General features: G+C 50.9%; 8 protein-coding genes across 19 annotated transcripts in view; 5 read left to right on the forward strand and 3 right to left on the reverse strand.

Moving 5' to 3' along the window:
* The window catches only part of UBOX5 (U-box domain containing 5), a 17544-nt gene extending 10493 nt beyond the window's left edge, over positions 1–7051 (forward strand). Inside the window, exons 3-5 of the mRNA XM_038136212.1 lie at positions 134–1310; positions 4425–4586; positions 6350–7051. Of these exons, the coding sequence (XP_037992140.1) occupies positions 134–1310; positions 4425–4586; positions 6350–6564 (1554 nt within the window). The 3' untranslated portion in view covers positions 6565–7051. The remainder of the gene's footprint in view (positions 1–133; positions 1311–4424; positions 4587–6349) is intronic.
* A 7168-nt stretch (positions 7052–14219) lies between these two features.
* On the forward strand, positions 14220–16319 carry LOC119700701 (vasotocin-neurophysin VT-like). Its single transcript, XM_038136213.1, has 3 exons — positions 14220–14367; positions 15208–15409; positions 16047–16319. The coding sequence occupies exons 1-3, from the start codon at positions 14248–14250 to the stop codon at positions 16226–16228; spliced, it is 504 nt and encodes a 167-aa protein (XP_037992141.1). The 5' UTR covers positions 14220–14247; the 3' UTR covers positions 16229–16319.
* Positions 16320–19503: 3184 nt separating this feature from the next.
* Positions 19504–20996, forward strand: LOC119700385 (neurophysin 1). Its single transcript, XM_038135469.1, has 3 exons — positions 19504–19657; positions 19736–19937; positions 20823–20996. Exons 1-3 carry the CDS (start codon positions 19538–19540, stop codon positions 20870–20872), a joined length of 372 nt encoding a protein of 123 aa, XP_037991397.1. The 5' UTR covers positions 19504–19537; the 3' UTR covers positions 20873–20996.
* Positions 20997–21327: 331 nt separating this feature from the next.
* MRPS26 (mitochondrial ribosomal protein S26) lies at positions 21328–25655 on the reverse strand. Its single transcript, XM_038135468.1, has 4 exons — positions 25372–25655; positions 23353–23487; positions 22210–22333; positions 21328–21959 (listed from the first exon to the last, which is right to left on the reverse strand). The coding sequence occupies exons 1-4, from the start codon at positions 25623–25625 to the stop codon at positions 21828–21830; spliced, it is 645 nt and encodes a 214-aa protein (XP_037991396.1). The 5' UTR covers positions 25626–25655; the 3' UTR covers positions 21328–21827.
* Positions 25656–32058: 6403 nt separating this feature from the next.
* On the reverse strand, positions 32059–154193 carry PTPRA (protein tyrosine phosphatase receptor type A). Of its 3 annotated transcripts, XM_038134665.1 has the most exons (24): positions 153949–154193; positions 126982–127116; positions 97113–97184; positions 60503–60581; positions 59720–60085; positions 57721–57738; positions 53866–53950; positions 51691–51764; positions 48445–48581; positions 45443–45533; positions 44895–44971; positions 43980–44016; positions 42756–42853; positions 42489–42608; positions 41400–41566; positions 40268–40403; positions 39074–39223; positions 38877–38970; positions 37835–37911; positions 35826–35960; positions 35100–35225; positions 34145–34296; positions 33365–33500; positions 32059–32671 (listed from the first exon to the last, which is right to left on the reverse strand). In XM_038134665.1, the coding sequence occupies exons 3-24, from the start codon at positions 97122–97124 to the stop codon at positions 32597–32599; spliced, it is 2442 nt and encodes an 813-aa protein (XP_037990593.1). In that variant the 5' UTR covers positions 97125–97184; positions 126982–127116; positions 153949–154193; the 3' UTR covers positions 32059–32596. The 3 variants fall into 3 exon arrangements, with proteins under 3 accessions (XP_037990593.1, XP_037990594.1, XP_037990595.1); XM_038134666.1 differs by lacking the exons at positions 126982–127116; positions 153949–154193 and adding an exon at positions 105382–105460; XM_038134667.1 differs by lacking the exons at positions 97113–97184; positions 126982–127116; positions 153949–154193 and adding an exon at positions 68930–69119.
* A 2303-nt stretch (positions 154194–156496) lies between these two features.
* MAVS (mitochondrial antiviral signaling protein) lies at positions 156497–163755 on the forward strand. 4 transcript variants are annotated; one of them, XM_038135085.1, is made up of 7 exons: positions 156497–156611; positions 157246–157375; positions 157486–157666; positions 158009–158226; positions 158607–159168; positions 160184–160338; positions 160733–163755. In XM_038135085.1, the coding sequence occupies exons 2-7, from the start codon at positions 157259–157261 to the stop codon at positions 161384–161386; spliced, it is 1887 nt and encodes a 628-aa protein (XP_037991013.1). In that variant the 5' UTR covers positions 156497–156611; positions 157246–157258; the 3' UTR covers positions 161387–163755. The 4 variants fall into 4 exon arrangements, with proteins under 4 accessions (XP_037991013.1, XP_037991016.1, XP_037991015.1 ...); XM_038135088.1 differs by lacking the exon at positions 156497–156611 and adding an exon at positions 156622–157104; XM_038135087.1 differs by lacking the exon at positions 156497–156611 and adding an exon at positions 156622–157075.
* Positions 163756–166043: 2288 nt separating this feature from the next.
* Positions 166044–183724, forward strand: PANK2 (pantothenate kinase 2). Of its 2 annotated transcripts, none has more exons than XM_038135089.1 (7): positions 166044–166529; positions 175677–176029; positions 177153–177406; positions 178345–178521; positions 178761–178884; positions 180402–180527; positions 181205–183724. In XM_038135089.1, the coding sequence occupies exons 1-7, from the start codon at positions 166319–166321 to the stop codon at positions 181253–181255; spliced, it is 1296 nt and encodes a 431-aa protein (XP_037991017.1). In that variant the 5' UTR covers positions 166044–166318; the 3' UTR covers positions 181256–183724. The 2 variants fall into 2 exon arrangements, with proteins under 2 accessions (XP_037991017.1, XP_037991018.1); XM_038135090.1 differs by having other exon boundaries at positions 166252–166529; positions 175677–175886.
* A 1365-nt stretch (positions 183725–185089) lies between these two features.
* On the reverse strand, positions 185090–214441 carry RNF24 (ring finger protein 24). Of its 6 annotated transcripts, none has more exons than XM_038135097.1 (7): positions 214343–214441; positions 205824–205906; positions 196418–196567; positions 190915–190957; positions 190004–190045; positions 187932–188011; positions 185090–186415 (listed from the first exon to the last, which is right to left on the reverse strand). In XM_038135097.1, exons 3-7 carry the CDS (start codon positions 196558–196560, stop codon positions 186277–186279), a joined length of 447 nt encoding a protein of 148 aa, XP_037991025.1. In that variant the 5' UTR covers positions 196561–196567; positions 205824–205906; positions 214343–214441; the 3' UTR covers positions 185090–186276. The 6 variants fall into 6 exon arrangements, with proteins under 6 accessions (XP_037991025.1, XP_037991019.1, XP_037991022.1 ...); XM_038135091.1 differs by lacking the exon at positions 214343–214441 and adding an exon at positions 208709–213047; XM_038135094.1 differs by lacking the exon at positions 214343–214441 and adding an exon at positions 208116–213047.
* Positions 214442–281259: the final 66818 nt, after the last annotated feature.

A 281259-nucleotide genomic window follows, 5' to 3' on the forward strand; every position in this document is an offset into this window, starting at 1 on the left:
TCTGAGCTGCACATAAACCTCAGCCTTGGCTCCTGGTTGATGCCATCCTGAGAATCTCTGGAAGTGCTTGTGAAATTGGCCTTCCTTGTGTTTCCTTGCTCCATCCTGACCCCAGTTTTGGTCTGGCACACAGATCTCAGCCGATGGCTACGAGGTGGAGAACCTGATCTCCGAGGACCTGGCCAGGAGGAACCGTGGCTTCCGCAGCGAGTACTTCATCAAACCGCCGGTGCACGTCACCATCTCCTTCCCCTTCAACATCGAGATCTGCAGGATCAACGTGGACATCTCCTCCGGGGGCTACCAGACCTTCTCTGGCTTGGAAGTTTACACCTCTACCTCATGCAACAAAACCTCTTGGCAGAGCCCCGAGGGGCAGTGCTCGGGTCTGGCCGGGCAGCCCGTGTCAGACAAGGACACCTTCACCCTGGTGGGCAAAGCTGTCTTAAAAAATCAGAGCAAAGTGACTTTTGGCCACAGAGGCTTCAAGCCGAGGCCTCCCTTCCATCAGATGGAAAATGTCTTCTCCTACCCCGGCTCCGTGTCCCAAGACCTCTGGAACAAAGGGCCGGCCTCGCTCAGCAACGTGTCCCACCTAAAAATCTGCATCACCCACGTGGCCGGGGGGGGCCTGCCCAGCATCAAGAGGCTGGAGGTGTGGGGACAACCGGCCAAGTCCTGCCCACAGGAGGTGATCGAGGGCGTCTTCCAGGTGGCCTCCCAGTTCCTGGCCCAGGACGTCGGCGGCCTCAAGCCGGAGCTCTGGACGCCCATGGAGAGCGACTGCGTGCCCTTCGGTGCCAACGAGCAGCAGACCCTGCACAAGCTGGTGGACGTTGTCCACGACATCCCTGAAGAATTCCTGGACCCCATCACTCTGGAGATCATGACTTTACCCATGCTCCTGCCCTCTGGGAAGGTGATTGACCAGAGCACCCTGGAGAAGTGCAACCGGAGCGAGGCGTCCTGGGGCCGCGTCCCCAGCGATCCCTTCACGGGCGTGGCCTTCAGCCAGCACTCCCAGCCCCTACCTCACCCCACCCTCAAGGCCAGGATAGACCACTTCCTGCTGCAGCACAGCATCCCTGGCACCAACCTGCTGGGGAGGGCTCATGCCTCGGAGAGCCTGGTGCCCTCCTCCATCACCATGTCCTCTCTGAAAAGGAAAATGGACTCCATGGATCAGGGCTCCCTGCAGCCGCCCTATTTTTCTGCTACAAACTTACTTGTCACTTCTACCTCAGAGAACAGTGCTAAAAAAATGAAAACTGACAGTGACTCCCACTTGATCCAGATGGACTGTTCCACAGGTATCGTGGCTCCCCAGGTCACCTCTGTCCCTTGAGTGTTGGGACAGCCCCAGGCTGGGCTTTCAAACCGGGAGAAATCCAGTGCAAGTTCCCATCACGCCTCTAGAAAGTTTCTAGGCTGTGCTTGGCTGGTGGAGCTGGGTCATTTCATCCACTTCCCATGTTCCTTGTTGTGTTTCACAGCCCTTGCTTGCTCAGGTCACCCTGTTCCCCTTTTAGTTTGGATTCCCTTTCTCTTCCTTCCATGTGGAGACAATATTTTCCTCACCGTCCTGATTTGTAGTTCCTTTATCCAGGGAGATTTATTGTGTCCTGCAAAAACAGGAAAAGAAATGTCTGGTGCTGCAGTGGTGATGGCACAGGGAGTCCTGGCTCGTCATGAGGAGGGAGGTTGGAAGGAGAGCAGGGATGGGACACAGAGCAACCCACAGCAAGGGAATTGCAGGGAGGAGGGACAGCTCAGCCTGGGAGAGACTTGCACAGAATTTGCAGGTGGTTAGAGCAGAAAACCTGGTAGAGGCTAAATGAGACAAGAAATGTGACTTGTGTCCCTTCATCCATCCCTTTCTCAGTGATGCTGGGAGTGCAAAATGTCCTGCAGATCTGGGGACAAGCTCAGGTGGGACCTTGTTGTTGCCAACAACTCCCTGACAGGAGGGAGGAGCCGGGTGGGGGTCAGGCTCTGCTCCCAGGGAGCAGGGACAGGAGGGAACTGCAGTTCCCATCCCTGGAGGAATTGAAAAGCCATGAGAGTGTGGCACCTGGGGACAAAGGGTGTAAATCCAGGTGTGGGGGTATTTCGTGGTTGGCTCTCTGGGCAGCTCAGTCTCCTGGTGTGCTCTAACCCAGTGTGGTCTGTGACATGTCAAAAGGTGACCCAGAGCTGCTGGGACCTGTCACTGCCTTCACCCTTCTCTCAATCTGCCCAAAAAGATTTTGAGGACAAAGCTCAGGTGGCTGTTTGGTTTTTAATAAATTCTTCAGTTGGAAAGAATTGATGTCGGGTGGTAGCAGGAAGAGTAGGGAGAAGCCAGACTGCACGTTTCTGCTCTGGTCCCTCATCCTGGAGCTGATTCCCTCTTTTAGGAGGAATCTTTGGTTATTTTGGCTGTGGAGGTGTGTGACAGCTCCCACAGGATGTGCCCCAGCCCCACAGGAGCAGGAGCTGCCCTGTGGGTCCTGGAGCTCCCGGGGCAGCCGTGTCCATACATAAATAAAAGCAGAGTGCTCAGCCCGTGGAGCTCATGCTTCACTGGATCATCAGCCTTGATTGGTGGAGGAAATGTGCAGCACCAGTTGCGAGCTCTTCCTCTGGGAGCTGGGTTTAACAGAATTAGTGATGCAGACAACATTCTCTTAATGCTTGGTCTTAATTAGCGCCGTCGGTGCTGCGCAGGGCAGCCCTGCGGGGAGGGTCCAGCCCTGGCCCTGTGGCTCAGAACTGGGACAGAGAGGGAAAAACAAGTCCCACAGATTTTATTAATGCTTTAAATGTTCTCTGTGAGCTGCACGGAGCAAGGCTGGGAGCACTGGGCTGGGAGCCAGCTGAGGGAGTGCCTGGGATTTCAGGGAAAAGCAGCTTCCTGGGTTATTTGGAGTTTGGCCCTTTTTCAGTCCTGCAGACTTCTACAGCTCCACGGAAGGAGGGTGCAGCCAGGTAGGGGTCAGGCTCTGTTCCCAGGGAATAAGAGGAAATGGCCTCAGGAGAGGTTTAGGGTGGTATTAGGGAAAATTCCTTCATGCAAAGGGTTCTCCAGCCCTGGCACAGGCTGCCCATCCTGAAGGGATTTAAAAGCCATGTGGGTATGGCACTTGGGGGCATGATTTAGTGATGGCCTTGGCAGTGCTGGACTCCATGATCTTGGAAGACTTCTTCAACCTAAATGATTCTGTCCTGTGTAAGTTGGCACTGGGACACCACATGAGTGGTGGTGATCCCTGGGGCAGCCCACCTCTAGGACCTAGAGGACACGAGGCACTCAACCCCAAATCCCAGCCCCTTGGTGGGAAAAAGGCACCTCTCAACAAAACAAGTGCAGGGCTCCTAAAATCCTCCAAAGTTCAGAGCCAAGGCAGTGTTTGCATCACAGATTCTTTTTCCCAGCATCTGCTTCTCCATCTTTTTCTCGTCTTTGCAGACCTGGTGTTTCCCTTTGCCAATCTGATCTCTGGGTTCCCTTTGCAGATTTGGTCTCCCAATTCCCTTTGCACACCTGGTCTCTGTTTCAGTTTGCAGATTTTGTCCTTGTTTCCCTTTGCAGACCTGGTCCTTGATGTTTCCCTTTGCACACCTGGTGTTTCCCTTTGCACACCTGGTGTTTCCCTCTGCACACCTGGTCTGTATTTCCTTTTGCAGACCTGATCCTTGATGTTTCCCTTTGCACACGTGGTCTCTGTTTCCCTTCGCAGACCTGCTGTTTGTGTTTCCCTTTGCAGATTTGCTCTGTTTCCCTTTGCAGACCTGGTCCTTGTTTCTTTTTGCAGATTTGCTCTCTGTATCCCTTTGCAGACCTGTTCTCTGTTTCCCTTTGCAGACCTGTTCTCTGTTTCCCTTTGCAGACCTGCTCTCTGTTTCCCTTTGCAGATTTGCTCTCTGTTTCCCTTTGCGCACCTGGTCTGTATTTCCCTTTGCAGACCTGATCCTTGATGTTTCCCTTTGCACACGTGGTCTCTGTTTCCCTTCGCAGATTTGCTCTCTGTTTCCCTTTGCAGAGCTGGTGTTTGTGTTTCCCTTTGCAGAGCTGCTCTCTGTTTCCCTTTGCAGACCTGTTCTGTGTTTCCCTTTGCAGACCTGTTCTCTGTTTCCCTTTGCAGATTTGCTCTCTGTTTCCCTTTGCAGAGCTGGTGTTTGTGTTTCCCTTTGCAGAGCTGGTCTCTTTTTCCCTTTGCACACCTGGTCTCTGTTTCAGTTTGCAGATTTTGTCCTTGTTTCCCTTTGCACACCTGGTCTGTATTTCCCTTTGCAGACCTGCTCTCTGTTTCCTTTTGCAGACCTGTTCTCTGTTTCCCTTTGCAGATTTGCTCTCTGTTTCCCTTTGCAGATTTGCTCTGTTTCCCTTTGCAGATTTGCTCTCTGTTTCCCTTTGCAGACCTGCTCTCTGTTTCCCTTTGCAGAGCTGGTGTCCCACGAGCAGAAGCTGTCGGAGAGCTTGGACACTGCCCTGACCTCTGCTCTCAGCTCCATGCCCTCCTTCACGGCCAAGCTGATGAAGAGCCAGCAGCAGGCTCCGGGAGAGGGGGGCTGCAGCACTTCCTGGAGCCCGGGCACAGCCCTTGGTGAGCAACAGGCACCTCTGGAGCACCTTTGGGACCTGGGGCTGCCTTAACAGGGAGCGTTGTTCAGAGCCCAGGCTATTACATGTTCCACATAAAAATATTCCATGGTCTCCCAGCAAGCTTTAGTTCACAATCCTTGCCTCTGTCTCAGCAGTTTTGCTGCTTTATTCTCCACTGAGGCAGGTCAGACCTTGCTGACCCCCAAGGTGTGGGATGTTGTCCATGCCCAGGGTCAGAGCAGGCTGTGGCAGCAGTGCTGTGATTCTCCCGTGTTCTTGGCTGGCTGTGCTGCCCCAGGGTGAGCTGGGATGGACACGGTGCTCAGCCTGCTCCAGCTCGGTTCAGACAGCTCTCAGAGCTCTGCACTTTGGGCTCAGAGGTTCAGTGTTGCCCGTGAGCTGTGTGCAGCAAGCTGGGGAGCTGCCACGTGGGTGGAGAACGAGTCTGGTGTGGGGATGCTGCAGGAGAGGTGTAAATCCAGCAAACACTGCAGCCCTCCAGTGCTTGAAAGGGCCTTGGAAAAAAGAGGGAGAGTCACATAGAGACTGTGCAAGGGGGAATGTTTGTAAACTAAAAGAGTAGGGTGAGATTGGATATTGGGAAGGAATTGTTCCCTGTGAGGGTGGTGAGCCCTGGCACAGGGTGCCCAGAGAAGCTGTGGCTGCCCCTGGGTCCCTGGAAGTGTCAAAGGCCAGGTTGGACAGGGCTGAGAGCAGCCTGGGCTAGTGGAAGTGTCCCTGCCTATGGCAGGAAGGTGGAATGGGATGGGGGCTTTATGATCCCTTCCAACCCAAACCATTCCCTGATTTGAAACACCGTGTGACATCCAGCCTTTGGCAGGAGCAGGTCACAGCAGCAGAGTCCCAGGCCAGCCAGCTGTGTGTGCCCAGAATCCCATCAGGATTGAGTGTCCATAATCCAGGCTGCCACACCCACCCAGCCGCTGCCCAGCCGCTCATCCAGCTGTGCATGCATTCCCAAAAGGATTCCTTTGGGCTGCAGGGAAGCGCTGAACCTTCAGATGTCCCTCCACATGTCCTGGCCTCTCTTCCCCTGGGTGAGGCTCTGCTTGCCCGTGGCTGAGAAGGGGCTTCAGAGGGACCCTGGGAAGGGCTGTGTCTGTCTGTCCGTCCACCTGCCTGTGCCTGTTTTTCCCTCTCTGCCCCTCCCCAAACAGCTTCTGCTGTTTCACAGTGCCATTCAGCTCTTCAGCTTTTCCCTGTCCCCTCTAAAACTGCAGCTGTTGGAGAGCTGAGCAGCCCTGGATGGGTGTGTGACAGGAATGCAAAGCGACCCCTCAGCTGTTCCACCTGGGAACGGCTGTGGAAGAGCGGGAGGGAGGGTGATTTAATCTCAGTAAAAGTGAAAAGCCCTTTTTTACAGTCATCTGCCCTCAATTAAAAGCCTGATGGCGCGAGTGCTTGATGTGATCCATCCCTTTCTGAGCACAGCCTGCCCTGGAAGCTGGACCATTCCCTTTCCTCGTGGTGATGACGGCAAAGTGGCACAGTCCTGAGTCACAGCTGTGCCCTGCAGGACCTGTGGCACCGGGGGGGGTGGCCCAGCCTGACTTCTCACACTCCCTGCCCGACCCACTTCTGTCCCTTTGTTTCACACTCTGAAGCTGAGGAGGGATCAGACATTGGAAGGGGCTGCCCGGGGAGGTGCTGGAATCACCAGCAAAGCCCGGACCACCAGTTGGTTCACTCAGTAACCTCTGACGTTTCTTCCAGCCTGCTGATTGTGTGATTCTGCATTCGCAGAGCACGGCAGGAGCGGCCAGACCCAAGGATGTGCTTCCTGTGGCAAATCCTTCTCCTGCTACTTCAAGGCAGAGCCCGTGTACCAGCTCCCCTGCGGGCACCTGCTGTGCCGGCCCTGCCTGGCCGAGCGCCAGAAGGCTCCGGCTTCCCCCGTCCCCTGCGGGAGCTGCAAGAGGGCGGCGGCCACGCAGGACATCAGGAGGGTTCACTTCTGAGCCCCGAGGGAGCTGCTGCTGTCCCCGCGTCCACACGGAGCCGCCCGGGAGCCGCAGACAGGAGAGGACTCGGTCTTTGTGCTTACAGAGTAGCGGGGGGTGGGGGGGTTAGAGCCCGAGGATGACAAAAGCCATAGCTTCTTTATCAAGGAATATGTATTTCTATCCAGGACTGGTCTCCAGCACTGCCCCGGGGCTCAGAGGTTTAGCACAGGTGCCTTTGGGACCAGCTCAGCTTCTCCCCCTCTGCCAGTTCACGCCACGTTTGACCAGCAGCCAGCCGGCTGTGGAGCAGGTAACGTCCTTGTGAGTGACAGCACACACGCAAAGCCCACCCTGTGACTTCCTCCCCTTCCCCACCTCGCCCTCCCCTCCCTGCCGGGAGCTCTCTCATCGTGGCTGAGGTGGGAGGAGCTGGCAGTGATCTCGCCCTGCTCATCCAGACTCTTGTAGAAAAGCCATCCCATCCCACCCTCCCGGTTGATGTCGTGTGAGCAGCCCAGCTCCTGGCTGGCTGATAGACATTTAAGCCTTAATAAAATGTTTAAAGTCAGGTTCTTTCTCTCTCTCTGGCTCCTAATTAGTCTCATCCTGAGGCTTAATGGTGTCATGGAGTGAATCTCTTGGCAGAGGAGGAAATAAACTGGAAAAAGCCAAACCAACATGGAGGAGCTGCAGGCCAGAGGGGTTCAGAGGGGTTCTGGCAGCAGCCTCGTGCATCACAGGGATGAGATACCCATGGGCGCCTCAGAGAGATGCTCAGAAAAAAGCCAGAAAAAAAAAATTACTTTGATACCTTCTGTCCTGGATATGCCAGGGTAAGGTGACATCAAAGGGTTTGTCACCTCCACAACCCCCTGCTGGTGCCACTTCATGGATGTTCTGGGCCATCACGAGCCTCCAGCTGACTCAGCTCACCTTGGGCACGGCTTTATTTGCTCTCCAAAGACACCTGAGCAAAGTTGTGGTGTTCTGGCAGGGGAAGGAGCTGCTTGTGCCCTGGAGCACAGCTTTGTGCTGGCCCCACACCGATCCTGACCCTGCCTGCGTCAGCAGGAGTTTACAGCCCATCTCCATTCCCAGCAAAAAAAGAAAATCACACTTCTTAAAATAATAAACACTTAGAAAATAGGCACAGAACTCCTAAAAAGCCCACGGTTCAGAGGCAGTAAGTGTGCTCCATTGCAGCGGTGGTGTCGTGCTTGCAGTGAGCCATCCCGGGGTGATTCAGCTCTCACACCTCCCCCAGGGAAGGGGGGAGCATGGGCGGCTGCCTCTGGATCCCAGAGCCACCAACCAAAGCCAGCAAAGCTTGGATGCTTCCAGAGTCACCGGTTCTGACGAGCTCCTCCAGTGCCCAAAAGTTCCTTGTGGTGTCCTGAGGTGGGCGGTGATCCAGGTGGGAGCCGCCCAAATTTCCTCCAGGTTCCCTTTGTTCTGCAGGGATTGGAAGGGAAGGGGTGGTGCTGGGACATCAGGTCCTCCTCCCTGCTCAGAGCGGGGCTCATCTCCACCTCACTGCAGGTTCTCAGAGCCTTCATCCCCCAATTTCTCCTCCTTAACCCTCTGGGACCCTTGGCAGCACACTTCACCTGCTGTGTCCCCCCTTGCAGGGGATCCAGGGGGGATCTCTTGCAGGGGATCCAGGCATGAGTGTCTCTCTGCACCCACATTCTGGAGCTCAGGGAAGGATCACCTGCCCCAGCTGGGTGTGAATCCCCCTGATCCCAGGGCACTGGAACCCCTGTGGGCAGCAGGGACCCTCTCCGCACCCCAAGGTGGGTGGCACAGAGCCAGCAATTTCCTCTGCCTGGACCCACAGCAATCCCTCTTCTCCAGCAATCCCTGTTTGTGACAGCCCATGGGTGACGTGAGTGTGCTGGTGCCACCCCCAGAGGTGCCTTTGCTTTTGGTCTCCCCTCTCCCAATGCTTTCCCTGCCTTCTGGTTTCTTGGGGAAGAGGGGGAAGAGGCAGGAGAGCCGTGGCTGGCACTGATGGATCACTTTGGGGACAGGGTCCTGCCCTGCACCCCGATGCTGCAGCCCAGCCCCTGGGTTTGGGGTGGTGTTGTGCAGCCAGGGCTCTCTCCCGGCCCTGACCCAGAGCAGTATCCCCTCCCAGAGCAGCATCAGTCAAAGCAGCATCCCCAAAGCAGCATCCCTCCTAAAGCAGCATCCCCAAAGCAGCATCCCTCCCTAAAACAGCATCCCTAAATCAGCATCCCTCCCTAAACTAGCATCCCACAAAGCAGCATCCCTCCCCAAAGCAGCACCCCACAAAGCTGCATCCCTCCCCAAAGCAGCATCCCTAAATCAGCATCCCTCCCTAAACTAGCATCCCACAAAGCAGCATCCCTCCCCAAAGCAGCATCCCACAAAGCAGCATCCTTCCCCAAAGCAGCATCCCTAAATCAGCATCCCTCCCCAAAGCAGCATCCCACAAAGCAGCATCCCACAAAGCAGCATCCCACAAAGCAGCCTCCCTCCCTAAAGCTCGCACACAGCTGCCACCAGCAGGTTTATTGCCAGCCCCAAGCCTGTGCTCTCCCTGGGAGCTGGGGAGTGGAACTGATTGCAGCCTGGGCAATTTCCTCTAATGCTGTCCTTCAAGCATTTTTTGGACAAATCCATCTCTTGTCGGTCAGTGACCTCCCAGCGTGACGTCCCCAGCCCAGCAGGATGGATTTGGCCCTGGGAATGATCAAAGCAGTGCCCCAGCCAATCTTGACGTTGCCTGTGCTGCCTTTAAGGAGCCATCAAAGCTGTTTTCCAGCTGTCAGGGAAGCAGAGGAGCATCTTTGTCTGTGATGTGAGGGGAGGAGGTGCAGGATCCCCCTCCCCACCACCCGTCAGCCTCGGGGCCACGGTGACAGTGACAGATCCATTTGAGGAGCATTAGAGCCCCCAGGCAGGAGCAGGGAGCTCTCCCTTGCCAGCCTGACCCTCTCCATGTGGCGTCTTCAAGAAGTTTCTCCTTCCCTGCTGCATCCCCCTCCAGCCACAGCAAAGGCAGGAAATGCACAAATCAGTGAAATCCATCCCATTTTCCAACATCCTCTGGTTTATCCTGATGGAGTGTTGTCACTTAAAGTCAGTGAAATTCACCCCATTTTCCAACAACCCTCTGGTTTATCCTGATGGAATGCTGACACTAAAAAATAGTGAAATTCACCCAGTTTTCCAAATCCTCTGGTTTATCCTGATGGAATTTTGTCACTAAAAATCAATGAAATTCATCCCCTTTTCCAGCATCCCCTCTGGTTTATCCTGATGGAATCTTGCCACTAAAAATGAGTGAAATTCATCCCATTTTCCAGCATCTTCTGGTTTATCCTGTTGGAATGTTATCACTAAAAGTCAGTGAAATTCACCCCGTTTTCCAGCATTTTCTGGTTTATCCTGATGGAATCTTGTCACTAAAAATCAGTGAAATTCACCTCATTTTCCAACATCCCTGTGGTTTATCCTGATGGAATGTTGTCACTAAAAATCAATGAAATTCATCCCATTTTCCAGCATCCCTGTGGTTTATCCTGATGGAATCTTGCCACTAAAAATCAGTGAAATTCACCCAGTTTTCCAAATCCCTCTGGTTTATCCTGATGGAATCTTGACACTAAAAATCAGTGAAATTCATCCCATTTTCCAACATCCCCTGGTTTATCCTGATGGAACCTTGTCACTAAAAATCAATTAAATTCACCCCACTTTCCAGCATCCTCTGGTTTATCCTGATGGAATCTTGTCACTAAAAATCAGTGAAATTCATCCCATTTTCCAGCATCCTCTCATTTATCCTGATGGAATCCTGCCACTAAAAATCAGTGAAATTCATCCCATTTTCCAACATCCCCTGGTTTATCCTGATGGAACCTTGTCACTAAAAATCAGTGAAATTCACCCCATTTTCCAACATCCCTGTGGTTTATCCTGATGGAATCTTGTCACTAAAAATCAGTGAAATTCACCCCATTTTCCAACATCCCTGTGGTTTATCCTGATGGAATCTTGTCACTTAAAGTCAGTGAATTTCATCTCATTTTCCAGCATCCCTGTGGTTTGTCCTGATGGAATGCTGACACTAAAAATCAGTGAAATTTACCCAGTTTTCCAAATCCTCTGGTTTATCCTGATGGAATCTTGTCACTTAAAGTCAGTGAAATTCACCTCATTTTCCAACATCCTCTGGTTTATCCTGATGGAATCTTGACACTAAAGATCAGTGAAATTCACCCCATTTTCCAACATCCCTGTGGTTTATCCTGATGGAATCTTGCCACTAAAAATCAATTAAATTCACCCCACTTTCCAGCATCCTCTGGTTTATCCTGGTTTAATGCTGTCCCTCTCATTTATCCTGGTGGAACTTTGGCCCTGGGAGCTCTGTGTGCTGCAGCCAAGCTCCATCCCCTCCATCCCTCCTCCTGCCTCCAAAGGGGCTCTCCCAAACCTCATGGGGGGCTCCGGAGCTAACGAAGCTCCTGCTGTTAATGAAGGAAGGGGAAGGTTCGGGTTGGATATTTGGGAAGATTTCTCCATGGAAAGGATGGTCAGCCCTGGCACAGCTGCCCGGGGCAGTTTGGAGTCCCCATCCCTGGAGGGATTTAAAACCCATGTGGATGTGGCACTTGGGGACACGGTCAGTGGTGGCCTTGGCAGTGCTGGGGGAATGGTTGGACCGGATGATCTTGGAGATCTTTTCCAGCCTCAAAGATTCCATGATCTCCATGGCTGAGCCCCTCCGGCAGCCCCAGCCCCTTTGCTGCTGTGGACGAGAGCTGGGGCTGTATTTTGGCTGAGCACGGGGGCACATTTGAGGGTGCTGCCCCATTCCCAATCCCTTTGGGATTTCCCTCATTCCCGGGGGGAGCTGGGATGGGGATGGCAGCCACTGGCACCCTGCTGAGTGCCCTGGCACCGGCCACAGCCTGTGGGGGGAGTCAGGGGAGCAGGGGCATCCTCTGGGGCAGAGCAGGGACGTGGCAGAGCAGATCCAGTGCTGGACACACAGAGAAGGGAGCCTGGGGCTGGTGTTGGAGGATTTGGGGTTGGATCTGAGCAGCCCCAGGGCCTCAGCTGGGGGCAGGATGTGGGATGGGGGCCCAGCAATACCCTGGGTTCCAGGGAGCCATCACAGCCCAGCAGGGCTGGCTCTGCCCCGCTCTGGGAAACCCATCCCTCTGGGATCCCTTGTCCCATGACTCACCCCAGGCGACCCCAATATTTTCCTCCCCCAACCCTCTTTTTTGTGTTTCCTACCCCTTTCCCCCTCCCCGTTTCCACCTCGCCCTCCCCTTGATTCCCCTAAGTGATTCTGCCTGGCGGCTGCCAAGCCTCTGCAACTCGGGAAAAAAACATTTTATTAACCTTCCTTGACTTTAAAGAGCATAATTACATTTTAATCTCATATTCCCGCGTTATCATTCCAGACACAGAGTCATTTGAATGCAGCTCGTTCCCGGCTAATGTAATTTTACGATACAGTAATGAAGAGACGGAGCGCGAGCGCCTGACGCCCAATTTAGAGCTGACATTTGGGGTTCTTCTGAAGGAAAGTTTTCCCAGCCGAGGGCTTTTGCGTCCTCCTCGGCCCCTGCAACGTAAGTGGCTCCGGGCTCCCGCTGCGCAGGGATGGGTTTGGATGGGGAAATGAGGCTGGTGATGATCCTGGCGGTTCCGTCCCCCGCTGCTGGGCTGCCCCTCGTGGGTGATTCAGCGGCGCGGGGGCAAATCTGGGAACTCGCCGCTCCCTGGGCCCCGGGGAGAGCTGAGGCAGGGGCTGTGGCCACCCTCGCCCCCCTGGGCCCTCGTGGTACCCAGCAAAGCCCCAAAGCCCAGGAGTGTCACCCCCCCAGGCTGATCCATGCCCCAAAATCAGCTGGGAGCGGGCTGGGACCCCCCAGCACTGATACAGAAAATGCTTCCCTGCGTGCCTCAGTTTCCCTTTGGGGGGCTCTGGGGTTCAGCCCCCTCCCGCATTGATCCCTGTGGAGCTTTTCAAAGCACTTTGAAACAAACACCGAGGTTTTGCAGGGAGGGCTGCAGTGGGATCTCCAATTCCTTTGGGATGCTCAGGCAGAGCAGCCCCTTCCCCACCCTGGGTACCACCCTTCCCCTCCCTCTAACTGGGGCTGGGGTGTTTGTCCGGCAGAAAAGGGATGTTAATGAGGGGGAGAAAATGAGGGAAACTAATGAGAGGCAGGGCAAAAACACGTTCAGCCACCCCGAGTGATGTCCAGGCAGATTTTTACGGTTCTCTGCCTCAGTTCCCCACCTTACGTGAGGATGAGTAAAGGATGAAACCACTCCAGAAGCGGGACCACAGCTGGCAGCACCCCCACATTGTCCAGCCTCCCCAGACAAACCCTCCTGATCACTGTGAGCCAGTCCCAGCATTTTTTGGGGGGGAGAAGCAGAGGGTGGCTACTCACAAGCACCAGATTCCTCTCTGCCTACTAATTTCACATTGCTGAGGTTGCTTTGGGTGTAGCTGGAAAAGGGATCCAGGAACAGCAGGAATATTCATGGCTGGATGGGGTAGGGGGTTGCTGAGGGCGTTTTTCCTGTACAGATGTTTTTGACACCCATGGGTGATGTGAGTGTGCTGGTGCCACCCCCAGAGGTGCCTTTGCTTTTGGTCTCCCCTCTCCCAGTGCTTTCCCTGCCTTCTGGTTTCTTGGGGAAGAGGGGGAAGAGGCAGGAGAGCCGTGGCTGGCACTGATGGATCACTTTGGGGACAGGGTCCTGCCCTGCACCCCGATGCTGCAGCCCAGCCCCTGGGTTTGGGGTGGTGTTGTGCACCCAGGGCTCTCTCCCGGCCCCAACCCAGAGCAGTATCCCCTCCCAGAGCAGCATCAGTCAAAGCAGCATCCCCAAAGCAGCATCCTTCCCCAAAGCAGCATCCCACAAAGCAGCATCCCTCCCCAAAGCAGCATCCCTCCCCAAAGCAGCATCCCCAAAGCAGCATCCCTCCTGGGCCAGCAGGCTCCAAACAAACACCACTTCCCAAACCATCTCCCCTTCAGAGCAGCATCCCTTCCCAAACCAGCGCCTCTCCCAAAATCTGCATCCTGCCAAGCCAGCATCAATCCCAAATCAGGATCCTCCAAATAAACAACCCTCTCTAAAGCAGCACCTTCCAAACCCTTATCCCTCCCCAAATTAGCATTGCTCCCAGAGCAGCATCCCTCTGAAACCAGCACCTCTCCCAAAATCCACATCCATCCCAAACCAGCATCACCCCCAAACCAGCACCCTTCCCAAAATCTGCGTCTTTCCCAAAACCACATCTCCTGCATGAACATCTGTCCCCAAATCCACATCCCTCCCCAGACCGCATCTTCCAAACCTCCATCCCTCCCCAAGCCAGCACCTTCTGAAGGAGCTCCTCTCCCTGAATCCTCCCCCAGCCCATCCCAATCCTTCCCAAGCCCGTCGCAGGGCCGGCCCGTGCCCCCTGGAGCAGCCAAGGGTGGGATTCACCAGCCCCGAGCGCTGCTGCACTGAATCATCTCAATTACAGATTTTGCTTGGATGCGATTTGGGAAAACAACAAAAAAACCCAACCCATCCCTCTTCTTCCTCCTCCTCCTCCCCTGGGAAGGGGTGATGGCAGCATAAATAGCAGCTCTCTCAGCACGGGGCCAGACGCAGCTGGAGCAGCTTCCCCGGGCACCCTGCACCATGGCAGAGCCTTCGCTGCCCCTCTCCTTCCTCTGCCTCCTCGCCCTGTCCTCCGCCTGCTACATCCAGAACTGCCCGCGGGGCGGGAAGCGGGCGCTGGCCGACACAGCTCTGCGACAGGTACGGCTTGGGGACACGGTGGCTCCGGGGGTGCTCCCCGTCACCTCCGGGCACCGCTGGCTCCGTGGCATTGTGCCACCCACCCGGGAGCCGTGGGGTTTTGGGGTGGCGGGGGGACACGCGATGGGGCAGTGGCACAGGAGTGACAGCTCCAAGGCGCTGTTGGCACCTGGAGAAGAGGCTCCGGCTTGGCCACGGCAGAGCGTCCTGCTGGGCTGGGGGGCAGCGGGACAGGACAGAGCACGGAGAGGGGACAGGGAGGTCGTGGGGACACCCCAAAGCGGGGACGCCCCAAAGCGGCGACACCCCAAAGCAGGGACATAAGGTCACCATTGCTGGTGGCAGCGTGGCACCTCCAGGAGCTGGAAGGGGAGCTGCTGGTGGCAGCGTGGCACCTCCAGGAGCTGGAAGGGGAGCTGCTGGTGGCAGCGTGGCACCGCCAGGAGCTGGAAGGGGAGCTGCTGGTGGCAGTGTGGCACCTCCAGGAGCTGGAAGGGGAGCTGCTGGTGGCAGCGTGGCACCTCCAGGAGCTGGAAGGGGAGCTGCTGGTGGCAGCGTGGCACCTCCAGGAGCTGGAAGGGGAGCTGCTGGTGGCAGCGTGGCACCTCCAGGAGCTGGTGGGGAGCTGCTGGTGGCAGCGTGGCACCTCCAGGAGCTGGTGGGGAGCTGCTGGTGGCAGCGGGGCACCTCCAGGAGCTGGTGGGGAGCTGCTGGTGGCAGTGTGACACCTCCAGGAGCTGGAAGGGGAGCTGGTGGGGAGCTCCAGGGGGGGTTTCTAACACAAGGGGGTGCAGAAGGGTGGTTTTGGGGTGCGGGCACTGAGGCAGCTCCTTCCCGCAGTGCATGCCCTGCGGTCCCGGCAACAGAGGGAACTGCTTCGGGCCCGGCATCTGCTGCGGCTCGGAGCTCGGCTGCTACCTGGGCACGGCGGAGACGCGGCGCTGCGCCCAGGAGGATTTGCTGCCCTCGCCCTGCCAGCCCGCCGGGCAGCCCTGCGGAGCCGGGGGCCGCTGCGCCGCGCCCGGCATCTGCTGCAGCGCCGGTAAGCAGCGGGGCACGGGCACCGAGGGTGGGTGGGCAGCACGGAGGGATGGCGAGGGGGGAGAGAGGTCCGCAGGTAAAGCTTAGCCGGTGGTGGGGTTTAGTTTCAGGGAGGGGGAAGTGAGGTGGGGAGTGGAAGCGGTGTCGGCGGAGTTCGGAGATCGTTTGGGGGTGGTTGGGTTAAGCTGGCTGTAAGGAAGGAATTGTCCCCTGGGAGGGTGGGGAGGGCCTGGCACAGGGTGCCCAGAGAAGCTGTGGCTGCCCCTGGCTCCCTGGAAGTGTCCAAGGCCAGGTTGGACAGCGCTGGGAGCCACCTGGGCTAGTGGAAGATGTCCCTACCCATGACAGAGGGTGGGACAAGGTGTTCTTTGAAGGTCCCTTCCAACCCAAACCATTCTGACTCTAAAGGATTGGGCTCGCAGCTCCTTCCTGACCCACCACGAGCTTTTCCTGGCCAGCACGGCCTCTTTGATGTACCAGAAATTCCAGCCCCGCTCCCCGCTTAGCGGGAGAGACAAAACAGGAGCACGAACTGTGCTGATCCCCCAGGCTGCCACCAACCCCTTCCCCAGCCGAAAACAACCCCCTGATGATCCCAAATAACCCGTGCCACGGCCGCGTTTTGCTCCCTGCGGCAGAGACGTGCGCCATGGACACCGGCTGCCTGGACGAGGGCAGCGAGGGCGCTCAGGAGGCGGCGGAGGAGAAGAACCTGACGGTGCTGGATGGCTCGGCCGGAGATCTGCTCCTCAAGCTCATGCACTTGGCAAACCGGCAGCAGCAGCAGCAGCAGCAGCAGGGCAAGCACCCCCTGCTCTGAGCCAGGGCGTGGGGAGTCCCCCCATCCCTGACAGACCCCCCCAGCTCGGCTCTGTACATACCAGACCCAATAAAAGCCCTCGTGCACTGTGCTGGCCTCGTCCCGGGCACTTGGGGGTGGCTCGTGGGGGCTCCAGGGGACCTGGCTGGGGCTCAGGATGGGGGTGCTGGAGGGTCTTCTGTCCCCAAGTCCCCACAGAGTGCAGGCGGTTCGGCTGGGCTGGGGGCAGGATTTGGATCTGTCCTTTTAGCTCCCGGGGGAAGGAGCTCAGGCAGAGCTGGAATTTGGGATCTGGCCATGGAGTCCCACCCAGCAGCACCCCAGCTCCAGGACTCTGGGAACAGCCGGGATGTGCCACTGTCACATTACCTCGTGGCCAAGCCCCTCTCCGGGGCAGGTTTGGGGCCTCGCTGCCTTCAGCAATCAGCGCAGCATCTACTAAAAATGATAAAAAGTAAGGAAAAGCTTTTTCCTTGGGAAAAGCACCCCAAATCCCTCAAGAGCAGAGAGGTTTGGGCTCCCAGCTCCAAAGACTCCTTCCAGGGCTGGTCTCATTTTTCCCCATCCCCTCTGGACACTGACAGGGAGGATCAGTCCCCATTATCCCACAGTCACCCCCAGAATTTGGGGAATCCCAACCCTCTCCCGGCTCTCTTACCCTGCGGGGTCCTTGCTCCGAGGTCTCTCCGGGCTGGGACTGGCCACGGCACAGGGGACAGCTCGTCCTTTTATACTGTCCCTGAGGGAGGTGGCACCTCCGGGGAGGTGGAGCTCCCTGACACCGGCGGGATCCATCCTGCCCGCGGCAGCTCCCTGCAGCCCCCAGGGGATGCAGGATTGATGCAGGATTGATGCAGGACTGGTCCAGGACTGATGCAGGATTGATGCAGCACTGGTCCAGGATTGATGCAGGACTGGTCCAGGATTGATGCAGGATTGATACAGGACCTGCTTCCCACAGCCAGCATCTGATCCCAGCCCTGGGGAAAGGGGGGCGACACCAAATCACCCCAAAATCATTGGGAAAGGGGTGACACCAGCATGGATGAGGGACTCCAAGCTGGGATGAGGGAATTGGGCTTTCAGCCCAGCTCTAGCACTCGGGTTTTCCAAGATGCAGGGTGTGAACCCCCAACATTCCTGCAGCACCGGGAATGTGTGGCTGAGCAGGGAATGCTCCGTCTGATGAACACCTCAAAATCAGGCAAAAATCGAGTCCCCAAAAAGCACCAGGGGCTGATAACTGGGTTTTCCCCCACTTGTCTACCCGAGACACGTCCTGCAGGGGTCTGGGCACCCCTGGAGGAGCCACAGGGGCTCTGGGATGACAATTCCCTCCCTCCACCCTGTGCTGCAGCCCGAGCTGAGCTGCTGGGACAGCACACAGCGGGTGCTGAGCCCCATTTCCAAGCCATTACCATGGATCCCAGCGCCCGCCTTGTCCCCAGGGACTGGGACTGACCCGGGGTGGGTGACAGGGACCCGGCTGCCCTCGTGCCAGCCTCGCTAAGTGGTGGATTTTGAAGCAAGCCAGAGGACAGGAAAAGGTCACGGCCGTCCGGCTCTGGGCTGCCTAATTCCCAATTAAGCCAGAGCAGGGTAATGATCTCAGCGGACGTCAAGGTTTGTCCTCGGCAAGGAAATTTATTCAAGCTGGGAAGCTCCTAATTGGGATAAGGAAGGCAAGGGGCCGGGGTGAGCAGGACCTTGGGTGGTTGCGTCAGCCTCCGGCCTCATCCTCAGTGCTGCTTCTCAGGGAGGAAGAGGAGGGGCGGCTCTGTCTGCTGCTGATGTGGCTCAGGACATCACACTGAATCCCTATGAGCAGCTCCAAGGAGCAGCAGTGGGGAAATTTGGAGTTTCAGGCCTTTGCCCGGGAGGTTTGGTATTGTCAGGCAGCTTTGGAGCTGTTGGATGAAGGTGGGTGGGGATGGGCTGGGTGTCACTGTTGTCCCAGAGAGGGATGAGCCCAGTGCTGAGCATCCCCCAAAGGCCAGGCACGGGTGGGTGGACAGGGCCAACAAGGACACTCCCATGGCTGATCCCAGACGATTTGGGGCTGCTTCCTCCCACCCAAAGGGATTGGAAGCCGGGGGAAGCACACACTCTTCTCACCTCCAGCTCCTGGGTGGACACATCCCACCTCCAGCCTTCCTTCATCCCTACCCTCTCCATGCCAGAGGGGGTCCCAACAGGACACACCAAAGCTCAGCAGCCCAAAGCGGCTGCCAGAGAAGGGCCCCAAGCCCCAGGCTCCATCCACAACCTCCACACATCCCTCCAGCTCCATCCACACCTCCACACATCCATCCAGCTCCATCCACACCTCCACGTGTCCCTCCAGCTCCATCCACAACCTCCACACATCCCTCCAGCTCCATCCACAACCTCCACACCTTCATACAGCTCCATCCACAACCTCCACACGTTCCTCCAGCTCCATCCACAACCTCCACGCGTCCCTCCAGCTCCATCCACAACCTCCACGTATTCCTCCAGCTCCATCCACAACCTCCACGCGTTCATCCAGCTCCATCCACAACCTCCACATGTCCATCCAGCTCCATCCACAACCTCCACGCGTTCCTCCAGCTCCATCCACAACCTCCACGCGTTCCTCCAGCTCCATCCACAACCTCCACGCGTTCATCCAGCTCCATCCACAACCTCCACATGTCCATCCAGCTCCATCCACAACCTCCACGCGTTCCTCCAGCTCCATCCACAACCTCCACATGTCCATCCAGCTCCATCCACAACCTCCACGCGTTCCTCCAGCTCCATCCACAACCTCCACATGTTGCTCCAGCTCCATCCACAACCTCCACGCGTTCCTCCAGCTCCATCCACAACCTCCACATGTCCATCCAGCTCCATCCACAACCTCCACGCGTTCCTCCAGCTCCATCCACAACCTCCACATGTTGCTCCAGCTCCATCCACAACCTCCACGCATTCCTCCAGCTCCATCCGCAACCTCCACGCGTTCCTCCAGCTCCATCCGCAATCTCTACACCTTCATCCAGCTCCATCCACAACCTCCACACGTTCCTCCAGCTCCATCCACAACCTCCACACGTCCCTGCTGCTGCCAGACTCATCACAGAGGAGAAAACCAGCACCTTGTCCTTGACCTCACGTCCTCGACCTCCTGCTATTAGCCGAGCCCTTGCTGTGGGCAGCAATGCCTTGTGGTTTTTAAGAAGCACGGGTGACGCCGGTGCCAGAATCCCTAAGCAGGAGCCAGGACTATAAATACAGGGCCAGCTGTTGGGATGAGCAGCCAAAAATCCCCCCTGTCCTGCCACGATGTCCTGCAAGGCTCTGGCCCTCTGCCTCCTGGGGCTCCTGACTCTCTCCTCCGCTTGCTACATCCAGAACTGCCCCATCGGGGGCAAACGCGCTGTGCTGGACATGGATATCAGGAAGGTAGGTCCTGGAAGCTCAGGGCACTCCCAGCTCCATCCTTCCCTTCTCCCAACCTTCTTACCCCCCGTTCCCGAGCAGTGCCTGCCCTGCGGTCCCCGGAACAAGGGCCACTGCTTCGGGCCCAACATCTGCTGCGGGGAGGAGCTGGGCTGCTACATCGGCACCTCGGAGACGCTGCGCTGCCAGGAGGAAAACTTCCTGCCCACGCCCTGCGAGTCGGGCCGCAAACCGTGCGGCTCCGGAGGGAGCTGCGCCGCTCCCGGCATCTGCTGCAGCAGCGGTGAGGCGGCACGGCATCCCGGGATTCCCGTGCTGAGCCCTCGCACGGCCGGCAGGGGATCCAGGGTTCTTGGAACAGTGGGAGAGGGGAGGATGCCCAAGGGATTGTCTTTGTCCCGTCCGTGTGTCCATCCATCGCCCCGACAGCCAGAGCGGGCTCCATGATCTATCCAGAGCCCAGGGAAGGGATGAGACCGGGAGGGTTTGGGCTGGAGGGACGCAGACAGCAAATTCTGGGGGCTGAGCAAGTGCAGGAGTCACGTCCCCTGCTGCTCTCATCAGTTTTTCCTCAAAATCCCACCCTCCTCCCTAAATTGAACTGCCAGGGATCCTGCTGTGAACCTGCGGGCTGTTTTGGGGATGTCTGGGAGCTGTTTTGGAAGTCCCTGCAGGCTGTTTTCGGGGTCCCTGGGGGCTGTTTTGGGGAGTCCTTGAGGGCTGTTTTTAGAGGTCCCTGGGGGCTGTTTTGGGGATCTCTGGGGGCTGGTTCAGAGGGTTCCTGGGGGCTGTTTTGGGGAGTCCTTGAGGGCTGTTTGTGGGGGTTCCTGGGGGCTGTTTCAGAGACCGCTAGGAGCTGTTTTGGAAGTCCCTGGGGGCTGTTTTGGGGATCTCTGCAAGCTGTTTTTGGGGGTTCCCAGGGGCTGTTTTGGGGATCTCTGCGAGCTGTTTTTGGGGGGTTCCCAGGGGCTGTTTCAAGGATCTCTGGGAGCTGTTTTGGGGAGTCCTTGAGGGCTGTTTTGGGGGGTTTCTGGGAACTGTTTCAGGAGCTCGTTCATCAGGTCCCTGGGGGCTGTTTCAGGGATCTCTGGGGCCCGTTTTGGGGGTTCCCTGGGGTCTGGTGAGTGCTGCCTGGTTTCACACCACACTCCCCCCTCTCTCCCCTCAGAGGGCTGTGGCACTGACTCATCCTGTGACCAGGAGCTGCTGTTTGTGTAGCCACCCAGGAGAGAACGCGCAGGATCCCGCATCCATCGCTGTGCCAGCCCCAGCCCGGGCTGTGACTCAGACTGAAGCGATGAGCTTAATTAGAAATAAAACTTGGACAGAAAAACAGCCCAGACACAAGTCTGCGGGTTTTGTGTGCTTGCCTGGTTGAGGTGCAGGCTCGGGAGAAGAAGACGCTTTTAGGGAAAAGTGGAGGTAAAAAGTGAGGGTTTCAGGTCAATGAACTGAGGGAGGGAGGGAGGGAGAGGGAGCTGCAGACCACGGCTGAACCACAGCAAACTCCAGGCTCAACACTGGGCAGCCCAAAACCAGAAGTTTTAGGACAAAGCTGAGAGCCTGCAAGACCCCAACAACCCAGAACACCCAAAGTCATTACAATTTGATCTATACCTTCAGTGGTGATGAATAAATTAAGCCTGAAGGGGGGAATAAGGAGACACCAGAAATCCTGGATCATTCAGACACATTTTCTTATTCAGCCACACCAAGGGATGTGCAAAGGGGGGTTTGAAGTGTGAAATCAGGATTACAATTAATTCCTTCCCCCAACAAGATAAAAAGGGAAGGTCAGTGTTTCGTACAAATTCATTCAGCCCTCCTTTGCCTTTGGAAGCATCCAGAGGAGTTGACAGCGAGGAGCCGAGCCAGGCTCTTCCTCAGGACTGCTCCTGCTCCTCCCCACATGCTGTGTGTGAAGGCAGCAGGGATCCAAACACGTGGGAGGTGGGATCACAGGCACAGCAACAGGGCTGAGCCAGGCTGCCGGAGCCTCCAAGTTTCCCCTCACCCCCTTTCCCACAGGCGTTAACCCTTCGGAGGCAGCACAGCCAGACCCGGGGCCCTTCTCCACCACTTCTGTGGCCAATTTCTACATTCCAAGGAAGGATCTGTGTTTTCCAGGGGGGCTCTGGACGCAGGACAGGCCGGGAGCCCCGTGGCAGGGCTGCTATGACAGCACCGTGCGCTTGACGATCCGCCCGTCCTTGTCGATGGCGAAGTTGTAGTTCCGGGGGTTGTCCAGGCACTCCTGGATCCGAGCCTCCAGGTTCTCGGGGGTGATGAAGTTTTTGGCTTCCTCCTGAAGCAAAGGACAAGGATTGTCCCCCTCAGGATTGTCCCACCCTGTTCCCAGAGCTCCGGCTCAAGCTCTCTCCCATCCACACGCTGTCAACACCCCTGGGAGGTGCTGACGCTTGTGTTCCCAGCTGCCAGCTGAAAAATCCGTGGAAAACAAGCTCACAGCTTCCACATGGCTCCCTGGGAAATTCTGGGAATTCTGGCAGGGAATTCTGGCAGCCTGCTTGCCAGGAGGCACCAGCTGCTCTTACCTGCAGCTGGAGAACCTCCTTCTCCTTCTCCTCCAGGAAAGCCTCCATTTTCCTGGCCTGTTTCTCTGCAATCTCTAACTTCCTCCTCTTCTGCTCCTCCTCTTCTTTCCTGAGTCTCTCCTCTCTGCCAGACAGAAAGGAAAATGTGATGGATGAGGTGACACATCCACCCCCAGGACAGCAGGAGGCTGCCCAGAGCACCTGGACTTGGCCCTCAGCAGCAAAAGGCACAGGAACCACGAGAGCTGCAGAGGCAGATTCATTAAAAAAGGTCAGGATTTCCCAGAATCACAGAATCCATTAGGGTGGAAAAGGCTGTGTCCTCTTGTCCTCTGCTCCCAGGCTGCCAGGAAGCAGATCCTGACCCATCCTGGCTGCACCCTCCTGTCAGGGAGCTGTGGAGAGTGACAAGGTCTCCCTTGAGCCTCCTTCTGCCCCCCAGCTGCTCCTACAGGGGTCTGGAGCTGTGTTCCAGCCCCTTCCCCAGCTTTGCTGCCTTTCCCTGGACACACTCCAGCATCTCCACGTCCTTCCTAAACTGGGGGGCCCAGAGCTGGACACAGCACTCGAGGTGCTGCCCAAGCAGTGCTGAGCACAGGGGAAGAATCCCTTCCCTGCTCCTGCTGGCCACACCATTCCTGATCCAGGCCAGGAGCCAGCCTGGCCCCCTGGGCACGCTGCTGGCTCGTGCCCAGCCTGCTGTCCATCAGTCCCCACAGGTCCTCTCTGCCTGGCTGCTCTCCAGCCCCTCTGTCCCCAGCCTGCAGCGCTGCAGGGGTTGTTGTGGCCATTGCTGATCCTCATCTCCTTGGACTCGGCCCCTGGATCCACCTGTGCAGGTCCCTGTGCAGAGCCCTCCTGCCCTGCAGCACACCCACGCTCACGCCCAGCTCGGTGTCACTGCAAATCTGCTGCTGCCACGCACATCACCAGCAAAGACATCAAACGGAGCTGAGCCCTGACCCCTGGGGACACCTCTGGTGGCTGGGAGTGACCACTCCCCGCCGGGCCCGGCCCTGAACCAGTTCCTAACTCAGGAGTGACCCTGCCCAAGGTTCTCTGTGAACGCCAGCCCAGTCCTGCCCGAGCAGAAGGCAGCGCAGGCGGGGCAGTGTCCCCTGGCCCTGCAGGGGCCGTGCTGACCTGCGTGCCCTCTGCCGGGCGTTCTCCTCCTCGTTCCAGGCCATCAGGCGCCGGTGCTCCTCCAGCTCCTCCAGCGAGTCCTCGGCCAGGCGCTCCTCCCGCTTCCTCTGCAGCACCTCGGCCCTGAACTCCGCCCTGCAGCGGGAGGGGAGGGCCCTGAGCTCCTCCTGCCCGGGGCTGGGAGCACAGCGGCTCCTGCCCAGACTGCCCGGCAGCAGAGCCAGCCCAAGCACCCTGCCCCACAGCGCTCCCAGACCCACTACCCTGCCCCACAGCGCTCCCAGTCCCACCACCCTGCCCCACAGCGCTCCCAGTCCCACCACCCTGCCCCACAGCGCTCCCAGTCCCACCACCCTGCCCCTCTCCTGCCCCACAGCATTCCCAGTCCCATGATCCCCACTCTTCCCTGCCCCACAGCATTCCCAGTCCCACCACCCTGCCCCTCCCCTGCCCCACAGCGCTCCCAGATCCATGATCCCCACTCTTCCCTGCCCCACAGCGTTCCCAGTCCCATGATCCCCACTCTTCCCTGCCCCACAGCGTTCCCAGTCCCATGATCCCCACTCTTCCCTGCCCCCAGCATTCCCAGTCCCACCATCCCCACTCTTCCCTGCCCCCAGTGCTCCCAGTCCCACCATCCCCACTCTTCCCTGCCCCTATCAGTCCAAACCCCACCACTCTTTCCCACCCCCAGTGTCCCAGATCTCCCCGCTCCTGTCACAAAGTGCCCCACACCCGCCCCTCCTCTGCCCCACAGCCCCTCACAGCGGCCCCAAATGGCCACAGGCCTGACCCTCCCCAGCCTCACAGCCCCATTTCCAGCCTCCCACCCCACAGCCAGCCCCACAACCCTCTCTCGTTCCGCATCAGCCCTCCCAGCACTTCATTCATCCTCCAGCTCCATCCCCAGAGCCGCAGCCACCCCCAACCTTCCCCTGCCCCACGGCAGCCTCACAGCCCCTGTCCCCAGCCAGCCCTGTACCCAGGCCAGCCAGCCCCCAGAAACCCCACAGCCACCCCTGCCCCACACCCAGCCCTTCAACCTTCCCCTGCCCCATAACCAGTCCCTTTCCCAAACCCATAAGCACCCCCAGTCCCACAACCACCCCCAGCCCTCCTCGGCCCCATAACCAGTCCCGATCTTCCCCTGCCCCACAGCCTGTCCCTTACCCAAACCCACAAGCACCCTCAGCCCCATGACCAGCCCCACAACCACCCCCAGCCCTCTGCTGCCCCATAACCAGTCCCTTTCCCAACCCCACAACCACCCCCAGCCCCATAACCAGTCCCGACCTTCCCCTGCCCCACAGCCTGTCCCTTACCCAAACCCACAACCACCCCAGCCCTCCCCTGCCCCACAGCCTGTCCCTTTCCCAAACCCACAACCACCCCCAGCCCTCCTCAGCCCCACAACCACCCCCAGCCCTCTCCTGCCCCATAACCACTCCCAGCCTTCTCCTGCCCCATAACCAGCCCCTTTCCCAACCCCACAACCACCCCCAGCCCCATAACCGGTCCCGATCTTCCCCTGCCCCATAGCCTGTCCCTTACCCAAACCTACAACCACCCCCACCCCTGCCCAGCCCCATAACCACCCACAGCCAGTCTCTAACCCAAACCCACAACCCACAACCACCCTCAGCCCCATAACCAGCCCCGACCTTCCCCTGCCCCACAGCCAGTCCCTCAAACAGCCCCACAACCACCCCCAGCCCTCTCCTGCCCCATAACCAGTCCCTTTCCCAACCCCACAACCACCCTCAGCCTTGCCCTGCCCCACAGCCAGTCTCTAACCCAAACCTACAACCCACAACCACCCTCAGCCCCATAACCAGCCCCGACCTTCCCCTGCCCCACAGCCAGTCCCTCAAACAGCCCCACAGCCAGCCCCAGAGCAGCCCATGTCCGCCCTTCCCCTGCCCCACAGCCGCCCCTGCCTCCAGCCCCCCAGAGGCGCCCATCTCCACGGGCACAGCCCAACCCTGACGTGCCCCAGAGCCCCATGCCCAGCCCCGGTACCGGAGGGCGCTGAGCACCAGCCGGTGCTGCCGGTACCGCTCCAGCACCACCAGCAGCTCCTCGGGGTCCACGGGCGGCGGCAGCTTCACGCGGCCCGCCTTGGACTTGGCGGGGGGGTCGTGCCGGGTCTTGCGGCCCCGCGCCGGCACGGCCCGCGGGCCCCAGGCGGGGCAGAGCCCCGGGAAGGGGCCGGGGCCCAGCGCGGCCGGGAGCGGGACGGGCCCCGGGCGGCAGCGCCTCAGCGCCCGCAGCATGGCGGCGCCGGGAGTGACGGCACGGCGCGGGGAGTGACGTCACAGCCCGCGCGCGCGGCGCCGCGGGAAGGGAGGGGAGCGGGGTGTGATGGGAAATGGAGTTCGGGAGTCGTGAGGGACACGGACACCCGTGGGACAGGGACAGCCGGGGGACACGGACACCGGACACCGGCTGGAACAGGGACATGCTACTCGGGACGGGGACAGCCCAGGGACACGGACACCCGTGGGACAGGGACAGCCAGGGGACACGGACACCGGACACCGGCTGGAACAGGGACATGCTACTCGGGACGGGGACAGCCCAGGGACACGGACACCCGTGGGACAGGGACAGCCAGGGGACAGGGACACCGGACACCGGCTGGAACAGGGACATGCTACTCGGGACGGGGACAGCCCAGGGACACGGACACCCGTGGGACAGGGACAGCCAGGGGACACGGACATCCGTGGGACATATGGACACCGGCAGGGATAGGGACACTCTGCGCAGGATAGGGACAGCCAGGGGACACGCACAATCGTGGGGAAGCGACACCCGTGGGACACACGGACATCCGTGGGACAGGGACATCGGCGGGGATAGGGACAACCTACACGGGACAGGGACAGCCAGGGGACACGGACACCGGCGGGGACAGGGACACCCGTGGGACACGGGCACCCGTGGGACAGGGACACCCTACACGGGACAGGGACTTCCGTGGGACACGGGCACCCGTGGGATACACGGACACCCTACACGGGACAGGGACTTCCGTGGGACACGGGCACCCGTGGGATACACGGACACCGGCGGGAATAGGGACACCCTACACGGGACAGGGACACCGGCGGGGACAGGGACACCCGTGGGACACACGGACACCTGTGGGACAGGGACACCCTACACGGGACAGGGACACCCGTGTGACACGGCACCTGCGGGACAGGGACACCGCCACGGGACACGGCACCCCAAAATGGGACAGCCGCCCCCACGGGACACGAATTCCCCACCCAAGGATCCCAAGGGAGGCGACACCTCCCACCCACGGGACACGGCATCCCTCTGGGGACACAGCCCCCGCCCCAAGCCACCCGGGACCCCGAGGGACACCAGTGTCCCCATGGCACACATGCCACCCCCCCCAGCATCCCGCCCCCACGCGAGCCCCTCCATCACCATCGCTGCGCACAAATCCCCCCAGCCCCTTTATTCCCACGGGAGGGTCCCGGCTCGCTCCTGGGGGGTCGCGGGCTCCGGTCAGGGGCGCAGCAGGGGCAGCTGTGGGAGAGGGGAGGGGGCATCGGTCAGTCCCGGTTCCGGGGACCCCCAGGATGGATCAATCCCGGTCCCGGGGACCCCCAGGATGGGTCAGACTCGGTCCTGGGGACCCCCAGGATGGGTCAGACCCGGTCCCGGGGACCCCCAGGATGCGTCAGACTCGGTCCCGGGGACCACCAGGATGGATCAGTCCTGGTCCTGGGGATCCCCAGGATGGATCAGACTCGGTCCCGGGGACCCCAAGGATGGATCAGTCCCGGTCCCGGGGACCCCCAGGATGGGTCAGTCCCGGTCCCGGGGACCCCCAGGATGGGTCAGACTCGGTCCCGGGGACCCCAGGATGGATCAGTCCCGGTCCCGGGGTCCCCCAGGATGGATCAGTCCTGGTCCTGGGGATCCCCAGGATGGATCAGACTCGGTCCCGGGGACCACCAGGATGGATCAGTCCTGGTCCTGGGGATCCCCAGGATGGATCAGACTCGGTCCCGGGGACCCCAAGGATGGATCAGTCCCGGTCCTGGAGACCCCCAGGATGGGTCAGTCCCGGTCCCGGGGACCCCCAGGATGGATCAGACTCGGTCCCGGGGACCCCCAGGATGGGTCAGTCCCGGTCCCGGGGACCCCCAGGATGGATCAGACTCGGTCCCGGGGACCCCCAGGATGGGTCAGACTCGGTCCTGGGGACCCCCAGGATGGATGAGTCCCGGTCCCGGGAACCCCCAGGATGGGTCAGTCCCGGTCCCGGGGACCCCCAGGATGGGTCAGACCCGGTCCCGGGGATCCCAAGGATGGATCAGTCCCGGGGACCCCCAGGATGGATCAGTCCTGGTCCCGGGGACCCCCAGGATGGATCAGTCCTGGTCCCGGGGACCCCAGGATGGGTCAGTCCCGGTCCTGGGGACCCCAAGGATGGGTCAGTCCCAGTCCCGGGAACCCCCAGCATCAGTCAGTCCCGGTCCTGGAGACCCCCAGGATGGTCAGTCCTGGTCCCGGGGACCCCAAGGATGGATCAGTCCCGGGGACCCCCAGCATCGGTCAGTCCTGGTCCCGAGGACCCCCCCCCCCCCGCCCCCGGACCCCTAGGATCGGTTAATCCCGGTCCCAGGGACGCCAAGGATGGGTCAGTCCCGGTCCCGGGGACCCCCCCAGGACCCCCCAGCCCCGTTCCCGCTCACCGGCAGCGGCTCCTCCCGCCGGGGGGGACACGGGAGGGGACGGCAGCGCCAGAGAGGGGACGGGACCTGCGGGAGGGGGGAAAAAAAAGGGGGAAAAGCAGCCGGGATGGGGGGATCACCCCGCGGGTGGGGGGAATTCCAGGGTGGATAAAGTGTGGGGGATTCGGGGAGGAAGGAGAATGGGTGGGGAAGATAAACACGGGGAAAGGGGATGATCTGGGGGGGGGATCACTCAGGAAAGGGGATAAACTGGGGGGGTTATAGCCCTTGGGGGGGATAAACCAGGATAATTTAGGGAGGGGGATAATCTGCAGGGCTTTATAGCCCGTGGGGGTGAAAAATCCGGATAACTCAGGGAGGGGGGATAACCTGGGGAGAATTGTAGCCCGTGGGGGTGATAAACCCCCATAATTTAAGGAGAGCGATAACCTGGGGGGGTTATAGCCCGTGGGGGTGATAAATCTGAATAATTCAGGGAGGGGTTTATAACCCGTGGGGGTGATAAACCCGGAGTGGGGTTTAACCTGGGTCGGGGATAAATCCAAGGACTGAGCGGGGAGATAATCGCGGGACGGGGACATGATTGCGAGGGGATAGAACCCAGGGAGGATGATTCGGGGCAGGGTAACTCGGGCGGGGATAATCCAGAGGGATTACAACCCAGGGAGGATGATTTGGAGCAGGGACACTCGGGCGGGGATAATCCAGAGGGATTATAACCCAGGGAGGATGATTCGGGGCAGGGTAACTCGGGCAGGGATAATCCAGAGGGATTGTAACCCAGGGAGGATGATTTGGGGCAGGGTAACTCGGGCGGGGATAATACAGAGGGAATATAACCCCAGCAGCAGGGTCGGGGGACACAGCCGGGGTGGGCATCACCCGGGGAGGGAAGGGGATGGCCCGGAGGGGGGTGACCCGCGGGGGACACCCTACCTGGAGGGTGGTGGGGGTCCGGAGGTCCCGCTTGCCCCCCGGGTACCAGCCGTGGGACCAGTGCTGGCCGCGGGCGCGGGGCAGGGAGCAGCTCAGCAGCAGCAGCGCCAGCAGCAGCAGCGACCCGCGGGGTGCCATGGCCGGGGGGCTGCGGGGACACAGGTGGCCCTGTCCCACCGGCATCCGCTCCGGGGACACCCCCCCGGGGGGCTGCGGGAGGACTGAGCACCCGTGGGTGCTGCCTGCGGTGGGTTGGGTTCAGTGGAAGGCCAGGGGTTGAGTGGGGGGATGGAGATGCAGAGGGGGTGAGCACCCATGGGTGGGTTTGGGATGCAGATCCAGAGGGGATGAGCACCCCTGGGTGGGTTTGGGACGCAGATCCAGAGGGGATGAGCACCCATGGGTGGGTTTGGGACGCAGATCCAGAGGGGATGAGCACCCGTGGGTGGGTTTGGGATGCAGATCCAGAGGGGATGAGCACCCGTGGGTGGTCTGGGATGGGTTTGGGATGCAGATCCAGAGGGGATGAGCACCCGTGGGTGGGTTTAGGATGCAGATCCAGAGGGGATGAGCACCCGTGGGTGGGTTTAGGATGCAGATCCAGAGAGGATGACCACCCGTGGGTGGGTTTGGGATGCAGACCCAGAGGGGATGAGCACCCCTGGGTGGGTTTGGGATGCAGATCCAGAGAGGATGAGCACCCGTGGGTGGGTTTGGGATGCAGATCCAGAGGGGATGAGCACCCGTGGGTGGGTTTGGGACGCAGATCCAGAGGGGATGAGCACCCCTGGGTGGTGCTGGGATGGGTTTGGGATGCAGACCCAGAGTGGGTGAGCACCTCTGGGTGCCCTTTGGGGCTGCAGAAGCTGGAGGGGCTCAGCACCCCGGGGTGCTGCTAGGGTTTGGGTCCAGCATGGGCACTCCCCCCACCCCCCAGACCCCATTTGGGGTCTGATTTTGGGCAAGCAGGACCCCCCACCCCGGGCCCAGCCCGAGCCGTGGCCGGGGCAGCCTCACCTGGGCGGGCGGTGCCGGTGGTGGCGGTGGCCGGTGGCAGTGGTGGCGGTGGCAGTGGTGGCAGTGGCCAGCAGGGCAGGCACCGCTATTTGAAGGGCTCGGTGACAATGACGTCGGCCCGGCCACCGTTCCCACGGGGGGCCGTGACCTCGCTGATGGCATCAGCCTCCCCGTGCCAGTGCCCGGCGCCTCCTTCCCCCCAAATCTGAACAGCACCCTGAGACCCTTTTTTGGGGTTCTGCCCTGGGGACCCCCCAGAAAGGCCTCATTTCCCATTTCCTGGCAGCTGGGAATGGGATGGATCCAGATTGTCCCTCTGCAGCCCCAGGGATGCTCTTGTTGAAAGGAAGGGAGCGAATTCCCCGTGCCTCAGTTTCCCTACCCAACCCCAGCCCTGATTTCCTCGGTTCTCCCCCCATTTCAAATCTGTCACCCCCAAAGTGGGGCCGGATGCTGGCAGTGGAGCCCAGAGCTCCCAGCCGAGGGGATGTGGCAGAGCTTGGGAAGGGGATTTAGGCAGGATCTGGCCCTGGATGATCTCCAGCAGCTGCTCATCTCTCTGATATTTGCAGTTGGATGCAGGATGGGGCCAGGGCAGATGCTGTGGCAAAAGCTCAAGGCAGCTCCTGGGTCCCCAAAATTTTCCCCCACACCCCCTGAGATCCTGGGAATGAAGGGAAAAAGGGGAAATGGAGGGACTTGGGATGGTCCATGTTCCTAGAGTGGAGCATCTGTGGGGGCAAGTGAAGCTCTCCTGTTCAAGGAGGGTCCCCATTTCTTTGGGGTCACCACATTTATTTCTGACTGGGACTGACAGCTTCGGTCCAAAGCCCCCAGAATTTAGGAGCTGGAATTAATTAGCAATGGGGTGGTGTTGGGGCTCATGAGGGGTACCGGGTGATGGCGTGGGGCTGATGGCAGCAGCCAAGCAACTTTTAGGGGTGTTGTGGGTGGCTGAGGGTGCCCCCTTGCCTGTGTGCCTCCACTGAACCCCCCTGTGGATCCTGCCTGGATGGAAAAAGCTGAAAAAACTTGGTTATTGACTCATGGGTTGTTTTTACCCAGAATTTCTGAGATTTCAACCCCATATCCTGGGCCTAGGACATCCCTGTCAATATTCCTGGCCCCTGCCACCCAGCCTGTGCTCCCCAGCACTGTTTGGGGTGTCCAGAGAAATCCTTGGGGTGAAGCCTCTGCTCCAAACCAGTTCTGCCAGTGCCTGCAGAGGGGATGGAGCTCCCCTGTGAACCTGGCCATGGTGCCCCTGACTGCAGGAGGAACAAGGAAGGCGTTTCCTCAGGCACTGCTTCATAAGAAAGAAAATAATAATAAAATCACCCATATTTTATGGTTTTTTTTAGTCATGTACAAGTGCTGCACCTCTGGTCCTCAGGATATTTCTTGAGCCTTTGGATTCTTCTTGAAAGAGAGCAGGCCTGGAGTGGGGATTTGGGAAAAATCCTTCCCTGGGAGGGTGAGGAGCCCTGGCACAGGGTGCCCAGAGAAGCTGTGGCTGCCCCTGGATCCCTGGGAGCGTCCAAGGCCAGGCTGGATGAGGTTTGGAGAAATCTGGGATAGTGGGAGGTGTCCCTGCCGGTGGGACTGGGTATTTTGTGAGATCCCTTCCACCCCAAACCATTCCCTCATTCTGTGATCTCTCAGGCTGCCAGGAAAAATAATCTGACATCATCTCCAGCAGCAGCTGGGGATGGAGCTCCCCTGCAGCACAGAGCCCCAGCAGGGATGGCAGGGCCACTGTGATCACCCTCAGCTCAGGGCCACGGGGCCAGCCCCAATCCCTGCTCGAAAATCCAGCTCCAAACACACAGACCTTTCCTGCAGGGAGCAAAAATCCTTTTGTTTTCCTGGGGTTTGCTTTTTTTGGGGTGGAAATCCCAACATTTGGGTGCTGCTGTGTGGCAATTACACTTTCCAAACCAGCAGTACATGGTGGCCTGACCCTGAGGGAGGAAAGTTTTTAGCTTCTGGTACAAAAATGAGGGTATTTGTATATAAACACACACAGAGAATGAGCTTTTTTTTTTTTCTCCTTATTTTTTTTTTGAAGAGCTGACCAGCAGAAAAATGTGAAACCATTTCCCTGCAGGTTTGGAAAAGCTTTTGCTGGTGGGGGGGGTGTTTGGGTTTCGTTTCAGATGAGATCCAGGATACCTTTCTTTCCTTTTTTTTTTTTTGTTTTTTTAAAAAGGCTTTACTCCCTCAAGAAAGAAAGAAAAAAAAAAAAGATTTACAAACAAAATAACAGCCTGTATCAACTCTCCAGAAGAGAGATGGTATGACAATATTAATCCAAACATTTAATTCCCCAATAAAACATTGGAAAAAAAGGAGCCAACAGTATCTGCACTAACACTTTGCTACATATAAAATCTCCAGCTAATATGAAGCTTATGGTACCAACCTCTAAAACAGTTAAGATATATACACATAGGTTTTTTTTTTTGTTTGGGGGGGTATATTAACAAACAGAATATTACAAAATATTAAAGAAGGCAACTCTTCTGTCATTTGTTTTGGGGAGGGTGGGTGTGGATTTTTGTTCCTGTTTTTCTTCACTTGAAGTTGGCGTAGTCTGAGAAGGCGTCGATGTATTCCTGCACCACCTTGTAGCAGAATTCGTACTGTTCCTGTGGGATTTGGGAGAGAACAGGGTCAGAGCAGGAAAATCCACACCTGACACAGCACCTGAGGCTTGGGCAGGTGTCCAGAGCAGGTCCCACCTCCTTGTGACCCCCAAAGCCCTCCTGGGGTACTCACGGCAAAACAAACTCTGCTTTCCCCTTCCTGCTCTGAGGTTCTGTTTGGATCCCAAAGGATTTTTCTTCTAAAACCATGAGCAAACGCCTCTTGCAAGACCTCACCCAGCCCCACCTGCCCCAGCCCTGCCAATGTGCAGGGTTCCACAGCCACTCCAGGACGCTCTTCCAGGTGTTTCAGCTCATTAACGTACGGACTGTGGCTGAGGATGTCTCCAAGGGGGTTCCTACAACTCCTGTCAGTGCTTGAAAGGCACTTGATGCCTTGACAAGAGGAAGGGGAGGCAGCTCCTGGCTCACCTTCCCAGAATCATGGATCCTAGAATGGTTTGGGTTCAAAGGAACCTTGAGGATGACCTTGCTCCAACCCCTGCCACAGGCAGGGACACCTTCCACTGTCCCAGGTTGCTCCAAGCCCTGGACACTTCCAGGGATGATGAACCCACACCTTCCCTCACTCCCTCTTTCATGGAGAGCAAAAACCTTGAACCAGCGAGGTTTTTGCTCAGCACTGAGCCCCCGGCCCATCCTTGCTGAGGTTCTGGCAGGGCAGGAGGCACCTACCAGTGTCTGCACCATGTGTGGCCTCTGTAGTCTTAAACTCTTGACTGTCTGAAAGACATCGAGGATGGCCTCTGCCTTCACCCTCTCCAGGACAGTGCTCAGCGCACAGAAGGTGCCCGTTCTTCCTGCTCCAGCACTGGGGAAGAGAAACCAGAGCTGAGGGAAAACCCCTGCTGGCTTTGCCCAGGGGACAATCCATGTGGGAAGCTCTGGAGAACTGGAGCAGCCAGCCCTGCCCCAGTGTCACTGCCATATTTTCCGGAAAAATCCCTTGCCCAGGATTTCTTCTCCTGGGGAGCTGAGAAGCCTCAGAGAAAAAGGAAAACAATATTATCTCATTGCTTCTCCTGTGTTTTGCTGCTTTGGAATGTGTTTGGACATTGTTTACCCACAGGTGATTGTTTCATTGGTTTCATGTGAATTGTTTTTACTTAGTAACACCAATCACCATCCAGCTGTGTCAGACTCTGGAGAGAATCACGAGCTTTCATTATTATCTTTTAGCCTTCTGTCTGTATCCTTTCTCTATTCTTTAGTATAGTTTAGTTTAGTATTCTTTAACATAATATAGATCATAAAATAATAAAATAATAAATGAGCCTTCTGAGAACATGGAGTCAGATTCATCATTCCTCCCAGCAACGGGGAACCCCACAAATACCACACCCCAGCCTCTCCCATTTTATCCAGGACACAATTTGGGATTCTGACCACCTGCCAAACTCCTGGTGGAGCAGATCCCTTCGGAGGGGTGGCCCAGCTGCTCCAGCCAGGCTTTACCTGCAGTGCACAGTGATGGGGTGGTTGCCAGACTGCTGCTGCTGCTTCTGCACCGCTGCAATGATGTTGATCATCCCCTTCCCATCCCCGGGGATCCCAACCTCTGGCCAGCCGTGGAAGTGAAACTGCCGGATCTGTCGGCTCTTGTTCTCCTGTGGGGAGGGCACAGCTCGAGGTCAGGCTCAGGGATCTGTCCCAAGGAACCTGTCACTGCCATATTTTCTGGGAAAATCCCTTCGCCAGGATTTCTCTCCTGGGAAGCTGAGAAGCCTCAGGGAAAAATGAAATCAATATTATCTCATCTGCTTCTCCTGTGTTTTGCTGCTTTGGAATGTGGTTTGGAGATTGTTAATCCAACATGTGAATTGTTTTCATTTATTGGCCAACCACAGCCAAACTGTGTCAAGACTCTGGAAGAGAGTCACAGGTTTTCTTTATTATCTTTTAGCTTTCTGTAAGTATCCTTTCTGTATTCTTTAGTTTTAGTATAGCATTCTTTTATATTATATAGTAACATAAAATAACAAATTAGCCTTCTAAGAACATGGAGTCATCATTTCCTTTGCCTTTGTCGGGGGACCCCACAAATGCCACAGGAACCCAGGGACTCAGGGCTTGGGGTAACAATCCCTGTAGGAAAGTTGCTTGTGGAGGAGTGGCATTCCCAGGGCAAGGAGCAGGGGAAGTGCAGGGAATGGGGAGCAGGAGGGAGATAACAATCCCTGTAGGAAAGCTGCTTGTGGAGGAGTGGCATTCCCAGGGGAAGTTTGGGGAAAGGGGAGCAGGAGGGAGGCTTGGTGGTGAGGGCAGCAGGAAGGAGCAGCAGGACAGGGACTCTCAGGGATAAAATCCCTTTGGGACGATGGAGAGCTGACGGAGCTGAGGGAACACCAGGTCACGGCAGTGAAAGCCAGGAGCAAGCAGAGGTGCCCAGGGGGAGCAGGCAGGCTCTTACCCTGGTGTTGGTCACCAGCAGGTCCCGCACTGTGTAGCTCTCACACTCCTCCTCCTTCTTCAGCTCCACCGTGATGTCCCCGTAGGACACGGAGCCGTCGGACGGCCAGTACTGGGCACACTTCTCCTGAGGAAGCAGCACAGGAGGCCACAGGGTGAGGAACCCCTGCTCTTCCCATGGATTTGGATAGAAGAATCTCCAGGTGGTGTTGAGCTTTACTGGAGCATGTGAAACTGCACTTGTATAATCATTTAATGACTGTGGATTGTTAAATGCAATGATCGTTTGGTAATTGGATAGAATTATTGTTTAATTGTAACAAGAATCATGAGAAACGATGTTTGGGGGGTTTGATGGAGATTACAAGAATCCATGCTTGAATGAGATCAGTGCATACAACAGAACAATATACGTTTAATAATTAATCTGTAGTTATATAATGATAAGGGTGTATGATGGTGTTCATCCCAAACCCATGCTGGAGTCAGATTTGGATTTGTACCCCTGACACCCAGAGCTCCTCAATAAAAGCACCTGCACATAATGATCCTGTGATTATGTGTTTCTAAATGCTAACAGTGGGATCCCACAGGCTTCACAAACTCCGGGAATCACAGACTGCTTTGGGCTGGAAGGGACCTTAAGGGTCATCCCATTCCAAACTCCTGCTGTTCATTCCCTTATTTATTTCCCTGGTGTTTAGTGCAGCTGATCCTGGGAGCTTACCTGGCCTCTCTCCTCCAGCTCTGTCAGCATCACTATGGAGCAGGATTTCCACTCCCAGATCATCCTCCAGAAGTCCTCTATCGTGTGCTGCAGCGGCCCTTGGCTGGCGATGTAGGAATCCTTCTGGCGATAACCCTGGAATTTGGGAACAGGGTCAGAGCACCAGCAGGAGGAACCTCTTGGACACAGCTGGCCTACCAAGCCCAGCTCAATTTTGGGAGAATCACATCCCCTCAGTTCCATTTTGGGAGGATCACATCCCCTCAGTTCAATTTTGGGAGGATCACATCCCCCTCAGTTCAATTTTGGGAGGACCACATTCCTGCTGTTCAATTTTGGGAGGATCACATCCCCTCAGTTCAATTTTGGGAGGACCACATCCCTGCTGTTCAATTTTGGGAGGATCACATCCCCTCAGTTCAATTTTGGGAGGATCACATCCCCTCAGTTCAATTTTGGGAGTATCACATCCCCCTCAGTTCAATTTTGGGAGGATCACATCCCCTCAGTTCCATTTTGGGAGGATCACATCCCCTCAGTTCCATTTTGGGAGGATCACATCCCTGCTGTTCAATTTTGGGAGGATCACAACCCTGCTGTTCAATTTTGGGAGGATCACATCCCCTCAGTTCAATTTTGGGAGGATCACATCCCCCTCAGTTCAATTTTGGGAGGATCACATCCCCTCAGTTCCATTTTGGGAGGATCACATCCCCTCAGTTCCATTTTGGGAGGATCACATCCCCTCAGTTCCATTTTGGGAGGATCACATCCCTGCTGTTCAATTTTGGGAGGATCACATCCCCTACACACGCCCAGCTTTATCCATTTGGGTTTCCAGCACACCAAAGCAATACTGCAAGCTCTGAGTGCTGGAGCAGAGCTTTGCCTTAGCTCCAAGTGCTCCAGGTCTGATTTGTATTGGGGATTTTTGGAAGAAGCAAGCAAAACTAAACAGCACTAGATGATCTTTAAGGTGTCTTCCAACCCAGACCATTCCATGCTCTGTGAAAACCAGCAGGAAGGCTGGATGACTCTGGCTGTTCCACAGCCACAAAGAGTTTTTGTTTCCAAACCCCTCTGACTCCCCTGTGCCCTCCCTGCAGACTGTGACTGCAGATGCTTCGTCATTTGGAGTTTGTCATTTAAGCAAAGTTCAGCAGAGGCAGGAAATTGAATCCTCAGCCCAAATTGCTTACGTGCCATGGAAGCTTTCTGATCTGGATGCACAACAAGGCAGCTGCTCCTGGCTGCTCCCACAGCCACAGCGGGCACCCAGCAAAGGAAATTTCAGGGAGCAATTAATTAGGGATGTTAGAACTGGGAATAAACTGGTTTTAGTGGGCAAACCCAGTGATTGCCTTTTTGGGGTAATAAAAAAGAGCCCTGTGTGATTAGGAGAGGAAAAGAGAAATTGGGCTGGGAAAGAGCAGGGTCTGTGACTCGGCCAGCACTGGCATCACTGCATGGAGATCAATACTCATCCGAGATGTCTCCCTGGAGTCCACGGGGCTGCTCAGGAGAGAAGGATGTGCAATCACTTATCTTCTCCTCAGAGTGAGGACAGCACTTAACCTCCCTGCCTCTCCTCCTGCCACCACCCAGACAGGTGTAATGGGATTGACCTGGCTCCTCTCCAGGGTTTTGGGATCGTGTATTGCTCCCCGAGCTCATCTGGTGGATGTTTTCTGACCAAATGGCCAGTGCTGTGGTATTTCCATGGATACATGGATCCTTTCTCCATCAGCAGAGCCCAGAGGGGCAGAAGTGAGCCCAGGATCTGGAGGTTCTGCTCAAGCTCCATCTCTCCTCTCCCAAAAGGAGCTGGATATACCTGGGGGTTTCTTGGAGAAAGAAACCAGCACCACCCAGTGACACAAAGCAAAGTCACGTGGAGGGAGCTGTACAAAACCCATAAAAGAAGTGTTTGGGATAAATTCTTCCCACAGGAAGCAGCATGAGGTGGTTTCCATTGGGAGAAGACGGGAAGAAGATTGGAGAAGACTCACATCAATGAAGGAAGCATTTACATAGTCTGTGTTCTCTTCCCCTCTCTTCACTGGAATGATTACTCGGTTGAACTCATCTGGAACAGAACAAAACCATCTGAGATTTGGGATAACCTGCATGGCCTTCAGCTGGGGAGCCACCAAGCCCCAGGTGGGAGACAGAGATAAGGGAAGGGGAGCACAGTGCACCTGGCTGGGACAAGGACAGTCAGCTCCACCCTCTGCCATGCCCTGGTTTGGGGCAGAGGAAGGGGATGCTGAGCTCTCCAGGGAAAGGACCTGCTCAGCACTGGGACTCTTTTCCCCCTGAGGCAGAGCAGAAACCAGCAGAGAGGGTCACACAGGGCTGGTTGCCCATCTGTGTCCAGAGAAAGTCTGAGTATCTTCAGGCATGGAGACTCCACAGCCTCCTTGGGCAACCTGTGCCAGTGCCTGGTGACCCTCACAACCAAAACTTTCCCTGATGTTCAGAGGGACCCTCCTGTGATCACTGTGTGCCCGTGGCCACCACTGACAGAGCCTGGCTCTGTCCTCTCTGCACCCTCCCTGTGGGTGTTGATGGACAGGGATGAGCCCCTGGAGCCTTCTCTTCTCCTTCTGGGCAGCCCCAGCTCTCCCAGCCCTTCCTCAGAGCAGAGATGCTCCAGCCCCCTCCCTGGGCTGTCCCCAGTCTGTCCATGTCCCTCTTGTCCTGGGAGCCAGTGCTCCAGGTGTGGCCTCAGCAGTGCTGAGCAGAGGGGCAGGATCCTCTCCCTGGACCTGCTGGAAGTGTTCTGTCTCACACAGCCCAGGCCACCACTGTTCCTTTTGTCACAAGGGCACTTTGCTGGCTCAGGTTCAGGCTACAATCTGTCAGGACCCCCAGGTCCTTTCCTGCAAGCTGCTTTTCCACCCAGCTGGGTGACCCCAGTCCAGACTGGTCCCTCCTCAGGGGCAGGACTTCGCCCTTTTCCTTGAACATCACAAGGTCCCTGTTTGTCCCATGTCTCCAGCCCAGTTCCCGTCCCCACACCCACCAGACACTCAGCCAAACAAGCCTTACATGGAATTATCTGAAGCACCCTGTTCTTCTTCATGTTGGCCGGCAAGTTGCCCGTTCTCATCTTGTCATTCTGGATTTTGATTGAAGTGAGCTTCTGCAGGGCAAGGAGCAGGGAGGAGTTTCAGAGCCACCCAGTGCCAGGTGACCCCTGCACCATCCCAGCAGATCCACCAGGACAGGCCAACAGCCACACTCACCTTGAACTCCTCCTCCAGCCCGTTGCTGCTGGTCCCTGGCACTTTGTTGTAGATCTTTTGGAGGTGGATCTCCAAGGAGGTCACCTCCAGCTCCGTGTCACCGTACAGATAGTGCTCCAGAAGTGCTTGGTATATGAACACATACTGCATCTGCAGGGTTGCAGGGAGAAGGAGTAAAAGCAAGTCTGAGTCTCTCTGAAATCTTCCTCTTTAAACTGGTCTCACTGCTCATAACTGCACCTCTATCCATACAAGTTCTTTGCTTTTTTCCCCTGCTCTCTTTCTTCTGCCATGTTCCAAGCCCAGTGAGGGCATGCTGGGTGCAAACCCACCAACCCCTGCCCCACCCTGAGACCCCAGAAAAGTGAGTGACAACCTTCCTGCCACCAAATGGGGACTGGGACTTCATTTACCACACCAAGCAAAGCAGAAGTGACACAAAATGTTCTCCAAGCCTGCAGAAAAGGAGACTCGGGGGGACCTTCTGGCTCCACAAGATTCCCTGACAGGAGGGGACAGCTGGCGGGAAACAAGGGACAGGAGGAGAGGGAATGGCCTCAGGCTGGGCCAGGGGAGGTGTAGATTGGATATCTGGGTAAATTTCTTCATGGAAAGGGTGTCCAGCCCTGGCACAGCTGCCCAGGGCAGTGTTGGAGTCCCCATTCCTAGAAGGATTTAAAAGCCATGTGGATGTGGCACTTGGGGACATGGTCAGTGGTGGCCTTGACAGTGCTGCTGGATTGGATGATCTTAAAGGACTTTTCCAATCCCAAAAAATCAGTGATCCTATGATGATTAACACTCTGGGATCTACACTCTGCCAGAGGCAGGTCAGGGCACTGAGGACAAGTCAATGCAGGGGTTGGAGACCACCTGGCTTTGAACTCCAACTTCTCCCTCTCTCCCATGGGAAGCCTGGCACCACCACTGTGAAAGCCATGGGGACGTGGCACTTGGGGACATGGATCCGTGGTGACCTTGGCAGTGCTGAGGGAATGGTTGGACTCTATCTTAAGGATCTTTCCCAACCTAAACGATTCAATGATTCTACAAAAGGGATTAAAAAGAGCAGGAGCCCGTGAAGAGCCCGCCTGACGCAGCATCCCCCGAAACGAGGGCTGACACAACCCTCACACGTCCTTTGGGTGGGTGAAGGAGATGCCAGCCCAGAGGGCAGGGCAGCAGCACACTCACATCTGTCTGTACCATCTGGCAGCGCTGAGCCCGGATGCGGCTCACGAAGCCGTAGACATCCACCTTCCTCTCCGTGTGCATCATGTCCAGCATGGCGTCGATGACGATGAACGTGCCCGTGCGTCCCACCCCGGCGCTGCAGGACAGGGGTGGGGGGAGATTGTCAAGGAATTCTTCCTTGGGAGGGTGGGAAGTCCTGGGACAGGGTGCCCAGAGAAGCTGTGGCTGCCCCTGGATCCCTGGAAGTGCCCAAGGCCGGGTTGGATGGAGCTTGGAGCAGCCTGGGATGGTGGAAGGTGTCTCTGCCTATGGCAGGGGTTGGACTGGAGTGTCTTCAATGAGACCAGCAGACATGGAGGGAAGACAAAGCTCTTGGAATCAGCTGGGGAGTCACCAAGCCCCAGGTGGGAGACAGAGATAAGGGAAGGGGAGCACAGTGCACCTGGCTGGGACAAGGACAGTCAGCTCCACCCTCTGCCATGCCCTGGTCTGGGGCAGAGGAAGGGGATGCTGAGCTCTCCAGGGAAAGGATCTGCTCAGCACTGGGACTCTTTTCCCCCTGAGGCAGAGCAGAAACCAGCAGAGAGGGTCACACAGGGCTGGTTGCCCATCTGTGTCCTTTCTTCTTGCTTTCCAAGAAGAAAAAAAAAAATTAACTTGGGATGCTGCAAATGTGACCATCTCTGCCTTTAACAATGGGGCTTCTTATTGCAATGTGGAAGCCCCTGTGGCTCCCCCAGGGTTGCTGCCGTGCCTGAAACCACTCCAGGTGAGGCCACTCTCCATGGCCATTGCTCCAGGCAACCTGTCAGCTCAGTACTGCCTTCTCCCAAAGAGGGATGTTATCTCCTCATGCCAGGGTAGCGCCACCAGGGCTCACCTCTGCTCACTCAGCATCCAACCAACCCAAATGACCCCTCCAGATGAGTTGTAACACCCTAAAATCCCTGATTCCAAGAACTTCCTTCAATTCATGCATTTTTTTTTTGCATGTCCCCATGAGGAACATCCCTGTTTAACAGAGGAAAGTTCAACAAAGATAATGAAAAAGTCCTGACTGAAAATAAAAAATTCCTTTCAAACAGGAGATGCTTTCCAGGTGAGCCAGAGGTTGGCTGTGAGCAGAACTCACCTGCAGTGCACCACTATGGCTCCTGCATATTGGGGATTGCAGGTCTTCACCTTCTTCAGGAATTTCAGCATCCCAATGGGGGTGAAGGGCACCCCGAAGTCGGGCCAGCTGGTGAAGTGGAACTGGGTCACCAGGCGCTGGGGCTTCTTGTTCGTGACATCTCCCACCTGCAGGGGAAACGAGGACTCAGGCTAAGGGGAAATACACAGGTTTCCCTTCTTCCCCCAAAATGAAGAGAGAGAGGGAGCTGCAGACCCGAGATGGAGCTTAAGAAGCAGCATCTACAGCTGAAAGGGCACGGCTCAGGCTCTAGGACAGATCAGCCTCTAAAAACATGACATTTTAACCACCCAGCACCACATCCCACATCCAAGGAGTGTGAGATGCCAGCCTGTGGATCCAGCCTGGCAGCAGCTGCCATATTTTATCCTCAACAAGCTCAAACAGAAGCTGCTGCTCCATCCTTTCCCAGTCCTCTGGCCAGATCATCCTCGGATTAAAGGCAGGGGAGGAAAACACACACGTCCAGGCCATTGGAGTGAAGGATGAGGCTCAGCAGGATCACCCTCAAAGTCCAGACAGGTTTGCAGGCACCAACTCCTCCCTGCCTGCCTCTGAGAATGGCAGGAAAAAAACCAGAGTGACTAAAACACCAAGAGTCTCCTTGGAGGACAAAGAAATGTGGTGACAGATGGGAAAGCAATCAAACCCAACACATACAGCGCTGGATTTTGTCTCAGCTGAGGGGATAAATCTGATTATTTTCAGGCATTAAGTGTCTGAGTGGGTGAGAGCAGGAACCAACACTGCTAACAGCAAGTGCTGGAATACTTCAGGATGGAATTTCAGCTCTGGCATCCCTCAGTTTCCCTGCTCTCAGCACAGCCATGCTGGTACCACTGTGAACAGGCTCTTGGGAGGAATAAATTCCTAACAACTCTGGTTAAAAAGGGGTGCTGGGGGTCATTTCATCCCAACTCTGCCCTCACAGAGCCTTGGAGGAGTTGAGCCAAGACCTTTGGGATGCCCAGTGTGGAGAGGAGAGGGATGGGATGGGGCAGGAAGGGATGGGGAGGTGAGCCCTGGCACCTGCTGGATGCAGAACTTGCGCACGGTGTAATCCACCAGCACGGTCACGTCCTCCACGGACACTCGGATGTTCCCGTAGGTCCAGCAGCCCTGATCCGGCCAGTACTGAGCACATTTACACTGTGAGGGCAGAAAACAGGTGCAGGTGAGCTCTGGACACTCTCACAAGGCTGGGCATGGCTCCAGGACACGCCCATAGGCACAGGATGGGCTGGATTTGGCTCAATTTGGGTCAAATCCCAGCCTGTGAAACCTCCTGGAACGTACCTCTTTCCTCTCCTTCAGGTTGGTCACCATGACAATTGTCGCTGTGTTTTGCTCCCAAATCATCCTCCAAAAATCATTCACTGTTTCTTCCTTTGGTCCTGAGGGGAAGGGAAAACACAAAGTCCTCTTTGGGATCAACCTCTGTCACAATGTGGGCCCAAAACCCAGCGTGTGAGGTCACACGTCACGGATGATCCAACACGTTTTTTGCCAACAGGTCACAGGAGGTGCTGTGGTGTCTGGGCATGCCTGATCCAAGGAATAATCCTATCACACAATACCTGGAATATTTGGATTTGTTTTATGGTCAGGAATTCCATCTTTAGCTCAAGAAAGGGAACCCAGACAAACAGAGCATGGACTTGCCCAAGGTCACCCAGGGAAATTGTGGCTGTCCCAGAGGCTGCAGAAGTCCTGCCCTGGGGTTTTGGGTTTTAGCCACGGGATCCCATTTCAGTGTGGCACAGGAATAGTTCCCTGCTGCCTGCCAGACACGAAGCTAACTCAGCCTACACTCCCTCGCCAAGCCTGAGGCTCAGGGTGAGCCAAGAGAACAGCAGAGCCAAGGCTTAACCTGAGCCTGGAAGTGCTGAGGGACCTGATCCAGCCTCCTTCTCCAGCCAGAGCCAGGGAAACTGGCCAGGAATGCCCTGACCCACTGGCAAGGCCAGAGAGGAAATACAAAGCACTCCCATGGGCAGGTAACATCCTGTTGCTGACGTGATTCCCACCCTGTGAGTGGGAATTTTGCTTTTAGGGATGTGTTTGGACTTCTGAAGATCATAAGGATCATAAGTTTCTCTCTATCCCATCCCTGGGAGTGTTCAAGAGAGCTTGGAGCAACCTGGGGTAGTGGGAGGTGTCCCTGTCCATGGCAGTGGGGTGGAATGACAGGAGCTTTGAGGTCCTTTCCAGCCCAAACCATTCCATGACTCTGTGATTTGGGGGATTTAATTAAGCAGCTCCCTGGCAATATTTGCAGAGGTCACAACATCCTCCAGCAATGGGACTGCACAGATGGGACTTCTCTCTGTCCACCAAGACATCCAGCACTGCTCTTTGACAGGGAAAATAATTTTGGGAACAATCTGTGGAGCAGCCAGGCCTCCTTTTGACCAGGGGAGCTCTGCAAGATGCTGTGCTGTGGGTAGAGGGGCACAGCTCCACTGAGCAGAGCCAGCCCAGCTGCCCCCAACAGAGCAATGGGAATAGCCAAGAATTTACCTTGTGCAGCAATGAACTTGTTTTTCTCTTGGTACCCCTGCAAGAAAAGAAGAAAAAAAAGAAGAGAAATTAATATTTCTCTAACACAAGAGTCATGAAATGCATTTACTACAGGAACAGAGCTGGCATCTGCTCTGCTGCTCATTCTCCCTTGTGCAGAGAAGGGGCTGCAGCCTCTGAGGGGAGAATCAGCTCCAAAGATGGGCTGAAATCATTGAAAATCCTTGTGCAAAGGGCTGTTTTCCCACAGGAACTCTCCCCACGCTCACATAATGCAGGAATGACCCCATCTGTTGGCACAAAGCACTAATGAGGTGGTACCTGACAGCCCTTCCACTGCAGTGGGACCCTGCATCCCGAGCATCGTGAAAATCAGCACAGATCCTTGGAAAAGAGGGGCTGGGGAACTCATAGGGAATGGTTTTGTGTACTTTATTTACTGGGGAGGGAAGGAAAACGCTCTTTAGAGTCTTGCTTTGCTTCACGTGCCTGCATCTCCCACATGACCCTTCCAGCTGATTGAGGCCACATGGTGACAACCACAAAGGACCCATCTCCTCCAGGGGCAGAGGAGGGCAATGGTGCTTCCATTCCAGCTGGATTCCTTGATTTCTTCTCCATCCCCTTCCCACATCCAGCCCTGCAAGCTGGGAAGCACTGATGACCAACTGGCCACACTCTTCAAGGATTTCAAACCGTGGGGACGTGGCACTTGGGGACATGGGTTAGTGGTGGCCTGGCAGTGCTGGGGGAATGCTTGGACTTGTGGGTCTTAGAGGGCTTTTACAACCTCAAAGATTCTATGATTCCTCAGCTGTTTGTTGATCAGAAATGCCCAGCTCCAGCGGGAGTGGTTCCCCAGGCTGCTTGGCTTTGCTCCTGGCAGGGATCTCCCCTTCCCATCCCCAAACTCACATTAATGAAGGAGGCGTTGATGTAGTCGGAGTCAGGGACCCCTTCCACAGGAGTCAGGTGAACCCTGGAATGATCATCTGGAGGGAAATGAAAACTCTGCATTAAAGACAACCCCCTCAACTCTGCTTGTACCTGGCCTAGTGAGAACCCAGGTGTTGGAGTGGAGCCCACATTCCTGGCTCCACTGCAAAAACACATTTATGCCCCTAAATTCCCCTTGCTTAAACCCAGAGAGATCCTAGATCTTGTCCAAGGTAGTTTTGTTTCCACAGAGTGCATATTTGAGGACACCCCAAGGCAGCTCGCTGCCCAGTGCCACCAGGCAAGAGTTGTCCCTTCTGGCATTTCCCATTCCTTTCCCTCTCCACGGCCTCCTGGCTCCGTGGAGCTTCTCCTCACAGCTATCCAAGGCTAAAGCAGACTCAGCCACCCACCTGGGAGGTGAAATGCCCTCATCTGTGCCCCTGCCCATCCCAAAACCAGGAATGGGGAGCCCTGGCAGGAGCCCCTGAGTGTTTCCCCCCCATCCAACCAGCTCTGACACGTACAGGGCAAAATGTTCACATATCTGTTCTTCTCCTTGTTCTCCTCCTTGGAAGCAGCTTCACACGTGGCCTGTATGGGACACGCTGGGAGAGCCTGAAAGGGCAGAAGTAAAAGGGTTTTCCATGAGGTTTTCATGGCACAGAAAGAACAACGTGCTGGTAAATGCCACATCTGAGCATCCTGCCCCTTCAGACATGTCCCCACCACCCACACACCTCACCTCCACCCCAGCAGCAGTTCTCAAAGTGACCATTTAAACAGCTGGGCTGGACCAGAGAGAGCCAATCCCTTTGGAAAGATGTGGAAAGAGATCTGGAACCTCCTGATCCGTGGACACGAGGTGGCAGCAAAGCCTCCAGCTCTGAATCCACCCGGCAGCACCAACGAGCTCATTCCTGATTCCTGTCCACGGGGGGCTCCTGTGAGATTCCCTCATTAACAGTGCTGCTAATTGTGGCCTGATTAAGTCCCCACCACCCCAGCCCACCCAGTGATGGCAGGAGCAGCCCCAGGGGGCCTTTGGTGGGGGGATGGCTGGGGTGACAGGGGACACTGTCCCTGGGTTTCCCAATAGAGCACAGGAGGTGCTTCCCCAGCACTGTTATTCCACATCCTCTTTGAACAGCAAAGAATGTTCTGGAGGTATCCACCATCCCTTCCTCCAGCTGACAGGATGGCAGGAAGTGTCCAGGGCAATCAGGTATTTATAACCCTAAAAATCCCCCTCCCTGGACATTCATTGCACCTATTTGGTTTCATCACAGCATGGCCAGGAAAGGGATCAAGTTTTGTAGCAGCTGGACAAAGTGCAGTGGCTTTTTTTTTATCTTCTCCTCGTTCTCATGGTGCCATATCATGGCTTGGACCTGGGCTGGGAGCACAGGTCTGATGAGGAGCAGCTGAGGGAGCTGGGAAAGGGGCTCAGCCTGGAGAAAAGGAGGCTCAGGGGGGACCTTGTGGCTCTGCACAACTCCCTGACAGGAGGGGACAGCCGGGGGGGTTTGGGCTCTGCTCCCAGGGAACAGGGACAGGAGGAGAGGAAACAATGTTAAGTTGTGCCAAGGGAGGTTTAGATTGGATATTTAGTAAAATATTTTCACAGAAAGAGTCATCAAGCCTCAGCACAGGCTGCCCAGGGCAGAGGTGGAATCACCATCCTTGAAAGTGTTTAAAAAATAAAAGTGTAGATGTGGCACTTGGGGGCATGACTTAATGGTGGTCTTGGCAGTGCTGGGTTAATGGCTGGACTTGATAATCTCAGAGGGCTTTTCCAACCTTAATGAACCTACCCCATTCTATTCTATTCTATTCTATTCTATTCTATTCTATTCTATTCTATTCTATTCTATTCTATATTCTATTCCATTCCATTCCATTATTTTTGTACTGACAAGGCCAAACAGATCCACTGTCCCAAGCTGCAAAGCCCAGCAATGTCCAGAAGAGGCTGTAGCCATCCCTGAAGAAATGCTCTGAGCTTGTGGGACAAGCACAGTACGTGAACTCCTCACAGTTGAAGGCCAGCCTTTGTCCCACACACTGTCACCATAGTGTTTCAGGGTTAACAGCTCACTGAAATAAGAGGAATCATTCCTGTTTCTCTGTCAAAGCTTTTTTTTTTTTTTTTGTTGTTGATTGTGGATTTAAGGCCATGAGGACTGGGAGGTGGGAGGCAGAGCTTGGGAGGCAACCAGCGAGCAGGGGAGCGCTGGAAGACCCCAAGACACCCAGGATCATTCCTGAACTCAGGAAAATGTAACTCTGAAGAGCTGTTTGATAGAACCCTCTGCTTTCTGCAGTGAGCATGAGGGTGAACAGTTTGTCACAGATTCAAGGACAGAATCAGCCTTGTCACCACTCAGCCTTTAAGAAACCCCCTGTCCCAGACTGCAAGGCAATGTGTATTCCATTGCCTCTGTCAGAGGTGGGGCAGTTATCTGCTGTGCATTGGGCAGTTTTCTTTAGCTCTTCCACAACCAATCCTCCCTCCAGGAGATCTCTGCTGTTCATGGGCCATTAATTATTAATGATCTTCTGTTCATGGCCAGTGAGTGTCCCTGCATGGCTGATCAAATTCCATCATCCCACTGGGAGTTGCTCTGCCCAGGGGAGGAGCCAAGCATTCCTGCCTGGATACAATCTGAGATTCTGGGACACCAGAACAGCCTTTCCCACTGCATTCCCAGAGGAGCAGCTTTCTTCTTCCCTGCATTCCCAGAGGGAGAGCAGGCCCATCTCCAGCAGCCCTGGAGCTTCAGAGGAAAACTCCAGCCTTGTGCAGGATCCCTGCTCCAGCAGAACCACAGCTGGCCCTGCAGGAGGGCTGAGCCACCATGGAATGGCACTGCTGCCACCACCCTGACACACAGGGGGTCAGCTCCTCTTCTGACTCTGGCAGTGTTGTTTCAATTTACTTCATGGTTTATTTTATTTTTATTTTCTTCCCTAGTAAAGAACTGTTATTCCTGCTTGCATATCTTTGCCTGAGAGCCCCTTAATTTCAAAATTACAACAATTCAGAGGGAGGGGGTTTACATTTCCTATTTCAGAGGGGGCTCCTGCTCTCCTTAGCACACACCTGTCTTTTCAAACCAAGACAGAGTCCCAGAGCAGTCTGGAAGAGACCTCAAAGCTCACCTCATTCTCACCCCCTTCCATGGGCAGGGACACTGCAGGGAGGTTTCTCCCAGGCTGGAGCCTGGAGAGGAGCAACAGGGCAGCCCAAGCACCCCCACAGTGTAGAGCTCACTGAAGGCAGCCAGAACAACGTGTGCTGTCTCACCCAGCCCTGCTCCAGGACTGCCCTGAGCCCGCCCTCTGTGCTTCCTGCTCCCACCTCTTTGCCTGAGAGCCCCTTAACTTCAAAACTACAACAACTCAGAGGGAGCGGGTTTACATTCCCCACTTCAGGGGAGGCTCCTGCCTTCCTCCGCAGCCACCTGAGTTTCCAAAGCAAGGAGCAGACCCTGCACCCGACCCTGCGGGCAGCAGCAGAGGCACTCACGTTGAACTCCTCCCTGAAGAGCTTGTTGTCGTCGGCCATGCGGCGGTTGATCTCCTCCTCCAGCTTGTCCACGGGCAGCGGGGGGTACTTGCGGTTGGTGCTGGGCGAGCGCGCCAGCAGGGGCATGCTCTGCGGCTCTGCAAGGACACCAGGCGTTACAGAAGGACCAGGAGATGACTGGCTATGGTAACAAGACCCCCGTGGCAGGGAGAAGTGATGAGGAGGACTCCATCTTACCGGAAGGGTAATTAATTATGTTATTATACTATATTATATTACAGCTAAACTGTATCTGCCAAGCACTTGACTGCACTCCACTTGTGACTGTCAGCCAACAGTCCTGACACACACACAGCCCTGGATCCAACTGGCCAAAATCAAAACATTCACATCAGAATCCAATTATTCCCTTCAATTATTAATTATCAATCATTAATATCAATTAATTATTATTAATTAAATTATAGAAATATATAATTATATAAACATAATATATAATTATATATAACAATATATAATATAATATATAATGTAATATAATATAATGTAGTATAATATAATGTAATACAATATATAAAATAATATATAATATGTAATAATATATAATATAGATAATATAATTATATAATATATCTACTAAAATATATAATCATATTAATATATAACTATATATTACATATAATAAACAATATATAATAAATAATAAAAAAATTAATGCGATTTAATTAAATTATTAACATTTATTTAATTAATTACTAATTACTAATTATTCATCCAATTATTCCCTTCGGGTAAACAATCTTCCACGATGTGTTCCACTTGTGATCAAAACAGGAGCAGTACATGAGATAAGAATTGCTTTTCCTTTCTCTGAGGTTCAGAGAATGTGAAACCCAGAAATATTCTTGGGAAGAATTGTGCCTTGCTTTTCTCTGTGAAGAGAAATGTGGTGATGATTGCCTCTCGCAATTAAAAGATAACTATTGTGTGAATATTAAGAAAAGCTTTAGTGATGTACAGTTATGTTATTGTAGTTTAGATGTCTCTGTTCTCCCCATAGTTCCCTTTTCCCCCTGTACTGTGACCATCAAGCAGCCTGGCTTGTCCAGGACAGGTAAAAGAAGGCGTGCACACGTGTCCCTTGCATGGGCAGCTGGGAATGGAACAGCTTGGTGCTCAGGGGGTGAGGCACGGCAACACCTGACCTCCAATCCAGTTACAAGAAAGCAGCCTCCACTGATAAATGGCAAAGAAGAGCTGACTGACAGACTTTGGGAAGGGCCAGGGCTGGCTGATGCAACCCCCAGGGGTGTTAAAGACTGAGCATCCATCTTGGAGATGAACTGGCCACGTGGGGTCCACAAGGGGCAGCTCCTGGCGCTGCCAATTTTTCCTCATGTAGTCCTTTTGTTGTATTTTTGTTAAGGCTTAATAAACCTTTTAAAATTTTCAAGCGAGCAGTTGTCTCTCACACGGGGCTCACAGGGGCCACCAGCTGTCCCCTGTGGCCAGCACTGCCCAGGGGAGCACAGGGACCCCGCGTGCTGCCGCTTTCAGGGCTGTCCTCGTGTCTGCACAGAATGGTTTGGGTTGGAGGGGGTGTTAAAGAGCATCTTGGTCCAAATGGCTTCCACCAGACCAGGCTGCTGTGAGCACAGTGACACCTGGCTTGTGGCAGCACTGGGGTGGCAGCAGGGGCAGGGCAGTGGCTGTTCCCTGTTCCCTCCTATCCTGGGGAAACTTCTGGGCCTCTCACAACAAGATCTGGAGGGGCTGGAGCTGTCCAGAGAAGGGAATGGACATGGGGAAGGGTCTGGAGCACCAGGAGTGGCTGAGGGGGCTGGGAAGGGGCTCAGCCTGGAGAAAAGGAGATTCAGGGGGGACCTTGTGGCTCTGCACAACTCCTGACAGGAGGGGACAGCCAGAGGGGTCGGGCTCTGCTCCCAGGGACAGGGACAGGAGGAGAGGGAATGGCCTCAGGCTGGGCCAGGGGAGGTGTAGATTGGATATCTGGGTAAATTTCTTCATGGAAAGGGTGTCCAGCCCTGGCACAGCTGCCCAGGGCAGTGGTGGAGTCCCCATTCCTTGAAGGATTTAAAATCCACGTGGATGTGGCACTTGGGGACATGGTCAGTGGTGGCCTTGGCAGTGCTGCTGGATTGGATGATCTTAAAGGACTTTTCCAATCCCAAAAAATCAGTGATCCTATGATGATTAACACTCTGGGATCTACACTCTGCCAGAGGCAGGTCAGGGCACTGAGGACAAGTCAATGCAGGGGTTGGAGACCACCTGGCTTTGAACTCCAACCTCTCCCTCTCTCCCATGGGAAGCCTGGCACCACCACTGTGAAACAATTCCCAGGAGGGCGCAGCAAAGGCAGCTGCTGCTCAGCAGAGCCCAGAAAGGCCAATGTGAGGATTACCAACACAGCTGAGTGCTTATAAAGTTCACACCTCCATTTACAGTGAGGTAAGATGGCAGGGAAGGTCTTAGCAGCCAACAGAAAATAAAGGTGCTGAATTCTAGTTAGTGCTTCTCAGAAAGTGTTTGTTTTATGTGGAAGGAGTGCTGAAAAAGCATCAGAACTGAGTTTAAGAGGTCTCCTCAGATCTTAATCAGTGCCTACACATGGATGGAGATGCCCAGCTTGAGACTGTCAAAGTCAGCTCTGGCTCACAGCTCAGGGGCAGAAGAATTTAGACATCACACGAGGCTTTAAAATGCATCTGTGCATGTTTAAGAGGTACACAAATGTTTTTATAATGAAAATAAATGCATTCCCTTTTATCTCCTGGAAATGTGAGTTTGGTGTCCACAGTTAGTGAAGATCTGAGTTTTAATCTGAGACCATCCTAATCTAAAAGAGCAGGAAAATGTTTAATTACTCCCCAAAGATGTCGTGGTTTTTTTTTTTTTTTTTTGGTTTTTTTTTTTTGTTGTTTTTTTTTCCCAAAAAGGTTCTCATTTGAGTCAAAGAAACACTGTGAAAACTCAAGAGGAACGTGAGTAGTGATTTTGGAAGTGATCACCCATTTTAACATCAACCACTTGAGGGCAAACATTGAATCAGTGGAACGAAAGCTGGGAAATGAACCTTCACTCTAGGAAAGTCTGCCAAAACCATGGAAAACATGGAACAAAGGAGGTCAGGAAACAACAACAACAACAAAATAGAAATTAAAAAATATGTGCCTACAAAAACAGGAGGTGGGGGAGAGCCTGTGTGGCACCAGGTGGACTCACCTGTGTCGTCCGTCCGGCCGTTGGACAGACGGAAGGAGTTGGAGTGGCTCCCTGCCTGCTTGTATTTCTTGAACCTGCCAAGGAGAATTGGGGTGGAAAAGTCAGTAAATATCCACCAGGAAGCCCAGGTCCCCTCCCAGATGAGACCTAAGTATAGAGGAATACTGACAAAAGGAGTAGGTCACTAAAAGGTAGCAAAATTCTGAAATTCTCAAAAAAGGAAGTTATTGGTTCAGATTTTACTTATTTTCTACTTTGATCTAACAGCAGAAAAAATAAAAAGAGCAGAAAAAACTTTTGGAAGTAGCAATATCTCACTTCTTCTTTATGATGGAGGAAAACTGTTTGTACAGTTTGCTCAAAGGATATTTGCAAGACAGGTTTAATCCAGCTGCCTATCACTGTGTGAAAAAGAACAACAATTGATGTGGAGAAGGCCACATGGGAATAAAGGATGATTTTGATAACAGCACACTGACTCAACTTACTACAGGTGAGAACTTATGAACACAATCACAACCATCTAGAAGCTCCCAAAGAGCTTTCCCTTTTTTTTTGCCACTTTCTCAAGGCTTCGTGGATTAGCTGGTGGGTCCAGGAGGCTGCAGGACCTCTGAGATCCTGCCTGTGAGCAGAGCTTTTCACTGAGCACATCTGGAACAGCTGCAGGAGCCCAGAGAGAGCTGGAAACCAGGAGAAGCTTTAAGGGTGCTCTTTCCAGAGGACACCCCAAGGAGTCCCTGCTCCCTGGGCTGATCCAGCAGGGCACATAAAGCCCAGGTTGATCTGTCCTGCAGCAAATCCCCGCTCCATGTGCTGTTAACTCGGAGCAGCTGCTTCTGCTCCCTTTGCCTGAAATTTGGAGTTTTGCTGAATCATTGGGCAGAGAACACAAACCATTTCTTTCAGGGCTGAAAGCCAGGTGGGAAGGACTCAAACTCTGCTGCTGCTGAACTCCTGAGGCAAAACTCTCCCCAGGTTCACTGCTGTGAGGGCAGGCCTGCAGCCAGGAGACAGAGGGAAGTTTTCCACTGCTAAGGAAATTGTTTGTTCTTTTTTTTTTTAAGACTTACTTAATCACCAAACTGGTGAGTAAATTAAAATGTTTACTGCAGGTGAATAAAGACATTCTTAGTTCTGCTTTCAGGAGTTGGGTGAATGCTTCATTTTGAGCAGGGCAGATGCCTGGATTCTAAAAAATGGACCTCAGAAGGCTTTATGGTGCTGTAATTTCAATTACAGCATCACCTAACACCCCTCACAAGCTCCTGCCATTCACAGTGAAAGGTGCACAGGGACCATGTGGTTGTGATATTTTGTGACAATCCCTTTGCTAGGATTTTCTTCTCCTGAGAAGCTGAGAAGGCCTCAGCTTCAAGTATAAACAATTTGTTATCTGCTGCTGTGGGATGCAGCAGGTGCTTCCTCGATTGGTCAGTGTGGGATGTTTCTGCTTGGTGGCCAATCCAGGAGGCAGCAGCTCTCGGACTCTCTGGGAGTCACAGAACTTTGTTATTCATTCCTTTCTATTCCTGTCTCGCCTTCTGATGAATCTTTCTCTCTGTTCTTTGTAGTATAGTTATAGTGTGGTCTTTTTTAATGTAATATAAATCATAATATAATAAACCAGCCTTCTGAAATGGAGTCAAGATCTCTCCTTCCCTTCACCAAGTCCAGACTGCCCAGAAGACCCACGGTAACAAATGGTGACCCCAGACGTGGCAATAGAACCATGTGAGGTTTAGTACCCAAAACAGAGTTTGGATGTTGGATCCTGCTTGCTATCAAGATGGGAATCAAAGAATAACACATCGAAACACATTTGTGTTCAGCCTCCCTGGATTACTCAATCCATCATTTGCAGCCTCACAAGGAAACTTCACCTGCTTCTCCCCACACTGACAAGGCTTTAGTTCGATATACCCTGCTAAAAGTGACATTTTGAAAGGCAGAGCAGGAATTCCCCACAGGAGGAGCAGCTTTGCAGGGAAAGGAATGAGCATCATTCACCAGATCACCCCAAACATCATTTTCATTCATTGTCCTTACAGGTTTCTTTTCAAAGCACCAGCTGTGTCAGCCTTTAGCTTGGGAGACAGCACAAAAGGCTCGTTCCTGTTCATTCAGGAATTGTTTCTGTCAAACAAGGGAACCCAGCATTAAAGCAGCTCTTACCTCAACATGTACAGAACAATAATAATAAATACTATGACTAGGAGGGAGGACAGGGCCACCATCACAGCTATAATGGGAGTTTCATCTGCAAGAGGAAGAGAAAGGTGTGGTTATGGACAGTGGAAAACATCCAGAGCCATCATTTAACAGGGCAGAGCTCTACAATTTCTGCTTGAAGAACAATTCTGATGATGATATTAGCAATAAAAACATAATAAATAATAAATAGCATTAAGTGATGTTGCAGTTTTCCAGCCTGAGAGTGAAAACAAAAAAGGATGAGGCACCATGTGCCTCAGACACTCCCAGGTCAGATTAAAACCTAAACCCCCACTCAGAGCACCTCAATCTTCTCCAAGAGTTGGTCACTGTGAAATTGTGACCTTGCAATGAAAACAGTGATGGAGAAAGGTGGGACTGGGCTATTTTGGGGTTCCTTCTTCACAACTGAATGTGCACGTGGTGGCCACCAGCAGAAATTTCCTCTGTCAGCTGGAAATCTACCACAAAAAAAATCTACAAAACATTCTGCCTGAGACTTAAGGGTGCAGAGAAGTTCCTACCAGGCCCACGAGTTTGGTGTAAGGAATGTTTGGTATATGATGAGGAACTTTATATTAAATGGGTAAAAACTCTGGCCTCTCTAAGATCCCACAGACACATTTTGCTTCCAGTTCTTTGTCAAACAGGACGAGAGGACAAAGCTTCCTGCTGCACCTGGGATCTGAACCCCTCCAAGGGTGAGATGTGGTGTGGACCAGGCTGCCCAGAGAAGCTGTGGCTGCTCCTGGAATTGTCCAAGTCCAGGCTTGGAGCAACCTGGGACAGTGGAAGGTGTCCAGGGTGGAACTGGATGAGTTTTAAGATCCTTTCCAACTCAACCATTCCACAATTCTGTAATTACAGAATAATTTGGGTCGGAAGTGACCTCCAAAGACCACCTAGTTCAACCCCCTACTCTTTCCTCCCTGGAAAAACAGAGTTTGGAGAGAGGAGAGGTCAGACACCACCAGGCACCAAGTGTGACCCAATCTGGCTCCCTTGCAGAAGCTCCTCAAGGGCAGTACCTCACAATTCCCTTGCAAAAACACTTAAATTACTCTGAAACGCTCCCATCCTGCAAGACCCACAACAGATTTTATTTTTCCTTTCAACAAGCCATTTCCATCTCGTGCTGGAGGTCAGTGAATCAGTGGTTGGTGCTGGCAAATCACCCAGATGGGTTGGAAGCCAAGCAGCTCCAACCAGGGAGGAGAAGTGCCCTGAAGGGCATTTTTTTTTCAGATAAATGTGGATGCCAGCCATGCCAGCTGGGGATATTTCCATTTTCCATCAGCTCCCTCCATCTGAGGGGGCCACCACACTGTGTCTGCACAGCCCCAAGAGGCTGTAGGGCTCGACCCTTCCCCACCTTCTGTGCATCCATTTCCCTGCAGATCCCTGCTCCATGTGTCCCAGCAATTTCAGCCAGCAGATTTCCTGAGCTGGGGTTTATTTTGTCCATCTCTGAGCTACCCAAGGGCACTCTGATTGTATTTCTGTGTTTGTCCCTCTGTGGTGTGAGGTCTGGGAATGTTATTTCTATTAAAACGTGATTTTTGTGTCATGATTTCAAGGCAACGACCCAGTGTGGCAAAAAAAAAAAAAAATTAAATTATCCTGGTTTTGCATGTTTTTGTCCTTCTCATCTACTGCCCTAACGTGACAGCAACTCCCACAGCCCAAAAGGAATTTATTGGGAATTCTGCCTCCTGCACACCTCAGAAGGTGATGAGCCTTGGCATTCTCCATCCTGACACTTCCCAAAAACAAGAACAGGTTGGTCGTGGCCTGACCACAGCCAGCCCTGGCCCCTCACTGAAACTTCTGAGCACAGCCACCATCTCCATCCTGTCTGCAGGAGAGGAAGAAGAGCTGCCATGCCAAAACCTGAGGTGTTAAGTCACCCTTGGACCATTTTCTCCTGCCTTGGCTGGAGTTAAGCTCAGCCTAAGCAGCGCTGAGCTGGGCTGGAGCTGCGGGGCAGCAGTGGCTGGGGATTTGTGAGCAAGGTGTGGTTTGTGGGCAGGGGCAGCAGGATGCAGATTGGAGGGCAGGGTGCAGGGAGTTTGGGGGTTTTGGGGTTTTTTTTTGCAGCTGTTCTTTCCACACATCTGGCGGGATGAGGAGTTGGAGCTTGCCCATTGCTAATGGCCCACCCAGCCCAGCCCAGGCCAGGCAGGAAACGAGCTGGAGGGTCCCCAGCTGCTCCCTGCCAGCCCTGCTGAGCTGTGCCAACCCTCCCACAGCTCCTGTCCTGCTCCAGCCCCAGCCTGAGGGCTTCAGGCTGGCAACCCACTTGGAAAAGGGACAAGGACTCAACCTTCTGCTCCCCCAGCGCTGCAGCACCCCACAGTCCTGAGCTTGGAAGGCACCAGGAGGCTTAAATCTTCTCCTGGCCCCTCTGAGGAGCCACCAAACCCTCCTCTGGAACTTGGGAGCATGTCCCAGCTTCTGGCAGAGGTGCTTTACAGGCTGTCCCTCAGAGCTGGGTGCAGCCATGGCAGAGGGACGGGGCTGAGCAGCCCATCCCTGCTCACAGCTGGCAACATCTGCCCACAAAAGCAGTCACAGAATGGTTTGGGTTGGAAGGGACCTTAGAGATGATCCCACTCCACTCCCTGCCACAGGCAGGGACACTTTCCACTATCCCAGGTTGCTCCAAGCCCCATCCAAGCTGGCTTTGGACACTTCCAGGGATGGGGCTGCCACAAATCTCTGGGCATCCCGTGCCAGGGCCTCACCACCCTCACAGTCAAGACTTTATTGCCAATATCTAATCTAAACCTACTCCCAGTTTGAAGCCCTTTCCCCTTGTCCCATCACTCTATGTTCTTGTTAAAAATCCCTTATTTAATCTGATTTTCTAACTATATTTATAATAATATCAGCAATATTAATATAAATCTTGTCAGGAAGTCAGATGTATTCCCTTTTTTTCTTTTTTTTAATTTGCCCTCAGGAGCAGGGATGAACAATGGCAGAGAGAGCACAAAATCAGGCCTAAGGCAGGCCAGATCTGAGGGAATTACACTGAGCATTTCTGCAGAGGCTCAGCCACAATTTCAAACGAGTTCCCTCGGACCTGCATCCCTTTTATTCCCTCTGCTAAATGTGTGCTCAGAGCATCAGTCTGTTCCCTGGCTGGGTGAGCCAGGCACAGGGAGCAGCAGCAGGCACAGTTTGCAAAGCTGCAGCACCCATCAGAGCCAGATGAAAACACACAGAGGCAGCTGATTCCTCCAGGTGGGAGCCAGCCCGGCTCTGCCCGCTCCTGGAGTGCTAAAGCCATCAGTAATTGCAAATATTCTGCTAGAGATGCCAGTTCTCAGAGCTGAGAGATGGAAAAATGTCCCTAAAGTGCTGTTCTCTTACAAGAAATGGACTTGTGTTACTGCTTGCCAACAGAATGAGGAGAATAATAATTATTCCCATCATCTGCAGGATGGGTTTGGATCAAATCGTGTAAGCCACAGTCAATAAATACAATTCAGCAGCAAAAAAAAAAAACCCAAAAAGGAAATATCCTGAATGGCTTCTCAGACTTTGGTCATGCAGCTCTAGGGACATGCTGACATTCTCAGAGCAGGAACAATTGGTACCTAAGAGGACATGTACAAATAGAAATGGGATGGTTTCATTCTAGAAAGAAAAGCTCAACAGAAATTAAGACATCAGTGTATCACCAGCTCTTTTAAAGAGCTTGAGAGGCTTCATAAAAACACATTTGGAAGTCCTAAGGAGGGCTCTCTAATAGCAGAATGCTTCTGGAATTGTTTTTACTGAGTAAAGAGCAATGAGATGTAACATTCTTACCTCTTCTGTCAGAGTTACCTGCAGAAAAAGAAAACAAAAGTCTCTTAGCAACAAAGGAACAAGACATTTCAGTAAGTCAAGAAGGATCAAAGACCAAGACAGGAACAAATTTAGTAACTCTCATCATCTGCCTGTAAATCCTTCCTTTAGAACACTAGCTATAAAACCAAGATGTTAAAATGAATTTCTGAGTAAGGAAAAAGGAACAAATCCTGAGTTTTTATCAGCAGAACAAGGAGCTGAAGCCAAGCCTTAACATCAACAAACACAACTTACTGTTTAAACCCATAACCAGGGAGTCACTGGTGTAATTCATTAGCACTTAAATATCAAGAGATAACACTGGTGCATGATTTTAAGAGTGTGGCTGAGCCAAGAGTCCAATTAGGAGCAGCTGGGCTCAGGGATGGGGGCGAGGAGCAGCCAAGGGAAGTCTCTACCTGCTGGGCTGGATGTCTCATCCCGAGGGCACTGGAACAAACCTGTGCCAGGGAGAGCAGAGCCTGGCTCTCCCAGGGCAGTGCTGCTGGTAAGAGCTGCAGCACAGGGCTGGGGACAGTCCTGGTGGGTTTGGACAAGAGGAACTGCCCCTACAACGTGTGACCTTCCAGCCCAGTCCCCTTCTCGAGCACCACTTAATTCTTCCATGATAACACCAACGTTTCCTGTTAAATCTGATTTAGGGCTGCCCTAATGGCAAGGGTAGCCCTAAAACTGATTTTGTTCCTTGATAAATTACTTGGGATAAAGAAATAATTAGGTTTGATCATTTGTCCTCTGGGCTGACATCAAGTGAGAAGCCACTTCTGGTGTTGATGGTGCAATGGCCAAGGTGTCATGGCATTCACCAGGGGAGTTCACCAAAACTGGTACCCAAATCACAAAAAGGCAGTGGAGACACAAAAATGATTAATTCAGCCCCACCATGAGCAGACATCATACTACAAAATCCAGATATTAGCAGCTTAAGGCTTCTGTCGCCATCTCTCCTACATATAGGCTACATTTGTACCAAACTTGCCCCATGTATGTGTCTAAGGCTGTGCCAGACTCCTTCACTCTGCAAAGAAAGGATTTGTGTTGGGAAGGAAGCTCAGGGGTGACAGAACACTACAAAAGCTGGATTCTGAACTTCCTTCAACCCTTCCCATGGTGGTAGCAAAGACAACTTCACTGCAGCTTCAGGGGCTGTGGTTTCCAAAGATTCCTAGAGGAAGAGGGCACACACATCTCACTGAGGGGCAGAGACACCCAACAGCCAACATCCCTTGGGAAATTGGTTCTTAAGGAATATACACCTGACACCTCCCTGCATGAACTCCACCATCATCTTGTTTCAGGGTTTTCTAATCCACAACCAAGTTACCAATCCTGTTTTTCTACTAAATCCCAAGGTCTAGCAGGCACTGCCATCTTCCTATTGCAAGTTGGAGACAGGCAGTACCCAAACTGGGTCTCAAACAATACAATGAGCCAACCATGGCTGAAGAGCAACAGCTCAGCAAAGAATTCTGGTCACCTCAGCCTCATTTTGCCTGATTTTTCGCTCTTAACCTGGACTGACCAGCCAAACAATGTTTTATGGGGTCATTTTCATGATGTGCCAAGAGGGGAATGGGATCAGGATGGCAACAGAGAGACAACTCTCTCTCATCTGGACCTTTCAAAGATTGAAGTTGCCCAAGTAATGGGGCAAATTGATAATGTAAGGAGAGAATCACAGAACAGTTTAGGTTGGAAGCAAAGATCATCTAGTGCTTGTGGAGATCTTTCACTAGATGATCTTGGCCCAAAACTTTGGTCAGATAAACCTCTTCTGATCCGGGAGATCAGAAGAGATTGGAGAGTCCTCTTGTTTTGCATCACCATGGAATTGGCCCCAAAGTGGTTTTTTTTTTGCTCCATTTTGCTCAGCCAGACAAAAGAAGAGCAAAGAACCAAACCCAGAGGCAGGGTGGCCTGGAGAAGAAGAAGAAGAAGAGGTGGAGGAGGTGCCTACCATTGTGGGAAGCAGAAGAGGTCTCCTGTGTTGTCACCACCATGCTGAAATTCCTCTCCGTCGTCTCCGTCTCCGCGCTGGGGAACGTGGTGCGTGGGGCCGACGGCGTCACGCTGGGGAGCAGGGATGGGGCTGGAGGCACAGGCACAGTTGTCCCCAGGGTGGAGGAGATGTTGAGGCTGCCAGTGGTGGCATTGGGGGAGATCCTGGCGGCTGTGGTTGAAGGAGGCTTTGCTGCTGTGGTAGGAACAGTCTCTGGAGTGCTCATGTTGAGTCTGTTTGTGTTGGGTGCGGTCCCATCATCAGGACCTGCTGTAGGAGCTTTGGTGGGGCTCCTGGGGGAGGTGGGCACTGTTGTGGGTGGCTCTGAGAAGGGAAAAGCACAGGAGAACCTCTGTGAGATTCTGTTCTGTGATACTGAGGGGTTTAGATGCTGAAGATTCGTGTGACTGTAACAATAAGGATAAAACACCCAACAAATCCTGAGCGCGGGACAGGAAATGCTCTGCACAACAGGAGATACAAATGTCAAAAAAACCCCAACCTGAACAGGTGCTATTTATGGGGATGTCCAAACATGAGAGCCCCTGGAGGTGAGGATTAACATTGCTCAGAGCTAAACCTGTGGGCCCCATTCATGAGCACCTGAAGCTCATCACCCTCTTTCCAACATTTTATGTTACAGCTACGTGGAGGGCAGAAGGAATGAGACATTGAGCACATTCCCACTCACTCCTTTGATCCTAAAGATGGGATAAAAGAGAGATGAGGAGCAAAGTTTACCTGTTGTAATGTTGTTAGCACCTACACTTATCAGGCCACTTCCAAGCAAAAGGAGAAAGAACCACAAATCCATGTTGACCTGAGGAGGAAAGCACAGAACACTTATTAAACCCTCATGCAATTTCATCCCAAAATAATCCAAGATGGGGACGTTGCTGTGCATCTTGTAAAGCTCAGAGGGAGGAGTGGAAGTGTGGCTGGAGTCCCTGCAGGCTGGGAAGGATGTATGGGTGAGTTCATACAACCCCAAGGGGAAAGAACATGGAGAAATCCCAGTCCAGTGGAGCAGCAACGTGTCCGTGGATGAAACAGGGAATGGGTGAACTGCGGGAGAGCATGAGAAGAACAAGCTGAGCACTAAAACCAAGCATCTGGTCTTAAAGGAGAATAATAAATAGCTCACATAGCAGTCTGCAAGTGGCTGTGCTCTGAGCAAACTCAAAGGCAATTCAGCTGAAGACCACGGCAAAGAGCCTTGATCCCAAATGCCCCAGGAGTGGAAGCAGGAATGAAGGAGAGATCAGCTCCCCCTGGCTCACTGACACCTGAAATGTTACTGGGCAGGGGCAGAACACTCAGCTCCATTCAAACCCTGCTGGATTGCCAGTGTCAGAACAAACACTCACACATAATCCAAGAAGATCAGCAAGTTCAGGCTGCACGCCCATACTGTACGTGCTTCCCAGGAAACGTCCAGCAGAATTACAGGACGATGACATCAGTAAAATCATTTCCCCCAGCCCTTTCTAATACAAGATTTTTATGGTGATTTTTTTCCTCTGGAGACCTCAGAAAGTTCCTGAGAAATGGGTTATCATTATCTCCTCCCAAACACCTAGGATCCAGAGGCCCAGAGATGTGAGACGTCATCGTGCTGGCCAGGGCAGAGCCTAAAGCTGCCAAGGCCAGACCAGCACGTGGCCGTGGGGCCTTCCAAGGATGGGCCAACATCTCTCCTCTGCTCTGAGCCCAGAGTGGGCTTGGACACAGCCCTGCTCCTTGCCATGGGCCGGCAGCTGCCACATGACTCCCGTCCTTCAGGCTTTTGTCCTGTGTCCAGTTGCATCTCCAGGATCTCCCAGGAGAGAGCTGTGAGATCTTGCCAAGTCAACCTGAGGCGCTGCCAAGAACGGGTTTTATTTCCCTGCCCCTCTAATAGATCTTGTGTTGTTTGTGCTTCTTCTGTTTATTTAAATCTGCTTCATCTAGACCCATCCCAAACTCCGGGCAGAAGGACAACACTGAAGTCATCCACGCGCTGGAAACGGTATCAGCAATACAAGATCCTCCCACCTCACCCAAGAGTATCCTCCCACCAGCACCACCTACTTACATGTTTTTCCTCCCCCCTCCAAAAGAAAACCTGGCAAAAATCGACCTTACTCAGTGACCAAAAGGTCAGACAAACCCTGAACCAGAAGGAAACCAAGCTCTGGAGATAAGAGCTTTCCATAGGCTCCGTCCATGGCCAGCCCTGCTGCTGCAAGCAGGGCAGGGCTTTCTCCAAGGGTCCCACTGGTGTGAACAGCCAGCATTCCAGAGGGTTTCATCACCAGTTAAAATATCTGTCTGCATGAATTTGAACTGATTCAGTCCTCCTGTCACTGGTGAGAGCAACACTGGTCCTGCAATGCCTCCCGCAGGGCTGTGCTCCAGGGTGGGATGTCAGGACAAACCCACAACCAGTAGTTTGATGGTTTGATGACACGTTCCACTCATGGTGATTAATACACCCCACTCAGCTTGGTCAGACACTTGCCAGAGTCTGAGATGAGCCTGGTCTACAAAGGTTTGGCTTTGGGGAGAAAATCCAACATTTAGAAGGAATAAATTCTTCCCTGTGAGGATGGGGAGGCACAGGGTGCCCAGAGAAGCTGCGGCTGCCCCTGGATCCCTGGAAGTGTCCAAGGCCATGTTGGACAGGGCTTGGAGCACCCTGGGATAGTGGAGGGTGTCCCTGTCCAGAGCAGTAGGGTGGAACTGAATGATCTTTAAGGTCCCTTCCCAACCCAAGCAATTCCATAATTCTATGATCTTTGTACCTTTCTGCAGGGGACAGACTGTCCAAGCACCCCGCTGTGGAATCCCACAGAAAGAAGGTGCTCATCCTGACCGGACCCACGAGCAAAAGCAGGAGGAAGTTAAACACACACTGAAACTCCAGAGAATGGAAATGATGGCACAGAGATGCTCTGAAAACCTCACAAGGGCTGATGAAAGCACCAAGATCTCGTCACCACAACCACTTCCCTCACTGGGAAACCATTACTGCCACACCAAGGACACCACGGCAAGGAAAGGGGAAGACTCAGCTCTTCTGGAAGAACTGCTAGGAAAAAAGTGACCACTCGCTGTGTTTTGATGAATATTTGCACAGGAACACCATTCATGGAGGTGGATATGGCTCCTTTCTCTTCCCCCAGTTTGTTTCTCAAGAGTTCCCCTTCTTTTGGGATCCTGTTCATTTGGGATCCCCATTCATTTTGAGCTCTGTTTATTTGGGATCCTGTTCACTTGGGATCCACAATCATTTGGGATTTCCATTCATTTGCGGTTCTGCTAATTCATGATCCCACTCATTTGGAATCCCATTCGTTTGGCATTCCCATTGATTTAGTATCCCATTAATTTAGGGTCTCTATTCACATCGGGTCCTCGTTCATTTGGGATCCCCATTCATCTGGAATCCCACTCATCCCATTTCTGCTCCTGTTCTGGGCAAGCTGTGCCAGAGCCTCCCCACATGCTCCCCACACTTTCCCTTGGTATTAAAGCAGGACACAGAGGGTGGGAGCAAAGAAGGAAAAGCCATGAATCCCCTCTCTGCTCTCCATTATCGGGAAATAACCCACAAAGGACAAAAGAGTTTGGGTTTATTTCCATAAACCGTGATTGCTACATGGATGAGAGCTACAGGAGATTCCTGGACTGGCTGCAAAGCCCCTTTGGGATGGTGGGATGATCAGAGAATCATTTAGGTTGGAAAACACCCTTCAGCTCATCCAGTCCAGCCATCAATGAGGGTCCCTCCTTCGCTGAGCTGGCAGCGCAGCTCTGGGATTACATCAGCGGGCAGGGAGCTCTGAACCCCCCTTGATTCTACATTTAATCAGTTCATTGATCCATGAGTGGATTGCAGGAGGAGGAAGGGCTTGGCAAGGGGAGATAATGCTGGATTTCCCCAAGCCTTGCCCCGCTTTCGTGAAGAAAGCTGGATGCAGGTGGTCCGTGCAGAACCTGAGTTTTTATGGCTTTATTACTGTGACTGTCAGAAGGAATGGGATGCTGGGAGCATCCCAGCTTGCCGTGCACATCATTACCCAAAAATCCAAATCCCTGGAGCTGCTCCTGTGACCGGCAATCAGCTGCCAGAGCTGCTTTATCACCTTAAAACCAGATCCGGAGCAGAGAGCAAAGAGCCCTGTGCTGGGGAAGGGCTGTGCCAGCCCAGCTCCTACTTCCCAGCCCCTGCTCTAAAACACTCCCTATTCCCAAAAGCAGCATAAATAAACGCCAGCAGTTCATCGCTCCCCGCTCCTTAACATAAAAGGCCTCGAGAGTCCTACCCCAAAGCTGGAGAAACCCGAGTCTCCCTTCCCCCTCGGCTCCCCCTCCCTGCCGGTTTCGGAAACGGAGAGGAAATACTTGTAATGTTATCAACATAAACACAGCTCTTGGCCGGCTGCAACATCCTGCGAGCTCTGCAGAAAAACACCCTGACGTCAGGGCGCCGGCTCTGCCCAGGAGAAGGGAGCTGGAGGCTCTGGCACCGCTGCTCCAGAGGGTCGGGATGCTGGGCATCGTGGCTCCTTCTTTTTTCAAAGATCAGGCTTGGAAACCTTGATAATTGCCATTGGCGTGCCCATAAATATAAGATATATATGGGGTTTTTTTGTGTGTATAGATATAGATATGGATATATATGTGCACTGCGTTCTTCCATAAACTGCTTGGGATCTTCCTTATAGGAAAGGCTGGATTTTAAGCTGCAGGATGTATGTTTTAAAAGAAGCAGATCTTGTCAGGATGATTGATGCCGGAGAGGGGAGAAAAAATAAAGGAAATAATCTCTTTATATAAAGTAATAAGTGGCTTCAAAATGCCTGTGCTGGTGCTACAGGGGGGTCAGGCTGCAGGATCACCCCGCCGCGCTTCCAGAATGCAAAGAATTAGAGTTTATTGCTGCAGAAACTGCCCAGATCCAACCCGGATACAGCCGTCCACAATCAAAGGCAGGATTTACCCCCACCTCTGACATATTCCTAATTCCTGGAAAATGAGGCAATCTTTTTCTGTGTGCACTGAGGAGACACAACCTGAATTCTAACCAGCTTTCCCGGGACCCCAGAAATCCCTGCTGTCATCAGGAGGATGCTGAAAGGCAGTGGCTCGACTGAGACTGCCTCGTGCTGGCTCCAAGTGCAGTGAAAAATAAAAATAATATTCAGTTTTCCTCTTTATTTGTTGGCAGGGGGAGAGGGTGCAGAACTGGGAGCAAGGTTGGCTCTTTGAAGCAGCTCACAGTAGGGCGAGAACAAGCACGAGCATAAAGAAAGGGGAAAAAGGTCATTTTTTAATTCTTTTTGGTGGCAGCAAGCCATCAGCATGGCTCAGCCACCCTGGAAAACAAACCTGCCATTCCCTCTCCCCCTCCCTGCTCCTTTTAAATCCTGTTTGTGGATTTCCAGCCTCTCATAGAGCTGAGATCCACGGCAGAGGAGCTGGTCCGATAGCAGGGCAACTTCATCATAACCCAAACCTCTCAATGAGATGCAAAGGATAAAAGCACACATGGAATAGCCGAGGGCTGCAGCAAGTTGGCCATCACAGGGAGAGAAGAATTGAATTTAGGGAGGAAAAAGGGTTTTGTTGCACTAAAACGCAGTGACTAATTCCTTGCATGTGTCTCCGAAGCTGAAGCGAGGCCTTTGATGTGTCACTGAACATTATCCCCCACCCTCTGCTGTTCCACTCTTCACCAGAAAAGATGAATCACAGCAGCCATTCACCCTTTCTGAAAATCCATTTAGTTTTCTTTTCTCTCTTTTTTTTTTTTCTTCCTTTTTTTAAAATAAACAGGCAGCTCCACATGAGCGACAGTCCCTGTACGGAGCGGGGCAGGAGGAGGAGGAGGATGAGCCTGTGGGCAGGGCCTGGAGCTTGGCTTTCTCCACCTGCTCAACCTTCCACAAATCACTGCTCTCCTGCTCATCAAGATTTGCTCATGGCACGGTTTGGAAGGCACCTTAAAAATCATCCAGTTCCTGCTGTGGGCAGGGACACCTCCCACTAGCCCAGGTTGCTCCAAGCCTTGTCTAACCTGGCCTAGGACACTTGCAGGGATCCAGGGGCAGCCACAGCTTCTCTGGGCACCCTGTGCCAGGGCTTTAACAATCTCACATTAATGAATTTCTCCACTTAATTCTGCTTTGTGGCAGTGTGAAGCCATTTCATCCTGTCCCATCGCTCCAGGCCCTTGTCCGAAGTCCCCCTCCAGCTCTCCTGGAGCCCCTTTAGGCACTGGAAGGTTCTGAAGGTCTCCCTGGAACCTTCTCCTCTCCAGGTGAACACTCCCAACTCTCCCATTTGCCTCCAGAGCAGAGGGGCTCCAGTTCTTGGAGCATTTTCATGTCCTTCAGTTCAACAGGTGAACACACACTCATCTTTCAAAGAGTAACATCATGATATGTGCAAGGAAGGAACCCAACCCTATTCCCACCTGGATTTCTGGGCACCTAGAAATATCTGTCACAGCTAGGATAATGTTAAAATCTGCTGCTCTGAACCAGGATCAGCCTTTCCTGTGGATGTGAACCTGAGTGAGATGTTAACCCATCCCATGGTGATCCTCCCTCAAAGCCCACCCAGCAGCAGCAACGTGAGTGAAGCCATCCTGGGGGGATGGAGAGGATCACGTGTTCACCAGCCAGAACCTGGATGGAGGTTCCCCAAGCAGGTCCAGGGAGGGGATCCTGCCCCCAGAACCTGGATGGAGGTTCCCCAAGCAGGTCCAGGGAAAGGATCCTGCCCCTCTGCTCAGCACTGCTGAGGCCACACCTGGAGCACTGGCTCCCAGGACATGAGGGACATGGACAGACTGGGGACAGCCCAGGGAGGGGGCTGGAGCATCTCTGCTCTGAGGAAGGGCTGGGAGAGCTGGGGCTGCCCAGAAGGAGAAGAGAAGGCTCCAGGGGCTCATCCCTGTCCATCAACACCTGCAGGGAGGGTGCAGAGAGGACAGAGCCAGGCTCTGTCAGTGGTGGCCAGGGACAGGACAAGGGGCCACGGGCACACAGTGACCACAGGAGGGTCCCTCTGAACAGCAGGGAGCACGTGAGGTGCTGACACAGGTTGCCCAAGGATGTTGTGGATTCTCCCTCCTTGGAAATATTCCAAATTTGTCTGGACACTTCCTGTGCAACCGGATCTGGCAGCTCTGCTGGTGCAGGAGGCTGGATCAGATGACTTCCAGTGGTTCCTTCCAAAATCAATCACTGTGATTGATTTAAGTGCCTGTCCTGCAAACTTTTCCAAAAGCCAATCTGCTGGGATTGAAGCTCGTAGTGGAGTAAGAAAGCAGCCAGCACTGAGGAGGAGATCCCTACACCGTGCAGGATGCTGGAAGGGATTCATCAGGATCACCAAGTCCAGCTCCTGATCCTGAACAGGACAACCCCAAAAATCACATTGTGTGCCTGTGAGCTTCTGAACACTTCTGTGCCTGAACACTTCTGGAACTGAAAAATAAACTGATGAGGTTTTCAGCAAAAAAACCCCCCAAAACCTAAAAATCTGAGAAAAACAATAAATGTGGATGGTTTTGGGACATGAAATAGTTCCACTTCCTACAAAGATGCAGAAATGGTGACACTGGGTACCAGTCACTGCACCAGAGAATGGTTTGGGCTGGAAGGGACCCTAAGGATCATCCATTTCCAACCCCCACAATTAGTCCCCTGTAACTGGCACATCAGACCTTACTCTTCTGTAGTATATTGCTTTTAGGAAAGAATTTTGTCCCTGCATGTTTAAAAACAAGCAACTGCTAACAAAGAGCCTCCAGACTCGATGGTCTCATGCTAAAAATATGGAAGTAAAAGCTGGGGGATGAGGCTACATCCCCGGACAAAGCCAGGAGCAGATCTATGGCACATCTAAGACCAAGGCCCTCAAATCCTTGTCCATGGAAGGGCACCCCTTCCACAGCCACCACCTGGAAACCACCCGAGGTGCCTCGGAGGGAAAGAACTACAAATACAAATTATTTTCTTAATAATAATTTTCCTAATAACTCTCATAATTAGGACAGGTTTAATTCACCCTCAGCCACTCTTTTCTCCTGGCACCACAGATGTGTGATTGTGGGAATATGTGCCAGTTGCTACTGCAGAATAAACTGAGGTGGCTTGGGGAACAAATTATGGACGAGACACAGGGGATGAAAAGCTTCCTGGGCCTGTAGCAATGGACAATGACCTGCTGGAGAGGGCTTCCTAAAGGACAGAGCATCAAGGAGGGACAGGTGAGTACCAAGAGAAGGGTAAGTTTTGAGGAGAAGAGCAGAGGGAGCTGTCAGGGCAGGGAGGAGAAGGATGAAGGACCAAGTGCAAGCCTGGTCCAGGAGGAAGGTGCTGGGATGGAGGTGAGGGATGGGGGGCAGCAGGAGCTGTGCTGCCAAGGGGAGAGGGAGGTGAGACCTTCTGTGGGATGATTAACACAGATCTGCCAAAGAAACGCCCTCAGAGCTTGTAAAAACCCCTGGCTAGTACAAGAGCACTTGGTGTGCTTTCCCCACGGGATCAGCACTGCAGCCACAGCACGACACCGGGAAGTGGAGAACAACTGCCAGGGAGGCACGGGAGGAGCTGCCTCCACTCATTATTCAAAACCATTAATTAATAATCAAAACAAAAAAAAAGCCAAGGCACACAGGAGCATATTTCCTTAAATATCCCGTTCTAGGGTGTCCCCTCCTAAGTCCCAGGTGTGTACAAAGGAAACACAGTTCCCATTCCAGCTATGAAAAGGACAGGTGGATTTTGATGGAGGAGTCAGGATGAAGGATGGCTATTATTCAGCATGACAACATCCCTACCTAGCAAAATGCCTTTCAGAGAGAGCGAGCGGTGCGTGGGGAGGACAAACGAGGCTTAAAATGAAAGAAACCCCCACAAAGAAAAAAAAATAAAAATAAAAGCCCATCGTTTGGGCTCAGCCCTTTCTGCAGGACCGGGATGAAGTCCCAGCTCCACGCCAAGATTGAGCCGGGAGCGTTCAGGCAGCGAGGGCTCGGAGCATCCTACTTAAAACAAAGGTGTCGGAGGGGGATCACTCGCATGACAGCCTTAAAATCTCCTCACAGAGGCTCAGCCCCGATTCAAACGCATGCGTTCGGTCATGCAGCTTAATCTCCGTGGTTGTGCTTACCCTGAAATCCACCCGGGACACCTGTAGGTGCGGGGAGCAGCCAGCCCGTCCCACGGAGCAGCCCCCAGGGCTAAGAAAGTGCGGCGGGAGCCGTGGAATCACCGCTTTACCTGCGGTAATTCTGCACCGCTGCTCAGTTCAGCCCTGTTGCCACAGTAACACTTGTGGTGTAGCCGAGATCACTGATTATGAAACTAGGAAAAAAATCAGAGGCTGCTAATTAGGATCTACTCCAGTTCTCCAAAAGCTCCATATTAATGACATTACGATTGCGAGCGCAGGGAAAACAGATGCCAGGAAGAATCACCTCGGTCAGCACCCGTGGCCAACAGCTGGTTTGGTTTTTTTTGGGGGGGTTTTTGTATCGACAGGTCTTAAAAATTCAGCCTGCAAATTCCCTGTAAGATCGACTTGTTGTTTTCCTCCTCTTTGAGCAAACGTGCAAGACTCGGTGGAACAGGCTTTACTCTTTACATATATTTGCATGTATTAGACTGGGGGAAAAAAAAACAAGGGTTGAGGATGAGGTACAAATGGTGACAGCCAGAGATGCATCCCCTGCATCCCTCATTGACCGTGTTCCTCTGGTTTCCAGATAAACCAAAATCATGATTTTACCAGCGGCTGCGAGGGTTTATAAAGGTTTGCAAAGGAGGGGAGCTGGATTTGAAGCGTGTTCCTCCCTGACTTATGCGAGTGCCAAAAGCATTGTGAGGCACGTCTTCTGCTGAAGGTTTCGAGCTGAAAAGTCTGACTGGAGCAGTTGTGCTGCCAGACACAACTGTTTTTTCAGCACAATCCACAAATAAGACATCGGAGCGTGTTTCCAGGTGAAAGGAAAATTGCCTGACAGGTATTTCTGGAGCTGCAAGCCCAGAGAGATGCTGCCTTAAGAAGTCAGCTCATCAAAATGCCATGATTTTTCCCTTTTCTCAGATGATCAATGCAGTGAGTGGATGAAATGGTGCTGAACATGCAGGGCCAGGGAAAAGTGAGTTCATGGATTTTAGAGAGTTTATAAGAGCTTCCTATCTTGAAAGTGTCCAAGACCAGGTTGGACAGGGCTTGGAGCAACCTAGGATAGTGGAAAGTGTCCCTGCCCATGGCAGGGGGTGGAACAAGATGGTCCTGAAGGTTCTGTCCAACCTGACCCTGAGCACTTCCAGGGATGGGGCAGCCACAGCTTGTCTGGGCAACCTGTGCCAGTGTTTTACCACTCTCATTGTAATAAACACGTTCCTTACATCCAGAACCCGGAGAACAACTGGGGACCCACCTCTTTATCCCCTGCTTTGAGGTGGAAAATAAGTGAGAATAATTTTTTTTCTCCAGCAACATCACCTAAAGCCTTGAAAGCACAGTCCCCCACTCACAACTGCACAAAGCAATTTCTTCTCCCACTCATCAGCAATACTGAGGAAGTGTTAGATGGAGTGTTAATTACCTATAAATGTGATTTATTAGCTGGAAACACAAGACGCCCACCAACCATCACACAGAAGCAACGGGCCAAGCACGAGAGCACCCAGTCCTGGGCAGATAACAAATTAATACAACCAGTGGGATTCAGCTGCATTTGATGGTTTAGTTGGAGGCATTATTTCCAACCTTTTAATAGGCTTATTTACAGGAATTAGCCCTTTAATGCTGTGTGCTCGTGTATCCAGGGCAGTATAAGCTGGCTGGATGCGACCACAGAGAGAACATCTGCTTTTGTGAGCATTTAGGGAAATTATTGCCAATTATATGGATGGCAGGTGAGGGCAGCTGGGGAGGGAGGATCTGCCAGGAGGGATGAGGAGCCTTGCTAGAAGCTGATGTGAGCAGGAAGTGCCCTTGGAACATAAATATCTGAGCAAAAAGGAGCTGCTGTCCAGAGAGCCACCAAAATACCCTCAGCAAGGAAAGGATTTCCAAGGCCTGCAGAGTTTAGGGGTGATCCCTGTATCAAGGGAAATACAGGTTGGATATCAGGAAAAAAGTTTTTCACAGAAAGAGTGATAAAGTTCTGGAATCTGCCTGGGGAGGTGGTGGAGTCACCATCCCTGGGTGTGTTTAACAAAGCCTGGATGTGGCACTGGGTGCCAGGGTTGAGTTGAGCTGTGGGGGCTGGGTTGGACTCGATGATCTTGAAGGTCTCTTCCAATCCCTGTTATCATTCACACTGTCAGCATTTTGAGCACCTCAGTCTCCCAAATATTTCTTCTCATCAGACCATGCTCCTGAAAGATGACCACACCCTGTGCTTGCCTCCAGTGGCTCTATTTCCACCTTTATCTTTCTTTCTTTTTTCTATCTGTTTTCCATCAATTTTTCTAATCTGCCTTTTCTTCACCTTTCCATCTCCCATGCCCAAGAGGGGTGTCCTTATTTAAAGCAAAGTGATGCTGCAGGAAAGGTCACAGAGCCGAACCAAGCTGGGCACCTTCTGTCATTGCTACTGCTATAAACACATCACGTAAAAATGTATTTATGGGTGCGACCAGAAGGTCAAGGGAGGGGATTCTGCCTCCAGTGCTGTGTCCAGCTCTGGGATCCCCAGCATCAGGAGGACTTGGAGCTGCTGGAGCAAATCCAGAGGAGGCCACGGAGATGCTCCAAGGGCTGGAGCCAGGCTGGGAGAGCTGGGGGTGTTCACATGGAAAAGGCTGCAGGGAGAGCTCAGAGCCCCTTCCAGGACCTAAAGGGGCTCCAGAAGAGCTGGAGAGGGATTGGGAACAAGGGATGGAGGGACAGGACACAGGGAATGGCTTCTGACTGCCAGAGGTCAGGGATGGATGGGATATTGGGAAGGAATTGTTCCCTGGGAGGGTGAGGATGCCCTGGCACAGGGTGCCCAGAGAAGCTGTGGCTGCCCCTGCATCTCTGGAAGTGCCCAAGGCCAGGCTGGATGGGGCTTGGAGCACCCTGGGATAGTGGAAGGCGTCCCTGCCCATAGCAGGGGGGTGGAACTGGATGATCTTTAAGCTTCCCTCCAACCCAAACCATCCTGTGATTCTGTGTTTCTGAGATTTATATACCTATAAACCCATTATAAACCTGATATAATACAGCTACTACAAATTATGTATAGATTTTGCTATAAACCTACCGTAAACCCAATATCACTGCAATAAACATATTTCCTGCTGACTCAAGATTGTAAGAACTAGTCCTCAACACCATGGTGGGTACAAGCCCCTGCTGGTACCAACACAAAACCTCACGTTCAGCAGTTCTGAAAAATATATAACTAAATGCAGCTTCTTATCTTTGAAGTGATTAACCAACATCCTGGGACGACTGACTTTTAGCCCTCCCATGTTATTCACAATTCATCCTCTATTTTCATCTCCCCAACAAAAGGCTGAACTCAACTGTATTATTGTCAGCCAGGGCTTTTATCTCCAGCCTTTGGAGCGGTCAAGGCATGGCACAGAACAATGGCTCTCGCAGGAGAACAAATACAATCTGAACAGAAATACCCTGTTGCTAAGGTCTAAACCAGCCTTTTTTTTGGGTAGCTGGGAATCCCAGAGCACCCTATACAAAAAAAACAAAAAAAACCCCAAACAAAACAAAAAACCCAAACAACAACAACAACAAATGGAGAATTAGGACTCGGATAGGGAAAGTAACCTGACATTCAGCACTGCTCTGCTCTTCCCTTCAGGATGGCATTTAAAATTAGAGTGTCACATAAAACCAAGCAAAACGAAAGCTGAAGTTGGAGAAGCAAGCCCAGAGGTCCATGGAGATGTTGGGGTCGTCCAGATGGGACCTCCTCTCCAGGAAAGCCCCGGCCCAAACCACAATGATTTCTCTTGTGAAATCCACCCCAAAAGCAACCGCAGAGCAGCCATGTGTGGTTTCCACATCCTCAGCCAAGGGAGCAGCACCTGCTTCTGCTTTTGGGGTTCAGCAGAGAAATGCTCCTACCCAGCAGTGGCTGGGCAAGGAACTGGGTCTGGCTGTGGTGTCCTCCCCACTAAACACAAGGGTTTCCAGCAGCAACGTGGCTCTGGGGTCAGGAGGAGCACAACTGAGAGCCCTGGCAAGGTGGGATACTGGGTGAGGGGACAGCAGAGCCATGGTGGTCCACAGAGGCCACCAGCCTCCATGACCAGCCCGTCTTCCTCCCCTCTAGATGGAGCTGCAGGAGAAGCCTGAAGTCCCTCCCTAAAGTGAAGGTGGATGCACCCCATCATCTCCAAGAACAGAACCACAGAATCATGGAATGGTTTGGGTTGGAAGGGACCTTAGAGACCATCCAGTTCCACCCTCCTGCCATGGGCAGGGACACCTTCCACTAGCCCAGGATGCTCCAAGCCCTGACCAACCTGGCCTCGTCCAGGGATCCAGGGGCAGCCACAGCTTCTCTGGGCACCCTGTGCCAAGGCCTCACCATCCTCATCTTCTCAATATCCAACCCTGCCCTTTGTAGCTTTGCAGCCATTCCCCTTTGTCCTGTCACCTGCAGCTCAGTGCTGGAAAAGACAACAAGTTCCTGAGGCAATTTCATTATTATCAGTTTAATTATTCCATCCTGCCACCTACCAGTAAAACTCCCATCAGGGCAAACCAAAAATACACAGAGCCCCCCAAAATAAATCATGCTCCCATCCTTTGGTGAGGCAATCCTGTGCTGAAAACCTGCTCAAAAGCCTGGAAGAGCTGCTGGGCTCGGGGGCACCACAGAGGCAGCAGCTGCCGGCAGGAACAGCTCCTCTGGAGTGTTTGGAGACTGTGTTTGCACTGCGATCACAAATATTTTTGGACACACGTAGGCAGCAGGGAAGAGAATGAACCGTGGCCATTTCATGTGCAAAACAAATACAGAGAGGGAATTTCAAGTCTCCTTGATGACAGCAGAGCCTGGACGCGTATGAAAGAGACAGCAGAGTCAAGGTAAGGCTGGATTCAGTTTTTTATGACCCATTTTGCTTTTTTCCCCAATAAACAAGGTCTCCCCGAGCAGCCATTAAACATCACCATTTGTCACTTAGATTTTAGTGATATGAAAATAAACATTAAGAGGCTACGACAGAGCTCAAATCCCCCTGCGTTCGGCACCTAAGCCAAACAAAATTATGCCGAATTAAATTCATTTCCATCCCATGCAGAAGGACAGAGCCCTCCACTCAGGTTAAATCATTCCAACAGCAATGAAGACGACAGCACCCGAGACATCCCCATCCTTGAAAGTCCTTGCTGTTCCTTTCAAAAGGCTTTGAAAAGCAGCCTTCCTACAAAAACACCCATTTCCATCACGCCCTGGATAGGAACATAATACACAGAAGGCTCCTCAGTGTTGCTGTTAAATAAGAGACCCCCCAAACCAGGCATTAAATGGTACAGGAGCTGCCACACAACAGAGAGGGCTTTCTGTGCCTGCAGGGACACAACACAAAGTCTGTTGCTCCAGACCAGGACGGTGTTTGGCAGCGCAAGGGCCCAGCCTGACAAACTCATCTCGTTTTTACAGGGTCATGGCATGGGTTGGGTTGGAAGGGACCTTAAAGACCATTCAGTTTCACCTCCTTGACATGGACAGGGGCACCTTCCACTAGACCAAGTTGCTCCAACTTGGTCTTTAACATTTCCAGAGATCCGGGGGCAGCCACAGCTTCTCTGGGCACCCTGTGCCAGGGCTCACCACCCTCAGAAGGAACAATTCCTTCCCAATATCCCATCCAACCCTGACCTCTGGTACTAGGGAACCATTCCCTGTGTCCTGTCCCTCCATCCCTTGTTCCCAGTCTCTCTCCTTGTTCCCAGTCTCTCTCCAGCTCTCCTGGAGCCCCTTTAGGTCCTGGAAGGGGCTCTGAGGTCTCCCCAGGAACCTTCTCCTCTCCAGGTGAGCACCCCCAGCTCTTCCACTCTGGCTCCAGCCCTTGGAGCATCTCCTGGACTCCTCTGGATTTGCTCCAGCAGCTTCATGTCCTTCCTGTTCTGAGGATGCCAGAGCTGGACACAGCACTGGAGGTGCAGCATCTTGAGAGCAGAGTCCCCTCCCTTGACCTGCTAGCCACCCTTCTTTGGACACAGCCTGATTCTATTTCTGGGCTGTGAGCTGGCTCATTTTCCACCCACCAGCAGCCCGAAATCCTTCTGGGCAGGGCTGCTCTCAATCCTTTCATCCCCCAGTCTGTTCTGATCCTGGGAATGCCGCAACCCAGGCACAGGACCTTACACTTGGCCTCGTTTAAGCTCGTGAGGATCACAAGGCCCCTGTTCCCCAGCCTGCCAAGGTCCCTCAGCATGGCATCCTGTCCCTCACCCTAATCACCTGCACCTCTCAGCTTGGTGCCATCATTTCTGACTCCCTGCCATGCACCCTGAGGCCATCCTGGCTCAAATCCTCCCTGCTGGCCTTAGTCCAAACCAAATCCAGTCCCATCCTTCAGTGACACACATCTCCAAGCCATGCCCTGTCCCAAATCAGACATTCCTGGATGATTATCTATGGGAGTGGTTCATCCTACATGGGTGCTGTTGTACCCCAAGCCATCCTGTGCTTGCACAGCAGTGGGGGAAGACCTCCTTCAATCCTTCCATAACCAAATGAAGGGATGTTCCAAAGAGGAGGGAGAAAAGGAGAAGATGTCATTTTGGGAGGTGCAAAAGGCTTAAAACCAAAACCCTACAGATGGAAAAGGGGCAACATGTAATACATAGACAAAGCAATAGGGATGTTATGAGCAGTCAGTTCATTACAGGGTTATTTTTGGACACAGCAGTGCTGGGTTCATGGTTGGATTCAATGATCTGAGAGGACTTTCCCAACCTAAATAAATCTATGATTCTACTTCTACCTTAATAGCACCCTCATGTTAGGGCACTGTTCTCAAAGGAACCATCTCCACATAATTTCAGAGATCCAGATGTGATTTCCAGAAGTGCTTGAACTTAAATATGAACCAACCAGCCTTTACTCCTCTGTGGAGTACTTTCCTCTACTCCTCTCCCCTACAGGAATCCCACGGGTTCTGGGTGTGATCTGTCTGCTTTTAAAACCCAAGTTTGCCAGATGTTATGGGATCTCTTTATATCCTCCGTACATCCCTGATGCTCCAGTGTACAAATGTGTGTGCAATTACACATTTGGATGCTGTCTGCTCGCCACCTCCCACCCTGGGAGCTGTAGGAAAGGCACACCTGGAGTCTTTGGAAAACACGGTGCCATCTCCATTCTCTGTTAATGAATTATCTCATGAGCAGCGCAAGGGATTAACTTTGCTGAGGGAAAGCCTGGTATCTCCACCACCACTTTGCAGAGGAGGAAGACAAAGGATTCCTGAGTGGAATTCTGACTGCCTCCTGCTCCAAAGCAGTGAAGATGACAGGCACAGCTCAGCCTCTAAAGCAGATTTTGCACCATTGGAAAAGACTGAAGGGGAGAGAGCACAGGAAAAGCAGGGCAACCCCTGCTCTCTCCAGGTGGCCTTTCCTGGCAGCAGCAGGACATTTCAGGTGTGGGATACTCCTAAAGCACCTGGAGGAACCAGTTATTCATGGCAGAAGCTGAGACATCATTGAGAGTCAAGGAGGGAACACCAGCAGTGGGGTGACTTTTAATGCTTGCTGGCGTGGACTGGAATTACCATTAATGAGTTTGAAATGAAAGGCCACCCATCCCAACTGACACCCCAACACATCTCTGGCTGTGACATCGATGCAGGGCCAGAATCAACCCAACACCATCTTCCCCATGACCTATCTGGACACAGAGATAAGATCCCCAAAAACACCTCACAAGATCCAGCCTGGTGGCACTGCCATGGGCTGTTTTTTATCCCCACCACGGATTCTCCCCCTGCTCCCCAAAGAGGACCCTTTGAGGGACAGGACAAGCTGTAACACATCTCTGAAAGCTGCTTCAGTACCAAGGGAAAGACCTGGAAGGGAAGAAAAGTTTCAGGTGATTTGGTTGAAGGATGCAGCTGTTGCTGAGCAGCTTTAACTCCTCTCATCCCAGATTAGCTCCTCAGATTTTACCAGGACCTTTCCAGATGTTCCACTCGCTGGAACGATGCCACGTTTGTGTGTCAGACTAAACATCTGTGCTTTTAAGCCTGGGATTTTCAGATCAGACCAATGTGTTTGGAGGGGGAAAACAACAACACAAACTGTCTGTAAGGGGAGTTCCATTGAACAGAGCCACCATTATTTCTTCCTCCCCATCCCCCACGTGACCCCTCCTCCCTCCACAGGCAAAGCTTTTCAACAGATTTCAGGAAAATGTGGAGAAAAACAATATTGTACATTTTCTGTGGTCAGTCTTTTCCTGTTAAGTCAGAGAGGAGCTAGCAGAAACACATCCTGCAGTTGGCATCCTCCCCTCCTGTCTCACTGCTTCAGGGGAGCACCAGACTTGGGATCTGGGGTTTGAGGACCAGCTGGGCAGCCCAGTATGAACTGGGGAAGGTGCTGGTTTACCCCATGGGTGTGTGCACCACTCCTGCTCTTACAGGGCAGGAAGTGATGGAAGGATCACTGGAAGTGATGACAGGATCCCACCAGTTTGGCTTCAGGGGCTCCATAAATCTCCATCAGCTCCACCCTCCTAGCTCTCACTGCTGGAGCAGCCTTTGGTCCCTGCTGACACCCATCCCCACCCTGACTTGAAGACGAGAGTTAAATATTTCCGTGTCGACAGCTGGCTCTAATTTGTGCTCAGCTGTAGGGAGGGAACATGATCTGTGTTTCTGCTCTGATGCCCCATCAGAGGGGCACCCAGTGTCTCCCCATCAGCATCATCTCGTGCCTCAGCATTTTTGTTCTCTCCCTGCACCTTCCTCACAGGGAAGAATTTCTTCCCAATATGCATCCAAACCTGTCCCTGCTGCCCAGCACCACTCCAGGCTTTTCCCTGTGTCCCACATGATCCTCATGGCCCAGCAGCATTTTCATGTGGGGCTTTTGCTTCTTTCCCATTTCAAAAGACCGAAGATACTACAAGAGCTGGGAAGTGGAACACCAAAATTGGGGGTTTAACAGCCTGGCAGGTAAAAACCATGAGTCACAAAGCACAGGAGCACTTGGGGACATCAAACCCTGCAGTAACCTGAGGACTGGGGGGGTGGGAGGAGGGAAATCTGGCACCTCTTGCTCACTCTGAGCAGGTCCCTGGAGCAAAGCATTCCCAGAACCACACCTACAAGGTTCTGGGAATTCTCACCTGCCATGAGCCAGCCTGGAAGCAGGTGACAAGGGCAGTCAAGGATAGCGAGGTGTCCCAAATCTTTGCCATCACCTCCATCCTTCCTGGCTGTGCAGAAGCTTTGGCATCAAGGAGCCAGATATTGTTTCAGCATGACAGAATAACAGCATCAGCTTTTTGTGTGTCTCACTGTGCACCCAGCTCCCCTCTCCCAGCCCAAGGGAGCTGCCACTTGGGCTCTTTCCACCCTTTCTATAGAGGAATCAGCACTAGGATCAAAGGAGGCTCCGGGGTGAGAGGCTGATGGGAAAGGGCAGGAGCTGGAGAGGTGACAGCGAGGAGATGGGGCTGAGCAAAGTGAGGGGTTGCTCCTTTGTGCTGCAGCCTCTGGCCATGTAACCTGAGTGGCAGCACAGATTATGCTGAGTAGCAGAGGAAGGAGAGAGAAAAACACCTGTGCTTGGGTTGATGGAAATACTGGGTGACTGCATGAAAGGGAGAGCTCCTGCTTCTGCTTCTCCTGAGTGTCACTGCTCTGGGTCATCCTAAAAAAGGTTCAGTCTTGCTTTGCTTATTTTTCTCTCATGCCTTCACTCAATTCTGTCAGGTTCTGTGTGCAAAGAGGGCTGTTAGATGATATTTAATGACTCAAATACTGGCACCTCAAATACAGATCCTCAAATGACCCCAGGTTTTACTGGGAGAGGAAAATTTGATTTCAAGTCTTACCCTGGAAGTCCACTGGTTGCACTAGATGGAGGAAGCTCTATTGGGAAGTGAAGCAAACACAATGAGGTCTTAATTCCCTGCTGAACCAAGCTCTGGCACTCCCACAGAATGGACTAACAGAAGTGGTCTTTTCCCTTTCTTTTCCCCAGCAAAATGACAAACATCTCCAACATTTGGCCTACCAGGACATCTGTGGTCTGGGTGGAAGAACAGCTAAAGGTTTCCAAGCAACTCCTCAATCTCCCCACACATCCATCTATCTCTGGTGTGGTGTGAGAGCAAAATCCATGTTAAGGCAGAGAAAAGTGGATTTTAATTTTTTTTTTAATGGATCCTTTGCAGTGCTCTGTTCCTAAGTGCTCTCAGCAGCTCTGGGAGCACAGATCCCAGCCTGCTGCTTGTTCCCACACTGAGGGAGAGAGAGGAAACCTCTCAGGGATCTGCATCACCTGCTCATGGATGTTCAAAGCTTTTTATTCACCTTGGTCTGTGTTATCCCAGCTCTATTCAAGGAGGACTCCTTGTGAAAGTCAGTTAAAGGAGGGCCGGGCTGTATTTACCTTGGCACCTGATTGCCTTCCAGAGTCCTCCTATTTCCTCCCTGAGTAATTAATTAATAGCTTGTCAGTGAAGAGAGGAGGAGTAAAGAACTTCACCCCATTATTCCCAAGTCTTTTGCCACAGTGGCCAAACCCTTGACCATGCCCAACACCTGCAGTTTGTCACAGTATTGCAAAATACAGAAGCTACCAATAAAAACCATGAAATCCCTCTTTTGGGATGTTACAGGGATTAAGCTGCTTCCAAAGATGAGATGCAAGGTCACCCAGAAGTGCTGGAACTGATAAACAACCCCAGAACCATTTTATAATCCCTGCCAAACAAGTCCAGTATATCAGAAAAAGGTTCAGAAAGGTGAAACACCTGTTATATATAATTTCCAAAGCTCCTGCTGAGGAGAAAAAAAAATAAAATATCACTCCTTGCCGCTGCTGCAGAAAGCTTCAATCCCAGGCTCCAGGAGCTTTCCATCCCAAATGCAGCACACCAAAACTCGCCGCTGTTGCCCAACTGACCCATATTTTTTCTTTTCCTTTCTTTATGACCTGGGTGAATAAGTTCATAAAATAACAAAACCATCTTATTTCCACTGAGAGAACACAATTCCCTCCGAGCAAGGTGCGACCCCGGCCTCGCTCTCCCGACGCCGAGTCCCCTCCTGACCTATTTACGGAAGTGCTGCCGCGAGGATTTCGGCGTGATCCACCCTGGAAAAGCCTGAAATTACACTGCCCTACAAAGAGCTGGGATAAATTGACCCCTCTAAGCAAAGGGGTTGCCAGGCTTTTATCTTTTATCTTACAAATTTTATCTTCCCCCCATTGTCGGCTGACGCTGGAGCGGAATAATGAGACGATGCGGGGCTCTACGGGGCACGATTGGAAAACTCTGCCTTAGCAACTCAATTGTGTCCCTGCTGCCTGTGCTGGCTTTTATACACAGCTACTGGTTTGGAAAGCTGCTCCTGATTTCACACACTCACTCCATAAAGCTGCATTTATGATTTTCTTCCACTTATTTTTGCCCGGTGTTATGGCGAAGGGAATTAGTTGTGGGGGTTTGGGGCTGGGATGGAGAAGTGTTTTTATAAAAAAGTCTGGGGGGGTGGATTGCTCTGGTTGTATTTTCGTGCCCTTCATCCAGTCTAGACATGAAAGTCTCAGGATGCAGATGATTTCCACCTCTCTGCAGAAATTGTGCCACGGTATTAAAAAAAGGGATGAAAGGAACAATAAGCAGCGAGATGTGTCTAAAATTAGAGGTTTACAAAACAATCAGAGTTTATAATATCCCCAGTACAATAAAAGCCAAGAGCAAGCAGGCCAATTATTTAAAAACTGCAGGATAAAAGGAAACCTTGATCAAAACTGTTATCAGGGGAACAAATCTATCTTTATTGTGTTGCAGTTTTGCTGCTGACTGAAATAACTTTTCTAAAATTGCCACTATGCTGCTAAGAATTAGCTAAATAGAAACAACACACCAAAAATCAAAACTGCCTTGCCCAAACCATCATACGTGACAGCAGCCCACAGTTCTTCCCTATTTTCTGCCAAGGTTTAAATTCCAGTGTGGTTTTCCCTCTATGCACCTTCACTCATCACACAGAAAATGGATGAGTTGATTTCCATGTGATCTTCAGTTAAATTTGAATTCTGGGTCTCAAGTGGTAGCAAAGCTGCAGTTCCAGGACTTTAAGTGAATGGGTAAATTAAGAGGAAAACACCGAAATTGTGTTTGCTTTGGTGCTGTTATTATTTTTAATATTAATCTTAAACAAGGAGTGAAATTGATACAACAGCAGTGCCAGAAATATCCTCCTCCTTCTGCCAGGGGAGATGAAAATGTCCTTTAAAATACTGGGGGGAAAATAATATTTACAAATCACTGCTGAGAGAAGGGATGCAGAACCGGCAGGGGATCGGAGATTATGCAGCATCCAACTTCTGCTGTCCCTGACCACTGGGAGAATTCAGAAGGAATTTAGAGTTGTCAAGGGGATAAAGTCACTGTCAAGGAGGACAGACTTTTTGTTTGAAAAGCCATCTTTTCTTCTGAGGGCAAACCAGATCCTTCAGAAACCTGACCTTGCTCTCGTGTAAGGGATTGAACGCGCTCTGAGCACAGATCCAGGGGAGATCTCCACAGGCTTTTCCTGAGGAGAGGACAGCAGAGCTGAGGTTCAATTCCTGCACATGAAATAAGAAAATATGAGCCCTGAAGTAGAGAACCAAATTGAGGTTCAATTCCTGCACATGAAATAAGAAAATATGAGCCCTGAAGTAGAAACCAAATAAAGATGGGCACTGCAGTCCCCACAGCCTCAAAACCAGGCACATGTGGACTGTGTTCACATGCACCCCCATGTCTCCAGAACAAACACAACCATGGAGTTGGGTTTGCTCAACTGCACCACACAAGTTGTTCCTTTATCCAGTGCTCTGTAATCCTCATCTTCCCTGCTCCAGCTTGCTCTATCCCAGGAATTCACATTCAGCACTAAACCAAACTCAATCCATCTCCTTCCTAAACACAACACACAATCCACTTTCTCACCTTTTCCCTCCTCCCACATCCTCCAGCTGTTTCCTCCATCACAACCATCCTTCTTAGGTAAGGAATGATTCCCAGATCTTCTCATTCCTCCTTGGAAATCCATACCCAGTCATAGATCCTTGCTTTTCTCCCCATCAACAGGCACAGCACTCACCTTGGTAGATAAACAAGGCTGGTGGCAAAGCGCTCATGACCATCAAGCTGTGACTCAGCCACGACACACCAAGGGCCAGCAGCCACATAATTTAATGTTACAACTGGGTCAAATCCTAACCTGGATCACCAAGGGGAAAAGAGAGGGGAAATAAAAAGTTTATGGCCAGCTACAGGGTGCCCAGAGAAGCTGTGGCTGCCCCTGTGATGCCTCAGGTTTTGGCTTTTCTGTTTTTCAGGTTCTGTGCTGCTTTAGTGTGTGGGTCTGAGCTTCATATCAGGGGATGGTGAGCTCTCTGCACAGAGCAGGGAGACAAAACAATTCCTGCTCTAGCTGGGGACCAAGGACAAAGGATCCAAATCTCAGCCCAAGAGCACAAACAACGTGGGCTGAAGAGAGAAAAACAAGAAGGATGGGACTGCATGGGCTAAAGCTGGAACTGGACAATGAACTGCAAGATGCAAATGGAGCAGAACTGATCAAAGTGAGAGACCCCGTGAGCGGTCATGCATTTTGTGACCATTTTGGTTCATCTTGGGTGTAGCCCTGGCTGGGCTCTTGTGCTGCCCAAGGTGCATCCATTGAGGCCTCCTAATAAATCCCTACTTTATTCTTTAGCTCTGTCCAGCCTCTGTTCTAGGTCAGCCTTCACAAGGCATCACCTGGATCCCTGGAAGTGTCCAAGGCCAGGTTGGACGAGGCTTGGAGGAGCTTGGGATGGTGGAAGGTGTCCCTGCCCATGGCAGGGGGTGGGATGAGCTGAGCTTTAAGACCCCTTTTTGTGATACTGTGATGAAACATTCTGCCCTAACTTCTTCCCCATTCTAAAGCTGTTCAGATCTCAGTGAAGCCATTTTCAGTTCACAAGCTCCAGAGCTGACACCCATGGACACCAGGCAGTTCTGGGAGACGCCTCAGCTGCAGGAAGGTGAAGAGCACTCCCTGCAAAGATGGTTACAACCTCCTAAGGCTAGAAAGAGTCACAGCAGGGGAGAAAAATAATATTTTTTAATTAAAAATATTTCAGAGTAGCAGAATCACAGCCCAGGACAACAGCAACCCTGTAAGCAGTGACAGATCCCTGAGGCCACCACACTCCTCAGTCCAGTGCCCTTCCCAGGAGGAAAGGGTATTTTTTTCCCAGGAGGAAATGAAAACCACATGGACTGCCCAGGGAAGGGATCAATTAGACCATCTGGTCCTACTCACCACGCAGCAAAAACTGCTCCCTACAAGAAATTTCCCAAATTGCTCTATCCAGTCTCACTTAGAAAAGTCCAAAGCAATGGAATTTCCAGCTTTTCTCCTGGGATATGATTTCTCCCTGCAGGAAGCCTTTCCTAGCAAGATTTTTCTTTTGAAAATGTCTTCATTTCAATTTGCTGCTCCCCTCTCTCCCCTGCCTGCGTGCATTTGTGAACTACACTAATGAAACAGATTAATACCAAAAAGGAATTACAATTTAGGAATAAATTAGTTTATTTTCCTTTTATCCTCTACCAAAACCCCTCAACATGTCAAAGGAAGTCGGAGTCTCCCTGAAATCTTCCGTTTTAAATTGGTCCCACTGCTCATAATTACACCTCCCCTCCATCCATACAAGTTACTTTGCTTTTCTTTCTCCTTTTTTAGGGAGGAGGGAAAGAAGGCAGAGAAAAGAGTAAGAAAGGGTGGGATAAGGGGACAGGGGAGAGGGACCCATCCCATCTGATCAGCCTCAATTGCTTCCAACACTCCCCAAGTGTCTGAAAATGAAGGTTATGATACTGCTATTGCCTGATGAATATTCCCTACTTCATTCCAGATGAAGGATCTGAGTTTATCCAATAATTGGCTTTTCTGCACCAGGAAACAGCTTCCACTTCCCAGAAATACCAAGGAGAAAGGCTGAGATGTGGCCAAGAATAAAAGGACTAAGAACTCCAACGCTGCTCCAAAGAAATAATTGTTCACAAATGCTGGGAGGGCTGCAAGAGACAAACAGAGCCCCAAATATCCACCAGGCTGGAGGTTAAGCACATACTGATAAAGGGTGTCAAAAATGCAATGGCTTCTACTGAAAATGCCCTTAAGAAAGCACTAGATGGGAAAACTCTGCTCCAACCACCATCCTATTTCCCCAAAGGATTTTATACTCGTGTTTGGTGGTAAAAGCTATTCTAATTTATTACAAAAAATGATTATTTTGGGCTTGATCATCACTTCAGCAAATAATGACCCACTGGATCCAAGAGCCTGCTGCCACTTCAAGGTCCTCCCTGTGGGACAGGGACACATTTCACCAGCCCAGGTTACTCCAAGCCTCATCCAACCCGGCCCTGAACACTTCCAGGGGTGGGGAAACACAGGGATGGGGAATCAGAACTCATTAAAGGCTGTTCCCATCCCACAGGTGCCCAGCTCAGAGTTACTTTTTAAAGGTTTCCACTCCTGCCAGGAATTTTGCTGGAGATCTTCATTCCCTCTTGTCCAAAAACATTCAACCATGTGTGTAAATCCTTGCCACAAAAGGATCTGAGGGCCAATGGGAATTTTTTAGGTGGGAGGGTTGCTCCAGGTAGGAAAACCCATCGAGGAAGAAGTGAGGGAAGCTCACACTGCAGAGGAACTCCCTGCTTGCTTCAGCTGCAAAATTTAACTCCCACCCTTGTACAGCATGTTCTGATATTTAAAAATATTCAGTTGACTTCCACATCTCCTGTGCCCTTTATTTTTCTGACAGCTTCTCCTGGATGGGAAGTACAGGAAAATCCAAACTGCAGCAACGGAGCAAAGAGCCAGGAACCACTGCAGCCACTGACCCGGGGCCAACTTTGGGGTGGTTTTGTTTAAAACACGACTTTTAGAGAGCTGTAAGAATAAATATATATTCTAAACCCTCCAACACTTATTAGAGGTCTAAAAAAAAAAAAAAAAAGCAGTCTTGGAAATAGATAGGAAGTGCATATCCAAAGGGAAAGCCAGAGCACAGGGAGGCAGCCTGCCCTTCCCCGGCTGCACGTCTCCCTTTCTTGGCTGCAAGGAGCAGCAAGGAAGTGATTATAAAGCATTTATTTGCAAAATCACAGCCAATAAATCCAAGAGCAACAACACCCTCCCTCACACTGCTCGGTCCTTGGGTGGGGGGGAAACGAAGGAGAGCTGTAGGTCTCACCAGAAGGCAGGTGCATGGCAGGAGAGCTTCACTCCAAAGATTTTTGGGAAGAGTTCAAGCCTATAAAGTGGAATATTCACCCAGGCTGGCCCTCACCTCTGCTGTTTTGAAGCCCTAGAAAATAAAAAGCCTTAGAAAGGCAATGACAGTTGTGGAATGAAAATGCCTGAAAAGGTTAAAAAGGGAAAAAAAAAAAGGACTGGGCTGTTGAATGAGGAAATGAGTAAGGGAGAGCAAGAGAAAATAAAACAGTACAGAAAAAGCCATCTAAATTCTCCTCCCCTTTCCTGGATACAAATACCAGCACAAGAAAACCGTAGGAAGCGAATCTGACTGCTTTGAAAATCACTGAGGTCAAAAGCCCGACAGAAGAAAGGAAAAAGGATTAAACAAAGGGATGATATAATCTATCCAGCTATAATTCAAACCTTGGAGGTATAAATAGCTCCACTACAGGGCTCAAGTCAACCACTAATTTACACTGCAATCAGGAGGGGGAGGCAGATACCCATCCCCACAAGCAGATTAATCCTTAATTGCTCATTTTTGCATTTCTGACACCTTTCTTTGAAGTACCAAAGCTGGTACCATCTCACAAAAGGCGCTGGTGAGCCTGAAAATTGGAGAGATGAGCCTGGCTGCTGCTTGTTTGGGGCCCCGTGCACAGTCCCAGATGCTGCTGTGGGTCCTGAGTGCAGAGAAGAAAGGAGGTGGCCCCAATCCATGGGGATAAGAGAGGATCAAAGCCAGAATTTGCCAGCTTGACACAAAGGGAAGCAGGACTTGCATGATGGCTCGTGTTTCTCAATGTTTTCCCAAGGCCTTAATTGCAGGTAAATACTTACTGGGATATTCAAATACTTGTCAGCACTTCAATCACTTCAGAGCTCTGTAAATCCCTCTAGGAATACTGGTGAGGATGGGCTGTGTGGCGGGAGGTAAGAGCAGCAGGATCATCAGGACCATCAGCTGGTGTGGAAACCCAGGGCACTGGGAATATTCCTCTGTCTGCCCTGGGGTACCCTGACCCCCAGGGGAGCACTGACTCTGACCCTCATTCATGGAGAACGTTTCCTAGACTTCAAGATAGACCAGAATCCACCAAAGTGTGAAATTAAAGAGAGTAGTGTAGGTTTATCACTTGGTGAAAAATTTAGGTTTTGGGATTTTTAGTATGTTGTGGATGGAAGCAAGATGGAGGGCACAGGGTGTTGTCCTGGGTTTCTTCTTCATGCTTCTTCTTCATAGGTTTGGGTGGCATTTTGTAATTGGACAGAAAAGTCTGCATTGAGGACTCTTTAGAATGAATTATTGGGTTAAAAGGGGAAATAATCTAGGTGCCAGTTCTTAATTGGATAGTTTAGTCTGAAAAGCCCTTGTAACAGGAGATTGTTGGCCATTTTGTGCCTTCTACTGAAAAGCTGCCAAACTCACAGCAGCGAGGCTGTTTTACTGATAAGAAATAATAAACACTTGAGTCCAAACATGAATTACTGTCTCAAGTGCCTTCAATCCCAACCCAGAGAAACCAACGACTGGGACCCCCACAAGCTGGTGGTGGTGGTGGCTCTCAGAGAGGGACACCCAACCCCTTCTCCAGTGTTGTGTCCTTGATTCATCTTGACCCACGTGAGGAAAGCAGTGACAGTGATGGGAAGGCAACTGTAGGGGAGTTTCTTCAGTTGCTGACACATCCTCTATGCAACTGAATCAATTTTTTGGGGAGAAATTCCTTCATTCCTTCATTCTTCACCACACTGCCAACCTCTGAAGTTTGGTTCAAGAGCAGAACCCTTCCTGTTGCTGTGTGCATCCCGTGCTCCCAGGAGGAATGGCTGTGTCCAGACACCCCGTGCATGTGTCCTGTGGGTTAATTAACCACCCTGGCCCTGTTAATGACCCTCACTGCATCCCAGCCTATCTGAATTGAATGAAAATACCATCCTAGAACCAGAATCATGGAATGGTTTGGGCTGGAACAGATCCTAAATCCCATCCAGTTCCACCCCTGCCATGGGCAGGGACACCCTCCACTGTCCCAGGTGGCTCCCAGCGCTGTCCAGCCTGGCCTTGGGCACTTCCAGGGATCCAGGGGCAGCCGCAGCTTCTCTGGGCACCCTGTGCCAGGGCTCACCACCCTCACAGGGAACAATTCCTTCCCAATATCCCACCTAACCCTGCCCTCTGGCAGTGGGAAGCCATTCCTCCTCCTCCTGTCACTCCATCCTTTGCCCAAAGTCCCTCTCCAGCTCTCCTGAAGCCTCTTCAGGCACTGAATCCCCCCTTCCCTGCTGCCCACAATGTGGGGTCACCCAGGACACATCCAGCCTTTCATCCACCAACATCCCCAAGGCTTTCAGGTCTCCCATTTCCCATATCCCTGCTATTTTTTTTTTTGCTGATGAGATACAGCATCCCATATAAAAATTCCTATCCTCTAACACATCAGACTTTGTTTAGCCAACAGCTTTCTCCTAACACCATCTCATCAGTCACCAGCCTCGATGGTGCCCAACCTCTGCTACACAAGACTTTGAATTATTCCTTTTGGGAAGCATCCAGCTCGGTCCCACTATCAGGGGTTGGGTTTTGGTTTTTTTTTTTGTGTCCCAGTGGGTAATTTCATTAGGATGTGCCCCTGGAGACCTTATTCCAGGCTGAGTGTGCAGCTAGTGGGAAGAAAGACTTCTCGATGATGTATTTTCCTACCAAAATAGAAGCAGCATCTTTAAACACAAACAGATTTCAGCTTCCAGCACGGCAGTCCCAGGGCAGGAGATCGAACCAGCTTTAACTACTGAAGTCACACAGGGAAGAATTTGTGAAAAAAAAAAAGAAAAAAAGAAAAAAAAAAGTGTGGTTTCTGTATTACAGCAGCCACGTGCTCCAGATGGATTCAATGCCATGTGGGCTGGTGAGAAAAAAAAAAATAACTTTGCTCCTCCCCCGAAACAGAAGTTGGAACAATTCACATCAAAACTGGATCAAGCACAAAGCAAAAGTCACCAAATGCTTCAAAAGCAGTGAATTGTACCAAATTCAGATGTTAAAGCATCACTGGGAAATAAAACCCCCACAACGCCCTGTGGTATGAAACTTGGAAAATGTATGTTAAAAATTGTGTAACACAGAATTTTTCCATATTTTTGCTCCCAAGAATAAAGACTGGGATAAATCAACAGCTGAAAGGGCTGCATGTCATCTTGCTGTGAGCCTTTGTTAATAAAAATCAGAGTATGGATGAAATCATTCAAGCTTGAAAGGAAGTGCAAATGTTTTAAAAGGTATTTTCCTTTGAAAAGCAAAAATCTGCCTCACGGTGAAGAGAAGGAGAAAATCAGTTCACGACATTTCTCTCCTTTTGTGACAGGGAAAATTTATTAAAATTATGATTGCTGCATAAGGAAATAAAGTCATTTCATTCCAAGCAAGACATGGAGCACTGAGGAAGAATTCCTTCCCCTGCTAAGGCTCAAACCCCATGAGATTACAAAGCAGGGATGCCCAGAGCACAGTTTGGGGACCAAAGGTGAGCCTGAGCATCCTGTGTCCCATCACTTAACCAGCTTTTCCAATTAAGCACCTCTTACAGATTCATCATGGGCTTCAGCAAGCTGACAGCCCTTCCAAAAGCCCAGAAACAGCCACTTTAAAAACAATGAAAACCCCTGAACACCTGCCTGAGGGATGAACAAACTGGTGTCTAGCAGATATTATCTATATATTTTTTTTTAAGAGCAAATAAAATTGAAGCAGGGAGTAGATGTTTTAAAGCACTTAATGCAGAGCTGGGTTGCCAGCCATCATCTCACATCTAAAACATCTTCCCAAACGATACATTTCAGGATTCAAAGCCCATAAAAATAAAGAAATAGATATGAAATAGGTTTTGATGAAGCCTCTGGCTGCTTGGAAAAAGGACTTTTAACAGATTGAGCTCTGAAGCAAAACAGCAGCTAGGAAGCACCTCCAGCAAAGCTGACCTTCCACAGATCAACTGGCTCAAAACCAGTGCCAGACTGGGCTTCCCAATTTGTTTTCATGTTTTGGACACCCGTGAGAATCCTTGGTGAAACATTTTGGGGTGGTTTCTATGCTGCTCATGGCACAAAATTCATTTCCTGTGACCTGCCATTTAAGCAAACAAATCTCCATCCTGCCCAAGGTGTGTCTGAGCTCCAGGACAGCCAAACTGAGCCTGTGGGAGGAGCTGGAGCAGCACCTCAAGGTGGGTTGAGGTCTCCTTGCCCCCCAGCACCTGCAGGGGGTTCTTCTTTCTTTTGAAGGTGTGGTGACCTGGCAGCAGCGTGGCCTGAGGCAGCTGGAGTTTCAGGTTGGTTTTTTGACAGTAAATGGTGTCTGTAAGGGACACCTGCTCTGGCAGTGTGCAAGCAGAATCCTCATCCTGAGTGTTCATCCCAAAACAGACTGGGAAGGAGAAAATCCACCCTTCATGGGGATCCCCAGGTGTTTCAGATGCTCCTGGGGCTCCCTGCACCTTCCAGTTTGGGAGAGCATTGAAGGCAGAGCTCCAGCCCTTCCAAATGATTTCATTTTTGCTCAGATTTAACTCTCACCCTCCAGACCCTTCACACTGCTCTTGGTCACCACCTGTAATTCTGAGCTCATCTCTGGGATGAAGGCAGGGAGATGCTGAACATCCCAAACATTTCCACACACCTGAGTGGATGGATTAAAACACCAACACAACGTGAATCCTGACCAACTCCTCTCCTGGAAAACCCAACTCAGCTTCCACGTTACTGCACCACCTTTCTGCTGCTCAGTCCCTTCAGCCATTTCCCCCTCCTGCTGAGCTCTCACCTCTCCACAAGCTTCCTCTGCAAGGAGGAACCTTAAATAACTGAACCCAGATGGGATGCAGCTGCAGAGACCTCTCTGTTCAGTCCCACGTGTACCTCAGAAGCTCAGACGTCAGTTTAGGTGCCATAACATCCACTCATTTTGGGGGAGAAACAGCCACATTTCATCCTCTAAACCAGTTTGTCTCAAATACAAAGTTTTTTACAAAATCATGGCCTTGTTCACATGATCTTGCTGATTTAGCAGGCTGGTCTAGTGGATTTAGCTAGTACACTGGCAGGGGGTTGGAATTAAATGGTTTTTAAGATCTCTTTCAACCCAGATTTTACGGTTCTGTGATTCTATGACTTCTCCACTCCCCTTGTACAAGACTGGAAGCAGCCCATACTAATATTTTGTGTTTGTTTGCTTTTTAGTTTGGTTTTTTTTTAAATTAAGGACCAGGTCTAGTTGAATTTTGAACCTACAAACTTCCTCTAGAGCGACAGCAGCTTGACCTTGTGCTTCCTCAAAGCTCAGCCCAAGGTTAAGACCTGAGGCTGCCAAGAATCTGCTGAGTGAGGTGCAGCCAAGCTGGGCACCTTCCATGGGGGAAAAAGAGCCATGAAGAGGTAAAACACAGCTTTATTGTAGGATAAACTCCAACTGTATTTGAAATGTTTCACTTTAAAGAGCTTCTCCCCTCCCTCCATCTCTGCAAAGAGAGAATTGCTCACCAAGGCACACAAACCACATCAGGTGGAAGCAGAACCTGGCCAAGCAGCTCAGACACAGCCCCCATGCCACAAATGCTCTCTGCAGCCCCAAAACGATGGATTACAGTATTTCCTTCCCCAAATATTGTACATTTCGCCTGGTACACCACCACTTCATCACTACAGCTTACACCTGGGTAAGAGAGGACAGGAGAGGAAGGGAAAATGTCTTTTATATGGATGGGCCACCTAAAAAATGCATTAAAAATCAAGTTTGGGCATTAAATTCCATCAGCAATGGTCAACCAAATAAAGCTGTCCTCCTTGTCCAGACCTGTAGCGTTTTGCCCAGGGGTTTCGAGCTGATCTGATAAGCTCTCACACCCCAACGTTACACCCCAGAATAGCTCAGCATTCCTTGGGAGGCATAAAAGGAGCAGGAGGCTGATGTGACAGCGTCAGGAACAAAAAAGGTTTAATAAAGGCAAAATAACAAACTCGAACCGATCCAGGTGCCACAGGCTTGTGCTCCTGGTAAAGACACCTCACAAAAGCGATCTGGCTTCTTTGTTCTGTGCTTTGCTACTCAATGGCCCAGGCGGGACCTTTTGGCTCATGGCCAATGAGCTGTCCCCAAACTTGAGGTGAAGCCCCCAAGGTCCTATCAGTGATTTTCCTACCTTATCACTGGGAGAAAGTTCTGGGCTCTTTCCTTTTTGGGGGACAGAGGAAGGTTCTGCCACTCTGTCCATAGGGGGCACATTCCTACACAGACCACCCTTCCAGATCCCCCAAGCCATAATTTACCTCCTTCCCCAGCGAGCTCATCCCTTGGCTCCACAGGTACCAGCTGTGCCCTCTCTCACCCAAGGGTTGTTATATTTTGACAAAGCTCAGAGAAACTGGTGGAGTTTGTAAGAAAAATATCACATTTTGTGTCAGAACTGGAGGATTCACGCATCAAAAGCTTGTCTGGCTTCTCCCCAGCTGCAGCCAGGTATCACTTCCCATGAAATGCACCCACCTTAGGCCACCACAGCTGAAGGATCACTGCTGGAACCCTGGATGCTGAGAATTTTAGATTTTCTCTGTTGAAAGGCAAAGACCCTCAAAAAACACTATATTTGGCCTGAAGCCATAGAGAAAGCTTCCAAAATTGATTAATAACACTAAGATTATATGTGTGTAGTTTGAATAGAAGTGTGTAATATCACATAGTTAAAAACTTGAAAAGTTTTAAAATATAATAATATATATAAAGCTAAAATAGAAGTTTTAAAGCAGTAACTAGTCCTTCCTCACGTTCTTCTTCAAAACTTTAAGTAGTATTTTATAGTTAAACAAAAAGTCCACATTACAGGACATAAGTAATTATTAAGTTAAAAGAAAAAAGAATTTAAGTGTAATTTCTTCATTAAATAGTTTTTCCTTTAAAAACATTATAAAGATAAATACAAAACCATTTCATAACTTGTTAGTAAAATACTATAGAACTCACAACCTGTAAGATTGTCATATAAATAAAAATTAATAAAAATCTCAATCCAAACACAAAATACCATCTCAACACATTTAATCCCAACCCTAAAAAACATTAAAAAAAATTTCAAAAAAAAATCAACGGAACACAGCTCTGGGAAATACACAAAATAATTAATTTTTCCAGCCTGCCTTATCTCCCTGTGCACATCCACGTACAAAAATCCCCAACCCAGATATGTCTGCCCTCAGAATGACTCTGTGTGAAAAGGGAACAGGTTCCTGACCAAGCACAGGCAGTTCTGCACCACATCCATGTGTTTAATGCACCACAAATCCATCCCACCACCAACCGGAGCTGCGAGGGGTCCACGTCTCCCTTGCCAAATTCCTGTGCAATTTTTCATTCTTTCTTTTTCATCATTGCATAATCCAGGGAAGGTTTGCACAGCAATGTCAGAGGAGAAGTCGCTGGTGCAGAGAGAGGAAAACACGGGTGACGGTGCCAGCCTGACAGGGGATTTCCATGCTCTGCTCTTGGAAAGGCCTGATAAGATGGATGTATTTGTTTGAGCTTTCAGCAAGGAACCTCAAGGATTTGGATTACAAAATCCTTCAATAACGTCACGAGAACTGAGTTCTGGAAAAGGAGGCAGGAGAAGTTAATGGTGTTAGCAACTGACCTGGCTAATCCCACTGCTGACCTGCGTCTGGCTGGGCAAACGCATTCTGAAACCTCCTTGTGGTCTTGGGGAAAGACAATGCAATTCCAGTTGAGTGCAATTCCAGAATTTCATGGATTTTGGTTCGTATCAGCTGGGACCAGATGTTCTCCTCTGGCCCCTCCACCTGCAGTGCTTGGTAATGTGAAAAAATGTCACCAAAGCAGCTGCACTTGTGTTTTACCAACAAACCCAAAGCACATCTGATTGAATTCCCTCTTCTTTTCTGTCGGAAGGGATCTGAAAGACAATTTAGTTCCATGCTGCTGCCATGGGCAGAGACACTTTCCACTAAACCAGGTTGCTCCAAACCCCATCCAGCCTTGAGCGCTCCCAGGGATGGAGCAGCCAATCTGCCCAAATGAAGGCTGTGTTTTATTGAAAATGTGAATCAATTCAACCCTCCTGCTGGACCAAATACAATCAAAGCAGGGATGTATTTGGAGACATCAACATGGAGAAGTTTTGCTCCTATAGGTGCAGGCCCATCAATGTCAGCAGCAGCTGTGCTTAGCTGCAATAAACTAAAATTAAAAAATTAAATTAGCATGGCTTGATCTCAGTGGAGGCAAGTTGTTGAGGAAGCCCTCAAACTTAGCAACAAGCAAACACAACTAAAAACCTAAACTGACTGCAGCTGCAACCCTCCTGAAAGCTGAACCTGTGGTTGCTACACCCTGGCAACGTATTTATGAGGCAACCACCCCTTTGGTGCAGTTTCCCATCTGTTCAGGCAACAGGTACATCAGTTGCTGGTATCAGTTCTTCAGGACTGAATTTCAATAAAAATCGCACGTCTCAGAAGGATGTGAGAGCAATTGATGTCTGTGCACTGATAGTTATGCCTAATTAACATAAAAATGAGGTTTTCCTAATCACCTGCAAGAGGAAACCTGCTTGCAGAACAAGCTACTGGGAAAAAAAAAAATAAATTACTCCTCAGGGAGGCAGTTGTCAGAAATAAGGAGGGTGGATGTGTTTATTTATACCCAGCAGCTCCAGGTAGGGGCTGCAGGTCCTGACATGCTGCCTGGAGTGGTTTCTGCAAGGAGTTTTCTCCTTCCTGTCCCCGTTCCATGCTCAGCTCCAACCACCCAGTGCTGGAGGTGTGCGCTGGGAATGAGGGTTTGCACTCTGTGCAGCAGCCCCTGCAAATCCCAGGGTGTTTTTTAGGATGCAGCAGGCCAGGTCAGCTCACCTCAGCAGTATCAAATTTCACGTAGAAGGTTGAAGCTTCACAGCAAAGAGGTGGGGAGAAGTGCCAGTGGGATTTAGGAGCATCATTCACTTGTGATTTATGATCTCTGGGCAAACTCTGTGTTTCCAAAACATACTCCAAGCATCAGCCTGCACATCAGCAGGTCCCAAAATGTGACAGCAATCTTTGAAGGGTTCAGAAGCATTGCAGCTGGTGGTGGCTTTGACCAAAACTGCAAATCCAAGTGGAGAAAAAACCACTTTGGCTAATCAAAGCAAAATCCACCAGGATGAAGCAGTGCAGGGCTGAAACGAGTCCTGACCCACCACCTCCTGTCTCAGCTCAGGAAGTTTGGTCACAACTGCACGTGCCTGAGGAGAAGATGAAGCTGTGGCACTTTTTTGAGGAGCAATCCTCGAGGGAGAGGCTGTGGGACCGTGGCCAGCCGGCGCTGGAGGGCACCCCTGGAGGGGAGCACCAGCAGCACCCCGGTGATAAACGAACTTTCAAGTTATTGAGAGAACAAACACCAGAGGAAGGAGCCAACCACAATTACTGACTTATCTCTCAGGAAAGACATTTCAGTTATTGTGGGTAGCACCGAAAACAACAGCTCGGTGACGGGCGCTGCTGGAACCGGTGGAGGAAACCACACGTGTTGAGCTCTTCTGCAAACCCACAGGGCATGCCAGCGTGGCTCCCACCTCCCCAAAAACTGCTGGCAACGCAGCTGGAGGAGGATATGGATGGTGCAGAGGTTGTGGATGGCTTTGGATGGGCTTTGTTGAAAAAAGACCTGTGGTTTTAGCGCTCCCCCTCTCAAAAACAGGGCACTCGGCACTGCACTGGTGTCAAGGGAGTGTCCCCTCCACACCTTGAGGGTTTCTGCCCTTTTCAGCAGCTCTGGCAGTGTTTTGCACACTCAAATACAGCTCCACACGATGCCACGTCTCCATCACGCTGAGCACCTTGCTCTGATTGCTTTCAACACACACTGGTGCTCTCCCCAACCCAGGACCTCACAAACTGATGCTCCACCCGTCCCATCGCTCACACATGCCCCTGATGCTCTGGGGGCAGAAGTTCCCCCAGTTTTCCCCATCAAAGTCAATTTTTCAGAAAATAAATACATTACACAAAGGATTGCAAGATGAACAACCCAGTGTATTTGCCTTAACCTTTTCTACTCTCTACAAAAAGGAAGTAAGAGAATTGCAAGCAAATTTTTTAATGCCATCAGATTTAGTCAAATTTAGTGAGGACACCAGATTTAGCATCAGTGCAGAATTCAGAATGACACAAAAAACTTGATTTTTTATGTGAAACCTGAAGGCACCCAAAATTCCAGTAATTCTTTCCTTCCTATTTCTATTCCTGCAAGACACCATAATTTTAAATATTGGATAATTTGAGTCTGCAGCTTGAAGGTTCCTCCAAAACACCAGCTCCTTTTGGAGACAGACTGATGTCACTGTAGCTCATTTGCTTAATTAGTGATTTACAGAAAGATCTCTTTAGGAGAAGGGGAAACTTTTCAAATGAAGAGCTCCAAGTGCAGAATCAAGAGACCATCCCCAATGACTGTTTACTCCCATCGTATACATAATTTTGGGCCACACTACATCAATCAGCAGCTGTGACTGATGCCATTACACCTCCTAAATAAAAAGTGAACTCTGCAAGAGGCCAAGCACAACTGAGTTTTCCCTAAGAGGAGGATGTTGCTTTTACAAAATCGTGCTGGGATGAGAAGTCAGCGCACAGAATAAACACACAAATCCCAACACTGCTGCACAGAGCCCTGGAGGAGTTTTCCCCTTATTTCAGCATTTTGTTTTTATCACTGCAGCCTTCCTTCCCCCAAGCACTTGGCTTTTGCTGACCGCTGCACCCCGGCACACAAATCCTCCTCCAAAGGGTGCTGGGGTACCGTGGAGCACGGGGAGAGGGCTTGCAAAGATGTGCACGTTGCGAGGAACAATAATTCATGCAAATCCCTGCTCCAAGCAAATTCCACAGCAGTGCATCTTATCACAAGCCAAACAAAAAGCAGGAATAGGCTGGAGAACGGTAAAGCCGCCTTCAAAGAATTTGCTCTTGTTGCAGCTTGAACTTCCCCCTCTCCTTCCAACAACTCTCTGCCGACACCAAAAACCAAGCAGCCATTAACTGAACCCATTAGTCAGAAGTGAAAACCCAAATTGTGAGAGGAAGCAAAGCCTCTGTTCCAGTGGATATTTGGGAGTCTCTGTGGTGACCCTCTTTGCTTCAGGAAGAGGAGGCAGAGACCAGCAGTGACCATCTCACCCTCCTGACGATGCCTCCGAGCACAACCACCAAGCAAGGCAAGAATTCAGGTATAAAAGCAGCACAAAAACTACTTATAAATCCATTTAACTCTGCTCGCATTTGTATTTTCTTCTCCAAGTTTGTACAGCAATTTACTGCTTTTAAATCAGGGATTTTCCTCTGTTTCATCCATCAAGAACTGAGCACTCTCTTGCCACATTTGGAGACAGACCAGCTTTCCACAGACGCTCAAGATGATGAAAATAAACGAATAAAATATATCTTTAGTTCAAGTTTTCTTCTTTTTTTTCCTGAGATTGCAAGTTAGAACCTGAATTCCAACCCAACCACTGGGTTTCAGCAGAACAAAAAAATCCCTGTGCTGAGCGCTCTCAAATAAGAGTCATGTCCCTTCCAACTCTGCACCAACAGAGACCTTATTATCCTTTGGGGGAGGAAGTCAGATTTTTTCCACTTAGTTACGTTCCCAGGTAGTTCTTAAATAAGATTTCCCTTCCATCTGTGTTTAAAGGGACACTTTAGCACAAGTTATTGCTTGGCCATAGAGCCATGGCTGTGTACTGAACCCCAAAATAGAGTGATGGCCACTGGCCAGCATAATTTTATTTCAAGGATAGGACAAATGAGAAGATGCCAAAATTAACAGCTCCTCTTCCTACCTTAATTATCATCAGTCAATCGTCCACCTGCACGTCATTAGGAGCCCATAAAGGTTCTTCCAGTGCTGCCCCCTGGAAACAAACAAACAAAAAAAGCTTTTAGAACCAAAGAAGACAAACACAGCAACAACTTAGGGAAACAGCATTTTTACTGCTGCCAGCAAGGCAATTCCACTCCATTTCACCAGATGCAAAATGCAATTTTTTTATTATTGCTCAAGCTATGGACACATTCGAAAAAATGAAAATAACTTTTAAGTACAGAAAGAAAAATTGGGAGTTTCAGGGTTAAAAGCGCTTTTGGGAAGAGGTGGCAGGAGGGAATTACAGAGCAGCAGCAGTTACAGAGAAAGGGACTCTGATATTCCCAGATGCACTGCTGTTTGGGAAAAGCAAATAAAGCGTAGGAGGGTCCAGAGCTAGAGGAAATAGATAATTGCTATTGTAGTGAGGGCTCTTCTGAGGGTGTATTTCCCCAGACAAAAGTAGTTTGGGCATTGGGAAAAGCAGTTCTGTGTGCTCATTTACTCCCGCCCCAAGGGAAAGGGACAGAAAGCCACATGGAGGTCACCGGGATTTCTGGTGGCCACATACCTGTGGAACAGCCACCAGCAACTTCCCCAAGCCCAAACCTCTCTGGATACAGACTCTGGCTGCAGGATCAAGTGTGATCCTATAAGGAACAGGCTGGAGACCTGCAGGGATGGTTGTGATGTCCTCACACTTGCACAAACCACCTCCCTCCCCACCAGCTCCTGGGTTTGGGTTCCTGGCTCCATCAGCACAGCCACACCACAGGGGCTCACAGTTTACCTGCCATGTCCACATTGCTCCTGGCTGTTCCCCACTTTCACAGGACCAGCCAAATTGTCTTCACTCCCTGCCTCTCAGTTCCCCTTCCTGAAATATTTTTTACCCACATCAGCTTTGAGGCAGCAGCAGGCTCCTTGCAGGATTCTGCAGAGCCAACCCCCAACTAATCCCATCATCTGGGCTGCTGCTATAAAGCACAGAATTAGAGACCCGAGGCACTTGTAGATTTCGAGTTGAATACATTTAAACCAAATTAATTTATTTTTTTTTTTCCTATCGACATCTTTCCTGCCCAGCCTTGGGCAGGATGCGACCCAGCCATCTGCTCGGTCAGTGCCAGGAGCTGTGGAGCTCAGACATAATCCCTGGGTGATCTCCTCATTGTTTTCCATCCTGCTCAAGTGTTGACTCGAGCACTTGTTCAATTAGACAAGCCTCAGCACTGCAATCAGATGGGCGCACGGGGCTGATTTTCTGCCTCCGCAGAGAAGAAAAAAATCTGATTTAGTCGAGTGTCATAGAACTGGGAGCTTCAAAGCAATGAGACCTGGAGATCACGTCTGCTCTGAAGTCTGCCAGAATTGCTGCTTAACCCGAGCAGACCACCAGCAACTTCCATTGTAAGAGAAGCAGTGAGACAGAGCAGATTAAAAGACATTGGATCTGTCAGGGAGGTGGAGAGCTGGGTTATTTTCCTGATACTTCTTTTTTAAGGGAATTGGAGAACAGCTGAGGCATCTGCTTTCTCTTGGCTCTGGCTCTAAATGAGTGACCCCAGATGTGCCAGACTCGTTGGTATTCCCACACACCACTTGCATTTTCTTCCTTTTGAGCCAGCGTTTCCCAACACCTCCCACGAGAGCTGCTGTCCTGGGGCAGAGGGGTCTGAGGGCTACAAGAATTCAGTCCAGCTTTCAGCCTGTCCTCTAATCCTTTGGTTAGCTCCACGCATTTAAACAAAGCAGTAAATTTTATGGGATCGAGTCAGGAAGTTGGCATAAGCAAATGCGCTGTCAATATTTTCATGGCCAATTTATTCCTTCATTCACAAGGCTGACAGATTCCAAACACAGCTTTGGATGGTGCTAAGTGAAAGGGAATCGCAGAATTATGGAATGGTTTGGGTTGGAAGTGACCTGTGGAGATGGCCAAGTGTCGCTGCCATGTGCAGGGACACCTTCCACTACTCCAGGTTGCTCCAAACCTGTCCAGCCTGCCTCTGGACATTTCCCAGGGATGGGAAGTCCATAATCTCTCTGTGCCAGGGTCTGATCACCCTCACAGCCAAGGATTTCCTCCTAACATCCCATCTAAATCTACTCTCCTACAGCTCAAGCTCATTCCCCCTCATCCCATCACTCCATGCTCTTGTCCAAAGTCCCTCTCCAGCTCTGTTTTGGCCTCTCTAGGTGCTGGAAGGTCTCCCCAAACCCTCCTCTTCTCCAGCTCCCCTGCTGCTACTCCCATGATCTGAGAGTTCAAAGGGAATCGGCAATGAAGCCGAGTTTTCCCCAAGCTCCTTGCAAGACAAGGACACCACCTCCTGAAAGAGGAGTGCACGCTGGGAGAGAACAAAAACCAGCAAATGCAAAGGCACAACGAACACAAGAGAGCTCATAAACGCCGACGGCACGTGTGTGAAGGGGGTGTAGAGCTGGCTGTGCCTTCAGATGGCTGTACAAAGGGATCAGTGGCAGGAGCAGAGGGCAATTTGCGATTTGTGTGAGTTGCAGTGAGTCACAGCCCTCACTCCCTGTGACAGGTACGGAGCACGGCGAGGCACTCGAGTATGAGTGAAAACATCTCATGCTGTACGCACTCACAGGAGCCTCTTACATCCACATCTGTTCTTAGAAATTACTCACTGGCCTCAGAAACCGGTTTCTGTGCAGAGAGGAAGTGTGACTGCCAAGGAGCAAGTGTGGCACAGGGCTGGGAGTGTCCCACATTTGGCTCCTGCAGCCCCACACAATCCTTTCCACTCCTCTGCCTTTTCCTGACCCCACCGAGCCATGATGTGCCAGCAGTGTAATCCTCTTGCCAGATAATCCTCCCAAAAAGCTGCATCAGGAGGACATGGTGCCATCAGAGTGTGGAAAGCCATCCCTGCAACCCACTGACCTCAGGAATACCATAATAATTCATAATTATTATTTGTATCCCATTTGTATGTATTTGGATGAAAGCAATTTAACCTGCTGTTACACCACACCAACGGCAAGGAACACATGCCAGATACAGGAAGGAATATTCATTTTCTACCACTAAAACTCAGTTTTCTAATCCTGGCAACACTGGGAAATCTAACCCTGACCTGATCCAGGTATTTCTGACAATGCTGTTACACCAAGTTGATCCAGAAAGAGATTCCAGTTATGAAAAAGACCATTGGACTCAGGGTCAAGTGTCTTCCAGGATGGTTAGAATCATGGAATATCCTGAGTTGGAAGGAACCCATCAGAATCACCAAGTCCAACTCCTAGCCCTGTGCAGAACACCCCAAGGATCCCACCCCGTGCCTGAGAGCATTGTCCACAAACTTCTCCAACTCAGACAGGCTTGGTGCTGTGACCAGCTTGTCCTGGTTTTGGCTGGGAGAGAGCTAATTTTTGGGATAGAGTTCATTGTCTTCCCAGGAGCTGGTACAGTGTTTGGGATTTGGGATAGGAGTATTGGTTAGCTCTGTACATTGGAACAAAGTGGTAAATTCCATGGGATCGAGTCAGGAAGTTGGCATAAGCAAATGTGCTGTCAATATTTTCATGGTCAGTTTATTCCTCCATTCACAAAGCTGACAGATTCCAAGCACAGCTTTGGATGGTGCTAAGTGCAGGAAAATCCCAGAATTTCACAGGTGATGGAGACCATGACAGATTAACAGGAACAAGATGATCTTTAAGATCCCTTCCAACCCAAACCAGTTTGTGATTCTATGGAAGAAAATCACCTGTTTCTTTTATTAAAATGGGGACTACAAGTTTACAGTCTGAGAGGGGTTTTTTGGAAGAACCCTGCTGAGAAAATGCTCTGGGAATTCAGATGACGACAGCAGTTTTGTTATTTGGGAATATTAATAGCATAAAATGTTACACACAAAAATGCTCAAGATCGGGGTTGGCAAAGGTAGCCCACAGTTCCTGAGTCCTCCATCCCTTATTAAAAGAATTAAAATAACAGGAAGGCAGGTATTATTTGTTGGCTAGACAGCCCCAAATCCCATTGCCTGTTAATCCACCTGAAACCCAAGTGTATCAAGGCAAATTAAAGCTGCCTTTAATCCATGCAAATCTCAGCCCAGGAATCCTTTATTCTCTTGCCTCCTGCCATGAGTTTAGCCCTGCCCTGCACCCCATTCATGCTGCCAGGGCAAAACAACACAAAGCTCCATATTTTAGTAATAGAAAGAGGGAATTTTTGGGCCTTTCACGCATTTTGGGATTGGGAAGCTTTGTGCTTCATTGGCTGGGTGAGACCAAACCCTGTTCCACCTGTGCTTGGTTTAATCATATGTATCGACACACATAAATTAGGGCAATTTGTGCATAAATTAGGCAGCATCATTATGCTAATTGGGCTGCTATGATTGTGCTGAGAGTGTTTGCAATCTGCCACAGTCCTCTGGGACAGCGCTGCGAGGGAGCTGCTGCCTCTGAAAAGGCTGGAGCTCCTCTGGGATCCTGCTGGGGCAGGCACAGCCCCACAGGAAGCCAAAACAAGAAGAGAGGGGGTGAGGAGAGCTGGTGGGATCTGCTTCCTCTGGAATGCTGGTTTCTGTTCTCTGGTTCCTAAATATCACATCCTAAACTCCCCCTGATGCACGAAACAGGTGGAGTTATAGGTGGCTGCAGAGAGAGGCTGCTGGAAAAACAACCCTCTGAGGTGTGTGTAAACCAAATAAAGAGCAGGAGACCCAAATTCCTGGCACTCTGCTGTATCAAATTTATGTGAAGAAACAAGTCATCCTCATAAAAACCAGAGCCACTCCACTGCACCTCTTCTAATTCCACCTGAATTGCAACAGAGGTAGTAATGGGATCAGGGAGGTATCATAAGAGTAACCTGATGATCCCTGTCTTAAAAGAAAAAAAAAAAATCCTAAATCTTTCCAATTGAATGAGCAAGGATAAGGGGAGGAACAAATGAACTGCAAGGTGACTGCTTTTCCTTCTGGAATTGTAGAACATCCAGAACTCAGGGGAACCCAAAAGGATCCTCCTTGCCCTGCACAGAACACCCCAAAAATCACAGCAGAGACCTGGTTAAATCATTAAATCACCATACACAGGTAAGTCTACCTTCATAGGTAACTATGAAGGGATTTTTATTAAGACCTTCAGGGGCTTTTACCAAAACATGGATTTCTTTAGCTATTCCACAGGTATCCTGCACCCTGCAGGGCTGTGGTTGGTGTCCCTGTCCAGAGAGGGGCTCTGCTGCTGCTGGTGATGCTCAGCTCCAGCTCCAGGGGCTGGTGTTGCACCACATCTCCCTCCTCCTTATGGACACTAGGGGATGCTCCCAAAGTCATCCAGTTCTCCTTCTAAAACTGGTCACTAGTTTACCAAATGGGACCATTATGCTGAAAAATCCTCCCTGTGGGAATTGAGGTCTCTCCCTTCAGAGGGAATTTGAGGTTGGTTTGTTCTCCAGGATCCAGCCAGGAGTTTTTCCACTGACAGACGTGCTGGCACTTTGCCTGGCTCAAAAACATACAGCAGAAGAGCAGCAAGCATTAAGCTACTACTACTAGAAGTGTTAAAAATCAACTTCGAGCAAACCATCTGGTAACTCTCACTGTGCCACAGGTGAGAGCAAACACAATACGCTCTGTACAGCACCAAAAATTCATCACTGCTCAGAGAAGAAGGGTGTGAAACACCAAACCAGCCCAGGGGAAACCTGGAACAAGTTGCCCAGAGAAGCTGAGGCTGCCCCATCCTTGGAAGTGTCCAAGGACAGGGTGGACAGGGCTTGGAGCAGCCTGGGGTAGTGGAAGGTGTCCCTGCCCATGGCAGCGGGTGGAACTGAACAGTTTTCAATAAAGGTGGAAGGATGAAACACTAAAAGAGCAGAGGCACATGGGAACTGGGAGATGCTCCATAGCCAGCTGGAGCAGGGAGCAGAACTGAGTTGTTTCAGCTGCAGGGACAAAGGAATTAGAGAGATACAAAGGGGAAAAAAATCTGTAGCCAGCTTCCTTCTGCTCTTCTGCTGCTCCCCTTGAGCATGAGCAGCTGGATGGTGGCTTTTCACCCCCATCTTTAAGCAGAACCTTCTCTAAGTAGTTTAGCAGTGAAAGCAAACTCATCTCTCCCTCCTTGTGATGGAATATGGATACTGGCATGGGCCAACATCAGCATCCTAACACCCAGTAATTCCCAAGCCCCTCTGAACACCCAGCATCTTATCAAAACAACAGCTTTAAAACCTCTTCTCTGCACTCTTTGGTGATAATTAGTTTTAGTCTGTGACCAGCAGATCAGTTTAGGATTGCAACTAAGCCAAAGGGATATGCAAAGGTTTTGTGCAAAGCCTCTCCACACCAAATCAAGCTCAAAAAAGGGAAAGACAAAACACGAGCTGGCTGCACCAGCAGCTCCAACAGTTTCTGCTGCTCAGAAGGGAACACAGCAAGATTTAATAAACAAGCTCAATAAAGTTATTCTTCCCTGTTTTATTTCCCCTTAAAGCATCAGCCCAATTTGGTTTTGTTGCCATCACAAACAGCTCCTTTAATCGTTCCTGACGGGAGCACAACGCGGGGCCCCGGCGCGCAAAGCTCCCCCTGCCCCTGCCAGCTCCCAGTTAATGGAGCTGCTCTGCCTCACCACAGCAATTCCTGTAATTCAAGTCTGGCAAACAATTCCTAGGCTGAAAATGGGACAGCATCCAGTCGTTATCTCCTTTCTTGTAGAAAAAGAACTAAAGGAAAAAAAAAAAATCCAGCGTTATTTACTCTACCTGCCTGTTTGCCGTGCTGGCAGTGCCACCACGCAGGTGTGACAGCAACAAATGCAGGCAGCTCTCACAGTTTTGCCTGTTGATGTCTCTGCTTTCATCCCAGCAAACAGCCTGTCAGAGCTAAGGGAGCAGCTGAGAGCAAGGAAAGCATCCAGCTCTCTCCTGACAGCTGAACAAGCCAGCAGTTTTCAGGAGGAAAAGCTTTCCTACGCTTCTGAGCCATGACAAATCCTTCCAGAGGTGATCTTAAAAGTCTTTTCCAACCTTAATGGTTCTATAATTCTAATATTCTGTAATCCTCATAGAATTAATGTTGGTCCTGGTCCTTCTGTGTAGCCTCACTGGTGTTTCTAACCTCATTCATCTGTACCAATCCACCCTAGGATTTCCATCTCCAAAAAAAAATATTAACAACCAAAAACCCATCAGTTTTCTTGCAGACACATTAATTGTAGACCAATCCCACCCTGGTGCAGAACACCAGCCCCTGGGCAAGCTCAGGAACTGTGCACAAATGGAGGTGAAAGGCTTTTGTTTGAATGGCTTTGCTCACCAGGACACACCTGATAAGAGCCTGCAGCAAGGCCACACCCCGAGATAAAGCCGGGCTGAGTCTCCCAAAGGCAGCTCTGCATCCCGGGCAAGGGCTGGGAAACAAACACCCAAAGAAAACACTCTGTGTGTAACAGCACCATTTCCCTTGGCAAAGCTCTCTGCTTTCCTTTCCTCGCCCTCTCTGGGTGCACAGAGGAACCATTCCCTGGCATTTTCTGAGCTACAGTCCAGGTCTTCCCCTGTGGATGGGATGAAGGCTGATGGCTGATCCCAGAGCAGGAGCACCCCAAGATCTCCTGGTGCCTGTAAAATTTACCCCTTGCTGGTTCTTAGATTGGAATGTGCAAAGAGACGGGGCAAAGCTGTTTGAAAAGAGGCATCCTTTACAAAATAAAGTGATGAGGCTAGGAAAAGAAATCCTGGGATGCAGAGGTTGACACTGGCTTTATGAGCCAGGCTCTGGGGAGCCAGTGGATGCACAACTGTACGAGAGGCTTTGATGAGTGAAGATCTGACAGTCAAACACTGGCATGCAGAATTATGGAATGGTTTGAGTTGGAAGGAACCTTAAAGATATCCAGTTCCACCCCTTGCCATGGGCAGGGACACTTCCCACTGTCCCAGGTTGCTCCACAGCTTCTCTGGGCAACTTGTGCCAGGGCTTCAGCACCCTCAGAGTAAAGTACTTCTCCCCAATATCCAGTCTAAGCCCACTCTCTGTCAGTGCAAAGATCATTCCCCCTGTGCTGTCACTCCAGGCCCTTGCCCAAAGTCCCTCTCCAGCTCTCCTGGAGCCTCTTCAGGCACTGGAAGGTGCTGGAAGATCTCCCCTGAGCCTTCACTTCTCTGGGCTGACCAACCCCAGCTCTCCCAGCCTGTTTCCACAGGAACCCTGAGCCATATGGATGTAAGCAGATGCACAAACAAGCTGTGACCTTACCTGGGCACACCTTGGGAGGGCACCTGGGTCTTCCTGAGCTCTCACTGGGGCCACTGGAGCTGCCCAACGTATCCCACGCAGGGCAACGTGCAGCCTAGTCACTGAGGTCTCATTTCTAAGCAAAACATTTGCAACCTTTCTATTCCTCTTCCTCTTTTGACTTCCTTAATGAATAAACAAAAGTCTGAAGGGGGGAAAAAAAACCCACTGGCACGACCAGTTGTCCTCTGCACAGCCCGGGTTTGCTGGGAGCAGCTGGGAAGGGGGAATGGACACGAGGTTTTGAGCAGTGCACTGGGGGCAGAACCTCACAAAATGCTTCAAGGGCAACTTCTGCTGATGGCTCAGAGCTGGTTTCATTTTTGGGAAGGTGTCTTAATCTGACACACACCGTGAACAGAGCAGGTGGGACACACACCAAGAGCTTGCAAGAGGCTGTGCTGTGTCCTGTGCATTCTGGGAGTGAATGAATGCAGTGCAACAGGGTGCCCAGAGAAGCTGTGGCTGCCCATGGATCCCTGGAAATGTCCAAGGCCATTCCAAACCTTGATGGACAGGGCTTGGAGCAACCTGGGAAAGTGGGAGGTATCTTCAAGGTCCTTCCAACACAAACCATTCCAGTATTCTATGATTCGTGCTTCCCCGAAAGTTTGGGGAAATAAATCCCATATCCCATCATGTGTTTTGCTTGCCAAATTGTCAAATTCCAGAATTTCCCTGTCTCACCAAGGGACACATGGGCCGTCCCTAACCCACATCCCACCTGTGTTGCCACTCCCTGCTCTGCTCACCAGGGCAAATCACTGTGATGGAAACATCCTTGTTCCTGCTGGGAGAGGTTTCAGTTGGGTTTTCCTGCCCATCATTCCACCAGATCCCAGCCCACAGCCTGCCAAGCCCCAGGCAGAGATTTATCCACTTGAAAGCAAGCAGGATCTGATTTTAAGACACATCCACATAATGCAGGAGTCAAGTGGTGGTTTTGGCTGGGATTTTTTGCGTGTGAAGGAGTTGGGACAGGGATAGGGACATTCAGGGAATGACCATTCAGGAAGCAACCCAAGGATCAAGCTCCAGCAAGTTACAGCACTGGACAGCAACAGGATATTCTTCATTCCTCCCACAGATGGGTTTCTGAGCTGTGCATTTGAATACAAGATTGTTGTAGCCAGGATAGTGTGCCTCTCTCCTTCGGGACACAAGATCAGAGTTACAGCAGCTCAAAAAGCAACGGCTCCTTTCTGCCTGTCGCTGACACCTGGGCTCCTCAGAACCCTTTCTGGTGGCTCCTTTCTGAGGACGAGGTGTGTGCATCTCCAGATCTGTTATCAGCACCGATCAGGACACCCCGTTACACACCCACACACCCCTGTGCACCTCAGCCCCATCCTGCTCCAGCTGAACCTCAAACAAACCCTCAGCAGATGATGATAGTGCAGAGTAAGGCTTTTAACAAAGCCAAACATGAGCAAAAAAAAAAACCCAAAAAAACCAAACCAGAGCAGCAGAGACCAAATGAAAATGGGTTTCACTTCTGCCACTGTCACTGCACTGCTTCAGTGTGCTCATGAAAGAGCTTCATAGCCAGACCTCTAAATTCATTGTCAAAGTGAATTTGTGAATAAAGCCACTCAATTTTATAGAATCATAGAATTATTTAGGCTGGATATAAGAATATCAAGTTCAACCATTCCCCCAGCACTGCCAAGGCCAGCAGTGGTTGAACTAACCCCTGTCCCCAGGTGCCACACCCACACGGCTTTTAAATCTCTCCAGGTATGGGGACTCCACCACTGCCCTGGGCAGCTGTGCCAGGGCTGGACATCCTTTTCCATGAAGAAATTTTCCCAATATCCAACCTGAACCTGGACACAACTTCCCCCACACGTGACAGGGGTGTCCCTGTGGTAACTCCAGAGGGAAGGGATGGACACTCTGCAGGACCAGGCTCTTCTCTGCTGCGGATTGCTCAGCACTTTGCACCAAACAATCATGTTGGCTCTGTGGTAGCCTTTAGGCTGGATGAAATCCAGGGTTTTGACAATCCCCCTGCCCCACAAACACCACTGAAGTCTGTGGGGACTCTGCAGACATAAGGATCAGGAGAAGTGGGGCACAAACCCTCATGTGCATCAGGTCTGGAAGCATTAAGGGTGTTGTTACAATACAAAGGGGCTACAGGGCAAACTTCTCCAGCTGCAGCCCTGGAGGAGCCACCTTCTGGTCTACTCCATCCAGATTCTCAAAACCAGCAGAAGATCCAGGACTTGATTTTCTTCCTGCCAGAGGTTTTGATGGGTTTTTTTGGGGGATGCAGTGGACAGCAGGACTAAACCCACAGGACTCATCACACTGGCAGCAGGATCCTTCCAACTCTGCACAGGGAGTCCTACCACGGGAATTGTGTAACCTTTGGACATTCTGGAGATGGAAAGTGGAGCCAAAAGTCATGGATGAGACCTCCTCATGGATGGAAAAGCTCTGCCAGAGCTGTGGTGGCAGGTGTTGTGTGCAGCTGTGGAGCTTCCCTTTAATCCATCACAGTGATCTCCTGCAGGCTTCAGGCCACCACAGGTCTTGGTTCCCTTTGGGGGTTTCAGTTTTGTTTCACCAGTAAAGACCCTACTCCAGCAATAAATTTTTTGCTTTTCTGGAAGTCTGCCCATAACTCTGTATTCTTTGTTTAAAGTACAAAATATTGCTTTAAAAAGTTTAGTTGTTTTGTTTGTTTGTTTTTGTTTTGTTTTTTTTTTTTTTTTTTTTTTTTTTTTTTTTTTTTTTTTTTTTTTTTTTTTTTTTTTTGTTTTTTGTTGTTTTTTTTTTTTTAATTAAATTTAAACCCACACATTTTTAGTTCAAATTTGCCCAGGTCCTTCCCTCAAGTGAAAGCCAAACGTCCAGCCAGGACTCTGCCTTCCCACACAGATATTCTGTCCTACCTTAGCTACTAGGCCTTCTTGGAGATTATTAATTACCTAAACATTAAAAAAATAATTAACAGTGAAGGCGCCAAGTACTCAGGCCCCCAACAACCCAGAATCACAGAATGGTTTGGGTTGGAAGGGACCTTAAAGACCATCCTAGCTGCCACCATTCCCATCCCAGAGTCCAGGACGGCATCAGAAGATCCTGTGCGTGACAGGTCCACCCCACTAGGAGCAGCAGCTGGAATATGCCAGGCTACAAAGAGACATCTAAATCTAACTCTTGACGTACACAGCTGCTCCTCCAAAAATCCTGGATGCTTCACAAGCCTGAAGAAAAACAAAGAAATCCATCTGCCACCTCTTTGGGAAGGTACACACTCCAGGTAAGGCAGTATCCTGGGAAAAAGGAGGTTAATTTTCTTTTTCTTTTCCCACTATTGCCCTGCAGCAAGACAAACCCAAATGGTTTTGCCCTAATTTATGCCTGTTTTCCTTGCTATCATAAACCTCCTCTATTCAAAGGAAGGTTTTGCTGCAGAAACTTTTACAGATGGTAAAATAATAACAATCTGTGAGCAGGCAGGGGTGCACTCTGCATCCATGTAAATCAACTGCAAAGCTTGCAGCATTTCCAGGGGACAGGTTTTGCCACAGCTCCAGCTGGGGCTAAGTGCACCTGTGTTCCCACAATACCACAACAAACCAAACTGGAGATGATCCCTTCTCTATCTCTGACACCTGAAGCTCTTTTTTGCCTTCTAATAAACAAGATAATGATTTTTGAGTGAGCCTGCCCCTGATCTGAGCAGCTGTTTCTCCAGTGCTGTTGATATTCACAAAGAACTGGAATTTCTCTCTCTGGATGCTGTTTATTCTGGTTGAATTTAGTTTGGGAAGTGCCATAAACTGAGAACAAGTAAACAGAATTGAAGCGCCAAGACATTACGGGTACCAATCAGTCAGCCTCAACGAGGAGAATTTCTGGGATGAATAAAAATAAAAACTGTGCTCTGAGGGAGATCCCCAATTCCACACAGTGGGGAAGCAGATGGGGAGGAAAGGACCTTCCTGAGCTGTGCAGAAATGTTCTGGATTATCCCAAATGACACACTGCAGCCATAAAAGCTTTCCAGGGGAATAAGTGGGTGATGGACACACACATCCAAAGCTGCTGGTTTCCATTTAAACAGGAGAGTGAGGGAGGCTTGGAAACCCTACATGCTCCTAAGGAGTTAAAAGGTAATTCTGGAGCCTGGCACAATTAACATTCTGGCAGAGTCTATTTAAATTGCAGGGAAAGTTGAGCTTGTCCAACTGGATAGTCAGACTGCAGGTTCCCCCAAACAGGGCTTTGATTCTCCAACACAACACCCAAAATCCTCTCTGGCTTACATAAAACACATGTGGAATCACGCTCCCTGTTGCACAACACAGCTCCAGGGAGAATTCCAGGTATATAAGTATAAACTGGAGGTCATTGCTCTGCAAGGGCTGAGGATTTCTCTGGCAGCAGAGAGGAGGACTGGCTGGTCCTGGTGGCAAAGCTGCCCTGAGAGCTACTGACAGCAGCAGCACCTCCCAAGGTAAGGGCAGGGGGGGTTTCACTCAAGCACAGCAGTCAATGACAAAAAAAATATGAGCAAATGTCTGGAAAAAACCCTAAAAGCAAGTAGTTTTTGTGATCCAAACAGCCCAACCCAATAACATTCTTATTATTTCTGCGTCCTTGCATTTCCTGTGCTGCTCTTGCATTCCCAATAATCATCACAGCTTCGACATCTTTTCTGTTCTCAGCTCCACTGCTCTGTCAGCCTGGTTTTAAAATATGCTGCCAGGGTGAAATAAAACCCGACTGTGCTTTTCTCAGCCTGCAAAGGGCAGGCCAGCACAGGGAGGGGAGATCTCCCTGCAGAAAAGGTGTTAGAGAATCATGGAATGGTTTGGGATGGAAGGCACCTGAAAGATCATCCCATTCCAATCCCCTGCCACGGGCAGGGACACCTTCCACCATCCCAGGCTGCTCCAAGCCCTGTCCAACCTGGCTTTGGACACTGCCAGGGATCCAGGAGCAGCCGCAGCTTCTCAGGGCTCATAATAGAGAATTTCCATTTAAAATTGAATCTAAATATCTTCTATTCTATTTTAAAACCATCCTCCCTTTGTCCTATCACTATCTGCCTGTATAAAAAATCACTCTCCCTCTTTAAACCCCTTTAAGTATGAAAATGTCACATCCCCTGTGCAGAGACCATACATGGAGCTCCCAGTGATTCTGGAGGGGATGCCACACCTCCCTGTCCCTTCTGCAGCTCAAAGCTGGCTTTATTAGACTGAGTCTAGAAAGAATGAATGGGATCTAGGATAAAAAAAATTACTGAGCTCTGCTACAGATCAGAGATCCCAGATTAGAACCACAGAATGTCCTGAGTTGGAAGGGACCCAGGAGGATTATGGAGCCCAATTCCTCTGATAGGCAAAAATGACTGTGCAAAACTGACTGCACGTGGGCAGCTCTGCACAGCCCCAAAGCCAGCAGAGCAGGCAGCACCCCTGAGCTGACACAGACACTTTCTGGAGCTTTATCCCACACACTCATTCTGAAAGCGCTGCTGATTGACAGGGGTCAGCTCAGCGGGCTCGCAGGAAGGCCAGGGGAGGAAAGGGCTGAGCTCAGGGCTCAGCTTCCCTTCTGACAGCAGAAAGCAGCACACACCAGCCCTGCTGCACAAAAGGTTTTGTTTTACATCTCAAAACCAAGCCACTGCTGCTGCTCTGGGACTGACCACTGCCCCTGCAAGTGGCTGGGATGAATCCCAAACCGTGCAAAACCTGACTTTGTGGGGTTTGAACCCTGAAAAATTATTTTCTTCTTCTTTTTTTAAAGAAATGAAGGTAAGAACATTGCAGCTCACAGCAAATCCCAGAAGGAAAAGCCTCCCCTGGATTCTGTTGGAGGTCAAAACCCAGCAAGTGACATTTAGTGATGCTGGATGGGGCACGTCCTCACACCCCAGTGAGCTCCCCAACCTTGGTGCTGCTTCCAGAACATCACAGCACGGTTTGGGTTGGAATGGACCTCAAAAATCTTCAAATTCCAACCCCCTGCCATGGGCAGGGACTCTGTTTTGGAGAGGAACAGCCTCCCTGAGCCGGGCTGTGCAGTTTCCAGTAGCAACTGTGCCTAATCCAGCCCCGAGACAAAACTGTCAGTGCTCATTCATACCCACGGCACGTGCTGGGCAGACTCTGAGCATGGCCACAACTACTGTATGGGGGATTTTTTTTCCCCCAGTTTAAGCTCATTTTAAGAACAGTTTTTAAAACAAAATAAGCATATTTAAAGGGTTTTTTTTAATTAAAAAATTTTTAATAGATGAGCTTATAATCAGGTTGTGTCTAAAGGCTGCACAAAAGCTTTTCCTTCTGCACGTTCATCACACAAAATACATTTATTTATTCAGTGCTTTATTTTATTTTATTTCACTTTATAGTATTGGAGGAATCAACAAAAAAGAAGCTGGTTTGGTGGTGAAATTCTTGATTTTTAAAACAAAGAACTGTAAGAAAGAAGATAAAAATTGTATTGAAGAGGATTAAATCAGCAGTTGCTCTGCCCTGTATTCAGGTCACAGCACCAAAAAGATGCCTAAGTGACAAAACAATGCTGGGATCACGTCACCTCTTAGGTACTGACAGCAGGGAATGTAAAGACTGAAGCAAAATAAAAAAATAGTTTTCTAGGAAAGTTTCAGAAGAGGCAAGTCACCAGATACATGGGCTAATGAACCAGGAAGAAATGCCACTGAATTGCTGATGCATCTTTTTGGCAATTTCTTCAAAAAATTTATTTTTCTATTTTTAATTTGAGGTATGTGGTAGGTGCACAAACACAAATATTTGTCTCTTTTTCTCTTTGGGCATATTTAGCTACCAGCACCAGGTGAGGAAGGGGACTTTGAGCAGCCTTCCAGCACCTCCAAGGACACTGGGGAGAAGGGAGAGCCCGGCTCTTACAGGGTGGGAGGACAGGAGGTGATGGGCAGAAGATGAATGGAGATGTTCAAGGTGCAGGGAGAAGCTTCTCCACCATGAGGTCAGTCAAGCTGGGTGCCCAGAGCTTGGGCAATTTCCATCCCTGGAGGTTTTCAAGATGGATCAAGCCTTGGGAACAATCACAGAATGAAAAAGTTGGAAAAGCCCTCCAAGACCACTGAATCCAACCATTCTCCCAGCACTGCCAAGGCCACCACTAAATCATGTCCCCAAGTGCCACATCCACATGGCTTTTAAATCCCTCCAGGGATGGGGACTCCACCAGTGCCCTGGGAAGCTGTGCCACGGCTGGACACCCTTTCCATGCAAAAATAACCAATTTAAGCCTCCCCTGGCACAACCTGAGGCTGTTCCCTCTCGTCCTGTCCCTGGGAGCAGAGCCCTACCCCCCCGGCTGTCCCCTCCTGTCAGGGAGTTGTGCAGAGCCACAAGGTCCCTGCAAACACACAGAAACTTGGTTCATGGAATTATTTTATTCTGTATAAAAACGTGTGTAAAAAGGAACAGAGTTTGTTCCTTTTTACAGAGGTGCTCCAACACCTTGTTTGAGAGATAGCCCAACACCATGCTGCTACAAACCTTCTAGAAAACAACCTCAAGTCCCCCTTTTCCAAGTCACCCCTTCCTGAGTTTCCCCTCCACATTCCAACAGAGCCTGCCCTTCGCCTCCTCAGCCTGGAGAGATGTTATTCTTCTCACAAAAAAAAACCCAACAAAAAACCAAAAAACCCCCCCCTCGATTATTTATGCTGCTCTTTGAACAACACAAGCTATTGTCAGGGAGTGTTTTACAGCTCTGAATGTCACATTGAGAGTCTGGTCATGCCAGGAGAAAAGCCTGCCACTGCCATGTCCAGGCATAAATCCCTTTATTCAAGGCACTCAGAGCCCAGAGCTGGGTAAAACCTAAAAGGAAGCTGGTGGGTGTGACAGCTGCATTTTGTACAATGACATAAAAAGGAACAGGCAAAGCTGCTTGGGTGTTTTTTTGGGTTTTTTTTTTTTTGAGGTAAAAGGTAGAAAATCTGCAAGAAGCATTGTGCAGAGCCAGGTGAGGCCAAGCTTGGGCTGGATGCTGCTCTGGAGGAATTGCACAGAGAAGCACGGGGCTGAGCAGAGCTGGAGAGCTTCCCAGCAGGACCCAGGCAGCTTTTGCTGTCGAGAAAACCAGGCTGGCTGGACAAGAAACCCGTTTCCTGCCCGATTGTGACTGTGTGAAGGGAAACAGGGCTCTGGAGGCAAACAAAGCCCAGCCACCTTCGGCTGGGGAGCGCCCCAAAACCATCGAGCCATTACAAGCCTAAAAGACAAAGTGTTAAAAAAACCCAGTCAGGCCCTTTTCCACGGTGTGTAACATTACAAGGCAAAACTGGACAGGTTGCAATCTTCCTCTGCCACACCCCAAATGCCAGGTTTCAGGTTACTTCACCTGCAGGAATTCGCTCGGAAGCGTGGCAGTTCTACCGAGCTCTTCGAGCCAAACCTTTACTCTGCAGCTCTTCCCAAAGTCCTGCAAAGAAAGCATCATTTCCTTCCCCCTCCCACACCCCCGTGCACCAATGAGGAATTATAACCCGTGCGAAATAATAAATATGGCCCAGTAAAAAAGGGAATGAGGGGGGCAATAGGAAAGGCAGCATTTCTGTATTACTCCAACCTACGGGATCCATCCTTCCAGCCTCCCACTCAGGAAACGGCTTTTCAACGCTGCCTCTCAAAGCTCCTCCCAGTTTTGGCATCTCCACCTCTTCTCCCTGCAGAATTCATTTTAAAAACTTAGGGTTCGGGGATTTTTTTAACCAATCTGTGGAGATTTGCACCGTACCCAGCATCGGCACTCATGGTTTTTCTGTTGCACATCTCATGGGTATATTTACTGTCAGCCAACATCCCAGCAGTAATCCTGGATTTATCTCTTTGTCTTTCTGGTAACTCCCTCATGGCTGCATCCTCAAAGCCCAGAAATCCAGTTTGCCACCCTTCACAAGGAACCTCCAGGCATTTTGGAGAGGTCTACCATTTATCTCCTCCACAATCTCAATTCACCATGAAAATATTTGGTGAAACCCATCAGCAGCTTCCCTGATACAAGTGCAGAGACTCTACCACTACTTCTGCCCACACAATTTTCTCTAACATCCAAAAAAAGCGATGAACCGTGGGGTTTTTAAAATACAGTGGTGCTCAGCACTCCTGTTCCCCTTATCTTTGAGATCCCTATGAATTTTCCCAGCAATTGCACCGCGCTGCTGCAAAGATCTCTTGATTTATGCAAAAAACTTGATCCCTTTTCTGCCCTTTTTATGAGCAAAGAGTTTCCCTTTCTTCTTCGGATGTAGCCTGGTGATTAACTGCACACTGCCACAAGCCCCGTGCACTGCAGTCCTTTGCTGAATGTCACAGAGCCTTTAGATTTCCAAGGATGAGAAGGACGTCGGGAGTACAGACACCGACAACAAAGAGAGCTACGTGCAAGCATCACCTTCAGACCTTCCTTTTTATGAGACACTGCCTTTTATCCTGGATTTTAAGCAGCAGGAGCAGGGAGAGGGGCTTTGCTGAGGTCACTGGTGAGGCTGGTGGCACAGTGCCATGATCTGCTGTGCTGTATCCATCAGGAACTGCTGCCTCCTGAGCCATGGGATGGAGAGAGAGGCTCTCAACACCAGAAGGGAGTGACTTACGGCAGGCAGGGAGCGTGGGGAGTGTGCTCAGGGAAGGACAGGGAGGTACAAAGGACCCTGCAGCTCTCACAGACCACCTTCTGCAGCTGCAGAACTCCTGGGAGGCAGTTGGGTTATTCCTCATTTCCCAGCAGCGTGAGGAAAGGGAGCCTGGGCTCAGCTCAGTAATTCCAGCCAGATCCCAAAGCCAAGAATTGCAGGGTTGTGCCAAGGCATTGATCAATGGCATTTTCTGGGCTCCCCGCAGAAAAAGGCACAGATCTGTTAAAGCAGGTCCAGAGGAGGCCATGGAGATGCTCCAGGGGCTGGAGCCCCTCTGTTCTGGAGCCAGGCTGGGAAAGCTGGGGGTGTTCACCTGGAAAAGGCTGCAGGGAGAGCTCAGAGCCCCTTGCAGGGCCTAAAGGTGCTCCAGGAGAGCTGGAGAGGGACTGGAGTCGAGGCCTGGAGGGACAGGACACAGGGAATGGCTTCCCAGTGCCAGAGGGTGGGCTAGATGGGATATTGGGAAGGAATTCTTCCCTGTGAAAGTGGGGAGGCCCTGGCACAGGGTGCCCAGAGAAGCTGTGGCTGCTCCATCCCTGGAAGTGTCCAAGGCCAGGTTGGATGGGGTTGGAGTAACCTGGGCTGGTGGAAGGTGTCCCTTCCATGACAGGGAGTTGGAACTGGATGATCTTTGAGGTTTTTTTCCCATCCAAGCCACTCTGTGATTCTGTAACTGGAGCCACCTCATGCCCATGGCCAGGACAAATGGAAAGAGGAGCAGCCCTGAGACCACCCTGCCCTCGGGTGCTGATAATCCCTGAACTCAAGGCCCTTTGATGTGCCCCTGCTCACAAGTTCTCCTCTCCTACATGAAAGGGGTCCAGAGCAGGCCAGAGGCAGCAAAACCACTTAGGGAAGAGCTCCAGTTTCCTTCCAGGCACTCAGGCTGGAGAAACGGAAAGGATTTAAAGCAGATGACAGAGTTGTTAAAAGATGATCCTTTGGTCTTAGTGGTTTGGTGTTTTTAAGCCGTGTGGGATTCAACCCTCCTCAAACAACTCTGGTGCCACAGAAATCACAAGAAGCCTGTGCCTCTCTGAGGGACAGTGCACTACTTCTCCTAATCAAAATATTATTATTGAGCTGATTAAATACTGATCAAGAGATAACCTCGTTTTCTCCCACTCAATCCTTCCCCATTGCCACTGGGGTTCATGCTAGCATATGTTATTTTCATGCAGGCAGAAGGTAATGATAGGAAAGCAATTACTGGGCAACGTTTTTAAAAATATAGTGAAAATATTTATGAGCAATCTAATTTTTTTCACGCCTGGCTGCTCCATGCACTGGGTCTACAACTCCACCACATTGTGGATGAGATGTCTTTTTTTCACAACAGACTGGAAACCAGACAGCAGAGCCTCCCCAAACCAGCACAGCTGAACAGCGTGGTTGGTAACTGTGTCCTTTGGAACAGAATCTTATGAGAATCCCAGAATTTTTTGGGTGGGAAGGATCTTAAAGCTCATCCAGTTCTACCCCTGCCATGGGCAGGGACACCTTCCACCATCCCAGGTTGCTCCAAGCCCTGTCCAACCTGGCCTTGGACACTTCCAGGGATCCAGGAGCAGCCCCAGCTTCTCTGAGCATCTTCTCTTTCTGCTTTTTTTAAGGGATTGATGAATTTGAAACCAATATGAAAACTAATTTTTTTCCCCCTCAAAATATTTTATCACTAATCCCTGGATCTGGACCACAAGTTTCTCCCTGCTCTAAAAATGCAAAATTTTCAGATTCAGCCAAGCCAAACAGAGAAACTGTTACACACAGAGGACATTTCAGCAGGAACATTTTAAAGCTGTGTTAAGTGACAAGGAGGAGGCAGCTGACTCAAGGTGTGTGAATATGGTGACCATGAACATCAGACCACGAGGTGCGTGTCATGGGGACAATTTTTTGAAAGAGAAACTGAAGTTCAGCTCCCGTGGGTGCTTAAATTTCAGGTAGGTGGGTTTCAACAGTAAAAAAAAGAACAATCCAAATATTCCATGTGTAAAACTGACTTGGGTGAATGCCACACTACTCTGGCCCCACGAAGGAATACAATTTCATTTTTATGCTCAGAACCAGAGAACCATTAAGGCTGGAAAAGCCCTCTGAGGTCACTGAGTCCACTGTTCCCCCAGCAGTGCCACATTCACAGGGCTTTTAGATCCCCAGGGCTGGACCACCCTTTCCATGAAGGAATTTTCCCAATATCCAACCTATCCCTTCCTCGAGCCACTTGCCTGTCACGTGTCCCTTTGAGAAACTATTTCAACCCGGCTCTCCCCACAAGCCTCATAAAAGGATTTCACTGCAACAAATGCCACTGCAAAGAACGACTTAAAAATCCAAATAAAGCTCTTTTTTTTTTTTTTTACCATGTAATTGCAAATAACAAACATATCTGTGGTTCACAGAGGAGGCAATAAATTAAAGCTACAGTCACAAATCAGACCAGAAAAAGATACTTAAGTCATTCAATCCACCACCCTGGGATGGCTGTGGCCCCATGGGATTCTGCTCAGTTTTGTGAAAGACTTGGAATCCTGAACAGAGGAAGTACAACACGAAGAGCTCTCTCTGAAGTGTTTTTTTATTTTATTTTTATAAAATGAAGCCATCCCTCTGGTGCTTCCTGAGCGCAGCCTTGTCGGTCTGGCTGAAGAAAAGCAAATGGTCTTTAGCAAATAAGCTTTTTATGTGTGAGAGAAGCACATCATAAATAAAAAGGAAGTTTGATCCCTGGCAGAACGGTTGTGTTTGCTTCTTCTGTAACCAACCCATGATGGCTGTGACATTTCAGCTTCTAGTAAAAGAGACAGGTATTTAATATCTTCTGTGAATCACAGAGTGGTTTGGGTTGGATGGGACCTTAAAGATCATCTGGTCCCACCCCCTGCCATGGGCAGGGATGCTTTCCACTATCCCAGGTTGCTCCAAGCCCTGTCCAACCTGGTCTGGAACACTGGTTAACTTTAAATTCATGCAAAAATATGCATTTTGAGCCATTAGGAATCTGAAGACTCCAAAATTTTAACTTCCTCGCTGATTCTTCTACTCTCACCAGACACTGAAGAATTAAAAAAAAAAGCCAGTATTTTTTCATTTTTCATTGAGCTGCACCCCTCAACCACTGCATTAGGTGCCTATTTCCATAGCTTTGGTGAACAGAACTATTTTAGGAACGGTCACTAAACAAAACAAGTTGAGGGTTTGGGTGTTGCAGTGGTTTGGGGTTTTAATTTCTGGGGCTTTTTTTATTTTGAGGACAAGAGGAAATGGCCTCAAATTGCACCAGGGGAGGTTTAAATTGGATATGAGGGGAAATTCCTCCATGGAAAGGGTTGTCCAGCCCTGGTACAGCTGCCCAGGGCAGTGATGGATTCACCACTCTTGGAGGGATTTAAAAGCCAAGTGGATGTGACACTTGGGGACATGGGCTTGTGGTGGGTTAAGGGCTTCAATGATCTTAGAGGCATTTTCCAACCCAAACAGTTTTATAATTCTGTAATTCTATGAAGGAAAAAAGCCCTGTAACCACAAAGCCATGAACTCTGCACTAGTTTCCACTGCATTTCCAGAACACATGTCCAAAGAAACACGTTTTGGGAGAATTAAAGACGTTTTGCCAGAGATGGGTTTGAATAAATCCACAGCGAGTAGTTCCTCTCCCTCAGCTGAAGCCCAGCTAAGGGTAGGTCTGTCCAGACAGGTCTGGTTTCAGACCAAGTCCATCCTTTAGGATTCTCAGGACCTTCCAACATGGTATAAGCAGGAGAAAACCCCAAAACTCGACTGAATGAGCTTTTTCAGTGATCTGGGCTGTAGCTGGAGCCATCTCCCCACACCACAGATGTGACAGCACCACAATAGAATAAATAATTCCTGTCACTCCCTCCAAACCCAAGGACAGCACCGAGAGCCTAAATTAAGAACATGAAAACCATTAACATGACCAATTAACCTCTGCCCCACCCTCCCCGCGCCACATAAAAGCCGACGTAACAATCCCCAAGATAACATTGTGTGTCAGAAATATCACACACAGGAATACAGCAGTGCCTGGGCTTGTTTCCTGACCCAGGAAAGCTGCTCTAAATTGTAGTGCATTGTGCTCCTGGAGGATTTCAAGTTGGAAGTTGGTTGCAAACAGTCCTGGTTTGCTGTTGGAATTTCCAACCAGGCTCCTAAAACTCTTTGGGTTCCCCAAGCAACGCCGTGTCAAGGCGCTGCTCTGAGTTCTGTGCGGTTCAGAAGGAATTTAATTTTTCTTGGTGGATATAAATCAAGACCATCCCAGAGATATAAAAGCTGGATGTGGAGAAGATAAGCAAACCAAGCAGGATTTGTGTGTTTGTGATTTTTGATGCACATTTCATTGCTGAGGGAACCTAAACCAAAATCATCTCGGCTTTTGGAGGCTCTCCAGCTGAGTCAAGAGGACAGATATTCAGGAGACCATCTCATTTTAAGGAATTTCTTCATGGAAGTGGTTGTTAAGCATTGCAGGTGGCTGCCCAGCGAGGTGGTGGAGTCCCCATCCCTGGAGGTGTTCAAGGAATGACTGGACATGGCATTTGGTGCTCAAGTCCTGGTGACAAGGTGGGAATGGGTCACAGGTTGGACTCAATAATCTCGGAGATCTTTTCCAACCCAAATGATTCTGTGATTTTTCATTAACTCAGCTATTACATTACGCATAATTCAGAGGTTTGGGTCTCCAACCTGGCCAGCCTCCAGGGAAAAGTCAAAAATTCCCAGAAACTGCCACACCCTCGTGCACAAGCCCTCAGTCCGTGGCATTCTCCCCTCCTGGTGGAAGCCATCCTTGCAAGCAGAATTCTCCCAAGCAATCCCTCACCCCTTTCTAGAGAATTTGAAGTGCCCAGATGAGAAATCTGAGGAGTGTAGAGGATTCCTCTCTCCCAGCAAAGCCCAAAGCATGTAGCACTTGACAAACACACAGAACTTTGAAGTCCTGTCTTCATAAAAAGGTTTTATCTCAATGAAGCCTTTTCCAGTCAGCATTTCCAGGTACTACCACCACCAGCTTTCAGTTCTAAGTGCTTTTCCACCAAGCCCAGACAAGGTTAAAAGCAACACTTTCGCTCATTTTGGTTCCCTTCCAGTTAATATGAACAGATGTCAGTGACCCAAACAGGCAGTGCTGGAGAAGGGCTTCTCCAAAAAAATGAAAACAACATTTCTGATGTCCCCAGTGAAGCTGAAAGCTGTTGGCATCTTAATTTTATCCTTGTGGTGACCTGTGGGCTTAGGCCTCTCCTTAGTTTCGCCCTCACTTTCTCTCCATGAAAAGCCACAATTTCCACTTCAATCCCTCCTACTACCTTCCTTAATTATAAATGAATAATTTTTAATAATTTTAATAATATATTTTATAATAAAATAGTTTAAATAAAATATATAATATTTAAAATTTTAAAATTTAAATATTAATACATACAATTCTATACATATAGTATAATACATATAATATAATTCTAATATAATAAATATAATATAATTCTAATACTACAATAATTTTGGAGCTATTTCCTTGAAATTTGAGCTTTTTCCCCTGCCACTGCCATGCCAGTTGTTTGCCAAGGACTCCACGAGGCCCATCCCGAGAGGAAGACCATCCTCCCAGGAATCTTTCAAGGGTGAAGCTCAGCACCAGCCAGGCCCTGAACAATAAATACCTCCCTCATTAGTATGCTGAGCCACATTAGTTCTGCTGCTCACAGAGCCAAAGCATCAAAGTGGGGCTGAGTCTTCAATTTCACACTTTGCAACGTGACGCATCAGATACTCCCAGGGCTCTGGGCGCCGACGGGATTCACAAAGAGTTGGAGATGTGTGAGGTGCTGCTGGAAAATCTGCCAATGTGAAAGAGGCAGCACGTGCCTCCGAGAGAAGGGGGATGAAGTCATCCTGGATAAAATTGGGGTTAAGGCAGCGGAAGGGCGAAGTGACCGCCCAGCATCACGCTCGAGGCTTTGGTAATACCATGACCTCAACTGAGGAGCTGGCAACATCCTAAAAATCAGACATGGATTACCTAAGAAGTAAATTTAGACTGAAGAATTTCCAGAATTTGCATCAAGTCTGGGAAGTCTCAAGGTCTCTCCACCCAGCCCCCCCCATTGCTACTCAGTTTTCACAGAATTCGCAAGATTTGAGGATTTTGAAGTTTCTCAGATGCGGCTGGAAATGCTCGGAGGTTCTGAAGGTCATTTGGGATGGAGGGGCCTATGAACACAGACTGTGTCCTGTTACTGCTCTCCTGTATTTAGGAAATGAGTTTTAAGGACCCACATCACTGCAAGAAAACTCTGAATGATGCTGTCATGGCTGCTGTTGAACCTGTACTTATCAAATGCATTTCAGCTGATTTTTGCACTGAGAACTCTTTGTCCCTGTTGAAAACAGGATTCCTCCAAGAAGACTGCATCAACCCCGATGATTAGAACAGAGAAAGACCAACCAAGGTCAGGGAGTGCTTCCCTGTACTCAAAGTTGAAGCAAAAAGGTGTCAGGGATGGCAAGAAACTCCCAAATACTCCAACTGGCAGCAACATTCCTCAATACATGTGCAGCATTATGGTTTTAGAGGCTTTGGAGGCATTGCACGGATTAATCACACAAAGTAATGATCTCACAGTGAAGTGCTGAGCTGGAATTAGAGAGATTAATGCTCAGGTCCCTGCTCTCAAAGTTCTCACCCTTGGGGAAGTCATATCAACTCCTGCATCTCGCCTCCCCACAAAACCTCCTTTGAATTACTGATTGCAGAACCTGAGTGAAGATGCCAGAGGGAAAGACCATTCCAAAGGCTTTTTAAAAATTATTATTTTTTCCTTAATACCCACTGCGAGGCACTGTCTTGTTTAATTCATGATTCTTTGAAGAAAGATCTGCCATCTTAAGGGAATAAAACCAAGTCTGTGTTATCTTTTGAAAAACATCATGTGTTTCTGGTGAAGTCCAGGCCTGAACAAATAACTCACATGAACCTCCCAAAAACTGCAAATTCAGGTAATAATAATAATAATAATAATAATAATAATAATAATAATAATAATAATAATAATAATAACAACAACAATAACAATAATTCAGGAGTTTGATGGGACATGGTTACAATGTGTTTGGAGACCCAAAAGTTGGGTCAAGCAAAATTCTGAAGTTAGCAGAGCATTTTTTGACCCAAATTCCCTCAGGAAGAGAAGGACACAGCAGGAAATAGTGCCCCATACAGCTTTATGTATTTTGTGACTCCCATTGCTGAATCCCTCAAAACTTTGGTTCTTCTGGAGTTAAAAGGCTTGTCCTTTAATTTTCCAAGCTCACACAATAGAAAATAAGACATTACCTGTCTTATTTTGTGGCTTTTTTTCCTATTGCCCAAAACAAAATTCAGGCCAGGTTTTGGTGAGGATGGGAAGAAATGGGAAAGAATGTAGGTGGAAAAAGAACAACAAAGTTCAGTCATGCACAAAATGCTTTTAAAATTTTTTTTTAAATTTATACTGAAAATTTCTGTGAAGAATTTGCCATGAGACATTAGCTGTGTCTCGGGGGTGACATCTGTGCCATGCACAACCCAACAGCCAGAGCTGACAGTCACAACTGAGACATCTCCAACCACAGACACCAAACCTTCCTGCCCACACTGCACCTGAAATTGCACTGGGAGGCCTCAGAAATCCCACAGGATTCCAACCAATCGCCAGTTGCCTTGGAAGTGTAATTAACTGCAATTGCCTTTTTGATTTTATCTCCATTTTCTCAGGTTCTGGGCAATTTGGGAAAGCTCTCTGTGTACCTACAGGTGAGAATGCACACCACTGCATGCACCTACTTGTCTGGAGCTACCAACTTCCCAGTGGATCTGCTTTTCTCAGGGCCTCCTTGGAGAATCAAACTTAGGGAAGAAGAACATCCTTTGTGAAATTCTCCTTCTTATCCTGTAAAGTCACTGATAAAAAGATTTCTGGTCCTGCTGGTGATACGAGCTCCAGTCAAGGGAGTGTTCAAGCTCTCCACTAGGCTCAAGCTCTGTGCCTCCCACAAGGTTTTCTGAAAAATTGCTCTCACAGGGATTTAAAAAAAAAAGATGCTGACCTGGCCCTTCTAGTAAGAAAGAGATTTTCCTTCCTTCTCCACATAAATTTTACAGTTTCCTAAAAAAAATAGAAAGAAGGGATTCAGAGAGAGCAATGGGGAACCCATACAGGAAAAAAAAACGGGAAAGCTTGACCTGGGTCAAGGAGTAATTGATACTCCAAGCTACAGCTTCATCCATTTTGAAAGAATCACAAAATCAGGAGATGGTTTCAGGGAATCCCCAGGCTGGATAGGGTTTGGAGCAACCTGGTCTTGTGGAAGATGTCCCTGTGTTGGAAGCAGATAGTCTCTAATGTCCCTTCCAAATCAAGCCATTTCATGATTTTATGAAAATTCTTGCCCCTGCAGGGAAGGTTCAGCACTAGTTTCATTGAAAAATACAGACTGGGTGTAGTAAATGAGTTGGAGAAATCCATAAAAAAAAAATTAGAGAGCTGTGACAATCTGCAAAACTTTCCTAGTCAGTGGAAAAATTCAGCTTTGCTACAAAGTCAGATGGAAGCTTCTGAGCCAGCCCAGGCAGGAGTTTGCCCGTACACCCCAAGGAGAAAGGCCAAGAACGAAGCATCTGAACACAGCCCTGCCAAAACCTCCCTGGTTTTATCATCCTGAGTTCAAACCCAGACCTCCTGTCCTGCTGTTCACACTGCACACAGAAGGGTTTCCAAGAAATGTTTCTTGGCAGCAATCCCAAAAAACCCAGCTTCCGACCCGCTGCCGGGAGCAGAGGTGGCTTCTCTGCGGATTTTGAAGGTTGAATTTCCAAAGAAATTCCAGCATTTCTGAACAAGCCTCTTGATTTTCCTAAACAAAACTATTTCTGTGAGCCTAATTCAGGGCTGGTGGTCTAAGGACTGGAGAAGATGATCCTGCCCACATTCCCATTCCAGGTTTTGCATGCCATCAGGAATGCTTCCCCCCTACCCTCCCTGTAAACTTGCTGGGATCATGAAAATAATTATGATGGAAAATGGGTGAACCCAGATTTTAGAAGGAATTTCTTGACTATGAGGATGGTGAGGCCCTGGCACAGGGTGCCCAGAGAAGCTGTGGCTGCCCCTGGATCCCTGGAAGTGTCCAAGGCCAGGTTGGACAGGGCTTGGAGCAACCTGGGATGGTGGAAGGTGTCCCTGCCCATGGCAGGGGGTGGAATGAAATGACCTTTAAAGAACCTTTCCAACCAAATATTCTACAGTTCCCACTCATACCCTCTGGGACAGATAGCACCTGTTTGGTAGTGGGTCTGTTCCTACCTCCCACCCTCCTTCCCCTCCTCCAGTAATGCATTTTAAGCCAATTTTGATTTGAGACCACCACGATCTCTACTCAGAGGTGACACCAGAGCTGGGAGCACAACGATGTCCAGGATCCCAGGGTTTCCAATTGCACAAGAAGAACCATTTAGGATATAATCAACATTTCAGATCTAAATTCAGAAGTCTTCTCACCCGTGCTCTGCAAACACAGGCTCCCTGCTCGGCCAGCACTACTGCTACTCTGCCTGAGCTGGAATAAATGTGTGACATTGCTGAAAGAGCTGACAAAAAGAAGACAGTAACTTGTGACAAGTGAATGTGACCCGTGCAAACAAAGCCCAGAAATCTGAGTGGGCAGCTTTGTATAGGCTTCATGCATCACTTTTCGCCCACATAATCCAAATCTGAATGCTCTGGCCCTGTGACACCAATCAGGAAGTGATGGATAATGAAACACAAGCAGAAATGGGTGCACAAGCCCTTCCAGCTCCCATCAGCTGCTTCATAACCCCCACGGTAGAGAGAGAGAAAACACTCGGCCCAAAATGTCTTTCCAGTAGCCCACAGGAGTCAGGAGGCTCTGGGTATGATGGACACCTCTGACACTCCATCTCTGAATTCCACCTAGAATCCCACACTACCTGAGGGGGTGAACAAGTCCCATGGCCTCAGGGTGGACTTTGCTGTCTCATTCCAAAAGGACTCTGTTGAAGAAGCTGCTGTTCTAATCCAAATTTTAAAAGGAAGGTGCTGAGGACTATTTCACTTCAGCCAACAGTCACATCCACATGGGGCTTCATCATGCAAGAAAAACCACTCACACACAGGCAATTCTTTTGGGACCATCTCACCTGGCCACTCACAGCAGCAGCCACGGTGATCAGCCCAAGGCCACTGCTCTTCACGCGGCTCCAGGCACATCCTGCCCATCCCAGCAGCTCCAGGATTCCAGCTGGCCACTGAATTCCAACCCCAAACAGCTCAGAAGCCCTGACAGGCACATCCAAGCTCTTGCTTCTCTAAAAAATCCTTTTCTTATACTATCAGAAACTTAAAAATAAGTGGAGTTTAGTCTATTAATGTTTATGCTGAGCATCATACATGAATTACTTCTGAGACTTCAGTCTCATTGAATTGAATCCTTTTCTGGGATCAGCTATGGAGAAAGCAGGCACCAAAGTCTTTCTCCTAGGACATTTGGCCACTTCTCAGTAAATTATAATCATAGAATACCCTGAGCTGGAAGGGACCCACAAGGATCATCCAAGTCCAACTCCTGGCCCTGCTCAGGACCACCCTAACTACTGGGATTCATTCAGCTGTCGACCTCAAGAGGAGTTTTCCCCAAATCAAGAAGTGAGCAAGCAAGAAAAAAAAAATTTAAAAAAACAACTTAAAAATACAGGTAATAAAACACAACATGAAATTCAGTGAAGTACACAGAGGAACACACACAAACAGATCTGAAACTCACTGCTAAATATCACACAGATTCCAAGGGAAGGATTTAGTCAACCCTATAAGTTAGGATTGGCTTCAGTTTGGCACTGAGGTATCAAGTCAGATTTGCAATGAGTTCAAAGAATTTTTATAGGAAACCATAAATTGGTTATGTTTGTGAAGCAGGCAGTGTCAGCTGGACCTTGTGTGGAGGCTTTAAGGAAATATCAAACCACAAATACAAACTACTTCTCCAGACTGGGTGAACCTGTGAAAGCCACAGCAACAAGAAATGCTTGAGGAAAAGACCTTGTTGATACAAATCCCCAGGTTTCACAGGCACATCTCCCTTTGCTACTCCTGCAGCACCACCCCAGCACTGAACCCACCTGGGTTGGAACCATTCCTTGGAAACACCCAACAAGAAATCTTACAGTAGGGTTTTTATTTTTAATTTTTAAAAGCATTCTTCGATCTTTTCCACAGATCAGACCACGGGAAGAACTTTGACCAGAAAAACTTCCCACAAACTCCCTGATGGATGTTGGGTTTTAATTCACCAATGTCCTGAGTAATGCTTCTCACTCTGGAACCTTCTTTCTTACTCCATGGCCCTCCTTTCCTCAAAAAGACTCTGGGCTTTTTCTCTCCCTCTCCTTTATAAATCATTCATGCAAGAATTTGTGCCCATCTGCACCAAAGTAAGAATATATTTCAGTCTAATACTAATTCAGTATACTTTAGTCTAATACTGGTTTGTATAGACAACAAAAAGAAATTTATTAAAAATTCTCTTCAAATTAGTGCAAATATTGATGCCCAAACTCTACTCATGACACGACCCAAAAGTTTGAAGGTAAATGGAGACAAACCACTGGATTTATCCAAGTCTGCACCGAAACAAAGCCAACACTAAGAAGACTGTGCTCACTAGGATAGAACAAGGGAACGATGGAGCGCAGATTTCTCCATGCGGGATTGAGGGATGTGAATCCATGAGGAAGCTGTACCCCCTGGAACCTCCAAAGGCTACACCAGCACCAGCTCCACACCCCAAATATCTCATCCATGCCTCTACTGTACCTTGAAAGGGACGTTCATTCACCTCCTCGTCTCCCCGACGTGACGGCCAAAGCTTTTTCCAATTAAAACCAAACCAGGAGGATGAGGAGCACACAGTCAATCCTTGTTAAGGCTGATGATTATTCTCAGTGCGCCCTGGAAGACAAGAACACCCAGTGAGTGGCTTGTGCCAAGGTGAAACAGCCTTTTTCTGCCCCAAATGCTTGGGTACTGTTGTGGGTGACTGGGATTGTCCCATTGTCCCAGCCATTATTGTAGTCCCCATATAAAATAAGTTTATCCAAGTATTCCAAGCTCAGATGGAGGAAAATCAGCTTGCAAAAGATAGGGAGATGGTCAAGGAGAAGACTGAAGGCCACAGCTCATATTTCAGGGAACAACCCAAGTTTACACGGCCTGTTAATACAGCAGCAGTTAATTAACAACAAAAAAAATTAGTCTTAAATTGTTCTGTTTTGCAGAGAGAACACCAAAGAACACACACCACTTAGCCTGAAGCTGGAATGATCTCATTTTCTGCAAGATTTTACATCAAAATCTAGACGGCTGCCTTAAAAATGCCCTTATTTTTGGAGAGGAAAGTGAAAGTTTGTGGGCAGCAGCCAGGTACTCATCAGGCCAGCCAGCACGAGTGGGAAGAGAGGACAAACCTTTGGACAGCACAAACCCTTCTGGAGGCCTGGAACAGGGGAAGGTGCCTTCAAAAGCTCCTTTGGCCATGAAAACAGCCCCAAGGTGGAATTAGAAATGTATCAGTTAAAGCATCTACAGGAGTGAGAGTGGCTCCCCTGGAGTTGTGGGTATGCTGGCAAGGAGGAGAGGAAAACAATATTCCACCAGGCTGGGGGAGAGACAAGTGAATTATTCCCTTGGCAACCAGCTTCATGGGATTTGGTTCTCTCCTCAGTTATTCATATTTGGCTCTTCAGTTACTTTCTGTAGGACTCCCTCCAGTTTTAGATCTCATTTTCAAGTTAGTTACATCTTCCAAAAGCACAAACTGGCAAGGTGCATTTTTTAAGGTGAGTCTAAAACAGCTGAAACCACCTGCACCATGGGAACATCTGGTAAAATTCAATGCCCTCCTCGATGGAGCAAGAGAAAAGCTGATGCTCTTTGTTCTAATGTTTATTATGGCATTAAAGGCTCACACAGAATGAGCACCCAAACCACCCACCCACAGCAAAGCGAGCAGCAGAGCCAACGCCTGAGAGCTCCAGGTATCCCTCAAACATTTTGGTGAAGGTGATGGAGACTGCCAAGCTAGAGAGCACCACTGAAAACACCAATATCCTCACATCAGAAATCCCTGGAAGTGTCCAAGGCCAGGCTGGATGGGGATTGGAGCAACCTGGTTTAGTTGAAGGTGTCCCTGCCACTCGTCTTGGAACTAAACCGCCTCGCAGATCCCTTCCAACCCAAAGCATTCGGTGTTTGTATGGATTTATTTTAAGTTGGAGAAAGGAGATACGTTCTGCAGGCACAGGGAAGGAGCAGCAGAGTATCTTCTCCCTGGTGGTGCAGCAGTGCTCCCTGGACACCCACTCCAGCACTCTGCATTCCCCAAGAAAATAACCCAGCCTGCTCACGGCCATGTGGATTCCCAATCCGGCTCTGCAGCAAAACAGGCTCCCTCTAATTATCCCTCAGCCTGATGACATCTGAATGGTGGAACAGAAGCATGTCAGAGACACAAAATGAGGGAGTGTGAAAACAAGCCTGTCTCCTTTCTCTGCTCACACCGCAGGTCCCAAGCGCACGAGGACTCGCTCCCGCCTGAGTCATTCCCAGCAACGCTTCCCAACCACACAGAATTCCCACGCAGGCTTTTTTGGCAAAATTATTTAAAAATGAGAGGGCAGCAAGAGCCACTCTGGGACTGGAAGGAGCAACAGAGTGATGAGAAGGATCAGTCGTGTCTGTGGAGCCTTATTAGAAGTAATTTATATGCAAGTAAAACAAATATCCCCCCACCACCCACTTTTCCAGGAAAAAGCTGAATTCCATACTGATTTACACGCTTTCCAATCTCATTGACTTCAGAGGGATTGCCTGTGGTAGGAATCACCAGGCTGTGGCCTCCCAGCAACAGAGTAATCCCTTCATATTCCCCCTTTGAAAAGCCCCATCATCCACCCAGGTGCTGCAGCTCAGGCCCCGTGAGCGGACTTCCAGCCCTGCAGCAACGCTTCTCCTCTCCCTGCAAAATCCTGGGAAGGGGGGGAAAGGGAAATCAAAGTCTGATGATGGAAATGCCTTGTGGAACACAGCTGAGCTGGGGAGAGAGAGGCCTGAACCCTCCTTCCACCTAATTAAATCCAGATCCAAAAGCTGTTCTGATCCGAGTGCATTAAGTATTTTTGTTAGGAAGGGCAGGGATAAATGAACTCCTAACTCTGGCCCTAATCTTTTTTTTCATTGTTGTTAGAATTCTCCCACTTCCTACGATTTCAGCGTTTCCTTGTGATAAAGAGGAGCTCTGGCCTGCTGGCTCATCTGCCCCTTTTCTCCATGGCATCTGGGGAGATGCTCCCCCCAACCAAGCTCTTAAAAATGACAGGACCTGCTTCTGCATTTACAAACACTGGTGCAAAAGGCAAGTGCTGACCCCTCTCTTTTGTCACAGCTGTTATTTACAGCACCACCAGCACGCTGGAGAGATGATAATAAATGTTTAATGGTCCAGTAAACACCAAGGGCTTTATCTCCAGCACATTTCCAAGCCTGATCAAATATAATAATCCTTTGTATGTCTGTCTTCTCTGGCTTCCTGTGGGATGGGAAGAGATGGACAGGGCTGCTCTATAGTCACACATGATAAATATGGAGAAAAAGGGGGTTAATTATTGGGACATAAATGTCTTCCCTGCTTCCATATCAATTCTTTGCTCCCAGAAGGTCAGGACTATCCACCAACCTGTTGGACCTCAACTTCTATATAATACAGAAATGCAGGCAGCTTCTGCCTCTAGGATTCAATGCAGCAGTTATAAATAACAGGAATATTACACAGAGGAAGTGGGGAATATGTGGAGGAAGTTGAGAGAAGAATCATCCACTTACAGACTGGGCAGATAAACCACTTCCTCAGATTTGCAATGGAAGATCTATTCCTCCTCCAATTATAGCTGTGGGTCCATTACTCAGTATTCCCTCCCCATGCAAGTCTTATCTCATAGAGGCTCATCTCTCCCAGATGACAGTGTAAATGAGTCATTTGACAGATTAAAGTGAAGCAGTTAGGGTTTTATTATGCTATTACACATCACTGTGACAAGCTTTCCTAAAGATTTGATCCTAAATCACAGTCCAGTTCTGGTCTGGGAAACTGATCCTAAATCACAGTCCAATTCTGGTCTGGGAAACTGATCCTAAATCACAGTCCAGTTCTGGTTTGGGAGAAACTGATCCCAAATCACAGTCCAGTTCTGGTCTGGGAAACTGATCCTAAATCACAGTCCAGTTCTGGTTTGGGAGAAACTGATCCTAAATCACAGTCCAGTTCTGGTCTGGGAAACTGATCCTAAATCACAGTCCAATTCTGGTCTGGGAAACTGGTCCTAAATCACAGTCCAGTTCTGGTTTGGGAGAAACTGATTCTAAATCACAGTCCAGTTCTGGTCTGGGAAACTGATCCTAAATCACAGTCCAGTTCTGGTTTGGGAGAAACTGATCCCAAATCACAGTCCAGTTCTGGTCTGGGAAACTGATCCTAAATCACAGTCCAATTCTGGTCTGGGAAACTGATTCTAAATCACAGTCCAGTTCTGGTTTGGGAGAAACTGATCCTAAATCACAGTCCAGTTCTGGTTTTGGAGACTTACACAACCCAGAGATAAACACATGAGAAAAAGCCCCCTGGACTCTGCAGGTGAGACCTCCCCCATGCAGGGTTGCACCTATTCAATACACAGGCTCCAGGAGCCACACCTGTTTCACAGCTCTCCAGACCATGTTCAAGGTTTGGTTTCCCCAAAATCAAGTCCTGGCACTGGTGAGGTCTTCTGATCCAGCCAAAGCCACCTGATTCCACCAACACCAGCACTTCTTGGCTCAGATGATGGGAGAGACCTGCTTCCCAGTTTGATCTGGTCAAACTGGAGGGTCTTCTAAGGCTGATCCATGCAGAAGATGAGGGATGAGGGCAGGATTATGTAAACTAAGGCTCGAGGCCAAAATAAAGCAGCCCGGAGGCAGGGCTGTCATCAGGGCGTAGCTCAGCTGTGCCTCCACCACGCACCAGCCCTTCCCTCCCTCCCTCCTTCCCTGGGACATTTTCACTCAGCATGGCCAGGAGACTCTGGCAGAGGGTGTTTGAAACTCCCAGAGCTGCCAAAAAGGTCCAATTAAAGCCCAGTGAGAGCTCACCAGAAATCCACCCCGGTGAACCGCAGCTCTGCTCGGCTGCCTTTCTGGGTGAACCCAAAAATCCTGCAAGCAAAGACCTCCCAGCAATTACACCCAAAAGGTTTCCTGTCTCTGCATGAATCTTTGTTTGCTTTGGGTTCTAGTGGTAGATGGGAGCACAGACTACGACTTGTGGGAGACAGGTTATTGCTCTAAAGCAAAGAGCCTTTTTCCTTCCCCCCCCTAGAACAGACAGAGCACTAAAAATGCTGCTCTGAAAAACAGCTCGGTCCTGCATTCACAGATGGCAGCAAAAATTAGCATTATTTATCAGTGGCTTTAGTCACTTTTTAAAAGAAAAGCAGATAAAGGAAGATATGCACCTGAATTAAGGCTCCTTGCCCTTTCTTTTGCAAGTAATACTTTAAAATGCAGCAGGAAAAAAGCATTTTGCAGAGCTTTAGGAAACCACACTTAAAAAAAACCCCACCAAACATTTACCCAAGAAGGAGAATGAAAACAAGCAGAACAATAAGAGTCACGGAAGTTTGCTCTGAGGAGACAGCTAGGAAGGTGAAAGGAGGAAACAAGCAAAGAAAACACATAGAATAAAGATAGAAATTAATCCAAAACAGCAGGAGAAGAATTATTGAGCCATTTTACATTCTTACAGCAAAGGAGATGTGATCACACAGTGCTGTTCGATGCCAAATGTAGCTGCATTTGTGCACAAGTCACACCCCTGCAGAGGGCTCAGCCCAGCCCTGCATCTCCTGAGGACCTTGAGCTCTGTGTCTCAGAATCACAGTGGTGGAGGTGAGAAGAAACTTCTGGAGATTGTCTGTTCCAACTCCCTGCTCAGCAGGGTCACACGGAGCCAGCTGCCCATGATTGCAGACAGATAAATGCTGAATATTCCCAAAGATGGAGACACCACAGCATCCCTGGGCAATTTGTGTCAGAACCTGGTGACCCTCACAGCCAAAATGTGCTCGCTGCTGTTCAAAGGGACCCTACTGTAGTCACTGTGTGCCCGTGGGCCCTTGTCCTGTCCCTGGCCACCACTGACAGAGCCTGGCTCTGTCCTCTCTGCACCCTCCCTACGGGTGTTGATGGACAGGGATGAGCCCCTGGAGCCTTCTCTTCTCCTTCTGGGCAGTCCCAGCTCTCCCAGCCCTTCCTCAGAGCAGAGATGCTCCAGCCCCCTTCCCTGGGCTGTCCCCAGTCTGTCCATGTCCCTCCTGTCCTGGGAGCCAGTGCTCCAGGTGTGGCCTCAGCAGTGCTGAGCAGAGGGGCAGGATCCCCTCCCTGGACCTGCTGGAAGTGTTTTGTCTCACACAGCCAAGGCCACCACTGTCCTTTTTGGGCACTTTGCTGCCTCAGGGTGAATTTGATATCCAGCAGCACTCCCAGGTCCCTTCCTGTCCAGCTCCTTCCAGCTGGGTGAGCCCAGCACAAACTGGTGAGGAATTGCAGGGAAACAGCAAATGCAGGAAAGAAAAACACTTGTAAGCCTCTACGAAATCTGCTGTCAGACAGGGAAGCTCATCACCAAAGAGCTTAGTTCAGATGAAGGACAAATAAAAAAAGGCACAGAGAGCATCATATGATAAATAGGCATCATTTTCTCCAGCAGTGAAGCCTGTCCTCACTGCAAGAACTTGCCATTTCCTCCCAGCACAAATGGATTACTCATGGACAGAGAAGTCGGGAACAAAATTAACTCTTGGAGCTCAGCGTGTCCCAGGAGATGAGCTCAATCCCAGTCTGCTCCTTCCTCCACAGCACACAGACCAGGAGCCTGGTGGCCTCTTTGATTGCTTCCATCACCACAATAATTACTTTAATTTTTAGCTTCTTGATTTTGGCAGAGATTCTCTTAAAAGTCAAAGGAAGAGCAATTAAGTGCGAGAATTAAGTGAAATAAGGTGCCAACAGGGTTTGGTGTCTGCCCCTCTTCCTTTAAGTGGGGTGGAAGATTAAGTGCTCAGCACGTGGGCTCCTGAGAAAGCCTCCAAAGGGAGGCAACCCTCAGAAGAGATCCAAAAAGCCTTTTTCTTAATAGAAATAATCTAGAACTTGCCAAAAAACCCTGAATCCTGCAGGACTGGAGGGATGGAGCCTTGGCTTCAGCTCCCACGTGGGCTAAGCAGTACAAATCCACTTCCCACACCCCAGGGAAAGCAACCCAAAGTCTATTCTGTCCTTCCCGTGGTGCTGAGCAGCCAAAATGAGAGCCATTCCTCCAGAAAGCACAGAGTGAGCTGATTTATGGACTTACCAAGGAGGGAAGCTCTGATCAGGGTCCTTTTTTCTCAGGGCTCTCATGTGTTTTACATTAGGTACTCACAGAGGAATCCACAAGCACTCCAGCTGCCCACGATGCTGAGAAGAGGGGCAGGGCACAATTCCTCCCCTTTTATGTTATCACCTGCTCAGGTTGGAGTGGCAAGGAGGGATTCAGCACCTCTGTTCCACACAGCCAGACGGTGCTGCAGGTTTCTCACCAGGGATCAAAGCAATGGGAACCCAACACCTCCACCAGCAGCAGCTCAAGAAGCTCCCAGTGTTGGCTGCCCAATGAGCTCAGAATCCTGGGATCACAGTCCTCATCCTAATTTTTTTTTTTTTAAGACTATAGTCATCAAAAATTGTCTCTTGCTCGAAGGCTAACAGCTGCATGACAACCACATTCCAAGTTTTCTACTCATTCATGAATTCAAAAGTCAGGCTGAGCAGATGCACCATTAAGTCCAGTTTCCTTATTTTTGACAACACATGTAATTATCCCCAACTTCAGAGACACAAACTACTCCTGGAGAAGTGACTTGTCAAACAAGGAGATGACAGAGGCAGCAACAAGAGCCCACTCACTGTGCCACTGGTCTCATGTCTCACAAAATAATTGCCTTCCCACCCAGAACTAAAGGTTACAACTACAGAGAGAATGAGTCAAGCCGGAAAGACATTTTTTAAAAATGGGAAAAAAAAAAATGGAACAAAAAAAGTTTTATGAAAACACACCAGCATGTGTAAGACAGGAGGGAGACCATTTCTGCATTGCACCTTGTTTGCTCATGCTTTGTCTCAGCTGCCAACCACAAATTAAATACCTCAGTTAAAACTTTGCTCATCTGGTACCTTTAATACTTCCTCAGTCACTAGAAACTGAACATCTGTTTTGCTTTGAGGCTTTCAGCAGTGACTCAATGTTATCTGCAGTGCTGGACTGCTGAAGATGAATATTCCTGAGGTTTTTTCCCAACCCCCCCACCCCACTCCTAGCAACAGGGCTTCTTGCTTTGGGGAGGGATCAGCTGACAAAGTTGGGTTATAAAATGGTTGACACGAGTTGAGAAGGAAGGGCAGGACACAGAGAAATTTCATCCTCAGCTGGAAACAACCCAAGTGAGATCTCCACCAGCGTGTACCTGAGTCCCGCAGCTCCCTGGGATCGATACACCTTTGGCTCCCAGGCTCTGGAGAAGCAGCAACCTCCTGCTGTGCTTACAGCCAGCTCGATAAACACAACACAATTAAAATCCCTCCAGCAACCTCTCAGCGTGTGCATCCCGCCCCAGGGCTGTGAGCAATCCCAAAGCTTTATCTGGGATTTAACCTCGGGCACTGCACAGAGCTCAGCATCACATCTTCATCGGCAGGGAGGTTCCCAAGGTGGAGGAGTTGCTCTGGGGAAGAGGATGCAGCAGCAGGAAATATCCCAGCACCCAGGGACCCAATTAAGTGGCTGACAGAAGCCACCAGCATCCTATTAGCAGGGTACACGCTGTGCCTGCACAAAGGCATGCCACGCCTGGGAAAAGGACTTCAAGGATAACATATTCTGAGTGTGTGTGCCAGGGAGAGCCTGGGCACGGTCATCATCTTGTCCTGCTGTAAGAGAAGGGATCTGGGCAGTATCCAAGCCAGCCCATTGTTAAAAGTCATTTCCCTGCTGTGTGCACGGGGATGATCCTGCTGCTCCCTCAGGGAGTGGGAATTTTCCCTGGAAGGGCATCAGGCAAAGCAAATCCATAGATCTTCCTTTCACCTCGCCAAATGGTGGCCATAAAACAGAGCCAGGTGTCAGAAAGGATCCTCAGGTTGGCTTTATGTGGTTTCAGAGAATCACAGGATATCCTGAGCTCAAAGAGACCCAGCCAGGGATCATGGAATCCAACTCCTGCTCCACCATCTCCCACCTCAGAGATGGGCACACACACAATCACCCAGGCCCTAAAGGACCTTCAAGATAATTGAGTCCAATCTGTGACCCATCACCACTCTGTCAACCAGACCAGAGCACTCATCCAGTCTTCCTCTGAGCACCTCCAGGGATGGGGACACCACCATCCCCCTAGGCAGTGCACTCCAGTGTTTTATCACCTTTTCTATGAGGAATTTCCTCCTAATGACCAACCTGAACCTCCACTGGAGCAGCTTGAGACTATAAGGGGTTCACTCAAAGGGTTTTTATGACCCACTTCACCGTTACATACAGATAAAGGGCACTGACGTTGAGGATTCAGAAGTTAACCTGGTGGGAGATAAAGGTTCAAAGGGAAATATGAGAAAATCCCTACTCAGGGCTCCCACCCAGCACTGGAAAAAGCTTCTCCTTCTTTCAGTAAAATTTTAGAACTGAGTGTGCACAGGGGCAGCCTGACACTGTCCCATCAGGCACAAGAGACCCCACCTGAGATCTTAATTCAACACCTCCAACAGCAATCAGCAGCAGGTCTAGGAAGCAAGGTCAGACCCACACCAGTCTGTACCATTTCCTTCCCAGAACACTTCCCAGTCTTCAGCATGGACTGTTTCTACCCAGGGATCTTTATAACTTCCTCCCACCAGTTTATCCAGTCACCCTCCTGATCCATGTCAGTTTTTAAGCATCCTACAGAAAGCAGCAGCACAGCTTGCCCAGAGAAGCTGTGGCTGCCCCTGGATCCCTGCAAGTGTCCAAGACCAGGCTGGATGGGGCTTGGAACACCCTGGGATGGTGGAAGGTGTCCCAGCCCATGGCAGGGTTAGGAACAAGTTGATTTTTAAGTCCCTTCCAACTCAAATCATTCAGTGGTTCTGTGATTAACACATGAGGTGGAAATTCTGACAAACACGGACAGTACACAGGGGGAGGATGTGCTACCAGGACAGCACCATCAACACCCAAAATTCTGATCCCCAGAGCTCCACAAAACTCCTCTGAGTCCTCTCCCCAGAGTTTTCACAGGGCTAACACACAGCACAATGAACAAGTGCTGCCATGCAACTCTCAGGGATTCAAACTGGGCTCCTCATCAGAGGCTCTGCGGGCAGCAAAGCAGCAGAACTGGTTTGGAAAGGAGAAAAGGAAAGAGAACCCAGATGACTCTGATAACATGTCTAATTAATAAAGCATAAACGAGACAGGCTGGTTCAGGCTGCGTGTCCCATCTGCTCTGCCTTCAGTCAGGATGGTTCCCATCCCCAAAAGCACAGCTTTCCATGCAGATATTCCCACATGCTGACAAGCCAGAGATGTGCCTTCAGCACTCCAGCACACAAGCTCTGCTCTGGCATTCCTGCACATCCCTGAGTTCCTTTCTTTTAGGAAAATAAAAAAATATGAGTGCCCAGCATGCAAAGCATGGTCTGGGACACCAAGGCCATATCCCAGAGACCAAACACTAGAGTTTGGTATGAGTTTGCCATAACTTCATGGTCATCAGTCCTCTGTGACCTAACCTGCCATTAAAGCTTTACCCCAAAGTAGTTAATATGTTTTCTTCTGCTCTGCTTTAAGCAACTCTGCAATCAAGTTGTGTGAATTTCTGCAGTGTAAATGTTGATTTATAAAGATTTATTTGAGGACCTGACAGCTCCCTAAGGCCAGCAGTTGAGTTATGATTCTAGAAGCTGAGGTTTGGACAAGGTCTCAACCTCTGCATCTTTCTGGTCTTCCTTTGGGAAAAAAATAAGCAGAGAAGACACATACAGTAGAGCCCCAGTAGTGGGAAACATCCAGACACTCTGACAAATGTGCATCCAGGCCCTAAAAGCTTCAACAAAAGAAAAAAAGAGAGAAACAAAAGGGAGCAACAGGAAACTGGTGGTCAAGCGGTGCTGATAGTCCTGGTGCTTTCTGAGGACAGGCTGACTCATTCTCCCCAGTTAAAAACCCAAACAACACCAACACCAGGCAGCCTGCTGGAGGTGGGAGTTCATGGTTTTTTCAGGTTTCATTGCTATGGGTGGATTTAATGAAAAGGGAAAGCTTTCAGAGAGGGTAAATCCTTCAGAGGCAGAGAGGAAGGTACAGTTGGTTGTGGAGAAGCTTCTCCTGTATCTCTTCACTCACGGCCACACCAGCTGCTGGCACCTGCTCCTGAGAAACCAGCAAGAGTCAGGCTCTGAAAAGAAAATCCGTTCTACTCTTTTTCAAAAAATGGGACTGAATGAGCAGCGTTCTGTTGGGAAAGTCCACACCACACCTCTGATGACACAGAAGAAAGAAACCAGCCCGGTGCCCCAGCCAGCCAAAGGGGGAACGCCAAGGCTCCATGAGAGGAAAACCTTGAGGATGCAAACAGGCTCATCTCCAGCTGGGATGCCAAGATGCTTCCACTGCCTTCGTACTCAGGAGCTGTGAACATCATAAAGGTCTGATCTGCACTTGAGGAAGGATGTGCCATGGCAGAAGCATCCCTCGCCCAAGCCATTTCCTTCAACACTGCTACATCCAACCTCTGGAGCTTGCTCCAGCCCAGCTCCTGTCCCCACACCCCTCAGAATGCAACAGCAATAAACACTGGGGAGCTACTGCTTGTAAATCAGTTGCCACATCGAGGATGGTCACATATTGCAAGGTCAGAGGAGCAACAACACGGCGATGGCGAAACCCTACAGCAGAGATTTGTTCTCCAGACTCAGAACTAAAGGCAGACAGCTCATGTGGGTGGTTGGAACTTCATCCCAGGAAAGCCAACCAACACAGGAAGCCTTAGCTGCACTGGAATAGTCAAGATTTCAGGCAAACTACTTAAAAACAAGCAGTTCTCGTCAGGAAATGGACAATGAGCTGCTGGCAGCATCCTGGAAGCCTTTCCTCTGACAAAGAGCTGGTTACTGAGGAATGGAGCTAACTCAGGTACAGGCACAAAATAAAAGGCAGAAGTTGAACTGGAACTTGCTGACTAAGCTGAGCTGGGCCAGGGGGGCAGGGGAGATCCGGGCAGCAGCCAGTGCTCTGGAATAGGCATGGAAACAAGTTTCCACGGGAGCATGTTGCTTTAAAGTCAGCTGTATGAGATCATCTTGTCCCCTTGAGTATGTTGTTTCCTAATATTTTGCCCAGACCAATCACAAATGTCAGAAGCAGTGATTGGGTCTGTTGGTTTGGGTTGTTTTTTGGTTTTTTTTGGACTACCTTGAGTCCCTGCAGAGCCTGTTGAGGATGAGAATTATAGACCCTGCTCTGTCTTTCACATTACAAATGCAATTACCTCTGCAGCCTGATTGCAGAGTCTCCTGTCAGAGCGATTCTGCAAGAGGCTGGAAGAACAGCTTGCCTTTCAAAGGGAGTTAGAAACATTCCTGCGAGTCCTTCCGTGCCCTGTGGTCACGTGCTGGTGAGATTTAAGAAAAGCATGTGCAGTCCCAAGGGAAGAGCATCCCTTGGAGAAAGCTGTTCTTACAGCCTTCAGAAAAGGATGTGATGAAATGCCCTTGAAAGTACAAAACTTCCTGGGCAAAAATCTGCTTCTTCTTGCTTTTCAATCCTCTTACCCAGATAATAAAGAAAAAATTTCACTGCAAGATGATTTTCAGCTGGAAGGGACAGTTTGGAGATGGACAGGCTTGTCCCACCTGGATTCAAGAGATGTGGGGCCGAGCAAAGCAAGAGATAACATTAAGGACAGTTGGACTCCTCTTTCTAAAGGCAGCAAGCATCTTGGATTTGTCTCTTGGATAACTGCAAGTGGAAATTAGCACTACAAGCTAGAAACATCTGGAGATAGGGTGTTAAACAAGATAGTGTTGGTGGGCCACATCTGGTTCCCACATTTTCCTTTCAGCCTAACCAGAGGCAGGAGTCAGGCACGCAGGGCATCCCACGGAGCTGGGAATTCTGTGCTGGATGATCACACAGGCCACTGCCACCAGGTGAGAGCTCCCTTTTCCTCACCTCCCACCCCAAGCACTCCCAGAACCACCTGTGCCAGGCTCTGTGTCAGCCCCAGTGGCTCACAGCTCCTTTGCCAACCTGCCAAAACCCTGGCCAGGCAAGGGTGCCACGCCAAGGTAAGCAAGCTGAGCTGCCTTACTCACCACCAGACGTGGTCCAACACGTGCAGAAAGGAGGGAACAGAAAAACCAACTCTCCAAAACAACACCAGCTCCATCTTACATCAGCTCACCCCTGCCATGAAACAACTCATCAGCTCTTTGCACCTCCATTTCCTTCTGGCACCGGGGCAGCAGCACTCCCTGCTCAGCCAGGGACTGATGGAGGGGCCAGTGCTGCTGCACCAGGGCCACAGAGAACACCCAATTTGGACAAGACAGGGCTTGACCCCCCAGTTATTGAGCAGGAATTGGGAATATTAAGTGCAAATGTTAATGGGGAAAGAGGCACAGCTGACTCCAAGGTGAAAGGAAGGTTGGAAGACAGAATTGAAAGAGTTTGGATTGGATATTAGGGAGAAATTATTCCCTGTGAGGGTGGGGAGGCCCTGGCACAGGTTGTCCAGGCTGACCCAGCTCTGGAAGTGTCCAAGGCCAGGCTGAATGGGGCTTGGAGCAATCTGGTCCAGTGGAAGGTGTCCCTGCTTGTGGCATGGGGTTGGAATGGGATGGTCTCTAAAGGTCCTTTCCAACCCAAACCATTCCGTGATTCTGTGACTAAACCACTGAGTTCAGCTCACAGCACTTGAAATCAAAGATCACAAGGTTTCACAGATTATTATCAAACATGGAAGTCCCTGCAGGATGTTTTATTCTAGGTAAATATTAAAGTGCTGCTTCCTCAGCTGCCCATTACCTAAAGTGGGCTGAACAAGCCCCATTTCTGAGGGAATAAATCCCTTTTGGACCGAGCAATAAGGAACTGGAGTGGGAAGTGGCCAGCATCATTAGACACATCAGACCTGTTCTCCAAGCAAGAGACTTCAGGCTTAGGGCATTTCAAAAGCCAGCATTTCTCAACAAGTGTGGAAGCACTGACTCCTCCTTTCATTTCACATCTATCCCCTTTTCCCTGGGGACAGCAGGCAGCCTGGTGTGACACAGTGGGAACGACCCCAGTCCCTCCTCAGGCACCAAATCTGTGAGCAGGGCAGGCTTTGATAAATGGGAGGAGGGTGGCGAGTGAAGGAAGGTTCATGGAAGAGAGCTCGCAGAAGACAGGAATATTAAAGAGTTTCAGCTCTGCAGCCAGGAATCGCTTAACAAATAGACATCTTTGCACTCAAAGCCGCTAAAAAACAACCCTACCCAGAGGAAAGAAAAATAACAGACGTGAGAATTAAGTGGGCAAGTGTTTGGTTTGTGATTTTGTCCACCAAGACCATTTAGGGGACAGGTTTTCAAAAGCAGAGGATGTTTGTGGCTTTAAGGCCAGGCTGGATGGGGCTTGGAGCAACCTGGTCTAGTGGAAGGTGTCCCTGCTGGTTGGAATAGTTGGTCTTTAAGGTCTTTCCAACCCAAACCATTCCATGAACAGCAGCAACACTTGAGAGCTCTCTGGCACGAAGCTTCTGAGGTGCCTGTTCAACATGGCTCTGACAAAATTCAGTACAAACAAGAGGGTTTTTCTCAAGTCACCATTTTTTGTGCTGCTTCCAAAATTGAGACCTGCACAAGCTCAGTGTCTCCATCTGGCACATCTGCAGTGCTGGAGCTCAGGATGCTGCAATTCTGGGTGCCAGGGCACGGGGGGAGAAGGGAGGGTTTGGCAGCTGAAGGCCAAGAGGGAAGGAAGAGATAATCCAAAAAGTAAGTAATGAATTTAGCCCCAGAATAGGATGGACCAAAATTGCTCCCAAAAATAAATTCAAGTGGCTCTTAATAGCAAGAACAGATTTAACCACCACATTCATTTTCAGTTCCTCTCCCCCAAACCATCATTCCCAATGTTCCCCAGGCTTCTTGTTTCTCTCTGGAGGTAGATCCAAGGAGCTCTGCAACCTGGGCATAGCTCAGAGCAGATATGGGGGTCAGATCCAGGATGGAAATGACTGAGACTGTCTGAGGGGAGAACGTAGTTCAAATGCTTTGAAAGCTTTGGAGTGTTTTATTCAATGTTTTGACTGTTTCAGAGTAAAATCAGGGCCTAGATTCTAAAATATATATGAAGTAAAACCATCAGCAATAAGAAAAAATTATTCTAATGTAACATCCAACACCAAAGTTTGACAGGGTCATTTGGAACTGCACAGGCAAACTGGGGCAGCCAGAGATGCTCCAGAACTGGCTGAAGGGCCACAGGAGGGTCACTGTAAGAGCTTCCCACTGGAAAGACACAAAATTCCATCCTGTCTTTGGCAAAAGCCACTGTTACCTGAGAGCTGGCCCAGGGATGGAGCTTGGCAGCCCGAGTCCAAAGGTGGGTTTGTGCCACAGCACCTGCCAGAGGCCACGCAGCCTCCCAAGGCTTGACACAGGATTGGTTCTCCAAAAAAACCCACCAAAATTCATGGATCCAGTGGCTGAACTCTGAATATCTCCAGGGCAGAGCCTGCAGGACCTTAAATAAGGGTTTCAGTAAGGACAGGGAAAGACACAGAGGCCTGAGCTCTGCATTCCAGGTGCTCCCTCGGGAAGTGTCACAGCATCCCAAAGGAGCTGAGCTGCCATTTGTCACCTCCACAGCAAAACAATCCTCCTGGAAATGCCCTGTGCCAACAGCCCAGTCCTACCAGAGAAGATAAAGCTCAAGGAATGCTTGAAGAGGTCAGCAAAAAATGTGGAAGTGCCAACCCTGTTCCTACCCCTGGGCTCGGGATCTGATGGGATCCTGCCTGAAATCCCATTTTGCAGGGAGGATGTGGAATGCACTGCCACCACCATCCAAGGGGCTGCAAGCAGCTGAAGTGGCACAGGAAGTGCTGGATGTGGGATGGGACCAGGCACAGCCATGATGAGCGTGGCAGAGGTGACCTTTCCATGCTGGATTGAAAAGCCTGGAATAACAGCATGCACCCACAGAAGCTGTTACTGCACTACCCCCCCATCCTTCATTAGTTAATTACTAACATTTCTGCAACTCCACTGCCTTAATGAAGCAGCAGGGGAGGCAGAATTCAATATTAAATATAAAGAAGTGATCTCAGCTGGGCAGGGATACCTTGTCTGGCACAGCTGGGTGGAATTTCAGGGCTTCAGGAACTCAAATTTCCTTAAATCCATGGCACTTTTCTTGGCCTGAGGGGCACTGAACAGCCCAAAATGAAGTCCCCCTGCACACACACACAGCATCATGAGTTCTCTAAAAGGATGAATCCTTAAAAGCTTCAAAACACAATGTCAAAGATTCTCTCCCAAACTGAGCCAAACTGTAGCCTGTGAGATTTGCAAACACAAGAGAAGCTGTGGCTGCCCCTGGATCCCTGCAAGTGTCCAAGGCCAGGTTGGCCAGGGCTTGGAGCAACCTGGGATAGGGGAAGGTGTCCCTGCCCATGGCAGGGGTTGGAACCAGAGCAGTCTCTTCTTTAGGGTCCCTTAAAACCCAAACCATTCCATGATTCAATGATTCTGTGAAACCCTGGCATTCTGGGCAGCAAAAGGCAGGAACTTGTTTTGTGCAGCAGAGACACTTTAAACTGATTAAACTCCAAGACTGGTGTTCTAGTCTGCTGTCATGTCACCTCCAGTGAAGCCACAGCCACCAAGCCAGACCCCACCTCACAAGGACCTCTTTCCACAGCAGCTAAACACACTCATCTCCAAAGATCCCACGCCGGGAACTCTGAATCCATCCTACAAAAATAAAACCATTCCAAATAACCCATGCCAAAGCAGCTGAGTGAGTATTGAGCAACTGCAGAGTTCCTGGCTTCCTGAAGACACTCATGATCTTGCAGTAACTTCAAAAAAACCCCAGTGAATGGGTCAATTCCTGGGTTTGGATGTGGGGGAGCTCAGTTTTCCCGGCACTGCTGAGGCTGCCTGGCTGTCCAGGAGCCCTGGCTGAAGTTTCCAGCCAGTTACCATCAGACCTGATGTGTGGTTCATCCCTGAAGCACTTTTTCCCCTCAGGACTTTCCGCCTCTCCCATGCACTTGTGCAGAGTTCCTCGTTCTCTGTGCACCAGTCAAACGAGCAATTGGCAGAGCACAGATTCAGTATCTTAGCCCTGGAGTTCTAAAGAGGGGTTTGTTCAGTGGCTGGGCTTCCTGGCTTTGCTCCAGGGGGGTTGGAGAGGGAACGGAAAGGGATGTTTTTGGAGACCCTAATTGTACATGGTGTAATTCCCCCATGGAAGGCAGGCTCCTGCCAGCATCCTGGCTACAATTCCTCTTGCACTTGGGACTGAACCCTTTTCAAAAATGAAAAGCAGAAATGACCTGGGTGATGAGTGAAAGGCTTTGGTCAAGTTTGTAGAGAACAAGAGCCATGAATCTCCTACCAGCTGCTGAGCTTGTGTCCCACAGGAGCCAACAAATGTGGATCTGCAGGACACTGAGCTCCCTCAGACCCCCTTGATGTGGGCAATGGAGCTGGGGAAGGGTCTGGAGAACCAGGAGGGGCTGGGGGAGCTGGGAAGGGGCTCAGCCTGGAGAAAAGGAGGCTCAGGGGGGACCCTGTGGCTCTGCAAAGCTCCTGACAGGAGGGGACAGCCGGGGGGGTCGGGCTCTGCTCCCAGGGACAGGGACAGGAGGAGAGGGAACAGCCTCAGGCTGGGCCAGGGGAGGGTCAGGGTGGATATTTGGGAAAATTTCTTCATGGAAAGGGTTGTCCAGCCCTGGCACAGCTGCCCAGGACAGTGTTGGAGTCCCCATCGCCGGAGGGATTTAAAAGCCATGTGGATGTGGCACTTGGGGACATGGTCAGTGGTGGCCTTGGCAGTGCTGGGGGAACGGTTGGTCTGGATGATCTTAGAGGGCTTTTCCAACCCAAACAACTCCATGATTCTGTGATATAGGGAATGCAGACCAAGCAGCACCTGGCGAGATCAGGCCATGCAAAGTGGTTTAATAAACACTGACTTAAAGCTCCACCTAAAACACCCTCTCTGCTGGGCAGAGGGGCCTGCAGGGAACGCAGCAGCTTTGGAAAGAGAAAAGAGCTTGCAGGACACAGAAAGCATGGAGAAAGCACCACCCTCACAGCACGTGCCTGCTCTGGAGCCTGCTGCCAGCTCAGCACAGCCTCCTCCTGCAGCAGCATCAGATGCTCCACGCCGTGCTGCTCACTCAGCTGTGCCACAGAGGAAACACGGACAGAGGGCTCCCAGGTTCCCCTTTTCTGGCTGCAAACAGGATGAGCTCCAGCTGAGGATGGATCCTTTTAAAGCAGCTCCCTGCATTTCACAATTTATCTTCAAGTGTTCTACAAGAAGAGGGCAACATATGGGAAGTTACATAAACTCAAACAACCCCCACAGAATACCCTGGGAAAAAAAAAGGCAAATACCTCTGCACAGGCACAGAAGTTGCTCTAAAACATTTTAAGGAAAGTGAGGGGTAAATCCTTCATTATACCAGAGATAAAACCTGGACACAAGAAGCAGAAACTCAGGTGTCTCCACAGCATCTCCTGTGTGGAACAGGAGATGTGTCACCTTTGTGGAACGTGCACCTGCAGCACTGGCTTTGCACATGTATCACCAAGAGTTCCCCTGCAGCCCTGGCTGAGGGACGTGAGGTCCCACAAGGACCCTCACAACAGCCACCAAGAGGGATGAAGACACTCGGAGACCCTCCAAACCATCCTAAATTTTCACAGATCCAAGCCCAGGCAGCAACCAGGTTTGTCATCCTTTCTGAAGCCTTGGTTGAGGACGGGATGAGAGAAATGAGAAAAGATGATTGTACCTTTTATTTACCTCTCAGGAGAGCAGAGATTCACCTTAGCCCTTCCACAGCTGCTTTTCTCTCTGAGCTGGCCTTTTCCTGTTTTATTATCCCAGTTTTTATTCGTTTGGACGTTGGATTCTGGGAGGCCAGACCTGCACAGCCAGAGCTGAAGCACAGCTCCAGTTCAAGAATGAATGTCTGGGCCACAGATTTCACCTCCAACTACCTGCTGGAGTCAAAAAATAACTCCCACACAACCAATGAAGGCCAAGACAGGTACAAAAAGATGATAAATGAGTTGGCTGAATACAACTCCCTGGCAGAAGGTTGGAGCCAGGTGGGGATCAGACTCTGCTCCCAGGGAACGGGGACAGGACAGAAGGAAACGGCCTCAAGTTGCACCAGGGGAGGTTTACATTGGATATAAAGGAAAATTTCTTCATGGAAAGGGTTGTCAAGCACACTCCTAGACAAGATTAGAAAATAACTGAACCTCTCTAATCCCAGTCTCAGTGTCTAAAGACAAGCTGCTGCCACCAAGTCACCCAGAGATGCCACCCGGCGTTTTCACCCTGCCACCAGAACGAGGATACAAATTCTACACAGCAACTGGGATTAAAAACATCTATTTGCCTGTAGCCAAATAGGTTTAAAGTCTCCTCAAGAGAAAATCTCGAGGATTATCCATGCTTTCCAATTTATTATTCATTTCCAACTCATCTCCATTCATCTCTAATTCATCATTTAGGGGATGGCATTAGTGTCTGCTATGGAAGGGGTATGAAACTGCAGCATTTGGAATAAAGTTGGACTTCTGAGCCTTCAAGAGTGGCCAGTTTGCAAGAGAGCGAAATCCAGAGGCTCCGAGACACACCATGTGTTCAACAACCCTGGCAAACACATGTGAATATATTTATTTCCAGGCTTCTCAAACACATCCACATGAGCTTCGCTTCTGGAACACGAGTGAGATGATTATCTGCTGGTGTGATAAAAACATGATTCAAATTGTAAAGCAGCAGGAAAAGTTTTGCATGCTGGCTTGCCACACAGTATCACCAGAAAAAATTTATGGTACCTCTCGACCTGCAGGTCGAGAGCCAGGATATTCCTGTGCTGAACACGGTGCCTGGAACGGGAGGCTGCGCTTTCCCAGAGTGCTGCTGGAATCTTTATCAACCACTAAAATGCCTTTTTTTTTAAAAAAAAAACCCAACACACACACAAAAAAGCAAATCCTGTCCTTCATATTTCTCCTCTTACTCAGTGAGATTTACTTATCTGAGGGTTCCAGCCTTCTAGAAAGCTCTAACAGCATCAGGACTGGGAGATCTGTCCCTTTGGCTCCTGGTTTGGCTGAGCAGCCAGCCTGTTCTTTCCTGGCTCTTTTTTGCCACCTATTTCCCTGCCTTGGTTGGTCATTTCTTCCTCCAGCCCTGTTGCTCCTGTCCCTGGTCCAGGGCTGGGTCTGCACTGGGTACAGCAGAGTTTTTTTGGAGATGGAGTAAGAGATGCCCGGCTGGAAGCAAGCAGTACTTTGAGCTGGTTGCAATCCCACTGGGGCCAGGAACAGATTTCCTGCCTGCAGAACCCTCTCTGACATGGACCACAACAACACTGACTAACAAAAATGAGTCCTGAGGTTGTGTTGAAGTGTTTGAAATCCCTGGAGAAGGAATTGATACACTACTTCTAAAAATACAGGTGGAAAGCAAGGGATGGAGCTCAGACAATGCCAGGGATTTGTGGATCTTCTGCTTAATTGGGAAGTTCACTACTGTGGCCTGCTGGAATGAGTCCAGAGGAGGCCACCAGGATGATCAGCTGGATGGAGCAGCTCTGCTGTGAGGAAAGAGAGAGAACTGGGATTGCTCAGCCTGGAGAAGAGAAGGCTTTGGGATGACCTAACTGAGGCCTTCCAGGAGCTGAAGGGAGCCTACAGGAAATATAAAAAGAGACTGGAGCAACAGGAGAAGGGGGAATGGCTTCACACTGAAAGACAGGAGGTTTAGATTAGCTATTAGGAAGAAATTCTTCCCTGCGGGAGTGGGAAGGCCCTGCACAGGGTGCCCAGAGAAGCTGTGGCCGCCCCTGGATCCCTGGAAGTGTCCAAGGCCAGGTTGGACAGGGCTTGGAGCAGCCTGGGATGGGGGAAGGTGTCCCTGCCCATGGCAGTGGGGTGGAATGAGATGATCTCCAAGGCCCCTTCCAACCAAACCATCCTGTGATTCTGTGATTCCATTATCAGCGCTCCCAGAGGACAAGTGAGGATGGTTGGGTGTCAGTTTTGGGGAGAAACCTCTATAAATTCTCTTTTGGGCAGATATCTCCAACTCCCCGGGGAGGAGCACGTGAGCACAGACCCAGGGACACATCCTGCCCTCGGCAGTCACAGCAGGAATTGCTGCTCTCCTCAGCCCTGGAGCCAGGTCACCACTGCTGGGGTGGAGCCCAAAGCCAGCAAACCCCCTGGGGGTTCAGATCATCAGAACAATCAGAGATGATTTCGAAACGTCAGGCATGATATGGGAGGACAGTCATCCCAGGGGGGCTGGTTCAACCCCAGAGCAATCCAGTGCTGATTGATTCACTGCTCATACCTGGATCCAGCCTTCCTCTCACCTCTTACTTAATACACAAAACCTACAAGCTCCAACAGGCCAAGCCCTGTTTTTCAGACAGGTATGCTGCTGCAGCACCTCCACAATGAGCACCTCCACAATAACACACCTTTATTCATGAAGTTTGGAGTGCCAAGAAGTGTCTTGGACCCCCAAGTAATGAATCCAGGTCTTAAAACTCTCTGTCTAAGCAGTATCAATCAGCCAAGGTGTCTGGTGCTCAGGTATCAGGCCAATGAAAGCCCATTTTCTGCCAGCTGGGATTTCCAGATCTCCCATTTCCACTGCCTCCAGGACTCATCCTGAAGAGATGGTCATGGCCTCAGAGCTCACAACCCCATCAGCAAACACTGAACCTGCCAGAACCAAGAAAGGCAGCTGGGAGACGGGCAGGGGAGGGGCAGCTTTGCACTGGAATTCATCTCATGCTTCCTGGGTAAACCAGGAAGGATGCCCTGCACCTCCCCTTCTTCAGACATGCAGGGATTTGGGGCAGGGAAGGGATTTGGCTGGTTTCCCTTCCCTCCACAAAGGAAGGCAGAGCAGGGATGTCTTCCTGGAAGGACCAGAAAATAGCAGTGGATCGAGTCAGACTGCGGGGCAGGATGAGGAAGTCCTCGTTATGGCAATAAAAAGGTCTCAAGTACTTGGCTGGGCTGCCAGGAATCCACCAACAGGCCAGGCTGGCTCAGAAGCAGCTTTTCACATCAGTGCAGTGAGAACATTTCTGTTTATTTGTTCCTCAGCCTCAGCCAAGAAGGAAGGAGGTGCTGCTCCCTCACCACACACTTGTCCTCAGCTCCCTGCAACAGCAGAAAGCTTCAAATTGGTGCCACCACCACCTCCTGCTCCTTCCTACCACCCTGGAATGTTTGGTCTCACGGACAGGTTTTAATTTTGCTTCAGAGGAGGGATGGCATGGCACGACCTGACTCACGTGGGAAAGGCAGAGGTTACGCTCTCGTCTGCTCCTGTGAAGTCAGAGAACTCTTGTTTTCCATCCCAGGCCCAAATTAGTGCTAATTATTCCATGCAAAATGGAGTTGCTTCAACAGGAAGGAATTAGGACAACAAATTATTCTGGAATAAAGAGTCGCTGCTGCCTAAGAGAGAGATCTGTTTGTTTGCACAGAGATTAAAAGGAGCTTTCTCGAGGCCAGGTTGGACAGGGCTGGGAGCAACCTGGGCTAGTGAAAGGTGTCCCTGCCCATGGCAGGGGGTTGGAAGGAGATGAGTTTTAAGGTCCCTTCCAACCCAAACCATTCCCTGATTCCCTAATTCTTCCACAGTTTTCTTTTTGGGGAAAAAAAAGTAGTCCCAATTTTAAAAAGATTTCCTACCTTCATGCCTGCTACAGCAGACACCAGGATGTTCTGCGTGACCAACATGCCAAAACCCCACCCACACTCAGGTGTTTTGAGTGCCACCATCAAAACTGCAGCTGCCATAAACACAGAGGTACCACATAAACAACCACAGCACGGTGGGCTTCAAAGCTGTGGCTGATGCTTCCAGCCAGGAGAGCTCTGATTTGGGCCAGGGAGGGAGGGAGGTGCAGGCACACACCCTCCTGCAGCCCAAAGGAGGGGTTCCCTCCATGGAGACACAACCCTCAAACCTGCAGGACATGTGGAGATGCATTATTGGAATGCTCTGGTACAGAATTGGGGAATCACAGCATGGTTTGGGTCGGGAGGAATCTTAAAGCTCATCTCATTCCAACCCCCAGCCATGGTAAGGGGTGCCTTCCATCATCCCACATTGCTCCAAGTCCTGTTCAGCCTTCCTTTGAACATTTCCAGGGATGGAGCAGCCACAGCTTCTCTGGGCACCCTGTGCCAGGGCCTCACCACCCTCACAGGCAAAAATTTCTTTCTGATATCCTGTCTAACCCACCCTCTGGCAGTGGGAAGCCATTCCCTGTGTTCTGTCCCTCCATCCCTCGACTCCAGTCCCTCTCCAGCTCTCCTGGAGCCCCTTCAGGCCCTGGAAGAGGCTCTGAGCTCTCCCTGCAGCCTTTTCCAGGTGAACACCCCCAGCGTGGCTCCAGAGCAGAGAGGCTCCAGCCCTTGGAGCATCTTTATTGCTTCTCCTGGAGTTGCTCCAAGTCCTTGTTGTGCAGAGGACCCCATCCTTGGACCCAGCACTCCCCACCATCACCTCCTCCCTGCAGAAACACAGCAACCCCCTTCCCAGAGGGGCAGCCCCCACCTTGCTGTACTACAAAACCCCTCATGCTGCAGAAAAAACCCAGAGGCCACATGGAGCAGCTGTGGAAAGCAGCACCGCCCTCTAGGACCATGGTGGGAGCCTGGAGATGACATGGAAAACCTCCTAAAAGGGTCAGACAGACAAAAGAATGAATGAACTGCCTCTGCACTAGTGCCTGGGCAGATCTATGTGACAGTGACAATGTCCATGGATCCCACAACATGCTTCCCACACAGAGAAGTTTCAAGTGCTGACAGGTACCGCTGCTGACAGTCCAGCCACGTGAGCTGCATCAGAGAAAAAGGGTTTCCAGAGTATTTGGGAGTTTAATGAGCAGCAAACACTCGTGATGAAAGCCACTCTACCCACTTTCAAAAACTGGAGACGTCAGGAAGAACAGGATTGCACCAGCCTCTAGCGAAATCCAGGACCAGCTGCTCCAGAGGAAGATGCAAGAAATCATTCTGGACAGCTCAGGAATCACTTGCTTATCACTAAATCTCTTCCTAAGCCCTTCAGATAGTGATTAAGCACCACGGTGCATACCCTATATATTAAATATTAATCCTCCCTAATGTGACTGCTGATGTTCTCCGGTTATTCAGCTCGGATAACCGCACACCCCGCTCCTTTCCCACCCCAAACCACATAAACACAACATACAAAACCCAGCAGGGTTCTGTGATCCAGCCAGAGCCTCCTCGGGCTCTGAGCCTTGAAGGAAACCAGCTGGATGCCACTGCAATCAGGGGGGAAAGAGTTAAGAGCAGGAGATGAATCAGCCACTGCTCCGCACACGGACATTTCCTACCTCTCCGCTCAAGTGTCTCTTCCTGTCTGCAGGCTTTGGGGATGATTGCAGACCTGGTTGCCTTCAAATGACTTCCACCACGAGAGGAAAGCCCCATGAGGGGATTTGTTTTATTTCCAGAGGAAAATGCGATTTGTGAATGAGCCCAGAGAGCAGCTGCCGGGGATGACCGACCTGCTGCCGGTGTCACACCAGGAGGGCAGGACCAGGCAGCAGCTGGGGCCACTCCTGACCCTATGGAAGCACTACAGGTGCTCTGTTCCACAGAAAATATCCCACCCCATGCTCCTCGGTGTTTTGAGGATCACACAGACCACAACAGTGGCCAGCCAAGCACAGCAGAGGTCACACAGCCTCTGGATCGGGATCCACCACCCTGCTGGAAACACAGAGGGCTGGAGCAGAACAGATGCAGGCTGGCAGCAGGAGGAGACAGGGAGAGGGGGAATTCAAGCCACTCATCCACGAGGATGTTGATGCTGGACATGGACCAGTATCACGGAGCAGCACAGAGATGCAGTTATTTGTGAGGGATGTTTCAGGAAGGCAGGGCTGTGGCTCCTTAGTCTGGGAACAACACAGCAGCACCAGCGCCCTGGAAATGGGAAATACCTATTCCAGCACCTCCCTGGAACCCTCACTGCTTTCACAGAATCCCAGAGCCATCTAGGTTGGAAAAGACCTCCAAGATCATCACCTCACAAGTCCAACCTGTGACCTTGTCACCAGAGCAGAGCACTGAGTGCCACATTCAGCTGTTCCTTGGGCACCTCCAGGGATGATGACTCCACCACCTTCAGCCAGCTGTAACCAACCAGTTGCTTTAACCAACTGTTTTAATAAAGATCAGGCAAAAACCCTGGGGCTTCCCGCAAGCACTTCCCCAGGAAGCTCTCCAGCAGGGATGGAAAGGAACACGTGGAATGGGAAGGTGGCAGTGCCCGCTTTCTGCCCAGCACAAACGCCGAGTCTCTGTCTGCCCAGCGCCCCCAGGTCCTAGGGGATTTGGGGTCCCTGCTCCCCAAAAAGCCTCCTAGCTCCTCACCTGGCCACAGCAGAAGCCATCAGGGAGCTGGCAGTGCCATGACCATCCCTGTGATCCCATTCCTCCTCCCAGAGCTCCACGCCAAGCCTGGGAGTGGTGGTTCCCCAATCTCTCTGGGAATAACAGCACGAGTTTGCATCTGATGCTCGACAGAGACAAATCCTCCCTGCAAACCTGGCTGCAGCCCACCCCCAGCACATCCTTCCCCTCCCTGCCACCGGCTGCTGCAGCAACAGGAATTAAAATAAAGATGAAAAACTCCTGTTGGGGCCGCAGTTTTATTTCCTGTCGTTTCTAGAACTCCTTGTACAGGAGGAAAAAAAAAAAAATCCTTAAATATTTCCAAGCATCCTGCATGCTGGCAGCAAGCTCCCCCCAGCCACGGGCAGGCAGAGAAGGGATGACTAATTTCTTTTTTAGCATAAGACGCTGGGAGAGCGTCCTGTGAACGAGCTCAGTAAATTCCTGAGGCTCCCGGCAAGGACTCCACCACTCCTTGCGAAACTTCCCAGCTGGAATTGAAAAGGCAGAAAACATCGTTTTCCCTCCCTCGACAAAAAGAGCTTGGGATTCCTTTCACGACAGTATTTGGGTTTTTAATGTCAGTCCATATTTAGCAAGAGGGAAAAAAAGCCTCCCTTCCTTCCTGTCACATTTTCCACCCTCGATGACATCCAAGATCAGAAACAAGCAAGCGCTGGCCGAGGAGGGAGGATGCAGCTACCCGAGCGTGGGAGAGCTTGGAGAGGGGCAGCGGGGACATTCCCATTTGGGATTCCCGTTTGAGGGGACACACCCTTGGAGGAGTGGGAAGAGCCAGTGAGAAGGGGACAGAGCTCTGAAGGAAGGGACAGAGCCCTCGGACACCGCAGCAAGGAGGGCGTCCCTTCCAACGCTCCAGCCTGGAGCATCTCCCAGAGGGATGGCTCAGGGAGCAGCCAGGCCACAAGTCCCCAGGCTGGAATATCAGTCCCAAAAGAAGCTTTTGGTCACCTGGATCTGCCAAGGGGGGTGTGGTGCGACCGTGGGTCAGGAGGGTTCCTCACTGAGCCTGAGTGGAGGCGTGCAGGGAGCCCGGCCGTGCTGCAGCAGGGCGGTGCTGGGTGGTGACAGGAGGTCGTGGCCGTGGTGGCCCTGCCCTGCAGAGGTTTTCTGGGTCTTGGAGGGGTGTCCCCAGCTTGGACCCCCGTGTCCAACCCTGTGGGTTGCTGCAGATCCACAGGTGGAAGTTCACAGAATCCTGGAATGGTTTGGGTGGGAAGGGACCTTAAAGCTCATCGTGTTCTATCCCCTGCCATGGGCAGGGACACCTTCCACTATCCCAGAGGGCTCAGAGCCCCATCCAGCCTGGCATTAAACACTCCAGGGATCCAGGGGCAGACACAGCTTCTCTGAGCAACCTGTGCCAGGTTCCCTCCCCACCCGCACAGGGAAGAATTCCTTCCTAATATCTAATCTAACTGCACTCTCTTTCAGTGTGAGGCTATTCCCTCTTATCCTGTCACCCCAGGCCCTTGTAAAAAGTCTCTCCATTTTTCTTGCAGGCTCCCATCAAGTACTGAGAGACCCCCATTAGGTCTCTTCGGATCCTTTTCTCCTCCAGGCTGGACAATCCCAATTTTCCCAGCCTTTCCTCGCAGGAGAAGGAGGTGCTGCATCCCTCCCATCAACTCGCTGGCCTCCTCTGGACTCGCTCCAAGGGAGCAAATCCAAGAGCCGCAGCCCGCGATCACTTTTAGAAACCCCCATTCTCCCTAACAAACACACCCACAAATACTCAAACACCAAACCCCGAGTTCAGCGCCGACACGGCGGGGGTGCCCCAACTCCACGGACACGCGTGGGTCGCTCCCCACGCCCCTTCCATCACCCCCACGCCACCACAGCAGCCCCGAGCCCAGCCCCGGGGGTCACCTGCGCCCCCTCCCCGCTCACCTGCGGCCGCTGCTCCCTCAGCGCCTCCCGCCCAAACGGCTCCGCTGCGAGGCCGCCTCGGCCGCCCGTAACCATGGACGGCGCAGCGGGGGAGGGCGCGGGGGAAGGGGTCGGGGGAAAAGGGGAGGGGGATATGAGGGAAGGGGAAGGGGTGCGGGAAGCCCCCGCCGCCCCTCGGGGCTCTCCCGGCGCTCAGCGGCGCCGCCGCCGCCGCCCGCCCGCTGCCGCCGCCATCGTGCGGCTCCGGGCCGGGGGCGTGGCCGGGGGCGTGGCCATGGGCGTGGCCAGGCGGGCCCCCGGCGCGTGGCGGTGCTGCCCCCTGGTGGCGCGGAGGCGGCACTGCGCCCCCTCCGATCCCGCGTCCCGAAATTCCGGAGTGGGAAATTAATAAATAAATAAATAAATTATTAATTGTTAATCAGAAAATTAATTACAAACAAAATGTTTTGGTGGGATACTACGGGAATGCCGGAAAGGGGCTTTTAGGAAGGAGGTGCGGAGACAGGACAAGGAGTGATGTGTACAAGTTGAAACGGGGAATTTCTGTTGGGATATTCGGAGGAAATTTTTTGCTGTGACCATGGTGAGGACAGGAACAGGTTGTCCAGGGAAGTTGTGGATGCCCCAACGCTGGAAGTTTTCAAAGCCAGGTGGGATAAGGCCTTGAGCAACCTGGTCTAATGGGGGTTCTCCCTGCCCTTGGCAGGGCGGCTTGGGATGATCTTTGAAGCCCTTCCAAACCTTTAATATTCTGTGATCCTATTATCGCGATTGTACAATTCTGTGATTCTGTGAACAGAAACCACTGGGTGCAACTGAGTGGCTTTTTTTTTTTTTTATGAGGTAAGTTTTGATCGCTAAAAAGATCTCTTCTTAATTAGAAACAACCCAGAAACGTGATCCGTTTTTTTAATATTACTTAGAATGAGAAAAGCTGGCTTCAATTAATTATAATCACAGAATGGTTTGGGTAGGAAGGAACCTTAGGGGAAGTTCCACCCCCTGCTATGGGCAGGGACAACTTTCCCCTATCCCAGGTTGCTCCAAGCCCCATCACCTGTGGCCTCAGACACTTCCAGAGATGAGGCTTTTCTGGACAGCCTGTGCCAGTGCTCACATTAAAGACCATGTTCCTCCTATCCAGGTGGAACTTCCATCGGTTTCTGCCTTTTGCCTCTTGTCCCATGGCTGGGCGCCACGGAGCAGAGCCTGGTGCATGCTCTTGGCACGCCACCTTTAGATGTTTATACACATTGATGAGGTCCCCTCTCAGATGTCTGCTTTTGAGGCGCATCAGGTGCAGCTCCCAGAATCACAGTACACCGAGGTTCAAAGGGATGTCTGGAGATCATCCACTCCAACCACCTGTCAAGGCAGTGTCACCTGGAGCAGGTGACACAGGAATGTGTCCAGGTGGCTTTGGAATGCCTCCAGAGAGGGGGACTCCAGGACCTCCCTGGGCGGCTGTTCCCGTGCCCTGCCACCCTCAACATAAAGAAGTTCTTCCTTATGTTGAGGCAGAACTCCTTGTGTTCTAGTTTGTGGCCTTTAGTCCTTGTCCTGTCGCTGGGCACCGCTGGAAAGAGTCTGGCACCATCCTGTGACCCCTGCTTGGGGATATTTATAGGGATTGATGAGCTGGCCTCTCAGTCTTCTCCGGAGTGAACAGGCTCCACTCCCGCAGAGTTTCTTTGCAGGAGGGATGCTCCTGTCCCTTCGCACTCGCTGTCCCCGCTCCAAGCTCGCCCCGTCCCCGCCCCAGCACCTCCCGGTCCCCGCTCCGGCACCTCCCGGTCCCCGCTCCGGGACCTCCCTGTCCCCGCTCCAGGATGTCCCTGTCCCTGCTCTGGGCTCTCCCTGTCCCCGCTCTAGGATCTCCCTGTCCCCGCTCCGGGCTCTCCCAGTCCCAACTCCGGGCTCGCCCTGTCCCCGCTCCGGGCTCGCCCTGTCCCCGCTCCGGGCTCTCCCTGTCCCCGCTCCAGGCTCGCCCTGTCCCCGCTCCGGGCTCTCCCTGTCCCCGCTCCAAGCTCTCCCTGTCCCCGCTCCGGGCTTTCCCTGTCCCCGCTCCGGGCTTTCTCCAGGATGTCCCTGTCCCGCTCCGGGCTCGCCCTGTCCCCGCTCCGGGCTCTCCCTGTCCCCGCTTCGGCAGGCTCTCCCTGTCCCCGCTCCTCCCTGTCCCCGCTCCAGGCTCTCCCTGTCCCGGCTCCAGGCTCTCCCTGTCCCCGCTCCAAGCTCTCCCTGTCCCCGCTCCGGGCTTTCCCTGTCCCCGCTCCGGGCTCGCCCTGTCCCCGCTCCGGGCTCGCCCTGTCCCCGCTCCGGGCTCTCCCTGTCCCCACTCCGGGCTCGCCCTGTCCCCGCTCCAGGCTCTCCCTGTCCCCGCTCCAGGATGTCCCTGTCCCAGCTCCGGGCTCGCCCTGTCCCCGCTCCGGGCTCTCCCTGTCCCCGCTCCAGGATCTCCCTGTCCCCGCTCCGGGCTCTCCCTGTCCCCGCTCCAGGACCTCCCTGTCCCCGCTGTCCTCAGGGACCCGGAACTGGACACACCCCCTGTCAATCACTACCTGTCAATCACCGTAACGGGCGTGGACCGCAGCCAATCAGCTGCAGACGCGACGCAAGGGGGCGGGGCCGCAGCGGTGCCGGGCGCGCGGCGGCGGCGGGCGCAGGTGAGGGGCCCTCAGGGGCCGTGAGGGCAGCGGGGAGGGGACACCGGGGCCGCACCGACCCCCGCGGCCGCCACAGCCCCGGCCGCCACCGCCGGCCGCTCTGCCAGGGGGATCTGCGAGCGGAGAACCTCCCGTTGCTCCCACGGGGGCTGAAGGTCGCGCTGAGGGCGGGGGGGCCCCCGCCGTGAGGGCGCGCAGAGCCGCGTCGCGGCCTGCGGGCCGCTGTTCGCTGTGGGAAGGAGCCCTGTGCCTTCCCCTTTGGTTTTTGCGTTGCTTATGGGGGATTCCCGCCGTGGCCCCTGGCGCTTGTCTTGGCCGTGCCGCCTGTTCTTCGCTGTCGGCTCTCGTGACCCTATCGCCAGGCCGGCCCCCAACCCGCCGGCTGGATCCAAACAAGCAGAGTGGGAATAAACACAGCGTGGGCGATGGTAGAAAGAAGCGAGGTCTGTGGAAGTGAAGCTGAGGTTTGAACTTAAAGCCAAGCGAATTCTCTGTGCGTGTTTTGCGACAGGATTTCCTCTGTCTCATCGCAGTGTCTGTGCCAGGGCACGGGTGGCTGCCTGCCCGAGCTTCTGCAGGCAGCCTGAGGCTCACCAGCAGCCTGTGCTCACCCGAAGTCTCTGTCCCTCTGCAGGTGCTGAGCCAGGATGGGTTTGGCTGAGGACAAAGTGTACACCCATATTACAAGAAACCTCAAGAAGTTCGGGACTATCCGAGTGGCATCGCTGGCCGATTCCCTGACCTGCCTGGTCGATGCTGACAGAGTAATTTCCTATTTTCCTGAGCTCTGCCAGGCTCCTTCCCCAATGGCAACATAGAGCTGTCTTACCTCTAAGCCAGACCCTCTCTTAGATACCCTGTGTGTTTTTCCTAGGATGAACTCCTCGCCCGGGAGGAGACACGGGGCAACCAGGCAGCTGTCTTTAGGTTCTATCAGCACCTGAGGTGCCGGAAGGGCTGGGTGCAGGATCTCATCCAGGCGCTGCACCAGAACAACGCAGGGCACCTGGCTGATGAGCTGCAGGAAGTCTATGATACCTGGAAACCTCGACCTCGTATGTAGCCTCATCCTTCCTGGGTGTGCCCTGTGGGGTGCTGGAGGTGGGGGCATGAACTTGTCTCTGTCCCTGCCTCGGTTTCCCAGGGTGCTGGAGGTGTCTGTGACTGTCCCCAGGAATGTCCTTCACTGTGGTGACATGTCTGAGGGTGACGGGTCCGTGCTTGGGTTGGTGGTGGGCTGGGGTTCTCACCTGAGGGAGATGGAAAGATGAACAAAGGGGTGCTGTTGGCTTGGCTGATGTGGGGACAGAGCAGGGACACACACAGGGCTGCCTCAGCCCCACACTTATCCTCTGCTTCCTCAGCTTTTCCCGCCATGATCCGCTTGTCTCTTCCAGGTTCCTCAGCTCCTGCTGGTGCCTCCTCCCTACCCAGTGATGCCCATCCCACTGCCTCCTCCATCAGTGCTCAGACGCCATCCCGGGGGCCAAATTCTGCCCCGTTGGCTGGGCAGCCACGCCAAGACCTGGCCACTGGTGACCACCCACCTGTCCTGGCCCCTGCTGCCACCACCATGAGCACGGGCCTGGAGGCCAGACTCCCTGTGCAGGAATCGGTGAGCAGGGCACACGTTGGATGGGGACACAAAGATCCCTTTAGGCCCTTTTGATTTGGTATGGGGAGCCTGTGGTGGGGCCAGGCTCCTTCAGGGCCAGCCCAGGCAGCTGCTCACTGCTGATTTCTGCTGCATCTGATGGCTTACAGCTCATACATGGCCCTGTATCTGCTCCCTCTCTGTTTCCCTCCATGGGGGGAGTGCAGGGTCTGCTTTGCCACTCCAGGCTTCTCTCCACAACCCCCAGCCCTTGGGTGGGTCCCAAAGAGAGATCCCCCCTTCACAGCCAGCCTCAAGGGGGTCACTGCTCAGGGTTTGGGACACCCCGTGGTGCCAAACCCCCTCATCCCAGTGATTTAACACAACTCATTTCCTTCCAGCTCCCCAAAAAACTCCCAGAGCAAGAGAATCCCCAGCCAGTTCCACCTGGGAGCAAAGTCCACGGTGCAGTGGGAGGAGAGGAGAATCTCTCGCGCCCCGCCGGGGCCGTGCCAGTGACAGCGGGGACACCAGGGGTGGCCGTGCCACCGGCCGCGTCCCCAGAGCAGGGCCGGGACTGGCTGAGCCGCCGGCCGGTGTGCGTGGACAACGGGTTTTTTGGGAACGCCAACCACCTGCACCGCGGCACGCCCGGCCTGGCCCTGGGCAGGTCTGTTCCGTCGAGGGATGCAGGTGCCACTCACAGCCCCGGGCAGCCCAGGAACGAGCCCGAAGAGAGCTCGGATATCTCCGTGGGGTCACCGCCGAGGCTGGAGGGGGCCACTCGTGGTGTGGGGCAGCAGCCCCCAAAGCCAGTGCCAAAAAAGCAGCCTGTGCCAAGCTCTGGGCACGGTGAGCCTACGGACAGCTTGGTGGATGTGCGCAGCCCCCTCCTCATACAGGAGCAGTTTGACGCGGAGAAGAAGCGGGTCGGGATGCTGCCAGAGCAGCCAGGGACTGGAGGTGGGTTTCCCTCCTGGCAGAACCAGGCAGCCACTGGGGAGCAGGAGGTGCTGCTGGGAGCCCCTCACTGCAAGAAAGAAACTGGGGTGCTGGAGCGTGTCCAGAGATGGGAATGGAGCTGGGAGGGCTCTAGAGCATAAGTCTGATGAGGAGCAGCTCAGGAAGCTGGGAGAGCTCAGTCTGGAGAAAAGGAGGTTTGGGGGAGACTTTCTCAGTCTCCACAACTCCCTGACAGGAGGGTGGAGCAAGGTGGGGATTGGGCTCTGCTCCCAGGTAATGAGCAACAGGATGAAAAAGAAATTGTTTAATGGGAGGTTTAGATTGGATAGTAGGGAAAATTTCTTTTTGGAAGAGGTTGTCAAGCACTGGAAAAAGTTGTCCAGGCCAGTGGTAGTCACCATCCCTGGAGGGATTTGGAAGGTGTTTGGATGTGGCATTTGGGGACATGGGTTAATGGTGGCCTTGGCAGTGCTGGGGAAATGGTTGGAATAGAATAGAATATTTCATTTGGAAGGAACCCAATGGTCATCTCATCCATCTGCATTTTAATTTTGTCAGTGGAGCAGCTTTGGGGTGTGGAAGTTCTCCCCCTAGTTTGCAGAGATCTTTGTATGCCTGTGGGAGAATTTTACCGTCTCCTACATCCCTTACCTTTGGGCATCGTAGAATCAGGATAAAGGCCTGTCCTCCACTCCAGGGTCTTGGGGTGGGAAAAGAGACATCCAGCCCTTTCCCCTCTGCCATGTGGGGTCGGCACCTCCTGGCTGGGTGGACATGGAGTTTCAGGAGCCTTAAAAGCCTCTGTTTCCCTTGGTGCTCCTCAGCCCCACACCCACCCTGCATGAATTACCTGCAGCTGCAGGGAAAGCTCAGGTGCCAGAGCAGAGCCAGAGCCAGGGCACCGGGTCCTGCTCCCTGTGCCACCCCCTCAGCTTAGGGACTGTCCTGTCACAGCTTCCTTGAAGAAGAGCAAAGCCCCCGGTTAACACAACATGCTTTGATTTCTCCCTGACAGGTGCTTCGATGGAAACAACTACCGTGGGTGCTACCCCTGCGCCCAGAGACACTTTCCCATCCCGTGACAGCTCTGTGAAGTCTCTTACACAAGAGAAGAAACTGCCCGTTGGGAACACAGCCAGCAGCACCCCCTCCGTGCCAACGAAGGAGAAAGTAGGTGACCTTTCCTCTTGCCACTTGCATTTCGCTCATGTCCTTGTGCACTCTCAGTGGTTAGGAGATTTTCTGTCGCAGTGTCACAATGAGCTGGTGATGAGTTTATTCAGGGATTTTTTTTCCTGCTGTGGTGTTCACGTTACCATCCACATGGGAGAAGGGAGCCAAACTCTGTTGGGCTTTGACTCCTTACCTTGCCAGTCAGTCTCCTGGCTTCCAGGTGCTGTTGTCCACTGCTCTCCTTCCTTCACCTCCCTGTTATCTATGACCCAACCTTGTTGATGCAGATGTGGGGACGGTGTTGAAGTGGGTTTATGTGGGATCTGTGTGCCCAAGACCAGGCCATTGGGTGCTTCCCTTGACACCCAGCCCCTCTCCTTGTCTCCTGAAGGTGCTCCCAGCCTCAGCAAACCCTGTCCTGGGCACAGCTGTGACAGGTGGCTCTGAAGGCGTGGCTGGGAGATCGGCTTCCCGGGTGAGCTCTGCCACGAGCATCTGGGCACCTCACAGTGATGAGGAGAAGGAAGAGGAGCTCAGCAAGCCAGGTGTCCTTGTGTCCACACCTCAGGGCAGCCCAGAGGTGGCCAGCAGAAGCCCAAGCTCTCGGGAGCCCAGCAACCCCTGTTCCACCACCTCCAGTAGCCTTGGCCTCAGCAGCGACCCAATCCTGGTGAGCAGTGGTAGCCTGAGCTCAGGAGCAGCATTGCCTAGGGTCTGCTCGGTTCCTGCAAGCCCCAGGGAAAAGGAGGCACCTGGAGCAAGCAGAGACTCCTGTCCTGCTCCGAGCTGGGACAGCAGCTCCCTGGGCACCCATGAGCTCCGTGTGGATCATCACCCCAGCGTCCAGCTTGGAGCCGGCAACGACGGAGTCAGTCCTTTTGGAAGCTCTGTGAATTCCAGCTCTGGCTGTGACGCTGTCACCAGCTCACCTCCGGCCAGAGTCCCCAAGGGGGACAGCAATGGCCTGTCCCTGCTGTACATCCTTCCAGCCATCGGTGTCATTTCTGCCGTGGCATTCGCCGTGTACGCCCGGCTGCGGAAATAGTGGATGGGACACCATGACCAGGATACAGCCAGGGGGATTCCTCTGGCAGCAGGATTTTGGCCAATGCATTTGAAGCCTGAAGAGTAGCAGGGGGCAGTAGGGGCGTTGTTAAATCTTTTTCTGGAAGGTTCTGCTGGAAGAAGCCTTGGTACATGATGCTGTTGGGTTTGGGTCCATTCCCTCCCATTTCCCAGCCATCTTCTTGGCTGTAGCCTTCTCTTTTTACACCCCTGGAGGAGAAGATCTCGCTCCAAAATGATCCATTGAGTCAAAAAGGAAAGCACTCATGGTGATCCTCCATGTCTTTGTTTCATCCCAGGAGGCCTCAGGGAAACATACACTGGTGATCCAAAGAGTGACCTCCAGGTCGCTTTGTGCAATGCAGCCAGGAGAGGTGGTGCAGATATCCTCTAACAGCAGAGCTGATTTTCTTGGCTCTGCTCATCTTGGCTTGAAAATGTGCCCGAGGGTGGATGCAGCAGCCTCCCCTGGACGTCTCATGTTCAGTTTGCCTTACTTGGTGTCTCTGGCTCTGCTGCTCCTTCTGGGATTGCTTCATGTGGTACTGACCCTGGGGATAAACATGAGGGTCAGGAAAGATCTGCATCTAACCAGCATTGTCAAGGATCAGCCTCATTTTACCCCCTCCAGGCAGGGAAAGGGGTTTGTGATATAAGAGGAATGTTTCAGGCAATGGCAACCTCAAGCAGACTTGGTCCCACAAATGGTTGTTGGGTGTCTTTGATTTTTAGGCTGGATTTTTGGAGCTTGGTTGGAAGGGTAGATGGAGTTCTTGCTCTTCCTGACACCTGTTGCTATGGGGTAGGGATATAGGAACCTTCTGCCCAGGCTGGGACACAAACAGGATCAACTGTGCACTGCAGGGAGGCCATACCAGAGTCTGAGATGCTCTGAGCTGTGGGGAGACCTTGCAGCACCTTCCAGTGTCTAAAGGGCTTGGAACAGACGGGTCTTGGGGAAGGTGTCCCTGCCCATGGCAGAGGGCTGGGTTGAGATGCTCATTAACGGCCCTTCCAACCCCAACTGTTCTGTGATTCTAAAATACAGTGAAGAAGCAACAGCCTGGAGTAATTACATTGCTCTACGTTGCTCCAAGCCCTATTCAGCTTGGCCTTGAACTCTTCCAGGGATGGGGCAGCCATCCTAGCTGCTCTGGACAACCTGTGTCAGTGTTTCACCACCCTCACAGGGAAGAATTTCTTCCCAGTATCCCATCTATCCCTGCCCTCTGACAGTGGGAAGCCATTTCCCTTTGTGCTGTCTCCAGGTCCTTGTCCAAAGTCCCTCTCCAGCTCTCTTGTAGCCCATTTAGGTACTGGAAGCTGCTGGAAGGTCTCTTCTGAGTGTTCTCCAGGCTGAGCGCTCCCAACTCTCCCAGCCTGGCTCCAGAGCAGGGGGCTCAGTCCTGTGGCCTCCTCTGGACTCACTCCACAGCTCCACATCCTTCTTATGTTGGACACTGCAGGTGGGGTCTCACCTGGGCACAGCAGAGCAGCAGAACCACTTCCCTCATCCCCCTGTGTCCAGTAACTTATCCTAAATTCCTGCCATCAGCACAACTTCCCAAAATCCACTCTTCCTGCTGGCAGGGAGCTCAGCCCTCTGGGGCCTGGCTGCAAAGCGCAGCCATCACACCCGGAGCGTGGCCTGTGGTAGGAAAGGTCCCTCAGCCCTCAGTGACTGCTCCTCCCTCCCAATAGTTTTCTTCCGCCCAAAAATCCAAGAAGTGCCTCCATAAAACTAAGGACAGCCAGTAGATGCAGGAGGGAGGTGCTGACTGTGGTGTGTCAGGGCTGCTTTCCAGAGGAGCTCGAGGTGTTCGTTCCTTGCTCAGTGCCTGCTGCTGAAGGAGGAAGGGACAGTCCTTTAAACACCTCTGCCAGGAGAGGGAACGGGGGGGCTGCTCTTCCCATTACAGATGAAATGGTTATCACTCCCTACTGGGAGGGACAGGAAGGGACTTGCCTTCTCCACACTTTCTGTAATTCAGGGCAGATCCATGAGATCCCAAAGCAGCTGCATCCATACCAAGGCCTTCTTCTCCGATGCTTTACTTGCCTGTGAAACTCTTCCCATATTTTTTCCATACATTTAAGCAACAGCTTGTACGCTTTGCCATTTCACGTTGGATTTCTCTTGTGAAACAGCTGGTTTGTCACCACCTCAGACTGGGGAAAGCACACGTTCGGATAGCTGCTGTGAAGTGCCAGCATTTTCACAGCTGTTACGTAGCACTTTAAAGCCTCATTGGCAGGAGATGGTGCAGGAGGGAGCTGCGTCCCAGCACATCTTTTACTAACAGGCTAAAAAGCCTTTTACTAACTATAATAAATTGGTTTGACGCTTCACACTTGACTTGTTGTGATTTGTGGGACAAAGAGCAGGAGGTTGATGATGCTGCGGCTGGAGGCAATGCTCTGAAGGGTTCTGGTGGCAGTGACACTGAGAGACTGAGGTGCCAGGAAGAGGTGCCAGGGCTCAGGGACAGCTTCCAGAGCTCATTTTGGAGCAAGCACAGGACCTGATCCAGAGGATGCCCACCATGGCAGGTCTTCCTGTTGGTGGTAGGACACCCAGGATGAAAACAGGGAAGGTGGTTTCCGAGGCAGAGAACAGCTGAGCTGCACAAGTCAGGATGTTGTCACCAAAGAGGACCTGGACTGTCACAGTAGATGTCACAGTTGAGAGGGCCATGATACAGAGTATAACCATACAACTTCAGCAGGCTTTAAACACTCACCCAGAACAACACCATGGCACTTCAGAAGGCTGCAGCCTCCTTGTTCTTTAGTCCAACCTTTTATACACCCCTGATGTTCATGCATTGCGCCTGTGTGCCCTCTGCTCCCTGTGTGATTGATCAGTGCAACTCAGCACTCCGTGTCTCATTGCTTTCAATGCTGCTCACCTGCTTCTCACAGCTGTAGCCCATTAGGGATGAGGCTGGCCACAGCCCCACTCCTAATTACCAAAAACTGAATCACCAAAAAGAGAAATGCACCGAGCACCTGCAAAGTGTTGCAAACTTGAAGGGTGAAACAGAGCCACGAGGAGCTGTGGCTGGAAGAGAAGGGACTGGATGTAACCAGGTGGACACTGCACAGATGTGTGCTGAGCGTGGTACCCACCCAGGCCAAGATGCTGCTTTATTCATGATGCAGACTTTCTGCTTGAATTCTTTCCTGGGATCCTGCCCAGAAGATGGGCACCTTTTCCATGCTGGGCTGCCTTAGCCACTCTGGGTTCAGCTCTGGAGGTGCTGCTCCTCTCTTCTTGTGCCCTGAACAGCTCTGACCTGCAGAACAGAAGCACCGACCTCCTTAAACCACCATTCACCCCCCTGTGTGCTGTTTGGGGACAAACAGGAAGCTTTTGGGAGGGAACAGCCCTTTCCTGTGCCCTCTCCATGCTCCCAAGGGCTCTGCTCTGTCCCAAAGCTGAGACCCACGAGCTTCCCTCACTTTCTGCTTTCCCAGCTCCAGCTGTTACAGCCCAGGTGTGTCAAACACAGTCAGCAGGGGTTGAAAATACTCGAGAGCTTCAGGCAGCTCAGCCAGTCCCTTTTTTACCCAAATGAAAGCAGCGCTGCTCTGGAGGAGATTATTTGTGTTCAGAGAGCTCATCCTTTATCTCCTGTCACTGCCAAGCCCATTTATCCACTTCCTCCACTCACCCAGCAGGATATTAAAACACACCAGCTGAATTTGACCCATCCCTTCGTCCCATTTTCACTCTGGCAACCAGGATTCAGCAAATTTTCACGGAAATTATCATACCTTTGTGGAATGTTGGTCACTGATCCTTCAGGTATCGAATTAATGCCTGAGGATTGTGGTGAGCTGGGATTACCTCAGGGCAGGTGAGGAGCGCCCTGGGTCACCCGGCTGTATTTCCACGCTTGGTGTGACAGACAACAATTAACATTCCACACGGGAAACTCCACAACAGGAGCTGTTATGTCATCCTGTAGTCTGGGAATCTTTGTTTTCCTTTTGAATTTTCATCCTCTTGGTTGTTGCTTACACCCCTCTTCACGGTTGCCTCAATTTTTCCACCACCAGGGGTTTTCCAGCTGTGCTTGTTGATAAATGCGGGATCGGGGTTTAAAGAACAGGGATGTATCTACACTAGAATTATGTCGGGATGTAAAGGAGAGCTGAGGATTTTAAGATCTTCGCAGGAAATTCTTCCTTGTGAGGCTGGGAGGCCCTGGCACAGGGTGCCCAGAGAAGCTGTGGCAGCCCCTGGATCCCTGGAAGTGCCCAAGGCCAGGCTGGACAGGGCTGGGAGCACCCTGGGCTAGAGGAAGGTGTCCCTTAAAAACGAGATAGTCTTTAAGGTCTGTTCAGGCCCGCCATGGTGGGTTGCAGACCGCCCCACGTTTATATGCATCGTCATCTGCGTATGCAAATCATATTCAAATAAGCACCATCCGCGCGGCCCAGCCCAGCCGAACCTACTGCGGTTCTTCCCCTTGGCCCCCCGCGTTGCCATAGTTACCCGGCTGTCAATCATCGCGCCTTCTCCCGCCCCACCCGGACAGCTCGCTTGATCATTGGACGGTTGCCTTGTCAATCTAGTCCCAGGGGAAGTCCATAGGCTAGAGCTGCCGCATATCGACCCGCCTCACCAGGGCGCACGCTTTTGATTGGGCAGCCACTCTTGTCACTCTACGCGGTCGACAGCAGGAGGCGGGCCCGGCTCCCCGCTGCCGCGCAATACCGGCCTTCCATTGGCTCATCCTCCTGTCGCTCTGCGCCGCGGGGGGCGCGGATTGGCGGCCGCCTCACGGGGTGTCCCGCCCCGCGGGGCCGTGCGGCGCAGGCGCGCCGGGGGCGGTGGCTGCGGCGGTGGCGGCTGAGCGGGGCCGGAGCGGGGCCGGGCGGCCCATGGGGCCGGGCCGCGCTGCCGATGGAGCCGCCGCGCAGCTGTGGCGATGGCGCAGAGGACGAGAAGAAGCCGCGGCGGCGGGGCGGCGGTGCGGACGCCGGACCCTCCCAGCTGCGGCGGCGAAGCAGCGGCGGCGCGGCGGGCGCGGACAGCGCGGCGGCTCCGCAGCCCCGCGAACGCGGCGGCTCCGTGAGCCGGCAGCGGCGGGACTCGGTCCGCAAGAACCGTCCGCGTGAGTGCGGGGGAGCGGGAACGGCAGCGAGGAGGGGGGGAGAGAAGTGGGGGGGGGGCTCAGAGGATGGGCGGGAGGGGCGTGGCTTATGGTAATGAGCGCGGTGGGCGGGGCCGCGGTGGGTGGGGTCGCGGGGGCGTGGCCAGGGGAGGTGGGGCCGGGGGCGACACCGGGGAGGGATGGGGACACCGGGACAGCCGTGAGATGGGCACGGCAGCGTGGGGACAGCACGGCATGGACACGGTGGGGTGAGGATGTGAACGGCGTGGGCAGGCTGGGGACAGCGCAGTGGCGTGATGCCATGGCCAGGCTGCCACACCATGGGGACACAGGGCGCTGGTGACTTGTCCAGCACGGCCGCTCTGGGGACAGCACGGCATTGACACGGTGCGGTGGAAATTGTCCAGCATCATCAGCTTGGGAACGGCTCTATGGGGTGATGGCATGGGCACGGCACGGCTAGTTTGGGGACAACGCAGTGGGGACACGGTGGGACAGGGACATGGACTCAGCAGGTTGGGCTGAAGGGTGCGACAAGCTGAACTCCAAGAGCTCTGGGAGGTTTAGGGTGAGGTGACACCTGCCTGGTGGGGCAGGACCTGGGATGGGGCTGTGGCAGATGCTGAGGTTCCCAAATTGGGGGCCTTGGATGGGAAGGAAGGGAAGGCAGCTGGTGACAGAGGGTGAGGAAAAGGGCACAGCAGGACAGATGGACGGATGAAGATTTGAGGCTCTGGGGCTGGACTGGTAACTGTGAAAGCAAAGCAATGGAGAGCAAAGGGAATAGTTTAAATTTTAGGAAGGAAGAACCTGACAGGTTTGACAGGAGCTGGACACAGATCAAACCAGGCTTTCTAAGGGAAAAAAAAAATCCCTAGAACCACGTTTGTAAATGTCCTACTGGAAACAGCAAAATGGATGGCAGCCTTCATTTTGGGAGCAGCAGGAGCTGCTGTGCAGGTGCCGTGGCTGTCCCTGACTTCAGCCATATTTGAGGAATAACCAAGAGATTATTCCTTGACTTCTGCTGGAGTCCTTCCTCCTGGAAGGAAATTGCCATACCCTGAAAATGAAACAGCCTCGGTGTAATTCCCTGGTACCTGCACAGCTGTTAGAAAGGTGTGAGAGAGGAATCTAGGCTGAAAACAGGATTCTGCTGCATCTCAGCTGTGGCTGGCAGTGCTGAGACACTGTTGTAACCGTATTTATGGGAAGTTTTAAGAGTCTTCCTGCTCTTTTTTATGATAGCTGGTGAAAAAGGCAGCTTCCCTTCTGCCCTTAATGTGGAAAACAGGAATAGAGGACAGCGAGGCTGGTAATTAGAGACTTGTTAAAAGGCTGCAGGGACATGAAGGAGATCTCTGCTATGAAAATGAGGGAGGACTCAGAGCTCTGTGTTAGGTGATAATTCTCTGCCTTGCTCGGGGCAGTTTCTGTGTTTTCTCTGGAAAATGTGGATTAAATTTGGATGGTGAGGGTGGCATGGGATATTTTAAGGAAAACAGGTGTTCTGGCAGCTTTCAAAAAAGGGTTTGGATGGAGTCTGGAAGGGCAGCATGGTGGAATTTGGGATTACAGTGTAGTCTGACTTTCCTAAATCATTCTTGTGATAAGTGAAGAGAAGTGTGCTGGAGCAGGCGAGCCCCTTAGCGGGGACAATGCCTGATGTGACAATCAGTCATGTTTTGGAGTTAAAATGCTCCATCCCACCTTAAGGAACACTCCAGCCAAAATGTAAGGAAAGCACTTAATGGGTGTGGGATCAAAAACGTCCTGCTTTAGCTCCCACTTGTCTGCTGCTGGCATGTGGCAAAGGAGCTGGGTGACCTTGAGGCTTGTCTTGCCTGGCTGTGCTGGCAGATGCCTTGGCAGATGAGCCCCACTTGCCCAGGAATGAAAGGATTTTGGCAGACTCGTGATCCTCCTTCCTCCTCAGCCCTCTGAGCCTGTAATGCACAGTCAGGGCTGTCTCGCTGCAGAGAGCGGGGAGGAGGATTGGGTTTGGGATAGATCTGAAATCAGCTCTGCACCCAGTATGCCAGCTGTGTGCCTTCATGCACTGCAGGCTTTTAAATTCCCTGGAAATCTAAATTCCCTGTTTGAGAGTGATGTGGAAGTGGTGCTTGGGGAGTGGATTAGGGGTGAAGGTGACGGTGCTGTGTTAACAGCTGGAATTGATCTTGGAGGTCTTTTCCAGCCTGAACGATTCTGTGAAATGTTTCCTGCTGCACTCCAGGGGCTTCACTGCAGACGCTGGGATTTTCTGTGTGCCCTGGCAGAAGAGGGAGGAGTCAAGGGCACTGCTGCTCTCAGGAGGGACTGGGAAGCATCCCTGAAAACACAAAATGGAGATTTGCTGAAGCTTTGGAGTGTTGCATTGGGAAGGGGAATCTGACGGGTCATTAGTGCAGGCAGACGTGTCATACACAAAAACTTTATCAGTTTCAGGAGCAATACGGGAAAATTCCCTTCTGGTACTGAATTTTCAGTGCCACTATTGAAATCCATACTTAAAAATTGGACTGGGAAGAGTCCGGGTGAGTAACAAGGATATTCCCATCATGGTTCTTAAGGGAGCAGTGGCTGTGAGCAGGGTGAAGTGCCAGGCAGAAACCTGATGATGGTCATAATGAGCAGGGGAATGTTTTTTTAATGAATCTTTATTTTATGAGAGGAAGAGATTAGCGTTTCAGTTCATCAGCTTTCCCCCTTTTCTCCTTCCTGCTCATCCTGAAATCTTGGGGTATTCAACAGAGGTGAATTTAGGTTATTTCCCTGGTGAGCAAAATGTGCTTCTCCCTTCTGCAGCTTGTTTGTTTGTTCCCTGAGAAAATATTATTTCTCTTCAACTGATCCCTTTTTTGGAAGTTTTAGTATCTTCTGTCAGGATCATCCAAAGACATAAAGGACGTATGACTTTAAATTTTCCATTTACAAAGTACCCAAGAAAAGGTAAAAATAAAATGCTGTTTTGTCACCTCGTTGGTAGTACAATATTTAAGCTTTGATGCTGAAATATTTTTTCTGGTTTGGAATGGTGTATGACATATGAATTCCTATCAGAGCCTGTTTTTAGGGATGGGAGGAGATGCAGACTTAGTGTCAATTTATATTAAATGCTAATGAATTGTATTTTTTTCCTCAGCTGTAAAATTTCTAGCATGGTGTAACACTATTAAAATATAATATTGAATATTTCAGAGTAAGCCTAGAGGTGCTGTCACGCACTGAACTAAATCATCAGACTAATCTTTTTAGCTCCTGATATAATTGGCTCAGAAGTTCAGGATCACTCTGAAATACAGCTCGAGCTGCTTGTTTTGTGATGAAAATCCACCATGGAGATCTTTAATTATATCACCTCTTTCATCTTGACAGTTCTGCAGCTTCCAGAATAAGTCTGTTAAGGGCTTTTTTATTTACACAGTGACCAATTTGATGAAGTAATTTACATATCAGATAAAGGCAATTTCTTTTTATTGCTCTGAAGATCTCACGGTCTGACTGCAAAAGGGATTCGAAGGGAGGGTGCAGCTCTTGCTGTGGGCACACAAAGTATCCTGGAGCTTTTCTGGAATTATTTAGTCAGACCTGTGAGCCCTTAACTTTGTTGGCAGACCAGTCTTTTGTTTGTTGCTGCAGATCCATAGATCTGCCCCTGAGAAGAAGGTTTGTTTTTAAGACAAAGAACTGTTTATATGAAAATACATGGAGAGAGCTGCTTTTAAAATTGCTCAAGGAAAGCAAAGCTTTGTCAGGCCAGTGGTTTGGGCTGGGAGGGACCTTCAAGACCATCTCATTCCACCCCCTGCCAAGGGCAGGGACGCCTTCCATTAGTACAGGTTGTTCCAGGCTGGCCTTGCACACTTCCAGGAATGAGGCAGCCACAGCTTCTCTGCCCAGCTCCCCGAGAATGAGCTTCACAGCTCTCATCCTCTAAAAAACAACAGTTTCTGTAAGGAGACAGATCACAGGAGGTTTGGAGCTGAGAGCAGAGGATTTCCTGCCTTTCTTGGAAATGCCCAAACACCCAAGGAGCACCTAAACCCTTCCCAGAAGGTGCTGGGCAGGAGGAGAGCCCAGAGATCCATACAGTGATGTGCTTCCCATGGCAGCCTCGGGATTTGCCATCCATCCCTTTGTTAAAGGAGACCTGCAAGGCTCTTCCCTCACCCAGAGCTCCAAGCAGCAGCAGGGAGAGCTGATGAGAGGCAGTGTTTGCATCTCCTGCTGGTGTCTGGTTATTCCAGCAGAACCTTCTGACTGAGCAGATTCAGCCTCGGGGATGCCCAGAGGGCTCCTGGATGCCAGCAGTTCTCCTGCTGCTCCTCGAGATCTGCAGCAGCTCTCTTGGAAAAATTGCTGCAGAGGCTTAAAAGGGAGAAATCTCTGGATGGCTTTCATCTGCTGGGAAAAAAAATAAATCAGTGTTTCAGGAGGAATCTTGGTGGCAGATGGTGATGGCGTTGATCCAGGAGAGCTTCCTCCTCCCTCCCTTGGATTTTTCTAGTTCTCAGACATGGAAGAGCTGTTGCTGCCCTGCATGTTCCTGTAAGTCTTAGGAAAAAATCCCCAGTTCTTCATGTCCTTGGAATAGTTTCCTCCTCTTGTTTGTGTGCCATTCCCCTTTCCTACAAAAAAAGGGTTTGTAGGGAAGTTTTGTCCCTGTAATGGATTGAGGTCTCCAACAGGTGTTACTGCATAGGGAATCCTTCACAGCCTGGGAAAGAAATACTTAATATTGAGCTCACATGCTTCTTCCTTGGATTCTTAACCTGTGGCTGGGATGTATATAATGAGGGCTCCATAATTAACAATCATTTGGGGTAAGATAATTACCTTAATAGTCTGTCTTTTGAATTTATCCCTGGTGGCTTCGGGAAGGTACAGCTGAGCTGCTGGCAGATGGAGAACACCAGCTGCTCAGCATGGAGCTTTTCCAGCTGGTGCCACAGGGAGGTGTGAGCCAGCTCTGTTCGGAAGTTGTGTCCCACCTCGGGGGGTTGGATTTGCTTTTTAGGGCCAGTGCTGAGTGGAGATAGTGACCCCTGAGCCCAGCCTGGCCACGGTTACTCCCAGCTCTGCTGGCATCATTCCCGTTTTCCTGTTCCTGGTGAGACAGATAGTGGATAACTGGTGTGGTTTAACTCCATGCCTCATGTTCTACCGAAATAAAAACTCAATTTATGTATAATAAAACCCTGAAGATCTTGATGGTACTGAGTTTGGGATGAAATTTCCAAGCAGCTGCTCTGTTTTTTATGACCAGGAAAGCTGCCTAAACTGATGGACCCAGTTGGTGTTTGCCCTGAAATCTGGGAGGTTTATGTTGCTGAGTGTAGGAGTTTGTGAGCTTCACTGGCAACTTTAAAACAAATATGTTATTTTACTGAAGCTGTGCATGTGCTACCAGCTGAGTGCTGGGGAGTGGGAGCCTGTTAGCCTGTGATGGAGCAGTCCCTGCAGCATTTTCAGCCATGTGGCTTCAGAGCATGGTGGTTTTGGATGTTTGTCCTTCCTGCTGCACATCAGTGAGGCTATCTCTGAGTCCCCAGCCTCTGCTCTCTCCCCATTTTTACCCCTGTGTAGCCTGGCAGAGGGAATGTGGGGGAAGATTGTTGTCTAAATGCAATGGTGGGGATGCTTTACAAAAAACCCCAGTGGACTCGGAATGCAGAAATCAAATGGCATGTTCTGACAGGAACAAATACATTCCAGAAATCATGGAATCGTGGAATGGTTTGGGTGGGAAGGGATCTTAAAGATCATCTGCTTCCAGTCCCCCTGTCTTGGACACAGGAACACCTCCTGCTAGCCCAGGTTGCTCCAAGCCCCATCCAGCCTGGCCTTGGGCACTTCCAGGGATCCAGGGGCAGCCACAGCTTCTCTGGGCACCCTGTGCCAAAGCCTCCCCACCCTCACAGGGAACAATTCCTTCCTAATATGTAAATGTCTCCTTTCAGTTTAAAACCTTTCCCCTTTGTCTTATCAGTATCTGCCTGTGTAAAAGTCCTTGGATTCCTCCTTCTCCCTCCCTCTTTTGGGCTGCCATTCAGATTCCTTTCCCTTTCATTCATGAAAAGTTATTTTTGTGTCTCTTCTTGTTTGAAGTAAATGCCTCTGAAATGGAGAGTGATTGGGGTTTGGATGTGTCTCCAAAAATAGAGCTTGCATCTTCTTTCAAGATTTCCTTTGGTGATGGTTGGGGGTGGCCTCTGTGGAAATACATAAAAATAACTTGGTGGATTAAAAATACTGTGGGGAGCTGCCAGTGCCAGCAGCTCCTGGGAGCTGGAAAGCTTTGAAACAGCCTGTACAGCCACCAGATAAATCTGCCTAGGAGAGAATGTGTCCTCCAACTTGTCAGGCTGCTGCCTGTGCAGAGATTGTTCCCTGAGGAGCCTGGCACGAGGGATTCTTGCTCCAAAGGGAGAGGAATGAGGGCTTCTCCATGTTCCACCCTTATCTGTTTGCAGATAAGGAATTTTACTAAAGATCCTCTTTTCCAAAGGAACTTTGGTAACATCTATGCTGGAACGTGTCCAGAGAAGGGACAGAGCTGGGGAAGGGTCTGGAGCCCCAGGAGCAGCTGAGGGGGCTGGGAAGGGGCTCAGCCTGGAGAAAAGGAGGCTCAGGGGGGACCTTGTGGCTCTGCACAACTCCTGACAGGAGGGGACAGCCGGGGGGGTCGGGCTCTGCTCCCAGGGACAGGGACAGGAGGAGAGGGAACGGCCTCAGGCTGAGCCAGGGAAGGTTTAGATTGGATATTTGGGAAAGTTTCCACCTCAGCAGAGTGGTCAAGCATTGGAACAAGCTACCTGGGGCAGTGTTGGAGTCCCCATCACTGGAGGGATTTAAAAGCTGTGTGGATGTGGCACTTGGGGATGTGGATCAGTGGTGGCTTTGGCAGTGCTGGGGGAATGGTTGGGTTTGTAGAGGTCTTTTCCAACATTTATGATTCCATTATTCAAGTTTATTTTCTAAAAGTTCCTTTTTTCCTTCTGGAAGCTACCATAAGGATTGAATCCTGCTTCCATAAGCCCTTACATGTGGCTACATTTTTCCCTTTGCTCTGGATCCTGTGCATCTCGTTAGCTCCAGCCTTTCCTTTAGCTCATTAATAGTGATATTAATCTGTTCCAGTTCCCAGCTCTAATCGCAGATTCCATCAGATCAGGGGCTTCTCTTGATCTTTTCCAAGAAGCTCATTATCCAACACAGCTGTAAATGTTGCTGGGCCTGACACTGATGCATATTTTGTACCGTGGGGGAATTTGACTAATAAAATAATCCAATTAGGCATTTGTTTTTGTCTCCCTGCGGCATCTTAGATTGCTTGTCTACCTCAGCTCCGTGTTGTAATTAGGGAACGTTTGTACATCCCTTTGATGTCAAAGCACTGGTGTTATCCCTGGCTCTGGCTCTGGTTCAGAACTTGGGAGAAGGAATAGCTGGGGATTAAACCTGCAGCAGGATCTGGCAGGGCTGTGGAAGCTGTCAGACCTGTGGGGAGAGATGTCAGTGTTGGAGTGTTGTACAGCAAATACCTGAACATGAGGGATCTCTGAACGGGAGCTGTGCTCATGTTAGAGGAGTCTCTTGTCAAAGACAGCATTCCTGAAAATGGAGAGACCACATGGGTCCTTAGAGAACTGAATCAATTAATTCAGTGAAAACTGTTTTCATAGAATCACTGGATGGTTTGGTATTGTATCTGCGGGGTTCCCAGATGAAGGAAGGAATGATGCATCTGACTCTCTATTTTTAGAAGGCTAATTTATTATTTTATGATACTATATTATATTAAAGAATACAGAAAGGATACTTACAGAAGGCTAAAAAGATAATAATGAAAACTCGTGACTCTCTCCAGAGTCCTGACACAGCTTGGCACTGATTGGCCAAAGAGTGAAAACAACTCACATGAAACCAATGGAACAATCACCTGTGGGTGAACAATTTCCAAACACATTCCACGTGAGCAAAACACAGGAGAAGCAAATGAGATCAGAATTGTTTTCCTTTTTCTCTGAGGCTTCGCAGGAGAAGAATCCTGGACAAAGGGATTTTTCCAGAAGGTGTGACTGTGACAGTTTGGGTGGGAAGGGACCTTAAGGACCATCAAGTTCCAACCTCCTCCCCTGGGCAGGGGCACTGGGAAGGTGCTCATGCTCTGGCTGTGCCATACCCTTGTCACGATCCGTCCTTACGAACGGGTTTCCTGATGGTTCATTTTACTGATCTCTGAGTGCAAAAACAACACAGTGGGGATTTCAGTATTAATCAAAAAAAATGCACTTTTTTATTGGATGACCACAACAAATATGATAGAGGGATTAAGGGAGAGAAAAAGGTAGAGAAAGAGTGGGGGAGAATATAGCTACCAAATGTAGAGACAAAGTCCTTTAGTCCAGTCCAGCCCAGGATCCGCCTGTTACGTTGGGGACATCTCAAAATCTCTAGCTAACTCAGAGGTTTTTATTATGATAACTGCATTGAAAATTGCAAGGGGGGGAAACAGATACCATAAAGAATAGATGTAACATGTAGTCCATGTTCTCAGCAGTAAGCGAGAGCCATTGTCTTCTTGGTCCAGCGATCAGGTAATGCTTGGCAGAATCTCGCTTTGGTCAGGTCAGCTCTCCCCCTTCCCCCTGTTAGGGCTTTCAGTCTCAGTCCTTGGGAGGGGGAGCTTTGATAAAGGGGTCTCATGTCTCAGACCTTGAAAGGGGGCTTCGTCTGTCTCAGTCCGTCCGCCACGATGGTTGAAAAGCAGATGAGGGATTCTTCGTGGGGGGACCATCAAAGGTTGCCCCAGAAAGACCATTTGGCCAAGAGGTGGGGGAAATTCCCAAGCTATTGGAGCAGGAACCATGAATCGGGCGCAAGCATTCAGGGCAAGTCGCTCCCCTTTACCAGGCTCAGTGTTCCATGGCAGCAAACACACCTGCAAACAACAGCCTGGCAAAGCAGCAGGGTTCTCAGGGTCTTGGTGAGCAACCACGTCAAGCAAAGCCAGAATTCCAACCAGGGTCTTTTTGGTGGTCCCAGTTTCTGTCCTTTCACGACGATCGTGAGGCAGATGAGAGAAACTTCGGACACAGACTTAAAACCCTGTCTCATTTTCTGTTTGTCTTCTCTCTCCAGTCTTTCCCTGGTTTGGCTTGGACATCGGAGGGACCTTGGTCAAACTGGTTTATTTTGAACCCAAGGACATCACGGCCGAAGAGGAAGAGGAAGAAGTGGAAAACCTCAAAAGCATCCGCAAATACCTGACATCCAACGTAGCCTATGGCTCCACAGGCATTCGGGATGTGCACCTTGAGCTCAGGGACCTTACCCTGTGTGGACGTAAAGGCAATCTGCACTTTATACGCTTTCCTACCCATGACATGCCTGCTTTTATCCAAATGGGAAGCGAAAAGCACTTCTCGAGCCTCCATACTACCTTATGTGCCACGGGAGGTGGAGCGTACAAATTTGAGCAGGACTTTCGCACAGTAGGCATTTTTGGCTTCTATACCATTAGGATCTGCTAGTGACGTTGCTTTGAAAGCTTCAAACTGGAAATCTTTCTCTGCACGCTCTAAAATTTCTCTAAATCTGTGTTTTGATGCTGTCCCTAACTCCAGTTCAGCTTGGCATGTGGAGTCAAGTTGGCATCTCCAAATTAAAACACTTCCTGCCCTGAATGTAACTCTAAAATTGTTCACTAATACAAGTCTTCCTCTCTATTTTTAATCTATTCTTGTGCTAATCTCAGTCTTTTTGTTTTTTTTAAACTCATTGCTGTCTTTCTCTTGCTTTATTTTCTTCCTTTGCTCACCTGGTTTCGTTTCTAACACCTGTGTGAATGAGCTGGTTGAGGTTCAGGCATATTTGGTGGGAAATGTAACTGTCAGGAAGTTCGTGGTTGGGGTTGGACATCATCATGTGGCTTCATTCTAAGTGGGATCCTCGTTCATGGTGAAAAATGTGTGATAAATATTTGTTTAGTCAGGGCTTGGAAAAATGCAAATAAAGAGGCTTTTAGAGAATCATTAAGGGTGAAAAGCCCTCTAAGATCATCAAATCCAGCACTGCTAAGGCCACCACTGACCCACGTCCCCAGTGCCACATCCACATGGTTTTAAATCCCTCTAGGGATGGGGATTCTACCACTATCCTGAGCAACACAACATTTCTGTTAACTTTTTCCTAATACCCAATTTTGTGTGGTCAAGGCACACATCCTTGCTTTTTTTTTTTTTTTTTTTTTCTTTCGATGCTCCTTTTGATGTGTTTTGTGGGATATTTTGGTCAAACCATGCAAATCCCCCCTCATTTTTCCTGGCTTTTCACACCAGTGCCTCAGCATCAGGGCCTAAATCAGGGCTGTGGGAGCTGCTGGAGTTCTCTCAGTGTCCATCTGTGGATCCAGATTGTTTTCCCCTGTTCCTCACCTGAGGGCTGCTGTACTTAGGAGTCCCTGTGCTCTCCTGTGCTCTGTTCTCCCTCAGCCTCTGCAGGGAGCATGGACATAGCTGGACTGAGCTGGCAGTGAATGCATTTTTCCAGCCCTGAGCATAAATATTTTAAATCCCTGGCTAATTTTCAATATTCCTCTTTTTTCCTTCTCACCAGATGGGTGACCTTGAGCTTTGTAAGCTCGATGAGCTGGACTGCCTCATTAAAGGAGTGCTGTACATCGACTCCGTGGGCTTCAATGGACACTCCGAGTGTTACTATTTTGAGAACCCCACGGATGCTGAGAGGTGCCAGAAGCTCCCGTTCAACCTGGAGAATCCCTATCCTCTGCTCCTGGTGAACATTGGCTCAGGGGTCAGCATTTTGGCTGTCTATTCCAAAGACAACTATAAACGAGTAACAGGCACCAGGTGAGTGCTGGGGGTTAAAGGGACTTGGATTTTAGGGTCTGGAGCACATTCCTGCTTTGAAAATGGCATTTCCAGGGACAAGTGCAATAAAGGTGGTGAGGGGAATGACCAAGCTCCTGCTCTTACTGCAGTTAACTCCCTGCCAAAAAAGATCCCTCCTGGAACAGAAGATGTGGATTTCATGGTCTGGTGTCTTTACTGCAGCCAGTCTCCATCAAAGCTGGGTTTTCAGTTGCTCTGCTGCAGGAATTTAAGGGCTTTATTTATTTCTTTTATGAGGTCTCATAGTTTGGGATTTTTAACAACTCTTGGCTTTGATCCAAGAAATCGAGATTTCCATCCTGACTTCCAGAAGTTGCTAGATTTTGGTGGAAGGGATAATGGCATAGCAGTCATTCCCCAGTTGCTGCCCATCCTAAAGATGTGGCTTTTGTGTCCTGGCAAGGCTGTAGAGTTCTGTGGCTTTGAGCTTTCCTGGATTCCCTGAAAGGCAGTAGTAGTAATGATAATGATAATAATTTTAAATTCCCTCAGTACAGTTTTGTTCTTACTAGACATTATTATTATTGGCATCTGTGTGCTGTGAAGTGAGCAAGACAGGGTTTTCCTCCAGCTTTTGGATATCTCTGCCCTGACACTCCAGTTATACCTCAGAACTAACATTTATTTACAGATTAACATCTCTGGATGCTGGGAAGAAAGTGGACAGTGTAACATAAAAATATTGAGGTCTCATTTCAGAGCATGGCATGTGCAGAAGGCAGTGAGGGATTCCTTACAGCCTGTAGGTCACGTGAGAGGAACAGACTTCAGGGAAAATGCTGCCTTTCCAAGGTGGTTTTCCCTAAAAAAGAGGTCAGGAAGGGGGTGACCTGAGCTAACTGGGATGCAGAGCTGAACAATCCAAGCTTTCATTTCCAATTTTGCTTTACTTGCAGCCTTGGAGGGGGAACCTTCTTTGGCCTCTGCTGCCTTCTGACGGGCTGCTCCACGTTTGAGGAGGCCCTGGAGATGGCATCCCATGGGGACAGCACCAAGGTGGACAAACTGGTGAGGGACATCTACGGAGGAGACTACGAGCGCTTCGGGCTGCCAGGCTGGGCTGTGGCATCCAGGTAATGCCCTGCCTGGGTCTCACGTTGGTTTCGTTCCCCCTGGAGATCCTGCAAGGATGAAAAACTGGATTTAGGTGCCTTAGGAGAGCAGCCATTCCTGAGAGGTCTAAGTTATGGATAGCAATGCTTTTTGAAGTTAGAAATCAGTCCTTGCAGATGAATCAGTTTGGTTAAATTAGCAGTTTCCATTTTCTCCTGGAATTATGATGGGACCTTTAACCCCAAAACTGTCTTTACAGCTTTGGAAACATGATGAGCAAGGAGAAGAGGGAATCTGTCAGCAAGGAGGACCTGGCCAAGGCCACTTTAATCACCATCACCAACAACATCGGCTCCATAGCTCGGATGTGTGCCCTTAACGAGGTATTTTGGGAATTCCTTCCCTTGCTCCCTGCCTGAAACAAAACCTGTGTGCTGCTGCCTGCTTGAGGAACGTGCCTCTCTCTGGGAGCAGCTCTGGGAAGCAGTGAGAGAGGAGGAAAGGAGGGATAGGGGGTGTAGGGGCTGGAGATCTTCTCCTGTGCTGTTTCTACTAGTTGCTCTGGATTTCTTGGCCAAGCCCCATCACTGCCACGGCCTTTGCTGCATCTTTGTGCTTTCAGCTTCTTTACAGTGCTGCCTTGTTGCATTCATGTCAAGCAGCATTGTACAGGGCTATGAAAGAGCAGAGACATGCTCTGCACTCCATCCTGAGCCTGCTTCCACGGGATGGGCTGATGGAATCCAGCATCCTCCTGACTCCTCTGGCTCTGCAGCCAAAATGAGGCAAGACATGTCCTGAACAGCCTTGCTCGTAATATATCTGCTAATTCCTTGCTCTGGAGCTCAGCTGATTGAAAAGAGGATCCTGAATAGTTCAGGGGAAGTGTTAGTCAGTGTGGGGAGGAAAATCCACAGAAGGATATGAGTGAGGAGCAGGTAAAATACTTGATTTGATTCCTCAGAAAGAGGAGGAACTGAATTGTTTTCGTGTTGGAGAACAAGAAATCTTCAGAGCTTGGATCAGAACTATTTCAGGATGGAAAAGTAAGGCTGGAGGTCTGGTTTAAATCCAAAATAATCACGACTTAGTTGGTCTTTTAAAAATTGTCTTGGTTATGGGCTCCTGATTAGTCCCCCCCTTCCCCCCAGTTTAACAGTAGAGTCACTCAGCTGTCTCATGATGGATCAGAGGCCAGAGCTGGGAGGAGGGCAGGGGGAGGTGGCACTTGATGATCCGTGTTCCCAGGCAGTAGAAGGATTTGGTAGGAAAATCAGCTCTTCTATCCAAATTCCTGAGTTAGAAAGGCTGTGGTTTGGCCTGGGAATTTCTGGGAGAGTCTGAGGAGGAGGGTGGCTTAAAATGGCCTGGTCCTTCTTTTTGATAGAAAGAATTGTGTGTGGTGTTCTGCACATTCTGTCAGACACTTTCAGCAGGAACTTAATTCACAGAATTTCAGAGCCATTTACGTTAGTGAAGTCCTTTGAGATCATCCAGTCCAACCATTCCCCCACCACTGATCCACGTCCCAAAGTGCCACATCCGCATGGCTTTAAATCCCTCCAGGGATGGGGACTCACCGTGGGCAACTATGCCAGGGCTGGATAACTCTTTCAAAGAAGAAATTTATCCAAATATCCAATCCAAACCTTCCCTGGCCCAGCCTGAGGCCGTTCCCTCTCCTCCTGTCCCTGGGAGCAGAGCCTGACCCCCCCAGCTGTCCCCTCCTGTCAGGAGTTGTGCAGAGCCACCAGGTCCCCCCTGAGCCTCCTTTTCTCCAGGCTGAGCCCCTTCCCAGCTCCTGGGGCTGCAGACTGTTCCCCACATGGGGGTTTCATAACTGCAAGCAGAAAATAGAATTTAGCCTTAATATTCCTTTTTTTTCCCTTAACACTTGCAGAACATCAACCGTGTGGTGTTCGTGGGCAACTTCCTTCGGATCAACACCATCTCCATGAGGCTGCTGGCCTATGCCCTGGACTACTGGTCAAAGGGACAGTTAAAAGCACTTTTCTTGGAACATGAGGTAAAATTCCTTTTTAAGATTTGTCTCATGGCAAAATACAAATCCTTGGAGCGCTCTGGAAAGAGCCACGTGGAGCTCTTGGGTGCACACAGTGCAGGAGGAGCTCAGGGCTTTGCTGCTACTGCCACAGCTTTATTTTATTTTCTGTTTTATCATGTTTATGATAAAACATTTTATCATTTTATATGTACAACTCCCTGTAGTTGTATCTTCCCCCTCTCCTTTATATGATGTTAAAATTATGCTGTATGTGTAATAGCCTGGAGAAAGGAAGGCTACAGGGAGACTTTCCAGTGCCTAAAGGAGCTCCAGTAGAGCTGGAGAGGCGCTTGGACAAGGGCCTGGAGTGACAGGACAAGGGGAATGGCTTCCCACTGCCAGAGGGCAGGGATGGATGGGATATTGGGAAGCAATTCTTCCCTGTGAGGGTGGGAGGCCCTGGCATAGGGTGCCAAGAGAAGCTGTGGCTGCCCCTGGAAGTGTCCAAGGCCAGGTTGGACAGGGCTTGGAGCAATCTGGCATCGTGGAAGGTGTCCCTGCCCATGGCAGGGGGTGGCACTGGATATCTTGAAGGTCCTTTCCAACCCCAGCCATTCCCTGATTCCGTGGGCATTGCTGTTCCTGCGTCAGGAAGCACATTTCATGGATTTTCACTGGATGTCCCATCTTCTCCTCAGGGTTACTTCGGCGCGGTCGGTGCTCTCCTGGGACTCCTGGACTCAGCCTGACTCCGTGCAGGATCTGTGTTGGACCTATGGATTCAGGGCACTCCCTGGGCCACTGAGCCCGTGCTTTGGGGGTCGCTGAGCCCATGTTTGGTGTCACAGCCCCCACTGAGGCTGTTCCACTGTGGTGGCCTGTGGGGATGGGTGTCTGGAAGAGCTGAAATCCATCTGGGATTACAGCACGGGTTTGTTCCAAAGGATGTGATCGGAATACACTGGCTGGACATGGGGGTGTATGGGAAGGTCTGGGGGGCATTTCAGTCCCATGGAATTCCCCTTTTTAGGGGAATTTTTGTAGTTTTACTCCATGTTTAATGACGGTGACAAAGCAGAGCAGGGGCGCTCTGCTCTTTCCGCTGGGATCCCTTGGAGTGCCAAGTGCCCAGGTCAGTTCTGTGTTCACAATCAGAGGTTCTCCATGCGCTGGAAAACGGTCTGGGAAAGGGGAAGAGCATCAGCACAGCCCTGGTGTGTGTGACTAACTCCCTATGGCCCGCTGGATCTGCGCTGGGACACAGCTGTGCTGTCACCAGCCTTTATTTACCCCTGTTCCACGTGTCCTTGTGTCTGTCCTGGGCATGGAAGGTTCAGCACAGCCCGGGCCTGTGCCTCAGGGTGAGTCCCGTTTCAGCCTCCAGCCCTCAGCACCCTCTGGGATGGTGTTGGGTGCCAGTCAGCCTCCAGCCTCGAGATCTAGATTTGAGGGTGGAATAGGGATATTTGTTTGTCTGGGGTTTTCTCTCTGTTACCAAAGAGACGCTTTTTCAGTCACACTTGGATCTCTGTAATAGTCCATGTGACATTTCCCATGGCTGCACTCCTGTCGTTTTGGGGGAATTCTCCCCTTTCCATGCATGCTGTACTCCCTCTTTTCCCTGTGCATGCTGAGCAGGATACTGCAGTGGGGAGCCCCTGTGGAAGTTGCACCCTGGGGATGGGGGTTTGGAATGGATCCTGCACGCTCAATAAATGCTCTCTAAAAGGAACGAGGTATCTGCACCTTCCCTGGGGATGGGAGCTCCTGGAGACACAGCTTTGGAAGTGCTCTGGCTTCCCAGCAAGCAGCTCTCTGGAGCACAGGGAAAGCTGTTCAGATCCTTCAGATCAGGTCATGGTGTCAGGGTTTATCCCAGGCTATCAGAATGACCGTCACCCTGATCCCACCACACCCTTCCACTCCTTGTTTCTTCCCAGAGAAACCAATTTCCAGTTTTTTTGGATTTTTTTCCAATTCCAATTTTTCTCAGATTCCCTTGTGAGCCTGGCTGGAAGTGCTGGACAGCCCCGAGCTCTTCCCTGCCTTATGAATCCTGCCCAGCTCTGCCCGTTGCTGTATCCTGAGATCTGAGCACTTCAGGGTGGGTTCCTTGTGTGGCACCTCCCTCTGAACAGGGAGGAAATTCAGAGGGTGTTCTTTGCTGGGGAGATCTGTGAGCTGGGATTCTGGACACAGCCAGGGATCTGATCACAGGAAAATCAGGGGAAAGAACGCAGGGCTCCTGTGGAGGGTGATCTGTGCTGGCTGGGGAGGAAAATGTTTGTTTTTCCTGCAGCCTTACACAAGTTCCATTTGTGTCCTGGTCCTTGTTCCACAAGGGGGTGCTGGGCAGGTGAGGGCTGGAAGCAGGATCATACAGCTCAGGGAGTGCTTTGGGTGGGAAGGGACCTCAAAGCCCCTCTCATTCCATGGGCAGGGACATCTCCCACCATCCCAGGGTGCTCCAAGCCCCATCCAGCCTGGCCTTGGGCACAGCCAGGGATCCAGGGACAGCCACAGCTGCTCTGGGCACCCTGTTTGGGATCAGCTGAATTCAAGTTCTCATTTATTCCTCACTCCTTGTGAAATCACAGGAAGGCTCCCAAACTCTCCGTTAAAAACATCTCCATTTCCAGAGTGCTGACTGAAGGGTCTCTAGCCTCGGCTCTTGCTGTGCCGCCTACAGTTCACCACACGTGCACCTGGCTGGCCTTTCACCCACCCTCGCAGCCAAAACTCATGGAAAAGGCACAGAAACTTGGGCTTTTTGGAATGTCTGTGTGCCTGGCACCTGTGTGGCTCCTTGATGAACAGGTTAGTGACAGGCTGGGCTGGGGAGGGTGTAGGAATCCTTCAGATCCACAGGAAAAAGCCTGGATTGATTAAGCACAGCAGCCTTGGGAGCAGAAGCCACCTTGCAGTGGTTCTGCTGTGGAGAGCTGGGAAATCTCTGCAGGGCTGGGAATTCCTGGCAGCGATCCCAGAGCCTGATCCCCCCCAGTCCCTGCCCCAGGCACTGGCGTCCCTGGGCTCAGCATCCTGCAAGTGTTCACTTCCTCACTCTGTGCATGAGCCTGTGTCACTCCTTTTTCTCTGGATTTTGGAGTAGATCCAGCACCAAAGTTCCTGGCTTATTGTCCATTCCTTTTTTGTAAACTGCTTGATTTTTTTTCCTTCTTGTATAAAATACTAGTTATTTTTTTCTATGCGTCAAACCCTTTGTTTGCTTTATGTCTCGTTCTCAGAGCTCCAGTGCAGCGGGGTGGATGTTGGTGGGAATGAGCAGGAATGTGCTGGGGAAATTTGGGTTGACCCCACTTGGTTTTTAGCTCATTGAAAATAATCGTTGGCAGTCCTCGATCCTGCATGTTTCAGTTTCTGGGAATAAGTTGTATTTCAAAACATTGTAAAAGAGGGGGAAATTTTTTTTAAAAGCATTAATTATTCTGGGGAAACTGCAGCGGTTCTGGCTTTGATGGAAAACTTCATTACTGCTAATTGATACAAAGGGGACTGGGGGGGAGGGTGCAGCATCAATCCAGAGCAGGAGCTGCGGGGTGGGAACACCAAAAATAACTGTTCTGTGCAGCTGCGGGGGATCCAGACTTTGTCCCAGCAGGGGGAAGGAACCCAGCGAGCTCATCATCCCAAAAGAGGCTGCAAGGGCAGCACAGTCCCTGTGGATCCTTCTGGAGAAGGTGAACAGAACGTTCAGCTGGAGGGCAGGGAGAGAGGGGATAATGGGAAGGAATTCTGCCCTGTGCGGGTGGGGAGGCCCTGGGATGGATTTCCCAGGGAAGCTGTGGCTGCCCCTGGATCCCTGGGAGTGCCCAAGGCCGGGCTGGACGGGGCTTGGAGCAGCCTGGGATGGTGGGAGGTGTGCTTGGCCACGGCAGGGGGTGAAATGGGATGGGATTTAAGGTTCCTGCTCATCCGCAGGATTCCGTGCTTTGGGTGCTGTCCAGGTGGATCCGGCACTAGAGGGCAGCAGCCCCGCAGCAGGGATGGGGGACAGGGACGGCGACAGCGGGACGGGACACGCGGGAGTCCCGCCTCCCCCTTCACACCAGGCTCCTGCCGGGACCCCAGCCAGGGTGACCCCGGCTCGGCCACCCCCATGGGCACAACCCCAGGGGGCTTCTGCACCCGCCTGGTGAAGCCTCGAGGAAGAGGAGGAGTGGAACAGAGTGAGCAGGGAACGGGGCTGGAGCTGCACCCCGGAGATCCCGCAGCGCTGAGCCGGGAGCCGATCCTGCCCCGCCCCGCGGGAGCTCGGCATTAGGGGTTTGGGCCGGGATTTGGGAGGAATATCCTCCCCCCAAGCAGGGAAGCTCCCCTGGCTCCTGCACAATCCCCCGTGGCTGGGGGTTTTGGGGTGCTCTGCAGCCAGCCTGTCCCATGGGCTGCTGTCCCCATGGGCTCTGCTCTGGGACAGGGATGCTGCTGCGGCAAGGGGACACGGACAATGTGACCCCAAACCCGCCCCTCTTCCGGCCCTGTGGCCCCTCCCCTGCTGGGGACATCCCCAGGGTGACAGCGAACAAGGGAGGGGGACAGACCCCCTGCAAACACACCCCCGCTTCCAAAACCTGCTTTTATTTACATTTCAAGTCAAATCACATGCAAACTCTTGGTTGTTTTTGTTTGTTTTTTTTTTTTTTTTTCTTTCCTGGTTTTTCCTTAAGAAGAGTGTGATTAGCAAAAAAGACGCATTATTAGAATTTTCAAATAGCAATTAAATATACAAAAATAGAGCTTACAAAAAACCAAACAAACAGAGGGAAAAAAAAAAAAACAAAACCAAAAACCAAACCAAAACCAGCGAATGTTTTAAAAAATATTCTGCTGCAGAATTTGTAGTGTACAAACACGTCTATGAGGCTCCACGCTCCATAAACAGTCCCGGGTTTTTTGGGAGGGGGGACGGCACCAGGAGCCCCCCAGCCCTGCCCGGGAAAGCCGCTGCCGTGTAATACTGACACCCCCTCCCCCAGCCGGGAATGCGACTGCTGAGGACGGCAGGGGACACCCAAACCCCGCGGTCGGAGAGGCCAGGGGGTGGCCCAGCTCCCCCAGGCGCTGAGGAGGGCTTTGGGTGTTTTGGCAAGGGGAAGCGCTGCCCAGGGAGCCCCGGGGCCCGGCTGGAAGCGACGCGATGAGATCCCCAAGGCCGGGGTTTCTGCCTGCCCCCCACGCCGTGGCTCTCGCTGCCCCTTCCAGGAGCTCCGGGCCCCTGAGGTAGCCGAGGAGGAGGGGCAGCCACCCTGGAGAGGGTGGGGGAATCCAAACCCGGGAGACCCCACACGGCCACCACCGGGGGTGACACCGGGTGCCGAGGGGACACCCAGCTCCAGGGGCGAGACCCCATTTCCCGCTGGGAGCCGCAAAGGCAAAGGAACCGAAGGCGAAGAGGAGGGAGCAGGAGCCGGCCGCGACGCTCGGGGTCCGCCCCGCGTTCCGGGCAGGAGCTGCCGCGGCTCGGGGCCCTGGCGCCGCTCCCGGAGGTCGCTGGGTGCCACCGCGCCGCTCCCGGAGGTCGCTGGGTGCCACCGCGCCGCTCCCCGGCGGCCGCGGGGCTGGAGGAGGGAGGGAGGTGCTGGAAGAAGGATGTCGTGCCGAGGACGCCGAGTCCCCTCCTGGTCCTGGCGGAGGTTCCGAGGCCAGGCTTCATCCCGGCGGGATTCGGGGCTGCTCAGCTGCGGCCGAAGTGCTTTGGTTGTGTCCGAGCGCCGCGGGCGGGCGCGGGCCGGGCCCGGCCCGGGAGGGACTATACGATGTTCTGGGAGCCGGGCAGCGGCCCCTGCGGCGGGCCCGGGTCCGGCTTCCCGTGCAGCTGCGCCAGCTGCAGCACCGGCATGTTACACAGGGGACACACCTTCCGCACCTCCAGCCACTTGATGAGGCACCTGCGGACACGGCGACACGGGGCGTCAGCGATGGGGACACACGTGACATCACTGGGGACACGCCTGACATCACTGGAGACACCTGACATCGATGGGGACACGCCTGACATCGGTGGGGATACACCTGACATCACCGGGGGCACACCAGACATTGACGGTGACACAGCTGACATCACTGGGACACAGCTGACGTCACTGGGGACACAGCTGATACAGATGGGGGCACACCTGACACCAGTGAGGACACGCCTGACATCACTGGGGACACACCTGATGTCCGTGGGGACACTTGACATGGGTGGGGACACACCTGACATCACTGGGAACACACCTGACATTGGTGGGGGCACACCTGACATCACCGGGGGCACACCTGACATCACCGGGGGCACACCTGATGTCCGTGGGGACACTTGACATGGGTGGGGACACACCTGACGTCACTGGGGACACACCTGATGTCACTGGGGACACACCTGACGTTGATGTGGAGCTGTAAAAATCCCCCCAAGCCCCTTTGTTGCCCTGCCCTGGAGCGTTGCTGCTGCCCAGTTTTTAATTCACCATTTGGGTGCCTTTATGTTTTATTGGGATTTTTTAGGGGGTTCTCTGTGTTTATATACAGGGATTTTGTATAGATATGTTTTAGATATAATTTATATTTATAGATAATATATTTATATTTATATTTATATTTATATTTATATTTATATTTATATTTATATAATAGGGATACAAAACTGCCTACACCTACCAAAAATAAACAAAATATATGCATAAAAGATGTCTGTGAAATTATAAACACAGAATCTGTAAATATTATAGCAATAATCCATAATCATGTATATAATGTGTATGGATAAATAAAAATAAAAGTTATGTAAATAACTCTGATATAATCATACTATTATGGATTTTATGCATTATATATAATTTTATGTTATAATATAATGTAATCTATATTATATATAGATATATATAATATATACAGTATATATAGTGTATATATACTGTATAGTGTATATATAAATGTACAAATATATAAAAATATAAATACAAATATAGTATAAATAAAAATAAAAATAAAAATAAATATAAATAAATATAAATATATATAAATATAAATAGTGTATATAAACAGAGAATATAAAAATATCTAATATATAGTAGGATATGATGTAGTTTTAGCATATAGTATATTATACAGTACTGTTATATAAAATAATATTATTATTATTATTATAAATAGTAACATAAATGTTAGTGGGTTTGCTCTATATAAACCACAGCTATATAAAATATCCATATTTACATTTTTCATGGAATTACAGACTGGCTTGGAAGAGATCCATGAGGATCACCAAGGCCAAGTGCTGACTCAGCACGGGGCATCCTACGAGCCACCCCCAGCTCCCCAAAGTGTGACTCAGTTCTGCTGCTGCTCCACGTGCCCCAGGTGACCCCAGAGGGGCTTTTCCTGCCCCTCCTGCCCTGGGATGGGGTGGGACACACTTACTTCCTGTGGAAGGCATGTTTGCAGGGACAGATGCCCAGCTCGTCCTTGGGCTTGAACTCCTCCAGGCACACGGCACAGATCTGCAGGGGGTGGGATGCACAGGGAACGTCAGTGCAGCTCAGGGAGCAGCATTTGCCAATAAAAACTACCAGATGGCTAAAGTAATGGAATTATGGAATGGTTTGGGTTGGAAAGGACCTTAAAAACCATCCAGTGTCACCCCCTGCCCCCTGTGGACACTTCCCACATCCCAGGGTGCTCCAAGCCCTGTCCAGCCTGGCCTTGGGCACTGCCAGGGATCCAGGGGCAGCCGCAGCTGCTCTGGAAGCACTTCCCTCACCACCCTCACAGGGATGAAATTTCCCCAAAAGCCTTCCCAAGTTTTTTTGCCCAAGCTCCTGGATCGCAGGCTGAGGCTCAGATCTCCCTTTGCTGCTGGAAGGGACCATGGAGCCTCCAGGGAACAGCCCCAGAGCTGGGATGTGTTGGAGGTTTTAGGGTGCAGGGGGATGGATCCACGCTGCTGCCCGGTCCCTGGGGCTGGCTGCATTCCCAGGGACACCTCTGGGAAAAGGCAATGGAATTGGTGCCATGCCTGTCCCAGGGCTGGGAAAGCTGGTGGCTGTTTTCTCAGCCAAAACCTCCTTCACCCTCACAGCCAATTCCTGCTGACTCATTTTGGATATCCCAGGGGATTTTGGGTATTCCTGGGTGGTTTTCCCTGGATCCCTCCCTGGCCTGGGATCTCTCAGTGCAGCAGGGCCAGGTGCAGCTGTTGGGGTCACACATCCTGAGCTCCCCCAGGGCCTGGGAGAGGCAGAGTGATGGGAAAAGGGGAAAACCAGAGCCAGAGCCAGGGAGGGAAGAGCTGGGTGGGAGCTCTCCCTCCGCAGGGCTCCGGGCAGCCGCCCTGTCATGTTGGAAAATTCCCACCCTGTCCTCTGCTTTCCAGAAACGCTGCCTGCAAATGCCAAATGCAAATGCCCAAAATGGGATCTTTTTGAGCTGAAGATTTTCCAAGTCCCAGGGAAGAGCTTGAACAGCTCTGTCCTCTTCCCCACAGAGGCCTCGCTCTCCCCAAAAGCTGGGAGAGCTGCAGACAGCTGGGAACAGAGGTGGAGGAGGAGGGCTGAGCTTTATTGAGGCCATTCCCGGCTCTGGCACGTTCCCAAATCCCTCCTCCAACCCGTTTCTCACCCCAGGAAGTGCTTTGAAGCCTGTGTGCCACAAAAACCCCTCTGCAGGTCGGTTTAAAGGGAGTGATCAGAAACAGGGGCCTGCAGCAGGGACTGCTCACAACCCCGGGGCCCTTGGGATTTACCCTGGGGGCTGTGGGAAGTGGAGGGTCGGGATAAAACGCGGGATGGGCTCTGCCCAGGGGATTAAAATCAAATAAAGAGTGGTTTAGAAACAACTGGAGCTGGTGCTGAGCAGATGAGCAGCCTCGTGCCCGGATGTGGGTGGGCATTTTTGTTATCTCTAGAGGAATAAATAAATCAATCCAGGCCGCGCTTTGACGTGGGATTTCTGCAGATTCCTGCTCAAATTCATCAGGAAAAATGGGCTGTGAATAGAAACGCTCAGCCCCCAAAAGCCTGGAAGGCCATGGAGATAAAGGAAGGTGTTTGAGCCCCCGGGGGGCGGGGAGGGAGGAGGGATCTGCCTCTTGCAGGAGCCGGGGGAGCGTGTTTATCCTGATCTCAGCTTTCCCTGCCCAGGGCTGTGCTGGGTGTTGTCACACCCCGACGGTGGCGGGGCCAGAGGGGACGTCTCTGCTCAGGGACGCTGTTTATACACGGCCCAGACTGCCTCGGCCTCTCCTTATCCACGGCTTCTTATCACCGTGATAAGAAGAACACAATAAAAAACAATAAAGATGCAGGAAAAGCCAAGGGGAGCCAGGAGGAGGGAGAGGGTTTTATCCAGGCTTTTGCAGAGGATCTTTCCCCATTTCCAAAGCCCAGCTGGCTGCCCGCTCTGCTCCCACTGGAGTTGAATTTGGGGGTTTGCCCCCTCCCCAGGGTGAGGAAGAGGAGGGAGAGGAAGCTTTTGTTGCCCCAGGATGTGCTCACCTCATGGAGGTTCAGCTCCTTCACCTTCTCCTTGAGTATGACCTGCAAGGCAAAGAGCTGGGGTCAGGAGAGAGCTTCTGCCATCAGCATTCCCAGGAAAGATCTCCACAAAGGCATCCCACTGAGTGTCCCAGTAGAACTGGAAACCCCCCAGTAAACCCAGCACAGCCAGGGAGCACGAGGGGCCCCGTGCAGGGGCAGGAGGAGGGGAAAGATAAAACCACAAGGACCAAATCCAGGAGGTTTCCTCTCAGACTGAACCCTCCTGGGCTATCACTTCATTTTCCCTCCATCCAAGCCCAGCACCTGGAGAGGGCTATAAATGCAGGACAACTGTGTGCCTTCAGCCCGACTCCATCCAGCTTCCTGCACAGATCAAGGGGTCAGAGGCAGAAAATCCCACAAATCCTGGAGAAAACGGGACGTGGAAGCAGCAGCAGCCTGACACCCACCTCTGAGCTGTGTTAATTTGAACTGGTGGGTGCAGGGAAGAGCTGGGCTTTGCATGGAGCTGCTCCCTGGAAAAGCCCTGTGGCTTCAGGGATTTGGAGCAGCCAGGTCCAACCCTGGGAGCAGATCCAGACCCCACAAAATCTAAATTTGGTGACTGGGGGAGTGATGGCATCACTGCTGTGCAGTGGGGGAGGCTGGAGAGGTGCTCCAGAGGTGGAGATGTTCCCTCCCTAAGGACCTCAGTGGAAAATTGGGAGATTTGTGGATGAGCAGGTGAGGGATGGTCCTGGGGGGCCCAGCTGGTAGGGGACAACAAAATCAGCAGGGACAGATTGGCCTCAGTGTTACAACTGCCCTTTGAGGGCCAGAAAGCTCCCAAGGAGAGGAACAGCGTGAGGAAAATTAATGGATTTGGCACTAGGGGGAAGGGGGAAAAAAAAGTTAGAGGATCATCTCACCTGTTTGTAGGCGTAAAGCTCTTTGTGTGCCTGATGCCTGAGCCTGCAATGAAACCAGGGAGAAACGTGAGGTCAGGCAAAAAAAATCAGGATTATTGTAATACCTCAAACATTCCACTTCCCTCCTTTCCAGCTTTAACATGTCATATTTTACATTTTTTATTTCAGAAATGAGAATGGCCACAGGAAATGACACGTTCAGGCAACATCCAGCTTTCCCTGTCGCTGGCAGGGCAATGTCTCCATCCCAAAACACACAACTCCTCCCTTATCCCTCTTTTGACCTCCCTGATTTTCCATGCAGACATCAACCACATAGTTAAGATCAGAAAAAGTGGGTGAGGAAATCACAGTCTGCCATAAATCCCCTCAGTTTCCAACCACTTCTGAGGGCAACAACTCCAACACTGAAGGCAGCACCGTTTTCCAAGGCATGGGGGCTCAGACCTGAGGAAAGCCCTGCTCCCCCTCCAGCAGGGACAGGGAAGGAGACCCTGCCCAGAGGTTTCCCACCAAAGCCCCCATCACGCTGCTTGGGTTCCTCAAACTCAGCTTTATCCTCAATTCTAAGATCAATCAAACCACATCCTCTCAGGGAGCAAAGTGAGAGATGGAGATGAATGGGATGGGCCTGTTCCAAGAACACCGGCTGCAGCGGGAAGTCCAGCAGGAGTTTTAGGCCACAAGCAAAGTGCTGGTTCCATCCCCTCCCTGCCCAGCCTCCCCTCTGCAGAGTCAGAGCCAGCAGAGCACTCCACAGGCATCCTCTGGCTGGAGAAACCCATTATGCTCCTAAAATAAATACACTTAAAATTAAAATAACCAGTATTGCCTCTCATTACCAGACATGGCATTTAATAAAGTGCTTGGAAAACTTGGGAGGGAAGTCCCCAGGGCTGAAGAGCTGGGCAAGGACTTTCAATACAGAGTCAATGTGTGGCTGCAGGGCTTGGAGAGCCATAGGAGTATTTTCCCCAGTCAGCCCCAAGTGATTTCAGATGGGAAACCCCCTCGCCTGGAATTTCTATTCTCCAAAAATATTTTGAGGGCTGTCTGCAATTCCTGACTGCTTCAACCTGAGCTTCTGGGGGTTTTCCAACCCTGCCACGCTGCAGTGGGGGAGTTATAAAAATGAGATGGAAAAGTATTTCCTTATGCCTGCCACCCTCCCCCAAAATGCTGTGGGCCTTAGAAGGTGAGGGATGGGTAAAAATGCACTTCAATGCTGCAGGGAGAGATGCACAAAGCTCCTGAGCCCCAAATTTCACAGGGAGCCATCCCTCCTGCTCCAGCAATGCTGCCTGGCAGGAACCCGCCTGCGGAACCATGGAAAACACTGCAGCAGGGAGGAGGAGGAGGAGAAGAGGAGGAGGAGGAAGAGAAGGAGGAGGAGACTGGGGTCTCATCCCTCTGGCAGTGACCCTGAACAGAAACATGAGCAGAAGATGCAGGAACAATAGAGGGAACAGGATGAAACCGGCCCGATCGGCAGGGATCCGGCGCTGGGAGGGCGGTTATGAAACCCAGATGGGGAGAAGCAGGGCATGAGGCTGGAGAGCACAGCCAAGGGAAAACTCACCCAGAATGGGAAGCACCATCCCTCTGCAGGGACCACTCAGTGGCCACCAAGGGTTTGGCCCCCATGAGCCAAAGCCACTGGAGCACCCTGGAGCAGTGGTGGGGAAGAAGCGACCAGCTGGCTGGGGATGTGCCGGGAAGCAGGGATCTGCAACGCCCTGGGCTGGTGCTGAGCTACACAGGGAGATTTTCCCAAAAAAAACCCAAACCTCCTCCCTGGAGGATCTGGGAAGCAGCACGAGCACATCTGGTGCCGAAGCGTGCGAGCTCAGCCTGCTCCCCCTTGCTGTCTGAGCCAGGATCCTGGGCCAGATGGACGCTGGTGGGGCCTGGTGCAGCTGTGTGAGGAGACCCCGGATCCTGGCAGGCGCTATTCCCGCTATTCCCCGTGGGAGCCGGCTCCATCCGTCTGGTGTCAAGTGCTGTGACTCCCCAGGAATGCCTGGCAGATGTCTGCCCGAGATAAGGGACCACACAGTGCCTGGCTGCTGCTGCTGTGTGCTGTCACCCTCCCTGAAGGAACAACTGCCTCTCCTGGGCTTTGGGATCTCTTCCTGCAGGAGTGGGGGCTCCCTGCTTCTCTGGGTGACTGAATCACCTACAGCATGTGAACAACTACGGGGATAAAACGCAGAGGAAAACTGTTTGGCAGGTTTATCTCTGAGATTTCCATCTTAGATGCTTTATAGTAGGAGCAGAAAGGTCCTGGGCACTGGCTTTCTATGCCATCATTGTGTTGCTGTCCCCAGCTAAGCCGGGCTCCTTGGGCTCTTCATGCAATCACAGAATCCTTTGGGTTGGAAAAGCTCTCTAAGATCATCCATTCCCCCAGCACTGCCAAGGCCACCACTGACCGTGTCCCCAAGTGCCACATCCACATGGCTTTTAAATCCTGAAAGGACAGGAACTCCACCACTGCCCTGGGCAGCTGTGCCAATGCCTGACCATCCTTTGGGTGAAAAAATGTTCCCAATATCCAACCTGCCCCTCCCCTGGCCCAGCCTGAGGCCGTTCCCTCTCCTCCTGTCCCTGTCCCTAGGAGCAGAGCCCGACCCCCCCCGCTGTCCCCTCCTGGCAGGAGTTGTGCAGAGCCACAGGGTCCCCCCTGAGCCTCCTTTTCTCCAGGCTGAGCCCCTTCCCAGCTCCCTCAGCCTCTCCTGGTGCTCCAGCCCCTTCCCAGCTCCGTTCCTTTCTCTGAACACAAAACCCAACCACTGTGTTGGATCCTGGCAGGTCTGAATGCAGAAGGAAACAACACCATAAAAAAAGGACTTTTTAGGTGCTGTGTACCCTGAGCTCCCCAGAGACTTTAAGCTGCTCCAGGCCGGGCAGGGATGAGCCCTGGATGATCCACAGCAAAGGCAGAGAGAGGATGCTGCAGAATTGACCCACAGTGGGGGTGGCATTGCTCAGCTCAGCATCCTTCTGCACTGGGTTTGATGGGACCAAAGGCAACATGAGTTTATCACTTTCATTAATTCACCAGAGATCAGACACAGCTGCCTGCAAAATCTCATTTCCTTGTTCTTCCTTTTTTATCTGTCATTTTGCCAAGCAGAGGCAGCAGCCATGAGGGACCCGAGCTCTGACCTGAGTGGTTTGCAGCACCAGAAAAGCTCAAGGTTCACATGAACAATACACAGGCAGTGATGATTTTTGTTGTGAAACTGGACTCTTCTTTTGAGCCAATCCAATTAAAAATGTCACTTCTCCTTCCCTTGGAGCAGGCAGCACAGCCCTTATTGACACAGCTGCAAAGCACAGCCCATGTCCTCTCCTTCCCCAGCACATCTTTTATTTAATGCCACCAGCTCTGTGATTTGGGGTGAATACATCTGATATTGGCTCTTCCACACTCCGGATGCCTGCCCAGCTGGGGATTCAGGGAGAGCTGCAGGGGCTGCTCTGATCCAGAGCAGGAAATGAGAACCAGGGCCTGAGGGTGGTGTCATGAGCCTTGCTTGGTGTTTGCCAAATATTTGGAGATGTGGAGTTATGTGAGAGGAGGGAGAGAAGGGCTGTGTTGATGCTATGGCAAAGCCAGGAGCTGCTGTTACCTGCAAAGAACCCCCACGGATGGAAGCAGAGCCCTGGAGCTCTGGAGGAGACCACCCTGTCCTTCTGTTGGTCTCTCTGCCCTCGCAGGTGGGTGGTCCTCATCCTGTTGTCCACCTACAATGCTTCCAAAATTCAGACTTTTATATCCCAGACGAGCTGAGATTACAGAGCAGCTTCCGTGGAGGTGGATGCTCCTGGGACACTGGCACAGCTAAAACCCACGGCACGGCAAAACCCTCCCCAAGGGGGGCTGGAGGATCCTGTTTTGGTTCTGTTCTGCCAATAAAAGAGCTGAGGGAGGAGGGCTGAAGGAGTCTCTCTAGGGTTTCGGGCTATAAAGGATCACTGGATGACCTAATCCAACTCCACATCTATCATGGGTTGCTAAATAGCACCTCGGGAACAGGAGCCAAAACGTCTAGTCCAGAAAGGTCCTCGGTCTTGATTTAAAGACGTGAGGAGACAGAGGACTTGCCACTTCCTTGCTGGCTTCTCTCACCGGTTACTCACCCTCTCTCTCTTACAACACGCCTCCAGCTTCTAAATTTAAAGATTTTCTGGCTTGACCTTCCAGACATTACTCCTTGTTATTCCTTCTTTGGGGCATAACACACCCAGCGAGTGCCCAGGAAAATACTCTTAAAGTCCAAACACCTCTGCAATTTTCTAAGTGAGCCATATAGACTCGAGCTCCACCTGAGCAAAACAAGTCCTTGAGCCCTCTGAACACCTCTGCTCTATTTTCATACACCTTCAAAACACTGTTTTCATAGTTGTGGGAAAAAAAAATTAAGATATGATGGCCAAGCAGCCCAATCACCCCTCGGTAAACCTGGGTTTGGGCTCGTCTGCATGTTTTATGAGGTTTTGCTTCACACAGAACTGAAAAGGGGTGGGAATTATCCAGTATTTAGAAGGCTGACATTGAAATCTCGTTTCCCTGGTCTACAAGAGCAGGATAAAGTATTTTTAACACCCACTGGACAGATGACCTGGTGGGACTGGCTGCTGTGGTGCAAGGAGAGACTGGGTACTTGTTTTACAGGAACGCAGAGAAGGGATGTGATGGAAGCACAGCCAGGGAGCTGGGGCCAGCTGGAAACACAGAGGGGAAGGAAAGGGGATGGAAAAGCTGGAGAGGAGAGCTCTGGGAATGCAGAATTTTGGGTACCATTGCTGGCAGAATAATACCTCTGCTCCCAGGCACAGGCTGAAGCACAGCCAGCCTCCCATCTTGGGTTATCAGCACAACTCATCTCCATCACCACCTTGATTCTCAGGCACTGTGGTTTTTCCCCACTTGCCTCGTTTTCCTTCCATCAGGAAGAGTTTCTCCTCTCAATGAACAGCCCAACAATCTCCCCAATGGCCCATAAAATAATTAAAACAAGCCCCAAACTGGAAGAACCTTTAACCCTGCCGTCCTGCTCCCCCATTGCTCAGATTAGCACATCAACTCTGCATCATTAATCTCCAAACTGTGCCGCTGAAGGAGCAATTTGTGTTCAATAAGCAACGGAGCAGGTATTAAACATTCCTTAGGCACGCAGGACACGAGTTACTCATTACAGAGGGAAATGTGTTGAAACATTAAGCAGAAAGCAGGGACCATGAAACATCCCTTTCCAGGTTTTCTGAGAAGCTGACCACAGTTCCATACCTTCATTAGCAAATGTGTATCTCTTGGTTTTAAGTGGCTAATGTGACTGCTTTGGGGGACCATCAGGTTGACGTTAAGATGTGTCAAGGAAATGGGTGCTGCCAAGGAAATAAGGTGCTGCCATCCTCTTTTTGGGATGGGGGGATGAGTGATGGGCCTGGAAGCAGGGAAGCTCTTGGGGAACATTCCCTTACAATATTCCCTTACCTGATCAAGTAGCAACAGAAGAGCAAACTGAGGATGAAGACGAAGATGGCTGTGCCGAAAACCACGATGTATATGTTGAGAGGAAGGTTCTGGAACCCGATGTTCGGCATCCTGAAACTGTAATGCTGGAAGTCTGAGCTCATGGGTAGGCTGTGGAGAGAGGGAGAAAGCACATGGATGTGACATTCCTCAGGGATGCACTTTGCAGACCATCCCCTGAATGGATGTGGAGAGGGCTGGAGATGACCCCTCACTCATCCTCCCCCTCCTTGCCCAAAACCAAGTTCCCACCTTGGTAACCCTGAAAATAAAGCAGGGCTGGATCAGCTGGGCTGGGATTTTCCTTCTCCCACTGTGAGTTTCTCCTCCAGCTCTTTTCCTTTCACACATCATCCTTCAAGTTGGATGAGACAGAGGGTGGGAATTGTATCCAAGCAGCCCCAGCTGCAGCCAGTGTCCCTCAAACCCCACAGCAACTTGGTAAAAATACTGAAAGCAGCCAGGAAACCTTGGAGAAAGTTTGCCTTCCCTTCCCCTCCAGTGGTTTCTAAGACTGACTCCTCATTCCATAGAAGTCCCCCACCAAAATCATCAAAGATGAAAAGGAAGAGGACAAGGACATTCCCAGGACACAAAGCAGTGCAGCTGAGAGAAATTACGGGGAGACTATGGACTCTGTAAAGGAGGCTTTGCTTGTTTTCCCATCTGAGAAGCAGGTTTGGTGGTTGAAGAGCACTTCTGCAGGTTTCAGCTGTACTCCTCAGCACAGCCCCAGGCTCCTTCCCCCCAGGAAAGCCCCGAGGCACCAGCGAGAGCCGGCCAAGAGGAAGAGGCAGCAATTTTGGCTGTCATATCCCACGTCTGGGACCCGTGACCAAAACCTCCCTTCCCTTGGAGAGCCCCAATTAAACCCCGAGCAGCTGTCTGGGACAACGATTTCAGCAAATCCTCTCCCCCAGCATTTTAATTGCTCTTATTAATTATCTCTTATCTTCCTATCATTCTCTGAACCGTTCACCCTCAGATGATCACAACCGTTGCTGGCCAGGCATAAAGTTCCCCTGCCCCCAGCTTAGAAAAGGAAGTTAAAAATACACCTTGTTTTCCCTTCTGCCCACAGGAGAGCAACGTGCGATGAAGTTTTACAAGCAAGGAAAGTACCTGCAGTCTGAGCCCTGTTTCCCAAATAAAATCACCAAAGGATAACAAAACCCTCCCCTGGAGCGGGGAGTTTTCCACGGCGCAGTAATTGCACAGCTCCTCGTTCTGCACGGGGTGGGAAGACGGCGGGGAAACCACAGGATCTGAACCCACACATGCCAGGGAGCAATGCTCCAAAATCCAAGTGTCCTCTGAGAGTCCCTTCAAGCAGCATCCTCACTCCCAAACACTTCCCCCCTTGAGGAAAACCCTTTTTTTGCCAAACCCCGTGGGCTTTCCTCTGGCTTCCCACGGGGAGCAGACTCACCTTTCATCCCGGCTGCCTCACCGGGACTATCCCCTTGCTGAAGGCAACATCCCTGCCAGCCCCCAACACCCGCCCGGGAGCCTCCCTGCTCCGGCTGCTTTCAGTTTCCTCAGCTCGCTGGAAGTTTCGAGGCGATTTCTGGTAAAGCCTGGATTTGATTAAAGCCTCCAGAGACCAACACGCATGTTCAGAACCTCTCCTGGCCAACGTGGAAACGCTCCGAGAGCTCGGAGAGCCGGCACATCCCCCTGCCAGCGCTGGTGGGGATGGGATTTTATAGCCCAGCAACCACCCGGCAGCTCACGCTCCTCCACCGACGCCTGTTCCGCTCAGCTGAGCTGGTTTGCTTTGCAAATAAATTTTAAAAAGCCCGATCCAGCCCCCAAACCTTTGTTCCCAGCCCCCAAACCTTTGTTCCCAGCCCCGGCGGAGTTAATGCGCAGCTCGGGGCTGCCTTCGGGTTTCAGTCCCGCTGGGTCAGAGGGGTTTGGGACGGGTCAGGGGCTCCCCTCGGTCACGCTGGTGGCATGAGGATGTTTCAGCTGGAGGACGCTGCCCCACCTCGCCCTCGGGCTGATAATCACTGCCTTTGGCCAAGGCTGGCTGCCTCCAGCTCCTCAAGCACCCCAGAGAAACGTGCTCAGTCTGGGAAAGCTCCAGGTAAGGAAGGAGAAACAACTCTTGGAGGACAGGCGACAAAACCAACCAGCTCTGGACTGCAGCTTTTCTTCCCTTCTTTTAACTTGTGATGCTCTTCTCAGCAATCCCACTAAGAGATTCCGTGGGTAAGGAACACCCAAGGCTGCATTTGGGGCAGCAAATCCCATGAAGCCAGAAAAATTCCTCATGCTCGTGTGCACCTGAGCTGTGCTGCTCTTGCAGCAGTCCCCACATCCATGAGCACAGCTAGGAACCATCACAGCCCTCAGCAAATAAACAGTCAGCAGAAACAGAGCTCAGACCAACCCCCAGCACCCCACTATCCTCTCCAATGGAACCACTTCCCTAATATTTTGCCCCAAAAGAACGTCACGAATGCAGCCATGACCCACCTGCCAGCCATGTCGCGGGGGCTCAGCCTCCTGGGGACAACCCTTCTGTCCCCTGTGGTGCAAATCCAGGGAATCCCACACCAGATTCATCCGACCCCTGTGTGAAATAACCTTCTCCACATTGGAGCTGCCCTGATCCTCCCTCCCTCCTGCTGCAACAGCTGAGAAACGTTACAGCAAAAAACACGGAGGTTAAAGGGGAAAAATCAGTTAGTCTGCCCAGGATCCAGGAAACTGTTAACTTTAAAAGACTCCAGTGAAATCTGATGATTTCAAGCAGCCAAGCTTTGGGGTTGGTTTTTTTTTTTTTTTTTTAAGGGGAGTTGGGGGGAGGAACTGTATTTTAAGCTGCTTCAGATTTGCAAGGGCGCAGCCAAAAGAAATAAAAAAGGAGCCATAAAGAAGGATGAAAAGTTTCTGGTGCAGAACAAAAGCCTCCCTGTTGCTCTTCCATGGTCAAGGCATCTCAGAGCAGGGAAATGATGCTAGTGGGGCATCCATGGCCTCCAGCAGGTCCCTGAAACCCCTGGGATGGGGGACACAGGCTGTACATAGAAAAGGGGGCACTGGCACAGGGTGCCCAGAGCAGCTGTGGCTGCCCCTGGATCCCAAAAAGTGTTCAAGACCAGCTTGGATGGGGCTTGGAACAACCTGGGATAGTGGAAGGTGTCCCTGCCCATGGCAGGGGGTGGAATGAGATGGTCTTTATGGAAGGTCCCTTGCAACCCCAATCACTCCATGATTCTGTGAAAAATAGCAAGGAGCAATGGTTCCTTGTCCTGGGATGCAGAGAGCCACAAACGGCAGAACAACCTGAGCTCCACATCTCCTTCCTTACACCCTGCAATGACTCAGCAACGTGGGGCCAAGCACATCCACATTTCTCCAAGGAGGACAAAACCCAGCTTTAATTAAAAGCCAAAGTGCTGGTTAATAGCCCATCGAGCAGCCAAGGAAGGGAGTGTCACAGGTCAGCGAGCTCCAGCGTGGCAGGGCTTTGATTACAGTTGGGCTGTGAAAGGTAAACCTCACCAAGCCACGTCCCAAATTAATCCCCATTAGAGCCACAGCAAGCCCTTAATACGTGGAGCCAGCCTCGTACCCAGAGCGTTCCTCAGGAGATCTCACAGGGATTAATAAAGCATGCAATTGTCTTCTCACAGGTGGAGAAACTGAGGCAGGGAGGAGGAGGGGAGCGAGGCAGAGCTGTGGCCCCTGAAGCCAGGGGGTGACACCAGGGATGCCACTTAAAGCAATGCCACGGGCCGAAAGCTGCAGATTTTTGCTTTCCTGCTGCTTTGCCACATGGATTGGAACTGTGTGCTCCTTCTTGGGGTTTTACTTATTAAAAGGAGCTGCTTGTCCTTTTCCAAAAAAATTATTATTATTTATTTATAACATCAGTGCATAAAGGGGCCATGCATGTGCTGTGCATCCTCACACCTAAATACAGCCCACATGCTGGGTGCAGCAGTGGCTTCTGCCTCTGCTTTTGTAAATAAACTGTTTTTAGAGGGATTTACTTTATGTTTTCAAGACAAACAACTTTCTCCACAGGGGTTCAAAGCAAACGTAGACTGAATCTCCTCAGCCATTAAGTGGCTGGAGCTGGTGGTCCGGGCATCCCACCGGCCAGGCTGGCAAAGCCAACCCATCTCCAGGAAACACTGAGCTTCAAACACCCAGCAGAGCCAGACACAGGCAGGTCTGAAAAACCACGAATCTCAGGGAAAAGCGAATGCTAAGCCGTGGCCAAACTCCATGCTGGAATATTTTATCGATGGGAAAGGTTTCAAGCGGGCGTGAACGGCGTCTCGAGTTTCAAAGGCGTTTCGCAACGTGTTTCAGACAGGTTTAACCAAAAGCGTTATTAACTGGTTGAAAGTTAAACTGGGAGCAGCTGACAAGACCTTTCTGAAACAGCCCAAGCTGTGTTGCAAAGCAGGGTATTCTTCCATGGAATGATTCTACAAGAGGAAGGTTATTTAATGGCTGTGGCTAACAGGATAATATTTAAAAGAAAAAGATTCTTCCAGGTGTTAAGAAGCAGCAGCCGGAGACGCCCTCGTTTAACTTGCAGGCAAAAAATCCCCCTCGTGGACCCCAAAAGCAAAGCGAAGCCCTGACCTCAAGCAGCTGGAAGGAATTTCCTTCAGCTCAGCCTCTGGAGCTGGTCCAGCGCCAGGATCCGCAGCGTGGCGATGGGAAAATCACAGGCAGCTGCAGAGCCAGCCCCAAAGCAGCATCGCCGTCGCCCCAGGGATGCCACACAGCTGCATCACCTCTGCCTGGCATGGACTGTGGGGAAAACTCAGGGCTCCTCCAGCCAGGAGTGATGGCCTTTGCTGTCCAAAACCAAGGAACAACAGGATTGAGCATGGGGGGAAAACAAAACCTCTTGGCATGATGCAATTTCAAAGAGCTACGATGCTACCGTGGGGATGCCACATCCAGTGCCAGCTCCGAGCATCCAACCTGGCCCAGATCCTCCACTCCACAAACCTGGCAGGGAATGGAGGAACGTGAGGGATGGTGCAAGGCTTGGCAGGGTTATTGATTAGGGAAGAGGGAACATCCCAACAGGTCCCTCACACCACAGGCAGAGTTGTAGCAGGATCCAGCAAACTTGGCTGGGGTGATGCAGTACCATCACAGCATCAGAAAGAACTTCTGGGTGTCAAACAGTACAAAAACCCATTTGTTTCACCCATTTTGGCTGCCTGCTGCCTCGGGGGTGCTGGTGGGTTTTAGTTGTGTGCCTGGACATCCAAGGAACCAAACTGACCTCCAAGCACAAAGGGCTTTGGACCTTTGATCCCTCCTCCCTGAGAGCGGATCCGATGCTTTTTTTGAACTGGAATCAGGAAATTTCCTGGCTGTGTTCCCCAGCTGGCTGACACCAAACACAAAACCTTAACCCTCTCCACTGCCTCCAGGCAGGGGACACAGAAAGTGATGTGACAACACGACAAAGCAATTGGAAAAAAATAGGAAAGTCTGAGGAAAGCAACATCCGGCAGCACGACTGTACCGCTGCAACTTCCAGCAAGTCCTTCTGATTCCAGGCAGTTGAAGAAACAATTAATCCCAGAACTTTAAAACTGAAGAGAACCTTTAAGTGGGAAAATGTTTTTGCTACCACTGGCAGAGAAACGTGCAGAAATGGGTCAGCTGCAGCTCCCATCACCCACTGTAAAGTCAAGTTCTTTCTCCCAGCGCTGTTGGAAAAGCAAACCAGAGGTTTGCTCAGGGCTGATTTTGCAAGTTCCAGGAAAACAGGCAAAAATAAATAGAAAAAAAAAATCAATAGCATGATTTAACACAGTCTGGAGGAGGGGGAAGCAGAGTTTGGAGGAGAGCCCTACCCGAGCTCCCATCAGGAATGAGAGCTGGGAATCACTTCCCAGGAGGGCTTGGGGCAGAGCTGGCAGCGCCTCTCTCGGAAAGGCTCACACGAGCTGCCCAAGGACAGCTCAATTCACTGCTCGGAGATGAAATAACACTTGAGGAATTTTTCCCCTTTGGCCTTGGGGATTTGTAATTATTTTTCCCCCCTTTTCCTGGCATGCATTTCCAACGTCACGACCTGGTGAGCTCACTCTTCCTCCCAAAAGTGTGGTGGGAAAGGATGTGCTGCTGCCTCCTCCTGCCCCCAGCCCTCTTTGTACTCCTGAGGTGAAAAGAGGAGGCAGGAGCCATCACTTCCCTTTATGGGCTGATGGTGGTGGGACAAACATGACTAAATTTGAGTGTATTTTAGCCCAAAAAGAGCAATGAGAGTACAGGCAAGTGGGAATAACCTCCCACCTTCATTTGTGGTAGGTTTTCCTCATTCACAGTGCTCCCCAATAAAGAGGTTCCTCGGGGAACACAAATTGGAAACTCCATGAGAAACACTCAGCCTACGCTGCTGAAGGGTCAGAGCAGAGAAATTGGTGTTAAACACTCCAGGGAATTTGAAAATTCCTGGGTGATGACACAGAGCTGTGGGAAGCAATGGGGACTCCCAAAATATCACAACTGGAAGGAAAAAAAAAATCCCACTTTGATTAAGTCGTCTTCAGGCTGAACCGAAACCAATCACTTTCCATGGAGCCAAGGAGCAACTTGCCCTCTCCACTCTAATACTGAGAAGCAGATGGATTAAACAACTTCCTAAACCCCCTTTTCCCCCCCATTTCCTAAGCTCCTTTAAAAAGGGAAAAAAATAATGAGCAGTGCAACACACACAGGGATCAATAATCCTACAAAACCCTGCTGGAGACGAGCACCCTGAAGCAGTGATGGGATCACAGCTGCCAGCAGCCATCCTATACAGGCAGCCGGAGGAGCCAAGCACAATTTGGGAACAGGAAGGCAGAAGGATCTCATTGACACTAAATAAGGTTGCTAGGTTATGGATTTTTGTGAGGGGGGGCATAATCTGAAAGGGGATCCAGATGGCTGTAAAGCCTTGTGGTGGAAAAGCAGCATGAGGCCAGAGAGGGAAGAATTCCTCTTTATGCTGCTGGATTCTGGGCTTCAGTCCTCAGGAATGCACTCCGTGCACCCTTTTAATTGCACCATTTATATTTGAGGGAAAAATTAAGAAGAAGAGGTAGCTGGATGGAGAAGAGTGAAAAAGCTGGTGACTGGATACCGGGTAAAAAAGTCCCTAAACAAATCCCACAGAGCAGCCGTTCCCCCAAACCCCCTTTGATCCAGCCAGGTTTGTATTTTACAATCCTGACAGCCTGAAAAAGGCTTCAGGAAAACCCAGACAATCCCAAACCCCAGCCTGCTGGGAATTCACACCAATGCCACATCACTGCTGTTTCCAATTTTTCCTAATATTCCCAAAAAAATGAGCTGCACAGACAGCCCACCCTTTCCTGGTTTTGACCCAAGTAATGGGATTTAGGGGAACATTTTTTTTATCCTTCCTTCTCCCTTGCTAATAGAGACTGGAATGGTTTTGCAACACTTTACAGAGTCCAGCAAAAAACCTCCTAGGAGTCATCTGGAAACAGGACAAAAACTGCTTCACCTCTATGGGACTGGCACAACAAAGGTGACTGCAAGGATGAAAAACCCCTCAAAATTTAGTTGGAAATGGAAAATGGAACTTGTCCACACCCAGACTTGCACAACCAAGTGAGGTGCTTGGAGAGAAACATTCACCAACCAACAAATGCTTCTCCTCCTCTGTCACAGTCTCAGCACCAAGGGTGATGCCATGGGTTACCATCCTTCCCTCTTCTCCTGGAATTGTGGCCTGACCTTAGTGGGGTGCAGAAAATGAAGGGATCTTAGTGAAGCACTGGCACAGGCTGTTTAGAGAGGTTGTGGATTCCCTACCCCTGGAAATGTTCAAGGCCACACTGGAGCAACCTGGTCTAGTGGAAGGTGTTCCTGCCCATGGCAGGGTGGTGGAACAAGATGGCCTTGAAGGGCCTCTCCAACCTAAACCATTTCATGATTCTGTGAGTCTAAAATTCAGGTGTACCCATATCCCAGGGGTCTGTAACCAGCAGGTGATGGACAACCAGATGTAAATTTTCAACATCATCTGCCCGCACCCCTTCTTTGCCCAGGGATGCTGCTTCTTACAGGGGTTCCTCAAAAATTGAGCCCTAAATAAGCAAAACCCCAATTTACAGCTGTGCTGCTGATGCACGACTTGTTAAAAAATACAAAACAAAACAAAAAAAAAAACCAAACACCTTCTGTGAGTTATGTAAAATTTACATTTTTCTTGCAACTGACTGAACAAAACCTGCTAAATATTTTCCGAATGCTTCAAGGCTACAAAGCTAAAAACCACCAGTGGGAATTTCAGGCGTGTAACAGTTTACTGTCAGATCTCCACGAATTCCTGGGTGCTGAATTGCCTACTAGAAGGGAAAATATATGAGTGGCACTAAGGAGGTGGCTTAGCAACGAGCAGGCTGGCAGCTTCGAGTGGCTTTTTAAAGGTCAAGAGAGAACATGATGTCTGGAGCCCTCACGTTCCATTTTTTTACTACAATTTAATGATATTTCTGGCCAGCCCGCTTATTAAATCGCCACCTCGCACTAGCCAGCCACACATCTGTTAAACCCAGGCTTTAAATTAAGACTTTCCCCTCCTAAATATCCCCTTTCAACCCATTCCTACTTTAACCAATGTGGGGGGGGGGGGAAAGCTTTGTCACAAGGAGAGGTCCCACCACCGAGGGGATTTTTGGGAGGTGCTGCTGAGCAGCATCATTGAAATTCAGCGGGAGAAGCTGGTTTTCCTCAGCTCTGTGGGGGCTGCCATGTTAAATCACATTTGGATTCACAGTACAAGGCTGCTAAAATACCACCGCGGCGCCCATTGGCACATTTCAATGAAAACGCCGTGGCCTCATTAGTAGAGTGGAAATTATGAGCTTGTCTTTGTATATATTTAAAAGCTTGCCTCTGAAACTCTGCTGGGTCGGGGCCAGGAATTCCTGGCTCCCAGCTCTTACCACTCGGCAGTTCGGGATCGCTTTGCTCACACAGGTCAAGCGACCACGCAGCCATCGACCCGGGAGAAAAGGCATTTAAAAAGTGCCCTGAGGGGAGAGGCAACAGGGTTTGAACTCAACCCTCCTCCCTGTCAGCTCCCTGTGAGCTGGTTAGGGAGCAAGTCCTAATGAAAGTGCAGGTTGTAATTAAGAGGATGCAGGAATGTGGGTGTGTGGAGTTTCACCCTGCTCCCAAGAGTTGAGGTGAGAGCATCCCAGAAGCACCGTTCCCCTCTGGGGATGGACCACAAAAGCCCAAATGCTTTGAAATGAGGGGCAAACTCGTGAAATAACACGTTTTTTTGGGATCTGGTCCTCTCAAGATGGGAATAAGTCTCTGTGAAGGAAAACTTTGGGCTCAGCTCCCTACTTACCTGCACGGGCGCCGCAACGCAGCCAAGCCACGCAAACCCAACGTATCTGCTTGAACAGCTACCGTGCTTTGGTACCAGGGATGCTGGAAGAAAAGAGAAAAACACCCTAAAAATTGCACAAAAATCCAGAGGGAGCAAGGGAGAGGATGAAGACATGGTTTTAAAACGCTTGGATTTGCAGAGGCTCCCAGAAATTGCTTCAGCTCTTGGTAACAGCACAAGAGATCCCCTTTTAAAACACAGCGATGATGTTACGTGGCATAGGAAGAATGGGGGGGAGGCTTGGCTAATCCTCACAATTTTATAAGCATCTGAGACACTAATCCCTTGATCTCATTGAAAAGGATTAGACTTACTCCCTTGCCAGGAAATTTAAGAAGTTTTCTACCAGATGTAAACAAAAGCACGGAGCAGCCCGCAGAGATGGCTGCCACACAGCGAGTTCTCACAGAGAAACCTGCATCCGGGCTGGTTTTGGGGTGGAAAGGGGGGATTTCCAGCCCAGTGCTGCAGAGGGTTGTCTGGAATGATGTGGGTATCCAAGACAAGCCTGATCAGTCCATCCACAGCAGGCTCAAGACAGGATCCCATCCTGGGCAAGCAACCTGCCAGGGCTTCACGACTCATCTTTGGGCTCCAACTTTTATGGAAATGGATGCTTCAGCTGAAAAAAAATCATCCCAACCACCTGATTTGTTCTGCACTGGCCTAGGAAAACAACATTTTAATAATAAGAATAAAAAGAAAAATCTATGAACAACAAAACCCAAGTTGTGCCCAGCTATGCAGCACCTTCATCCACACAAATGTGTGGTAAGGACCTGGGTTAATAAGAAAAATAGAACATGGCACCCTCATGGAAACAGACTGAGATCTGCTGCTACCCTCACAATGAGTGATTCAGAATATTGAAGAATAAATTATTTGATTTAGAAGATGAAGCAGGCAATGTGCAATCTGGGGTTTGATATAAAGCAGTTTGCTACTAAGTTGGATGTGCCAGCACAGAACATCAATAGCTGAGATAAATCAAACCTAAAGGAAGCAGGAAGGATTCAGGGGATCCTTTAGTGAGGAAAAGCAACTTTTGTTAGAAAACAGAAGTTTTTAAAGAAAGAAATGAAACTTTTGTCAGTGCTTACTTCTTTCCTCTTCTAAATTCCATCCAAAAAAGAAATCTAAAGAGGCTCAAGTTCCAACCTCAGTATAAACAAGGCCCCAGTTTCAACAGCTTGTCTTAAACCCCCTCCTTTTGGAGGTGCCTGAAAGGATGGCAGCAGAATCCCTCTTCTCCAGCCCATTTTTCTGCAGGACTATATAATTTTTAGTCTTTAGGCACAAATACTCTCTTGGCTTTGGGAGAATACCCACCACCCCCATTGTAGTCCCATCTCCCACCTCCCTGCACACTCCCACTCCCAGCTTTAGCATCGAAGGCTGGAATAAACCACCTGATGTCAGGCTTGTCTGCAGCTCCATCCCTCTCCCCTGGCTGCAACACATCCCAGGCCTTTGCCATCACCTCCTCGACCTGCTCCTCCTGCTGCATCACTGGCAGCTGCATGGGGAAGATGCTTCAGGAGGAGGAGGACACAAGGAGGAAGCCCCAAGAACAGTCAGAAGCACGCAACAGCTCAGCATCCCTCAGGCAAAGCCACAGTTGAGAAAATGATCCATTTTTCCTGCTTTTACTCCCGAAGTGCCATCCCCAACCAACGCTCAGCACAACGGTGAGGGTCTTTTGGTGTGAATGCCGAGCAAGACTGGGGTGCTGGGCTCAGCTGACAGACACCCAACCCACAGCAGCACCAGCAGACAGGCTCCAGCCAGCTCATGCCAATTTAATCAGCCCTCAAACCAGCCAACATCACACAATCGCATCCCACTTCAGATGGCCACAGCGTCCAAAAGCCTTATCTTTTATCTCACACGCCAAGAGAGCAAAGCGCCGGGTCTAATCCTACACTTCTCGACTCAAAAGCGAAAGAAAAACCCCAAGCCCGCAGCTTCGTTTGAGCAGAGCCAGGAAATTGCCTCGGGGGAAGCTCAGCCTGGCGACGGCTTTTTAGAGGGAACAATAGGAAAATGGGAGTCGTTAAAGCGCCGAGGAAATATTTGCCGGCTCGGGACAAAGCTCTGCGTGGAGAGAAGTTTAAGTGGATCCCTAAAATCCGAGAGCCCCGGAGGCACGATCCACTCGTGTGGGTTTGTTGTAGCTGGAGCTGCCGGGTGGGAGACTCTGATCCCTCCATCCCAGTTCTGATGGGTAATTTGGCTTCACCCACTCCTTACCTGCCGGGCTGCTCCTCCTGGATTTCAGTGGGCCAATGGGAGAGCTGAAATGCCCTGGTTTCACGCCTGGGAAGCTGCACGCTCACGGAGCTCTTGTGTTTTCCCCAAAATACTCCCATAAACCAAGAAGCTGGGAAACCCAGTCCTACTGCACAGGCTGGGAGAGGCTGGAATCAGGAGGGCAGCTGCCTCCTGCTCAGCACTTTCAGTTTCTCTCTCCAAGCACTCTCCTGGCACAACTTCCTCTAAAGCGCTTTGCGAGTGAAAAGCTGCATTAGTGGTGGGATTAATCCTCTGAGGGGATAATAAAATCACAGAATCATGGAATCGTTTAGGTTGGAAAAGTCCTCTAAGGCTAACCCAGCACTGCCAAGGCCTCCACTAACCCACGTCCCAAAGTGCCACCTCCACACGGCTTTTAAATCCCTCCAGGGATGGTGACTTCAGCCCCTGCCACGAAAGAGTGATGTCAAAGGCCTTGCCAAAGTCCAGAAAGACACACCCACAGCCTCTCCTTCACCTGCCAAAACAGGTCACCTTGTCACAGAAGGAGATCAGGTTGGTCAGGCAGGACCTGCATGGCACAAACTCACATTGGCTGCTCCAGATCCTCTGATTGCCTTGTTGGTGTTGAGTGAAGGCACTCTGTGATCTGCTCGTGTCACCTGACTGACAGCCCTGTAGTGTCCAAAATCCTCCTTCCTGCCCTTCTTGCAGCTGTGTGTCACATCTGCTCGCTTCCAGTCAGCTGGGACCTCCCAGCAAGCCAGGGCTGCTGGTAAATCATGGAAAGTTACTCCCATCCATTGCAGCAATCCATTTGTTTGAGTCATCCCACATGACTCTCTGCTGGCAACCGTGTCACAGCTTTCCTGGTGCACAGCGGCTTCCAGATCCTTCTCCCGTTGGTGACCACGCTGTGGGTGTTGGTGCAGGTACACCTCAGCTGGGTTATCAATGCCACCGCCTTTCTGGAGAAGTCCCGATTCCTATGTGACCATTCTCAGGGGCTCTCATGGTTTCCAACACGTCAATAACCTTTGTGGCTGTGCTGCCACATGGATCTCCATCCTCTGCCTCCATGGGGACAGCACACTGAAGGACCTGGCTAGCACGCTGTCCCTCAAACACTGAGATGGGCCTCCAGAATTATCTCGTGCAAAGATCCTTTTCCCCCTCGGAGCCAGGAGGACCCAAGTTCTTCAGCAGTCTTGGTGTCCTGCAAACCCACCCAAAAACAAAACTGAAGCCAAAATATGCCTGGAGAAGTCATTCCTTCTTGCTCCTCATACTCACAGTCCTGAAGACGAAACAAAAAAAGCAGGACATCCCTGCCTAGGCTTCCTGCCCCCCTGCCCTTGCTGTTCCTCCTGTTTCTTGAGGTCTCTGCTTTTTCCACAGCCTGATCCAGCTGCAGCTCCAGCACTGGAGCAATGTGAGACCTCACAGCCTTCAGCCACGCTGAGCCAGCTGCTTCCAACTAATTTGGTCCATGAGCTCCTGCTGCCCATCCACTCACTGGCATTAGGGCCAGGCTTGTCTCCTCTTGCCATCCCTTCAGCACTGCAACTGTCCATGAGCAGGGCACAGGAGCCCTCCACATGTGGCTGGAACCCTTTAGTACTGGTTTTAGTTCTTCGATGGAATTTAAACATGCCAGACAAGCAGAAGAATGACAAGTTCTTCTGTTCTGACAAGTTCTTCTTCCTGTGTTACTGTTCCAGAGGGAACAGCATCCAAAAATGACGCAGCTCCATCTCCAGTGGGGACCTCTGCATCCCGAGATGGAGGAACAGGCTCTGCTCCAGCCCTTTGTCAATGTCAAGGCTTTCCCATCCCTCAGGTCAGGAAGCAAATCACCACTGCCCACGGCTGCAACAAAACCACGTGGGTTTGGATCCTCTCCTGAGGCGCGTTTTCCACGGGATCGCTGGCATTCCTCAACGCAGCAAGCGAGCGGCACCCGCCGGGCTCAGGCGATGACCGGGCTCGCTCGCAGTTAAGCCGGGCCCAGGCGATGACCGGGCTCGCTCGCAGTTAAGCCGGGCCCAGGCGATGACCGGGCTCGCTCGCAGTTAAGCCGGGCTCAGGCGATGACCGGGCTCGCTCGCAGTTAAGCCGGGCCCAGGCGATGACCGGGCTCGCTCGCAGTTAAGCCCCGTATCACATCATCACTGATGCCGCTTTAGAGCCCTGTCAGCGACTCGGGGTGGGGACACGCGAACACCAGGACGGCCACTCCCAACCCGAGTCTGAGCGGTTCCAGGGCAACAGCGACAGGGGAGGGAATGGCTGTGACGGCCGATCTTATCTTCTGTCAACAACACTCAGCTTGAAGGGGAATGATTGCAGGAACAAAACCAAACAAACCCAGCTCGGGCACACCAACCACTGCTGAGACCGGGGGAGCTTCAACCCCAAAAAACACCCTCCAGGCTTCCACACCAACACTCCAAATTGGCTGAGGACCACCAGAAGGATCTGCACCTCCTGCCACGGCCACAAGGATGGGCTTGTTGGGGTTTACTGTGCAGTAGGAGCCTGGCAAGGTGGGGGAGGACCACGGCTCAGCCCTGTCATCCCAAGGCAGAAGGCTCCAGGTACAGGTGGTGGGAACAGGAAACAAGCACCAGCTGTGCCTCTCTCCACCTTTTCCACATCCAAGTGTTGTTTTATGGCTATGGGTGAATCACTCACAACACGTTCCACACAGGCCAAGCGGAGGTGACAGAAGGTCACTGGGAGGGGTGACCCCAGGGGGAACGCCTGGAGAGATGGTCCAGAAGCACAAAAGGCCGGCTTACAAAGCCAGGAGTCCTCCTGTAATCCCACACATCATTTAGTCAAGGAAGCAGCTGGAAGTTGGCTCTTCGTGGGTAGAACCTCCAGGCTTGGTTCAGATGCATAGTCCTGAGCAGCTCTGCTGCTTTCCTGCCATAGAATCTTCCTCCTCCTTGTCCACCCCATCACCTGCCTCTCCCCCAGGACAGGGCTAGGCCCACCCAGCCATCAGCAGCCATCACCTTATTTCCCGCGTGGCACACAGTATTCCTCATCTGAAGGTCCAACAGATCCCGCCACATTCAGAGCATGCTGACCCCAAAGGTGTCCTTCACAGCTGGTCCATCAGAGCTATCTCCAATCACACCTGGAGGTGACTGGACTGACTGCACAAGCAGTAAGTTCCAGCAGAGCTGACCCACCTCCACATCTTGTTCTCCCCAAATCTGAGACAGCCTTTGACCAAACAGCAACGCCAGCAACCCAAGCAGCAGACCTGGAGTGTCCCAGCCTTGGTGAAAGGGGACAAAAGTAGCAAACCCGAGTCGAGCAGTGGTGGAACAGAGGTTGTGGGAGGTTGTGGAGGGGATTTCCTCCAGCAGCAAGGCTGGGAGATGTGGGAAATCACCAGCACACACACCTCCAGCAGCTCCACCACCCGCTCAGGATCAGGACCACCATCTGCCAGCGCAGCCCTGTGACTTGGTGACGGGATCACATTGTTGCTCCTGTCTGCTTCTGGCACACAGGGCTGGAAGCATTTATTTTCCCTTTTTTAATATGTTTTAAATACCTCAATTAGTGCATTTTGGGTTCCTTCCACATTGCCCCCAAGCAGTTCTTCTGTCAGGGGCTCTATCCTTCCACTGCTCATTATTAGTGGGGCACGGGGTTGTTATTTTTCCAGGCCAGGGGCCAAATTTGTATTTAATTTTTGCTCCAGATGGCACAGCACTCCAGATGCATCAGCTGGAGCATCGAAGCTGTATGAATAAAGTAATAGAGCAAACAACATGATTTACTCAGGGGCTGTTTGACACGCTTAAGGTGCTTTGTGTACATCTGTTGTGCAAAAAAAAAAAAAAAAGCATTCAAATGAATTCAGATGATGGTTTCGCTGTTAAACCCACCACCTGAGGGAAATGAAACAGCAGTAAAAATCTGAAAAATAATGATGATAACAACATTAGAACTTATATTTTGCTTTCTGTAAAGTCAAGGATATATTTTTTAAAAAAAGGCTGATTTCAGCCATCAGTGCTGAGCACGGGCCTGGGTTTTGTTCACCTTCCTCTGTCCCCAAAGCTGCTACTGGCAGCAGGTCTTGCAAACCAGGGTCAGAGCTCTCCCAGGAGAAGGGCTGGTGATCCCAGATTTCCGTATGGTGCTGAGAGCTTATGGCTCTGCTCACCCAAGGAGATGTGAGGAGGACATCAGAGGACAACCACGAGATGTTCCAGTTATGCTTCTGGCAAATTCACCCCGTTCCCAGAAAGCTGCTGCATCCCTCCGGCACAGCCTGCAGCCGGGATGTGCTCCCTGCAAACTAAAGCACCCAAAATAACTCAGAATAGGAAAAAAAAAAAGAAAAAAAAAGAGAGAGACATTGAGTAGTCGGGTTTATCTGCCTGGGCACATGAATAGCCGCCGTGTAAAAACCAGCTGAGCCCGCAAACGCTTGGAAACAAAGGGATGGGGGGGAGGTGTCTTTTTGTGCTTGGCTTTGCTCCGTTCAGAGCATCCTTGGGCTGTGAGAGCCCGTCCTGGCGGCACCCGAAACAAAGGAAAGCCGGGAGCTGTAGGCAGGAGCCAGCTGGGGAAAACCGGGACGAGGAGGAGGAGGAGGAGGAGGAGGAGGCACCCGCATCACCCTCCCCGGCAGCTGCGGAGCCGGGCTCGCGTGTTGCCGAACACGTTATCCATGGCAGGAAACTCGAGATCAAAGGCGAGGAGCGTGCCAGAGCAAGATGTCATCCAAGCCTCCTGCCAAAGGTGTGCACGGGAGGGGGAAGCACCCCCAGACACACACGCTGGCACATCCCAAGCAGCCGGCGCCGCTCGGGGGGTGACCGAGACCCACGGCGTGTTCTCCTCCGTGCACCCCGGCGAAGACAAAGACAGGCTGAACTGAACAAACAAAATAAACCCATACCCCAAACCGCAGGAGGTGCATTTTTACCCGTCGGTTTCCAGTCCCCAGGGTCCCACGCAGGTCCCCTGCCAAAGCGGCGGGCGCAGGGAGGGTACGGACGTGCCGGCACGGCAGGAACAGCAGCCCAGTGTAACTCCAAAAAAGCAGCTTTTCCCATTTCTGGGTGGCTTTTTTTTTTTTTTTTTTGGTTTTCTTTTAAAGCAGAAGAAACCCGCAGCATCCTGTCTCGGCCCCAGGAAAGCAAGGGGACGTGTCTGATTCCAAGCCAGCGGCTACCGGGAACGGAGGTGACCTGGGGGACCCTGAGCCGAGCGTGGGGTGGGACCCCCAGGAGCTCCCCCTCAATCAGGCAGGATGGGGACATGTCCCCTGTCCCTTTGTGCCGCCCCAGCCCCCTCCTCCATCCCGCCGGGGTGATGCAGTCCCAGTCCACGGCTCCAGCCTCGGGGCTGTCCCCTCTGCCCCCACAAGCGGGACCTCCTGGCAGCACTATAGTGAGACCCAAGACCCCCTGAGAGTGCCCCCTCTGGGGTCTGCACGGACTTGGGGGCTGCTCCACTGCCCTGTGGAGGTCCCCGAGGGGACTGAGGAGCAGAGAGGGACCCTGTCCCCCATGGGAGCTGCTGAGGAGGGGGTGCCCCTGCCCCAGCCGGGGGGGAGGATGGAGGGGGAGCCCTGTCCCATAGAACAAGGTGCAGAGAGAGGGTCCTGCCCCACAGAGGGCTGGCAAACAGACCCTGCCCCATAAAACAAGGAGTGCAGAGAGGGTCCTGCCCCGCAGAAGGCTGGCAAACAGACCCTGCCCCACAGAACGAGGCACAGAGAGAGGGTCCTGTCCAAAGAGCAGATGGAGGAGGGACCCTGCCCCACAGAACAAGGCACGGGGAGAGGGGATGGAACAGACCCGTCCCTACAGAATAAGGCGCAGGGAGAGGGTACAGCCCAAAGCCGGGATGGAGGAGGGACCCTTCCCTACGGAACAAGACACAAGGAGAGGTCCCACCGCACAGGAGGGCTGCAAGAGGGTCCCTTCCCTACAGAACAAGGCGCACAGGGAGGGTCCTGCCCACAGCGGAGCTGCAAGAGGGACCCTGCCCCACAGAGGGGTGCACAGGGAGGGACCCCAGGCACACAGGGGGGATGGAGAGGGGTCCCTTCCCCTCAGAACAAGGCACAGGGAGGGGTCCCACCCCACATGGGGGTCCCCGGGGGGGGGGTCCCCGTGCCCCATGCGGGCGCTCGGGGGGGTTCCGGTCCTCCGGCCCCACAGGGGGCTCCCGCCCCCCGCACTCACCCGCCGCCGCGCCGTCCCGCCGGGGCTCGCGCCGCCCGCACCGCCCGGCCCGGGCAGGACCCGGATGGAGCCGCCCCGCCCCGCCCGGAGCCGGGCACGGCTTCGCCGCCGGCACCGCGCATGCGCGCAGCGGGGACGGGGCGGGGCGGAACCCCGGGGGGCGGGGCCAGGGGACAGGAGGGGACAGCGCGGGGGGGGGGCAGGGGTGGCGCGGGGACAGGAGGGGACGCGGGGGAGGGACAAGGAATGACGGGAAAGGGATGGGAAAGGGGAAGGTGACAGAGGTGATGGGGTGTGACACGGGCTGACGGGGGGGTGACAGCGAAAGGAGGGGACGCGGGGGTGGGATGGGACAGACGGAGGTGACGGAGGGTCGACGGGGGGCAGGGAGTGACTGTGGGGGCATAAGGGGACATTGCAGTGACACTGGGCAGAGGGTGGCACTGGAGACGGGTGGTGTAGTGAGGACTTAAAGTGACAGGGTGGCAGGGGTGATACTGGGGACAGGGTGGCGCTGGGGAAAGGGGATGGTGTAGTGGGGGGCCCTGGAGACAGGAGATGACTTTGGGGACATGAAGTGGCAGTGGGGACAGGACGGAGCGGCAACGAGTGCTGATGGGGACAGGGCCTGGCAGGAGGGACGGGGTGAAGGCAGATGACAGGGGTTGGTGGCAGTGGGGACGGGGTGGCAGGAGAGGTGACCCAGAGGGGACAGGAGGTGAGATCAGGGGTGGTGTGCGGGTGGGCACTGTCCCGCTCTGCTCATCGCTGCCCGGACCCCTCCAGTTGTCCCCACCCCTGTCCCTTTGCATGGACACGACATCACTTGTGGGGGAAACGACATCACCCTGGAGCTGGGATGTCACCCAGAGCCAGCGTCATGCGCTGCTCCGAGGATGCTCCAGACGTGCAAGGGAAGCTGATCCTCTTTCCCCCTTTCCTTCCCTGTCCAGGCTGCGCGGAGAGACCGGACGCGGCGGTCCCGGGTACTGCGACAGCAGGGACACTGGGATGAGCATCCCGCGTGCTGCGACAGCAGGGACACTGGGATGAGCATCACGAGCGCTGTGACAGCAGGGACACTGGGATGCACATCCCGGGCACTGCAGGGACACTGGGATGAGCATCCCGGGCGCTGTGACAGGATGGACAATGGGATGCACATTTCACAATCTGTGACAACAGGGACACTGGGATGAGCATCCCGGGTACTGTGACAGCAGGGACACTGGGATGAGTATCTCGGGTCCTGCGACAGCAAGGACACTGGGATGCACATCCCCGGTGGAGTGACAGCAGGGACACCGGGATGCACATCCCGGGCGCTGTGACAGCAGGGGACACCAGGACGCACATGCCCGGTGCAGTGACAGCAGGGACACTGGGATGAGCATCCTGCACTCTGTGACAGCAGGGACAATGGGATGCACATCCCGGGCGCTGTGACAGCAGGGACACTGGGATGCGCATCCCGGGCTCCCGGCGCTGCCGTGGGAGCGCTCGCCGGCCCTGCCCTCGGCGTTCCTGGGCGCGGAGGCAGGACGCCGATCCGCTGGATGTTTGCACTGGGTGAAGCCCGATTCCCGCTGTGGGAATCCCCGCTCGGCACGGGAAGGATTCGCCCGGGCACGCTCCAGCTGGGAGCTCTGGCGTTGGGAAGAGGCTGCGGAGCCCCGCGGGGAGCCGCTGCCGGGATGGATTTGGGAAGCAAATGCGCTCGGAAATCCAGTTCTGCCGTTCCTCCCACGCCGGCCGGCCCTGGGCACTCCGGAGCTGCAGCTGGAGGGGAGGGAGGGAGTGCTGCGAGCCTTGTCCTTGGCACCGAGTCATGGAATTGTTTGGGTGGGAAGGGACCTTAAATCTCATCTTGTTCCACCCCCCCTGCCATGGTCAGGGACAGTTTCCACTAGATCAAGTTGTTCCCAGCCTGGCCTTGGACACTTCCTGGGATCCAGGGGCAGCCACAGCTTCTCTGGGCACCCTGTGCCAGGGCCTCCCCACCCTCACAGGGAAGAATTCCTTCCTAATATTGATCTAACCCTGCCCTCTGTCATTGTGAAACCATTCCCCTTTTTCCTGGTGAGAAAAGTGCTGGCTTTTGTGCCAGGTCCTTCTCCAGCTCTCCTGGAGCCCCTTTAGGCTCTGGAAGGGGCTCTGAGCTCTCCCTGCAGCCTTCTCTTCTGCAGGTGAGCCCCTCCAGCTCTCCCAGCCTGGCTCCAGCCTTTGGAGCAGCCCTGTGGCCTCCTCTGGACCGGCTCCAGCAGCTCCACATCCCTCTGATGTTGGGGGTCCCAGGGCTGGGGCAGCTCTGCAGGTGGGGTCTCACCTGAGCAGGGCAGAGGAGCAAAATCCCACCCCTTCCCCTGCTGCCCACGCTGGGGGATCAGCCCAGGGCACATGGGGCCCCTCTGGGCTGCCAGCACACACAGCTGAGGCATGTCCAGCCTCTTTCCCTGGATGAGAGAAAATAAAAACCACCCCAAAATGGCCCCACAGCCCTCTGGACGTGGGCAAGGCAAGGTGTCTGCTGTGACTCCAGCGCTGGCACAGGGCTCCTGGACATTGCCTTATGCCCAGGCTCTACTGCCAGTTACAGAGAGCAGCTCCTGTGGTGCACCACCCTCCCTGCCTCAGTTTCCCTTTGGAAAGCACTGCTGCCTGCATGGGGACATGGCCAAGGAAGTCCCCCTCAGTGGAAGGGGAAGGCTGGATGGGCAGAGTCCTTCCTGCCTGCGTGCTGGCAGAGGGAGGATGCGGGGTGGGGGCACCCAAATTCAGCTAACTGGGAGTGTGGGGAGGCACCTGATTCCCTCCCTGGCCGTGGAGGGAAGCACACTGCTCACTTTTTCCCTGCTCCACGTGTTCCTGCTACCAACACCTTGCTGTATGTATGAGAAAATCCTGTTTTTTTCTAGTGATGAGTGAAGGCACTCATGATCCAGCCCGTCTGCATGCCTGGACCTTATGGAGATGGGGTGATAAGGGAGGGTGGGTCTGTCCCATGGGAAGGTGAAAGATGTCTCCTTTCTCCTCTGGCAGTGCTGGACTACGAATGCCACAGCAGATCTGTTGTCACCCCTATTCAAATGGGGTGACAAGTGCAGGGATGGCATTGAAGTGTCCCTAGAAAGTAGGTGGAGGATGGAGGGGTGACAGCAGCCCTGTCACTACCTCCCACAGCCTGTCAGGATCTCCTCTGAAAATTTGTTCTCTGACAGGACGGTCAAGCCCTGAGAGGTGCCTAGGGCAGTGGTGGAATCCCCATCCCTGGAGGGATTCAAAAGCTGTGTGGATGTGGCACTTGGGGACATGGGCCAGTGGTGGGATTGGCAGTGATGGGGGAACAGTTGTACTTGATGACCTTAGAGGGCTTTTCTGACCTTAAAGATTCCATGATTCTCTGATCTACCCCCACTTCTTTTTCTTTTTGGTCAAGAGGAGCTTCAGTGTCACCAGCCTGGCCAAGCCCACCATAGAGGTGCTGTGGATGGTGAACCTGGTGGGCAGAGGGAGGGTTGGGTTCCTGCAGATCATCCCTTTCCTTGGTCCCCTGGCAAAGCACTGCCAGGTCCTGGCAGTGCAGGGTCCTGGACAGTCCCTCACTGGGAAAATATCCACTTTTCTCTTTTCTCCCTCTTCTGTTTTTTCCCTTCTTCATCCCTCCTGCTTGCTTGCTCTCCCCATTCCCTGCCTCCCCTCCTCACGTCCTTTCCCTTGAGGTCTCTGGGGTGGCCGTGCCAGCTGATCCAAGATCCCTGTCCCCTCTCAGCCAAGGACATTTGCTGGCTAACGGTTGGGCTGGATGATCTTAGGGCGCTTTCCCAACCATAATGATTTTATGATTCCATAAATACCATAGAATTTATGATTCTATAAATACCATAGAATTTGTGATTCTATAAATACCATAGACTTTGTGATTCTATAAATATCAGCGTGTGCCCATCCCATCTGTGCCCCTGACTGGGATGTGGGGAGCCTCCCTGCTGTGGTGGCATTGCCCAGCAGGTACTGCCAGCTCTGTGCCCCGCTCAGGGTGCAGCCCTGCTTTCTCCACCTTCTTCTCCACCCCTTCCACGCTGCTCCTGCCCCTGGCCAGCCCAATGCAGAGCAGGGTGGAGCAGCACACTCTTCCTCTTCCTCATAACAGCAATTAGCCGGGAGCTTTGATTCATTAATGACTTTGTGAGTCAAGCAGTGACACTGCTTTGGCAGGGCTTGCCCGGGGCTGACCCACCTCCCACCTCCCTCCTTGGCCTTTGCATCCACCCAGGGCGATCCCGCCCCGAGGATCGTGCCCCGCTGAGCAAGTGGAGCAGGTGCTGCTCCTGGGTGGCAACCAAAACCCTGCAGCTCTTCCTCTTCCTCTTCATCATGCTCCGAGAGGCTTGGCTGCAGCACGGGATCCTGCCAGCCCCGATAGGAAAGGGGAATTCAGGTAGTCACCGACTGCATCCAAGCTGGGAAGTAAACTGGGGTGGAGCCTGCTTGCAGGTGCTCGGAGATGAAACAGCACAACCTGTATCCTTGTGGGTCCATCCTCTTCCTCCTCTTCCTGCCCCAAAAACAGGCCAGGGGAAAACGACCAAGCTGGAGATCACCAGGCAATGCTGAAAGCTTCATTCAGGGGACTCGGAGCCACAGGCTGGGACTGATCCTGCTGGGAATGTCCCTGGCAGTTTGGCACAGCCTGGAGCTGGGCTCAGCACTGTCAGCATGGAGATGAGGATTTTCCTACCACTGAGATCAGGAAAACTTTTCAAGCGCCTTCCTCCGGAGCAGGGAGCGTTTGCTGGAGGATGCAGGTGGTTCCTGAGAGGCGAGGAAGCAGTTGGGAATTCCCAGGCAGCCAGACCCTCCTTCCCCCATTAACACCACTCTGGGCTCTGCCTGACCCTCCTGCTCTGGGAAAAAAGACCCTCATGGAGGCTGAGTGCCCTCGTCCTGGCAGGAGCCAGCACTGGCACAAGGATGGGCTTGCAGGGAAGAGCAGAGTGGCAAGGTGGGCTCAGGTGGGAGCAGCCCCAGCCATGGGAAGATTGCAGAGGGTAGAGGGCAGGATTGCTCCCACCCTCAGTGATGGATGGAGTGTGGAGAAATGACAAAGGAAGGGTGTCTCAAAATGTCCCTTAATGGTAGATGAGGAAGTTTCCTAATGGGAAGTCAAACCAGTTTGTTGGAGGCACCGTGTCCATTGGCTGTGCACGGGAATGGGATGTCCCACTGCATCCACGCTGCCAAACCCACGTCCCTGGTGGGGATGGCACATTAGAATGTCACTTGGAATGTCATTAGAAGGTCACTTCAGAGACTAAACTAGAGCCAAGAGCCGAGGGAGGGTAACCAGATTCCCCCTTATCCCTTAGGAGTGCACCAACGCCTCATCCCACCCGTCAGAGACACAGGTAGGGGCCTTGGGTTCCACAAAATCCACCAGAAATGGACAATATGGACAAGGAACATGCATGCACAGTGGCATGGGAGCTCCTCCTGGCTCAGAGCCACGGCCCAACTCTGCTGCTATCCATCCCCTGGCTGGGACTGGGGGGAGCAGCTCCTCAGGAATGCGAGGCGAGGGCCAAGCCAGGGAATGCTTTCCACATTAGATTCTCTCAGTTTCCGGCAATTTGCTGCTTCAGGACTTCCTAAGCCAGAGGTTGTATCCGTATCTTTCTGCTTTGCAGCGCTTGATGGGCTCGTGGGGAGGGGGTGATCCCATGTGTGGTGTTTCCTTGGGAAAAAAAGAGTTCAAAAAGATGAACAGGCATGGGAAGAGGCACTTTTGGGGCAGCTGTGGTGCACCCCAGGGTTGATTCATGCCTTAAATGTAATAAATGATGTGGCTAGAGCGATGTAAAGCCCCCCTACTCCTCCTCTCTGCCGGGTGTAACGTGGAGGGCTGAGCAGGATTCAGCCCTGGGGCCAGAGGGTTTCCACATGAGGCTGCAATACAAAACATCTGGAGAACATCAGCCACAAAGAGACAGGAATGCTCCAAACTGGGAAGGGGTCCAAGCTGTCCCTCGCAGGCTCAGACAGTCACACACACACACATTCACTGTCTCGTCCCAGAGCTCTGCCAGCCCTTGGGCTGGGTTTTTGCTAGGAACATCCCGTCCAGGAGCACTTGGAGTTTGCAGGTGAGATCCATCCCAGGCACATTTCTGGGGTGTGCTCGGGCATGAGATTGTGCAGGAGCTGGAGCTGACAGCTCCAGGGATATGCCACTGCCATCCTCCCAAGACTCAGCAGTTTCAGGGATTTTGCCCCCCTCTGGGCAGCTGTGTTGGGAATACAAGGCAATCCCCACTTCACCAGGAGCAGTCACTTCCCTCTAACACATGGATTTAGTTGTAGGGTGCAGTGATGGACAAAAAATTTGGGTTTGAGGGTAATTTTCTTTTCGGTTTTTTTTTTTTCTGGGAATAGGGTCTAGGAAACAAAGCAGGAGGAGGGGAGCAAGAGAGTCCAGACCAACTTTATTGAACACTGTCCCTTCCTCAGACTTCTTCCACAAATTGCTTTTGTTTGGGACCACACTTGATAAGCCAGGACTGATTTAAGATTAGGTTGGGAAAAGCCTTGCAGGAGCATCCACAGGGCTCCTGGATAAGGCCAGGGACAACTTTTAAATGGGGAAAATGTCCCAGGAGGTGAAAATTGGAGGAAATAGACGGTCTTTAAGGTCCCTTCTATCCCAAACCATTCCATGATTCCCCGAATCTGTAATTTGGGAGGATTGAGAGGGGAGCTCATGGGATGGACAACATCAAACGTCTCTGGGTATAAAGGGCCACCATCCAGCAAATGAGATGACCAGAGATCTGATGGCTGAATGCTTTTGGAGCCGAGGACATCGAACCTGGGCCCCACCACACCCTCCTGCCTCATGGGAAGAATGGGTCCTGCATGATGGCAAATGCTTGTGCAGAGAGAATAACTCGTAGAAATAAATAAAGAAATAAATCCTCTGCCAGAAATCTCATCACCAGCCCTGTTCTCTTGGCTACCACTTGCCACAAGCCAGAGGGGCTGACTAACCTCTCTCTTGCACATCTGAAAATCCATGGAAGAGGACATCAAATGCCTGTGCATTGAGGACAGCAGACACTGAGGCAACTCTCCTGAAGTTGTCTTTAACTTGGGAGAGAGGAAAGTCCCCACCCTTTGCACTGAATGTGGATTCACCTCCTGCAAGTACAGGCAGAGCCTCGGCTCCTGATAGCATCTCAGGGGATGTAAACACAGGGAGCTGGCCAAGCCTTCCCGTGGAGCTGGACCAGCCTGGTTGGGAGAGCGGGGAGAAGGAAATGCTGAATGCATCAACACTCACCCAGAAAAGGTGGGTGGCTTCTCTCATCCTTCCTCCAAAGGTTTGTTGGTTTTTTCTGGCCAAGGTCTTGGCCTTGCTTGGAGCTCTCATGCCTTGTGGTTACACAAACTCGCTGAGTCAGCAGATCCTGCCCATGGGTCATTTCTGAGAGTTTATTTCTCTTCCTCCATGTCCACACTGAGCCACCAAACACCTGGAAAACGCTCTGGTGTGCTGGCAGCAGGATGATGAGATGCTCACCCCGACCATCTGGGTGGTCTTTATCCCCCAAAATGAGGGTTTGCAGCTCCCCACCACCACCCTCTGGCACCCAAGTGAGGTGAAAAGGCACTTCCCCGTGCACACAACAGCTGTGGTGCTCCTGCAAAGCTGCCCTGGGAGCCATGGAGAGGAGCAGGTGGTTTTTTGGGAAGTTGGCATGGGTGTCACTCAGATATTTTTGAGGCTGAGCAGGTGGGAAGCAGCGCTGGGTTTGCAACACGAGCCTGGGCAGAGTAACCCAGATGCCACCCCTGTGCTGTGGGAAGCGATCCCAAGCCTGTAATGGGAGAAGGTTGGCTCCTTATTGGACTTGAAGCAGGTAGAGGAGGCAGTGGGTGAGGAGAGAAGGGTGGGATCCTCTGCTGGAGCTGTAATCAGGGCAGTTGTACAAGGAGAGAGTGGATGGGGAGACTGGTGTCTGAGATGAGCTGGGCAATAAAGTGGGGGAAGAGGCAAGATCCCACCTGCACTCCAAAATCCTCCAGTGCTTACAGAGGAACAATGGCTGAGAGCTCTCTGGCCCGGTTGCATCCCTGTGCCTCAGTTTCCCCAGGTGTAACACATGGTTTGAAACACTTGAGGGGGGTTTCCTTGCTCTTGAGTGGGCTTGGGGCTCCATAAACAGGATGATCCTCACGGCGTTTTCTCCCTTTTGCTACGAAATCCTCCTGAAACATCTCTCCATCAGGGCAAATCCCAGCCCAGAAGCACCTTCCCAAAATGGAAGCCGTGCTAGGAAAGGGCCTCACCTCTTCTCCCACCCTGACAGGAGAGCAGCATGTGGCAGGTCTCCTAGGGCAGGTGTGGCATCAGCTCTGTCCCCATAAATCCTCCCTGTGTTTACTCTCTGGATACAGACAGGGCTCAGCAATTGGAGCCATTCCTTGGCACAGGGAAAGCCAGCTCCTCGCGCGTCCACACCCGTGGCGTCCCTGCTCCACCACACCTCCTCTTCCTGGGCAGTGCTTGGAGCAGTCCAGATAAGCTGCTGCCTTTGTGAGGCTTGATCCTGCCCCAGGAGTGTTCCTTCCTGGGTCTCATCACATCCTGGAATGAACTAATCCTCTTTTGACAGCTGGGGAAACTGAGGCACAGCCCACTGGGGTGACCTGTTCTCCCCGGGGCCACCTGCCTTTGCTATGTTGTCCTCCTGAGGGCACTGAGTGATGCTTTTTCACATTGCCCTTGGGAACAGAGAGGGAGAGATCAGCAGATCCCATGGGAAATGTGTGGGACACCGTCAATGAAGGGCAGAGAGCAGGAAGCTCTGGAAAACATTGCAGCACCCCAAAATCTGGAAAACTCAAGGTCAGAGCCTTGGCTTGAGCTGAAGAGGATTATTGCCTCTGCAGAGCAGACCTGCACTCCACACAAGGTTGTCCCAAGGCCTTGGGAGTGGCCTTGACCCAGAAAACTTGGGATGTGTCCTTAGAATTTTGGGGCTGCTGTTCATCAGTGGTGCTGGGTGACCTCACTCAGTTGTTGCCCAAAGCCCACCCTGAACCTGGGCGCAGAAGATGCTCTTTACCAGCTGTCCCAGGCAGAGCCAGGAGAGCTCATTATCCCCTTCCAGCTGGCAGCTTTTCCATGCGGCAGCAGGAATTTTTGAGCTGAGCATCCCTGGGGTTGTTTCTGATCTGCAGAGAAGGCTGGTCTGGGGAGAAGGCTCCTGACTCCATTCACGTATGCCCTGCCTTGTTTTGTGCACGGGTGAGGAGCACTCGACCCGGGCTGTGCTTCATCTGCCTCTGGCTGGATGCCTTTCCCATAAAACTGGGGCACACTGCATCCAGCTGGCAAGCTGGCAGGGACCTTTGACTCAGCTGGACTCGGCTCCAGCTCTGAGGCTTCAGCCCAGTCCCTCGTGAAAACCTACCCTTGGCGCTGGAGGAATTTGCTGGATGGACCTCAGGTCTTGCAGTGCCTTTTTATAGCTCTGTTTGGGTGGGGAAAGCCGAGCCACCGCGTGGAAATTCCTGCTGGAGAGAAAAGGGGTCTGGATGCTTGTCTGGGTGGTCCATGGGAGGGTCCATGGGACATCAAGCTGGGCACCCCTCTGAAGGCACCACAGGGTGGGAGACCAGTGCTTCTGCTCCCACCTTGCTATGGGAGGAACAACCTCTTCTCCAGGGCCATCCATCCCACCTGTGCCCATGCCAGGATGCAGGCATGGCAGCAAGGAGGGAGCAGGGAGCTGGAATTTGGTGGATCTATTTCCATCCCTGCCCTCGATGCGGCGCGGAGCCCTGGTGTTACACAACTGCTTGGAATCAAAACACTGACATCAGAGGCTTTAATTAGCAGCAAAGAAGTGTTTCAGGGATGCTGTGGAAGGATTCTGTGTCAGCAGGTTTCCCTCCCAAGGACTGGGATACATCTTGGGAGAGGAGAGGTGTCACCATAGCCCTCCAGCCCCCCACAAAGCAGCCAATGGTTCGTGAAGATGGTTCCCAACATGGGTGGGGCACTCAAGGAGCTTTATTCCATTTTCCCCAGCCTCTGAGGTTTGTCTTGGTGTTTCCCAGAGCCAACAGTGGTAATTTTGTGGATAACGCCACACAGGGAAGCAGGGTGGAGGGTGAGGCCCACAGGACCCTGCTGAAGTCCAGCAGAGGCTGATGTCACATCCTGGGACAGGCTGGACACCTGCAGAGAGGATCTGGGATCTCTGCAAGACCAAGCCCGGAGACCACGCTCCATTTTGGGCTCCTCAGTCCAAGAGAGCCCTTGGTGTGCTGGGCACAGCCCAGCAGATCCCAGGCAGGGTGGGATGCACCTGGAATCTTTGTGGGAGGGAATGGGAAAGCCGCAGGTGACCTGTGAGAGGATGTCACCATCACTGCCAGCATTCACTCCAAGGAGACACGAGCAAATCCAGTCTATTTGCACGCTGAGACTGATTTGCATATTGAAGATAATGAATTCTTCCTGATGGCCTGGTTGCTTTGCTCAAACCCACGAAGAAATGGAGATTTTCTTCTCTGCTTGGAGCAGAACACTCTCCCCACTGGGCAGAATTCAGCCCCAGGGAAGCAGGGAGGTGGATTCCCAGCGGATTGTTGAGGATCTTGGTCACCCACGAACGAGGCAGCCCCAAGTTTCACCACACTCACATGCATGATCTTGTTTTGATACAAATGATGATGTTTTACTCCCCAATGAGCTCTAGTTCAAAGCTCATCTCATTCTGCAGCTCAGCTTGGTTGTTATGCTTCCTCAGGAGGGAATATTCCTTCAAGCTGTGGCTCAGGCAGGATATTTTGGGCATAATTTGGCTTCTGCTTGGCATTGATTATTTCCAGATATTTGCCTTGAAAATCCCCTCCAAGGTGTCCTGGGGGGATGCTGGGCTGCCTCCATCTCCTTGGCTCATCAGGCTTTGCTTTTTGCTGGAAATCATGATCCCACGGAGAGCCCAGAGGTCAGAACATCTGATGGTGGATGCAGGAAAACCATGGAGCTGGCAGGAGTTCCCTGATAATCTGGGGCTCTGGTCATCTTGTTGTTATGGATGTATGTCAAAATTCATATTTTATTTAGGTAAAAAGCAGATACAAGGTAGTATAAAATATATTAAAGGTAGATAGATATTAAATAATTGGGGTTGGTGTGGGGACCACGTGTTTCAGAAAAAGCCAGGAAAAGCGGCCAGCAGTATTGAGAAACCAACACACACATACCACACCGATAGACCACATTTACATGTGAAACACAGCAGGAGCCCATGGTTCCGAGGTTTCAGCTAAACAAGGAATTACGCCATCGGCAGCACATCTGGCTACTCCCGACCGGAGGGAAGAAGCACACACTATTCAGAATTTTAATCTGCTTCTGGGAAATCTCTTAGCTTGAAAAAGAGATTTCCAGTAAGGACTGAGTATCGGGTATTCAGAGTGTTAACAAGGATATCTCTCTCAGTATGGGACGGTGTGGATTGTTAAGCTCAGTTGTTTGAGTCCTGTCTAGCACAAGACCAGAAGCCGATGAATTATTCCCGAAGACATCGCGGACTGGACCACCTTCCATCAGATACCATTCTACTGGACCGGAGAAACCTTTGGGACTTGTTTGATTATGAAAAGGACAATGGACTTCCTAGCCCGCGGCAAGAAAAATAGGATAAAACCTGGGTTGGAGAGGACCATGGTGTGCCACTGCACTCCGAAGCTGCCAGTGCTTGGAGCTGCTCAGGGCGTCACCCAGGGTCTATTCCCAGGCTAGACTCTGTCCGATCCGTGGCTTACCAAAATTCTGTCAAATTTACGCGAAATAAATTTTGTATTTTGTTTTTATGTCATAATTTGGCTCTTGCAAATTATTGATAAAATTAGATTGGCAATTTCATTCATAACATTGTGCTCACAGAAACAGGAGAGGAGACACAGTGAGATCTGGAAACACACCGGGTAACCCATCAAAACACACCCAGCTGTGTCCCAAGGGGGAAAGGAAGCACTTTGGGGGCTGATCTCCCGTAAAATCCCAACTTCCAGGCTCTGAAGGGCCTCCTTTGCTTGGGATACGAAGCAGAGCTGAGGGCTGGGAACTTCCAGCTTGCGATTTGGGCTGGAGTGACTTGGGATGGAAATTTCTAGGGCCCTGGAACTGATGGGATCTCCGTGCTGCCGGTTTCCAAAGCAGGATTTGGTGGTTCCCAGCGTGGCCTGGGACACTGCCATCCTCTAGTGGCTGTGTCCAGAAGCACAGGAGGGCTGGTGACATCTCTGGAGCCACCAGGCAGGGCATACGGCTCTTCCCTGGGGGGCTGGAGTGTGGGATGGAGACGACATTCATGGATGTTCCCCTTTCCTCCACCCCCAGAAAGGATGGGGGGCAGCTTTTCTTGCTGGAAAAGGGCTTGGTGTCCACTCCCAGTGCTTTGTAAACTTGTATTTTTTTGTCAGCGACACAAAGCTCCTCCACGGGCTTCATGTCCTGGGTCTGGCCCTCCAAGGGTGGGTGGATGTGGGGGCAGCCTGCTAACCCCAGTCATCCAGATAAAGTCCTCGGGAAAGTCTGGAATGAAGAGTTCTGCCAGGTGCGAATGCAAGATCCCATCTTTGGGAAATTTTTGTAGCTTGTGGTCTCGGCATCTCTGCCTTTTAATTCAGCCCCATCCTCAAAGTGTTCTAGAGCTGAAAGTACTGCAACTGTTGGAGGTTGTGTAGTGTTGGGGAGGACAGAAAAGACCCTTCTTTCCTCTTCAGTGAGGAATATAGGACCAGGAAGAGGTCCCAGGATGGATTGGGTGAGAGATGAGGAGGTGAAAGTGGTGACTTCCAAATCATAGAACACCCTGAGCTGGACAGGACCCACAAGGATCATTGAGTCCAGCTCCTGGCCCTGCACAGGGCAACCCCAAAAATCCCACCCTGTGCCTGAGAGCATTGTCCAAACTGTCCTTGAGCTCTGGCAGCCCTGGGGCTGTGCCCATTCCCTCTCTGGAAGGTCATGGCTTGGGTGGCTGCTGGGGTTCAGCAGAGAACAGCAAAAACTCAGAGCAGGGATGGGAGGGAGAGTGGCAGGAGGAAGGGGACAGAACAGAGACAGCCACAGAAGGGAGCTCTAAAGCAAATTTAGATATATATATTTATATATATTTAAAACAGGACGTGAAACGGGGCCCTGAGCCAAATCTCAGAACTCTGGTGAGGACATGAGCATCAGAGGGCCTGTGATGAGGCTGGCACAGGATATTTACTCTGAATCCTGAGAGTCTCCTTTTCCCTGCCTTCCTCTGCCAGCCACAGTCCCTTCCCACAGCAGGATTTCCTGCTGGGATGGACACAGCTGTCCCAGCTACAGCTGACCTCCCCTCTGCTCACCTATGATGGAAAGGGATACAGGAGGTGGGGGAAGAAGGGATGACCACAGAATTCCAGAATGGTTTGGATTGGAAAGGATTTTATGGACAATCTGGTCTCTACACCCCTGGCATGGGCAGGGACACCTTCCACTAGACCAGGTTGCTCCAAGCCCCATCCAATCTGGTCTTGCATGGAAATGTTGCCAAATATCCTTTTGGATCCTGATCCTACTTCTGTATCACTCCTCTGTCCAAGAGCACAATGGTTTGAAATCTCACTCAGTTCTTGAAGTTTGGTGTAAAATTGAAATACAGCTTAAAAATGTGGTGGAAATCCACTTCTTTGCACAATAAACTGCATTTTTGTTGTGTTGAATCTTGCTCACCGTGATCCTGGTCCATGAAAGGAGAGCTTAGGGGCCAAAGTAATAATATCAATTAATAAATAAATTATAGTAGCAACTAATTCAGAACCATATGCCAGGGATTCAGATGATGTGGGCTGTTAGCTGAGATCCCTGGTGCTTTTTTCTTACCATCCTGACTGGTGTGAGTGTCCACAGAAACACTGCAGGAATGGATCTTCATGCAACAAAAATGCCTGGTCCCTTCAGCTGCACAGAGAAGCCTGCAAAGATGGTTCAAAAAGCAAGAAAACAGACAAAAAGAAAATCCCAGAAGAGACAGTTTAACATGCCAAAAATTCCTGAGTCAGTGTTCCAGAGGCCTGAACGTGCCGGCCTGTCCTGCTGCTGGTCCCAAATGAGATGTGAATATTCTTGGCCAAAGCAGGGTTTCAGGTTGCTCACAGCTTTTGCTGCCTCTGCAATTCCGTGGTTTCGATGGAAATCTGCCTCCCTCCAGCTGCCTGTCGTTGGATTACATCTCCAGCTGCACCTCCCAGTGCCCTGAGCAAGAGCAGAGCTCTGCAGGGATGTTCTCACACGTGTTCAGTGGCTGGAAACCCCAGGTCAGCCTGGGGTGCATCCTGGTGAGGCTTTTCGTGGTCTTACTGGGGGTTTATGGTATAGATGATATTTTTGCCCCTGGCGAGGGGTCAGAAACATCTGACTCCATCTTATCAGAAGGCTAATTAATTACTTCATTGTATTATATTATTCTATACTATATTACATTATGTTATATTACATCTAAACTGAATCTGCCAAGCACTCAACCCTGCACACAACTACACTGAATTTTGTGACTGTCAGCTGGCAGTCCCGACACACACACACAAAAACACTTGCCCCTGATAGGCCAAGGAAACAAAATTCCATCACTTTGGGTAAACAATCCCCCTGTTGCATTCTACTTTTGCACAAACACAGGCGCAGCAAATGATAAGAGTTGTTTTCTCCTTTCTCTGAGGTTCAGAGAATGTGAAACCCAGAAATATTGTTGGGAAGAACTGTGCCTTGCTTCTCTCTGTGAAGAGAAACGTGGCTACATTATGGGTCATGGTTCTGCTTTTCACAGAGCAGAGAGGGCTGCTGTGCTGATTTGGAGCAAGCTACCCAGGCAGAGCTTTGTTGGTGGAATTAATTTGGTTGTGCTGTAGCCTTGCTTGTGGGAAATAGTAAAAGTAAGATGATTTTCTTTTGTACTTTTAGCAATTGGCTGAAACAACTGTCTGCAAGCTTTAGCAATATGCTGTTGGCTAGAAAGTTTTTAAAATGTTCTGTAACAAAGAAATCTTTGTCTGCTGCTGGCTGGCTGTGAGTTTTTTACCATCTTTCTGTTGTCTCAACCATGTATGTCCCAAAACATCCCTCTTATTTAAGGAAGAGACCTATTTTCTGCTCAGGATGACATTTTCCATGGTCCAAACCACGTGGGATTTCCCTGTGGTTCTGTTCACAGCTCAGAGAGGGCATCACTTCTGGGAATCCTGGTGCCCCAGGAACTGCTGGTGGTCTGGAGAACACCAAAGGCTCCTGCAGATACCAGAAAACTCTGAACTGGATTAGTTTGCATCTCTATCTCTATCCCTATCCCTCCTCCCAGTGAGAGGACAGTTGCTGGCACTGTGATGCCCACAGGGGCTGAAGGACCTTCTCTGACTGAGGCTGTGCTTGTAGAACTTTATCTGGAGCATATGAAGGGCATCATGCCCTTTGTCTGAGTGGAAAATGGGCTCCTCTGCCTTTTTCCTTTTCCCATTTTGCTCATCCATCCATCCATCCATCCATCCATCCATCCATCCATCCATCCACCCATTCCTCCTCCTGGTGCCCCAGGGCAGCTCTATTTCAGTGGCTGCTGAGGTGCTGCCTGTCTAAAGGGAGAGCTGGGATCTATCATTTACACACTCCTTGTTTTTCTGAGACTTTGCCTTTAATTACTGATAAATCTGCCAGACTCCTCTCTTTTTCCCCCAGGCTGGCTGGCTGCCTCCAGGCTGAAGTGTTTTTGGAAAATTTCAGCTAAAATAGTTCAGCATTTTGCAAGAATTAGATTAGGAAGGAAGAAAAAACCAAACCTAAACCCAACTGTTTTGCTCCAGTTGTGTGGGAAGCTTCCAGCTGTTTTCTGCAGCCATTTCATCCCTGGTGTGCATCTGAGGGGGCCCTGAAAGCCTGAGGGGGCAGGGAAGATCCTTGAATTCACTGAACCAGCTGAGCCTGCCAGGGATGGGACTGTCCTTGAGCAGATCCTGTCCTTGTCTGGCAGCCACTCGCCTCTGCTGGCCATGAGCCTGCTGTGACTGCTCCTGGTAGAGCAAGGCTGCTCCTTCCTGCACTGCTCCATCAGGGAAAAGGGAGAAAGGGCTCTTGGAGGCTGCCCTGGGGCTCTTTACATCTTCCTGAAATCCCTTATCACTCCCAGAGAAGTTTGTATTGCGTGCATTCCGTGGGCCCAGCGCTTCCTCCCTCCCTAAAGATGGATTCAGCTGAGGCAAAATTGCTATGAGGAGGTGCCATGGGCACCTTGTGGAGTTAGTAGATTTATCTGGGGACCTTCAAGGTGCTGAAGCTCCTCTGGAACAGCAGGTGGGATATCCCAGTCCCACACCTCTGTCCCGCTACACGATTCAGCCAAGCCCTGGTGTCCTATGCACGTCCTGCAGTGGAAGGATGGGACTGCAATGCTGTGCCAGGATCAATGCAGAGTCTGTGACCCTCACTGGAGCTTCAGGGTCTTCATTTGGTCTCCTTTTTTGCATCCTGTTCCTCCTGCAAAGGAGATGTTGATGGATGAGAAGCTTGACATGCCCCAGCCACGTGCACTCACAGCCCAGAGCCCTCCGTGTGCTCGTCCCCCAGCAGGGGAGGGGGATTCTGCAGGTGAGACCCCTCCTGCAGAGCTGCTCCAGCCCTGGGGCCAACAGTGGAGCTGCTGGAACAAGAGGAGGCCAAGGAGATGCTCCAGGGCTGGAGCCAGGCTGGCAGAGCTGGGGGTGCTCACCTGGAGAGGGGAAGGATCCTGGGGGTAGTTCAGATCCCCCTCCAGGGCCTAAAGGGGCTCCGGGAGAGCTGGAGAGGGACTGGGGACAAGGGATGGAGGGACAGGACACAGGGAATGGCTCCCACTGCCAGAGGACAGGGATGGATGGGATATTAAGAAGAAATTCTTCCCTGTGAGGGTGGCAGGCCCTGGCACAGGGTGCCCAGAGAAGCTGTGGCTGCCCCTGGATCCCTGGAAGTGCCCAAGGCCAGGCTGGATGGGACTTGGAGCCACCTGGGCTGGTGGAAGCTGTCCCTGCACATGGCAGGAGCTTGGAACAAGATGGACTTTAAAGGCCCTTCCAGCCCAAACCATTCCAAGATTGTCTCACTCCACCACTCTCCTGTCCTTGCAGGGTGCTGTGGGCTGCACGGGGGCTCTGCAGGATGAGGGAAAGTCTGGGACACGTGTCCACCTCTCCTGTCCCAGGACATCTCATGTGGCAGGTCTGGGTTGTCCCCAAGTGTCCGTCCTTACACCCTCCATGACAAGGGGCTGGTGCTCTGCAGCTGTGCAAACAACCCCAATCTGGCCCTCAGCTCACACTGAAAAATCAAAGGGAGTTTTGAGGCTGAGTCAAACAAAGTAAATAAACAGAAGAACCCCCTCCACTCAAAACATAGACTGGAAAAAAGAAAAAAGGAAATCTGACCCAAACCAAAAGAGTTATTTTGCTTTTGTTTCTAGCCCTAACCATGTTTTGATTTAGTACTGCTGGTGTGAATAAGCTGTGGCAGATGTTGTCATTTTTTCATCTGTTGTGTGTTTTTTCTTCTTTTATTTTCATCTCTCTAGAGAGATTTGCCAGATTCATGAGTTCTTCTGGCCACTTAAATCCCCTTTTTTTTTCCAGTGGAAAAGGCAGAATGAGCCAGGCCTCGTTAGATGAAGGTGCAGTGGCTCACGTAGGACCCTGGTGCAGGCTCAGACTGCAGTCCTGCCTCAGCTTTGGCCTCCAGATGCTGCTCTGGAAGGGTGTGCACATCCCTTGGTCCCTCTCTGTCCTATCAGCCAGCCCCTTGCAGATGTGACCTGAGATTCTCCATGAATCCAGCAGATATGGTTCATCCCACCCAGATCCTGCTGGCACTGCCAGGCTTTGCCATTCCTCTTCTGGATTCAACTGATGCCTCAGGTTTTGGCTTTTCTATTTTTCAGATTCTGTGCTGCTTTAGTGTGTGGGTTTGGGCTTCACATGAGGGGATGGTGATCTCTCTGCACAGAGCAGGGAGACAAAACAATTCCTGCTCTAGCTGGGCACCAAGGACAAATGATCCAAATCTCAGCCCAAGAGCACCAACAACGTGGGCTGAAGAGAGAAAAACAAGGATGGGACTGCATGGGCTGGGGCTGGAATTGGACAATTAACTCCAATACACAAATGGAGCAGAACTGATCAAAGTGAGAGACCCCGTGACCGGTTGTGCATTTTTGTGACCATTTTGGGTTCATCTTGGGTGCAGCCCTGGCTGGACTCTTGTGCTGCCCAAGGTGCATCCATTGAGGCCTTTTAATAAATCCCTACTTTATTCTTTAGCTCTGTCCAGCCTCTGTTCTAGGTCAGCCTTCTCAAGGCATCACAGCCTATTTTGGTACTCCACGAGGTGGCACAGGTCACATGGGCTGAGGAGTGACCTCTTCCTCCTCTTTAGATGGTCTTGATGAAAGAGGACTCGGGGGATGGGTGGGTCAGGGTGTTTTTCAGGCTCATTTCTGTGGTGCAGGATATTTATTATCTATATCTATATATATATTATATCTATCTATATATAGAGAGAGAGGATATATATATATATGCAGGATATCTATATATATAATATATATAGATATAAAAATACATTATATATAATATAGATATATAAAATATATTATATGAAATATAGATATAATATAGAAAGTATATTATATAAAATATATTATAATTTTATATATGATATTAAAATTTAATATATTTCTTATACAATATTTCATTTATAACATTTTAATTTTATGTATTTAATACATCATAATATATAATTTAATAATAAATACAGCTGGGCCTTGCTAATGCATAAAAAGTCTGGGACAAGCCGTGGTCATTTCAATTTTGCAGCTGACCTGAAGGAAGGAAGGAAGGAAGAGGATTTGGCAACAAGAGCGAGCTCCTGAAGCCTTGGCCATGGCATTTGGCCTGACATGAATTAGGACTGGGTCTTCCTTTGGCAGAAGGAACAAATCATCCCCCTTTCTCCAGCCCTGCTCTCCCTGGGCTGTCCCATGGTGCTTCAGGCTCAGGAGGAGAAGTGAAATGATGGGAAATTTGGAAATGAGTAAAATCATAAAATCAGAGAATCACAGAATGGTTTGGATTGGATGAGACCTCAAAGCTCATCCAGTGCCACCCCTGTCATGGGCAGGGACACCTTCCACTGTCCCAGGTTGCTCCAAGCCCTGTCCAACCTGGCCTTGGGCACTGCCAGGGATCCAGGGGCAGCCACAGCTTCTCTGGGCACCTGTGCCAGGGCCTCCCCACCCTCACAGGAAATATCTTCATCCTAATATCCAATATAAATATCTCCTTTTTTAGTTTAAAACTCTTCCCCTTGTCCCATTCTTACCTGTCCATGTATAAAGTCACTCTCCTCCTTTTCCATAAGCCCTCTTTAGGTAGTAGAAGGTGCTAGAAGATCTCCCTGGAGCTTTCCCTTCTCCAGCCCTGGAGCAGGACAGCACGGATGAGCACAGGGGCCGTGGTAGATGTGAGGCAATTTGGTGAAAAAGCAGAAACCAAACTGAAACCACATCTGGAGGAGAGCCTGAAGCACACCCAGCAGCCTCACAGCCAGGAATGTGAAGTGTGGGGCTGGGAGGGGGCTGGAAAAAGGCACCAGGATTTTTAAAATCAAACTCTGACAGAGACAGAAACTGAGGCAAGGTGCCCTGACTTGCCCTGGGTGGCTTTTGCAAGTCCTGCTTGGTCAGGGTGTTCCTGGGGGAAGCTCCCTGCAGGGTTGGCAGGAACCTCCAGGGATTCCAACAAACCCCACATGCTCCAGCAAGGATGAGTTGAGCAGTTTCCCAGCTCAGGGAGGAACTGCACGAGGGAGACATGGCATGGTTTGCTTTCCAGGCTCTTATTTTCTGGGAAAACCAACAAATTTTGGGGCAGTGGGAGCAGGTAGCAGAAGAAAACGAGCCAGATGCATGGGTGAGATTTTTCTGTCGTGAAACCGGATCAGAGGGTGCCCTCACAGCCCAAGTGTTTCTGGGCTCCTGTTCCTGGTTTCTGGGTAAACAGGATGTTGATATAATTAGCTTTCCTGTCATCAAGCCTATAGTAGCTGTACAGTGGAAAAAACCCTCCTGGCAGAGTTGGGCCATTTTGCTATGGAAAGATCCAGTGTCTGATTTCAGCTCCCTCCTTCCTTCTCCTTCTCAGCTGCAGGTGGGACATCCCAGAGGTCTCCTGCTTCATCTCTTGAACACTTTGCCTTCCTCCCCACCCCTGTTTGAGCCTGGGAGGTGGGAGAAAACACACTTGGGGCTTGGCACAAGGGAAAAAAAGCTGGCTTGGAAGATGATTTCTGAGAGGGTGGGTTTGGGCTGTGTATGGAGAGCAGCTCTGCCATGTGAGGAGCTGCCTCCAGCCTCTGCTGCTGCTGCTGCAGACAAGGTGGGTGCTTGTGGGACTGGGCAAGCCTGCACTCCCATTGCCATGGATTTATGTGGGGATGGTGGGAGCAAAGGGCCCTGCAAATACCTCTGGTCTGGAAAAAAAACAGTCTGTGCATCCTAAAGGAAAGGCTGAGCTTTGAATCTTTCCCCCAGGCAGATGGGAGGTAAACCACCCCAAACTTTTGGTGTGATGACAACTGTGAATGCAACAATAATCATTGAAATACGAAATAAACCAGCAAAACCAAACAAAAAAATCTCCTCCCACCCAAAACATTGCATTTCAGGGGATGCAAAATGGGGTGTGTGCAGCCCTTCAGCTCTTCCCTGAGCTGGGAAAGGCAATGAACCCTCCTGAGATACATATATATCTATAAATTGTGAGATTTTGGGGGAAAAGTCTGTCCAAATATTCCTGACTGCCTGAAGCCTGGCGGCAGTGGGCAGAGCCCTGTGAGGTTTACAGAAGAGTGGGTACATGCCCATATCTTCCAAATTATGTCCTTGGCTCGTAGCTACACTTGGGCAGGAAAGGGACAAAACCAAGTGGAACGAAAGCTCCTGGGTGGCCCTGAAACTCCCTTTGCAGGAAGAAGCATCCCAACCTGTGGTAGTTATATTTTCTGGAAAAATCTTTTTGCTAAGATTTCTCTCTTGGGAAGCTGAGAAGCTTCAGAGAAAAAGGAAAACAATATTATTTCTTTTTTTTTGTGTGTGTGTTTTGCTGCTTTAAAATGTAGTTGGAGATTGTTTATTTAACAGGTGATTGTTTTATTAGTTCTATGCAAATGGTTTTGACTTAATAACTGATCAGAGTCAAGCTGTGTCAAAGCTCTAGAAAGAGTCACGAGTTTTCATTATTATCCTTTCACCTTCTATAAGTATCCTTTCTGTATTCTTTAGTTTAGTATAGTATTCTTTAATATAATATAGTATCATAAAATAAGAAATTAGCCTTCTAAAAACATAAAGTCAGATTCACCATTCCTTTTTTCATCTAAAAACCCCACAAATACAATACCAACCCTTGACATGAGACTGAGTGGAGGCTGGTTGGGTTTAAACCCTGTAGGGTTTTATGTTTGTAGCAGTCCTGGCATGGTGGGGAAGGAGTTTATGTGAGCCAGGGTGTGGTGTGAGGAGGGCGGGACCTCGGGTGGGCTCTGGGGTCCCTCAGTTTCTGGGCAGATGTTGGATTTCAGAGGATTCACTGCCCTCAGACCTGCTCCAGGCCTCACCCACCCTGTTGGGACAAGCAGGCTGGCATCTTGCCAGGGTAGGGATGTTGTGGCACTGGGATTAACCAGTTCCTTCCTGGGCAGCAGCACCTGCACGAGGGGAACCACAGGACTAAACTGGAGCAATTCCCAGCCCACCTGGGCTGAGGGTCTTGGTCCAGCCCCTGCTGTGCCACCTTCCCCATCGCTGATGGGAAGTGGAGTGGAGCTGCCAGTAGCCGAGCTCTGGCTCATCCCTGCTGTGGGGCAGAGGCTGAGGGGCTGCAGGGGCTGTCCTGGCCTCACCTCACCCCAGCACGATGGAAACAGCGTGGGTAGTGCTGCTGCTCTGCAGGATCCTGCCCAGGGCTCAGCCCTGCCTGCTCTGAAACACGAGCCGGCTGACCCTGACAGCTCAGTGCTCTCCCTCTTTATTTTCCTCACAGAGACATCCCTCAGGGTTTTCCCAAGCCAGAATAAAACCAGAGAGCCCTTGGATTAAAAAACAGCACCACAGCCACATCTTTTCCCTGTGCTGTTCTCCTACTCCCTGCCCTACCAGCTGCCCCCAGCACTGTCAGACCAGCTGGAGCCACTGGCACCACAAAACCCTCCAGGACCCAGCAGCCATCCCTGGGCTCCCAGCCAGACAAGACACTTGAGCTGGGCTCAGGAGCTGCGGGGCAGAAGCAGCAGCCAAATTTTTGGAGGTTCAGGCTGGGGTGAGCAGGAGGTCTCTGGAATGACCAGGGTGTCTGCAGAGGCTTTGAAGCACAGCAGTGAGTACAAACACAGCTGAGTGCAAAATTCATCATCCTACTCCTACGTTGCCAGCAGAAGTTTGTGTCCTGGTGGGTCTTTCCTCTTTCCTAGAGGTGAAAATCTCCTGATCTCCCTCTGGGAATGCAGTGAGAAGAAAGCTGTACCTCTGGGAATGCAGTGAAAAGAAAGCTGCTCCTCTGGGAATGCAGTGGGCAGAGGCTGCTGTGCTGCTCCCAGGGTCAGATTGTATCCAGGTAGGAATGCTTGGCTCCTCCCCTGGGCAGAGCATCTCCCAGTGGGACGATGGAATTTGATCAGCCATGCAGGGACACTCACTGGCCATGAACAGAAGATCATTAATAATTAATGGCCCATGAACAGCAGAGATCTCCTGGAGGGAGGATTGGCTGTGGAAGAGATAAAGAAAACTGCCCCATGAACAGCAGATAAGTGCCCCACCTCTGACAGATGGGAATATAACACACACCCCCAGCCTAAAACAGATTGGGAGCTGGGACTTGGCTCTGCCCCTTCCCAGTGCTGATGTCCCTGAATGTGAACTCACGACTCATCTCAATGCCATGAACACTCCTGGGACAACTCACACTGTCACAACTTTGGCTTTGTGAACCAGCAAGAGGGTTTTTGCTCACTGTAAAGTCTCCGTTGCTCTCTCACACAAGCCAAGGTGCTCTGAAGGACTGAGCAGCCCCTTGGCAGCAAGGTCACAGCCCATGACCCTTCCTGTGGAGACGGGAGCTTCACATGGATGCTTGCATGGGAACTGACCTTTCCTAAAGCTGAATTTAGAATCCCTTTCTTAGTGTAAATGCATAAAAAGAAGGCAGCCTTCCTTCCTTGGGTGGGACTCCTTCCCTTCCAGCCACACGCTTTTGTGTGCCCGTGGGTATTAATGTTGACAAGAGATAATATCCCCAAAGCCATCGGCTGGCGTCAGAGCTGCATGATTTCCCTGCTGGCCTGCAGTAAAAACAGGCACTTTGGAAGGTAAAATCCCAGGATTTCTAAGTTCCTTAACTTCCAGTCACATTCCCCAGTGATGAGATGATTTCCAGGGAATGACACAGCTGCGTGGGCTGCTCTTCTGAGCTGAGGTGGCGCCACTTGCTTGAGGGTCCTGAGCCCATCACTGAGCCCTGTGCAAGCCCCAGAACTAGAAGGGGGTGATGCTGAAGGGAACCAGCCCTAAAATATCTGAGATCAGCAGGAGAATGTTTGTAATACGTGAAAACAAGGCATTTGAGCATTTCTGAGGGCTCCTGATGGGCTTTTTGGAGCTTGTGTCACATTTATGGCCCAGTCACTTTTGCTGAGGTGTTCTGCTCACGTGGCTGGATGGAAAGATGGAATCCCAGCTGCAATCCCAACTATAATCCACCAGGAAAGAGCTCCACAACCTGCCCACCTGCAGGTGTCTCTGCCTTCAGAGACACCCTCAGTGTCATGAATGAGCCTTAATGGACAGGACCAGCCTCACCTGCAGCCTCCACACCACCCATGGGCCCTGGAGCTCTATTTAAGCTCAGCCTGGGGCAGTCAGAGTTGTTTAGGAAGAGTGTGGGTCTTGGCCTTGTTCAGTAGCTGGGGGTTTTTTGGTCATCTTGAGACTTTATTTTCAGATTTCTTGGATGTCTTCCAGCCTTGACTGAAGTACAAGGGCCTGCACAACCTCCTGGTTCTTGTTTGCTGGCCACAACCAGCTCTGTGCCAGCATCTCCAAGCATCTGTGTGCAGGAGCCAGCTGTGGGGTTTGGCCTGTGGGCTCAGGTGCCTGTGGACAGGGGTACCAGCACGCTAGCTTTGGGTCCTGGTGGGTCTTCCATCTTTCCTAGAGGTGGAAATCTCCTGGGAAGATGTGGGGGTTCCAGTTGTTGGTTTCTCTGGGTCTGGATTGAAGGCATTTGAGATAGTAGTTCATGTTTGGGCTCAAGTGTTTAATATTTCTTGTCAGTGAAACAGTCTCACTACTGTGAGTTTGACAGCTTTTCATTAGAAGGCACAAAATGGGCAACAATCTCTTGTTACAAGGGCTTTTCAGACTAAACTATCCAATTAAGAACTGGCACCTAGATTATTCTCCCTTTTAACCCAATAACTGATCCCAAAGAGCCCCCAATGCAGACTTTTCTGCCCAATTGCAAAATGCCACCCAAACCCATGAAGAAGGAAGAAGCATGAAGAAGAAACCCAGGATGACACCCTGTGCCCTCCATTCTGCTTCCATCCACAACATACTAAAAATCCCAAAAACTAAATTTCTCAGCAAGTGCTACACCTCCACTGCTCTCTATAATCTATTTCACACTTTGGTGGTTCTAGTCTATCTTGAAGTCTGGGAAACTTTCTCCATGAGTGACGGTCAAAGTCAGTGTTCCCCTGGGGGTCAGGGCACCCCAGAGCAGACAGAGAAATATTCCCAGTGCCCTGGGTTTCCACAGGAAAACACCAGCTAGAAGCACTTCCTGAGCTGCTTCAGGTAAGATCAGAGGTAGGTGGGGATACCGTGGGAGATGGATCCATTGCCTTCAGGGTTTGGAACTAGATGACCTTTAAGGTCCCTTCCAACCCAAATAATTCTATTTCTGTGTTGTTCCTGGGGCTGAGCCTCAGGCTCCCAGCCCCTCTGCCCTGGTTGTGCCAAAATCTTACATAAAGATGCTGATAAGGTGATTTCTTCTCCAGCATTGTAACATCCAGCTCTGCTCTGTGAGTGACAGCTGTGTGGGCCTATGTCCCAAAATGAGTGAGGAGCTGAGGGAGGCTGGCCAAAACTCTGTCTGTGTGCTCCGCAGGGTGGGAACACAAGCACTGTAACTTGGCAAAGTGCCACCCAGAGCTGAACCAGGGCCACGCTCCTGTCACCAGCTGGCCCTGGCACAGCTGGCAGGTGCTCCTGGGCTTTCCCAGGGTGCTGGTTTTGGTTCAGGGTTTGTAATATGAGCCAGCACAGCTCAGTTTTGCCTGCTCTGGGGTCCAGTTTCTGAGAGGGACACGTGGCTCAGCCTGGAGCTGCTGGGTGTGAGCACTGAGGAGTCAGAGCTTGGAGTGGGGCAGTCAGCAAATCCCAGGGATTGAGGGCAGTGGGACTGATGTCTCCTAGGATGCCTGACAGCCTTGTCCAAATGCTCCTTGAGCTTTGTCAGGCTTGGGGCTGTGGCCCCTTCCCTGTGGAGCCTGTTCCAGTGCCCAAGCCACCCTCTGGGTGAGGAACCTCTTCCTGATACCCAGCTGAATTTCCCTGACACAGCTTCACACTGTTCCCTCAGATCCTGTCCCTGGCCACAGAGAGCAGAGGCTCCTCCTTGTGAGGAAGCTGAAAACCACAGTGAGATTTCACCTCAATCTCCTTTTCCCCAGTCTGGATAAGCCAAGTGCCCTCAGCCACTCCTCTTATGGCCATTCCAGACCCCTCAGGGTCTTTATGGCTCCCCTTTGGATGCTCTCTAACACCTGGATAGCTTGATATATTTCTATATTCATGTCCTGCCTTTCAAACCTGTAAAAGCCCTTCCAGACCCCCCTTCTCTCCCTTCTAACACCACTGAGGGTGCTGTCCTTCACACACACCTCCCCTCCCATTTCAGGTGACTTAGTGTCACAGTAGGAGAGGTGGCTGCAGAACTTGCATCCAACATGCAGTGGCCTAAAGAGGGAAAGCAGCTGTCCTTATCTTTAAGGTCCCATCCCTCACATGTGACACTGTCCTTCAAACTCCTTGGAAGCCTACAGACCCTGATTTCCTGTGATACAGCTCAGATTTAGTCCTGGAACTGGTTTGTCCAAGCAAGGTCTTGCAGGGATAAATGTGTGAGCTTGTGTGCTTCATCTCCCACAATTTTAAAGTCAGCATCTTTGTTTGACCTCAATGTAGATTTTTTTTTCCCTCTGTGTGAGTATTCTGACAAAGCTGGAGCAAACCTACAGGAGGGAATGTATTTCATAGAATCCCAGAATGGTTTGGGTTGGAAGGAACCTCAAAGACCATTTTGTTCCACCCCCTGCCATGGCAGGGACACCTTCCACTAAACTAGGTTGCCCCAAGCCCTGTCCAACCTGGCCTTGATTTATTGTGGAAATCAACAATAAATAATGAGATTTAATACCTCAAAATCTTCAGAAATACCTTCAGCAGTGAGTTTCAGAGATTAACAGTAGCTTGTAAGTAAAACCTTTTCTTTATTTTGTAAACTAAAGGTTTTTTTCCCAGTTGCCCACTGGGACAAATTTGGAGGCACATCTGATGTGTCTGTCTTCTTCTTCTTACTGGTCTGGAGAATCTGGCTGCTCCCTGGAGGAGCAGGGAAGGGATTCTTCCCCTGTACTTGGCACTGGTGAGGCTGCACCTCAATTGCTGTGTCCAGTTCTGGGCCCTCAGTTTGGGAAGGAGATGGAGATCCTGGAGTGTGTCCAGGGAAAGGCAACAAAACAGGTGAGGAGCTTGGAACACAAACCCTGTGAGGAACCACTGAGGGAGCTGGGGGTGCTCAGCCTGGAGAAAAGGAGACTCAGGGGTGACCTTATCACTCTCCACAGCTCCTGGAAGGTGGCTGTAGCCAGGTGGGGTTAATCTCTTTCTCCAGGCAGCGCTGACAGAACCAGAGGACACAGCCTCAAGCTGCACCAAGGGAAATATAGGTTGGATATTAGGAAAAGTTTTTCACAGAAAGGGTGATAAAGTTCTGGAATTTTCTGCCTGGGGAGGTGGTGGAGTCACCATCCCTGGGTGTGTTTAACAAAGCCTGGATGTGGCACTGGGTGCCAGCGTTGAGTTGAGCTGTTGGGGCTGGGTTGGACTCGATGATCTTGAAGGTGTCTTCCAACCTGGTCATTCTGTGTGTGAAACCACATTCTGGAGCCATTTGCTGGGAGCCAATTTTTCCCCAATATCCACCCTGACCCTCCCCTGGCCCAGCCTGAGGCTGTTTCCTCTCCTCCTGTCCCTGTTCCCTGGGAGCAGAGCCTGACCCCCCCGGCTGTCCCCTCCTGTCAGGAGTTGTGTAGAGCCACAGGGTCCCCCCTGAGCCTCCTTTTCTCCAGGCTGAGCCCCTTTCCCAGCTCCATTCCCTTCCCTGGACACACTCCAGCCCCTCAATGTGATTTTCATGTTCTCAGCTGGTGATCATCTTCCTGTGCCCTGGAGCATGAGGGCTGTGAGATGCTGCAGCTGCCTCAGAGCTGGAGTGACAGCAGATGCTGCTGGTGGAGACATCAAAATTTTTAATCCTTTGTTGGAAATGATCATCTGTGGTGTCACTGTGAAGGTGGAGATCAAAGGAACACAATAAATGTGTCAAAACAAAACCAGAGATGAAGGGAAGCGGCTTGCAGAGGATAATTAGCAAACAAAGCATAGAGATCTTCTAATCTCTGGAAATTCCCGGCACTGTAAAAACGTCACCAGGTGGAAGCCAGGGGCTATTGAATTGCTCGAAGCATTTCTGCTCCCTTCCCCTGGGAGAGAAATGGGCTCACTGCTCCTGCAGGCCTGGAAAAACTGTTGGGGTTTGGAGTGTGCCTTCTGGGGTTTTTACTTTGAGTCCTAAAATACTCTTGATTTTTCTTTTTCCTTATTGATTCCTTATTTTTCCTTATTGATTCCCTTTGTGCTAACTCTGCATTTCCTTGCCAGGCTGCAGGAGGCACAGGGCCCTTCCTGCTGGCAGAGTCTTATCCCACACCTGATCAATCACATCCTGCTGCTTCACCCGTGCCTGTTTCATCCCCACATTATTTCCTCTAGATGAGGGGTGCTGACAGCACTTTTACACGTGTTTTGCATTGGCTGTGGAGCAAGACTGTCCCCAACAGTGCCCTCACCTGCATGTGGGGTTTTAATTCCACAATATCCTTCTGCCCTGAGCAGAAAATCACATTTCTCTGGGATTCAGATTGGGATTTAACTGCTGCCCCCCTGGATGGGCACCTTTCCTGGACTGGAAGGGGATAGAAGGACAGGGAACACTAAACCAGTGTATTTTCTTTACTTTTAGAGGTAAGTTGAGGCATTTGGCAGTTTTAGGGGGTATTTTTCCTGCCTGGGGAATTCTTCTTAGCCACGATGGAGAGGGACTCTAAAATGATTCCAGGCCACAGTAGATTTTGGGTCTTGATCTGTCCCTTTGTGTCCTGAGCAAGGGATCCCAGGAAGAAAACCTCAGTGTCCTCAATCTGTGCATGCTCCATCTCTGTTTTTGCCATTTCAGTGTTTTGTTCCCTTTTCCAAGGGATGTGGCTGTTTTTCCAGGCTCCCCTGTGGTAGCAGGGGACTGAACTGGCCTGTTTGTTTCAAGTGGCACAAACCAGCTCAACAAAAACCACCCTGTGGGATAAACAGCCCCTATCTGCCTCCCCAGGCTTGTTTGGGATGGGAAATGCTCTTTGCAGAGGAAATGTGGATCAGGCCACAGCAAACTCCAAAGGGAGCATGGATGGAAGGTTTCCATACAGAGCTCTCTCCAATTATTTGAGCTCTGGCATGATCCAAGAGATCTGCATATGGCATCTGAGATCTGTCCTGCACTGGGGGCTCATTCCTAGCCCACCCAGTCTGAAAACTCCATTTAAATATGGGGTGTCGGCCACCCGGGGGCTTTCCAAAGCCAGCTCCTCCTGCCTCTCTCCCATTCTCTACAGGTCAGAGTGGTGAGGCTTCACAAGAGATGATCCAAACCTGGCTGTTTTCAGAGGGTCACACCTCCCTGATCCCTGGGAACAAGGCACTCTGTGAGGATGGGGTCTGGGGCCCTTGCACCTGGGTGTTTGATCTCCTGCTCTCCAGGGAAGGGCTGCCAGGTGCTTTCCTGTGGAGCTGGGGCTTTGTTGCTGCCTGTCCCAGGGCAGAGCCCTTCAGGATGGCTCTTCACAGCTCTTTTCCCTATTGTTCACCCTGCACTGCTGGGAGTCCCCTCACTCAGCCTGTAGTCCCATTTAAGCATGATGAAGCCACCACAGACTCAGGAGGGTCCACAGATTGGGTTAGAAATTAGAATTATTTCTTTTTCCCCCCTAGAAGAACAGGAGGTAGGGATGAACAGCTGAGGTTCTTCCCTCTGCAGCTCTGCTGGCTCAGCTGCAGGTGAATCTTGGCCACGGAGCCTGTTTTGCTCAAGGAATTTTTGTGTAATTGGGAGGAGGCATCAGGGCCTGAGCAGGAGGGTTTGGTGGCCCAGGTCTCTATTACAGCAGGTCTCTCTTACTCCATTAGGTCGTGATTTAGGGGCAGGGATGCTCACAAATGTCCTGAAAAGCAAATGTTAATGCTCCAGGGAGTATGAGAGCTGGTTGGAGGCAAGGCCCACCTCTCAACAGTGACTGGAAGTGATAGTGCTCACCACAACATCCTTTTCATGACAATAAAGGTCTGACTTTGAGCAATGAAACCAAGAATATTTGTAGCTGGAGACTGTCCTTAAGTTGCCTCTCAAGGACCCCTCTGGCTGCAGGTGTCAGGGAAGTACAGGATGTTTTGTGTAAGCTTGGCACACTCGCTTGCACCCAAAGGGAAGGCTGTGAGAGGCCTGGAGCAGAACCAAGACCTGTTTTCTCTGAGTCACCTCTTGTGTAGGAATCCTTCCCTGTGAGGGTGCTGAGGCCCTGGCACAGGGTGCCCAGAGAAGCTGTGGCTGCCCCTGGATCCCTGGAAGTGCCCAAGGCCAGGCTGGACAGGGCTTGGAGCAGCCTGGGATGGTGGAAGGTGTCCCTGCCCATTGTGGGTGAGAATGGGATGAGTTTTAAGGTCCCTTGCAACCCAAACCATTCTGATTCTATCATTCCTACCTGAGCTCTTCCACCAACCCTGTCCCTGTGTAAGCCAGACCTTGTTGCTGACTGTCCACTCTTCTTCTCCTGATTATGGATATTAAGAGCCCAGCTTTGAAAAGCAAAGCTTCCTGCTGGAAGCACAGCCTGGTGACCAAGGGCAGCCAACACAAACACCTGGCAAGCTTCCCTGGCCAAGTTTCACACCTAGAATAAATCAAAATATCTTCCTTCCTGCTCAGGCAGCTCCCAAGGAGCTGCTTGCTCCTGCCACACACACTCTGTTCTTTCCAGGAGAAAACTTGCTTCCTCAGGAAAGTTTGCACCATGAAACCTTTTATTTTACACTGTAGTTCTGCCAGGGAGCTGGGAACAGGGAGGGCTGGTCCCTCTCCTGTGCTGCCTTAGCCTGGGAGGTCAGTGCATCTGTCATTAATTAGGGCTCCCCAGTGAAAAAAATGGAAAATCCTCACAGACAGGTCAGGGGGAGGAGAAACATTCTCCCACCCCCCTCAGTGATAGAGTTTCTTTAGGTTTATGGAGCCTGGTGTTTGGTCATTGCCCAAAAATTTGGAGTTGGGTGGGAACTCAGGTCCCCTCAGCCTGTCTCCCTTTTGGTGTCCCCTGTTCAAACTTGATGATTGAAGAGGGGTAGAGCTGCCCTGATATGCCAAGGTAGATGGTCCTTGATTTGTTTGGGTTTTTTTTTTTTTCCCCTTTAAACAACCATTATTTGGAGGAGAGGGTTAGAACTATGGTCAGGAATTTAGATTTTTGAACAAACCTATCAGGAAATAATCCTGTGTGCTCCAGTGGAAGGAAATCACTCCATCTGCAGGACAACAGGTGCCTCACCAATGCCTCCAACACCCCTCTGGCTTCTCTCCATGATCCCCAGCTCATTCCAGCTGCTGAAGGGTGAGTGCCAAGGGCTGTTTGATGTGACCTGCATGTCCTGGCTGTTCCCTGTGTCTCGGGTGGAAAGGTGTAGCTGGGGTGTGTATTCTGTTCCCATCTGTCAGAGGTGGGGCAGTTATCTGCTGTGCATTGGGCAGTTTTCTTTAGCTCTTCCACAACCAATCCTCCCTCCAGGAGATCTCTGCTGTTCATGGGCCATTAATTACTAATGATCTTCTGTTCATGGGCCAGTGAGTGTCCCTGCATGGCTGATCAAATTCCATCATCCCACTGGGAGATGCTCTGCCCAGGGGAGGAGCCAAGCATTCCTACCTGGATACAATCTGACCCTGGGAGCAGCACAGCAGCCTCTGCCCACTGCATTCCCAGAGGAGCAGCTTTCTTCTCCCTGCATTCCCAGAGGGAGAGCAGGCCCATCTCCAGCAGCCCTGGAGCTGCAGAGGGAAACTCCCCCCTTGTCCAGGATCCCTGCTCCAGCAGAGCCACAGCTGGCCCTGCAGGAGGGCTGAGCCACCATGGAATGGCACTGCTGCCACCACCCTGACCCACAGGGGGTCAGCTCCTGCTCTGACTCTGGCAGTGGGTTGTTTTCTTTGTTTTGTACTATCGCATTTGTATTTTTTAAAAATTTCCCTGGTAAAGAACTGTTATTCCTATTCCCGTATCTTTGCCTGAGAGCCCCTTAATTTCAAAAGTACAATAACTCAGAGGAAGGGGGTCTACATTTTCCATTTCAAGGGAGGCTCCTGCCTTCCTTAGCAGCCACCTGTCTTTTCAAACCAAGACACCTGGTTTCAAACCTGTTTGCTGGCTCAGGAGGACACTCTGCAGGTGCTCAGTCAGGTGTCTCAGACACCCATGAAGATGGAAAAGGTCTGCCAGGACTTCTAGCTGCGAAAGAAAAGGAGAAACACAGTAGGCTCATCAATCCAGTGTGACACAGAGGGGTGGGGGGGATCAACTTGTTCATCCAGGAGTGATTTCTAAAAGGACTTTCTGGCTGAAGTTTGGGAAGGATTCTTCCTACACCAGTCCTGTGTCCGTGCATTGTGCATTGCAGGGGAGGATTCCGTGCGCTGGTGGAACAGCACAGGAATCCCCTGGCTCAGCTTTCCATCATGAAAAATGGTGATTTCCCAAAAGTGCCCTCATAAACATTTCCAGGCAGCAACCTCTTTGTCAGCCCAGTCAGACTTCAAAGAAGGAGGAAGACACAGCTGATGCAATGACATTTTTTTGACCAGCTCTGCACTTGGACAAGAAGCATCCTATTGTGTTCCTTTGGAAAAGGGGTAACTCTGCTGCCCCAGGGCAGCATCCTGCTGCATTTACAGCATTTTCACATCCTCAGGTGAAAGTTGACACAAAGGGCTGCCCTGTGATGTGATAGAGGAGGATTTCTGTCCTGCTTCTTTTTCCCCATTTTACCTTCTTCTTTTAGTCTTTCTCCTGAATGACCTCATGACTTAAGATCTTAAATTTGGAATTACCTTAAGAGCTGCTTTCATATTCCCTCTGCTCCATGGGGAGTGAGACAGCAATTCCATAGGAAATCTCTTTTAGGATCACTTTCCTGGCAACAGCAGAAAGCACTGAGGAGGAATATTTTGTTTTGTTTGGGTTTTTTTTTTTAATCTGGCAATTTTTTTCTCCATTTTAGAACAATGTATTCTTTGCCTCAGCTATTAGCCCATGTGATTATCTTATTGTCAGTGATTTATGACTCCTCTTAAGATATTCCCAGGGTTATTGGACTGACATCATCAAACTGCTCCCACTTAAGAGCAGGCAGAGCCAGCACAGAAGCAATCCTGAGGAGCTGCTCCTGTTCCAGGCAGGGTTTGCTGGGATGCCAATGCTGTGAAATGCAGGGGCTGAGTTTTCTCACCCCTGGTCCAAGCTCTGGTGGTGGAGGATGAACGTGTACTCCACCAGTTTTAGACGCCTCCAGGAGCTGCCAGCCCTCAGGCTATGAGAGAAAAGTGAAGCATCCTAAAATTGGTTCCTGCTCACACTCCTGATAAGGGGCTCTGTCGTTGCTGTGAAAAGCAGAACTTGCTTTTCATTTCTCATTCCAAATCTCGCTGTTCCTCTGGGTCTTCTGCCCTGTCCAGGATCATGAATCTCTCCTGTAGGCACAGTTCCACCCTGCAGCTGTGGACACATCCCTCTCCCATCTCTTCAGCTCTTCCCCTGAGCTGGCATCTCTGATCTGAGCAGCTCCAGTGCTTCCAGATCAACCATTCCTCCTTTTCTGGGGGCAAATCCTACTTCCTCCCTGTTCCTCAGTGACCACAGTCTGCAGGCAGGAGAAGATGCTGGAAAAAGATGTTGAGGGCTATGCAGAGTCTTGGGAAGATGGATTCAAGGTGGTGTTGAGTACAACTGCTCTACAAACCCAGAACTTTGCTGTCCTCTCCACCCGGAGCTGCTCAGCTCTGGCAGCACAGCCCAGCCCTAAAACAGGATGCCAGTTGTTTTCTTTTTAGGGTGGACACCCTTGTCAAAACAAACCTTCTGAGATAAACCCTGCTGCCATGGGTGGGAGATGACCCCAACATGGGCACATCTGGCAGCTATTGGGTGATGGCTCCTCCATGTCCCTGCTGGGTGGACACCTCCCCTGCACCTCCACTCCATCCTCAGGGCTGCCAGGAAGCTGCTAGTATTGCTGCCAGTCCCTGAGGAAGAATTAAGGGGTCACTGGGTGACAGCCTGCCTGTCCCCCTGCCTTCCCTCCGGGCTGTGCCTGCCACAACTGGACCCTTCTGGCATCACCTCACTCCCTGCTAAACACATCTGGAACCAGCTGTGCCTCTGTGCAGCTCCATCCTCATGGCAGAGCCTGGGCAACACATTTTTAATTTACCACTGATCCATTCCAGCCACCTTGTGCCTCAGTTTCCCCATGTGTGATTTGGAGGTGGAGGTTGTCACCCCTCCGATCCTCAGCCTCCTGCTGTGTCACACACCCTGCCAAGCACATTGGGGGGCTTGGGTTTCCCTGGGCACAAGTGGCTGGAGGATTGTCACCACTAGGACGATGGTAGCTCCTCCTGGGATGGACAATAAGCCAGCAGCTCATTTTTCTCACCTTTCTGCTGCCAATCCCTGTGTTTGCCAGCTCAGAAGGTGCCTGGCATCCCCTGGTCTCCAAGGGCCAGGAATGCAAATGCCAGGTTGATAAAATGCCTTGCTTCAGGAGATGCCGTGGAGATTTACACTCCAACTGAGCCTGAAGGCAGAGTGTGCACTGGTTAATGCAACACCTCCAAAATAAACCAGGAAAAGGTTCTTTGATACCCCCTACCCAGGATTTCTGCTCATCTGATCTGGGAATGGTTCCAGTGAGGGATGTGAACACAGAGACAGCGAGGGAGATGCCAGAGGATCTTCCTGCACTCAGTGATGCTGTGAAGGTTTGTGTTTGGTCTTGGGTAAGCCTGATTTTTTTTTTTTTTTCTCTAAAAATACCCCCAAAGGATGGAAAATAAAAATAAAAAAAAACCCTGGAGTTTGGTCTGGAGTCTGTTCATATGGGTAGTGGAAGTGTCCTGGGATCTGCTGGCTGTGGTGGGTCTCCTGCAGGACCTGGGACATCTGCAGATGTTTCAGGTGTCACCGAGCATTTTGTGTGTCCTCAGGGAGCCAGCTGCTCACTCCATCCCAGAGACTGTGCTGTCCAAAATCCATCCCACTGCCTCCCCATTGCTGAAAAGGCAGTTTGGGTCAGGTTGGAAGCAGCAGCAGCAGCAGCAGCAGCAGCAGCAGCAGCAGCAGCAGCAGCAGCAGCAGCAGCAGAGGGAGCTGGTCGGCCGGTGGATGCTGAGAAACTGATGCTCAGAAGGTGCTTTTGTTTCACTGAGAGCTCTTCAGGGTCTGGGCAGGAGCTGGCAAGGAAATATCAATTTCTCAATCTCTGGGCCTTAGGCTGGGCCCTCCCGGGGGGCTCCCCTGTCCAGGGAGACCCTCCTGGAGTGGTTTTGTGTCAGGAAAGAGAGAAGCACTGGATTTTTTTGGTCTTCAGGTTCTTATTTGTTATTATCTTATCTGGAGTTTTGCACGCTGTCCACACCAGGCTCAGCTCACTGGAAAAGCACCACAAAAACGGGCAACAATCTGTTGTTACAAGGGCTTTTAAAGCTAAACGATCCTATTAAGAACTGGCACCTGGATTATTTCCCCTTTTAACCCAATAACTGATTCCTAAAGTCCGCAATGTGGGTTTTTCTGCCAAGTTACAAAATGCCACCCAAACCCATGAGGAAGCATGAAGAAGAAACCCAGGATGACACCCTGTGCCCTCCATTCTGCTTCCATCCACAACATACTAAAAATCCCAAAAACTAAATTTCTCAGCAAGTGCTACACCTACACTGCTCTCTATAATCTATTTCACATTTGGTGGATTCTGGTCTGTCTTGAAGTCTGGGAAACTTTCTCCATGAGTGAGGGTCAAAGTCAGTGCTCCCCTGGGGGTCAGGGCACCCCAGAGCAGACAGAGAAATATTCCTGATGCCCTGGGTTTGCACATGCAAACACTGCACTCTGCTGCCCTGGTGACCCTGAAAATGACCTTCTGTCCTGTCCTAGGTTACAATATTAAGATGTATTCTATTCCCATCCTCATGAGCTGTTGAAACCAGGAGGGGCATTGTTTTTCCTTATCTCCTTTTAATGGACCCATCAGTGCCTTTCCCCATGACTCAGAGATAACTCCCTCCAGGAGCCATTTCTGTTTAATGGAGCCACCACTGACTCACAGACTGATAACAGCCCATTGTGAGATGCTCTGCCTGGGGGGAGGAGCTAAGCATTCCCACCTGGATATAATTTGGGATTTGGGACAGAATAGGCAGTCTTTCTATGGGATTCCCAGAGGAACAGCTGTCTCTTCTACTGGATCTTCAGAGGAAGACTACACCCTTCTACAGGATCCCTGCTCCAACAGAACCACACCTGCCACTCCAGGAGGACTGCAGCCACAATTCCAACTGGACTGCTCCCAACATCCTGATCAACAGGGTGTCAGGTTGTATTCTGACTTTGTCAGTGGCTTTTCTTTTGTGTTATTGCATCTATTTTGGTTTTCTTTTCCCTTTTCGTAATAAATTGTATTTCTGACTTGGAATTTTGCTTTCAAACCAGAGCACGTCCTCGCAGACCAGGCCGGGAGGTGGGGCTGGAGCTGCTGGGAGGCAGCAGATGCTGGGCTGAGCTCCACAAGAACAAGAAGTGCGTCAGCACAGCCCAAGCAGGGTAAATAACCCTGTCCTGTGTGGGTCCTCCCAAAGGGTAGCCTTGGAGCAGCCCTGCCCCTGTTAGGGATCAATCCAGACTGGCTGCGATTCCCAGAAAGTGGGATTTTGTCTCTGCTGCAAGAGAGGGCTGCCTAAACTCCTCTAGAGTGAACTTTCTTCTACTTAATTTGAAAAAGCATTTAAGTAAAAGATGTCTCCTTTTCAAATAAAATCTTTTCAGATTATCCCCTCAGGAAGCAGATTTTGGCAGAAATTTTCATGTCACTGAAGCTTGCTTTGATTTTATTTCTGTTGTGGTTTTGGACTTTTAATTTTTTTTTTTTTAAATGCTCACTTATTTTAAGTTATGGAGCAGAAGGCAGGCTCCACAATATATAAAAATGTTTGTTCATTCAAGAAAAAAAAATCAGTTTTTTCATTCAAGAAAAAAAAAATCAGTCCCCCTGATTTACAGGTTCTGCTGTAAATCAGAGTGATCTTGGTAACTTTATAACACATTAATCATTGATAGTCCATTAAAGTCCTTAAATGAATGACCATTTGGCTAAGGGATTTTGGGTACTTCAGGGCTTGGGTTTAAATCTGTCCTTGCCCGGCCTTTGCTTGCCAGGATTCCTTGTGGCTGTGGAATAAGAGCTGCTCCATCTCCCCAAGGGCTCCTGGGAGGATTTGTCTGCTGGAGATGCTCAGGGGTCTCTGGAGCTCCCACCTGCACCAAGGTGTGAATGGCTTCCCCTTGGTCACATCCCCTGACGTGGTGTCACACCCTGCCCTGTGATGCCCCCAGTCTCCCTGCACTTTGGCAAAGAGGTTCTGTTCCCAGGGTGGAATTTTCCGGGCTGTGGGGGCTGATGGAAATCTCTGACGAGCTCCTGCCTGCTCTGTATTTCCCGCACAGCTTTCACAGTTTCTGCACTTTTGGGGAGAACATCTCGCCTGCTCAAACTTGACTCCCTTTTTGGGCTTTAAATATTGAGAGCAGATCAATATCTCCTGAACCTCCTCGGTGAAGATGAGAGTGTGATTTGCTGGGAGCTGTACCAGCCTCTTCCCTCTCTCTCCTCTCCTTATTCCCACTACAAGCTCATTAAGTCGTGCCACAGGCAGAGATCCATCAAAGGCTGTAAGCGCTGTGGATGTTTCCTGAAGTGTCTCATTCAGAGCATGATGAGCTTTGAGTGCTTCTCCTAATGCAGGCACAATCCAGAGTTGCTGGTGTGCTCTCAACTAATAAACCTTCAGCTGCAGCCCAGAATAGCAAACTCTGTAATCATGGAAAATTGCTTTCTGATGGGTGAAAATGCACGAGCCTGGGGTGGAGATCTGCTTCCCTCCCCCCTTCTCTTTTCTTAAGGCCTTTAGTAGGAAATTGGAGAGGGGAAAGGGAGGCAGGAGCATCTATCTGTCCCCCTGTCACTGTCATGATGGCTCTTTTGGCGTTTGACTCTGGTTATCACTGCAAATTGACATTTTAGGATGAATGGGAAGGGACCTCTCTGGGTCACTGTGAAGGCTTCCCCAGTCTGGGCTTCATCCAGGAGGTTGCTGAGCCTTCCATGGTGGTGCCAAGTTCATTTTTCCCCGGAAAAATGTGAATGCTCAGAATCCTGAGCAGAGGAAACCTGCACCCCCAGGGAAGGGATGGTCTGGGAGCCTGGTGGGGTTCATCCACGGTGTCTGACGCATCTCTGCTTCACCAGGGAGCTGCAGAGAGACCTGGGGGAGCTAGAGACATCCCTCAGCATAGCACCAGACCTTAGCTGGAGATGGGGGAAGAGCTTTTCTGGTGGGTGGGAAACACTCCAGTGCCTCCAGCTGGAAGTGTGGTCTGCAAGAGGCAGCGAGGGAAGGAGCTGCTTGTGCTGCAGAGAAATGCCTTGGGGGCACACCCGGGCTTGCAGGTGTCAAATGTGGCTCAGCAGGAGATGAAATGCCAAGGGTCCAAGGGCAGGAAAGGTCTCCTGTCACTGCCAGGGCAGAAACATCCCCCTCCATGTCCTTCCTGGGGGGTTTATGGCTCAGGGGGATGCGTGATTGAGGCAGTGCAGGGAGCTCAGGTCAGCAGGCACTGCAGGACACCGAGCCCTCTCCAGGGAGAATTCCAGAGCCAAGAGCACAGTGGGGTCATTCCCTCACGTGCAGAGCAGGATGCACTCCCTGGAAAGGGACGGGGTTATCCTGATGTCAGCCGGGGTGACTGCGGGGCGAGGGCCAGGATGTTCCCTTGCTGGAGCCTGGCCTGGCTGAGGGCGGGTTTCCAGGAAGGATAATGTCCCTGGAGACATCTGATGCACTGTGCTGCAGTGACAGCCTCAGAGGGATGATAAACACAGCACAGAGGGATGATAAACACAGCACATGCAACACAGGCACGCGGCGCTGAGGGAGGATGCCCAGCAGCCTCAACTCATGTCTTTGCAGCTCCGAAGTTGAACTCAAACTTCAAATTCAGTGGGAAAAAAACCTTCGCCAAACCTTAGATCCACATTTCCCTCTGTGAGGTTTGGCCTTAATTAGGGTTTCTGTGCTCCTTCTGAATTATTCATGAATAATTATTTTTCTTCATACGGACTGGTTTTGGTTATCCTGCTTCACCTCAGGCTGGCTCATCTAATTAATTGACACCTATGAGAATATGAGGCACAAAAATCCCTCCAAGCCCTTTCAAGATCTTCACATCTAAATTCAAAGACTATTCAAGGACTGAGGCTCTGGCTACTAAATATTAATACTCATGAAGTAATATTTATCCTTATCTTCTTCCACTCTACCTATTTCCTTCCTTTATGCTTTTTCAGTAAATCAAGATGAGACCATCAATCAGCACCACCAAAAACCTTCCTGGGGTGCCCTTTGTAGCTTAGGTGGAATAAATCATTATCTGTGTTTCTAAGCACCTGATGAGCTTTACTGCAGAAATGAAGGCGCTCTCCCAACTGCTTTCTGGCTGAAAGGAGGAAAGGATGGTCTGCAGCACATGTGCCAAGAACAGGAGCAGAGGGGCTCAGCCAAAATCACACACTCTCCACCGGGACCATGCCTGGAATCACAGGACCATGGAATTTCCTGAGCTGGAAGGGACTCACAAGGATCATTGAGTCCAGCTTCTGGCCCAGCACAGGTGAATCCCAGCAATCCCACCCTGTTCCTGAGAGGGTTGTCCAAATGCTTTTAAATTTTTTTAACAAAACTCACAGGTTCGAGGCTGTGTCCATTCCCTGGGGAGCATATTCAGTGCCCACCCACCCTCTGGGTGGGGAACCTTTTCCTAATATCCCCCTAACCCTTCCCTGACGCATCTCCAGCTGTTCCTTGGGTCCTCTCACTGGTCACCAGAGAGCTCCAAGAGAGCCAGGGGGTCCCAACTGAACCTCAAGGCTGTAGGAGGCTGTGCATGGCTGAGGGTTGTCCCCATTTTGTGTGTGCCTCGGGCCATTGAGTGGTGGCCATGGATGCACTCAGGTGACACCAGGGGATGTCTGGCAGAGTCAGCATCAGGCCACTGCACCCATGGCTTCCCCTGGTGCTGGTCCAGCAAGGAGATGAGTTTTGATGGCATGGCAGTGTTTCCAGGCCATGTGTTGTGCCTTCCTCCCAAGGCAGAGCCATCAGGCCTGGAGAGCTGTGATCTGTGGGAAACAGCAGTAGCTCCAAGGATGAATTGATGAGGTGTCAGATTAAGGTCAGGGCTAGCTGGGAGGGAGTGTTTCTTTCCCTCCATGGCTGCTGAGAGGCTTGGGGGAATAAAAGAGGACACAGACGCTGTGGGATGACGCGATGCTCTGAGGACAGAGGTCCTGGACAAGGGGAAAATCTCCAGTGGCTACAACTCCACCCACAATCAGTCTCTGCCTCTCTTCCTCTTGCTGTGTTTGGGCTGGAAAAAACCCTTGAGTGCAAGAGGACCCTCTCAGCACCCTGCCAAGACCAGATCTGGGCCAGAAGAGCAGCTGCATCGTGGGGCCATTCCCACAGCAATGACATCCTGCATGAGAAGGTGCTTGGGTCCTGGAGGGGGTTCCTTGGGCTCCAAGCTGAATGACAGGCCTGGCAGGACCAACAGAACAGGACCCTCTCTGCAAGAGCTCTAGCTGCTTCAGCCCTCTGAGCAGCTAAAGAGTAAACAGTGAAATGAAATGGGCACAAACAAGCACAGAGACCAGTATTCAAGGCTCTCCGGCACTTCTGGCCTCGGATTTGCAACAAAACCTTTTCTCAGCTGGCTTTGAAAAGGGAACCCACACAAGCTCCTTTTGCTATTCAGCCCAAACACAGGGCTGCTACTCATTCGAGCCCTCTGAATGTTCCCTCAGCTCCCGGGTTCCTTGGGCTGTGCCAAGAGCACAAACACTGAGGCCCTGGCTGTAGGTGGGCAGGAAACGTCAGCAGAGCAGCAAAGCTGCTACCCAGAGCAGGGTGAGCAGGGCACATCCCAGCACTCTTATCCCGTTTCTTGCTGTGGAAAGTGGGGAGAAGTGGTTGGGAGGACATCCTGGAGGCTGCTTGGTTCCCTCCTGTCATTGCTGTCAGGGTTTTGGCTGAGTGTGCCAGGTGAAGCCAAGCTGTTCATCCTTGCTCTGTTCCAGCAGGAGCCGGGCCAGCTCTGAACCCTTTCACCTGAACCATCAAACATGGGCTGGGGGCTTGGCCAGAGCAGCTCCAGAGCCCAACTCTTTGGAAACTGCTCACTGCTGTATGTGCTGTCCTCATCTGCTTCTTGGGAGGAAGGCATGGCACTGGGATCCTCTCCTCGGGATGCACAGCTTGGTTGTGCCTCAGTTTCCTTTCAGCCTCAATTGCTGCCTCACTGGGCTGCTGCACATTTCATGAACTGATCTAGTGGAGGAAACCCTGAAATTGGGCTCAGCCTAATGCTGAGTGCTAGTGCTGATGTGTTCCAAAACCAGGTGAGGTTTCCAGCTGCCTGGGCTCCCCCCAGGGATGAAGCGATGGAGTGGTGTCCCCTGGATCATCTGGGGCCATGGCAGAAGAAGAAATGGGGTTTTAATTTTATTGCATAAGCTGTGTTTTCTGTTCTGCTCAGAAGGAGAAGATTTTGGCCCATCTCCAGTTTTGTGGCCACCTCCAGGAACTCCTGGATGCAGCTCCAGAAACCTTTCCTGGATACTTTGATTTTTAGCCCAAGGAGGACACAGCTTGTCCTCATGGCTGGGTCAAGGAGAAAGAATCACGTTTGCATCCTGTGCTCCTCCTTTTACTTGTCCCTGGAGTTTCTGTGCTTTCCCTTTTGTTATGAAACAGGGTTACAACACTCCTTTTGCCTTCCTGAAAACCTGTGATCTTCTCAGAGGTGTCTTGATATTTAGAGATGGAATCATCCACAGCGGTGTTTCTCCCAGCACTGAGGATTTTGCTCTGTTTTCTACTACAAAACAAGTTCCAGGTATCTTCACTTCTCCATTGTCCTGGCTCATCCCTGGCTCATCTCAGAAAGCCCCTCCTGCCCTGTAAATGCATTTCCTTTTGATCCCTTCTTCTGCCAGGCCCCACCACCTTCAGCACTGGTGCCAGTGCTGCTTACATGTGATTTTAAATCCCATCTTAACTTACAACACAGGGGTTTGAATTTTCAGCTTGTGAGCGTAGATCATGCTAGGAGGGTTGCTCGTGCCAGGAAATTCCTTGCATTTTCTTGGGCAGTTTTCTCCTCTGTGCCTCCTTGCTGGAACGGGCTCTGGCAGAGCTTTTGTTTGCTGCAGCTGCTGGAGAACAGAGCAATCATGGTTCCTCTCCTTCGTGGGCGAAGCTTGTTGTTTTGGAAGGAGAGCTGGCATTTTTAGAAACCTGCTGAATCAGCATCCCGGATCCCAGAGTGCTCTTGGGCCAAAGCTCAGTGGATGGAAATGGATGCTGATATTTAGGTAGCTGAGTCCTGCCTCTAGATCCCAGGTGGTGAGGTTTTTACCTGTGAACCCCATTCCTGCTGACTCCAAAGGACTTTGCCCACTCCAAGCCCTGAAAGAGAGGAAACATTTTATGGGGCTGCTGACTCACCTCAAGAGGCTTTTCCTACCTGTCTTGGTGCAGGTGACACATCCCTACTGCCACTGCCTTGTAGGTGATCTTCAGCTCATTCACAAGATGCATCCCCTTGGAAACCTCTGTCATCCCAGGAGATGCCCATACCTGTCCTGGTAGGGGTCTTTGGACAGTGATGGAGGGGAAAGATGAGCAGCACTCTGTGCCCTTGTGATGTCTGCATGCACAGAGGGCAGCAAGAAGTGAAAATTCACTTAAAATGTTGGGCGAGGCTTGTTTCATTCCGCTTCCCTTTGGCAGCTGGAGTAAGCTTGTCAGGGATAATAAGGATAATAAACGTTGCTAAGCAATAAGTGATTCCAAATCAGCTTTATCAGCTCAGCCCTGTGGGGAGGAAAAGGGATCTGAGCAGGGGAGAGCAGCAGAGAACACCTGGCAGGGGGATGGAAGACACAAACAGCCCGTGTCAGCTTGGGGACAAACCTGTCCCCGTGGCCCTGTTGGGACAGGGAGGGCAGGGCCCAGGTGGGGTGTGGTTGTGCTGGTCCCAGTTACAGCCCCATGGGGAAGTGCAGGGTGACCAGTCCTGAGTCATCCCCTGCCATGGGCAGTGCCAGCCTGTCCTCCTCATGGGATTGAGCTCTGGTGTTACCATCCATGACCCTTCATGGACTGTTGTATTTGTTGGGAGTATCTCGACGAAGGCAGGGATGATGAATTTGACTCTATGTTTTTAGAAGGTTAATTTATTATTTTATGATACTATATTATATTGAAGAATGTTATACCACTACTAAATGCTAAAAAGATAATAATGAAAACTCGTGACTCTTTCCAGAGTCCTGACACAGCTTGGCCCTGATTGGCCAAAGAGTGAAAACAACTCACACCAGAATCCAATGAAACAATCACCTGTGGGTAAACAATTTCTAAACACTTTTTACATGTGAGCACAACACAGGAGAAGCAAATGAGATCAGCATTGTTTTCCTTTTCCTTGAGGCTTCTCAGCTTCCCAGGAGAAAAATCCTGGGCGAAGGGATTTTTTCAGAGAATGTGAATGCTACAATGGATGAGGGGACAGAGCCTGCAGAAGGCAGAGGCCCAGCAATGTCAGCACAGAGCTAGAGGATATCCAGAGGGCTTTTCCTGAGGAAGAACAGCACAGGAATGGACCTCTCCTGCTTTTCTGCTCCTCTTGGACAAGCTGGCCAGCTCTTCCCACTGCCATAAACTCACACTGAGGGGCAGGGAGAGCACTGGGGGTCACACATATGTCCTTCAGAGCTCTGTGATAGCCCAAATGCTTTCCTGCCCTCTTGTGCATTGCCAGAACCCTCCAAGCTCCCAGCTTACATCCCACAGATCTTGCTGGAGGCTTGTTTATCTGTGACAGGGATGTGTCTGTGCTCACTGGCTCCCTCCTGTGCAGGTTGTGGGGGCAGGAACCAGGATGGTTCAGGTGTCTCCATCCTCATCCGAGGCACATTCCCTGCTGCTGAGTCCCTTTCTCCATGCCTTTCCTGCTCAGATAGGTTCACTCTCAGGTGAAGCTGTCTCCAGCACAGGTGAGGTGCCAGGAAATCCCGTGCTGGAATTAAGAACACAAGGGAAGCATCAGAACAGCCTTTGCTGTGCCATGGATTGTTATTGTGTGCCAGAGGAGCTGGAGCTGGGAAAGGTCTGGAGAAGGACAGTGAGGGAGGTGGAAGCAGGGAGTTACATTCCCACGAGGAATAGCCAGGTAAGCACTTCTTGTCTGTGAAAGATGGCTGTGGGAGGACACAAGAGCAGTTTAGAAGAGTGTGGATGAGGACTCTGCCTCATACAGCTCAAGAACTACGGGTGATCACATGAAGCTGACAGGACAAACACTTCAAATTCCAAGAAATCCCAGAGATGATTCCCACACCTTGCTGGTGTTTTGATTACTTGCCAGCTATTAGAATGAGCCTGATAGGCATCACATACAGCATCCACCTGGCTTGGAAGTGCTCTTCCCAGCAGGAAGTCCTTTGGGGATGGCTGCAGAGGACTTCACTGTCATTGTGCACACTGCCCTGTGCCACTCTCCTCTGTCAGAGTTTGGAGTGGGGTTCCAAAGCCTCTCCTCGCTGTCTGCAGTGACTCCTGGCTGCTGATGCTGCTGGTGAGGGAGGAATCCACCCCACAGGGCTCCACTTGATCCTGAGTGATGCAAGACGAGTTCCTCATCACCCCATGGCTGCTGGCTTCCTTTCTGCCTTCCAGTTTGATTCCTGCTCTGCTTTGCCCGCTCACACAGGAGCAGTGTGTGCCTATTTTCCATGTTTTCCACAGGGTATTTTATCTGAAAATATTTACCCTCCTTTCCCTGCTTGATTTGGTACAGCTTTAGTTTTGGTCCCAGCCCAGCACCCCCCTGGGAAACCTTCACATTGTCCTGGGGGCCAACACACATAGTGGGGGGGAAGCTTTAAGTGGACACCAAAGTTAAGGGGAAACCAAGCCCTGGTTCCATGGGGTGCCCAAGTTGCCCCCATAGATCCTGGGGAGAGGAATGTTGTTCTCATGCAATGTTTTATCATCCTGAGGGAGTTCAGGACATGGGAGCTCATCCCTGAGGAGCTGCATTGTGCCTTCCAGCCCAGCAAACTCTCCCCTGGGTGTTCATGCCCACCTCATTTGACAGGTGGCTGTGCAGGTGTAGATGGGTTGATCTAGATGGAGTTCACCAGGAGACCAGGCAAAAACCATGGAATGGTTTGGGCTGGAAAGGGCCTTAAAGACCATCACCTTCCCCTAGAACAGGTTGCTCCAAGCCCTGTCCAACCTGGCCCTGAATACTTCCAGGGATGGGGCACTCAACAGACAGATTTCACTGGGTTCCACAAATCCACAGATGGATTCCACAGAAATGTTTGAGGATCAAAATATTCCATTAAAAAACAAACAAAAACAAACAAACCCCCCCAAAATAAAACCAAAACAGGAAAGAAAGTGCATCCAAACAAACATTGTGAGGTTTTTTTCCCCTAAAAACATTTCATCTCTGCCTGGTCTCTTTGTGATGCTGGTGCCATGTGCTGACAAAGCCAAATGTTCTGCTGGACCATAAATCAGGACAAACTCATGGGATCACTGTGGGAACCTTAATTTTTGTATTTTTTTCCCCACATTTTGAACACGCAGTCAGTGAACTCTTGCACTGAGCTGCTGCAAAGGGTTGGCAGGAGGGAACAGGATTTTCCACAAAGGTTTCTTTGTGCCCCTGAGTCAACCCCTTACCACGGAGGAATGAGCCATGGATGTTCATGCAGGAGATGTCTCTGGGAAGGAGTGGTGGCCACTAGAGGGTGGCCATGCCATAGACAGCACTGCCCTTGGGGACAGTGACTTCCTGGGGCAGCTCCATGCACTGGGAACCCCATCAGGATGAGCTGGCTTCTTCTGGCTTTGGGTGTGGACCTGCCCAGGTACCACATTTCTGATCTGAGAGAGGCTTTGTACACTCTGATGGCTGATGGACAGGCAAGTGCTTTTCTTATCATGTGTCAGAGGAGGTGAAGAGGTGTCTGGATATCTGGGAAGGAAGAACAGGAAAGGTGTGAGAGTTGGGTGGTTGTCTAGGCAGGGCCATGAGTCTCCTGAACTTCTCAAGTCAGGGGCACCACGGTGACATTTCCATCAGCTTGGAGCTGAAATGCCATTTTTCTAAGCTCCAATTTTCATCTGCTTTCATCACAACCTGACTTCACACCCAGGCTAATGCAAACTCTGCCTTCTGGGTTATAGCTTGAAAGCCACGATGCTGTCAGGGAATGTAAGGAGCCTCTACCCCTCAGTTATTGCAGGTCTCTAGGTGGGACTTGTACTGCTGCCTGTGAACACACTGCATGACCTGAAGGACATTGTCCTGTGGCTGGAGGTGGCCACAGGGGAAGGCCATTGCTGAAAAGGGACAAAATTACTTCTCTCCTCAGTGCCTGGCTCTCTGCAGGTCCCCCAGGCCATCCCACCAGCCCTGGCCACTTTCCAGCCTCCACTTCCCCTCCTCTGCTCTCCTGCTGTGGGATATCTCGTGATGGAGCTGATTTCCTTGTTCATCCTCCCCCTGTTTTGGCTCTCAAAAGGAGCTCTCTGTTCCAAGGAGACTTTGGCAAACGAGCACATTTCTTCCTTTCCCTCCAACAGCCCTTTCCTGCCTCAGAACTGTCCCCACCATCCTCCTTGCTCTGTCACCTGATGCTCCCTCTTGCTTTGGCTCTCTTTTTGCTTATCCTTCCACTGGCTTCTGGTTCTGCTCCTCGCAGCCCAAACACATTTTAATCTTTCCCATCTGAAACAACTCTCCCTCGGCTCTGATTTCCTCCCTGGTTGCCACTTCTGTGCACACACCATGCCAAGACCCAGCTCATGTCTTCACTAAAGCCTTGGCCCGTGTCTGACAAGACCTCACGGATTTTGGGTTGTGCCCAGCATGGTTAATTCGTTCCTCCTGTGCTTTCTTGAAGCCTGAGGACACCACTGGGGCTGCTGACACAGTGAATTTGTCTCCTCCTGCTTACACAGCTCTTATCCCAGCCCCTGAAATCCTGCTGTGTCCAAACCCTGATGGCATTTGCTGTGCTGTGTCCATCCCACCCCTCTGCACACCCACAGCCCTGGGCATCTGGAACCTTCCTCACTACATGGATTCTCTGTGCCTGGCCACTGCCTTTCCCTATGGAATGGCTGATCCCAATTTCTGTTTAGCCCATGCTGTCTGCAGCCTTCTTGCAGCCCAGGTGGGGAGAATTTATTTTAACCATCCTTATTCTTCTTAAGTATCTTAAAGCACTACAACACTGGGAGATGGCAACAAAATGGAAGGTTTGGGAAGACCCAGCATTGTCTCTTTTACTTCTTTATAATTGGTTTTATTCATACTGGTGTCTGCTGATGGTCTCTGACCCTATGTAGTTGAGTTGTGGACTTGTGGGGTTTTGAATGAACAGGAATTTGATTGAGCCTGGAATGACAGAGTGAATTTAATCCAGACATCTCTTTCAGTGGAGCTGTGATATCAACAGCAATAAGTTTTGTTTCCTGGGGTGTCCCAGGCAGGCAAATCATAGAGAATCATAGAATATTCCATGTTGGAAGGGACCCACAAGGATCAACAGAGTCCAGCTTCTGACAGGTAAAGATGTGGGATGCTGCCCAAAAGGACACGAAGGTGCCAGGAGACAGGAGGATGTGTGCATGGCAGGCAGGCTGTCATTGCCAGCCAGCACCAGCTGGTCCCACACAGGATCTGCTGCTGATTTTGTAGCTCAGTTTGAGCCTCTTAAAGGCTTTTCTGCATTCATGGAAAGGGCTGGTTGTGTTTGTGCACCCCTGAACACCCTGCAGTGCTGAAACACTCTCTAGATACTCTGATTTTAACAGAGAAGCAGGGAGAGGGCTGAAATGATCTCACACCAGCTCTGCAAATTTGTGATTTCTGTGATTGGGGCAGAAAATACTCAACAAGCTCTCTTACACTTCCCAGGATGTGGATTGAGATCAAGGTGCCTCCTGCCTTGGCTGTTGAAGGTTCCTGGTGTGTCCATGTTTGTAAAACCAACCTGTCCCTCCAGGGTTGGTTCCCATCACTCCAGGGCTGGTTCCTGTCCCTCTAGAGCTGGTTCCTGTCCCTGCTGGCTTTGCAAACATCGTGCAGACAGGAGTGTTTGCCCAGTGAAACGTGTGGGATCTGCCCTGTCCTGCTCTGTGCCGTGGAGACGTCGCTTCCTCGGCAGAGTGGGGGCTGGAGAGGCTTTGGAAAATGCAGCTTTCCAAGACCATTTGCTAACACTGTTCCAAAGTCCTGAGGGGAGCAGGAAGAAATGTGTCACCAGAGCTGGTACAGCTGCTTTGGCCTGATGGGGTTCCATGTTGCAGACTGGGAGAGCGGAGGTTGTTCAGCCTGGAGACGAGAAAGCTCCAGGGAGACCCTCCAGTGCCTAAAGGGTGATTATGTAACAGAGGGAGAGGGACTTTTAATACAGTGGATTCTGGTAGGAAAGGAGGAGAGGTTTTAAACTGATTTAGATCAGATGTTAGGAAAAAATTGCTCCCTATATGGGTGGTGAGGCCCTGCACAGGCTGCCCAGAGAAGCTGTGGCTGCCCCATCCCTGGAAGAATCCAAGGGCTTGGAGCAACCTGGGATAGTGGAAGGCATCCCTGTTCGTTTCAGGGGGTGGAACTGGATGTTTTTTAAGATCCCTTCCAGCACAAACCATTCCATGATTCTCTAATTCCATGCTCCCACGTTGGGCAACCCCTTTGTTTTGAGCCTGCGTAGGATAGGCAGACCCTCATGGAAAGAGACTTCAAGTTCTCGTGCTCCCTTTGAAGGAGCATCTCAAAGATGGTTCCCAGGCCTCAAAAGGCAGGAGAACACAAAGGGAACCTGGAAAAGACCCAGGACACCAAGATGCTCAAAGCTCATCAGACTGGGAGGGAGATGGATCAGAAGGGTTGTGACAGAGGACTATAAATCACTGGGTGGTGTGGGAAGGGTGGACAGGAAGAATATGTTCCCAGTCTCTATCTCTGCAAGAATTACAGGACATCAGATGAAACCAGAAATTGTAAATCCAAAACAAACAAGAGGAGGTGGCTCTTCCCTCAGTGTGTAATTAAGCTGTGGAACTCCTTGCAACAGGATGTTGTGGACGTTGAAAATCGATGGGGGTTCATGAAGCAACGAGATAAATTGATGGAAGGAAAAAAAAAATCATTGTGGGTAATTAAATGTGAAATTGATCTCTATGGCACAGGAACCTACCAATTAGAAGCTGACTAGATATTTTGGGGAATTATCTCAGATTATTTGCTGTACTGTGACACTCTTCTCTAGATTTCTCTATTTTGGGCCATGGCCAAAGAGAAGTCACTGGGGTGAATGGAACTTGATGGCTGTTCTGCAGGTCCCACATTTTTGTGCCTACCTGGTGGTAGATTAGGCCCCCCCATTCATTTTTTAGGTCCCAGGACTTGTGATGATGCTGCAGGAGTTTTGGTGGCTTGCTGTGGGAGTTTCTCCTGTCTTCTCATGGATATAATGCTAAGATAAATTACAACCCAGAGGTTTTTCACAGGTAGGGGCTTCAGTCACGTCCACAGGGACCATAAAATGTCTTGGAAACTGTTTGTGTCCTTAAATTCCATGCTCCCCATGCTCTCCAAACATCCTGATACCAAGTCAAGGTTCTTGTTTAAGCTGCATCTGCAGATCAGCTGTAGATCTTTTACAGTGGGAACGTGGCTTTAATGGGAGCCATCCCAGTGTAATGCACCTCTTCTGGAGTTTGGTCACCTGCAACAAGGGTGGCTTTGAGGAACGTTTCATCCTTTTCCCGTTCCTAATTCACAGGAGTAATCTTAAGTAACCTCTAAGCAAGGTTAGACTAAACTTTGCTAATTTCTACATATTTCTCCAATTGCTGTTTTGAGCAAACATTTGTTTTCTAGCCATGGCACATCAGAGAAGCTTTTGCTGCCTTTTCCCCAGCCTTGTGTGGACCAGCAGCATTGATCAGATCACACAGCACCTTTGGGACCTGAAGGCACTTCCCTGCCCTTGTGTCTGCTTAGCTTGAGTGCCTCATGCCTTGCTTTCAGCTGGGATAGAGTTCATTTCCTCCTTAATAACTGGTGCAGTGCTGTGTTTTGGGTTTGAATAACATTCCTCAGCACTATTAAAACAGAAATATGCTCCCCCTTCCAAGTGCCCATCCCCATTTTTATCCCTGCCATCTCCTCTCTGTTTATTGACCATACAGAGATGCAATTATGGGAGTCGATCCACCCGAAAAATGTCTAAACATCAACACCATCCATGTGGTGATTTTATGGGTGGGGAAAGAGGAAGCAGCAACACTTTTGGCAGGTTTTTCTGCAAAGACTCCGTGCTGGGAAGCCTCAGACTCCAGGCACGTTGGTGTTTGCACAATGCCATCATCAGGGGTGCTGGTTTTGTGACCTCTGGCTCCACGTGCCTTGAAACAGGACCTGTGCATTGGTCAAGAAGAACAGGGGGTTGAAGCAGGTTTTAATTTCCTTGTAATACTGGCCTCTCAGGGTGAATGCAGAAGGATCAGCAGGGATGGAAATCACCACCCCAATTCCAGGAGGTGACCAAGGCACGCTGGGCCCTGCCCTGTGCTGGGCGCTGTCTGCGGTCCTTGCTAGCGCAGCTTGACTCGGTGACATTTAGAGACACATCACGTTCCCAGGGGGTGACCTTTTGAGCAAAGAAAGAGGGTCCTGTGCCTGGGAAGCTCCAGGCTGCTGAGTTTCCCCACGTAGAGCCTGGTGCTCCCATTTCCCACGGATCACAAGGCAAGGGGGAAGTCACGATGCCAGCACTCGCTTTTTTGACAGCTCCGATTCTCAGCCTTGCTGCAGCTGCAAATTCACATCAGCTTCCCCATCTGGCTTCCATCCACAGGGACAAGGAGGGCACTTCCAGCAAGCCCGGAACAAGCCAAAATGTGCATCTTGCTGACAACTCCCTGCCCTGTTCACAGCCAAATGTGAGAGGTGAATTTGTCCCCAGTTTGGAGCACAGATTTAGTTATCCTGTGACAGCCTTGCAGATCTGCAGCTGGAGGGTCTGAAGGCTGGAGGTGAAGGCACAAAACACAGGCTGAAATTTGGAGGGCAGGAAGGGTTTTTTACAAAACTCTTGGTAGTACTTGGTGTCCATCATTGCACTGGGAGCCTGAATCTCTCTGATGCCTCTGGGCATCATCAGTGAAGCCACAATTGTGCAGAGCTGAAGGTGGCATTTCTTACATCCCAACTATTCCACTGGGACACCCCAGCTTCAGGTCCTTCTGTCCTTTAGGCTGACAAAAAATCATTTTGATTCAGCAGTCTACTTCATGTTTACCTTCCCAAGAGCTACACAGAAGCATTTCTGCCCAAACATCTCTGTGCTGCTCAGATCAGAAATGCCTGCAACTTCCCAACCCATTAACCTTTGGGGCAGGGCTGGTGTGGGAGCTGCAAATCCAGCAATCAGCCTGCTCAGAGCTAAAGGACCTTATTGGGACTCAGAAGCATGAGGTTCATAGGCCATTTTCATAACAGATGGAAATTCTGAGTAGCTGCACTCTGCAGCAAATTATGTATTTACTTATAATCTATTACTGCATGTCGATTTTAAAGCTGAGCTATCAGAAGCCTTTGTAGAAGCAGAGGTGACCCAGTGTGCAAAGCTGTGAGTTTCTGTGTGTTCCAGACCCATAAAACACTCTGGAGGTTTTTCTGCTTTATCAGGATGTGGACACCATGAAATGAGGGCTCAGGAGCCCAGGATTCTGCACTCTGATCAGACCTTGACTTCTCTTCAATTTCTACATGTTCTGCCAAGTGCCACTAAGGAAGCACCTGAGATTGGTTTAATGAATTTTCTTAGAGCAAGTTAAACCATCCCTTGAGTCCACCCCAGTTTAGGTGTGCTGCTCAGTCCATGCCCAGGCAGAACAGCTTAGGCTGAATGCCTCAAAAAAAATCCAATTCCTCTCCGAGGCCACATTTTAGTTTTGGGTCAAAGCAAGTCACCAGATTGACAAGAGAGGTTTGTGTAGGGCAGGAGGGACTCTCAATTGTTCTGAAATTGTGGTCCAAAGGCTGTCATGGTTTGTAGTTCTGACCTTTGCTGCACACTGTGCTCAAAACCTGCTCTGCTTTGGTGCCTAAACCAGACCCAGACCCTTTGGATGTCGCAGATGTCAGTGTGTGTGCACAGGGCTGTGAAAATGTTGATTCCTCACAAATTTGGCTAAACTGAGGTGGAGCTGAAGGATGGTCGTGCCTCTCAAGATAGTGATTTCCTCTTGTTTTCTTTCTGAAGCCCTGAGAAGGATTTGTTTTCACACCTTAGCCAGAAGCCAGACTGCAGCACCCCAAGTCCTGCCAGGCCCTGCCAAGGCAGATGGTACTATTTGACCTTCTGCAGTCACTTCCATTTTCATCAGCAGCTTTGTAAACGTTTCTGGGCAAAGGGACATAATCTTCTATGATACCTGCCAGGAAAATCCTCCTGGAGCCAGCCCCACATTATGTGCCTGCTCCCTTGCCTGTGCTGGGCTCTGCCGTAGGAAAGGGATGGGTCTGTCCGGTTGTGCATCCTGGTTCTTCCTGGGGAGCATTCAGCCTCCTCAGCTACTGATTTCCAGACAAAGCCACTCCAAATATGGGGCTCCCAACCTCCCCTGCCTTTTCCTTTGGGCTTATCCTACTGTGATGTAAACTGAATAACTCCTGCTTCATAAGGCAGCAGAAAGGCTTCAGCTACAGATGAATAAACATAAATGCTGGAGTAAAAAAGGTACTTAGTGGTAAGTACTATTTAATATTTGCATGCAAAGACTTTCCATCAGGATTAATTTCCCTTACTTTGATCCCAAAATGGTTTGGATTAGACGGACCTGAAAGACAATCCAGTTTCCCCACCTTCTGCTAGACCACGTTGCTCCAAGCCTCATCCAACCTGGCTTTGAACACTTCCAGGGACGGGGCCATCCTTCTGGCCATATGAAAGTCAGGAATGGAATCTAAGTGTTGCCCAGGCTCAGAGGATGGGCTGAGATTTGCTCCTGTGCTCGAGATGCTGATGAATCAATTCCCTGCTCCAGCTGTGGTCTGTGTTGAGAAGGTCTCTGCAGTGTCCCAGGTGCGTGTCCCACCTCTGGCTGGCTGCTTTTGCTTTGGTCTGAGTTTGTCCCTAAGGAGATGGAGGGGGAGGAAGAGGACTTTTCTCTTTCAACCCACTCACCCCTGGGATTGCTGCCTCTGCTGCTGAACCCAAACAGCAGCCAAAGGTCACAGCCTCAGTCCTCAAATGTCCCAGAAGAGGAAGTGCTGTACATGCTGAAACTGTCTCCTCGACAAAACAGCGAGACCAAAGCTGCAGCTGGGGTTTAAACAGCCTGACCTTGAGTAACACAGGTTTGCCAGCCTGAAGCGAAGGTAAGTGTGTGACTTGGGGTGGGAAGGCAACAGTGGGAGGGAAAGATTTGGCTTCCAGAAGGGTAAATCTCTCTGGATCCCAGTGAAAATATCTTCACTGCAAGAGTGGACAGTTATTGAAACAGGCTTTCCTTTCCCAGGAAAGTGGTGGCATTCCTGGGAGTGTTCAAAAACACGTAGGTGAGGCCCCTGGGACATGGGTTAGTCCTGGTCCACTGCTACTCCTGGCAGTGCTGGGTTAAGAGTTGGACTCAATGATCTTAAAGGGTTTTTCCAACCTAAATCATCCAGTGATTCTGTGGTGACATGGTGACAACACAAGGAAGGATGTGTAGGTGCCCTGCAGAGCACATCTGTGCCTCACATGGGCATTGCCAGGACCTCTGGGACAGCCAGCAGTGGATGTAGCTACTGGATCTGTCCTGGGGCAGGGAACTGATCCTGGACTGAGACCAGCAACCCACTGAGCATGGTGACAGCTGTGAGCTGCAGCTTGTAATGGGCACTGACACGATCCCTGACCATGGGGACGTGTCCTGGCACATGCTTGTCAGCTCTGGGCTCATGCTGGGGCTGAGGAACCTGGCCTGGGGGCTGCACACAGCCTGTGGCTTCATTCCCTTCCTTCCTCGTCAGGGCATCTTGGCTTAGAGCATTCGAGCTGAAGCCTGACTCTTGCCAACCTCCAGGGCTCTCCAGCACCACCCCAGCATTCCTGCACCATCTGCCATGTCCGTATGCCCAAGGTTTTGTCTCTGCACATACCCTGGACACCACTCTGGGGGGGGTGGAGGACAGCCCTCACAAGGTCTTTGAGCTGAAGGAATAACAATAATTTCATTTTGTACCCAAAAAGAGCAGGTGACCCAGAAGAGATATGCAGCAATCCCAGTTCCGAGTGGTCATGGTTAATCCATTCCAGGCAAGAATAGACAAGAGCCCACAGCATTTAACCAGGAACTGCTTCCTGGGGAGGGTGACTCTGGCAGTGTGACCATAGTCCTGGTAAATGAGATCATTTGTAGCTAGTTCAAAAGGTGTGAAGGACCTGCTTGACCTTTTGTAGTGGAAAAAAGTCCATGGCCTTGTTTTGACACAGTGAAATGGGAAGGTCTAAGCCCTGGAGAAAGTAGCTACAGGCAGGAAATGTGACTGGACATATGGACAGGTGGCTCTAAGGTTTGTTTGCAAAGAAAGGCTGGACCAGGGTAATGGACTGGCCTGGCCTGGTTGGTTTGGGGGTTTCTGTGTGCTGTCTTGTGATGGGAGCAGTGGGAATAGGGGCAGGACAGGGATTTTTATGGGTAAAAGAAGAAGCAATGACTTCAACCAGTGCAAATGGATTTAGGTCTGTTTTGACCATTGGGTTACCTGACTGATGGGGCAATGAAGTTCCCTAAAGCACAGTCCAACAGCTTAGGGATAATGTGAATTGGGATGAATTTGTTGGTGCTCCAGGGCCATGAACTGCCAAGATGATCCCATTATTTGACCAGGAGCTGCAGGAGAGACTTTTGGAGAAGTCTTGAGCTCCTCAAGTCATCAGCCTGGGATCCTGACTGAAAATCAACAAGCCTGGCTGCCTGGGAGTATGGAGGAACGGGTTTGTGAGGACCTCCTCACACCATCCCATGAACTGGCAGTCAGCTTCCTGATGGAAATTTGTCCTTTCCAGTGGTAACATGTCCCTGGCTGTGCTGTATCAGAAATTCAACAAACACAATGTGTTTTCTGTGAAATGTCCAGCATTACACAAATCTGCACATTCTGATGGGGGGAAAAAAAAAAAAAGTTTGCCTGGAAAATTCCCAAGCGTCCTGACTGGCTCTGTGTGGTGTTAGGAAACGTGACAGCATTATGCTGTCCATCCCATCCCTTGGGTGTAACCTCATCCCAGACCTGAATAACCTGTCACTCTTGGATAAAGGCTCTGGCTCTCTGCCCTGGCTCCCCTGTCCCCAGTGAGTTTGTTTCCATGGATTTCTGCCAGGAACATGGCTTTATCTTGGTCTCCTAAGGAAACATTTGTGAGCACACTTTGCACTTATGGAAGAGGCCTGGCTTCATCTGTGACCTTTGCTCTTTTACCTTCCTTGAAGAATTTGACCAACTTCCACCAGATTTCATGGCAAGAGCCACAGATTATAAGCTGGTGGCTGACTTGAACCAGAGTGGGATCACAAGGCACAAATCCACATGGAATCATTAGGCATTGTCAGCTTTGACATGTTGAACTGTTGTTCTCTCTCCACTCCTCTTTTCTTCCCTGCAGGGTGAGATTGAAGGTGCCAAGGAAGGTGCACATGCCTGGAAAAAGGAATTTGCAGGGTTATCTCCCTTTTGCCCTCTGTATGGGGTTTGTAGTAGCTCTCCCCAGCCCAAAGTCAGGCTGGGTCCCTTTGCTTTTCCCTCTGGATGTTGCTCTGCAGAGCAGAGTCCATGAAGCTGCTCTCCAGATCCTTCATTAGCTTCTAAAAGCCTCTGAGATTCAGCTGCTTTATAAAAGAAGTTAATTTTTCATGTTAATGTAGCACTTTTGACTTGGCTGTCCAGAAGCCTACAATGTGGAAGCAACAAACATTCCTGCTGTAAAATTCATGTGCTCCTTAAGGGATTGCAGGGAGGCTCCAGGAGTTTGGAAGTCATAAGTCAGGCCTTCAGCTGAAGGCTGGAAAATTCAATGGATTTTGGTGTGTATGTGACTCGATAAAATCTGGGTTTCTCCACTTATTGAGCAACTGCAAGGGTGGGGTTTAGGAAGGGGGATGAGGATTTGGACACTCCTGATGACAAGGTGTGAGCTGGCCATGTCCCTTGTCCTAGAAACATCTCAGGTGGACAAAATGCATCAACACAGAAATGAGATGTTTTCTGGTATCTGATAAAACCTGTGAGCTCTGGCATCCAGACCCTGCCCAGATTGTAAAATGGCCACAGCCACCACCAAAAGCAAGAGTCATGCGTTGTCCACACCTACACAGGATGCCTGGAGTAACCTCCAGGAATCACATCCTACAGGGATGTCATTGGAGGATGGAGTCCACTCTGCCGGCAGTGTTTGGGCTGAACAGCATCCCTGGTCCCACCTGCATCCTGCAGGAATGAGGGACTTTGTAAAGAAGCAGCAAGCTCCATGCTGCCGGCCAAGGGGATCCTTGGAGAAATCCAGGTGCTGCCAAGCCACCCTCTGACCTGCTCTTTTGGAGACACATCTCCTTGCACTCTGGAATAGGAGTTTCCTCCCCAGCCACCCAAATATGCAGCTTTGGTGCCAAAGAGGCTTTCACAACCTCCTGTGTGACAGTGGTAGACGTGGGGAAGGTGATGATGTCAAGGGTGGTTGCTGTAGCCACCCCAACATCAGGGCGTGTGCACCCTTTCCAAGAATGTGGCTGTGGGGTCACAGCCAAAGCCCTCGGATGGGGTGGATGGAACGCAGGGATCAAATCAATATTGAACCAGAAAAAGCAGGGGAGGAGAAGTGTAGGAAAGAGCCACAAAAGGAATTTGAAGGGGACAATGGGAGTCCATGGAGAACAGTATGATTAAAGGCCTGATCCTGCTGCTACGTGCCGCCTCTGGGAGTGGCCACCAGCTGACCTCGGTGTCGGAGGCTCTGACCACCAAACACTCAGTTTCTTGCTTGGTTTGACCAAGCAGGGAGACCCCAACAATTGAAGGAAGGTCACAGGCTGCTCTTGCACCCCTGACCTATGTTGAAAGCAGAATAGAGAGCTCTAGGTCACCAGAGGAGCTTTAATTTAAAAAAATCCAGGTGAGGAACCCTGGTCTCTGTATGGGGGTTCATGCAGAGGATCCCATTGGAAGGCAGAGAAACACCATGGAGCAGCAGAGACTGGTGCTCTCTTCTCCTGGCAGGTTTGAGTTTCCAAGTGCCAAGTGTGGTGGGAACAGGACAGTCAGCACATGGTGATGGATAGCAGGATTATGGGTAGATGGCATTATTATGGATTATTGTGTCTGCCCCATCCCTGGAAGTGTCCAAAACCAGGCTAGACAGAGCTTGGAGCCACCTGGGATAGTGGAAGGTGTCCCTGCCCATGGCAGGGGGTTGGAACCAGGTGGCCTTTAAGGTTCCTTCCAACTTAAACCATTCTGTGATTCTAAGAATATATGATTCTGTGATCTCCTTGATGGGTTACCTCAGTGACAGGTCTGCAGAAAGGTCTGGGGATCCTAAGGGATGAATCTCCATGTTCAGGACCCCACTGCACTCCCCTCCCCAGTGGGAAAATCACCCTGGTTGCCCTTAATGTGGAAAGGTGTCAAAATTCTCTTTTGCACCTGAGGAAGAGCCAGGCACAGCCCTTACAAAGCAGCATAATTCAGGAAGATCTCCAGGTTCTCCCCTGGACTGCAGCCCAGAGGTGCTTTGTCTGAATTTAGCAATGCTCTCTGATGTGTGGGATTTAGTAAAAAATAAAGGCATTTATCAAATTCCCTGAGTGCAACAAGGAGAGGGGTCAGCACGTTCCTGCTTCCCAACCTCACAGCCCAGTTCTGTGGAACAAGGACGTGTGCTGGAATGAGAGGGGTGGGCCAAAGGCCACCAGGCTCACCCTGATTTCAAATCCCTCCATTCCCTTACAAGCCTAGGGAATCTCCAGAGGAATTCTCTGCCTTCCAGACACACAAGAGCAACAAACTGAAAGGCCTCTCTCCGAGTCTCTCCCGACTGAAATATATTAGCCAGATAAGCTGAATATTCTTCTTTTAATTTAATTTTAATAGCCAAAACATACTTATGCAGGCAACAGATCCAGTGTTTCTTGGCTAGCAGGGATGATTAGATCTCTATAACTATATGCTACAAAGTGTTCTTGCTACAATAAATAAAGGTCAAAGGCAAGACACTTCCTGCTAGTTTTGCTGACACGTGGCTGCCATTTAGTGATTCATAATCTCTACACACGGCTTGGCACACGTAAGGGATTTTTTTTTTTTTTTATAGGAGCTGTTTTCCACTTGTGCAAACACAACAAAGGATTTAAAGGGACCTGCTTTGAGCCACCTCCACCACCAGCAGGATCCAGCGAAAGGTAACAAAGATGATCAGGACCATGGGCTGTAGGTTGAGCTATGCACAAGTGGGAGCTGATTCTCTGCTGGCTTTTAGGGGTCTTTGAGCTGAAAAAAGTTTAAAGCTATGCCTGTTTTTGATTTTTTTAATAGTCTTTTTCTGTATATCCCAGTGCCTCGTGGAACTGCATAAACACTGATGTGTCTTGAGTGGCAGATAACAAATGCTGGGAGATAAGAAAACCTGATGCTGTTTGGATAGGATTGTGGTGGGCTCGGGTCTTCTGGTCCCCAGGCTGGGATTTAGTTGTGACATGGACTCTGATGAAATAAATTTTTTTATCTGGACAGGAAAAGGAAAAAATAGTATAGGAATTAAGTGTTTTGCCATGTTGGGTCTGCTCTGTGGATTGTGCAATGTGTTGGTAGCAGGTGTACAGGGGCAATTGCAAAAAGATGTGAAATGTCCTTCATATTTAGGAAGAAAATTGGGCATAAGCTGCTTGCTTCATCCATCAGGCATTCTGAGTTCTGAAGAGTTAAGTTGTGTAAGGCTGTGGTTATTTTATTCGAGACAACTTTTCTTCTGTTTCTGTGGAAAATATCTGCAAGATTCAGACAAACCTGAAACATCAGGATGTGGAGAGCTGATGGGTATTTGGGTGTTTGTCCTGAATGCAGTAAAAAGGCATGGCTTTTTTAAGGCACTCTCATGATTTCTCAGAGAAAATCAGACTTTTCTGCACTAAAAGTCTGCCTCATCCCCCATTTTGATTTGTTTCAATGACCTCACAAGATGTTTCCATCTGGAGGTGGACTGGGAGATGTGCATCAGTGAGCAAGTAATTCCATGAAGGATTGACTGTTACCTTTGGTGGTCGGTCCACTTAATTTCCTTTTGGTAACTTTATTTTTCTACTGTGTATTCATGAAAATTTAGGGAAATTGTTTGAATTCTGTTGTTTGAGTGAATTCACTATGAAGTCATGGAACTGTAGAATCATGGAATGGTGTGGGTTGGAAAGACCTTGAAGATCATCTAGTTCCAATCCCCTGCCATGTGCAGGGACAGCTTCCTTGATCCCAGGTTGCTCCAAACCCCATCCAACCTGGCCTTGTGCACTTCCAGGGGCAGCCACAGCTTCTCTGGAGAACAATTCCTTCCCAATATCCCATCTAAATCTTCCTTCTTTCAGTCACTTTGGGGTTTGCATAACAGCCCAGCTCGGAGACTACTGAATTGTGCAGCAGGAGCCAGTCCTTGCATGGGGAGCCAACAGCTGAGGGGCACAGGAGAGAAAAAGCTGCCTGGGGAAGGGGAATCTGAGTGGGAGCCTTGCAATCCGTGGTCCTACTGACTGAATCACACTGCTGATGTCATTTATTGGGGCTGTTTCCTGCTGAGGAACAGACTCAGCAGCACACAGGTCTCCAGCCACTGCTGGCACGCTCCGGAGCAGTGAATCACCGCTGCTGTTTGCTGAGCTGAGTCACTGGCGTGGACAGAGACCTCACAGAAAATATTCCTTGGTGAACAAACTACTCCAGGATCTCAGTTAAAAAAAAAAAAAAAAAAAAAAAATCCAGGTTCCTTTCTGGCGTTCTTTGCCTGATGAAAGGAGGATTTTTCTCAGTGGAATATCTCTGCTCCGAGGTGGTGTCTGGGTGCAGAGTGACCTGTGTTTCCAGCTGGCAGAACAAAGGCAGGGATGGTGTTTGAAGGCTGTTTGTTCAGCATCCCAGTAACAAGACTTTGGGCACCTGGGAACTTTGGCAAGCAAAACCTGGGTTTTTTTTGTTTTGGTTTTTTTTTTGTGTTTTTTTTTTTTTTCTTTCTTTTTTTCTGAATTCTAAGGAAACAGGAGAAAAAAAAGTTTAGGGTTTTTTTTTTTGTTTTTTTTTGTTTTTTTTTTTTTTCAACAAAAAAGGAAATTGTGCAAGGAGGGGGAAAAAGTTGTTCCAAGGCCAAATTATCACCTGCTCACTTTAATATTGGCTCAGATAAGTAAAAGGAGAACTGAAGGAGCACACAAAGGAGGTCTGGAAAAAGTCTATGTTCAAGGACAGGGTAGTGAGGGAACAGCCAGCCAGTGTCTTGGCTCTACAGTGGCCAACAAATGAAATTAGTGGGATACTTGCATGCAGATGGGTCCTCATGCAATGGGTAGCTGAGCTGGAAAGGTCTTTCTGAAGGATTTTGTGAATGCAAAAAGGTTCAGGAGGTAAATGGGCAACTAAGAGACAATGGAATTTATGGAGAGATATCTCCTGGGATTTACTAAGCAGACAAATCCCATCAGGCTAAGGACATCCCTTGAGGTGAATATAGAGAAGGCAAGGAGAGCTTTGGGGAGATGTGTTTTGTGCGTTTGACCCAGTGATAATTTACTTGTGAGGAACAAAGTTGTGAGAGTTCCTTGCATTTCAAATTCCAACAGACCCAACCTTGAGCAACTGCTCCTGGCCACTGGTTTTATTTTTTTTCCATCACTTTAACCTGAAGCAGCAGGAAGGAAAGTGAGCTTGGCCACTAAAGCCATGGTACTTTCCACCATGTGAGCAGAGTTGGGAACAGCATCCCTGGGCACAAGGGGCAGGAAAGTGTCCTTTCTGTAGGCAATCACAGGTTTGAGGTGTCCCAAATGATACCAGAGAGCACCTTATGAGGATGCTCAGCTTTGTCTTACATTTTCTTTTCCAAGTCCCTTCCTACCTTCATCTGCACCAGCCAAAGCAGCTTCCAAGCTGGATGGAGCCTGAGCACTGTGGCTCTTTTTATTCTCCTAATGTGTCCCAGCAACACTGAGCAGCCAGCTTGGCATTTTGACTGAGATTTTAAAGGCTTGCTATTATTGATTTCTCTTTTTCCATTTCTCTCCCAGCAACACTGGGTTATTTTACCTTTTTTTTTTTTTTTTTAACTCTTGTTTTGCCCTTCCTTTGGGGACTGGGACAAGAGACATAGCTCCTCAAAAATTATTTGGGTGCCAGATCCCTGCTAGCACCCATCACCAGCTGTAGTGTGCTTCTACCTCTCTCCTTGCCTACCTCAGAGGCAGGCAAACACATTCTGTTCTTTTGAGATGATATCCTGGAGATCTGAATGTCACAGCAGGCTGTGCAGTTTAACACAGGAAACATTTGTGCCTGCTATTTAAGAGAAATAAGTTGCTCCTGTTTCCCTGGGAACCAGCCTGTCAATTGAGCTCACTTGACTCCCCTGTTATTAAAATAAAATGTGAAAGAGTAAATGGATGTATTGCAAGCTGTGGAAGGGCAAAAATGCTATCTGGGTGTATTTGGGATCCAAAATACGCATCCCTACGTAAAGAATAAGTGTTTTTTCAGCTTTTTCAGATGGATTGCTGTTCTTTTGGATTTCTTTTGCCGGCAGTGTTGTGTCTTCACACACAGAACTTGGAGCTGACTGTAAAAGAGCCCCCTGCAGCTCAGCAGTTGTTGCATTACGTCTGTGTGCAGGTTATACACAACACTTGCTCCCCAGGCCCCCTGGCACTGCTTTTGTGGCTGTACGGAGCCTGTGCTCTTTATTACCCCTCTTAGGCCATCCCTTCAGAGCCTTCCTCTTCACCCCAGGAGTGTTTCTCACCTCATTTTTTGCAGGTTTATAGGAGGGTTTATCTTTAAGACCTGCCACTGGGACAGCAGGCAGGTTATCCGTGGGGCAAGGCTATTTTTAGGGAGTGCAGTGCCAGGATGGCTCCCAGCTCTTGGCAGCGAACACGTGCGGAGCACAAAGGCAGCCTCTGTGCTCAGGGCTGCAGAACTGGGCACCCTCAGGAGCTGGGAGCCAGGCACGGGCAGGGAGCAGGGCACAGCAGGAAAATGGAGCTGCTTTGGCAGGGAGAAGGGCTGAGGCTGCTGTGGGCACCGCCAAGGCAGAGGAGGGGAGGCAGGGGCTGCAGAGACTGGGATGGAAACAGGGGAGGTTCTCAGGATCATTCTCTGGGTTTTGCAGGCATCAGCCCTTGGTTTTTGAAGGGAAATAGCCAAACCAGTAGCATAATGCCTGGAAGAGCATTATGAAACACCTGGCCAGGGCTGGAGATCCAACATGGGACTAGTTTGCATTTTCCTACCGTGCTTTCCTCTACCTGCTGTGAGATAAAGGCAGGAGCTGTGCTGCCGTCAGCAGCAAAGCCTCCTCCCAGATTTCCACATCCAGCCCTGTTCCTTTGCACCTGCCAAATTTTCATTTCCTGGATTCTTTTTGCGTTCAGAGTAGTTTAAGTGATTGTGGTTTCATGCAAACTGTGCTGAATTGGCGACAAAGTGTTCATAGCTGCTTTCACAAGAAGGCATGTTGGGTGAGATAAGACTGGGTCTCCTGGGGATAACTTGTGAGGGATGTGCTAGAGGTGCACAAAATAGTGATAAATTGCTGAGAATCCAGCTGTTGTCTGTGTCACACATTATAAGGATATGAGAACACTGAGGGCTGGAGCACCTCTCCTATGAGGAAATGCTGAGAGAGCTGGGGATGTTCAGCTTGCAGAAGTCTCCAGTGAGAACTTAGAGCCCCTTCCAGTGCCTGAGGGGCTCCAGGAGAGCTGGAGAGGGACTTTGAACAAGGGCATGGAGTGACAGGACAAGGGGAATGGCTTCCCACTGCCAGAGGGCAGGGATAGATGGGACACTGGGAAGACACTCTTCTCTATGAGGGTGCTAAGCACAGGTTCCCTAGAGAAGCTGTCTCATCCCTGGAAATGTCCAAGGCCAGGTTGGAAGGGGCTTGGAGTGACCTGGACAAGTGGAAGGTGTCCCTGCCCATGGCAGGGGATTGAAACAGGATGATCTTTCAGGTCCCTACTAATCTAAACCACTCCATGAATCTATGATTCTCTGATGAATGGAAATAGCCAGCTCCATGCAAACCAAAGGATGTGCCACTGATATTATTCCTTGATTCATTGTCAATATTTACCTGAAGAAAGCAAACCAGCTCGCGGAAACAAAATCCAAAGAAGGTTACTAAAAACAGAGGAACCATGTCTACCCCACAAAATCCCTGACAGAAAATAACTGGGAGCTGAGAGTGGTGAGTCCCATTCCCCCACTTGTGGAGACAGGCTGTTCCCTGGCCAGCACACAGGTGTGTGGGGAAGATAGTGCCACCTTTTAATCTGCTTCCCGCCTGTGCTCCAGGGAAAGCATTTCCAATTTTCCTCATCCAAATGAAACCAAAAGGGCACTTTAGGTACAAGAACTCATATGGAATGGAATCATGAAGGATTTTTAAATTTAGCAGAGAGAAATCTGTGGAAAGAATAAGTAATTGGGACTTGAAGCTTGACAGATACAAGCCAGAAAGAGCAGCACATTTCAAGTTTTTTGGGGTGTGTGCTTGCTACCCCAATTTATTGAGGATTGCAAAGGATCTTCCACACATGGATATTTTCATATTGTTGAGATTGGAGACTTTTCTCAGCAGCTATATCCTTCCAGAAATCCATGTAGGAAAGTGTCAAGGCCTGTAGCTCTCAGCATATTAGAGGAAATTACTGCCTGAGCAGTCTCATTCCAGAAATTGCTTTCCTAGAAGGGAATAAGGATGAACAAACATGGGAGGGGAATTTCTCCTTCTCACCTGGTCTATTTTTATTTCTAACCACAAAGGTGAGCTGGGTGGTTGTTCTGTGTCCAGATTGTTCATCATCAAGGGGAAATATTCATGAGAGAGCTCCCTGTCACTTGGACAGCCTGTCAAATAGCAAAGGTCATTGTTACTCATTCCCATGAACTGCTGCAGCTACACTGGGATGACTGGAAGGTCACAATGGCTTTTTTAGCAAAGGGCAGACTCTCTGAAGTGACTTTTGAAACTGCCTGTAGCCTGAATTTACTTTCAGAGGGAGGCTGCTGGGTTTTCAGGTTCCCTTTGTAGTCCTGGTAAAACCTTTAATTGACTTATTGTCAGGAGATTGTGAGGAAAAGGGGAAAAACACCCACAAGAGGCAATACTGATTGATCTCTGTCCTTCCTTGTTGTGCTTGTGAGCCACAGCCTTGCTTGCAGATAAAATTTCTGGTGGGATTTTGTATTTATGTTAGAATGTTTCTGTCTCCTGCACCGGACGTGGGTTTGGTTTTTTTTTTCTCCTGGGAATGTATGTTTTTTTGTTTGAGTGCTCAAGTGTTCCTCAAGTGGGTGAATGAATCATGGAAATTCCGTATTACGGGCGGGTGGAAAGATAATAAAGCATTCTATGTGGGCCTTCATGGTAAGTTTGCTTTGCAGGTAAAAGGGATTAGTCTTTCTCTAGTAAACAAACAGTGCAGAGGATGGAAAAGCCAGCTGGGCTTGTTTGGAGTTGCTGTAGTTATTTAACACAGGTAATTTTTTCAGACTGTACGTGGTGTCCTGCTTGGGGAAACACAAGCAGCTTTGTCACTGTGTGTCACCCTGCCCAGAGCAGGAGCCAAAAATCAGTACCCAGGTACCCTTAGGATAATAATTCCTGGGTTAGAAAACTGGAAACCCCTTTCCTGATTTACAGATTTTCTGTTCAAGTTATATTTTAACTTCATGAGGGTCCTGCCAGACGTCAGTGTGCGAGTGGATTCCCCAAAAAACTTGTGCCAAACTCATGAGGCCTTTTCCTAATGCCAAAGACAAATCTTGGCAAGAGTGGGCAAGCACAGCACACCCTGTGGCTCGTATCAGGGGTCTTCGTATTGAGATTCTTGATTTCAAGTAGATAACAGCACTTTTCCCAAAATTTTTAAATCTGAGGATGAAAAATGCTGTGCAACAACAGTAAAAGGCAAAACATTTTTATGCCAAACATCAGGAATGTGGTGTTTTGGAGCACAGAGGGGTACTCTGGGCTGCTTGTTTTTAACTCCTGCTCTCTTTTCAGCCAGCTGGATCCCTATTTTTCTAAAAAAGCTTCATGCCAAGCTTAATGCTCATCTCACCTGACAGTTCTAGGAATGGGGCATTATGTTGGTCAATAGGAATCTTGAGAACAATCACTTAATGGCTTTCAGTCATTACTTTGCTTGGCAGAAAATTAAAAAAAAAAAAAAAGCAGCATCAGTCAATCCAATAGATCTCCTTGGCCAGACTTCAAACCTGCCCAAACCCAGAAATAAAACTTCACAGAGTGCCCAGGTACCCTCCCACCCTCCATGTGCCCACCATGAGCTCTCCTGATTTGTTTTCTGGAGTTCCTTCCCCATCTGAAGGTGTGTGTTGAAGGACATGAGACCTGAGCTATTTCTGTCCATTCTGTGGTGCAAAAAACCCTTCCAAAAGAGACTTCCAGGCAATCCTTCACTTTTCTTTCTTCACATTCATTATGTTTCTGGATTGCAGCTCTGGGCAATCTTTTCAGGTATGTTGCACAAGGTCTTTGTCCTCCCTGGTGTTTTAGGTTAGGCTCTCCAGACTTTTACCATTTGCTTTACATTTCAGTCATAAACCTGTCCTTCAAGAGTGCTTCCCAGGAAAGAAGCTTTATTCACTGTGTGGTCTGCTTATAGAAAACAAATGTCAAAGGCATAAAAAATGCTGATTTTAGGATTTCATCAAATTTCCTGGGGACTACTGTCTGCAAAAGGCACCAGCCCCAGTCATATCTGTCAATTACTCTTCCTTAATGCATCGAACACTGTATTAAACATGGGCTTGCAAGGTATTTGAGCTTTATTTTCCCACAGGTAATTGCATTTCTGTCTACTCTTAAAATGCTTCACAAGCATTCCTAGGGTTTAGGGCTGGCTCTGTTGCCAAATCTAAACTGGAGAAAGAGGGTAGAGCCCAGGGGACTCCTAATACCCAGAGCTTTCTAGATCAAATCCTTCACATTGCAGCCAGGCGAGCTCAGAGCTGGTGCAGCCCTGCAGCACAGTTGTTTATTTGCTGTGGAGGAAATAGAAGTGCCATTCAGTAGGAATTGGCTCACCAGTTTTCCCAGCTGCTGGATGACAAGCATGGTTCAGCTTCTCTGTGGGTACAGGGGGCACCAGTCTGTCCTTCGTGGCTCCTGTTTGCCTGTGAACAAACACAGCCTGGATTTGAGGCAGCCCTGAGGGGCAGGTGTTGCTCTGTGAGATGCTGAGGACTCCAGGCAGGAAATCCTGGCTTCCCTTCCATCCACAGATAAGGATCTCCAAGCTGGACCATCAAACTGTCCCTATTTCCTTATCACCTCTGACTTTGTCCGGTCTGGTGGGAAAGGCTGCTCTTTCCAGCCTCATTGCCAATTCTTCTCTTTCCAGATAGAGCAGGTTAAAACAGGGATATGGCTCATTTCCCTCAAGTGCTTTAATTTGCAAAGCTCTGCTTCCATCTGTAGGCTTGGTGGAGACCCAGTGAGGCAGGTGTGGGAGGGCAGAGCCCACCACCAGGCACAGGCTGGCTCCTGGTGTGTGCTGCATGGGGACAGCCACCCCGATGGCTGGCAGGCTCACAAACCACATCCCAAACA

This window comes from Motacilla alba, chromosome 4 (genome assembly GCF_015832195.1).
Source record: "Motacilla alba alba isolate MOTALB_02 chromosome 4, Motacilla_alba_V1.0_pri, whole genome shotgun sequence".
Classification (NCBI taxonomy): domain Eukaryota; kingdom Metazoa; phylum Chordata; class Aves; order Passeriformes; family Motacillidae; genus Motacilla; species Motacilla alba.

What these genes read in the sequence shown, in the direction of transcription:
- LOC119700701 (XM_038136213.1), top strand. Translation starts at nt 14,248, where the DNA reads ATGGCAGAGCCTTCGCTGCCCCTCTCCTTCCTCTGCCTCCTCGCCCTG. An exon ending in CCGACACAGCTCTGCGACAG is followed by an intron (nt 14,368 to 15,207) that starts GTACGGCTTGGG and finishes TCCTTCCCGCAG; the next exon opens with TGCATGCCCTGCGGTCCCGG. An exon ending in CGGCATCTGCTGCAGCGCCG is followed by an intron (nt 15,410 to 16,046) that starts GTAAGCAGCGGG and finishes TCCCTGCGGCAG; the next exon opens with AGACGTGCGCCATGGACACC.
- LOC119700385 (XM_038135469.1), top strand. Translation starts at nt 19,538, where the DNA reads ATGTCCTGCAAGGCTCTGGCCCTCTGCCTCCTGGGGCTCCTGACTCTC. An exon ending in TGGACATGGATATCAGGAAG is followed by an intron (nt 19,658 to 19,735) that starts GTAGGTCCTGGA and finishes GTTCCCGAGCAG; the next exon opens with TGCCTGCCCTGCGGTCCCCG. An exon ending in CGGCATCTGCTGCAGCAGCG is followed by an intron (nt 19,938 to 20,822) that starts GTGAGGCGGCAC and finishes CTCTCCCCTCAG; the next exon opens with AGGGCTGTGGCACTGACTCA.
- MRPS26 (XM_038135468.1), bottom strand. Translation starts at nt 25,625, where the DNA reads ATGCTGCGGGCGCTGAGGCGCTGCCGCCCGGGGCCCGTCCCGCTCCCG. An exon ending in CTGGTGCTCAGCGCCCTCCG is followed by an intron (nt 23,488 to 25,371) that starts GTACCGGGGCTG and finishes CTCCCGCTGCAG; the next exon opens with GGCGGAGTTCAGGGCCGAGG. An exon ending in AGGAGGTTCTCCAGCTGCAG is followed by an intron (nt 21,960 to 22,209) that starts GTAAGAGCAGCT and finishes CCTTTGCTTCAG; the next exon opens with GAGGAAGCCAAAAACTTCAT.
- PTPRA (XM_038134665.1), bottom strand. An exon ending in GCCATAGTGGTGCACTGCAG is followed by an intron (nt 40,404 to 41,399) that starts GTGAGTTCTGCT and finishes CCTGTCCTGCAG; the next exon opens with CGCCGGGGTGGGACGCACGG. An exon ending in TGCTGGTGACCAACACCAGG is followed by an intron (nt 34,297 to 35,099) that starts GTAAGAGCCTGC and finishes CCCTCCCCACAG; the next exon opens with GAGAACAAGAGCCGACAGAT.
- MAVS (XM_038135085.1), top strand. Translation starts at nt 157,259, where the DNA reads ATGGGTTTGGCTGAGGACAAAGTGTACACCCATATTACAAGAAACCTC. An exon ending in GCCTGGTCGATGCTGACAGA is followed by an intron (nt 157,376 to 157,485) that starts GTAATTTCCTAT and finishes TGTTTTTCCTAG; the next exon opens with GATGAACTCCTCGCCCGGGA. An exon ending in CCGTGCCAACGAAGGAGAAA is followed by an intron (nt 160,339 to 160,732) that starts GTAGGTGACCTT and finishes TGTCTCCTGAAG; the next exon opens with GTGCTCCCAGCCTCAGCAAA.
- PANK2 (XM_038135089.1), top strand. Translation starts at nt 166,319, where the DNA reads ATGGAGCCGCCGCGCAGCTGTGGCGATGGCGCAGAGGACGAGAAGAAG. An exon ending in GGTCCGCAAGAACCGTCCGC is followed by an intron (nt 166,530 to 175,676) that starts GTGAGTGCGGGG and finishes TTCTCTCTCCAG; the next exon opens with TCTTTCCCTGGTTTGGCTTG. An exon ending in TTGAGCAGGACTTTCGCACA is followed by an intron (nt 176,030 to 177,152) that starts GTAGGCATTTTT and finishes CCTTCTCACCAG; the next exon opens with ATGGGTGACCTTGAGCTTTG.
- RNF24 (XM_038135091.1), bottom strand. Translation starts at nt 208,948, where the DNA reads ATGACTCAAACAAATGGATTGCTGCAATGGATGGGAGTAACTTTCCAT. An exon ending in TTCTGTTGCTACTTGATCAG is followed by an intron (nt 190,958 to 196,417) that starts GTAAGGGAATAT and finishes GTTTCATTGCAG; the next exon opens with GCTCAGGCATCAGGCACACA. An exon ending in AAACATGCCTTCCACAGGAA is followed by an intron (nt 186,416 to 187,931) that starts GTAAGTGTGTCC and finishes CCGTGTCCGCAG; the next exon opens with GTGCCTCATCAAGTGGCTGG.